Consider the following 288,358-nt stretch of genomic DNA (forward strand, 5'->3'; position numbering starts at 1 on the left):
CACCAAGTTGAATGCCTTGGCAATCCCAAGGAAAATTCAATAGACAGTGACTGTAGGTGCATAGCTAACTAACTGCGCTGCTTCGGGCAAATCACTTAACCTCTCTGTGACACAATTTTCACATCTTGGAAATCAAAAAATGATCTTTACAGCTCTGCGATTTTATTATCCTGTAAACCAGAGAAATGAGTTAAACATCTGAGTGTGGTAATTCACTTTATTCCAGCATAAAATTCACAGTCCCAACACTTACTGCCCACGGTTTAGTCTTTTTTAATGTCCTTTCTGGGAGTCTTAGCTTCCAAAATTCTCCAGGAAACTTCTCACAATTCAGTTTCTACAAGGTTAATGCAACCTGTACATTTTTGCATCGTATAAATACTCAACCTAAATCTCATTTCAAATACTGTGTTAACAATTTTTGAAACAGAACATTGAATCTTTTGCTACTGTGATGGGAAGTTTCCTACAATTCTGGTTGTCTCTCAAAGAATGCTGTGAAAACACTGATATTATTGAAAACAGAAATAGCTTCACTGCTGTTTTCATTTTATCTAATGAGCACAGAGAAAAGGCTCAAATCTGAGACAGAGAAGGGCATACGCTAGGATCAGAAGAGGGTTATTTGCTATAAATCTTAAATAGATGCAGTCTGGTTAGGGACACTAGCGGTAATGTCGAATCTACTTAAGACATTTAAAGATATCACACTCTGTCATACCAGTAGTTAGGTGCCATTGGGGTTCTTTTGGTAGTTTATATACTACACAGCAAGTTACAAGCAGGTATAGAGAGATGGAACAGCATGCTACAGTTAACGCCAGCGTTCAAGGACAGAATTGCTGCGAGGCCCCGAGAAGATGGCACGGCCGACAACGCGGCTTCCAGGCGTCAGATCCCAAGGTACTGGTTCATCTTGTCCAAGGCGTCACACACAGTGTTCAAGTCGCTGCGAAGGTCCTGCACCACATTTTCAATACTTCTGGTGTCTTTCAGAATTTCAATGCTCTGAGTGTAGGGATTGAAGTGCACTGAGAAGGGGCGGGTGATGGACTTTGCAAAGTCCCTGCAGAACAAACAGGAATCAAAAAATACACCACCAACCCACAGTGATGCAAGAGATAGGTCACAGGAAGAAAGAGAGCCAGAAAAATTAACAGTTATTTTCTCCAGATAGGAGAAAAGCAAATTTACCTCATTTTTTCTTTGGCTTCTTCGAAACTTTCCGAAACAAAGTAGGCCTCCTGGAAGGTGGTGATCAGGCATTCCTGTAAGCAAGTTGTCTTTGGGTCAAAGGCTTTCACACACGCCTTGTCAGAAAGGGCATGCTGCAAAACACACCACAAAACCCATTAAATTCTGTCACGAGACCCCCAGAGTGCCTCGACATCACACTTCTGCTACACATTCAATAGCTCAGTAATCCTACAGGGCTGCCCAGTTCCTTGTCCACAGAACTCTCCTGTACTCAGAATAAATTGGGCCTTAGGATTTTGTTTATTTGTTTGTTTAGTTGTGTTAGGTACTAAGGGGGGAAATGAGGAAATGATATATTTTTTTATAGTCCATCAATAACCTATTTTTATTATTTCTTATCTAGATATTTAATATAATTTTAATTTGCACCCCCCAAGGATATGATATTTTATTTATTATCAGCCAAATTGATACTGAAGGACACAGCCCAGAGCTGTACTCCAGCAGAAGCAGAATTTTAACTCTGAGCTATGAATAGAAGCAGGAACCACATAAATATGCTCCTCAATCTATTGCTATAAGCAACATGCTAAAATTTCACGTAACTGGCAGAAGTAATAATTACCTGCTTAGAGAGGTGATTGGGGCTCTGACTACACTATTTGTAGGCTTATTGCGAGGCGTTTTGAGGCCAGATGCTGTGTACCAACAGAGGCTGGAGTGGGCCTGGATATTTGAGGGTACTCGCAAAGCACTCATTTACGCTCCACTAAGTACAGCAGAGCAGTACACAGCAGATAAACATTGCCAGTCGGGGGGGAAAGAGCTAATATTAATAGTTATAGTTATACCCATTAGAGAAACAGGCAAGCTGGGGTAATTACTCTCTGAGCCGTCATTAGCTCAGTTCCGCTCCCTACATGACTGGCACTAAGAACAGCAGGAAACGAGGAATGACTGTTCTCCAGATAAATTCAGTAATGTTAAAAGTCACTGGTCATTTCTTGGGACATGCCACCTGCCCTTTTATAGACCTGAGATTGATGATTCTAAAATGTAATGTAAACGGAAATCTCTGAGGAGCTTGTGACAAGGCAGATCAGGTCTCAATTTCCTTTGGTAGGTCTAAGAAATTCTTATTTTTTAAAGGCATCGAAGATCGTGATCATGGGCTACATTTTGGAACTATTCCTCTTGATTTAGTCTTATCTTTAATGTAAGGAGTTAAGAAGTTGGGAGAGAGGGGAAAGGGGTGGCAGAAAATACCTGGAACTGAGAGTTAGAAAGCTGGGCCTCTGGTCTGGGCGTTGCTGCTGTCTAACTAGGTAACTTGGCAAATCATTTGGTTTCTGATTGCCTCTATTTCCTCAACTGCAAATGAGAGATTTGGGTTGGATGATTCAGAAGACATTATTCCAGCCTATGGATTCCTCTCCTAGTATTTTTCTGCCCTCTCAATCTCTAACAGCTAAGGTTTCCTGGAGAAATTTTGAAAACCTTTTCCTGTTCAATACTCTTGGTTTACTCCTCCAACAAATGTAAAATGTATGGAATGATTTACAGCCCTCCACGAAGTCATCTGTGGCTCCCTAAGTTTGAAAACACAACTGTGAACCAAAAGACTGACACCTCAGAGAAAGGGCAGTGCGATTGGCTTTCTTGCAGAGTTCCTCTGTCCAGATCAATGCCTACATGAATCATAGAATGCAGAGGGCTTCTCAGAGCGAACTCATTCTCTTGGCACACAGAGCAACTCCATTATAAGCAGAAGGTTACTGCGCCTGCAAAGGCATTTATGCTGGATTCAAGGCAGTGCAGTGAACATCACGGGACTGTGGTTGCCTATGACCAAGAACTCTGTCCATATTTTAAAAACAAATTCACAAAACAGAAAGTCATTTTAGGAGAGCTGTTGCTTTTCTGCAAAGAATTGGCTTGCCATTCTGGTGTGGTTTTGGGAGAGGAGCTGCCTTCTCTGCAGCCCGGCCCTCTGCTTGGTTGAACAGCCGCATTGTGGCTTGTCTTTCCACCCATCAGTACATGGAAGGCGCAGCGGCTGGTTAGGGCGCTCAGTCTTTCTTCTCTCTCATCTCCGCATTCAGAGGCATGGGTACAGTGGCAGCAGAACATTTAAGCCACTGTCTCCCTCGGGACATCTTAAAACAAAGACTTTTCACTAAGTCAAGCTAAGACAAGCACATTTTAGAAGGAAGGGAAACTCATCTGCTTGGGGCTTCAGTGCTTCTACGGGACATCCTGAGCCTCCGTAGTCACCACGTGGAAAGAGGCCTCCGGCTGTGTGTGTAGGCAGCAACAGAAACTGAAATCCGTGTGAGTTAGAGAAACTCATCGTCTGCCAATTCCACTGGTAGTCAGACATTCTGTCATTTTGACAGGTAGAGGGGATGAAAGTAGATCGAGAAAGGGCCAGAGGGCAGGGCGCTCTGCCCCAGGCTTCAGGAAAAATCAGGGGATTCACAGAACAAAATTTGAGGCAAAGACCATTAGGCAATGAAGATCACAGCTGCCCAAAGCAGTGTTTAAAGGAAAAACTAGAGGTTAATTATCTTAAGCTCTCAAAAACATAAACTGTCCTGGGCTGGGCCTATGGCTCAAGGAGTAGGGTGCTGGCCCCATATACCAGAGGTGGTGGGTTCAAAACCTGCCCAGTTTTGTTTTTTTTTTTTTTTTGCAGGAAAAAAAACAAAACCCACATCTGTCCTCAGGAGCCTGTGGCGTGTGTCACATGCTGGTTACCTGCTGAGGACCACTCCTCCAATGAAATATGGAACCAGTGTTGCTCCTTGGCTGTCAGTGAATCTGGGGGTAATAATCGTACTCACAGATCAGCAGTGGAACGACCAGAGCCTGGAATTTAAGGAGCAGCCAGTACAGGAGACCATCAGATGAGGTGGTGATCACACCTGTGAACAGTCTCATTTACCCGACAGGGCCTTTCGGATGACTGCCCAGAGTTTCCATGCATCCCAGGAGGCTTTCTGTCCCTGAATGCTATAGTGTGGCCCAAGGAGCATAAAATAGCAGCACGCCTCCCTTGACTCTGAAGCCCACTACCCAGTGGAAAAGCCCTATGGCATTGGCTTCTCAAGTCCAGTCCTTGTCCTTCTGTAAGCTGCCTCAGTTCCCGGGAGCAGCTGGCTATTGTGCCCCATCCCTGTGTCCAGAGTGGATTCTCTGTAAACACTGAGCCAGACTTTTTGATGTCCCCAGGAAAATCTGTGGTGATTCCTTCCTGAAGTGTTAACACTTGGATATCCTCAAGTCTGCAAAAATTAATCCAACTTCCTGCGGAGAGAAGCTTTATAAGGATGGCAGAGTCTGGCTGACAGTCACTTTAAAAGTGCAGGAGCACATGAGAGCCACCTTCTCTCATCTGGACACTCTCAAAAAGGGCTATTTTGGGTTTATCCACAGCGCTAACAACAAGGCACAGGACCAAGACCAGCAGCCCTGAGTTCTAAGTGCAGCTGCGCCTGCGTCTGGACAGGACACCAAGTGAGTGGAGCTGCCCATGGTGGCTGCAGTGTCCTCTTTGATGGACTATAAAGGCTGACCTACATGAATTCTAAGGCTCTTCTTGCAATATAATTTTAACAGAGTCTGCAAATATACAGCACTCAAACCAACATCACCTCTCTACACTCCACCCATTATAAACTGGCCATAGCAGGTTGCCCCAGGCCTGGGGATGGCCTTATCCACATGGGTCCCCACTATCAATTAACTGGCTTTAGTGTACAAATTTAGACTTATTTTCCACTTTAGCTTCTTTTTTCTTTCCTGGTTTCCTTTTTTTTTTTTTTTTTTGACACAGTCTTACTCGGTTACCCCGGGTAGAGTGCTGTGGCATCCATAGCTCATAGCAACCTCAATCTCTGGGGCTCAGGCAATCCCCTTGACTCAGCCTCCAAAGTAGCTGGGACTACAAGCGCCTACCACAAGGCCTAGATAGTTTTTCTATTTTTAGTAGAGACGGGATATCTCTCTTGCTCAGGCTGGTCTCAAACACCTGAGCGCAAGTGATCCATCTGCCTCTGCATCCCAGAGTGCTGGGATTACAGGAATGAACCACCACACCAGCCTCCATTATGGCTTTTCGAATATAAAAATCTCTTTTCAACATCAAGAATTTCCAGGACCCCTTATATACTGTTGGTGGGACTGCCAAGTATGACCTCTGTGGAAAATCGTATGCAGACACCTCAAATAACTTAAAGTAGACCTACCATTGGATCCAGCATCTCACTGCTAGGTATAGATCCAAAGAAAAAAAGGTAATTTTTATTAAAAGGACACCTGCACACAAATGTTTACAGCAGCATAATTTATAATCACAAAGATGTGATTATAATAATCACAATCACAACCTAAATGCCCACCAATATATGAATGGATTAATAAAATACAGTACATGCATATTATGGGTACTACTCAGCCATAACAAAAAAGTGAAAAAATGGTGATCTGGTATCTTTTTGGACAAACTGGAGGGAATTAGAATCCATTCTTCTAAGTGAAACATCACAAGAATGGAGAAAGAAATACCAAATTGAAAGTAATGGATCAACACTTAAGTGTGCATATGGACATAAAATCTCAATGAAAATCCAGCCGGGGAGGGTAAGTTCACACCTCTTGGGTACAGTGCCCACTATGTGGGTGAAGGGCACACTTACATGTATAACTTTGACTCAGTCTGTACAAAAACAAAGTAGGTAAACAAGTATACCCTCTAACATTCTGAAAAGTTTTTTTTTTAATTTTTAATTAAAAACATGAATTTTCCAGAACCCAATTGTTAGTATATAATATTATAAAGTAATTAAGACTATAGGTCATTAAGATAAAGAATTAACATTCAAATTTGGCTCTATCTCTATCCAACTACATGACCTGGGCAAGCTACTTCACCTCTGGAAGCATATTCCAGTATTCATCTGGAAAACAGGAATATTAATAGTATCTATATCCTGGGGTCATGGCCAGAATTAAATGAGACACTGCAGGCAAAGTGCCTGACAGAGGACGTGCTCAGTGTATCAGTCACTAGTGTAAATAAGCTCAGGCCAGAGGGGACAGTTTGTGCACATATCCATTCAGCCACACCTTGGCCATTGGTGGCACCCCTCTCTCTCAGGGGTCTGGAACCACAAAGAAAGAAACGTGGCCCTTGCTATGAGGCTTCCCAGTCCTGGACTCCAACAGTGCCTGCCCAGGGTTCATCGGTTTAAATTCTTCCTTCCTGCCAGACACCTGCTTTTGCAGTGACACAGAGTTATTATCTCAACTATTCTAAATGTAAACCCTGTGATCCTCACTGTCTATATTAGGACTGGTTAAAGTTGGGAAAAAACTCAAGTGTGAAGTCAAGTTTATGAGTAGTTTGGGCCCTAGATTCTGAATAAAAAATTGCAAACTCTCCTACACTCACACCACTATCACTTTTCCCACATCACAACAACAATAAATATTTACATTTACACGTGAATAGGCACATTACGTGGATATGTATGTAAAGTTTCTGGAGCCACCCTCAAATGCTTAGCCTGCAACCAAGCACAACATGACATCGACATTCCTATTGCCAAATTGGGCAATGATTCATTATGCATTTTTTTAATTAGAGATGCTGAAGGTTTCAGCGGTTTGAATAAACTACAGGGGCAAGGGAATGACCTCTGTCTTCAAATCCTTTTGTGAAAAGCCAAAGACATGGTTTCCAGCTCCCACTGTCCAGTGTTTGTTCAGTCATTACTAATCGCACTAGATTCATGAGCAGAAAGGGGAGGAGGAAGGGCAGCGGGAGCCATCTGTACCAGTGAAGGTAGGAGAGCTTGCGGCACTGAGTCCTAACTCTAGTCACACCACTGACCTACCAGATGACCTCAGAGAACCTACAAGCTCCTCGAGCCTCTTCACATCCTGGCAGAAATTCTGACCACCTCCCAGAGTTGTTGCAGTGGTAGTAAATACCAATGCTTGTAATAAATATAAACCTGTGTTCAGGAATGCTGATTAATAGCTACATGGAGGCAATACAATAAATTCACTATGCAGAGATACCGTAAAAATAAAGCCAAAATAATCATAGTAATTTGTTAAACCATCAGCTTTATCAAAGCTTAAAAAGCAAAACACATGTATTTATTTAATACTCCATGAGGTAGGTGCTAAAGCTAAATTATTTACCAAAAAAATATGATCTCTGGTCTGAAGGTAATAAAGACTTATCATGGGTGTCCAACCTTTTTTCTTTTCTGCCATATTGGAAGAATGAAGACTTGTCTTGAGCCTCACTGGAAATGCACACACACTAAGAAAGGTTGATTAGCAAATAAAAAGGTCCGTGGATACTTTCTGTGATATCCAACACCATAGATAAGCAGGTTGGATGCCCTTGAAGACAGGACTTTTGCCCATGGGAAAAAAAATAGAAAAATAGTACCCTTTAAAGATGGGTTAACTTTTTGAGATAAGACTCAGCTAATTCACTAATTAGCAATCATTTCCTTGCCACCCGACATGAACAAACTTCACTGTCCCTTCTTTAAGAGAGTTCAAGAAAGATCTATATCAATCCCTTTCTTAAAACTTCCTTATTAGACTCTAAGTTCCTTGATATCTTGGACCATTGATTTTGTATTTGTTGAGTATAATGAATGAATAAGTAGCAAATAATAAATGAAAAAACAATAGGCATAGAGTTAGATAAAGGCTAGGATAGAAAGAAAGTGTGTGACAGGACAGACGCTAGTTGGACTGTGGGTAAATGGCCATCAAGTATCCTTTTATCAACCTTTTTTAAAAGTCGGTGTTCCAGATGACCTAACGCATTATTCATTGCTCCCCACAGTGATGGGAGATGGGGAAAAGCCCCACCCAGACACAGAGTCACCATTACTCCAGTGAAGAAAAGTTTTCAAATTTATGTTAGCTTTCACATGCTTTTCCATGTTTGTTTTGTCTTCAAAGAAAAAAAAATTTTAGGATATGTTCTGCTTAACAGGAAAAGGTAACCCCTGTAATCCCAGCACTCCCAGCACCCAGAGTTCAAGACCAGCCTCAAGAGTGAGACCCAGTCTCTATTAAAAATAGAAAAACTAGCTGGGAATTGTGGCGGGTGCCTGTAGTCCCAGCTACTTGGGAGGCTGAGGCAAGAGGATTCCTTGATTCCAAGAGTTTGATGTTGTTGTGAGCTAGGCTACTGCCATGGCACTCTAGACTGGGCAACCATGAGACTGTATCTAAAAAAAAAAAAAAAAAAGAAGAAGAAGAGGTGAATTGTGGATACTTAGGAAAAAATCTATACCAAAGCCCCTAGCAACTCAGCTGGGGCTTATGTTTAGGGTACAGTTGGAATAGCACAAAATATTTTACTGCAAAAGGTAACTGCATTCAAAACCGTGAGCATGTTTACACAGGAATTATGACAATGCTTTCGGTAAAGTTACTCCTATATTGGTCTAGGACCAGCATCCATTAATTCAGCAGGGCCTCGAGGCACCAGGCACCTTCACAAGCCAGGCAGGGAAATGGTAGGGGGAGGGGCTCTAAGGAAGGCGTCTCATGTCATGTCCTCTTTGTGAGCAATCAGAAGGTATTTCTCATAGGAAGAATTCCTGAATGTAAAAATGGTCCAACATAGCAATCATAGAGATGTTGGGGTGTTGAAATTTGAGAGTGAGAGAATGCTAATAACCAGAGGTGATGGGCCAGAACCGGAAGGTGCATGGCGGACACTGCCCTTCAGGGTACAGATTTCTGGCTGATTTCTATTTCCAGACAATTCTGTCCACACCAATAAGAACAGAAACAACAGATTCACCCCAGTGCTGCCTACACACGCCTCATTAACCAGACCAGAAGACCCCATCAAAAGTCGGGGCTATGAGAGAGATTTGTTTTTGTTACTGATGTAATTCATAAACCATCTGAGGAGAATGTAAATAGATGGAGCTCAAGAGCCACATCATTTTCTGCCTCCCTTTTCAGGGAAATTGAGAAGCATTTTGTAGAGGACCTGCTCTTAGGGGAAATGACATCAAGCTATTGTGGTGACCGAAGCCCCAGTGCACTCACAATAACCCCTCAGTGGTTTTTCTGTTGAGAATTTAGCAAAAAAAATTGACCACATTACGTCAGGTTTTTATTAGTTTGAACATTACTCTCTATTCCAGCCATGCTAAGCCTTAGACCAGTGATTTTCAACCTTTTTTATCTCAGGGCACACTTGAACCTGTAGGTAAACTTCTGCAGCACACTTAAATTATGTTGATCAAAAAAAAAAAAAAAGAGTAGAATGTTGAGGACAAGATGGCGGACTGAAGCCAGCTTTCAACAAAGGCTCCCGTCCAGAAGGAGAGTTAAGGGACAGGAATTTAGTAAGTATCCTGGTGGACTTGAGCCTCACCAAGAGAGAAGGCTGAAGAACGCACATCAACACTGCTGAGGGAAGTTGTGATCACAAGGACGCAAACAAAAGGTACAAAATCCACCACCAAGCGGACGGGAGTCCCCCTCCCCCATGAGACCGGCTCTAGAGCCCCATAATTCAACAAGCGGGCAGAAATTAAAGGCCCTCCCACTACACTCCACGGGAGAGACCTTCTAAAAACTGGACCTACCTCCCCTACTGGGGTGCCGTGGCGTTCTCCTGCCGGACATAGGGCTGAATAAAACTTTGGGAATCCTTTGCCGGCAACCCTGAATCCCTGGCGCTCCCCTCCCGCCCACTGAGGTCTGGAGGCCTGTCCCCCAGGACTTCGGATCCTTGGGTGATTTCTCAAGGGGAGTGGACAGTCCCCTTGAGTGCGACTGGTCAGCATTGACTCTGAGGCGCGCCGAGTGAGGAGAGGGCACCGGGCTGAGGGGGAGTCACGCCTCGCGGCACTTCCCTGCGGTGCAGTGCAGCAACCCTCCCCAGGCATACGGGGCCCAAGACTGAATCAGACTCTGGCCTCCCCGCTGAGAGCTGAGAACCCCTACTCTCACTCGGGGTCTGAGGGCCTATCCCCCAGGAGTTCGGCTCCTTGGGTGATTTCTCGAGGGGAGTGCACAGTGCCTGAGCTGCGTCAGGTCAGCGCTGACTCTGGGACACGTGAGCGAGGAGAGGGCACTCTGCTGAGGGGAAATCAAGCCTTGGCGGCACTTCCCTGCGGTGCAGTGCAGGAGCCCTCCCCGGACCGTAGTATTGCGTGAAACTGAATGAAACTCTAGCTTCCCCCCCAACTCCCAATCGGGGTCTGGGGGCCCATCCCCCAAGAGTTCTGATTCTTGGGGGATCTCTTAAGGGGTGTGGACCCAGCACAAACTGCGGCCGCTCAGTGCTGACTCTGGGGCGTGGGACAGAGGAGAAAAGGGTCGCCTGAGTGCCCACACCAGAGCAGCAGTTCCCTGGAGGTAGATCAACAGCCGTTTTTTCTTTAACGGCAGAACGCTCACTTCTGGATATTCTGAGGCCACACCCCCTATCTCTCTGGGCAACCAGAGGAGGCCACCGGTGACACAGCTCACAAACCCGGAAGCCTTCAGGGCGGGGCCGACCCAGAGAGGTGTTCAGACGCAATTCTCCAGCAGCAAAGACGTTTGAACTCAAAACAGCCCGTCTCCTGTAGGCGACGACAGGAACAGAGACAGAACCTCACAAAGTTGTCTGTTCTGTTCTGTTCTGTTAGCAGCATGCATCAGGGACGGGGCTAAGCCTGAGTGAACACCTCCTTCCCATCACCTGCATCAAACACTCAAAGATGTCAGGCCCCATCTCCTCCTGCTAGATAGCGGCAGTCTGCGGGGGCCTGGCAGACTTCCTTGCGATTCAGGCAGGTGCAAACCCCTGGAGTGTCTGTTCACTGCAGGCAACTGGGTTAGCCATCTGCAGAGATACCAGTGACTGGGACCGACGGAGGGGCAAAGTGTGGAAGGAGACGTCAACCTTCCCAGACTGCTCTGTTTGCTGGGTGGCTCCTCCTGACTCCACACTGCACTGGGGTGAGCTGTGTCAGAGGAGTCACCAGGCCCCTGTGATCCAGTTCCCAGAGACCTCTTGAACCCTTCCACCCGAGACAAGTGCCGATTGAGACAGTTGATTCGGACCTTTTGAACTGGGCTAATAGACTGAGGACTCTTCAGGCGGTGCCCTGGGTGTGCGATTATAGGAAGGTTTGATTCTCCTTTTCCAACTGGGGCCAGAGGTGGGCAGGCGGGGTGACTTAATTGCTGATTTTTCCACACAGCTGAGACTTCAAGCCAGAGTAGAAGTTGCAATAGGATCGAACAGAAACCAGCTGAAAACAAGACAGAACCACTTTGCTCCACCACACCAGACAGGGCCCCAGTTTCTCAGGCCACAACACTGTACGGGCCCTCGATAAAACCCCAGGGGAAAAACCAAAGGGAGTAAACCATGGGGCAGAATCAGAAGAAAAACTCTGGTAACATGAATAACCAGAATAGATCAACCCCCCCAAGAAAAGATACGGCAGATGTGATTGAAGATCCCGTTCATAAACAACTGGCTGAGATGTCAGAAGTCGAATTCAGAATTTGGTTTGCAGACAAGATTAATAAAATGGAATTAGGAATTCGAGGAGAAATTCAAAAATTGTCTCAAGAATTTAACGAATTTAAAGATAAAACCACCAAAGACTTAGACACACTGAAACAAGAACTTACAGCCCTCAAAGATATGAAAAATACAGTAGAATCCCTCAGTAACAGAATGGAGCAAGCAGAAGAAAGGATTTCTGACATTGAAGATAAAGTCTTCGAACGCTCCCAATCTCTCAAAGAGGAAGAGAAATGGAGAGCAAAAACGGATCACTCACTCAGAGAGCTCTCAGATAATTCGAAAAAAAACAACATAAGGGTTATAGGAATTTCGGAGACTGATGAAGTAGCTGCCAAGGACACAGAGGCCCTTCTACATGAAATTATGAAAGAAAATTTTCCAGACATGCCTAGAGAATCTGAAATTCAGATAGCAGACAGCTTCAGAACCCCAGCACGATTCAACCCCAATAAGCCATCTCCCAGACATATCATAATTAGCTTCACTAAAGTTAACATGAAAGAGAAGATTCTCAAAGCAGCCCGGCGAAAGAAAACTATAACGTACAAAGGTAAGAATATTAGAATAACTGCAGATCTCTCTGCTGAAACTTTTCAAGCAAGAAGAGGCTGGTCATCAACTTTTAATCTCCTAAAGCAAAAAAACTTTCAACCCAGGATCTTGTATCCAGCTAAACTGAGTTTCATCTATGATGGAGAAATTAAATACTTCAATGACATTCATATGTTGAAAAAATTTGCCATAAGTAAACCAGCTCTTCAGGATGTTCTCAGACCTATCCTCCACAATGACCAACCCAATCCTATACCACAAAAGTAAACTCACTCAGAATCTTCGGATCAAACTCCAACTTCCACACTGGCGAAAGGATTAAAAATGTCCACTGGACCTTTGAAAAACTCGATACCCAAAATTCCACCAGACTTATCAATACTCTCCATCAATGTGAATGGCTTAAACTGTCCTCTAAAGAGGCATAGGTTAGCTGACTGGATACAAAAACTCAAGCCAGATATTTGTTGCATACAAGAGTCACATCTCAACTTAAAAGACAATACAGACTCAGGGTGAAAGGATGGTCATCCATATTTCAGGCAAATGGTAATCAGAAAAAAGCAGGTGTTGCAATTTTATTTGCAGATACAGTAGGCTTTAAACCATCAAAAGTAAGGAAGGACAAGAATGGTCACTTCATATTTGTTAAGGGTAATACTCAATATGACGAGATCTCAATTATTAATATCTATGCACCCAACCAGAATGCACCTCAATTTATAAGAGAAACTCTAACAGACATGAGTAACTTGATTTCCTCCAGCTCCATAATCGTTGGAGATTTCAACACTCCCTTGGCAGTGTTGGATCGATCCTCCAGAAAGAAGCTGAGCAAAGAAATCTTAGATTTAAACCTAACCATCCAATATTTAGATTTAGCAGACATCTACAGAACATTTCATCCCAACAAAACTGAATACACATACTTCTCATCAGCCCACGGAACTTACTCCAAAATTGATCACATTTTAGGTCACAAGTCTAACCTCAGTAAATTTAAAGGAATAGAAATTATTCCATGCATCTTCTCAGACCATCATGGAATAAAACTTGAATTGAGTAACAACAGGAATCTGCATACCCATACAAAAACATGGAAGTTAAATAACCTTATGCTGAATGATAGCTGGGTGAGAGATGAGATTAAGAAAGAAATCACCAATTTTTTGGAACAAAATGACAATGAAGACACAAGCTATCAGAACCTCTGGGACACTGCAAAGGCAGTTCTAAGAGGGAAATTTATAGCACTGCAAGCCTTCCTCAAGAGAACGGAAAGAAAGGAAGTTAACAACTTAATGGGACATCTCACGCAACTGGAAAAGGAAGAACATTCCAACCCCAAACCCAGTAGAAGAAAAGAAATAACCAAAATTAGAGCAGAATTAAATGAAATTGAAAACAAAAGAATAATACAACAGATCAATAAATCAAAAAGCTGGTTTTTTGAAAAGGTCAATAAAATAGATAAACCTCTGGCCAACTTAATCAGGAAAAGAAGAGTAAAATCTCTAATATCATCAATCAGAAACAACAAAGACGAAATAACCACAGACTCATCAGAAATCCAAAAAATCCTTAATGAATATTACAAGAAACTTTATTCTCAGAAATATGAAAATCTGAAGGAAATAGACCGATACTTGGAAGCACGCCACCTTCCAAGACTTAACCAGAATCAAGTGGAAATGTTGAACAGACCCATATCAAGTTCAGAAATAGCATCAACTATACAAAACCTCCCTAAAAAGAAAAGCCCGGGACCAGATGGTTTCACGTCAGAATTCTACCAAACCTTTAAAGAGGAATTAGTACCTATATTACTCAACCTGTTCCAAAAGGTAGAAAAAGAAGGAAGACTACCCAACACGTTCTATGAAGCAAACATCACCCTGATCCCCAAACCAGGAAAAGACCCAACAAGAAAAGAAAATTATAGACCAATATCACTAATGAATATAGATGCAAAAATATTCAACAAGATCCTAACAAACAGAATCCAACAACACATCAAACAAATTATACATCATGACCAAGTTGGTTTTATCCCAGGGTCTCAAGGCTGGTTCAATATACGTAAATCTATAAATGTAATTCAGCACATAAACAAATTAAAAAACAAAGACCATATGATTCTCTCAATTGATGCAGAAAAAGCTTTTGATAATATCCAGCATCCCTTCATGATCAGAACACTCAAGAAAATTGGTCTAGAAGGGACTTTTCTTAAACTGATAGAGGCTATCTACAGCAAACCCACAGCCAATGTCATATTGAATGGAGTTAAATTGGAATCATTTCCACTCAGATCAGGAACCAGACAAGGCTGCCCATTGTCTCCATTGCTTTTCAACATTGTAATGGAAGTTTTAGCCACCGCAATTAGGGAAGAAAAGGCGATCAAGGGTATCCATATAGGGTCAGAAGAGATCAAACTCTCGCTCTTCGCAGATGATATGATTGTGTATCTGGAAAACACTAGGGACTCTACTACAAAACTCCTAGAAGTGATCAAGGAGTACAGCAGCGTCTCAGGTTACAAAATCAACATTCATAAATCGGTAGCCTTTATATACACCAACAACAGTCAAATTGAAAAAGCAGTTAAGGACTCTATCCCATTCACAGTAGTGCCAAAGAAGATGAAATATTTGGGAATTTACCTAACAAAAGACGTGAAAGATCTCTATAAAGAGAACTATGAAACTCTAAGAAAAGAAATAGCGGAAAATGTTAACAAATGGAAAAACATACCATGCTCATGACTAGGAAGAATCAACATTATCAAAATGTCCATACTACCCAAAGCAATATATAATTTCAACGCACTCCCTATTAAATCTCCACTGTCATATTTTAAAGATCTTGAAAAAACATTACTTCGTTTTATATGGAATCAGAAAAAACCTCGAATAGCCAAGACATTACTCAGAAATAAAAACAAAACAGGAGGAATCACACTACCAGACCTCAGACTTTACTACAAATCGATAGTGATCAAAACAGCATGGTATTGGCACAAAAACAGAGAAGTAGATATCTGGAATAGAATAGAGAACCAAGAGATGAATCCAGCTACTTACCGCTATTTGATTTTTGACAAGCCAATTAAAAACATTCAGTGGGGAAAAGATTCCCTATTTAACAAATGGTGCTGGCTGAACTGGCTGGCAACCTGCAGAAGACTGAAATTGGACCCACACCTTTCACCATTAACTAAGATAGACTCTCATTGGATTAAAGATTTAAACTTAAGACATGAAACTATAAAAATACTAGAGGAGAATGCAGGGAAAACCCTTGAAGAAATTGGTCTGGGTGAGTATTTCATGAGGAGAACCCCCCGGGCAATTGAAGCAGCTTCAAAAATACACTACTGGGACTTGATCAAACTAAAAAGCTTCTGCACAGCTAAGAACACAGTAAGCAGAGAAAGCAGACAGCCCTCAGAATGGGAGAAGATATTTGCAGGGTATAACTCTGACAAAGGTTTAATAACCAGAATCCACAGAGAACTCAAACGCATCAGCAAGAAAAAAACAAGGGATCCCATCGCAGGCTGGGCAAGGGATTTGAAGAGAAACTTCTCTGAAGAAGACAGGCGCACGGCCTTCAGACATATGAAAAAATGCTCATCATCTTTAATCATCAGAGAAATGCAAATCAAAACTACTTTGAGATATCATCTAACTCCAATGAGACTAGCCTATATCACAAAATCTCAAGACCAGAGATGTTGGCGTGGATGCGGAGAAAAGGGAACACTTCTGCACTGCTGGTGGGAATGCAAATTAATACATTCCTTTTGGAAAGATATATGGAGAACACTCAGAGATCTAAAAATAGATCTGCCATTCAATCCTGTAATTCCTCTGCTGGGCATATACCCAGAAGACCAAAAATCACAACATAACAAAGATATTTGTACCAGAATGTTTATTGCAGCCCAATTCATAATAGCTAAGTCATGGAAAAAGCCCAAGTGTCCATCGATCCACGAATGGATTAATAAATTGTGGTATATGTATACCATGGAATACTATGCAGCCTTAAAGAAAGATGGAGACTTTACCTCTTTCATGTTTACATGGATGGAGCTGGAACATATTCTTCTTAGTAAAGTATCCCAAGAATGGAAGAAAAAATACCCAATGTACACAGCCCTACTATGAAACTAATTTGGGACTCTCACATGAAAGCTATAACCCAGCTACAACTTAACAATAGGGGGAAGTGGGAAGGGGGTGGTGGGTAGAGGGAGGGGAATCGGTGGGATCACACCTGTGGTGCATATTATAGGGGTATTTGCGAAACTTGGTAAATGTAGAATGTAAATGTTTTGGCACAGTAACTGAGATAACGCCGGAAAGGCTATGTTAACCACTGTGATAAAAATGTGTCAAATGGTTTATGAAGTGAGTGTATGATGCCCCATAATCATATCATTGTATACAGTTATGATTTAATAAAAAAATTAAAAAAAAAAGAGTAAAAAAAAGAATATATGTACTGTCTTTGAACTTCTTTTGAAAATAATTTAATTAATGATATTTAAAAACTTTCATGGAACACCTAAGAGCCTCTCACGGCACACTGATTGAAAATCACTGCCTTAGACAGTTCCCTGAATAGGCTGGACTTTCATAGGAGTCCTCGTGATACACACGCTGCTGGCCACTGACTAGCCTGCGCACCCCGCCCTTTTCCTACTCGTCCTTTCCCCTCCGAGAGTCAGCCTGGGCAGCAGGGCCCTGTCAGGAGGGTTTGTCGGGCATGGTCTCAGGAGCGCCAGACATACTGGTCACCCCTTTACACGACGTGCCAGAACCAACCATGTCTCCGGAGCACCAGGCATACTGGTCACCCCCTTACACGACGTGCTATCTGTATGGTTGTCCATCTCTTGCTGTAGAATGCACTGCGAACTCTTTGATAGCAGGGACCCCAGACAGCAGAGCCCTGTGTGTAAGCACTCGGATCCTGGAGCCTGGCCTGCCTGGATTGGCCCCAGTTCCATCACTTACCAGCTGCGTGATCTTACACAATTTCCTTACTGTCCTTGTGTCTCATTTGCAATAATATCACTTGTCACATGGAGTTGTTATGAGGATGAAGCAGGAGCACCAGAAATACTGAGGTCTATTTAAACACGCTAGTTTGGGTGGCTGATGTTATTTTCTTCTTATGCTTTATCATTATCACTTGTCTCTTTAACCCCAGGGCCTTGCATGGTCCATAGCACCTTGTAGGCACCCCATTAAATGTTTGAGGAATGAATGAATGAATGGAGTCATAAAATGATCAGACTCAATAAAACTATAGTGAAATTGCATCTTTCAATATAATAAACAACCAAAAATCTCCAATCACTATGGAGATATATTCTCCATTATATTATTGCACATATAAGGGTAATCAATGCTCAAACTAAAAACTCTGGTATAATCCACAATCCTGATCTTAGTGTGAATAACCAAAGAAAGATTAAATTACTTTTAGTAACCTTTCCAGATTATACATCACATCACATTCTAAATTCACCAAAACTTGCTTTCACCTGGCGGTATAAATAGCAATTCTTAAATAACCAGAATACTTAAAGTGTCAGAATGTTCCAGGTCTCAAAACTCCTGAATAAATGATTGTTTTACTGCATTTTAAGGCAAAAAGAATAGAATTTCCTAGGCATGATTTCATGCATTAGATTCCTCTCTGACAATAGATTTATTTTGTTTGTTTCTTTATACTATATGCCTACAAGTGTTTTAATATGCATTAATTTTGAAGAAGCTGAGGTAACCTCAAACTCCTCTTGAAGAAGTACACGTTGGGGCGGAAAAAGGGAGCCTGGGAGGTGACAGAGTCAGAGCAGCCAAACCGCACTCAGGAGTGAACTTCAGTCAGTCAGACTGTGCCCAGTCCATTGCCCACTTTCAGCACTGAGTTCATGCCAGCCATTGTCACCCAGCATTGAGCATACATTTGCCATTCCTGTCGACCTGTGCACGTGGCTGCTCACCCAGGAGTCACACCACAAACCCAGAAAGGCCTGACCCATTTTCATAAAGTACAAAAAGTTAGGTCAGGACCCACATCTAAGGTACCGAGTCCTCTGCATTAAATATTTATGGGGTATCTGTCTGTGAGTAGAAATGCACAGACAAATCAATATTTTCCATGACCTTGAACCAGTTTGCATGGGACGGATGTGCCATTCACAGCTTCACACCTGTAATTCCCCAATGGAGGAGAGGAGCCCTGCTCCGTAGGCCCGCAGTTGTCCTTCTTGTTTGCAAAGGCCAAACTCGATTGTGAAGAAATAGCACTAAAAAAAAAAAAAAAAAAGAATGAATCAATGAAAAAAAGAAAAAAGAAATCCAGTGAACTAGTCAACAAGCTGTTCAATAAAATAAAATAGCCCCCAAATAAAATGGTTCACTGTTCGTAATTTCCTCAGCATCATCAATTTAAATACATTTAAATCAAGACATTTACTGAAACCTGTTTTCTTGCTTACTATTCCCTCCCAAGGTTTAGGGTATCTGGAAAAGTATTGACTACAAAGAGTCCTGTGCCTTCTAGATTCAGAAACCCTCTGGGTCAAATTATATCCCCTGTAATAACTTTAAAAATAAAAAACATAGATTTTGAAATGAATGAATATATCAAAATGATAACACCATAAAAATATGCTATGTATTTACCAAACTGTCTTTTAATGACATAAGTTCATACAAACGTGGAAAAACAAGTTGGAATCCAATAGTCCCAACAAGATTTTTGCACTTGATTTATTCATTCAATAAACATTTGTTTGAGTTCCTACTGGGTCCCAATGCTTGGTAAAGAATTATAGTAAAGAAATAAGAGAGAGGTCAAGATAGCCAGTATCTGGATATGCCTATCAAATAACTAAAACCACATTTTTATTTATTTTTTTTTTTTGAGACAGAGTCTCATTCTGTTACCCAGGCTACAGGGCCATGACATCAGCCTAGTTGACAGCAACCTCAAATTCCTGGGCTCAAGCAATCCTCCTGCATTGGCTGCCACAACGCCCAGTTAATTTAATTTTTCTATTTTAACACAGATGGGGTTTTACTCTTGCTCAGGTTGGTCTCAAACTCCTGAACTCAAAGGATCCTCCCACCTCAGCTTTCCAGTGCTAGGATTACAGGTGTGAGCCACCATGCCCAACCTAAAACTATAATTTTAATATAATTTTTAGTGAAATCTTAAAGGTATGTATATGAATGCATAGATTTATATATGTATCTGTGTGTACTTACACACAGAGTTCCTCCTTGATACACAATAATGTTACAACTCTATAAACTCAGCAAGTTGAAAAAAATATCCCAAGTTGAAGGTATATTTAATATACTTAACCCAAACATGATAGCTTAGCTAGCTTACCTTAAACATGCTCAGAACATTGACATTGTAGTCTAGGGCTACACAAAATTACCTAACACAAAGCCAACCTTATAAGAAAGTGTTTGAAAGACCAAAATTAAAAATTCAAAGAATGATTTCTGTTGAATGTACATCACTTTCACACCATCCTGAAGTTGAGAAACCATACACTGATCCTTCATGAAGTTGGAGACCGTGTGTGTGTGTGCAGAGACATATATACACAAATATAAAAAGCCACCTCATTGGCCTGACTATTAGCATCAGCTCCCACCCCCTCCTCCGGAGATTAACATCTACAGTTGCTTCTGTTGGGTTTAAGAAATCGTCCTAGACAGAGAAATATCTGCACGACCAAAGAAAAAACTCCTGATGATACTGGGAGAGGCTGAAGTCACGCTATTTTTGCCTGAGAGAAAAGTGAGAGGCTGACAATAAGCAACAGGAATTGCATCAAATTAACATTGCCCTGCATTAGTGATGATCAAGGGCTGGAGGGTTGAGAAAGAGGAAAATTTCAGCACTCCTAAAAAGGGGCAGAAAATAATCATTATTTCTAGCCCATAGCAGTTTGTTTTATTTTTATTTGAAGGTTACGATGTCCCTTGCTTCAGGAGGGAGATATATATATAATTTTTATTTTTACCATGAGGATATTTCTAAATTGAGGGGTCCAATGCTCTGCAGCCTGGGGTTAGACTTAAAGGACTGTACATTTTCAGGTTATGGAGCTTAACCCTCAGAGGCAAAATTTCCTTTCCTGATTCAGCTCCCAAAGCAGCCAGGTGACAGCCCTCCCTGCCCTCACGGCCCAGCGCCGCCCTCTCTCCTCCTTACTCGGTTCTACCTTTGCTTTCTGTCCGTCACAGCACTTGATGACACAGCCTGGAATTTCTCCATGTGTGACATATACTGTTCACCACCTGCCTCCCCATGCTAGACTATAAACTCCGTCACAGCACGTCTGTCTCTGTTCACCCAGACCAGGCTGTGCCACTCCCAGCACTGGTGACATCGGTCCTTGCTGTGGGAGGCCGTCCTGAACACCATGGGCTGCTCTGCAGCATCTCTGGCCTCTAGCTCTAGTGCCACTAGCATCTCCCACACCTATAGCAACAAGCAAAAATGTCTCCAGACAATGGCAAATGTCCCCAGAGGAACATCACCCCTGGCTGAGAACCACAGATCTAGAACAGCATCTAAAGCACAGTAAGAGCTCAGTGCGTACGTGGTGGATGAAGTGAGGGCTGTGCATGCCAGCACCATCTGGAGCAGGGGAACACAGAAGGAGCCTGAGTCCTCGTCTGGGCTTGGCTTTTTAGCTGCATGACTACAGCTTCTCCAGGCTATAGTTTCCTGCCCGTGACACCCATGGAGTCACTCATTCATCTATTGCACAAACACAGCTTGAGCACCTGTTACAGGACGGACTCTGCTCCGGACAGGAAAGGACCCACAGAGAGGCAGAGAATGCTATGATCCCATGAATATGGGGCTGGGATGACACAGGCAAGAACAACAGTAAAAATCAGCAGACAGGGTAATTTCAGGTGGAAGATGTTCTGCAGATAATATAGCCATGTAAGGTGTCAGATATTAAGCAGGGGTTTTAACTATTTTACATAGAGTTGCCAGGAAAGGCCTCTATGACAGGGTGATAGTTCAGCTGTAACAGGTTCTCAATGAGACATAAAAAAGGCAGATGTGCAATGATTTGGGGAGGGAAGTGCTTACTGCAGAAGGAATAGCAAGTGCAAAGGTCCTGGGGCACGAATAGATTTGCATTTTCTAGAGCAATGAGAAGTCACTGGAAGGTTTTAGGCAGGAAAAATACATGTTCTGATGTAGCTTTCAAAAGATCGTGGCAGTGCAGGATCACACTCCAGAGAATAAGAGCCGAGGCAGAGAGACCTGCCGGGAGGCAGAGGCGGCACAGAGACAGGAGCGGTGTGTGAATGAGGATATGATTGTGGCCTGGGATGGCAGGGGGGTGGGAGAAGTCAATATCACAGAGGCCCCATGAGCAGAAAGAAGAGATGTGAATGTAGAAGGGCTATCCAGAAAGAATCCAGCTGTGTACCAGGAGAAGTGGGACATGCATGGCTGGATACTTTCTAGACAAGCTCTCCTATGTCAAAAAGTTACAATACAACCCTCAAGTCTGTCCTCTGGAATATTTTTCATAATCCCAAGCACCATGAAGAGAAGTAATATGTGGTCACAGAATAAAAGGTTTGGCAGTGACCTGTGAGTTCACTCTCCTGTTTTACTGGGAGGAAATGTCAAGTTGAGGAAGATGAAGAGATTTACCCAGAACCAGTGTAGACAGCGACATTTGAGAGATCTAGAGCCTAGGATTCTGAAGAGCTCGATATCAACATCTGTCACATTTTAAAGTTTCCATATAAAAAATTAATAGGTGAATGATTTTACTTTACAACCCAATAATGGGGAAATAAAAGTCAAAAATGGAAAAAAAAAAAAAAAAACCTAGAATCTCACGGCATCTTGTCAGGGTGCCTCTGGCTGGTTTCCCTAATGGATATTGCATTCATTGTACCTGACGTGAAATCCTTAGAGCCTTAACATTGAATACAGAGAAGCTCATGAAAAAAATGTGCTGTCGTGCTCAAAAGCATCCAAAATCCACACTTGCAGCCAGCGGCAGGAGCATGTAGGTCAGCCTACTAAGTGTATTTTTAATTTTCCTTATGCTGCATCAGTGTGTACATAATGTACAGTCACAGTTATGATCCAAATCAAAACAGGCTGAGAGCGCCTCTGAGGAAATCTCGTGCTCCATACACACAGTATTCCCATACATTTGCCATCCCATCCTATTTTAAGGCAGGAATTAAAAGGTCTGCATCAATTCAGCCAAAGATTCAAAGCTACATCTCTCAGCCAGTGTGTCTCGGGTGAAGGTGTTTCCAAGAGCAGGGCAACCTCAGAGAAAAGAGGTACAGTGCTCAGAGTGCTGCCTGGCCCAGCCCTCCCCTGGGAGTCCTTCCCGAAACTCTGGCCTTGGACGGGCCATCTGCTCACTCCTGCTCTAGGTTTCCTTCAGCTTTCCCCTGTCCTCAACCAAGGCCCCTAGATCAGGCGTCCTCAAACTTTTTAAACAGGAGGCCAATTCACTGTCCCTCAGACTGTTGGAGGGCCGGACTATAGTTTTAAAAAAAACTATGAACAAATTCCTATGCACACTGCACGTATCTTATTTTGAAGTAAAAAACAAAATGGGAACAAACACAATTCGCACCGTTTCATGTGGCCTGCGGGCCGCAGTTTAGGACGCCTGCCCTAGATGCTGCTTTTCCAGGCCACTCTCCTCCCAGAAGTTGACCTTTGCTTTGAGACAGTTTTCCATTTGCTACTCCACGTGTGACTAACAGAGAAGGGAAAATGGTGAACTGCACCCAAACTCGGGCGCTGGCAAAATTCAGATTACAGACTTAACCTGCTCAGGATAATTTTTCTCTTTCTATTTTCAATACTGATGAAGACCTTAAAATTCGCAGAGCACAATCACCAATCAAGGGGAGGGGTCAATGGCACATTTCCACTGTCTGGTTTTAAATGCCAAGCCTGCTTCAAGCTGAACCCGATGACCCCTTAAAGGCCCTTTGGAATTCAAGCATAATTAATTGCTTCATGAAAATTTAAGAAAATATATTTTTTTTTCCTCAGAGAACTCTCCCGATTTGGATCTATACTATATTCCCCAGAGATATAAGAAATATTCTACCTATTAAAAAAATTAAAAAATAAAAAATAAAATCCGGCAGACCGGCGGACAAGGGCGCGGGACTGTGGGCTGGGCCCGGACTTTAGGCTTTGTAAAGGGGTTTACTGATCGATCCGAGTAAAAGTAAGATACCGATGTGGAAAAAAAAAAAAAAAAAAAAAAATCCCCTGAGCCTTGTAAGAATTCCTGCAAAAGAGAATTATAGATTCTTGGCCACCAATGTCTTTTAAACAGAAACAAATAATAATAATAACGCCTCCCCCAACTGAAGGATATCTTTCATCAAAGCTGATGTTTCCTGAATTCCAAATTTTATATACCATTAATAATACGTAATGATTTATAAATATTTTATTTGAATATAATTACATACAATCATTAGCTAAAAAACAAAACAGGAATGATAGATCAGACCTTTTCCACACAAGAAAAGCAGAGTCATTTACATATTTACAGTCATTAAGCCGAAGAAAATGTGAGTGACAATCTGAAATCCAAGCTGGCTGTGAACCTGGAGCGCGCTTGAAAAATGAGATAGGGCGCCCAATGCTGCCATCTTTAGGTGGCTCCTGGTAGTGCACTATTCTGCCGCACTAGGGGCCTGACCCAAAGGGCCGCAGGAACAGCTTGAGGGAACCAAGCCGCAGACCCCAGTCGCATCCATAAAATAAATAATGGTGATTTCAAAGCACTCCATGCAGCCCCCGTCTTATGTTTGGTCTTAGGTACCTGAAGCTCTTGCTAAGCTCACAGTCTCCAATTAAAAAGATGTATGACTTGGTCAAGGAATCCTTCATGGGAAAGAAATTTGCTGTTCAAATTTCCCTCTTAAAGGGTTCTTTTGTCTCCCTCTTCTAAAACCTCCCTTGTATTCCTTGAAATGATTACATAGATTCTTCTGGAGAGTCATTCTATATTCCATAAATTAGCTTAAAATTGTACATACAAACTTCTAGGAGGAAGCCCAAGTTTCCTGCTTCATTCCCTTTCTCCAGGAAATTGGCTTACTCACATCATGTCGTAAGTGCCCGAGTAAGGGAGTGCGTGAGCACTGTATTTTCTCTATCACCTTCCCTAAAAGCTTGGTTTTGCAGAGGGGTATCATATATTTTTAAATAATCACATACATAACCCCATGTCTGGAATTCCATTATCTATGTATCCAGCACACAAGCAGGAAACAAGAAGTTATCAAACAGAGCTTGAAAGAGCCTGATGAGATGTGCCAGACACAACAAAAAGTTGTATGCTAAACTTGGTGAACTTGGAGGACTCTAATCAGAGAGAATCGCAAATCAGGAGGAGAGTGCTAACCAGGAGGAGAATCCCGAACCAAGGAGAGAGTCACTAACCAGGGGGTGATCCCTAACCAGCAGAGTCCCTAATCAAAGGGAGAATCCTTAATCAAAGGAAGAATCCTTAATCAGGGAGAGAGTCCCTAATCAGGGGGAGAATCCCTAATCAGGGGGAAAATCCCTCGTCATGGGGAGAGTCCTTAATCAGGGGGAGAATCCCTAGTCAGGGGGAGAATCCCTAATCAAGGGGAAAGTCTTTAATCAAAGGAAGAATCCTTAATCAGGGAGAGAGTCCCTAATCAGGGGGGAGAATCCCTAATCAGGGGGAAAATCCCTCGTCAGGGGGAGAGTCCTTAATCAGGGGGAGAATCCTAATCAGGGGGAGAGTTGCTAATCAGGGGGAGAGTTGCTAACCAGGGGGAGAGTCCCTAATCAGGAGGAGAATCTCTAATCAGAGGGAGAGTCCTTAAACAGGGGGAGAATCCCTAATCAGGGGAAGAATCCCTAATTGGGGGAGAATCACTAATCAAGGGGAGAATCCCTAATCGGGGGAGAATCCCTAATCAAGGGGAGAATCACTAATCAAGGGAAGAATCCCTAATCAGGGGGAGAGTCCCTGTCGGGGGAGAGTTGCTAATCAGGGGAGAGTCCCTCCAGCCCTCAGTCCGAGCCCATTTATCCCCACCTTGCACACAGTTCTAACAAAGCTTCCAAACCACACCCTCACAGAAGAGGGTAACAAGCAAAACATACAAAGGGCAGGCTCGACAACTCAAACAACCTTGAAATAGAACATGTGGTGTTCACGTGAATAACTCTACATGCTTCTATACTCGACATCATCACTAAACACCAGAATTCAACAATGATGCTAAAATACCAAGATAAGAAGGAAACTTAGCCAGAAGTCTTCTTGGTTTAACAAAGTGTTCTCATGTCTGTTATCTTCATAATTGTGAAGTAGGTCAAGCAGTTAACATTATTTCCATTTTACAGATGGGAACAGTGAGGCTCCAGTCCAAGTGACTACTCCAGGCTCCACAACTGATGACGGGGGAGCAGGAATGAAGCTTAATTTTCCGCCTTCAGTCCAGCATTCCCTCCTCACCAGTGACTGTACTGAAGGGTGCAGAGCTATAAGTCAGTCACTTCCAGAATGGGTATGAACAAGTGTTGCCCCGCACTCCCCAAGGGCCCTGGCTGCCCACACTGCCCCAGTGCCCTTCCGGGTTCCATCTCCCTCACCCTCCTCACCATACTTCTTCATGACCTAGCAAATAAAGGCTCACTGCCCGCAGAGCTGAGACCTCCAGCATCCTGCTCTGACACATGTCTCACAAGCCTCCGTTCTGCTGTCCCAACAAAAGGAGAAATCCCAGAAAGGAAGAATGACACTCAAAAATGTTCCAACAACAGGGGTCTTCACCTCTGGTAAGTGCAGATGAAAACACATAAAGGGGGCTCTGTGACTCACAGCCATCTTATCACAGCGTTTTGCTAACATGTTTCCATCTTAGTTCAAACAATGAGCACATCCACGTATGTACTTGCAAAGTCGTTGAGAAGGAGTAACCCCCCCTCCAAGTCCCCTCTCCCTCACCTCTGTACCACCCACCTCCAGCTACAACAAAATTTCAGTTTACAAGCAACAAGGTTTGTCTCACCTTTAGCCAAGATTCTTTAATCTTGATTACATTGCAAATGATAGTAGGATTGAATTAAGAATCTGGTTTGATAGCTAAGCAGGAAGCTTTGCAATAGAAATATTAAGGCAATAAAAATCAACACTAGAGAACAAAGTGAACATGAAGACTGCCTTGTCGGCCCTGAAATGCCCACCTCCCTGATGGCTGGCTCAAACATCGTAGGGCAGGAAACTTCCCACTAGACATCAATTACTGTGTTGTTTCTTTAACTATTTAAAGTGCCCCTAAGAGCCAAGCATAAGGCCAAGTCACACAGGGTGTCAGCGACTCCTCCATGCTTTATTGCGCAGAGCATAGGTCCCTAGATGGAAAGTTTTTCTAGAACTGGGCTTCAAGAGATAACAGAAAGGGGGTTTGCATTCTTCAGTATTTTGCCCTGGGCTAGTTCTGTGTAAGTAAGAGTACTTAAAAGGATGCCAGAAACTTAGAGCTGGAAGACATTAGGGAACGTTCTAGTTCTTGCCAACATGGTCCTCTGCAATCTCAAACTACTCACGCCACATCTTAAAGCCTCTCCTGGGCAGAAGGAAGCCACTGTTCCAGCATTCACAGATGTGGGGACCGTCACTGTTCCAGCATTCACAGATGTGGGGGACCGTCGCTGTTCCAGCATTCACAGATGTGGGGACCGTCGCTGTTCCAGCATTCACAGATGTGGGGGACCGTCACTGTTCCAGCATTCACAGATGTGGGGACCGTCGCTGTTCCAGCATTCACAGATGTGGGGACCGTCGCTGTTCCAGCATTCACAGATGTGGGGGACCGTCGCTGTTCCAGCATTCACAGATGTGGGGGACCGTCGCTGTTCCAGCATTCACAGATGTGGGGACCGTCACTGTTCCAGCATTCACAGATGTGGGGGACCGTCACTGTTCCAGCATTCACAGATGTGGGGGACCGTCACTGTTCCAGCATTCACAGATGTGGGGGACCGTCGCTGTTCCAGCATTCACAGATGTGGGGGACCGTCGCTGTTCCAGCATTCACAGATGTGGGGGACCGTCGCTGTTCCAGCATTCACAGATGTGGGGGACCGTCGCTGTTCCAGCATTCACAGATGTGGGGGACCGTCGCTGTTCCAGCATTCACAGATGTGGGGGACCGTCGCTGTTCCAGCATTCACAGATGTGGGGGACCGTCGCTGTTCCAGCATTCACAGATGTGGGGGACCGTCGCTGTTCCAGCATTCACAGATGTGGGGGACCGTCACTGTTCCAGCATTCACAGATGTGGGGGACCGTCGCTGTTCCAGCATTCACAGATGTGGGGACCGTCGCTGTTCCAGCATTCACAGATGTGGGGACCGTCGCTGTTCCAGCATTCACAGATGTGGGGACCGTCACTGTTCCAGCATTCACAGATGTGGGGACCATCACTGTTCCAGGATTCACAGATGGGGGGGACCGTCACCGTATAGAATCCAAATGCCACTAGTCCCAATGTCATGGAGGATTGTTGCTGCTCCTGTTCTCTGTTCTCGTATTGCATCATATCCTCTCCTGAGTCTCTGAATGAAAACCACCACAGCTCTCAGCAGGTTGCAACTTAAATCACATTTTAAGAACATGTACTTATTAAATTTTACTTTACTAAAGTCCAGTTGAGATTACACAAGTAGCTCAAGAAAGGGACGATTTGGGTGGGAAGAGTCCAGTAAAAGTTAACCATAAAACTGAGAGGGCCTGGCTCTTCTTTTAAAGCACAGCGAACAGCCAGCAGAGCCAGCAAGCAAGCTGAAGTTTCCCAACCTCAGATAACTTTGCTCATCGATCTGGGGATGCTAAGAATATGAAGCTTGAGTTGGCCTTTGGAAGAGAAATGGGATCCTAGATGGACTGCAGAACAAGAAGTTTCTGGAGAGATGACCATAGTTCATTGTCTCAGACTCTGAGGTGGGGTGAGGAGGGGACAGGTGGGTGAAGACAACCCAAAATGAGCATCATTGGAAGGGAAAGGCAAGTTAATGACAGATCACAGGCTTCCCTGGAAGCAGCAGTGACTGTTTTTTTGCCAGTGATTCTCCTCCAACCAGGAAAAAGAGAGGAGTTGGGATTTGAGTAAGGCTTGTCAGCTAGTAAACGGTGGCCCTGAATTGTGAACACAGCAGGCCTTGTTCCAAGTCAAGAACAGCCGTCGAATGAATTAAAATGTAAAAACCTAAGCTCTGAGGAAACGTCATGGCAAGCCTTGTGGAAAATTGATCATCTTCAAATCTAAGAGGAACATCCATAGGAAGAAAAAAAAAAAGTGTCAGCAGAAAACAGCTTGTATTGAAGAATACGTCAACATAGGCGATTTTCAGCAGCTCTGCATGAGTCGGAATTTTTCTGTTCCTTAACTACTGCTCCCTATATCTTTTTGGTTGCTTTCAAGAATAAATGGATGATTTTGTTTAAGTGCCCTCTGGCCATTTCAGTTTCATTGCCCCTTTCTCAGCTTGTCTGGGAGTATTTTCAACAAAGAAGGCCACTGGACTTATCATCACTTAACACTTGCTAGTTCCTACACCAGGACTTAATGATGTGTCTAAAATGAAGACAGAAACATCCCCCATCTCTCTTCTTCCCACTCATGGACTCTCAGGAATGTCCCACATTCATTTAACATGGGTGCCACCTAAGCAGCTGGTCCCCTAAACTCTGACGAGATCCATCTAAGACTCTCCCTTCTAAAGGCTTAGTGTCAGGTCACAGTGGCCACGTGGGAGCTCAGTCACAAACCTGTACCATCCCCACGACCCTAAAGTAAGGGTCCAAATGTCCTCATGTAGCAGAAAAGATCCTCTGAGTTCCAGCCACCGCCAGCTCCAGACTCATCTCTCAGTTGTCCTTGTCCCAATCATCTGCCCCAAGGGAACTAGCGGCAATCCCACAGTCTGCCACGCACACTTCCCACCTTTGCATACCAGGAATACCTTGTCGTCACCCAGTCCCTCTGTCTGATTCCAGTTCAGGTGGTTCTCCTCCCAAACCCAGTGAGGCACTGACAGACTAACAGTGGAAGCCCCAGTCTCCTATCTATTGCCACCACCACACTGCCAGCTTCCTAAAATCAGGACAGGTCTGAGTGCTGGTGCTGCTGTCTGGTCTCTATCACCCTGCCTGTGAGTGCTCAGCAAATAACAAAGGGAGAAAGGGCCAGAGGAGATGGCTAAGCCAGAAGAGTTTCCCAGCAGGTCATACCAGTAGGGTCAAGGCTGGCCTTCTAAATCAATAGTTATTAACCTCAGCCAATGTTCCAGTATTACAGACTTTCAAAAAATGAAAACTCCTCTACAATAGTCATCAAATCGGTTTCCACTTATAGGTTCAAAAATAGATCTGTTCCTTGACCCTTTCTGCACTCCCCTCGAAAGAGCCAAGGGCCCTCCAGCTGGTGAGGAAGGGTGAGCTGCCTCCTCTCCGTGGTCAGCCCTGAGACTACGCAGGCTTCAGGAGCATGAATGGGGGCTGACTGGCAGGGTCTGCTACCAAAGCACAGGGGTCTTGCAGTTAAGCAGCTTCTGGCCTCCTTCAGTACAAACAGCAACTCTAAAAACCCATTGATTCTGACATCTGGATCCTTGTCTGAAATGTCAGGGGGAATGTCCGTTTACTGCTTGGTGAGGTTGGAGCCAACTGGAGACCAGCTGGGAAACACTAACTATGCTTGGTTAGGGTGCAGAGGAGTTTGTGACAGACCCCAGCACTGGAGCACCTCACAGCCCTGGCACTCAGAATTCCCAGCTACAAGGAGCTTCTTTTTGCTTTTTATTTCTGACTAATAGGAGAGCACAATCAGGTTACACTCTGTGCACACTCTGTGCATCGGTAAGGGAAACTCTGAGTTGCAGAGGTGTGCTTCCCCCAGGAAGTGTGCCGTGCACCTGAGCATCCTTCCTGTGGGGAGGAACCTGCCGGTCCCCCTCCACTCGCCCCTTGCTGGATTTAATTGAGTTTTTCTCTCATGTGAGCACGTGGTTATTAATCTACAAGTTTCAAATTAGTACTGAGTTCATGTGATGCTTGTTATTCCATTCTTGTGAAACTCAGGAGAATGTTCTCCAACACCATCCAAGTTATAACAAAGGATACAAAATCTCTCTTTTTTGACTGAATAGTATTACTTGGTATACATATAGCACAGTTTTTTTAATCCATTCATGTCTTTGCAATTGTAAATTGGGCTGCTGTAAACATTCAAGTACATATGTCCTTATGGTAGGATGACTTTTCCCTTTTGGGTACACACGTAGGAATGGATTGCAAGATCAAATGGGAAGCCTACTTTTAATTGAGGACTCCTCCCTTGAGGCTGCACTAGTTTGACTAGTTTGCAGTCCCAACAACAATGCAGGAGCGTCCCCTCCTCTCCATGTCCACGCCAGCATCTGCAGCTTTGGGGCTTTCAGATATGGGCTAGTCTCACTGGGTTAGGTGATATCTCAGGGTGGTTTTGATTTGCACTGCTCTAATGATTAGAGACAATAAGCATTTCTTCATGAGTCTGTTGACCAGTTGTCTTTCTAGCTATGAGGAATTTCTATCAGCATCACTACCTAGATCTTCGTGTAGCAGATGACGGCACACAAGATCTCACAAACGCTATATTTTTCTTGGAGATACATCTGTGAGATGTACATTCATCCAGTTTTCTCCACAAAATCCCCTGGCTCTTTAAAAAGGGTATTATGAATACAAATAGGCTTCTTTTTATTCCTTCTGGACCTACAGTTATTTTGAATTTCTCAAATCAAAGGCTGGGTTTTGTATTCAGCAGTATCACTCCTTAGACTAGAGAAGTAGCCCTGAGCCTCAGTGAAACATCTTCCCAGCAAAGCAATTCACGGGGGCTGGCTGTCCTGTGAAAGCAATTCCATCTTTTTCCAAATGACCCTTTGCTGAACTTGTCCTATAACTAGCTTCCTGAAAATGGCTGACTTTCACTGTAAGGAGGCACACACGTCATTTTCATATCAGGTGCCTGGATCAGCGTTCCTTTTATATACGTGCTTAATCTACTTTGCACAGAAGACCTACTTCAGCAATTGCTATTGGTTTGGAAGTGCCCAAGAACTGACTTTTATGACCTGAGCCATTCTGAGCTCCTTGAAGGAGAAGAGAGGGACGAGCACATTCCCCACCGTTCATCCCCGGCATGCCCTAAAATGTTCTGCATCAAATCACACATTCGCCCCAGATGTGGTGATTTTAAAGGTCGGCTCTTGAAAGCTACCATGAAAAATGGGGTTTTTACCGGCGCCCACATGAGCTGTGGGTGTCACCACTGTCTTTAGAGGTCATTTTATCTTTATCCCCACACTGCTAAAAGTATCACCCTCCCACACATCAGATCCAAAGAGTGTGCCCCTTCTCACCTATTTCTTTCCAGGCAAGGCAGAGGATGCTGGAAGGTGATTATCTGTCTAAAGACTGATGAGAAAGGCATGGTTGGCAGGGAGAGCCATTCTCGCCACTCCATTGCCCTGAGTGCTCTTCTATTGCAAGTTTTTATTAATGAAGTCATGTTTCTTCTCTAGTCCCTAACCATCACCACTGCCGTCTTCGTTCCTCACACTCGAGAGTCGACATCAACCATCTGTATGTGTAAATGGGGCTGAAAGGTATGCCTGTGAATTGGGGTCCCTGTCACACTGAGGGTCTGGAGGTAACTGAACCTCTAGATGGCATTTAAGCTCAGTCGAGCTCTGCTGTCTCCCATAATCGTCAATGCCAGTTATGGAAGCCTGCTCACTCCCGACACTGCTCCGCACCCCCCACCATGCTCACAGCGACCCTGAGAGGGGGCACCGCAGGGGTCAGAATAACAATACAGTGTGGGGGTCTGAGCTCTGCACCCCCCATTAGGCCCCCCTGAGAGGGGGCATCGCAGGGGTCAGAATAACAATACAGTGTGGGGGTCTGAGCACACCACGACTTGGTTCACGGGCCGGCTGTGCGATTTACTTGGCCTTGGGGAAGTTATTTACCTCATTCTGAGTCTTACATACCTTGTCTGTAAAATGAAAATAAAATCAATAACTGCCATTCATTAAATTCTTACTAAGTGCTGTACTAACTCCCCTATTTTATAGATGGGGAAACCAGGCTTAGGCTGAGTTACTGCCACAAACTGAGGGTGCCCCTGACCCCCAAAGTCTGCATCACCTGTACCCTGCCACAGTGTCTTCCTTCTGTTCCTCGAGGGACTGAACACGACAGGCCCCTAGAGCTGATGTGTGCATCATGTTCTTGACTTTTGAGCTTGATGTCTGCCGGGAACGACAGGGGCTTATCTAGATTTCTCGCTGCTGTCTTGCCGGGGCCGGCCCTGGGGTAGGCGCCTCCGTTTCCTTTGTGACCTAAGAAATGCAGCCCAGGACTGTCGGGCGCCAGTGAGCAGCACACACTATAAACCAGTCACGGAAGGAAGCCAGTCCTCTGAATCTTCCCCGTCAGAAGTAACCCTGCAATCAGCTCGGCTCACGAGAGCTGAGATTTAGATACATGAAGTTAGGTTAGAAATATAATAAACTGTATTTATACTAAAAAGTCACATTACAAAGCATAAATCTAAACACTATATGGTATTGCTTTAAACTACAGAAAACTACTTACATTTGATTTATTTGCATTATTGGATGGACACAAGATGAAGTTGGCAGGAGACGGTGAAAATTCACGTGGCAATAAAGAACGCTATGACGTGAAATATTTCTGCTGTCTCACGACCTGCGGTTTTGCTAACTTACTCTCTGGCTCTGGACACCACCAGAGCTCATGTGTTTGCTGCTGCCTAGAACAAGAATCCCTCTTTTCTATTTTCTGAGTCAGTAGAGAAAGGACAGGCAGGTGACCGAAAGTTGAGGATCATGAACAACAGCAGCTCATCTCTGGCCACCTGTCCCCTGTATGAGGCAATCTAAGCGCCAGAGAGGCTGGTCTTTTCAAGAAAAACTAAGAATCTGAAGGTATGTGGCATCCACTGATGTCCAAATGTGGGCAACTTTTTAAATTTTAAGCCATGGAAACTACCTAAGTGCCCATCAACTCAGGAATGGATTAATAACCTGTGGTATACGTATACCATGGAATACTATTCAGCCACAAAAAAGATAGAGACTGTACATATTTTGTATCAACCTGGATGGAGTTGAAACACAGTCTTCTTAGTAAAGTATCACAAGGTGGAAAAGCAAGTATCTCATACACTCAATACCAATAGGAAGCCAGTAGACCACCTACTGCAGGCCCACAAGAGAAAAACTCAAATCAATTCCAGGGGAAGAGGGAGATATGGGAGGGGGTAGGAGGGTGCGGAGAGAGGGGAGGAGGGATGGGGACTGGTGAGCTCCCACCTAATGGGCACAGTGTAGGGGTATATGGCAGACCTCCTGGGTGAAGGCTACAACTACAACAGGGACTTTACCTAGCAAAGGAAACATTGTAATCTAATTGTTTATACCCTCATATTAAGCTGAAACAAAAATTAAATAGCAAATTTTAAGCAAGATGCAGGCAGATATACACATAGAGAGAGACCCCTCAGACATTAGCCAGATGAGAGATACTGATCTGCAGTCCCTTCAGCAGCAGTCCCCAACCTTTTGGGCACCAGGAACTGGTTTCATGAAAGACAATTTTTCCACAGACAGGACGCAGAGCTCAGGTGGTGATGCTGTGTGGCCTGGTTCCTAACAGGCCACAGACCGATACTGGGGGGGGGAAGGTTGGGACCTCAGCTTCAAAGGGTACCATGATTTAAAAGGACTGAAATCAGCTTCTGCAACAAGACTTTTCTTCTCAAGGACAGTGATCTGTGACTCTGCTGCTCCACCTGGCCACAGCTTGCCCTCAACTCCTGAGGAGGGATTGGGCGCCCCATGCCAGGTCTCAGCACCTGCCGTTGTTTCACTGCACGGTCCTGTGCAAGTCCTTTAACTCATCTGAGTCTCCCTTCACTCACCTGTAAATGGGGATTCCTTTCCTCGCCACATTTCTATTGCGTGTCGGTTATGCGTGCCACACCGTGTGAACACCAGGACTGCATTAGGGTGATGTGAGTCTTGCCTCTCTTGAAGTGTCACTGTGAGACTCTCATGAACAAAACATGTCAAATGCAAAATAAAATATAAGATCTGTAACCTAGTGGAAATTTCCCTTCTCTCAGGCAAGAGAGAACAGTTATCTCTGTGGATGACTCATCCCATCTCAGGGCTCTGAACCTACAGGAAAATTACATTCTAGGTAGACAACTGTGGGCTTAATTATAGATCAACAGTTCCGGAGCCTCCATCTAAGGAGCTTCCCAATATGGAGCCAGTGCACTGAAATATAAGTTTCCTGAAATATTAACATCTATTCTATGTGTAAGTATATGTCACAGAAAATTAAAAATCATCTGTTTGACTGCAGAGAAAGGCATCACCTAGGAAGCCACCTTTGATGATCCCTCACGCTCCCTCTCCTATCTCTGCACTTAACAAGATGGATTTAAATCCCTGTTCACTTGTCTGTATCCATCACCAGACCAGGAGCCCTCAAAAGGAGGACCACGTACCTGCTTCCTAGCTGAGTTCCCAACCTCACACACAGCAGATGCCGAGCAAATCTTTACTAGATGAATACATGAATGAGCTACAATCGATCTTATAGATCTGGGGGGAAAGTATTTAGTAGGAATCCAGTAAGATCATCCTTTGCTAGAAAACTTAGCAAAAAATCAGAAATCAATACCCCTTTTCTTGCCCATTACAGCTTTGAACTTTTATCTTGGAAGAACTAATACTTCTTAAAGCAAAAGCAAATGGCTAAGAAAACTTTTAAAAGTTGTTTTCTTTTTTGTGAAAGAACGAAACATTTAAATGTTTCTAAGGATGTCATTGGAAAGTCCCTCCCTTTGTTTTATTGCAGAGAACTCTTGAACAGGACCCCGGTGTACAAACACGGACGGAGACCCTCCAAAACGCATCACACCCGGGGCAAACCGTGTCTTCTGGAACTCTTCCAATGCAGCTTCTTTGCATACTTGTATGTTAATGAAGCCATCTCACAGCAAACTGCAATGCCTGGCTGGAGTTCCCAGGTGCTTGAACTCATGAGGAAGAACAGCCAAGATTTGAAACCCCAAATTCATTGCTTTATTTAGTTATCAAGGGAGGGCTGCATGGGCCCATCATTCCTGATCTGCTTCAGAAGTCTAGCCAGGAATCCATCTTCCACATGCTCTCACTGGCACAAACCATGTTTTCTCATTTGTTTTCCTACCTAAGCTGTTTCCTGCAACTTGCCTTTCTTCATGTGCGCTCAGGGGAGGTGTTCTGTACATCAGGGGAGGCCTCCTCCACCTCCAGGGAGAAACTTGCTGTCTCTTAGGGGAGGCCTCATCTCTGTCACTGATGGTTAGAACACTTCACATTGCAAAGCAGCATCTACCTCCACGTAAAACCCCTTTGTAACATAAAACTGCACAGTCTGCGCTACAGAAGGGAAAGTCTGAGTTGTTGAAAGTTGAGGGAATTACCCAGGTCACAGGGAAAAGTAAAAAGTGGAAACTCTCTCCAGGGGCCCTCCCACTGATGTGGTGGCCTAGAAGTCTAAGAGCACCGCCAGCAGAAACCCACCAGCTGGCATTTTTTGAACACTTCTCGCCATGTTAAGGAGCCTCACCACACATTGTCTCATAGATTTCACAACAGCTTTACAAGCTTAGAAAGTTTCATTTTTATTTTTCTTTTTTTTGAGACAGAGTCTCACTTTGTCACCCTTGGTAGAGTGCTGTGGCATCATAGCTCACAGCAATCTCAAACTCTTGGGCTCAACTGATCCTCTTGCCTCAGCCTCCCGAGTAGCTGGGACTACAGGCACCTGCCGCAACACCTGGCTATTTTTAGAGATGAGGTCTCACTCTGGCTGAGGCTGGTCTCAAACTCCTGAACTCAAGCAATCCACCTGCCTCAGCCTCCCAGAATGCTGGGATTACAGGCATGAGCCACCGCACCCAGCCTAGATAGTTTCATTTTAAAGATGACAAAACTGGGGCACAGAGAGGTTGAGGAACTTGTGCAGGGTTACTGACCAAGAGTCCCTCCCTGATTAAACTCCCTTCAGGTTCTTCTGAGCCCTTTTTCAGCCACGCCTTGACTTTGGGCCTTCCACGTTCATCTCTCCGTTGTCCACTTTGCTAACTCAGTTCAGCCAGGATCCCCGCCCTTGGTCTCTGATCACCCTCCGTAACTGATCAGGTTTCTTATCTCCCTCTCCTCTAGATGATATCTACCATCCCAACCTGCCTTCAAGAGATCTACTAGGTCATTTTAGAGAGAATCCCTCCCCACTCCTTGCTGCTCACATTTCCTCTTGGAGATACTCGATGCACTGACCATCTCCTCCCTGACCCTGCTCCTTAGCTATAAATTCTCACTTTTCTATGTTGTATTAGGAATCAAAGCCAACCTTTCTTACCTGCTGCAGAACCCCCATTGCAGTCATTTCTACACCTACTGGACAGTCCTGAATAATGTCTGCCTTATGGTTCATTAACAAGTGCTGTGAATAATCTTCTCTTTAACATTACCCAGCCAGGAAGTGACGGAGGCTAGACACGAACCCAGGTTAACTGGACTCAGAGCCTGCCTCTGAATCACCCACTTTGGACTACACAGTGCTGCTCCCCCAGCTCAGGAAGCCCTCAGACGGCTGTACGCAGTAGGGCTCGCGCTGCTTTAGGGATTCCAGTTCCCCTCTGACTCTCCACCATTTGGGAATCCAGGAGCATGAATAATTTTACGACTGGCAAAGGTTTATGATCTTACTCAAAAAACAAACGATGAATGGGATAAATAGTGATTGGACTGGACATCAGCAGCACTCAGGAACACAGACAAAACTAATAGACATTTGAAGATTCAAGGAATGAGTATGAAAACCAACTTTTTAAAATTTCTTTTTAAAATGTCTTGAAAATTACTTTCAGGGGTGAAGTCTCGCTCTGTTGCCCAGGCTGAAGGGCAGTGGTATAATCTCAGCTCATCGCAGCCTCAAAGTCTGGGGCTCACACGATGTTCCCATCTCAAAACCAACACTTTGATGGAAAAAAAAAAAAAAATTAGTATGCACTATTTTTTTCTTCAAAAACAAAGAAGGTAAAACAAAACCCATTAGCCACAGACGATGTTCACTGAAACATCTCACAACTTAGTCCTAAACCCCATCTTTCTAGAATACTTCCACCTTGTTCATTGAGGAAGTCTCTCCTGATGGCACAAGTATAAACACATGCCTGCCTCACTGCTCATTTTCCCAAAGCCAAGACTCCCTTTTACTAAAATTTTGTTTGTCGTGGTAAAATGACTTTGCAGAGAAACCAGAAGACAATATGCCAAAAGGTTTAGAGTGGCCATTGCTGCCGTAATATTACAAATGATCTTTATTTCACTTTCCTTTCTTACCCATTTTTTAGGTTTTCTACCATGAGTATGTGTCACTTTTATAATAAGGAGGGGAAGCAAAGGTTTTTGTAAAGACTTAAGGACCTTTCAGGACAGAAGTCCCAGAGTCACCTGCACGGGCCTCCTGCTCATGGCAAAGATTTTTGTGGACACTGTAAAGAACAGATTTTCAGACCCTGAAATGAAAGACAAGACCCCTGGGGTGATTTGCTCCTCCCCACCCTACAGCATCTCTCCCTTACACATGGGCTGGAGGTAAGCCCCCCTCTCTAACGACAGCATTTCCAGGAGAACTTTCCCCAGTGTGAAATCCACCCATCAAAAATATTCCAGAAATGTCCATCCTTACAGTGACAAGCATGTAACGCTCTAAGCAAATTGCAGTATTTCTAGGAAGAGAGCAAAGAGATTGTTGATCACTGGGTGTTCCATCTCAAGCTGCGTTTCTTACTGCGCTGCGTTACTTGTGGTGGCTTATAATGGACAGTAATACATGTTACATCTACTAAATGCGTTCTGGGTTTTTATATCACAGTCCCAAAGAATAGCTTTAGAAATCCTTTTGACTCCTTTATTTGAAAACTGCATTTGTGGAATGGGGTAATTAAATTCTTATAGTTTGATATAACATTACCCTCTGCTATTCCGGCTCATAAAAAATCCCAACCATTCTCTTTCTACTTTTGCTAGAAATGGAATTATACCACAGATACTTCTGTTAATACAAGCCTAGGATTTTGAGAGCCTGCCCTATTGTAGTTAAATCAGAAAACTTCTTCTTTTGTATATCTTTATAGAAATTAAAATGACTGTGGAAATCTTCTGTGCTCAATGAATAAATCCCAGCTGAGTCTGAGAAGAAAAAGGACGTAGGGCTCAGTGTCAGGACCTTGAATCATGGGGAGAACCAAAAAACTGGGGGCTTAAAATGACTTTAAAATTATTTATCCAACCACGTAGCTCCCTTGGTACAGTTAGGATGTCTCAGGTAATGGTGGGACCAGGTGTTCTCAGACCTGGGAATAAAGTCTGTCATGGCAGATATCCCCAAAGAGGTCATCTCAGGGCTTCTCATTCAGCAATGGGTGATAAGAGATGATCCCCATTTTCAAGAAGACATTTGAGGAGCAGGTAATATAATTTGTTTCCTTGTGCCTAACATGAGCACAAGTTATGAAGTAACAAAGTCAGTGCTCAGACCCAGCTGTGCTAAGTTCGGAGTCTGCGCCACACCAGACACTGCCCATCAAACATTCCAAATAGCATCTTCACCAGGCCCTGAGGATGCTGAGAGGTCCCAGCTCCTGACTGAGGCTCTACCGCATGAATAAAATGACCTGGTATGCAGCACAGCACATGACACACATCCCCCCAATCCGAGGGAGCCCGAGCTCACTTGCTCGGGAAGCGTCACCAGCGCAGCACTATTGTGATGAGCTCCCAAACGTCCACAGCAGCAGTTCTCAACCTGTGGGTCTTGACCCCTTTATAACAATGAACATACATCCTGCATATCAGTTATTTACATTACGATTCCTAACAGTAGCAACAAAAATAATTTTATGGTTGGGGGTCACCACAACATGAGGAACTGTATTAAAGGGTCGCGGCATTAGGAGGCATTAGGAAGGTTGAGAACCACTGATCTAACGTAAGTTTATTTAGTTTGGTTGTTTTATTTCTCATCTGCAGTTATGGGATGGTTCCCTGAGGCCTGCAGGAAACAGTTACAAATGACAAAGAAAGATTTGAAGTGTATAAATATACAAGTATTCCACATTGCAAATAGATTTGTTTCTAAACATAGAGGCCGAGGCATGTCTTGTTTTTAAAATTAAAAAAAAAAAAAAACCAACTGTGGTGTTCTCATCACAATATAAATAGATGGCAAAGAGCTCAGAATGGCAAGAAACAATACCTTAAGTGAAACATACACAAATGGGTACAGCTAAACAGCCTCCGAATGGCATCAAAGTTCTCAGAGAGAGTTAGTGAGGCAGAGTAGCCTGGGAGAACACAGGGAGAAAAAGATGAAGGGAAGGCAGAGGTGAAAATGGTGAACGAAAACAAAAGTTTAAACTCAAAGGGACAGTTACAGAGTCAGGGTGCTCCTGGCACAATGCTACTACTTTTCTAGCAGACATAAAAGTGAAAGTAATGAGTTGGAATAGACATTATTAACTTTTAATTAAGTTACTCTTAGAAATAACACACAAACTGATCATCCGCCCAAACATCTCAATTAAGAATGTATAAAAGTGCCTCCCTTCCAGCCCTGTGTCAGCTTGGTATCAAATGATCCAAACAGCTGAATTAGTTCAAAGACTCTACATGGAATAAATAAGCCCAAAGCTTATTTCAGACTTTCTTCCAAGATATTAAAATGGTCATTTGTAATGTCATCCCTGTTCAGAAAGAACCAGGGCTGGGCATACACGTCTTTCAGCATCCAAAGCTTCTCCCCGCTACACCTGCCCTGTGCTGGAAAGGCAGAGACAAGAGGGACCAGGAATCAAGCTGATGTTTCCCATAGGCAAGAAAATATTAAATAGCATTTCATAAACTGAGGCTATCTTTACAATCACAATCACACTTCTAATGTGAATGATGATTTATTATATTAAGACTGATTATACTTTTTTTTTTTGAGACAGAACCTCAAGCTGTCACCCTGGGTAGAGTGCCGTGACGTCACAGCTAACAGCAACTTCCAACTGGGCTTGAGCAATTCTCTTGCTTCAGCCTCCCAAGTAGCTGGGACCACAGGCACCCGCCACAAAAGCTGGCTATTTTTTGGTTGTAGTTGTCATTGTTGTTTGACAGGCCCGGGCTGGATTTGAACCCGCCAGCTCTGGTGCATGTGGCTGGTGCCTTAGCCACTTGAGCTACAGGCATCGAGTCACTGACTGTCACTTTATTAACACTTTCAGCATGAGAAAGTTCTGGCTATACCTGGAAATGCAAACACACTTGATTTGTGGCCATGAAAAGCCCCACTCAAAGCAAACGTTTACTTACAACAAATACATTATTTGTTGTGATAAAGAAAAGTACATAGCCATATATTTTTAATTTCTTGGCACTTCTTTTCTACAAAAAAAAAAAAAAAAAATTACCAGATGATCAGGTCTCCCTTCCAAAAGATACTCTTGACTTGTATCTCATAAACTGTGCTCCTTGAACTATTAAGAGATTGGGATGCTAATATGTATCTCATACAAAGAGACTGCTACAATCATACACATTTTCTTTTGTTGTTGTTTCCCTTTGTTGCTAAGATGTTTATTTCTTATCAAACATGATCCTTAGCATTCAGCATCTAAATGTTTAGAGCTCCAGTTTCACCATCAGATATCTGACCTTTGCCTAGTTGGATACAAAACCAAGTGATGGGCACAGTTTATTCTCACTTTGTGTGTGTTCTTTTCTTTCTTTTTTTAGACAAAGTCTCACTATGTCGCCCTCTGTACAGTACTGTGGCGTCACAACTCACAGCAACCTGAAACTCTTAGGCTTAAGCGATTTTCTTGCCTCAGTCTCCCAAATGGGTGGGACTATAGGCGCCTGCCACAACACCTGGCTTTTTTTGTAGTTGTTGTTTGGCAGGCCTGGGCGGGGTTCAAACCCGCCAGCCCCAGTGCATGTGGCCGGCACCCTAACCACTCAGCTACAAGCACCGAGCCTGTGTCTCCCTCTCCTTCCCCTTCCCTTTCCCTCTCTCTCTCTCCCCGCCCAATCAGTGACAGCTGTAATTTTACTTATAACTCTAGGCACTGGCCACCCTTCCTTTCTTGGCTGGAGTATAAACAGACACACCTCTTTGAATAACAATTATCTTTTTTAATATTATGTTTGACTGACAAATCATAGTTATGATATTCTTATACAATATGATGTGATTAAATCAAGCTAATTAACATGTACATCATGTCACTTACCAATCATTTTTTTATGTTACGACATTTAAAAATTAGTCCCTTAGTTATTTTGAAATATATAATATATTACTATTATCCATAGTCATTCTTCTTTGCAATAAATCTCAAAACCTTTGCCAACTTATGGAAGAAGCCCAAGTGCCCATCGACCCATGAATGGATTAATAAATTGTGGTATATGTACACCATGGAATATTACACAGCCTTAAAAAAGATGGAGATTTTACCTCTTTTATGTTTACATAGATGAAGCTGGAACATATTCTTCTTAGTAAAGTATCTCAAGAATGCAAGAAAAAGTATCCAATGTTCTCAGTACTATTATGAAACCAATTTATAATCACCCACACTTTCATATGAAAGAGAAAACACAACTATAGCCCAGGATGAAGGAGGGAAGAGGAAGGGAGAGGAAGGTTGGATGGAGGGAGGGTAAATGCTGGGACCACACCTTTGGTGCATACTGCAAGGGTGCATGTCACATCTATTAAGTGGACAGTATAAATGTCTTAACAATAATTAGGTAAGTGAGGTGAAGGCTATGTTAGCCTGTTTGATGTAAGGATTCCAAATCGTATATAAAATGAGCACATTGTGCCCCATAAATACATTAATGTATACATGATTTATGTATTTATGCCTTAATAAAAATAAAGAAGGGGAAAAAATATCTCAAAACCTAGTCATCTACCTAGCTGGAATTTTGTATCCTTTCATCACTTTTTTCCATTTTAACCTTTCCAAATGGAGCTTCACCCTATAAAACAATGTCAAACATTTTGCTAATCTTTTTTCCCTTAAAAAACAAAAACAAGCTACTATTAAATTAACAACACGTTTTGTAACCAATGCCATCTTGGAATAGAGGGAGTATGTTAAGTTTGGGAAAATAACTGTTATCACTTTTGGAGAACCACCCTGCATTAACCCAGGGTTTTCCAGATAGATTTGCTCAGAACTCATAAAACCATTTCATGAGACTGACAACCTGGGAACATGTTCTGGGAGAGGCTGCCTATCCCTCCTTTCCCTAGGCCAAGGTTCTCATCTCATTGGCATGACCAAGGCCTAATGACAGAATCCCTTCCCTTCCACCAGAAAGTGAAGGTAAACACGCTGCAGGGTCAATGGGACTAAATGGATGACCTGAAACTCTCTATGGAGGGAAAATTCCAACCAGGCCAGGGGCCTATTTATTTTGCTTGGCAAGCATCTGTGGCGTATTCCCACTGATTGCTTTCTCCTGCAGATGACACACGGCTCTGTCTGTTCTGAATGCCTTTATGATGTGAGAAATGAACAGACTGAATTGAAGCAATCTGCATGATAGGATGGGCTGCGCCACTGATGAAAGATGCCCCTTCACATTTTCTAACATTTGAGGGAACGGAAAATCAATATATTTCTGGGACTAGTTCTTAAGTTTACCTGATCAGTAAATTTCTGTTTGTGCATTCCTATAAAGATGAATAATATAAGTCATATGAGAAAAAAGCACATGGAAGAACAGTGTGAGAGCTGACACATGGAATGGGACCAATGGCATGGTCCTTGGGCTTTGAATAAGTCATAAATTAACTCACTCACAATGCATGATATTTATCTGGTCATGTCCTCTCAATCCAGTTTTCAGAAAAGTATCCAAGACCGGGTGTGGTGACTCACGCCTGTAATCCCAACACTCTGGGAGGCTGAAACAGGTGGATTGCCTGAGCTCAGGAGTTCAAGACCAGCCTGAGCAAGAGCAAGACCCCATCTCTACTAAAAATAGAACTAAAACTAGCTACTCAGGAGACTGAGACAGGAGAATTGCTTGAGCCCAAGAGTTTGAGGTTGCTATGACTAGGATGCCAGGGCACTCTAACCTGAAGAACAGGGTGAGACTCAGTCTCAAAATAAAAATAAATATCCAAAATATGGAAATAAGGATGAAAGATTCCTATGTGCCTTTTGAAAGACATATTAGAGTAGTCACAGGCCCACATGTCTGAACTATCACCTGTGTCTCCTGCCACCGAAGGGTTGGCCTTCACCCAGCAGCACAGACACCACCTAGAAACTCCCAGAAAGGCTGCAGCTCAGGCTCCCTCAGATCCTCTATTAGAATCTGCATTTAACAAAGTCCCGGGTTATTTTATACACATCACCGTTGGAAAATCACTTGTCTGCAGGATCCCATCTTTGTCCGATGTTAACTTGTGAAGACTAAAAGATTGCAAACTAGTTTTGTTCACCAGACATGCAAATAATTTTTGCCTAGTATAAAAGATAAGTTCAAGGTTATAGTTTATTGCCCTGTAGATCCAAAATTGTTTTTATATCTCATTTCCGGATTCTTTCTGTCAGTGGCTACATATTCTTTGCCCCTCACATTCTTCTTTGAACCAGATGCACCATTTTGCTTTTCCCTCATCAATGAGTGAAATACATATTTGACACATGCTCAGTGCATATGTATGAAAGTCACATTTGTAACATGTTTAAAGTTATATTTCAAAACCAATCAACTGCAATCAGATCTCTACTGAACACTCATCTTTTCTCAGGAAAAACATTCTATTGTCTAGAAAACAGTAATTGGGAATGTACAAGGTGATATAAAGATCAATCTAGCTGTGGGATTGGCCTTAAGGATGGTATAGTGAGTCTAAAGTAAAACCACAACCAGGCAAAATGGCTGACTCCTATAACCCCAGAACTTTAGGAGGTTGAGGCAGGAGGATCCCTTGAAGTCAGGAGCTTGAGGCAGAAAAACAGTGTGAGACACTAACACTACAGAAAAATAAACACAAGAAACCTTGGCTGAGCAGAGTGACACACAGCTGCAGGCCCAGCTGCTCGGCAGGCTGAGTTGGGACGATCACCTAAACCTGAGTATTTGAGGTTACAGTGAGCAATAATTGGACCACTGCACTCCAGCCCGGGTGGCAGAGGGGGGAGACCCTGGCTCTAAAAAATACATTAAGTAAAATCTAACTTCAGATACAAGGACTGGGAGCTGAGAATCTATAATTCTGTTTGAACCTACAGACACAATTTGTAGCCAAAGAACCTTTGGTTTTATTTTAATTTTTTAATTTGAAGGCCTTTGGGTATATTTTAATATATTTTCCAGTTCCCTGTACACTCTAATACTCCTGATACGCATATCAGACTGTTTCACACATTTGCTACCTACCTGGCCACTGAAGGAATTTAAGTTTACAACACCTACTTTAGCCAGCACGACAAGGGAAAATGGCTGGTCTCAAAATTATACACACTCTAAGCAGCTCTTACTGAGAACAGTTTTACATATCTATCACGCACAGACCCTGGACAGCTCTGGTGAGTATGAAGAGAGTACAGTCTCCATAACCAGTGCCTCATTCACTACCCACCAGAGGGCAAATTATTTCCATGGATAACAACACATTGGTAATACACTTTCCCAGCTTTGTCATCAATTTCTTCTGATACAAAAAAGTGTCATTTAAATGGTTCTCAAGACATAGAAACCATTGCCCACATCAAACAGCAGAGATAGCTTCATTCTCAAAACTGAGCATTATTAAAATGTCCAAATAACTATCATGCAGAAATATAACAAGGAGATATAGCAGCTACAGGCAATAACGCCGGGCACCTCCGAAAATCAAACCCAGAAGTTCAAAAGCTGCTTTGGACAAAACAGAATTAGCTGGCACCAGTCAGTGCTGGGGAGGCTGTTTTCTTCCTTAGATGTGTCCACAGTACATCACCGAAAGTTAATGAGTGTCTGCCTTCCCCAGGCATGACTCTTTTTCATAAGTGCTTAAATTCACTAAATGAAGAAAAACAGGCTCTATTTAAACAGAGTCATTAATAATATAAATCTCACCTGGAGTAAAAGAATAATAAGGCCTGTCTCATTTTTCTGCCTAAATAGTGATTCCCACGGCTTCCATTTCTCCTGACTATGGATTTTTCTCCTTTCGTTCTCTCATCTCTCATTTCCTTCTAGTGCTTCTTCAAAAGGACTTAATGCAACTGACTTTGAGAAAATCAGCTAATAACACCTTCATTTGTCACCTGGCCTATCTAGCCACCGCTACTCACCCCTGCAACCACAAGACTTTGTATCCCTGAACCCTTAATCTCTTAGCTTTTGCAAGTAGGTCATTAAATTTGCCTTCTCGCTTCATATATGCCTGAGAGTCATTAATATGTATGTTATCCAACAGGTTGTTTATTCCAGGGTTGACTTTGAAATTGCCTGGTTGGAATCTGACTATGTTTTCTTTCAAGAGCAGCTGCTGGCAATTTTCTATGTGCCTTTGTTTTTAACAAAGGGGTGGGATGTGGTTCTAGAAGTCAACGGCAGTTCTAGTATTTCAGTAAAGATCTCCCTCATCTCCTCATTCCCCTGCACATCGCAAAGAAAAATTTTGCCGAATTTCTCTTTGGTTCTGTAGAACCCTATTTAAAAGTCCTGGCAGTCTACAGAATTGAAGAATTGTAACTGAGAGGCTTGTGGGGGACAGAAAATCACCGGTAGATGGGGTGAGGCTCAGGCAATATCAAGAAAAGAAAAATTAGGGGTGGTGCCTGTGGCTCAGAGGAGTAGGCGCCAGCCCCATATGCCAGAGGTGGCGGGTTCAAACCCAGCCCCGCCCAAAAACTACAAAAAAAAACAAAAGAAAAGAAAAGAAAAATTAGTAAATCAAGCAAAACTATGGAGAGACACACACATACCCCAAATTCTCCACTGATTTGAAAGAGAGTCCAAATCTTTTTCATTAAAATCCTTTGCAAGTTTACACTCTGGTTTTCTTTTTCTTTTTATTTTTTTATTTTATTTTATTTTATTTTTATTGTTGGGGATTCATTGAGGGTACAATAACCCAGTTACACTGATTGCAATTGTTAGGTAAAGTCCCTCTTGCAATCATGTCTTGCCCCCATAAAGTGTGACACACACTAAGGCCTCACCCCCCTCCCTCCATCCCTCTTTCTGCTTCCCCCCCATAACCTTAATTGTCATTAATTGTCCTCATATCAAGATTGAGTACATAGGATTCATGCTTCTCCATTCTTGTGATGCTTTACTAAGAATAATGTCTTCCACTTCCATCCAGGTTAATACGAAGGATGTAAAGTCTCCATTTTTTTTAATGGCTGAATAGTATTCCATGGTATACATATACCACAGCTTGTTAATCCATTCCTGGGTTGGTGGGCATTTAGGCTGTTTCCACATTTTGGCGATTGTAAATCGAGCTGCAATAAACAGTCTAGTACAAGTGTCCTTATGATAAAAGGATTTTTTTCCTTCTGGGTAGATGCCCAGTAATGGGATTGCAGGATCGAATGGGAGGTCTAGGTTGAGTGCTTTGAGGTTTCTCCATACTTGTTTCAGGATATAAAATCAATGTCCACAAGTCAGTAGCCTTTGTATACACCAATAACAGTCAAGATGAGAAGCTAATTAAAGACACAACTCCCTTCACCATAGTTTCAAAGAAAATGAAATACCTAGGAATATACCTAACGAAGGAGGTTAAGGACCTCTATAAAGAAAACTATGAACTCCTCAGAAAGGAAATAGCAGAGGATATTAACAAATGGAAGAACATACCATGCTCATGGATGGGAAGAATCAACATTGTTAAAATGTCTATACTTCCCAAAGCAATCTACCTATTCAATGCCATTCCTATCAAAATACCAACACCGTACTTTCAAGATTTGGAGAAAATGATTCTGTGTTTTGTATGGAACCGGAAAAAACCCCATATAGCTAAGGCAGTTCTTAGTAACAAAAATAAAGCTGGGGGCATCAGCATACCAGATTTTAGTCTGTACTACAAAGCCATAGTGCTCAAGACAGCATGGTACTGGCACAAAAACAGAGACATAGACACTTGGAATCGAATTGAACACCAAGAAATGAAACTAACATCTTACAACCACCTAATCTTCGATAAACCAAACAAGAACTTACCTTGGGGGAAAAGACTCCCTATTCAATAAATGGTGTTGGGAGAACTGGATGTCTACATGTAAAAGACTGAAACTGGACCCACACCTTTCCCCACTCACAAAAATTGACTCAAGATGGATAAAGGACTTAAATTTAAGGCATGAAACAATAAAAATCCTCAAAGAAAGCATAGGAAAAACACTGGAAGATATTGGCCTGGGGGAAGACTTCATGAAGAAGACTGCCATGGCAATTGCAACAACAACAAAAGTAAACAAATGGGACTTCATTAAACTGAAAAGCTTCTGTACAGCTAAGGAGACAATAACCAAAGCAAAGAGACAACCTACACAATGGGAAAGGATATTTGCATATTTTCAATGAGACAAAAGCTTGATAACTAGGATCTATAGAGAACTCAAATTAATCCACATGAAAAAAGCCAACAATCCCGTATATCAATGGGCAAGAGACATGAATAGAACTTTCTCTAAAGACGACAGACGAATGGCTAACAAACACATGAAAAAATGTTCATCATCTCTATATATTAGAGAAATGCAAATCAAAACATCCCTGAGATATCATCTAACCCCAGTGAGAATGGCCCACATCACAAAATCTCAAAACTGCAGATGCTGGCGTGGATGTGGAGAGAAGGGAACACTTTTACACTGCTGGTGGGACTGCAAACTAGTACAACCTTTCTGGTTTTCTTTTTAAACATCAAAGCCCCTGCAGGATTACAGGCAGGTCAGCCTCCTCCCTCACCTGTCCCCTCTATAGGGAAGACCCCCTCTTCTGGCTGCTCCCTCCCCCAGTGCTGAATCCCAGCTTTGAACTCAAAACTCACACATACTGGGAAGGTTCATCTATACCCACATATCCTACATATCTGCTCATGTACATACATAAAAAACAGTTGTAACTAGGTTTTCCATACTTTTGTGCACTAGACTGTGAAGCAAATACTACCCATTTCTCCCACACCGATATCAAAGTGCCTAGAATCCTTCAGCCACTTAAGAATGTCTGTGAGCTTGAATTGGCTTTTACAGAAAAGCAGATACATTCTGGGGGCAGGGAGTTGGGGACAGTTCAAAAGGAGGGGAGAAACAGAAAGAGGGAAAACTTGAATAATGACCTAGTGATTTCTGTGGAATAGAAGTGTCTTCAGCTGCTGAGCTAAGGCAATCCAAGGTCAAGGTAGTGGAACCATGTTAATGAATCTAAGTTCCTAAAGAAAACTCACTCCTCCTGGGAACTTGCTGGCCCTAGTAAACCAGGCTTCAAGGCACAAGTATTAGTTTTTTCTTGAAAGTATGAAATTAGGAACAAACAATAATGGCTCCCCAAAGATGTCCATGCCTTACTCCCCAGAACCTGTGAATAGTATTTCTGCAGGCAGGGGTGTCTAACGTTTCTTTTCTCCCACACATTGAAAAAAAGAAGAGTTATCTTGGGCAACATAGTAAATATGCAAACACTAACAAAAGCTGATGAGCCAAAAAAAAAAAAGAAAAGAAAAGAAAAGAAAATGTCTGTGCCTAATGTTCATGATATCCAACACCACAGATAAGCAAAATAAGCCTCAAATAATCTGCATACAGCCCACAGGCCAAAGGTTGGACACCCCTGGTAAATCTTACAAAGAGAAGAGTAGCCTGACTTATTCAGGTGGGACCAAGCTAATGACACAAACCTTTAGAAGTGAAGGATCTTTCCCAGTCTTAGTCATTGAGAGAGAACTGTGACAACAGAACAAAGGCAGAGATATTCCACCTTGCTGGTTTCAAAGATGGAGAGATGGAACCCCAGGCCAAGGAATGTGGACAGCCTTCAGAAGGCAGAAATAGCAGTGAACCAGATTCTCCCCCAGAGCCTCCACAGAGATAAAAGCCCTGCCAAGCAAGAGTCGCTTCTTGTTCCAACTGAAACTGTTCCTGTATTCCCCCCTTTCCCTCTTCTCCGCTTGGCTAACTTTTTCTCATCTTTTGAGATTCAGTACAAACTTTCTTTTATCTGAAAGAAATCTTAGCTTTATTTATACAAGCTTCTAAGAAGTGAGGACTGTCATATTCCCTGTAAACGTAACTGGAATGATGGAGTGAAGGAATCATAATTTGATGGAGTGCAAAAATAAAGAACAAAACTGTTTTATTGTCACTTCTTGAAAAAAAGAAAAAAGGAAGGATTGGGAGCCCTCACTAAGATTTGCCCACATTCACATCCGTAAATTCCAACCTACTCCTTCCCTTCCTCTGTTAGGACCCAAGAGTGTGTGCACATGTGCACGTTCCTTCACACACACTCACATGCACATTCATACACACACACACACACGCACACAGACACACACACACAGACACATGCACATGTGCACGTTCCTTCACACACACTCACATGCACATTCATACACACACACAGACACACAGACACATGCACATGTGCACGTTCCTTCACACACACTCACATGCACATTCATACACACACACACAGACACACAGACACATGCACATGTGCACGTTCCTTCACACACACTCACATGCACATTCATACACACACGCACAGACACACACATATGCACATGTGAACGTTCCTTCACACACACTCACATGCACATTCATACACAAACGCACACACACAGACACGCAAACACATGCACATGTGCACGTTCCTTCACACATACTCACACACACTTTCATACACACACTCACACAGACACATGCACATGTGCACGTTCCTTCACACACACTCACATGCACATTCATACACACGTGCACACAGACACACACACACATGCACATGTGCACGTTCCTTCACACGCGCTCACATGCACATTCATACACACACGCAGACACACATGCACACAGACACGCAGACACATGCACATGTGCACGTTCCTTCACACACACACACATACACATTCATACACACACTCACACAGACACGCACACACACACATGCACATTCAGACACGCACACACACACATATGCACATGTGCACGTTCCTTCACACACACTCACATGCATTCATACACACACACATATGCACACAGACACAAACACACATATACACACACGTGCACATTCCTTCACACACTCATACACATGCACATGCACATATGTACACACACATACAGACACACCCAAGTCAGCGCCGCAGAAAGCCTGGCAGTGAAATCCCAGCTTGGGGCTGTTCCTAGCCAGATAAGTAAGAAATATATCTTACTCCCTGGTCAAGAGTATAAGCCATACAGCAGTGATTTTCAACTGGTGTGCCAAGAAAATTTCTAAAGATAATTAATTAAACTATTTTTAAAAGAAGTTCAAAGCACAGTAAGTCTATTTTTTTTTACTCAACATAATTTTAATGTGCCACGGAAGTTTAATTGCAGGTTCAAGTGTGCCGTGAGATAAAAATGGTTGAAAAACTCTGCTGCAGAGACTCAAAGACTGAATCTCAAACAATCTCAAAGGAATTTCACAAGGCTCAGAAAAGTTTCCAAAACAAGGCATCAGAACCAGAGCCAAGGCTGAGACATAAATAGCAGGCCCCACGATGTGGCAGTTTTAAAATACGTCCACAAATGCTTCGACACATTTTCTCCCAAAAGATAGAAGCACATTCCCCCTGAGTGTGGGTTGGCCTGCATGGGTCTTCTCTAATGAGTAGAAGATGGGCCAGGCGACCAGCAGTGGACGGAGTCACAGGAGGCCCCACAACATCCTCCCTGCTCTCAGTCACCCCCTCCCCACCCTGCCGGTCTCTCCCTGGTCACTTGCTGGTGACTGGTGACCATGCCATAAAGACTCTCAGACAGCCTGTGGACATGCCCACGTGGTGAGGCACGGGGGCCTCCTGACAACAGCCGGGGGAGCAAGCTGCCCCAGAAGGAGGCTCCCAAACCCTCAGACAACTGCAGGCCCCACCAGCATCCCCACTGCCACCTAACAGGCGTCCCTGAGCCACATGCACTTGGTAAGCTCCTCTCACATTTTCACACAGCAACTCAGATAATAAATATTGGTTGTTTACGCCACTAAGCTTTGAGGTAATTTCAAAGCTGATAATTTCTTATATACTGATACATAGCAATGCGCATGAGATACAATCCCTATAACAGAGGTCACAAACTAGAAGATCCAAGTTCAGTCTACAAATACATTTCTTCAGCTTATAATGGGGGGATTCCTTTTTTTTTTTTTTGTAGAGACAGAGTCTCACTTTATGGAGTGCCGTGGCCTCACACAGCTCACAGCAACCTCCAACTCCTGGGCTTAAGCGCTTCTCTTGCCTCAGCCTCCCGAGTAGCTGGGACTACAGGCGCCCATCACAATGCCCAGCTATTTTTTGGTTGCAGTTTGGCCGGGGCCGGGTCTGAACCCGCCACCCTCCATATATGGGGCCGGCGCCTTACCGACTGAGCCACAGGCACCGCCCGGCGGTGGGGGAGGGATTCCTTTTTAATGAGCCAAAACTTCAAATTCATTCTATTTCATTTAGTGATCCAATCTGTATAAAGCAAAGTACACAAACGTGTACCCCCTAATATATGTATTTTTTTTTTTCTTTTTTTTGGCAGTTTTTGGCTGGGGCTGAGTTTGAACCCACCACCTCCAGCATATGGGACCCAGTGCCCTACACCTTTGAGCCACAGGCACCACCCCACTAATATTTTGAAACAAACAACAACAAAAAAAAAAAAAAAACAAGAAAAATAAACAAATTAATTTAGAAATATACCATGTAGCTAACCAGATTTTCTCAAAAATTGGGGCGATCTGGCAAAACAAAGCCCTGCATCCCATCTGGCAAAGCTTAGCAAGAGCTGGAACCTCATCTGGCCACACGCACATGTCCCCACACCCACGATGGGGTCACTGCCACTCAGGCAGCTTGAAGTATGTCTTTCAGTAGAGAAACACTTCTCAGTTCCCACATCTCCACCAAAAATAAGAAGGAAATAAAAGATATGCTGAAAGAGCTGTGTGTTTTAAGAAATCTAAGAGAAGGATATTCCTACACATCCAACAAACCATTGATGTGTATTTGTGGCAAACGCACACGCGGTACAGTTTAAGATCCATTTTCGTTCTTTCCCTGGCGGTTTTGCTCATTATGCTGACTGACTTGTCTCGGTAGGTGAGTTTGCTAAACTTGCTCTTTCTTTTCCTGCACTTTTTGAGATGGGGTACAGTAAGGCATGCCAGATCAGGTGGTAGCAGCAATTACACGTTTCCTCTCACACTGCTTGTTTTCGGAAGAACCAGAGTTTTGAGAAGAAGAAAACAGCATCTATTAAGTTTGGGACAGGGTGAGGGGAAGTTGCACTTAGAATAATTGTTGAGCATGAGTTTCTTATTGCTGGCCCAAGTTATATCTGACCATAACCATATAGATGAATGAAAGAGCTAATCCCAGGTACAAGCCCCACTTTAACATAAATGTAAAAACTAGTCGTAATATGTCTGAGGGAGTCAGCAAACTACAACACACATCTGGGCCACCACCAGCTTCTATAAATACAGTTTTATTGGAACATAGCCATGCTCAGAAGGCTGGTTTTGAACCATGGGGCTAAGCTGAGTAATTGTGAAAAAGACCTTATGACACACAAACCTAATGTATTTACTATCTAGCCCTTTATATCTAGCTGACATCTTTACAAAAAAGAATAAAACACAAATATCTCAGTGGTCAAGAAGCCAAGAACTCACTGTGCTTCAAAAGAACACAGCATAAAAAGGGGTAAAAATCACCATGTTCTGTCCAGAACACTTGCCTATAATTCACAGCAAGTAACTCTGAAGCTTCTTACCTTACAAATGGACACGAATAGAACACTGTTTAAGTCACAAAGAACTCACTGTGGCCAATTTCTGAACATCTTCATCGGATGCTCCCAGGGATGCCAGACCTATTTCTTGTGAAAATTGAGCAAACTTGGGATCTGCAAGCAGCGGCACATGTCCCAAGAGTTCATGGCATGTGTCTCTGACAAAAACAGAAAAAATCACAGAGGCGTGTTATTCAAGAAGCTTTAAACTACCACTTGCAGAACAAACCTTAAAATCCTAAATGTAAAAGTGTTACTATAATTAGTTACCATGTTTTATCAATTCTAAGACATTTAATCATACTCTAACATCTCTGAAATCCAGATGTATATTATAACCAGTAGCATCTTAAATTACATGATGCATGATATTTTAATAAAATAATAGCACTATTATTCTTAAGTGCTTACTATATGCCAAGGATGTAGTATATGTGTTTCATTACATACATTATGTCTCTTAATTCTCTAAACAAGCTTAAAAAATTAGAGTAACTTATAATTGCAAGAACTTACAGATCAGAGGTTGGAAAATTCTAGCAATGGTCCAAATCTGGTCCTCTGTCTGTTTTTGTAAATAAAGTTTTACTGGGACACAGCCTGTGGACACTTTTGACTATAACTGCAGAGTTGAATAGTTATGACTGAGGTCCTATCCACTGCAGGGCCTAAAATAATTGCTAGCTGGCCTTTCACAGAAAAAGTTAGTTGATTTACTATAGATCAGTGGTTCTCAACCTTCCTAATGCCACAACCCTTTAATACAGTTCCTGTGGGTTGCGACCCACAGGTTGAGAACAGCTGCTATAGTGATGAAACCAAAATTAGAATTCAGTTTGTCATGATTTTTAAACTCTTGCACTTTTTTTTTTTTTTTTTCCAGTTTTTGGCTGGAGCTGGGTTTGAACCCGCCACCTCCAGCATATGCGGCCAACACCGTACTCCTTTGTGCCACAGGTGCTGTCCTAAACTCTTTCCTTAATGCTTAAGTTGTACTTCAACCCTGTTGCACTTTGCCAGTGGAAAACAGCAGAGTATCATATTGTCTTTATCAACGTGGCTTTTCCCATAGACATTTATCTGCTCTAACACAGCAACTCCCTTGAGACAGCGCATGGGCATAATCTCCCAGTTGTCTGCTTTGGTTAGCCTCAACTAAGTAATAATAGAAACTTGGGACCACTCTCCTTTGCTTGAGATTTCATTTGGAGCCAAATAAGTGGGCAAAAGACAGGTGTGCATCACAATGAGGCAACACAGGTGCCTTCCTGCGTCACTGAGTGATGAACTGTTCCATGACACCAAGCCTGTAATGGAACGAACTCCCCTGTGACTCTCTGGGAATGGACTGAGATACAGCTTATTTTTCAAGAAAAAACTAATTAGCCAGGTAGTAATTGGTAGATGTCTTCTGATTTCACCTACACTCTTCTGAAGTTCATCACTTCAAATAGGTGCCATAATCTAAATGCCAGGTGCTGTGACCACTATGACAAGTATAAAGTAAGTTAGAGGGTCTTATGGTTGAAGCACATAAATGATGGTCGAGGGCTCAAGGTCAAAGCCCACATAACAGATGATGTCACTGAATCTAAACACTTGTTCCCACAACTCAAACCACATCCCATCCTGGGCCAGCCACCTCCTAGACACGTCAGGTTGAAAGTAAGAATGTGTGAACAAAGCACTAGAGAAATTCCAAATCCATAGTAGCTTCCTTTTTTGCACAAAAACTGAATTTGTAAAAATAAAAAAGAAAGAAAGAAAGGAAAAGAAAAAGAGAGAGAAAGAGAAGGATAAAAGAGAAGAGAGAAAGGAAGGGAGAGAGGGAGGGAGGGAAAGAAAGAATATACTGAACTCCTGCTGTATACTTGGTACTGTACTAAATGTTTTCATACCACATTAGTAATTTGATCTTCCCTTACAAGGGAGCTTTATCATTCAAATTCAATAAATAAGGAAACCAAAATTCAGCACAATTAAGAATCTTGTCCAAGATCACACTTTATAGAAGAGATGGAAAAAAGATTTGACTCTTATACGACTTTCAGCTCCCTCTTTTAATTTGTGGGTATAGTGTGAACAGGAAAGGGGAGAGGGTGCCTGGCTTAAGCTATAGGAAAGGAGTTTAACCAAGTTGGTTAGCACAAGTCAAAACGTACTCAGTATATCCTAAGTCTCTTTTCCTGCCTTTCAGTGGTTCTCAACCTTCCAAATCACTTGAGAAGCTTTTTTTAAAATGTCACATCACGTGGCTAGGCTCAACCTACAAAAAATGCAGTCAGGCTCTCTGAGATGAATCTGAGCATTTTTTTAAGCCCTCTGGGTATTTACAAGACACAGCCCAAGTTGAGACCCACTGGCATAGCTGGTGACTCTAGAAGCTCTCTCTCCCAGAAGGCTTCAAGCAACCAGCACGTAAACTAAAACTGAATGTGATTATGTCATTTTGAGCCACCTAAGTTTAATTTCACTAAAATGTTATCATGATACTGGAGAATAATGAAAGTCGCTAACCAAAAGGTAAACAGTAACAAATTGTTCTCCACAGACATTTGCTTCAGGCCCATCCATCCGGTCTGCAGCAGGCACCCTATTAGACTCACTCTGGTGATCAATTTTTCAAAAGATGATGTAGTTTGCACCTAAGTTAGAACAGAGATCACGTGGCCCCTACCTGGAAAAATCCAGATACTCCCACTGTAGCCATAATTCCACATTAGAACAGACGTCAATCTCCAGGAAGTCCTGAGGATGGTAAGTATTCGCTCTCGACAAGAATAAACAAAGTGAGCAGAAACTGAAATCACAGTTGTTGCACGTGCTCACTGTGAGCAAGGTGGTTCACAGGGCAAGAAGGAAACCGAGCTGCAGCCAGTTGTGGCTACAGCAGTGTTACGCTGTTGGCTCCATGCTAGATTCCCTTTGGAGCTTGCTAAATGCTTAAAGGCAGCTGATGCAGAAGAAAGTCTCTACCTCCCTAGATACTGAGTCCAAAAGCTTATTGGGAGAAGGTAAAGTGAAAAGTTGGCAGTTAAAAAGGAAAAAAGAGGGGAAATACTAGAAACCCAAAGACACAGGGAGTCAATTCTCCGTGGTAGAAAAGGAGCCGTCACCTGACTTTCAAATTAGTGTGTCATTGTCAAAAACCTGTAAATCACTCACCAACTTAAGAACCTTTAATAGCATTACAATGACAAAAGTAATCTAACTATGCATAGAATAGGATTTTTAAAATATACATTTGTACGAAAAATGTCATACAATACAGAAATGTAAGTCACATTGTTTCATTAAGAATCAAACCTTTTTTTTTTTTTGTAGAGACAGAGTCTCACCTTATCGCCCTCGGTAGAGTGCCGTGGCCTCACACAGCTCACAGCACCCTCCAAATCCTTGGGCTTAGGCGATTCTCTTGCCTCAGCCTCCTGAGTAGCTGGGACTATAGGTGCCCGCCACAACCTTGAAGCAAGACGTCTAACAGAATTATTAGTGGAAACTTCGGGATACCCTTGACTCTGCTGTGGGGAGAAATGACCACGTTGCATTTCTCTAATTTGTGGCCTTCCCTTCTCTCAGCTCCATCTCCACACAGAGACGGGGGAGGGGGGGAATTCTCAAGGTTCATAAACAAAGTGTGGGTGCGGTCTGCACAATAACCTCACTTCTCCTGGGACCAAGGCTCTAAGCATCTCTATTTCAAGACCAGGAACAAGGTTACCATTTTTTATGTCCTCTGTGGAATAGTCCCAGAAATAAGCACTCCCCTGTTCTCCAGCCCATAATCTTTGGCTGAGGCACCTGTTGACAGAGGAAACTGACAGACCTAGAAACTCTTCAACCAAAGAGCAAAGAAAGGTTTTTAATGTTACTAATACAAGCAATTCATTAACTTTTAAATGTTTACATTTTTTTTCTGATTTCTTTGGGCAGGAAAATGGTTTCTGGTTTGCTTTTGCTTTAATGTCAGATTGATATGAGGGGACCAATGATTAGGTTACATTGTTTTCACTTCCAAGGTAAAAGTTCAACTTGTAGTTGAACCCTTCACCCCGGGGGCATGCTATGTATTTTTCTTTAGTTTCTCTGAGACCAGAAGACTTACAATCTGAGTTGACCACTGCCCTTTGGGGTTGGGAAGAGCTTCCAGGTTCCAAGCTATGAGGAATCCAAGGGAAAATGCAGACTACAAAGTCCTCTGTCCAACCTCTCAGTTTTAAGGGCTGTTGGGCTGAAATGATGCTATTAAACCCTATTTTACAAAATGAAAACACCACTGCTGCTGTACCCTGCATGTGAAGTGGTTTGAGATCCCTACCCTGGTTGAGTCATCCACACTTGACCCCTTGAGTTGATTATGAACAGGTTTTCAATGTGAGTCTACAACTATCGCCTTATCTCACCAGATCTCTCTTAAAAGAGTCAATTATTTCTAGCCATGCATTGTGGCAGGCACCTGTAGTCCCAGCTACTGGGAGGCTGAGGCAAAAGAATCACTTAACCCCAAGAGTTTGAGGTTGTGGTGAGCTGTGACACTATGGCACTCTACCAAGGGGGACATAGCAAGACTTTGTCTCTGGGAAAAAAAAAAAAAAAAAAGATTCAATTATTTGGCCATAATTGCCCCTGTCAGTACATGTCACCTTCAGTCTCCGTATCAGCAAACTTTTCTCTTTTTAACTCCCATCATGCTTTGATGCATTTTCTCCTGAATAATGCTTTTCAGAGCCCTTTTCACAAAAGCTCTCCGTTCACTGTAAATGTAAGACCTTTTGAAACTGTTAACACTGTAAACATGTCTCCTTTAAAAAAAAAAAAAAAAAAAAAAGCAAGAGCCGAGACCAGACACTAAACTTTTGCTGCTCTGAATTGGAATCTTCTCTGATAAACCTTGTTGGGGGGATTCTAGAGCCTGGGCAAATGTCTCCAGGGAATTCTTAAATCATTCTAAGAAAGTAGCAATCATTTTGCTGCAGGAAAATAAGGGTCCTGGTTGTTAAGTTCAAATTCAAAACGGGCCTGGCATCTCTCTCCTCTTATCAGTTTTCAAAGCTGACTCCCTTTGCTACATGTTGAACAACTCCTTTTTATTTTCTCTGTAAATTAAAGCCTTTAAAAGGCATTGAGTGAGCATCCAACATTTGCTTCCCATCCCATTTCAGAACATCTGTCTTTTAAAACATATTTCTATAGGTTTTGTTTGTTCTAAACGACACAGAAGCCAATGCTTTAGCTAAATCATGAAGAGAAGGGAAGGAAGATGAGGGGGAGGGGTGGAGACGTCACATTAATAAAAAGAAGCAGGAGGATGAGCTGGGAGCCAAATTAAGGTGCGTTTTTCAGCTTTCACACAACATTTGGTGGGTAAATGCAAGTCATGTGGGATAGCACATTGGGATGCATTGCAGGCCGGTGACTTAGTTTGTTTTCACCGCATAAGATGATAAAGGGAATTAATTTGGTAACGAGGCAACTTTTTCTGAGGGCTTGAAACATATACAAAGTCTCTTTAGTTTAGATTTAAAATAGCATACTGTAAAATCTGACCCAGATAAAATTTAAGGCATTCCTTGGATCGTTCCCTCTTATATCCCTAGCACAGCCCAAATAAATACAGATGTGGCCCCTTTTTTTTATGAAGCCGAGCGCCTTGATGTCACCCTGGAGAAAATCTTTGCTTTTCCCGTCTAGTCATCGTAAGGAAGTCCACTGATCTCTCTCTTCTTTTGAGACCGGCAGATATTATAGTTACCTTTCTTAAAATTTAGTTACAAACATGTGTATCGTGTGCCCATCACATACCGGGTACTATATTAGGAACCAAGGTTTAAAAGTAAATAAGGCGTTCTCTCAGAGCAAAAGTCACCTTATGGTTCCATAAAAGGATGATCAATTAGCAAATACTAACTGTCCTCATCCATGGAGAGAAATCACTTCCAATTCTTACAAGGATCACAAAAACAGTGCAACAGAAATGCTGCTGCTATGTCACAGTTCCCCATCACGTCTGAGATATTCCTTAGTTCTTAAAGAAATGAGAGATATTTAACTTTCTCTCCCTCCTCCTTCCCCATTTTCACTAAAAGAATTTTTTAAGTGATGCTGCACTGATTTGGAGAACGTCCTCCAAAGCAAAGTATCACAAGAATGGAAAAGCAGGGGGCGGCGCCTGTGGCTCAGTGAGCAGGGCGCCGGCCCCATAATGCCGAGGGTGGCAGGTTCAAACCCAGCCCCGGCCAAACTGCAACAAAAAAATAGCCGGGCGTTGTGGCGGGCGCCTGTAGTCCCAACTACTCGGGAGGCTGAGGCAAGAGAATCGTGTAAGCCCGAGAGTTAGAGGTTGCTGTGAGCCGTGTGACGCCACAGCACTCTACCGGAGGGCGGTACAGTGAGACTCTGTCTCTACAAAAAAAAAAAAAAAAAAAAAAATTTAAAAAAATTTAAAAATAAAAAGAATGGAAAAGCAAGCATCACATGTACTCAGTACTCAGCTGACACAAGTAAATGAAGAACTACATGCTTAGTGAGGGAGAAACTCAACGCAAGTAGGGTGGGGAAGGGGTTGAGTAAGTTCCTACCCGACGGGTACAGTGCACAGGTACACGGCACAACTCCTGGTGGAGGACACACCACAGCTCGGACTTGAACCTTCCTAAACCAAACGGCAACCTAACCGTAGGTGCCCTCATAGTAATCTAAAGATTTTTTAAACATGATGTTATAGTCAAAAGCACACACTCTGGAGGAGGACATAAGTCCACTTCCCACATCCTGTATAGACAAATTAGATACGGCAGCATTGTCCAAAAGAGCCACCTGCCATGATGATGATGTTCTACATCTTTGCCACCCAATGTAACCGCCACTTGGCACAGATGTCTACTGAACACTTGAAACATGGCTTGTGTACTGAGAAACTGAATGTGTTGTTTTATTTGATTTTCATTAATAAATGCAAATACCCACATCTTGATATTGGAGTTGTCTTATCTATAACATGGAGATTACGAACTTCTCTTGCCATGTTTAAACAATGTAGTAAGCTAATGCTTTGAAAATGCAAGTTCCTAAGTTAGGGGTCATTGTTAAAATACTACATCAAATTGTATTTATACCTAGGTCTATCGTACTTGAATAAGTTTTGCCCTTGTAGAAGGTGCTTTATCACCTAAGAAGCAGTAAACTCCTCCAGGAAAGAAGCCAGGACATGGTCATCTTTGGGTTCACGATGCTTAGCAAAGCCTGGCACACGAGATCTGCCCAATGACTGTTCTTTGGACTCTACTGAAAAGAGCAGGTGATGACGGGCTCCATTGCTCCAAAGACAGGGGAATCCAAGTGAAACCCAAGTATGGTATTTCTAATTTCCAGTAGCTCATAAAGGCTTTGGAGCAGAACTTGATTTTGCTATTTTCTAGTTGCATAACCTTAGGGAAATGATCTGACTTCTCTGGACCTTGGAATTGCCATCTGTAAAATGGTGACCCTCCTGTTTTCCTCACAGAGATGAGTGGAATGATGCCAAGCAAACAAATTGTGTGTGGGAAACATCGGAGCCCTCTTACCTTCTCCCTGAGGGTGGCTTAGTTGTAATTCTCTACACAGTAGTCAAGGGGTGTGAACAGTGATCACCTCTTTCTTGCCTAAAATTCAATCATTTTGAATTTCTTCTTCTGAACTTGAAATTTAAAAATGCAAATCTTCCCAAGGTGGGTAGGACATTTTCCCTGGTCATCTCCATCTTCCACACCTGGAGGTACATAACGAACTTCTTTCTCCCTGACTACGTGAATTTTGATTCAGGTTCTGGTGCTTATGAGCGCTAATTTTGGATATGGACATCACACAAGGAAGACAGCACTGGATGCGGGGGCAGGGACAGAAGGAATCCTGCTTTGAGTCTGCTAAAATAAAATATTAAAAAAAGGAAGGGCGACTGAAGCTTTGAAGACTTATCCCAACTCACTATGGATAACAACCTAAAAGGAACAAAAACAGGGCTCCAGCAGGCACTTAGGCACAAATTTGGTTTCAAAATGCTCAGGTCTTAAATAATATATAGGTTTTTGGATGGGCAGAGGGAGGGTGATAGGTGGGATTACACCTACGGTGCATCTTACAAGGGTACATGTGAAACTTAGTAAATGTAGAATATAATTGTCTTAACACAATAACTAAGAAAATGCCAGGAAGGCTATGTTAACCAGTGTGACGAAAATGTGTCAAACTGCTTATAAAACCAGTGTATGGTGCCCCATGATCGCATTAATGTACACATCTATGATTTAATATTAATAAAAAATAAATAAATAAAATAAAAAGTGTATTGTTAGAACTCTTGCAGCTCTTGAGACAAAAGGCTCTGTAAAATGTCTTAGGGGTTATTTTTGCTTGCAAGCAATTCACAAAACTAGACACGATATTATGATTGAAGACTTGGGAGCCCAGATCTAAGAACATGGCCTTGTAACTAAGGACACTCTGGAATTTTATGGGATACATTAGCCTCCACATGAATTTAAGAGGTGCTGAGTAAGAGTAGACTTATTTGGTATTTATATAAAGCCTTTCTCTCAAGATCAAAGCGTTATTTCATCCTCCCTCACACAGGGAGGTTAATGGCTTGAAAGTGGGACCTGCATCCCTGGCGTGCAGCCCACAGGTCTGTCTGCCTGGGGACACACTGTCACTTATCTGCTACCTGCCCTGTGATGAGGCCCTCGCCCCTTCTTTTCCTTCTGTTTTTAATGAAATAGGAGGTGCTTCTTCTTATAAATGTGGCCCGTGAACACCAAAGGAGAGAGTGAGCCCCTCCCAAGCCTGTGAGTTGGGGCAGAGGTGGGATGAGACTCACAGCACTGCACTGTCCAACCAGCCTCCATAGTTTTTAGGGTTCTAGCAAAGAAGGGCCACCAAATAAAAGAAAGTGGCATTTTCAAGTGCCTTATACAAAACTTGTCATTACAAATACAAAAAGAAGTAAGAAAAAGACCTATTCTACTTCCGCATATGTTTAAACTTTGAGTTTTTCTATTAGTGTTTCTAGTGAATGTAGGATAGTGGTTAAGCCCGCAGATGCTGACACTGCTACCCAGGTTCAAATCCTGGCTCCCCACACACACACTTGCCACCTGTGTTATCTTGGGAAAGTTACTTAAACTTTCTATGACTTATTTCCTCACCCCTAAACAAGAATACTCAGAATACAATTCCGAGGGTGCAGCGTCAAATGAGTTCATCCAAACATAATGCTTAAAATAGTGCCTGGAAAATACACAGACAGTTACCACACACTGTTCATGTCTACTGTTAAAAATGAAAAGTAGTGTTGCTGCTGCTGTTGAAATGATCTGTGTTGGAGGATGGAAGAGATAATAATGTTTCCAGGTCTTCAGGCCCTGGGTATAGCTGAAAGTAAACTTCTTCTGAGGGAGAAGACAAATACCAAAGTGGGGGCATAACCAAGCTGGGTTAAAAAGCAGACCAGGGAGACCAGAGGGGCTTGGCTTCCCAAGAACCAGCAGTGATAGCACTGCTTTGCAACCCTGAGCAACAAGAATGCTAACCGCTTGACGGAAGAAGCCCGCTGGCTGGGCAGGAAGCTCAGCACTAAGCATGCACGTTCTATAGGGGAGAACAAGCTGGAGCCACACAGAGCTCACGGGCACCAGGGGAACCTCCGCAGTGCTCTGCTTGACCTTCCCAGCTCTACAGCAGGCCAGGCCGAGACTGGACTTTAGCAATACCCAACATTAAAACACCCCAACAGCCAGAGATTAAGGCAGACAGACCCAGGTCCTCTCAGATGGGAGCAAGGAGAGGAAGTTGGGAATGGAAAGATCATATTTTTCCTCTCATTACAGACCTAGTGAGAGGCATCTGTTCAATCAAGACAGGAGCAGCCAACCTTTCCTATAAATCTGAAACCTGTGTCTTCACCTGCCAATATTATTACTTGACAAATGAGGATTAATGTCTGAACCCCAAGAAAAGGAGATAAATGACATCTTCTGCCATTTTTAGACAAGCAAGGGTTCTAATAAGCAAGGGTTAACCATAAAATTCATTTACTTTACTTAGAAACAGATGGTAAGTATTGTCAGAATAATTCACTTTTATTTTTCTTGTAAAATCAAAATAGCGGCAATTATAAGAAAAATCACCTGACTGCAAAGCCTTTAAAACAGTTATATTTAAAAATAACATGAATTGCCTCTAAACTGTTCAACTGCAACAAAAAAGAATTTTCTTAATGCAAACGTATTTAGTTGTATTATGGCAATACACATGGCAACATTAGTCAATGATGTCATGAATTATCTCCTAATGGTGAAAGTTTGCTCTTTGATTTGAAAAGTGATAACAGAAAAAAGCAGATGTGTGCAACGGGCGTGATACCGCCAAAGCTGCTGCCCAGGGTTAGAAACAAAACACCACACCCACACAGTCCAAGCCAAGTGGTCAGAGTGATAAGAAGTTGGAGGCATCTTTCCCACCTAGTGGACTGGGCTCCTCACTTTCCAGACTACTGAGGCATTTGCCCATGAACTTCAGTGGCCCACACTCTGCTGGGTGCTGGTTCACATTCTTCTCTCTGCTTGACTCTTCATTCCGGCTTTGTGTGACTCAACAGGAACACGGCCCTCCTGACTCACTGTGCCCTCTCTGCCCAGAATCTGTAAGCAAAACTCTTTAAACTTGCTTCCTCCTGTGGTGGTGAATTCCTCCATCTAAGGAACCAGGGACTACCCTAGCCAAGTTTTCCCTGCAATGGCAGAGGCAAGGGCAATGCAAGGTCAGGCTCCCAGTGTCAGAGTGATGGTCAGACAGTCACAGGGCAGGCAAGAGTCACAAGGACATCTCCCAGTACAGCATAAACAACTGGCCCATGCAAGGGACCCTGATCTTGGATTGGACATCTGGGCATTAGGCTATCTGCCAGGTAAAGGAAGTGCCCCAAATCTGGAGTTCTTTGACTTAATAAGATTGTACTGTGTTGTTAAGCACAATATCTAAAACAGAATAGAAGGGATTTTTAATGTTTTCATGAAAACATTTTATTTTTATTTTGTATTTATTTTCATTGTTAGGTATTCATTGAGGGTACAATAAACCAGGTTACACTGATTGCATTTGTTAGGCAAAGTCCCTCTTGCAATTGTGTCTTGCCCCTAAAAGGTGTGGCACACACCAAGGCCCCCCCCTTCCCTCTCTCTGCTCTTCCTTTCCCCACCCCTCCCTCCTTCTCTCTCTCTCTGTTCTCCCCTCCCCCCACTCCCATCATGAGCTTGTCATTAATTGTCCTCATATCAAAATTGAGTACATAGGATTCATGCTTCTCCATTCTTGTGATGCTTTACTAAGAATAATGTCTTCCACTTCCAATGAAAACATTTTATAAAAAGAAATCTCTGGTGCAAAACTGCTTTGGCAATAGCTCGTCTGTAAAGACAGATATTGTACCAGCTTATTCTCAAAGACTATATGTTTATATTCTAAATTCATGGCTGCTTAGAAATCTAGACCACAGTGGGTTTGGCCAAGAAAAGAGCAGAGCATGACTGGATCGTCCGGTATCTATAAGAATAGTGCCCTAGAAAACAGCGCCTTTTTGCCCTGTCCTCCTCCATTTCCTAGACTGGGATCAATCCATACTATATCTGAAGGAAAGCATGAAATTTGGCCCCAGGACAATATGGTTTTATTAAACTGTATTTCTTACTAAAGAGCTCTGCATTTTTAAGGTATTACCAGTCACCGGGATACCTGCAAACCATAGGCACAAGTTCACGTGCAGATCCAAATCCAATTAGCAAGTACTCACCATGCACCTTGCACAAAACACATGAAAGGAGTATATAGAAACCATAAAGAATAAAGATGGAAGGAAGAAAAAGGCAAACAAACTAAAGCAGAGCTATGGAAAGTGGGATAAATACAACACCTGAAAATCCCAAGCACCCTCTGAGAACCAGAAGCCTGATGTCAGAGACCAGACCTGCCAGGCCAGGGGGGAGGGAAAGAGCCCTCTTCCCACTGCTGTTTCTCTGGATACTCAAAAATTTCCTGAACTAAATCAACCCCCAAAGTTACCCCCACCACTGCAAAAAGCCTCTAGAAACAAATCCAGAGACATTTCTATGTCTCTGACCTCACCCTGGGAAAGAAGCACCCACTTGAGACCTCACCAGCAACCTACCGATGTGATGGCCCCTTAGGGACCTGCACCTACCAATATGACGGCCCCTTAGGGACCAATGCTTGGCAGAAGTCCCAAACTCACAGAATTTCTTATATTATTTCAGATTAACAGGAACATACAAATGATTAGGTTACAATGTCTGCATCAGTTGGGACACAACTCCTTGCAGTTGTGTCCCCACCCAGGAGGTGTGCCATGCACCTTTACATTGTGCCCCCTAGGTGAGAGCACATCAATTCCCCTTCCTCCTGTCCCTTCTCCCTCCCGCTAACTTGAATTAAACTGAGTTTTTCTCTTGTGTGGGTATCAGTTCATCAACTGGCTTCATATTAGTATTGAATACGTTGGATACTTGCTTTTCCATTCTTGTGATACTTTACTAAAGAGAATGTTCTCCAACTCTATCTAGGTTAGTACAAAAGACATAAAGAATGTCTTCTTAATGTAATATTTTAAACAGTTCAAAGGTAATTTTCCATATGTCCCAAAGTAGCATTACTTTCCTCATGTGGCAATGAGCTTTCCTGGCTCTTAGGTGCAACAGTATTTAGGGCTAGTTGTCCTAAAGGGGAAGGAGAAAAACGTCCCTTTTTTTTTTTTTTCAGTTTTTGGCTGAGGCTGGGTTTGAATCCACCACCTCCAGCATATGGGACTGGCGCCCTACTCCTTTGAGCACAGGCACCACCCAAAACTCCTTTTTTTAAACACTGTGAGTGTTTAAAACCTGACAGTGCAGTCAGGTTTCTCTCTTCCTCTTATCGTCCCTGCCTTTCTTGGTCTCATTGTTAATAAGATAGGAAGGCAGAGACAAACTTTATATTTTCTTCAGCTCTTCTTCTTCACCTTCACTATGAATAACATTTTTTTTTCTATTCAGAAGCTGTCTTTACCCCAAAAGCTAAATAGAGAGCATGGTAGGTTGTTCCTTAGTCGATGTGACTGGAAGAGAAGGCTACTCTGGTCTGAATGGCCCATCTTTTAGACATAGCTCCCATCAGGGTCTAAAATTTCACCATTGAAAGTTCACAGTTTTGCCTGATTCTTTCACGAAGAAGGCATTTCATAAAAATGAAATGAAAGAATTTTTATGAAATGCCTTCTTCATGAAAGAATGTCCACCGTCAGTCCCTGAAATCAGAGTAAAGCTGTTGGGATGACTGAAGGATGTTCACTGGTGTAGATGGGGCTGTAGCCCCTCGGAAAGAAGTCCCACTACCCACCCCCGTGTGTGCCCAGAACTTCCTACAGACCTTAAGCATTAACTTCCCCTGGGTACCCTCACGCCACAAATCTCAGGAGGGGTCTGGGGCTCTGAATCCCAGCTACCACAAACCTGGCCCCTCCTGGTGGGAGTGCCACTCACAGCTTCAGCTCACTCTTGGAGTTGGTTTCCACTTTTTATGCCAGGTTTGGGGATACACTACAAGTTCAGTCTGGATCCTGTAATGACTTTTCCAACTGGCCTTAAATACAAGACAGCTTACAAAGAAGACTGACACAGGAACAGACAACGGCCAGGCAGTGCTGGGAGAGCTGAGCCAGAAGTCAGGCAAAGTGCCACCGGACATTCAACCATGCCTGGAAAAAGTCTTCCATGAGAAGGCTGCAGTGGAGCCTATGCTAAACAATTAAAAGGATTTCACCAGAATCAGTCCAGGCAGAGTGAGCCAGCGGCTCCTGGGGATGGTGGAAAGTCCAGAGCAGCTGGAGCAGAGACATGATTTGATGGAGTCAGACTATTTTTTTTATATGTAAACAGGGAACCAACAAAAGTTAAACAGGAAATGCTATTTTCAGATATGTGTTTTGAAAAGAACAAAGCCTACAGATTGCTTCTGAGTGGAGGGAGCAGAGCAGCAGTGTTAACGCGACCCGGCACATCTCTTATTCTAGAACAGCGATTCTCACCATTCACACCTTTGGTAGTCACACTGGTGAGGGTAAGAGTGCCCTCTTGACCTCTAGTGGGTAGAGTCCAGGGGTGCTGCTAGACATCCCACAACGCACAGGACGTCCCCATACAACAAAGAATTATCTGGCACAAAACATCATTCATGCCAAAGTTAAGGAATCTTGTTCTAGAGGAAGAAGAGGTCACAGCATGACAGAACTAACTGGACTTCCCAGACAGATGAAACTGGGGGCCTCTCAGATTGCCATTCTGTCCCTGTGCGTGTGGCAGGTGACGCACACCTGCCCATCTGCCATGGAATTCCGTGTCTTCCCCTCAGATTCCAGTGAGTGAGAGGCATGGCACCTGTGGGATAACCTAGACTTGACTGGCCCGGTTGACTTTTATAGAGGAAATCCTTTGCAAACTTCAATACTCGAGTAATGATGACCTCTTGATCATGGCTGATCAAAGTGCACAGCCAGGTCCAGGTAACACCGCACTGCAGAGTCACTGTGGCAAAGCCTGCACAGAGGAAGACAGGGCAATAGTTCCGTCCCCCTTCTGTGGCCAGTGACCTTGTAATTCACACATGATCACATGGAAAAGCAACTCCTCCCACCAGGAAAACCAGGAGTCACTGATTGCCAAGACTTTCTCTACAGTCTTCCAGGCCAGGAAATCTTCCCCAGGGAACTAGTCAAATTTGCTTTTTTAAGTTAAATCCCATTCTCTAGCCATGTTTAGAGAACACAGTGCCTTTAAAATGACTAAATTATAAACAAGCCAAAGACGTCTTAAAACCCAATGTGTGCTAAAAGCTATGACAGCAAAATAACATTCTTCCTGGCATGAAAGGGGAAATAAAATTTTTTTTCGGATAATGTCTTTTAGCTGCTTTCACTCTCACTTCTACCCGGGTCTTGGGGGTTCACCTGTGCCTCATTAGTGCTACCTCAACTCTAACAGTTGCGCAATTGAAGGCCATTATTTGGAAGCACCCAACAGCAGCCTCATTAAACATCATGAACTGGAGAATCTGCCCTCCCGCTGCTTTCCAATTGAGGAAAGGGGATTTCCTTACAAAGACATTGCCTGCAAAAGGACTTGGGCAGGAAACAGCCCTCCCAGCAAAGGTTCCCGCAGTTTTAAGCAATGTGGCTGAGAAGGGACTCAGGACTTTGCAATACGCAAGGATTAGAGGGGTCTTTACAGAAAACGTGGTCTGCATGGCAAGTTCCTGGGAGGATGCTATGGAAAGCAGCAGCAGTGGGGACCTCTGAAAAGAAGGAACCAGACACCAAGGGAACAGAGGATGGAAAGGGGCTCCCCGCTCACAGGGCTACCTTTAGTACTCTTTGAATTCTGAACTGCTGAATTAAGTTTAGCACAAAGCTGCCTTACAACGTATTTTAAGTTCAGCCTAAAGGTGGTTCTGTGCATAGTGAACTATGACCCGATTGGATGTGTAAACAAACTCCTACCTACTATCCTGCTGATTGCTGAGTTTCAACCAGACAGCCAATTGCTCAGACTATGTTCAAATAAGGCCAGGGCCAAACTGTGACCCAGCTAGCTGTTCCCATACCTCACTTCCGTCTGTACACCACTTTCTTTTTCCTGCCCATAATCTTCTCTGCCCACACATCTGTGCCCGAGTGTCTCCAAACCTATCCTGGTTGGGGCAGGAGGTAGCTGCCCAATCTGGAAATCGTTCTTTGCTCAATTAAATGCTGTTAAATTTAATTTGGCTGAATTTTTTCCTTTTAGCAGAACCATGTGCTTGTATTACTACTTAAAATAATAATTTTCAAAGCAAATGAATGATATGGAAGAAAAAATAGAGATTACAAAACAACCCTAAGTTAGCAGATCCCAAGTTTCCACCTTCTGACTTAGTCCCGGCTCGCCTGTGTAGTCCCAGGAGGCCTGGAAGAAGGGTGACCACTCAAGTCTATTTTGAGAACATTAAATTCACTTCTGATCTCTCAACCCTTATTTCTAGCTACCAGGGGCTTGGCACCTGGAGGTCCTACCCATGGGCCCCTCAAGGATAGCATTTCCCAAATCCCAATCCTCCCTCCTTCCTTCCTGCTTCCCTTTCTCGTCCCTCCAAGCCTGATTCGCCTCCAATATTCTCAGTCATTACTGGAAATGATTTTCCATTCAGTTGCCCAATATAAAAACTTTACTATTATCCTAGGGAGTCTCCCCTCTTCCTCACCACCTATTTTAGTCACCAAACATTAGCTCCATTTCCAATAGTATGGTGCCTCATACTATACCATTGACTTTTTCTAGCCCCACACTTTATAAATGACATTCCTTCATTAGAATGGGAGCTTCCCAGATGGGTTTTTATCTTGTTCCTTCTCCACACTTCCTCCGTCCACACCCCAGCCATCTTTCTCAAATAGGACTAAACATATCCAATTGGACTTTAGAACCTTGGAGAGCTCCCCCTTGCCTATATAATTAAGTCCTCACATCCTGGTTCAACAAATGTCTAATTATAATGTGGCCTGAGGATACGTTTCATCCCTAATAATTGTACATAAACTGTGCCTTGGCCAGTCTGGTTTAAAAAGCCTGGTTGGCATATGCCTACTCCAACCCTCCACAGACTTGCACTCCCTGTTTCTTTGATGTGGAAAGCCTTCCCTTCTCACCCCACCTGATCTTGGTCAGAAATGAAATTCCTCTCTCCTCTTCATGGCTCCATTCAGTTTGCACCTCCCTGAAAAGCCCTTCAAGACTTCTCCCTCCTCCATGCTCCTCCAGCCCTTTGTACACTTCCCAATTATAGCCCTGACTATACTCTTGGCTAATTATTTACGTTTTCATCTCCTTTGCCAAAATGTGAGCTGCTTAAAAAAATAATAATAACTACTATTTTATTCACCTTTGAATCTGTTGCACCTCTCTGCCAGCATTGCACACAAATGTTTGCTGAATGAATTGGCTAAAAGTACTTTAGTAAAAATGTAACACATTATCACCAAATTTTATTGACTCCTGGGGCTAAAATGTCATTTCTTAACCCCCCCACCCCCCCCCACCCCCGCCGCATACCTTTTGGCACACTATCACAGGTCTCCGGAGTGCCAGTGATTCAAAGGGAACTAACAAAGTGCCTGCTATTTGTAAACAGGGCCATTTGTAAACCCTCTGGGCCAGATTTAGAGATTGCCTTTCTAACTCTGACAGTGCCCCTTTGAGCACTCACTCCACTCCAAGAAGCATTTCTTTTCCAAACGTCTTGAGTCCTATAAGTAAGCTTGGTCTACCCTGAAAACACTTTCAGGGAAGCTGAAAAGAGCTGAAAAAGCAATGTAAGGACCCTGCAGAGATCCACCTGGCCAGCGAGCCTTATTATGCCAGCCTACTAGGAGGAGGAGCCTCACGCCAGACAGGAGGGGGAGGAGCCTTACGCCAGCCTAGGAGGGGGAGGAGTCTCACACCAGGCTAGGAGGGGGAGGAGTCTCACACCAGGCTAGGAGGGGGAGGAGGGCCTCTAGAGTCTCACTTTCTGTTCAGCTCACTTCCACTGATATCAGCTATTCAACTGCTTGAACCTCAGAAGGTTCTCGGCTCCCCAGTGAAGACCTTGGCAACCTATTCATCCTAAGTGTATTGAAAACAGCATCATAAGCAAAGTGATGACCTGAGTGTCCTAAAGAACAAAGTAGGGTAAAATGGGGGAGAGGCACCCCTTGGATGGAGCCTTGGGGGCACAGAACCCGTAACACTGCCCACCTTCAGGGGCTCTGCTTCTGCTGCTCTCTCAGCCTGAAATCCTCCACCCTGAAGATCTTCAGATTCAGGTCTCTGCTCAAACATCACCTCCCAGGAGCCTGTCCAGACCCAATCCAAATAAGCTACACTCAGGACCCATCACTTCTGCTTGCTCCCCATACTAGTCATCTCTTATCAGCCATCAGCAATTCATGGCAGCCTCCACACCTGCCACCGTGTCCCCTGACCATCTGTTTACATGCCAACCATTGTCTCCCAGTTCATCCAAGACGATGGGGCAGCTGTGTCCTTCCCAGACAATCCAGGCACATAGTCATCATTCAGTAAATGTTTGCCATATTTTTCAAAAGCATACAAAGAAATATAACACAGGGAATTTCACACCTAGAAACTACATAGTCCCATGTGTGATGAGGCCGAATGACCAGCACACAGGGTGTCCTGCCTTAGTCCCTCCTCCCAACCCGTGAAAGAGAGGTGTCAGCACAGCACCACCTCTGAGCTTCTCTCTGCACTCCTACCCCGTCCATCATCCAAGAGAGAATGGACAAGAGCCCCAAAGGAGGGTTCTCTCCAGGAAGGACATGATAGAGCCAGAAAAGAATTACAAGCCTCCTACATATCTGGAGGTGATGGGAAACGTCCAATTACCTCCAGATATGTATGAGGGAGGTGATTTGAGGAATGTCCAAGAAAGTAAGATGCCCAGGAGAACACAGCACAGAGTTCTAAGCTTGGGAGGGAGGAAGAGATGAGAGAGCAAAGAACTCAAAGTAGACCTTCTGTTTGACCCCTCGATCCCATTACTAGGCATCTATGCAAAAGAAAAAAATCTTTTTACCATAAGATTCTACCACTAGAATCCTACCACTAGAATTCTACCATTCTACCACTAGAATGTTTATTGCAGCTCAATTCATAATTGCCAAGGTACAGATTGACCCAAGTACCCATCAGCTCATGAATGGATTAATAAATTATGGTGCATGTATACCATGGAATACTACTCAGCCACAAAAAAATATGGGACTTTACATCTTTTCTATTTACCTGGAAGGAGTTGGAGAACATCTACTTAGCAAAATATCACAAAAATGGAAAAGTGAGTACCCAACGTCCTCAAGGCTAATATGAAGCCAGTAGATGAACAAATACACACCCACACGAGAGAAAATCACCCGTAAAGTCAAGTGGGGAAGGTAAGGAGAGGGAGGTGGTTGATGTGCTCTGACCTAATGGGCTCATTGTAAGGGTACACGGACACCTCCTGGGGAGGGGGACAACTATAACTTGGACTTTACCTAACAAACACAAACAATATAACCTAATTGCCTATACCCTCATATTAATCTGAAGTTTAAAAAAAAAAAGCAAAGAAAGGACAAGAAGAGAGGGGATTGGTGATAATTTGCTCCAGTCTACATGAACCTCCTTAACATGAGAGGGGCCTCCCAGTGAGAGAGGGGTGCTGCCCCGATGGCGGGTCAATGTTTACGTTATCCCTCCACACCATTCCTTCCTCATCGAGAATGGAGATGTGACCAAGCAGAAGGTTCAATGTCGGGATGAAGTTAGATGAGCCAGAGCAAGACTATCAGGGTCCTCAACCATCCAGCCGAGGAGTCTGATCCTCCTCCAGGTGAAGGCTGTGACCCTACTGGCTCTAAAGAAGAAATCGCTCTGGAGGTAAAAGTAGGCCTGCGTCACCTTCAAGTAGGAGAGTGGTGGCCACTTTATAGGATGGTGGTCTCTCTGCAGCTTGGGCTCTGAGTGTGGGTACTTACGGTTCCGGGGTGTAGAGGGGGTCTGAGCTGTGCCGGACATATTGGGTACAGTGGAACACTCTGTAGGCCAGTCCTGCCAGAAAGTCTCGTGGGCTCAGGTATCCAGCCACAGGTCTCACCGTGAAGCCGGACCTTTCTAGAGAGGCAAAACAAGAAGAGCCAATGAAATATCAGTCCAGGAGGACTTGAGGGCCCGAGCAGGGTCGCTACCATTTATAAGGATGTTCCAGAAACAAAGTAATCAAGGCCCTAAAACTCCTGACAAGTAAATGATGCATATTTTTTAACAACTAGCATGTTTGGGGTTTCTGATGACTGAAACACACTCTTGAATGATGGTTTCCAAGTGAACAAGACATTCACTAAAATGAAAAGAAAAAGGGAAAAAATTATTTTAGGGATTTATTATGATAAGATATCTCAAACACACAGAAGATTACAATCTCAAGTGACACTTCCCTGGTGTCTTTCTGAGAGACAAACCGAGGCATTCGTTCTATGTGTGCTGGTAACACCTCGAGCACCCCCTTTACTACGCCTGGAATCAGTTCACCCTGCAGCTTTCTCTTGTGGATACCACCTAGGTCCTTCATTCCATGCTGTTGTTTTCTGTGACATTATATGAGTAACTGTGATTTGCAGCAGTAAAGTGCTATATGTCCAAGTGGTTATGGTGAGAGGAAACAAAGGGAGAATACGACAGAATCTCTGCAGTCATCCTAGCCCCCTCCCTCGGGGTGTGGGCCTTCCGTGCTCCCCGCCTGGGGACTACTTACTGCTTCCTTCTCATCAAAGCCCAGAAAACTTACAGCAGAAGGGCTATTCTTTGTTCAAATATGCATCTTATAAAAATGTCATACACAGTCATGCATTGCTTAACAAAGGGGATCCATTCTAGGAAGAGCATTGCTGGACAATTGTAGTGACACACACGTTGCCTGGTGCACTCACACACCCCAGAAGCCTGGCCCGCTGCACGCGAGGCCATAGGATACAGCCCATTGTTCCTAAGCCACGAAGCTGCACAGCATGTCACGTGCTGAACACTGCAGGCTGTTGTGACACAACGCTTAGGATTTGGGGATCCAAAACTATCTAAACATAGACAAGAAACAGTAAAAGAGTGCTGTTGTGATCTGGTGGAACCATCATCATCCACACAACACATGACTGTATCTTAAAGGGGCTGCATGATGATCTGTTCTTTTCTCATATTTTCAAAATAAAAATTGTTTATATATATAGTATAGCTATATTCTTTTCTATTTTTAGGAGAGATGGGGTCTCTCACTCTTGCTTGGGCTTGCCTCCAACTCCTGAGCCAACATTCCGCCCACCCTGACCTCCCAGACTGCTGGGATTACAGGTGTGAGCCATATATATGTACACTGTCTCTCTTAAAGTCACAGTTTCCAAGCACCTATCAAGGTCATTAAGTGAGGACTTACTATACATAATGAAATTATTACTACCCTGTTTCCCCAAAAATAAGACAGTGTCTTATTTTAAGGTGTGCTCCCAAAGATGCTCTAGGTCTTATTTTCAGGGGACGTCTTATCTTTCCTGTAAGTAGGTCTTATTTTCGGAGGATATCTTATTTTCGGGGAAACCAGGGTAGTCAAGCTAATTAACATACCCATCTCCTTACATTTACCTTTGTGTGTGCTACTCCTCTCTCAGCAAACTTCCATTATACAATATAACATTATTAACAGTAGTTAGCACCCTGTACTTTAGCTCTCTAAACTTAGTCACCTACCTACCTGGAATGCTGTGCCCTCTGACCAGCATCTCCCACCTGCTGACCGCTGGTCACCCCGGATGCACCCTTCTCCTGTATGCTGGACTTCCCTAGGTTCCGTGTGTCAGGGAGCCAGCATGGCATTTCCCTGTGTCTGGCTCATCTCACTCACATCACGTCTAGGAGGGCTGCTCTTACCCTGATGTCAGCCTCCTAATAGCTCCCATTCAGAAAACTTCAGCCCATTTAGAGTATCTCAGAATGGTTGGAAATGGTTTCAAAAGGCAAGAGCCGGGTAAGTTTACAAAACAAGGTCATTCCAGGATTTCAATGGAAATAACCTTGTGCTCAGGCCCCCTCAGACCCGTAATCCTAACGACATTGTGTTCATTCCCGCAGCCTTCACTTTGGATGGCTCCCCAGGGAACACCAAAAGAGAAGTGTATTTTCTTACATGCCCACAGGTGGGACATGAGTAGCGGAACACAGTGGGACATTTTTCATTTTAATAGTCATATGTTTTGTTTTTATATAAATTTTAAAATATATGAAAGTGATATCAAGAAATTTGAATTTGTAGATAACATTACTTCAAATGTTTTCCTTTTTAAATAATTTAGGTATTTTTATGGTGTCAATTAAAACAATGGAAACACCTGCACTTACATGGTACTTACTATGGCCGACACGTGACACAGACTGCGCTCCCTAATTCACCAAGGGTTCAGGAAAACTATGATAATGATAATTGCTAAGGCTCTGTTATCTTTAATGTATGTCAGATGTATGTCAGACACATTAGGGTTTTAAAGCTTATCAATTAGTTTTCCATCCCAATTGCTTTGCGAGGTAACAAAATTATTATCTCCATTTTCAGAGGAGGAAACTGACAAATACAGAGGTAAAGGAGATTCTCTGAGGTCACACAGCCAGGAAATGACAGAGCCAGGACTCAATCCCTGGACATGGTGCCTCCACAATTCATGCTCCAAACCACTATTCCATATTGCCCCTCATAAAAGAAAAAATGATTTGGAAGCCAGATGTGGCAAAAACTAAGAGATGGTGTTCTGATTACCAGGGTTTGAAAAACAACACAGTAAGAAGGGATCTCCATGTACAAAGATGAAACATGTAACATGCGTAGGACTCAGGAAAAGAAGGAACGTGTCGGGAGAATATAATCCAACAACTACACGAGGCATGATGTAATTAGGTGCTAGTTACCTGATACTGACCAGGGCTTCCCAATCTCTAATCCAACAAATACACAAGGCTTGATGTAATTAGGTGCTAGTTACCTGATACTGACCAGGGCTTCTCAATCTCTAATCTAGTCTAACAACTACATGAGGCTTGATGTAATTAGGTGCTAGTTACCTGATACTGACCAGGGCTTCCCAATCTCTAATCTGTCCAACAACTACAGGAGGCTTGATGTAATTAGGTGCTAGTTACCTGATACTGACCAGGGCTTCCCAATCTCTAATCCAACAACTACACAAGGCTTGATGTAATTAGGTGCTAGTTACCTGATACTGACCAGTGCTTCCCAATCTCTAATCTAGTCCAACAACTACACAGAGGCTTGATGTAATTAGGTGCTAGTTACCTGATACTGACCAGTGCTTCCCAATCTCTAATCTAGTCCAACAACTACACAGAGGCATGATGTAATTAGGTGCTAGTTACCTGATACTGACCAGGGCTTCCCAATCTCTAATCCAACAACTACACGAGACATGACGTAATTAGGTGCTAGTTACCTGATACTGACCAGGGCTTCCCAATCTCTAATCTAGTCCGACAACTACACGAGGCTTGATGTAATTAGGTGCTAGTTACCTGATACTGACCAGTGCTTCCCAATCTCTAATCCAACAACTACATGAGGCTTGATGTAATTAGGTGCTAGTTACCTGATACTGACCAGGGCTTCTCAATCTCTAATCTAGTCCAACAACTACATAGAGGCATGATGTAATTAGGTGCTAGTTACCTGATACTGACCAGTGCTTCCCAATCTCTAATCCAACAACTACATGAGGCTTGATGTAATTAGGTGCTAGTTACCTGATACTTACCAGGGCTTCTCAATCTCTTTTCCTCAGAAATAAACCCAGAGGATGATGTTCCCACCCATGCTCCTCCCCTACAGGGCACTCACAGCGCCACGTGGCTCTCAGTGCCCACCTCTCTCCTGACACACAGCTAATGCAAAATGAAATCAGGTGGGGAGAGATCATGGCAGCTGCCACAGTTAGGATTCATAGAGGAGAGGAGGTGGGACTTGCTGTGGGTCTTGAAGAATAGGTAGAATTTGAGTATGAAGAGAAGAGATGACTTTCCAGTAAGGGACAGGGCTTAGCAACAGTGCAAAAGGCCCCTGGTGGGCCGGGTGCAGTGGCTTATGCCTATAATCCTAGCACTCAGAGAGGTTAGGGCAGGAAAATTGCTTGACCTCAGGAGTTTGGGACCAGCCTGAGCAACAGTGAGACACCATCTCTACTAAAAATAGGAAATATTAGCTGAGTGTGGTGGCAGCACCTGTAGTCCCAGCTGCTCAGGAGGCTGAGGCAAGAGGATCCCTTGAGCCCAGGATTTTGAGGTTGCTGTGAGCTGTGATGACACCACTGTACTCTAGCCAGGACAACAGAACAAGACTCTGTCAAGAGGAGAGAGAGAGAATGAGGAAGAGAAAGACAAGGGAAGAAGAGGAAAAAAGAAAAGAAAGCCCACAGCAGAGCGGAAGGACTGGCAGGGCAGTCACTGGAGGAAATGAGCTTGGAAAGCAGGGTCAGGACTCTGACCTAGGGCTGAGCCACGCAGACTTAGTCATAGAGAACGGAGGCCAGCAAACTGCAGCCTGCAGGCCAAATTCAGCTCACTACTTGTTGTGCAAACCCCATGACCAAAATATAGTTTTTACTTTTTTAATGGATAAATTTAAATGTGTGTGTAAATACAGCCTTGGTTTTACCTCTTAGCCCACTAAGCCTAAAATATTTAGTTTTACCTCTTAGCCCACTAAGCCAAAAACCTGGCCCTTTACAGAAAACATTTGCCAATTCCTGTGAAAATGACAGGAGCCACTAGTAATTTCTGAGGAGAGATGACCAGAAGAAAGTGATGATTTTGGTGACAGTTCAGAAAGTAGTGTTTGTGTGACAGTGGTGGGCAGGAGAGTAAAGGGAAGAAAATACAGGCATCAAGGTTATAAAATGATGGCAACCTCAATTTGGATGGTAGCAGTAGAATGGCAAGAAAAGGTCAGATTTAGGTGCCCCTGAATCTGTGAATCTGTGAATCTGTGGGTTTATATGGCAGGAGGGATTCTGCAGACGTTGTTAAGGATCTTGAGATGCGAAGATTATTATCAGGGGGAGGCTGGTCCCGTAAGAGGGGACACACAATCAGAGGAGACACAGCAGTGGAAGTGAGGGCTCAGGATGATGCTAGGATGCAGCCAGGAGCCAAGGGGTACGGGGACCCCACAAACTGGGAAAGAAAGGGCCCAGAAGCCTCCAGAAGGAATGCAGCCCTGCTGAGCCCTGGATCCTAGACTTCTAATCTCTAGACAGCAGGATATTATAATAAATTTATATAAACGATAATTTGTACTATTTTAAGTCAAAAGTTTGAGGTAATCTATTTCAGCCACAATAGGACAGTAATACGAAGACTGACTAATGATGGGAGGGAGGGGAGAAGATGGGTGAGAATTTGGAAGAATCCTTGGAGTCTAGAAAACACAGACAGGCAGGGGCCAAATCCCAGGACAGGAGCAGGAAAGGAGAGAGAGAGAAGAGCAGAAAACCTGAGGCTTAACTGCAACCAAGAACAGATGAGAAAGGGAGATGACCCTGAAACTTGGCCTCACAAGAACCCTAAGTTTTCCAGCTCTTGTCCCCAGAGGGTCTATCAGGAGAGTGACCACACAGAGAACGTGAGATGAGGTCCCTCTGGGACCCACTGTGTTCACCATTGTAACATCCGCAGTGAGGACAGTCCCTGGCACACAAGTTATACTTTAAAATATTGATTTATGGGTTAATTGACTAACTGACTGACCCTAGAGGAAAGTCCCTAATGTCCACCATTGTTCCTAACAGTTCTTCATCCAGTTACATGATTTTTAACAAAGCAAATAAAAAGACACCTCTGAGGTCATTCCACATCCATGTAGCCCATCAGAGTAATTTCAAAATCAGAAGCAGCTCAGAGCTGAATGTGCAAATATCCTCTGGGGCTTGGTGTTTGTACAGCCACACACAGAGCCTCAGCACACCTTGGGCTGTCAGCTGAGAGCAGCGCCCCGCCCAGAGCCCCTGCTCCGCAGGTGGCCACAGGAACTTGTGGGTTCCATACTTCTTTTTTTAAAACACTATTTTTCCTTTTTGGAAAAAAAGTTATTGCCACCATGTGTGACCTTGGGAGTCAAGTGCGGATACTGGTGGGGAAGAGACGGGTTGTGTGAAGCCTCACCTTTCAGGAACATGGAGACGTCTTCAAGTTGAGGGACATTGTCCTCCCTATAGCCACAGTATTTAGTCAGCAGAGGGAAGTTTTTCAAATACTCTCGGCACGCATGAGTGGGATAGAGTTTGGAGAGCTCCCGGAAGACAACACCCCAAGTTTTAGTTTCTTCTTCTGTGTACTCCACCCTGGGAATGGGCTGACCACTAAGCGGGAGAAAAGAAACACAAATGAACCCAGTGTGGGATCACATCACCTTCATAGCTGCCACCAGTCAGACTCCTGTGCAGCCAACACCCCCGAGGTCCTGAGAGGCCCCATCAGACGCTGCTTCTCAAAGTAAATGCCCATCTTCTCATTCTGCATGGGTGTATTTGGGCTTCCATTTAAATGATGTTTTAATTCAGTTACATCCTTAATTAGAGAGATGTGGTAAGATTTATATTCTTAAATGAGGGTCAGTAGCTTGTAAGAGTCCTGGCAAGGAAGGAACTGGTTTAGCACAAATCTATTCTGAGAGCCTTTTCTGCAATCACCTGACAACAGTAAGAAATAAATGTTGAAAATGCCATGAAGGCTATGTTGAACAGTTTGATGAGAATATTTCGGATTGTATATGAAACCAGCACATTGTACCCCTTCATTGCACAAATGTACACAGCTATGATTTAACAATAAAAAAATAAAAAATAAATAAATAAATAAAAGAAAAGAAAATTGCCTGTGGGTTCTCTTTGTCCTTTGCCCAGATTTATCCCAATCTCCAATTTTGAGATGATTGGTTCTGTTATCAAAATGTCTGAGAAATAATAAAATATTATGCTGAATTTTAAAGTGAGAGTTTGGCAAACCAGAAAGTAAGGAGCATTTATTGCAGCTGAGGCTGAAAGGCATACATACTAAGACTCTCAGTTTAAGACAGAGGTCAAGCAAACTTTTCTCTGTAAAAGACCAAAAAGTAAATATTTTAGGTGTGTGGGTCACATGGTCTCCGTTGCAACTGTTCAAGCCTGCCACTGTGTCTCAGAAGCAGATGTGAATAATATAGAAACACACGAACGTAACTACATTCCAGTGAACCTTTCCTGCTTTGGCCCACAGCAGTGATGTGCTGACGATTCATTCAGAGAGTACTGAGGGGTCACCCTGGACCAGAGCAGTCACAGAGAGCTCCCTGGAGGAGGCACACTTGAGCTGAGACTTGTTGGCCAGGTAGGACCTGCAGGTGCCCTGACAAAAGGAAAGGTGAGGAGGAAATGCTGGTCCAACAGCAGCCACCAGCAAACAACACAGCTTCTGATACAACCCAGGACTGGTCAGAGGAGGGAAATATGGACATGTGTTTGTGCAAACTGGTATTTCAGGGACCAGGATTTGAATTTACCATCTGACGAAAATATCACATGCCTATGATGAAAGTGAATTAGAGATTGACAAAACCTCTTATGACATACTCAACAGCCAACTGCCACACTCCCTCACTTCCCATCCGGGCCACTCATCAGAAATTCTGCCCCTGCAGGCAGCAACTGCACAACACACAGGAAGTCCAAACAGACATGTAAAACTAGGCATTGTTTCCCTGCAATTCACAATGCCGCCTACAGGGGGCAGGCACCACCAGAGCCCATGCACAGACTGCAACCATCACTCAGGGTTGCTGCTGCTACAAGTTGCCTTCAGGGAGCTAGGAGCACTCAGGAGCACCCCTGGGGTAGTGAAAAAGAAAAAGAGGACAACAACAAGAACAGGCTGTGAAACAGATGCCCTCCCTGCACTTTCTTCCACCAACCCTCTGGTATTTCAGTGTTCTATTTAAAGTTCAGGTCCAAATGTGGTTTCAACTGCTCCAAATAATTTTTATTTAAAAAATGAATTAACCACAGTACATGAAGGATGAGAGAATAACATGTACAAAAGAAAGAATCAGAAATTAACATTTACTTTCTCTAAGTACCAAGACCAGGGCTTATACAAACCAAATTAGAACAGGATTAGCCTTGTTGAAATTTGGCAGTTGACAACAAATCAGAAATTACAACCTGGCAAATATTTGCTGGAAAGATCAAGGCTTCTAAGACCTCATGTCGGTGATGAATTTAAAATGAAAGCTTGAAATGAAGAGATAAAAGGATGTAAGGAAATAAATATATAAATGGTCTGCCTCTGGTTCCAGACAATTCAATAAATCAATTTGAGTTGGGTAAGCCAATAAAGCTAATAAGGGCTGTGAGTGATCAGCAGGTAGAAAGCGATGAGGCTGAAATAAAGGAAATATTGAGAAGGCATTTGAGAAGAATCGTTAGGTCAGGGTTTTCCCTTTAATATGAACAGGCAAGCATGCAGCGTTGCAAAGAGGAGCTAGGTATACAAGACGCTGATGGAGAGCAAGTGCGAAGCAGGTGAGAAGAAAGGGCCAGCAGACCTGTGACTGAATGATGAATGTCCAGCATTACGCCCTGAGGAACACGGATGGTTCCTGCCTGTCTGCCCTGCCTGGTGACGCACCAGCCTGCTCTCTGAGTTAATGGCGACACATGTGCCACCGTGCACTGAACCCAGCCGAGTCGGCCTCCAGCAGAGACTTCCCACACTGCTCTCAACTCACCCTGGGTAACACTGTCAGGTAAATATTTGAAAATCAACTGCATCATAAAGTAAAGGCCAGTTTTATCCATTTCACTTCTGTTGAAAATATCTGAAATGCAGAAAATAACCAAGAAACTTCCTACTTTTCTGGGTAGTTAACACAAGTGTATAACAATAGCTCAGGTTTGAGAACTTACTATGTCCCAGACACTTTTTAAGGTTAAATGTTTTTGTATGAATTAACCCATTTGATTCTCACCACAAATCCATGAGGAAGATACTGTTTTTATCTCCACCTCACAGATGAGGACAGGGAGGCTCAGAGTGATGTAGCTACTTGCCTGAACTCCTGGAGCTGGTCTTGAAATCCAACCAAGCTGGCTTAAGAATGGCTATGGTCTTAAGTGATTGGTACATACAAATTAAATTAAAAATTTATTCCAGATACCAACTTATTTTCATACACCAAACTGAAGCAACGTCTATAGGTATGTGTATTCACATAGAGCAAATCCCCATGATACTAGCATGCATCTGGAGATGATGAAGAGCACTTTCCTGCTCAGTCATACATTTAATCTTCTCAGTAAGACCATGAGGTTGTACTGGGTTCTCCAACAAAATAAACAAGCAGTGAGGGCACCAGGAATGCAGGCACATCCATATTTTTTAAGACCTTGAAATTTGACATTTGGGGGAAAAAAATGTAGCCATGGAAAAAAATCAGAATGTGTTGCATTTTTTTTTTTTATTTCTTATGGGTTTATTTCTTATTGTGTATGACAAAAGAGCCAGAAGGGTGTCTTGGTCTTTTTAGGGCCTATAGCAGATACTTCTTTGCCACCATGCATCTGTTTATGGGCAGACATTATAATACCTCCATAACAGGAGTCATATCTCAGCAACCTACAACTCTCCTCTGGTCCAAAATTAAAGTCACTTAAGGATTCCACATTCTAGAGAAAGCCCCCAAAACCTGGAGCCATCACCTTACACCTGCTAAGCAGCAGCAGAAATAGTCCTATCTTCAATAAACTCCTTCTGTACCACCTTTCCAACCACACCCCCAGACCTGCCCCAACAGCCTAACGGGGAACGAGAGACACTCAGCATTGTGAGGAGTGCAGTGCTGGAGGGAAAGGGCCAGTTCTTCCCTCTTCCCTCTGTCAGGAAGGCAGGCTGCTCCCCAAGAGACACTTCTAAGGACTGTAGACAGCTGTGAGACATAGGGTTGGGCTTCTCCTCTCTCCCTACATCCTTGCTAAGCCTCAGGACCACAGGCCCTCCCTGGTGCTGTCTGGAAGCCTAGGAGGATGGTCCATCATGGAGAGAAAAGGGGTCCTTGACATGTGTCCTCTGAAATTAGAGGTTCATATGAATGTGGAGTCTAATACCCATAAAATCTAGAAATTTCTGTGGGACCCAGTGTGGAGTTCCTGGGAAGAAGATGGGAAAGCCCCACCCCATCCAGTTCTGCTCAGTTCTCAGGAGCCAGAAGAACACCCCAGTGGTCCTCGTCACCCCTCATGAAGAAGCTATTGGGGCTGCCCAAGCTATGGTGTGTCCAGCCCCGAGGAGAGATTGGAGGTATGACCACCAACAAGGCCAAGGGGAGGCAGGGCATACTCAGACAAGGGAGGGGTGCAGGTGGAGGGAATGGGCTGTCCCAAGAAAACTATAACCACACTGTGTAGAGACCACCACTTCACCAGAGAACAGCAGCCTATCAGAAGCTGCCCAGTGCAGTGGGCACGGCTGAGACCTGTCCATCACAGGCATTTCAGCAACCATGTAAAAAGACCTGCCTCCCACCTGGCAGTCTCCTCCCTCCCCTCTGCTCTGAACTCCAGAAGAAACAGGTAGGAAAGTTGTCTCAGAACAAGAGCCCCTGCCCCCAGAACACACATCCACATACATTCACTCCAAATTCCTAGGGAGTGGGGGAAGGATATACTTTGGATCAAGTTTGAGATTAGTCTTTTTTTAAATAAGCAAGATCAGGTCTTAAATGCCCATTTGAGACTATACTAATAATTGAAAATGACAGAAAATTAGATGTTGCTAAGGAACGCGCTTCCCTGTAGCAAAGTGGGATTCCACACAATACTGCTGAAAGCAAAGAGTGGAAAAAACAAAACCAGTCTACGTTGAAATAAACTCCAACCAAATCATACTCCTCAAAAGACTCATTACATGTAAATATTATAATTAGATATCTAGGGAGTCTCCTCCATTTATATGGAAATAATTGGGATTATGGAATTCTCAACAACCACCAAAATTATTATTCACAGTTTCTTAATTCACTGAGGAAAAACAAATGAGACTTTCGGTCGTTTCCAGACAAGCAAATTCTTCCTTCTGGTCACGGGACGGCAAAGCAAGATTTTACTACGAACAGGCAAAGAGACCCAGTGTTCAGTGAGGACAGAAAGAGACTAGCATGGCCCCATGGACAACGTGGTCACTGCAGAGATGCAGGCTTGACAGTGGGAAGGAGTCCCTGGTGGGCGTGTTACTCAGAGATGACTAAGAACTTTCTCTGGGAATACCAAGGCTGCGGGAGGCAGCTGTCTGCCTATTTGGTTAAATCCTACTCTTCCTAGAGACACAGGGATGATTCTGAAAAACCCGCCTTGTCCCTGCAGAGAGGAGAGCGTAGGAAGTGCAGAGATAAACGTAATTGGGGGCAGGTTCAGACATGGTTATGCTATACTAGTTCTGAGCTTGTTAGAGCAAAGTTGTTTAACAAATACACTTTTGACTCAGAAATCCAGAGGCCTTTACCCCACTGAGACTGAAACTGTGAGAGTTCTTTCAATAGCCAGGGAATAAGCAACAATGGTCTCATTTTATTTAACTATCTGTTTGATCTTCTCTTCTGGCAGGTCCAACAGCAAGTGGTTTTCCTTATATACTTTTTTTTTTTTTTTAATTTGGAAATTGGAAAATACTTGATTGTGGTGACATATCTGGCCGCCTCCTGGAGTCCTTGCTCCTAGAATTCTTAATGTGAGACGCGGTGTCTCAGCTTGTGTGATCTTCAGAGGAACTCCAATGTGGAGAAGCAATTTATTTATTCAGGGGAGGAAGATGTGACAGGCTGCAATTGATAGTATTTACATCAAGATGGCAAGATGGGCTGAAACATGACCCAGTTGGATTCTTTGAAAACCAGTTGGAATTTCTCTGTTTTAAGGGCCAAACCGAGCAGAAGATAACAGAGGATTGAGTAAGAAGATGGGGAGATCTGATAGATACAGTTAGAAATGAACTCATTTTCTACTTTGTTTTGTTACATGTTCCTTAGAGCAAGAGACGCCTCACTTCTGCAAGGGGTGTTTCTCTGCCGGGAACAGACTGTCCCTCTCATCTTTGCCTCATCTTTTCTCTCCTTTCCCACCTTTGGCATTTCTGTCTTGATTGACACTTCCACTTGGGGGTTGCAGAAGGGAAATAAGAAGAAGGGAAATGTAAAATCCATCAACTCTGCAACTCATTAGCAATTAGTAGTCCCTCTAAGGATTCAGGCAGGGCCTTTGGAGAACAATTATGGTGACATCAAAGGCCGGCAGTCTCTACCTCTGATCCTTCTTACTTATGAAACGCATTTGTTACAGTTCTCAATAAGCATACACCAAATTCTGCATTATTTCCAGGAAACTATTTATAATTTATCCTCTTTCCTTTCTATCCAAAAATGCTCATAAGAAAATAGAAGACTGAGATTGACGTTTTTCTAACATCATTGTAAGAATAATTTTGATTTTGAGATATCACTTTTTAAAAAGAAAAACATAATCATTCATAAAATCTATATTAATTGTTATTAAACATTTATCACACCTCTCATGACTTACACTGGTGACTCCCCAGTGTGCAGAAATTTCGATCCGTAATAAAGACTCTCAGTGAGAGCCAGTGACTGCACCGTCACTCAGCACTATGCTGACAGATGCCACCCTTGTGACACCTTGTGACACCTGTGCCCAAGCGTCTCCAGAGAAGAGCCAGATAGTCAGCAAGGATTCAACAGGATAACTGCGTATCCCTCTGAGCCTGGAAAAATGTTGCCACAAGAAAAAAAGTATCTTAAGTGACCTTGATAAATTCCATTAAGGCTTAACCAGAAAGCAAATGTTATTGTTTTCTTCCAATTTCCAAGAATCTGTTTAAAAAAAAAAAAAAAAACATTCTGGGTCTCCTGCATTTGACAAAATTATACTTCAGAATTTATACCATGAGAAATAGTCAATAACTTTATCATAAAGTATCAATAATACCCAGGGGAAAAAAAAAAGAAGTAAAATATTCAAAATAATACTCTGCTAAATCTGTCCCCTCCCCAACTGTGATATATACGTCACGAAGGCAGGGATTTTTGTTTGCTTTGTTCATTTTTGGATCCCTACCACCCAGAGTGGAGTTTGATCACCCTACAAGACATAAGAAAAAATACAGTTGCCCGTCAGAAATACTGGCAGATACAGATTTGTTTTGCCTCATCCTGACTCATATGTTTCAGTTGCTACGGAAAAAGCAATCCCAAAGACTGAGATTGTAATAAATTTGCTGATAGCTTCCAATTAGTCCTCTGTATTATTCACTTTACATGTAAAGTTTTCTTCTTCTAGTTTTCTCAACCACATTTCCCGACCCCATCTAGATACCATCACTCAAGCATACCTGTAGCCAGAATTCCCCCCAGGAAACGAAACAGCATATATAAATCTAAAGAGACATAAAAGTCCAAATTTAACTAAACACAGAGGGGTTTTCTTGGCTGGACAGTCTAATGAATGAACTTTCAAGGACATAAAGCACAATTTAGTAATATTTTTACAAAAGAAAAGTGACAAATCAGTACAGCAATTTAACAATCAGCTCAGATGTACCAAGGTCCTAAAACATTCAAGTCATCTGATAGGACATGGCTGGATGGGGCTCATTTGGGAAGGAGGCTGGGAGGCCCCTGACTCTACCAAGAGTAAATAAAAAGGCACACATGTATCTTCAGCTCGCCCCCAGGCCAGTTAGGTAAAGAGCATTTGTGATCACATATTTTATTTGCTTTTGCAAATGAGTTTTGCACACATGAATTTTCGCAAATGAGTCTCTGGGCCCTAAGGAACTTTCAGATGGTAGCAAACAAAAAACGTTAGTTTGTTTTGTTCCCATTGTTAATATTGGTGCTGCCTTTACAAGAGACATAATGAAAATAAACTACTGCACCCAGGGAGCCTCGGGGAGAGTGAAGATTTAACTCTTGGAAATTATTTATTTTTATGTGTCCTGTACACCACAGGATAGGACTCCCCACCATTTTCTTACCTTGCAGAAAGCCTTTTTCCTATTCTAGAAGGAGTGATTTTCATCTGCAAAAACCACCATGAAATTACACATCAACGGAAACAACAATGGATCTAACATCCCTCAAATATGTGCATGTCCAACATACAAAAGGAGGTTGAGCTCAAGAAATTGATATATAGCCTGGGAGAATATTTTATGAGGAGGACCCCCCCCCCCCCCGGGCAATTGAAGCATCATCAAAAATACACTACTGGGACCTGATCAAAATAAAAAGCTTTTGCACAGCCAAAAACACAGTAAGTAAAGCAATCAGACAGCCCTCAGAATGGGAGAAGATAATTGCAGGTTATGTCTCTGACAAAGGTTTAAAAACCAGAATCCACAGAGAACTCAAACGTATTAGCAAGAAAAGAACAAGTGATCCCATCTCAGGCTGGGCAAGGGACTTGAAGAGAAAATTCTCTGAAGAAGACAGGTGCACAGCCTACAGACACATGAAAAAATGCTCATCATCCTTAATCATCAGAGAAATGCAAATCAAAACTACTTTGAGATATCATCTAACTCCAGTAAGATTAGCCTATATCACAAAATCCCAAGACCAGAAATGTTGGCGTGGATGTGGAGAAAAGGGAACACACCTACACCACTGGTGGGAATGCAAACTAATACGTTCCTTTTGGAAAAATGTTTGGAGAACACCGAGAGATCTAAAAATAGACCTGCCATTCAATCCTACAATTCCTCTACTAAGTATATATCCAGAAGACCAAAAATTACATTATAACAAACATATTTGCACCAGAATGTTTATTGCAGCCCAATTCATAATTGCTAAGTCATGGAAGAAGCCCAAGTGCCCATCGACCCACGAATGGATTAATAAATTGTGCTATATGTACACCATGGAATATTACACAGCCTTAAAGAAAGATGGAGACTTTACCTCTTTCATGTTTACATGGATGGAGCTGAAACATATTTTTCTCAGCAAAGTATCTCAAGAATAGAAGAAAAAGTATCCAATGTACTCAGCCCTACTATGAAAGCTATAACCCAATTGTAACTTAAGAATATGGGGAAAGGGGAAAAGGAGGGAAGAGGAGGGAGGAGGATGATTGAAGGGAGGGTGATTGGTGGGATTACACCTACAGTGCATCTTACAAGGGTACATGTGAAACTTACTAAATGTAAAATATAAATGTCTTAACACAATAACTAAGAAAATGCCAGGAAGGCTATGTTAACCAGTTTGATGAAAATATTTCAAATTGTATGTAAAACCAGTGCATGGTGCCCCATGATTGTATTAATGTACACAGCTATGATTTAATAATAATAAAAAAAAAGAAGTTGATACACAAAAGAGCTAAAATTCCAAGTCATCAACAGCAGTCAACAGTTTGAGGCCAGATAGATCAGTGGTTTTCAACTGGTGTGTCATGGCAGGATCTTAGATGTGCTATGAAAATTTTTAAAGATCATTAAATTATTTTTGAAAGCAGTTCAAGGCTTATAAGCATATTCTTTTTTTAACTCATTTTATTTTGATTAATATAATATAATTCAGAGGCGGAGCAAGATGGCAGCCGAGGAACAGCTTCCTTGCATCTGGGCACCATGAGTCTCGGGATATAGGACTCCAGGCATCTCTGGCTGGTGGGATCTGCCTATCATCACCCCTGAGAGGATACAGGGAGTCAGCGAGAGACTTCTGGACCCCAAGAGAAGGACTAAAACAGTGGAAAACCGGCAAGTGGTCGCGTATGTTCAATCTGTCTAAACCCGCCCGCAACTGTAAGTTCAGTAGCAGCGAGACTGCAAACCAGAAAGGCCTTACCTGTGAACTGTTTTGGTGTCTTTGGACTTGGCACTCAGCTGAACTGCCTTGGGCAGAGCCTGAGCGGGAGTGCGCAGAACGTTGGCCTTTGTCTAGGGCCCCAGTCTCAGCCGCTGAGCCAGACGGAGCTAATAGTGTTTGGCTCCAGGTCACAGGCAGACATTGTGAGCGATCTGCCCCAGCAAGCTCCACCCTCAGGGTAGCAGAGCTGGAATTGGGTGGGACTGGTAACCCAGCGACCAAGTAGCCTCAGGGCGGGGTCTGAGCCGCCTTGCAGCCCTAACCCTCAGGGGCAGAGGGAGACCAGTTTTGACACACTGGGTAAGTGGATAGCCACTTCAGCAGTGATTCCAGCGACAAGCACTTCCCTGAGAAAGCTTCTGCTCAGTAAGTGAACAAGTTCAAAGTGCCTTTTAAGTGGGCTGAAGAGAGATTTAGGGTGTCTACCTGCTGGGGTTTGAGAAACTAGCAGCCTCCAGTCGTATCAGAACGGTGATTAACATCTCATACCCCAGAAGACCACGTGTTGCCCAGACAATATTCAATAACATATACATACTGCTTTGTTTTTGGTTGTGTTTTTGTTTTTTTTTTTTTTTTTTTGGTTTGGTTGTTTTTTTTGTTTATTTTGATGTTGTGGATTGTTGCTTTGCTTTTTAAGTTCAACGTTTTCCATACAGATCCTTTTTCTTTCTCAATTTTTCTAGTTTAATTATAATTTCCCATTGCTGCCTATTTCAATAATTAGAACTTCATTTTTGTTAGTGTTTCTACTGCTATTATTTGGTTTTTCCAGCCAATTTTATCCCATAAAGTGTTCTGTTTGCTTGTTTTGGTTTGATTTATAGCATTTTTGTCTTTCCTCTCTACTTGGTGGAGGTGGGGTACTGTGTCTGATCAGGTTAGCAAAGAGCTGCTGACCTCAAGGGAACCACCCAACTGGGCACCACCAGAAGGTGGTTTTTTTATTAAGGTTGTATCAAAGTACCCTACTGTACACCTATATTGCTCTGTCCCCCTCTTTCTGTGCCTCTCTTCTTTTTGTCAATATTCCTTTTACCCACCCCCTCTCCTTTCTCTATTTTTCTTTTTTTTTTTCCTTATCACTCGGTACTCCTTTCATCCCTTTTTTTTGCTCTTAAACCTTCTCACACTTCTGGTCCCGTAACCCTTAGTCCACAGGCATGAGAACTTAAAGAGCAAGAAGAAGTGAAAGGAAAATTAGGGCAAGGAAACAGATAAAAGAAATCACCCATGACGAAGAATCAGCAGAAAACTCCAGGCAACATGAAGAACCAGTCCAGAACAACCCCGCCAAGGGACCATGAGGTAGCTACTGCAGAGGATTCCACGATACAGAAATGTTAGGAATGACAGAAAGGGAATTTAGAATACACATGTTGAAAACAATGAAAGAAATGATGGAAACAATGAAGGAAACTGCTAATAAAGTGGAAAATAACCAAAAGGAAATCCAAAAACAGAATCAAATCAGAGATGAACGATATGAAGAATATAAAAAGGACATAGCAGAGCTGAAGGAAATGAAACAGTCAATCAGGGAACTTAAAGATGCAATGGAAAGTATCAGCAACAGGTTAGACCATGCAGAAGAAAGAATTTCACAGGTAGAAGACAAAGTTCTTGAGATAACTCAGATAGTAAAAGAGGCAGAAAAGAAGAGAGAGAAAGCAGAACGTTCACTGTCAGAATTATGGGACTTTATGAAGCATTCCAACATACGAGTTATAGGAATTCCAGAAGGGGAAGAAGAATGCCCCAGAGGAATGGAAGCCATGCTAGAGAATATTATAAAAGAAAATTTCCCAAACATCACCAAAGATTCTGACACACTGCTTTCAGAGGGCTATCAGACCCCAGGTCGCCTCAACTCTAACCGAGCTTCTCCAAGACACATTGTGATGAACCTGTCCAAAGTCAAGACAAAAGAAAAGATTCTGCAAGCCACCAGGAGTAAGCGCCAGTTGACCTACGGAGGCAAATCCATCAGATTGACCGCAGACTTCACTAATGAAACTTTTCAAGCAAGAAGACAATGGTCATCTACCTTTAATCTACTTAAACAGAACAATTTCCAGCCCAGAATTCTGTAGCCTGCTAAGCTAAGCTTCAAAATTGATGGAGAGAGGCGGAGCAAGATGGCAGCCGAGGAACAGCTTCCTTGCATCTGGGCACCGTGAGTCTGGGGAGATAGGATTCCAGGCATCTCTGGCTGGTGGGAACTGCCTATCATCACTCCTGTGAGGATACAGGGAGTCAGCGAGAGACTTCTGGACCCCAAGAGGAGGACTAAAACAGTGGAAAACCGGCAAGTGGTCGCGTGTGTTCAATCCGTCTAAACCCGCCCGCAACTGTAAGTTCAGTAGCAGCAAGACTGCAAACCAGAAAGGCCTTACCTGTGAACTGTTTTGATGTCCTTGGACTTGGCACTGAGTTGAACTGCCCTGGGGAAGGCCTGAGCGGGAGTGCGGAGAACTTTGGCCATTGTCTAGGGCCCCAGTCTGAGCCGCTGAGCCAGACGGAGCTAATAGTGTTTGGCGGTGGGTCACATGGAACCATTGTCAGTGATCTGCCCCGGCAAGCTCCGCCCTCCGGGTCCCAGAGCTAGAAACGGGTGGGAGCTTGTAACCCAGCGACCAAGTAGCCTAAGGGTGGGGTCTGAGCCACCTTGCAGCCCTAACCCTCAGGGGCAGAGTGAGACCGTTTTGGCACACTGGGTAAGTGGACAGCCACTTCAGCAGTGATTCCAGCGAGAAAGCTGGGAAAGCTTCTGCTCAGCAAGTTTACAAGTTCAAAGTGCCTTTTAAGTGGGCTGAAGAGAGATTTAGGGTGTCTACCTGCTGGGGTTTGAGAAATCAGCAGCCTCCAGTCGTATCAGAACTGTGACTAACATCTCATACCCCAGAAGACCACGTGTTGCCCAGACAATATTCAATAACATATACAAACTGCTTTGTTTTTGGTTGTGTATTTTTTTCTTTTTTTTTTGTTTGGTTGTTTTTTTTGTTTGTTTGTTTGTTTTGACGTTGTTGATGTTCTTTTGTTTTTTAATTTCAATCTTTTCCATACAGATCCCTTTCCTTTCTCAACTTTTCTAGTTTAATTATAATTTCCCATTGCTGCCTTTTTTAATAACTACAACTTCATTTTTGCTAGTGTTTCTACCGCTATCATTTGGTTTTTCACCCAATTGTATCCCCGAAAAGTTTTCTGTTTGCTTGTTTTGGTTTGATTTATAGCATTTTTGTCTTTCCTCTCTACTTCGTGGAGGTGTGGTACTGTGTCTGATCAGGTTAGCAAAGAGCTGCTGACCTCAAGGGAACCACCCAACTGGGCACTCCCAGAAGGTGCATTTTTTTAACGCTGTGTCAAAGTACCCTACTGTACACCTATATTGCCCTGTCTCCCTCTTTCTGTACCTCTCTTCTTTTTGTCAATATTTCTTATCCCCACCCCCTCTCCTTTCTCTATCTTTCTTTTTTTTCTTATCACTCAGTCCTCATTTCTTTCATCCCTTTTTTGCTCCTCAACCTTCTCACACTTCTGGTCCTGTAACCCTTAGTCCACAGGCACAAGAACTTAAAGAGCAAGAGGAAGTGAAAGGAAAATTAGGGCAAGGAAACAGATAAAAGAAATCACTCATGAGGAAGAATCAGCAGAAAATTCCAGGCAACATGAAGAACCAGTCCAGAACAACCCCGCCAACGGACCATGAGGTAGCTACTGCAGAGGATTCCACCTATACAGAAATGTTAGGAATGACAGAAAGGGAATTTAGAATACACATGTTGAAAACAATGAAAGAAAGGATGGAAACAATGAAGGAAACTGCTAATAAAGTGGAAAATAACCAAAAGGAAATCCAAAAACAGAATCAAATCAGAGATGAACAATATGAAGAATATAAAAAGGATATAGCAGAGCTGAAGGAAATGAAACAGTCAATCAGGGAACTTAAAGATGCAATGGAAAGTATCAGCAACAGGTTAGACCATGCAGAAGAAAGAATTTCAGAGGTAGAAGACAAAGTTTTTGAAATAACTCAGATAGTAAAAGAGGCAGAAAAGAAGAGAGAGAAAGCAGAACGTTCACTGTCAGAATTATGGGAATTTATGAAGCATTCCAACATACGAGTTATAGGAATTCCAGAAGGGGAAGAAGAATGCCCCAGAGGAATGGAAGGCATACTAGAGAATATTATAAAAGAAAATTTCCCAAATATCACCAAAGATTCTGACACACTGCTTTCAGAGGGCTATCGGACCCCAGGTCGCCTCAACTCTAACCGAGCTTCTCCAAGACACATTGTGATGAACCTGTCCAAAGTCAAGACAAAAGAAAAGATTCTGCAAGCCACCAGGAGTAAGCGCCAGTTGACCTACAGGGGCAAATCCATCAGAGTGACCGCAGACTTCTCTAATGAAACTTTCCAGCAAGAAGACAATGGTCATCTACCTTTAATCTACTTAAACAGAACAATTTTCAGCCCAGAATTCTGTACCCTGCTAAGCTAAGCTTCAACATTGACGGAGAAATCAAATCATTTACGGATATACAAACATTGAGGAAATTCGCCACAACAAGACCAGCTCTACAGGAAATACTTCAACCTGTTCTGCACACTGACCACCACAATGGATCAGCAGCAAAGTACGACCTCAGAAATCAAAGGACAGAACCTAACCTCCACACTGATGAAAAAGATAAAACTAAGCACTGGACTCTCACCAAATAAGACGAATAGAATACTACCACACTTATCAATTATCTCCATAAATGTTAATGGCTTGAATTCCCCACTGAAGAGACATAGATTGGATGACTGGATTAAAAAACACAAGCCATCCATTTGCTATCTGCAAGAAACACACCTGGCTTCAAAAGACAAATTAAAGCTCCGAGTCAAGGGTTGGAAGACAATTTTTCAGGCAAATGGAATTCAGCAGAAAAGAGGAGTTGCAAACTTATTTTCAGATACATGTGGATTTAAAGCAACTAAAGTCAAAAAAGACAAAGATGGTCACTTTATATTGGTCAAGGGAAAACTACAACAAGAGGACATTTCAATTCTAAATATTTATGCACCCAATTCAAATGCTCCCAGATTCTTGAAGCAGACCTTACTCAGTCTGAGCAATATGATATCTGATAATACCATCATAACAGGGGACTTTAACACTCCTCTTACAGAGTTGGACAGATCCTCTAAACAGAAATTGAACAAAGATATAAGAGATTTAAATGAGACCTTAGACCAACTATGCTTGATAGACGCATATAGAACACTCCTCCCCAAAGACAAAGAATATACATTCTTCTCATCACCCCATGGAACATCCTCCAAAATTGATCATATCCTGGGACACAAAACAAATATCAACAGAATCAAAAGAATTGAAATTTTACCTTGTATCTTCTCAGACCATAAGGCACTAAAGGTAGAACTCAACTCTAACAAAAATGCTCGACCCCACACAAAGGCATGGAAATTAAACAATCTTCTGTTGAATAACAGATGGGTGAAGGAAGAAATAAAACAGGAAATCATTAACTTCCTTGAGCATAACAACAATGAAGACACAAGCTACCAAAACCTCTGGGATACTGAAAAAGCAGTTTTGAGAGGAAAATTCATCGCTTTGGATGCCTACATTCGAAAAACAGAAAGAGAGCACATCAACAATCTTACAAGAGATCTTATGGAATTGGAAAAAGAAGAACAATCTAAGCCTAAATTCAGTAGAAGAAAAGAAATATCCAAAATCAAATCAGAGATCAATGAAATTGAAAACAAAAGAATCATTCAGAAAATTAATTAAACAAGGAGTTGGTTTTTTGAAAAAATAAATAAAATAGATAAACCATTGGCCAGACTAACTAGAAATAGAAAAGTAAAATCTCTAGTAACCTTAATCAGAAACGATAAAGGGGAAATAACAACTGATCCCACAGAGATACAAGAGATCATCTCTGAATACTACAAGAAACTCTATGCCCAGAAATTTGACAATGTGAAGGAAATGGATCAATATTTGCAATCACACCCTCTCCCTAGACTTAGCCAGGAAGAAATAGACCTCCTGAACAGACCAATTTCAAGCACTGAGATCAAAGAAACAATAAAAAAGCTTCCAACTAAAAAATGCCCTGGTCCACATGGCTTCACTCCAGAATTCTATCAAACATTCAAGGAAGAGCTTATTCCTGTACTACAGAAATTATTCCAAAAAACTGAGGAAGAAGGAATCTTCCCCAACACATTCTATGAAGCAAACATCACCCTGATACCAAAACCAGGTAAAGACCCAAACAAAAATGAGAATTTCAGACCAATCTCACTCATGAATATAGATGGAAAAATTCTCAACAAAATCCTAGCCAATAGATTACAGCTTATCATCAAAAAAGTCATTCATCATGATCAAGTAGGCTTCATTCCAGGGATGCAAGGCTGGTTTAACATACGCAAGTCCATAAACGTTATCCACCATATTAACAGAGGCAAAAATAAAGATCACATGATCCTCTCAATAGATGCAGAAAAAGCATTTGATAAAATCCAGCATCCTTTTCTAATTAGAACACTGAAGAGTATAGGCATAGGTGGCACATTTCTAAAACTGATTGAAGCTATCTATGACAAACCCACAGCCAATATTTTACTGAATGGAGTAAAACTGAAAGCTTTTCCTCTTAGAACTGGAACCAGACAAGGTTGTCCTCTGTCACCTTTACTATTCAACATAGTGCTGGAAGTTCTGGCCAATACAATTAGGTAAGACAAGGAAATAAAGGGAATCCAAATGGGAGCAGAGGAGGTCAAACTCTCCCTCTTTGCTGACGACATGATCTTATACTTAGAGAACCCCAAAGACTCAACCACAAGACTCCTAGAAGTCATCAAAAAATACAGTAATGTTTCAGGATATAAAATCAATGTCCACAAGTCAGTAGCCTTTGTGTACACCAATAACAGTCAAGAGGAGAAGCTAATTAAGGACACAACTCCCTTCACCATAGTTTCAAAAAAAATGAAATACCTAGGAATATACCTAACGAAGGAGGTGAAGGAAATCTGTAAAGAAAACTATGAACTCCTCAGAAAGGAAATAGCAGAGGATATTAACAAATGGAAGAACATACCATGCTCATGGATGGGAAGAATCAACATTGTTAAAATGTCTATACTTCCCAAAGCAATCTACCTATTCAATGCCATTCCTATCAAAGTACCTACATCGTACTTTCAAGATTTGGAAAAAATGATTCTGTGTTTTGTATGGAACCGGAAAAAACCCCGTATAGCTAAGGCAGTTCTTAGTAACAAGAATAAAGCTGGGGGCATCAGCATACCAGATTTTAGTCTGTACTACAAAGCCATAGTGCTCAAGACAGCATGGTACTGGCACAAAAACAGAGACATAGACACCTGGAATCGAATTGAACACCAAGAAATGAAACTAACATCTTACAACCACCTAATCTTCGATAAACCAAACAAGAACTTACCTTGGGGGAAAGACTCCCAATTCAATAAATGGTGTTGGGAGAACTGGATGTCTACATGTAAAAGACTAAAACTGGACCCACACGTTTCCCCACTCACAAAAATTGATTCACGATGGATAAAGGACTTAAATTTAAGGCATGAAACAATAAAAATCCTCAAGGAAAGCATAGGAAAAACACTGGAAGATATTGGCCTGGGGGAAGACTTCATGAAGAAGACAGCCATGGCAATTGCAACAACAACAAAAGTAAACAAATGGGACTTCATTAAACTGAAAAGCTTCTGTACAGCTAAGGAGACAATAACCAAAGCAAAGAGACAACCCACACAATGGGAAAGGATATTTGCATATTTTTAATCAGACAAAAGCTTGATAACCAGGATCTATACAGAACTCAAATTAATCCACATGAAAAAAGCCAACAATCCCATATATCAATGGGCAAGAGACATGAATAGAACTTTCTCTAAAGACGACAGACGAATGGCTAACAAGCACATGAAAAAATGTTCATCATCTCTATATATTAGAGAAATGCAAATCAAAACCACCCTGAGATATCATCTAACCCCAGTGAGAATGGCCCACATCACAAAATCTCAAAACTGCAGATGCTGGCGTGGATGTGGAGAGAAGGGAACACTTTTACACTGCTGGTGGGACTGCAAACTAGTACAACCTTTCTGGAAGGAAGTATGGAGAAACCTCAAAGCACTCAAGCTAGACCTCCCATTTGACTCTTCAATCCCATTACTGGGTATCTACCCAGAAGGAAAAAAATCCTTTTATCATAAGGACACTTGTACTAGAATGTTTATTGCAGCTCAATTTACAATCGCCAAAATGTGGAAACAGCCTAAATGCCCACCGACCCAGGAATGGATTAACAAGCTGTGGTATATGTTTACCATGGAATACTAGTCAGCTATTAAAAAAAATGGAGACTTTACATCCTTCGTATTAACCTGGATGGAAGTGGAAGACATTATTCTTAGTAAAGCATCACAAGAATGGAGAAGCATGTCAGTGTAACTGGCTTATTGTACCCTCAATGAATCCCCAACAATAAAAACAAAAAAAAAAAAAAAAAGAATGGAGAAGCATGAATCCTATGTACTCAATCTTGATATGAGGACAATTAATGACAATTAATTAAGGTTATGGGGGGGGAAGCAGAAAGAGGGATGGAGGGAAGGGGGTGGGGCCTTAGTGTGTGTCACACTTTATGGGGGCAAGACATGATTGCAGGAGGGACTTTACCTAGCAATTGCAATCAGTGTAACTGGCTTATTGTACCCTCAATGAATCCCCAACAATAAAAAAAAAAAGAAAAAAAAATCGCAATCTAATGGTTTGTAACCTCATATTAATCTGAAATAAAATAAATAAATAAAAAAAAAATTGACGGAGAAATCAAATCATTTACGGATTTACAAACATTGAGGAAATTCGCCACAACAAGACCAGCTCTACAGGAAATACTTCAACCTGTTCTGCACACTGACCACCACAATGGATCAGCAGCAAAGTAAGAACTCAGAAATTAAAGGACAGAACCAAACCTCCACACTGATGAAAAAGATAAAACTAAGCAATGGACTCTCACAAAATGAGACGAATAGAATACTACCACACTTATCAATTATCTCAATAAATGTTAATGGCTTGAATTCCCCACTGAAGAGACATAGATTGGATGACTGGATTAAAAAACACAAGCCATCCATTTGCTATCTGCAAGAAACACACCTGGCTTCAAAAGACAAATTAAAGCTCCGAGTCAAGGGTTGGAAGACAATTTTTCAGGCAAATGGAATTCAGCAGAAAAGAGGAGTTGCAAACTTATTTTCAGATACATGTGGATTTAAAGCAACTAAAGTCAAAAAAGACAAAGATGGTCACTTTATATTGGTCAAGGGAAAACTACAACAAGAGGACATTTCAATTCTAAATATTTATGCACCCAATTCAAATGCTCCCAGATTCTTGAAGCAGACCTTACTCAGTCTGAGCAATATGATATCTGATAATACCATCATAACAGGGGACTTTAACACTCCTCTTACAGAGTTGGACAGATCCTCTAAACAGAAATTGAACAAAGATATAAGAGATTTAAATGAGACCTTAGACCAACTATGCTTGATAGACGCATATAGAACACTCCTCCCCAAAGACAAAGAATATACATTCTTCTCATCACCCCATGGAACATCCTCCAAAATTGATCATATCCTGGGACACAAAACAAATATCAACAGAATCAAAAGAATTGAAATTTTACCTTGTATCTTCTCAGACCATAAGGCACTAAAGGTGGAACTCAACTCTAACAAAAATGCTCGACCCCACACAAAGGCATGGAAATTAAACAATCTTCTGTTGAATAACAGATGGGTGCAGGAAGAAATAAAACAGGAAATCATTAACTTCCTTGAGCATAACGACAATGAAGACACAAGCTGCCAAAACCTGTGGGATACTGCAAAAGCAGTTTTGAGAGGAAAATTCATCGCTTTAGATGCCTACATTCGAAAAACAGAAAGATAGCACATCAACAATATCACAAGAGATCTTATGGAATTGGAAAAAGAACAATCTAAGCCTAAACTCAGTAGAAGAAAAGAAATATCCAAAATCAAATCAGAGATCAATGAAATTGAAAACAAAAGAACCATTCAGAAAATTAATGAAACAAGGAGTTAGTTTTTTGAAAAAATAAATAAAATAGATAAACCATTGGCCACACTAACGAGGAATAAAAAAGTAAAATCTCTAGTAACCTCAATCAGAAATGATAAAGGGGAAATAACAACTGATCCCACAGAGATACAACAGATCATCTCTGAATACTACCAGAAACTCTATGCCCAGAAATTTGACAATGTGAAAGAAATGGATCAATATTTGGAGTCACACCCTCTCCCTAGACTCAGCCAGGAAGAAATAGAGCTCCTGAACAGACCAATTTCAAGCACTGAGATCAAAGAAACAATAAAAAATCTTCCAACCAAAAAATGCCCTGGTCCAGATGGCTTCACTCCAGAATTCTAACAAACATTCAAGGAAGAGCTTATTCCTGTACTGCAGAAATTATTCCAAAAAATTGAGGAAGAAGGAATCTTCCCCAACACATTCTATGAAGCAAACATCACCCTGATACCAAAACCAAGAAAAGACCCAAACAAAAAGGAGAATTTCAGACCAATCTCACTCATGAACATAGACGCAAAAATTCTCAACAAAATCCTAGCCAATAGATTACAGCTTATCATCAAAAAAGTTATTCATCATGATCAAGTAGGCTTCATCCCAGGGATGCAAGGCTGGTTTAACATACGCAAGTCTATAAACGTTATCCACCATATTAACAGAGGCAAAAATAAAGATCACATGATCCTCTCAATAGATGCAGAAAAAGCATTTGATAAAATCCAGCATCCTTTTCTAATTAGAACACTGAAGAGTATAGGCATAGGTGGCACATTTCTAAAACTGATTGAAGCTATCTATGACAAACCCACAGCCAATATTTTACTGAATGGAGTAAAACTGAAAGCTTTTCCTCTTAGAACTGGAACCAGACAAGGTTGTCCTCTGTCACCTTTACTGTTCAACGTAGTGCTGGAAGTTCTAGCCAATACAATTAGGCAAGACAAGGAAATAAAGGGAATCCAAATGGGAGCAGAGGAGGTCAAACTCTCCCTCTTTGCTGATGACATGATCTTATACTTAGAGAACCCCAAAGACTCAACCACAAGACTCCTAGAAGTCATCAAAAAATACAGTAATGTTTCAGGATATAAAATCAATGTCCACAAGTCAGCAGCCTTTGTATACACCAATAACAGTCAAGATGAGAAGCTAATCAAGGACACAACTCCCTTCACCATACTTTCAAAGAAAATGAAATACCTAGGAATATACCTAACGAAGGAGGTGAAGGACCTCTGTAAAGAAAACTATGAAATCCTCAGAAAGGAAATAGCAGAGGATATTAACAAATGGAAGAACATACCATGCTCATGGATGGGAAGAATCAACATTGTTAAAATGTCTATACTTCCCAAAGCAATCTACCTATTCAATGCCATTCCTATCAAAATACCAACATCGTACTTTCAAGATTTGGAAAAAATGATTCTGTGTTTTGTATGGAACCGGAAAAAAACCCGTATAGCTAAGGCAGTTCTCTGTAACAAAAATAAAGCTGGGGGCATCAGCATACCAGATTTTAGTCTGTACTACAAAGCCATAGTGCTCAAGACTGCATGGTACTGGCACAAAAACAGAGACATAGACACTTGGAATCAAATTGAACACCAAGAAATGAAACTAACATCTTACAACCACCTAATCTTCAATAAACCAAACAAGAACATACCTTGGGGGAAAGACTCCCTATTCAATAAATGGTGTTGGGAGAACTGGATGTCTACATGTAAAAGACTGAAACTGGACCCACACTTTTCCCCACTCACAAAAATTGATTCAAGATGGATAAAGGACTTAAACTTAAGGCATGAAACAATAAAAATCCTCCAAGAAAGCATAGGAAAAACACTGGAAGATATTGGCCTGGGGAAAGACTTCATAAAGAAGACTGCCATGGCAATTGCAACAACAACAAAAATAAACAAATGGGACTTCATTAAACTGAAAAGCTTCTGTACAGCTAAGGACACAATAACCAAAGCAAAGAGACAACCTACACAATGGGAAAGGATATTTGCATATTTTCAATCAGACCAAAGCTTGATAACTAGGATCTACAGAGAACTCAAATTAATCCACATGAAAAAAGCCAACAATCCCTTACATCAATGGGCAAGAGACATGAATAGAACTTTCTCTAAAGACGACAGACGAATGGCTAACAAACACATGAAAAAATGTTCATCATCTCTATATATTAGAGAAATGCAAATCAAAACAACCGTGAGATATCATCTAACCCCAGTGAGAATGGCCCACATCACAAAATCTCAAAACTGCAGATGCTGGCGTGGATGTGGAGAGAAGGGAACACTTTTACACTGCTGGTGGGACTGCAAACTAGTACAACCTTTCTGGAAGGAAGTATGGAGAAACCTCAAAGCACTCAAGCTAGACCTCCCATTTGATCCTACAATCCCATTACTGGGCATCTACCCAGAAGGAAAAAAATCCTTTTATCATAAGGACACTTGTACTAGACTGTTTATTGCAGCTCAATTTACAATTGCCAAAATGTGGAAACAGCCTAAATGCCCACCAACCCAGTAATGGATTAACAAGCTGTGGTATATGTATACCATGGAATACTATTCAGCCATTAAAAAAAATGGAGACTTTACATCCTTCGTATTAACCTGGATGGAAGTGGAAGACATTATTCTTAGTAAAGCATCACAAGAATGGAGAAGCATGAATCCTATGTACTCAATTTTGATATGAGGACAATTAATGACAATTATGGTTATGGGGGGGGAACAGAAAGAGGGAAGGAGGGAGGTGGGTGGGGCCTTGGTGTGTGTCACACTTTATGGGGGCAAGACATGATTGCAAGAGGGACTTTACCTAACAATTGCAATCAGTGTAACCTGGCTTATTGTACCCTCGATGAATCCCCAACAATAAAAAAAAAAAAAAAAATCACCAGAATGGAACTTCTCTAACCATGAACTGTGCATTCAGTAGCCTCATCCTTCCCAAACACTATTCACATTTCAAGCACTCTGAGCTACATGGGTTCCACGATGGGATTCATATTTGGAAATAACATGAATTTTTGACTTATTTGTGTTTCACAAAAATTCCCCTAAAAATTTGAAATAATGAAAAACATGTCTTTGAAAGATTGAGGATGTACCTTTACAATCAAAATAAAGCAAGAAGTGTTAAAGAAAAATGTTGGAGACATCAACTGTCAAACTTAATACCTAAGGAAATTAGACATTTTGTACTTAATTTCCCAATAGATTGCCTCTAAGGTCTCTTCCAGATTTCAAAGTATTTGTTATTATAGACTTTTTTTTTTTTACCAGTGTTAAAACTGTCCAAGAAAAAAGGAAAAATATTAAATGTTTACTGACCTGTTTCAACAGATTATTAATCTGTTGTTTTATTGGTTAATAGCAATTGTTGTGTTAGATTTAAGCAATTCTCAACAACTTATTTTGGAAAGAGAAGTCAAATAGACTATAGCCTTTCTTTTTACTTGTCTATACATCCATCTATCTGTTTATACAGCATTTAGTATGTTTCAAATGCTGCTGTAATCAGTTCATTAACATTAGCTTATTTAATGATACAGAAGCTTGTGAGATATATACTGTCATGTCCCCATTTTAAAGATGAGAAAACTGAGGCACAGAGAGGTTAAGTGACTTTCCAAAAGTTAAATAGCTGGTACTTGGTAGATTAGAATTCAAGCAGTTTCTCTCCAGAGCCAGTGACTTTTAGCTTCCTCGTTATATTGATAGGGAAAAAAGAAGAGAAGGGGGAAAAAAGGCCAAGAAGTCTTCAGATGATCAAGGGCAAAAATATGCACTTGCTTCCCATCCTCTTTGTTCAGAGTGCACTTGTACATGTCAGCATGATGCAGAGCAAATTACATACTGGAATTCACTGTGCTCTTATTCTGTGCCCGTCACTATGTCATGCTAATTATATGTACTGTCTGTTTTAATATTCACAACTGCTTAAGGAAGCGGTACTATTAGGTAAAATGGTAAGAAATTGCCTGTAGTTGACCATTTCCAAATTGAAAAAATGTCAACATCACAGGTTTGACCTACCATTGTTACCCTCACTGCTGAAAGAATAAACACTTCGTGTTAGATTGTTAAAAATATATATATATAATATAATTCACATGTCCCATGAAAGTTTATGGAATCAAGTGTGCTGTGAGATTTAAAAAAGGTTGAAAAACACTGAGATGGACCTTGCAGCTTGGTCAGCAGGGACTGAATGTTGCCGACCACTGGCCTCCAACTCTTTCAGTGGTGCAAGAAGCAGCATGGGAACACTGCAGCTCGCAGCCCTGTGCAAATTAATAACCGTACCTACTCATTGGCCCATCCATCTAACTACTATAAAATAATATGATAACTCATGACATGGATTATGTCTCATATAACGCTCATCTCCTAGAGTGATTAAATGACTATTTGTGTCCCTATTTTATGACTGAGGAAACTGATGCTTACAAGCATAGTAATCTGTCCAAGATCAAACAGCTGGTAAGTGGAATAGTGAGGCATCAATCTAGGAAGGCTAACGTGAGACTCAGGCGTGACCCACACTCCACTGCACAAGGCACCGAGGACCCACCAGGGACCCAGGGCTGAGATCTGCCCTCTGCTTCCTCATTTCAAACAGAAGGAAGGAAGACTATTTCACAACACCGTGAGAATCAAATGAGATGTCATCTGTAAAGCGCCAGTGAGGTACTCAGGATGGCCGATTCCCTCCCTCCAGATGTACGGAAATGAGTAAAATGTCATCACTTCCCTGCAGGGCTGGGTAGAGTGAGATGACAAAATAGCACTGCTCCCTATAAATCCATTCATCTCTCAGACAGGCCTTGGGGAAGTCATTTGAATCCTTCATGTTCATGAAAATCATTTTAAAGTAAAAGTACCCATTCTTCCTTCCCTATGAACAAGTTGGAATTTGGGGCAACTGCCGTCCTTCACAGTAAATGATACAGGACTACACTGCGGTAATGTTCTCCACAGCCGTGGGAGCTGTGCTCAGACAACAAACATCCCACCAAGTCATTCACACACACCTAAAAAACCCACCAAGCCCCAAATGAAAAGAAGAAACCCTTTCAGAATCAATTTTCTCTTTTGCCTTTCTTTGAGGCTCTCAAGCTCCCTTCCTTTCAGCCATTGAGTGGCACTTCCGGTAGAGAGAAACATTTGGCATGAAAATGATTCTCCCACAAAGCCTGAAGTCTTTTAAATACAAGTACTATGTGTTTCAAATATGCTGAGAATTCTATAAAGAACAAAATAATTTTTAAAAAATCTAAGTTATTTAATTCTGTTGCTCTTGTTTTCAACTTATATGTTAAATGGAAATTTCTGGAAGAAAAGGAAGGAAAGAAAAGGACGGGTGTGGCCTCTTGGACAGAGGTATTTGGATTCTACAAGAAGGCTATGTTAAAACCCCTAATGTGACCTTCCTCAGAAACTATTCCAGTCATGTGGGAAATGACCCCAGTACTGCAAATATTTAGTTTTGTTCTACTTTTCAATTTACTGCTCCATTTCAGAGAAATTAGGGCATCAACAACTGGTGTTTATGCAGGAGTCGCAAAGTACCCAAACAGCCGCATATATCTCAGTTTCATTCAAAACCTGGGAAAGCAAATCAATGGAGGATAATGGAATGGGATAAAATTAGCCCACTCAAGGAGAAAACGTATTTGCCTTCTAAGTTGCCTCTTCTGAAAAAGGCAGAGAAGGAAAAAAATGTGGGGATGTAGCTGGGTCCCACATCACAGTAGAGCCCACAATTTGTCAAAGTGACCATCTGCCAATGAAATAGACAAAGAAAACATTAAAGATAAAAACTCGCAATCCCCACTTAAGTTTTTTCCTTGTTAAGAAAGCACAATCTTCCATTCTTTCTCCACCTACTATTTGTTATGTTTCCAATTAAGATTTGTCTATCTAAAAACAGGTAATGTGGCACTCACGACTCCTGTTAGTAATGTCTCCCTTTGAGCTACATTACGAAACCAAGCCGGATCCATAAATCATGCCTCCTCTCGCATGAAATGAGAAATGCTAAGGTCAACAGAAATTTCTGGAAAGGTGGAGAGGTAGAGTCACCCCAGTTATTTTTCTGCAAGTTGCAATAATTACAAATACCTCCTAGGAAAAACTCAACGTCAGGAATCCTCCAACTCAAACATAAAGCTAAATTATCACAGCTCCCTATAAGTAGGAGAACCCCCAGTACACACAGTGCCAAGCACCAGGAAGTGAGAGGCAGGGTAGCAAAAGTTCTACCCACGGTCTGCAGCCTACCCTGTCTGCTTAACTGTCTCCTTCCTTTTCTTTGCAGACCTATGGCTGACTCCTGCTGAGTCATCTAGTGAAAGAGAAAACTGAAAAGACCCCCTGAGAAGTGAGATGCTGCCATGGAAATCCAATATATCCATTCCAAGGCATATTCCATATCCATCTATCCATTTAAACATCTTAAAATGCATAGAGTATTACCAAGTCTAACCCCAGAGGGCTTCATTTTGACACCATGAAGTATTTGGGAATGAGAGTGGGGAAAGAAAGGTGGTAAAAAAAAAAAAAAAATATATATATATATATATATATACATATATATATATGCATGCTTTGATGGAGGTTAGAATCAACACCACTCTGTTAAAAAAGAAAATTCTCTCTCTCTGATAGAACTGCATGGAATTTTCACAAGCTCACCCAAATCCAATGTGCCTGCTGAGTGGCTGATTGCACTTTTCAAATGTGCTAGTCCCCATTTGGGGCTGTTTTGTTTCAGTGTCTCTGTCTAGCTGTGTACTTACACTCAGAGCAAATGAATCACAAAAGGTACAATTTTATAAATCAAAAAATCAAGAAATAAATAGGCTAGCAACCAGTAAAAACCAAAGTGATAAATCCCTAGCAATTGATTTTCAAGCCTCAGCCCAGCTGTGTTTATTTCTGTTCATGCGATAACCCATGAGGGTCAGACTTTGGGTAGGAGGAGAAGGGCATGGAGCCTGGAAGAGAAATGAAAATCACCAATGGGGCTGGAACTTGGCTTCACTGTGCCCCAGCCGCCTGTGAGAGACAGCATAGCCCTGCAGCCACATAGGGCTTGAGTACTAACTCCATAAAGTCTTAAATGCTTTCAAGAACTGTGCATTTCAGATATATATGTATATATATATATACACATACATAAAGAGAAGAATAACTTTTTCTTTTTTGAGACAGAGTCTCACTCTGTTGCCCTGGGTAGAGTGCTGTCGCATCATCGCTCACAGCAACTCCAAACCACTGGGCTTGAGCAATGCTCCTACCTCAGCCTCCCAAGTAGCTAGAACTATAAGCGCCTGCCTCCACACCTGTATAGTTTTCCTATTTTTAGCAGAGATGGGGGTCTCACTCTTGCTCTGGCTGGTCTCTAACTCCTGAGCTCAACCATCCACCTGCTCGGCCTCCTGGAGTGCTGGGATTATAGGCGTGGAAAAGAATAACTTTTTAAAATGCCAAGTCACTTAATTCTATTAAGTTGCTATTTTCAACTTATATATGAAATCACCTATGTCAAATGGAAGTTGCTGCAATTACTTAAAAAAGGGGGGCGGTGTAGACTTTTGAGTAAAGAAAGACATGTAGACTACAAGGGAGGCATTCTGGAACCTTCTAAAAGTGAACTTACTCAGAAACTATTCTGGTGGTCTAGAAAATGACCCCAGTACAGCACTTCATATATTTGTTTCAGTTCCACTCTTCCATTTATGGCTCTATTTTGGAGGAATTAAAAGCATCAACAACTTGTTTTTATGCAGGTGACACAATCATATGCCACCTTTAGAGTCTCAGTGTTTCTGAATCTCAGTTTCCTGCTGTTCAAAATGTGTCCCCTAATGACGTCTACCTTCAAAGGGTCACTGTGAGGTTAAATGACAGAAGGCAAGTGACATGTTCAACACAACAGCCCAGAACAAGGATAAATCCAAGAAAACCTTCAACCACCTGCAAGTGTGAATTGAGAGGTCAACAGATAATGAACACTTCTGCCACTGTCACCCAGTCCCAAACTGCATCCTCCAACTTGCCCTGGTCAGGGCCCACTGGCCTGGGAAGGCTTGTGAGAGGGGCAACTTTTCAGGTTGAAGAAGCAAGCGATGTGCGTGATTCACATAAAACCAAAGATGTCCCTTTGCACACATGCACTTTTTTGTGTTTGTTTGTTTGTTTTTGCAGTTTTTTGGCCGGAGCTGGGTTTGAACCCGCCACCTCCGGCATAGGGGGCTGGCCCCCTACCCCTTTGAGCCACAGGTGATGTCTCACGTGCACATTTTTTAAACATTCCTATAACCCAGCCTACCACAGAGCCTGAAATTCCTTAATCTAATCATTCCTCAAGATCCTTTCCTCATTTTAAACGGGCTCAACAAATAAATACACGTAATAGAAGAGCTGTTGGCTACTTAACATACGCTCGTAATAACCAAGCTGAGCACAGATGCAGCTTTCTCGGGCCAGTCCGCGCTCTGAACCCGGGCGCCATCGCTAACCCAGCCACGCAAAGGGGAGACCGCGCTGTGCTCGTGCCAAGATCGGGCACCGAGAGGCAGAGGCTGGGTCACTGCCTCTCTCCATAGAGCTTGGAAATTGTGGAGTAGGACTTGAAACCTAGCGGGGTCTAGCTCAAAAGCTTCCGGGACCCACGCGCGTTCCAGCGCCTGGCGACCTCGCTGTCACCAGGCTCGGCTCTGCAGACAGCTCAGTAGCGCCCCTGCCGGCAGAGCAGTGGAGGGGCGCTGGGAAGAAAGAACCGGGCAGTCAGCCGGAGCAGCCAGCCCATGGTCCCGGGGCCCCCACCTCCAACGTGGTCCCAGGGGCCCCAGCCTCCTGGAGTCACGCCCACGTGCAGACCCCACCTACGTGGTGTCCGGGTTGGTCCCTGAGACCAACAGAACACAGCCAGAGTGACGGTGTGTTACTTCCAAGGTCAGGTTATAAAAGGCATTATCCGTTCTGCGTGGCTCTCTCCTGGATCCCTTGATTTGCTGGCAGCCAGCCTCAACGTCTTGGGGATACTAAGTCCTGCCCAGCGAAGAGGCCACAGTACTAGAGACTGGGGCCTCTTGACCGTAGCCCTGTGAATGACCATATTATAAGCAGGTCCACTAGCCCCTGTCAGCCCCATCAATCCTTCAGGTGATGGCTTCTCCAGCTACCACTCTGCCTCCTGAGAGACTCTGTTCCAGACCAGCCAGCAGCAGGCCGGGCCATCGTTCAGCCTGTAATTGTACACTCTGGGAGGCAGAGGACAGGAGTTGAGAGTTCAAGACCAGGCTAAGCAAGAATCAGACCTCATAGTACCTACTAAAAATGTAAAAACAAGCCGGGCGTTGTGGCAGACGCTCCGGAGTCTGAGGCAGGAGGATCGCTTGAGCCCAAGACTTTGAGGTTGCTGTGAGCTATAATGAGACCATGTCACCCTACAGTGACTCAAAAAAAATGTATGAAGTACTTCTTATGTAGTACTCTAAGTTTATTTACTATATTAGCTCATTTAATTGACATAACAATCCTGTGAAGTAGAAGTAGAGTTATCTCCATTTCATAGATAAGGAAATTGAGCCACAGGAGATTTAAATAATGCATCCAGGTCAGTCAACTGGCAATGGGAAAGCTGGGCCACAGCCCAGGCAGTGAGGCTCCCCCTCTGCCTCTCTGACACCTCACTCTGTCTCTCAATCCACAGAGGTGATAGGGGAAGCCACCAAGGCCGTCCAAACTGAGGCATGAGCAAAGCCCATCCCTCAGTCTAGATGCTTTGGATATTGGTGTGATAAAGATAATAAGGTACGTTGTATAGCAATGCCACCCTTATTTCATTTAGTCCTTAAAATACTCCCACAGGAGAGGTAGAGGAAGTATTTTTATCTCCATCTTCAGAGGAGAAAACAGAAGCTAAAGTGATGTTAAGGAACCATTGGATGCCTGAATTTAAAATCAAATGAGTTTGTCTTGGCCAATTAGGGAATTTTCCAACTCTAATTTAGGTCACAAATTCTGACAGGTTGAAAATCTCTTGTTTACCTTACCTATTGACGTTTGCCATTTATCCACTTACCTATCAGATTCAATGGACAAAAACTTCAATCAATCGAAGAGGAAGCAGCCCCATGAGAAGAACACCAGGTTTGTGTGGCGCCTTCTTTCAAGCATAAGGAAGAACATTCATAACAAAACACAATCACTGTAATATTCAAATCAATTTAAGCGAACAAGAGTGGCATAATTAAAGTCAGAACTCAGGGCCTTTTTCTAAGGTGAATTGAAATAACTTCCACCACAGCCACTGAAAATATAATTAAATTAAATATGCATGCACGTTGTTGAGGAATAATCACTATAACAGCCCCCAAAGAAAAATATGTTTATTTCTAGTCAATTGGGAAAAAAGACATATTACTGATTTTTTTCCCCTATAATACAGTAATAGCAAAATGCAACCAAGTTAATGGCAAGGTTAAAGTATGCAGGTGCCAAGGACAGAGAACTGGATACTTCCAGACAAACCTAACAGCTACAACATTGCAGTCATAACTTCCTCTTCTTCCACAAGCCAATCCCCCACACACTTCCATTTCCTCTGAACTGCAAGCCCATGTGTACATCACATGATTTCTAGTCATGAGCACTCTTTTTTTTGCTCATATTAGAGTTTCTTTTACATATTTGAGGAAGGGAGGACCAGGTGTGATCTGCGTGGCAGACGGTCTCACACACATGATTTTAGAAATGGTGCCCTCGTGGGGCAGCACCTGTGGCTCAAAGGAGTAGGGTGCCAGCCCCATATACCAGAGGTGGTGGGTTCAAACCCAGCCCCGGCCAGAAACTGCAAGAAATGGTGCCCTCTCGATCCTGGGCATTCATTCTCGGGTCTTCTATGAAGAATGATGTTTGCACTAATGAATGTTTCCTCTGCTATTACTGGTGAGGCAATTAGGCCTCCGACACTCCTGCCACTGAGCGTTCGCCTCTCTGCGGGGAGTGCAGCCTCGGGATAATCAATCGTGCTTCTTGGCAATGCTGTCAATCAGCAGCTCTCCTGAGTGGCATCCACTGACAGTTCTTAGCGTGCTGACACTTTCCCCTCCCTTTCCTCTTTCGGGTTCATGGTAATACAGACTTTGAGCCTGCTGTTTTTTCATCATAGAGTGGAATTTTTTCGTTTTTCTCTGCTTGCGTTGATTCTTCCTCCTCTGCTTTATCCTTTTAAGACTATCACAGAAAATACAGTATTCCACATGAATCCCCCAGAGGGCTTCAATATAGATTATTGTGGTTGTGGTTTCAATATAGATTATTCTGTGTTTCATTTCTTTTCTTTCTCCTCACCTTTAGACACCCTCAAACTACACCCTGCCAATCCTACTACAACCCAAAAATATCTATGTTCTATCTTTTTGTATATTTATAACCATACAATTGACTTCTCCTCAGTGTCCAGAAAGCTTTCATTATCATCAGGGGACTGAATTGTTCTCCCCAACAGAATGGTTCCTAATTTCATCACCAAATTTTATATGCAAGGAGTCTCATATGCTGGATTTTTCAAGACTACCTTAATCTCAAATAATCTTATCCTCAGACCAATGGTAAGGTTTGGTTTGGAAAACTGAGTGGTAAAACACTTAAAGGTGATTATTTTAAGTAATTGTGGTATTGACAACTTTCTCCTTTGCATACTCAGAAAGCCATCAGCACTAGAAAAATACCTACAGTAGAACCTCTCTAAATTGACCACGCAACAGACTGTAACAAATTTGTCAATACACAGAGGTGTTCAACATAAGGAACGAGGCCTTCTGTACTGATACATACATGTGGTGCACGTCCAACCCTTGAAAATTAGGTCCACTTAAGAAGGTGGTCAGTGTAGGGAGCTGGTCAACTATGGAGGGTCTATTGTATTTCAATTAAAAATTGCATCTTCAGGGGCGGCGCCTGTGGCTCAGCAGGTAGGGCGCCGGTCCCATATGCCAGAGGTGGTGGGTTCAAACCCAGCCCCGGCCAAAAAAAAAAAAAAAAATTGCATCTTCATTTTCTGTAAACCAAAGGAAATCTTACCTTGCTGCATGGCAACCTAGGGACAATAGGTCTGGCCCATTTGGAATTTGTTAGTATCCGTGGCCCCTTCCCCACTGGCACAACAGCAGGCACACAAGCCCAAAAGTGACCTTACAAGAACATGTTTGCACATGTGCACACGTTCACACACACACCCCAGCCCTCATCCATCCTCAGACTCAGACTCAGCCCTCAGCAGTGACAGCATAAGTGGTGTTGGAGAAGGATCCTTTGCTCTCTGCTTTCTACACTTGCTGGGTTTGTGTTTTTCTGGCATCTTCTTCACTTCATCCATTCAAAAGTACCCACAGCAACTGGTGATCTACTATCCATATTTTGCAGCTACACACACACATATGAATGGGAATACAATTGCTTTTTATGAAATCTGTCCATAAAGAGCTATGTTGGTCAGCATGAAAAGCATCCACAGATGCCACAGTCTTTCAGTGAGAAACTCAAGTTTCCTCCAAGGATGACTTGTAGGGACATTTCAGCCACATTATTAAGATGGTGGCAGAAACAACAGAATTAACATCACTAAAGAAGAAAGCCATAGGTCAACGGTAAATGGAAGATCAGCCTATAGGAAAGGTGGGGGAGCTGCCATAATAAGTGGAACAGTCACTGGTCATTTGCCAGGCACTATGCTAGGCACAGCCATGCATTCTCTTTGCTAACCTTCCTTAAACACGGTGAGATGGGCCCTGTTTTTAGACACACTTCACAGATGGAGAAGCAAAGGTACAGGAGGCTGAGCACCGAGGCAGGAAGCAGCAGGGCCGGCCCTGGGACAGAGGCGTCTGAGTCCAGTGCCAAGTTTCTGGGACTTTTGTTATTCTTCCTGGTCAGCGTGTGCTCGGCACTGCCCTGGGAGAGGGTTATGATGTTCTGTATTCCAAACTGTCTTAGGTCAACTCCACATTCATCAAGTAACCCTCAGATTATAATTTGGCCTCTTCTGCCATCATGACAACAGGGAGTTCTGTGAGAATTGTTTCTGCCTGTAGAATGATAAGAGGGCCATTTCCTGCCTTCCTTTGCCTGAGAAACACTCAGTTACCCAGAGACAACCCCCTCCAGCAGTAATTTTCAACTAATGTGCTCTGAGAGGATGTGAGGTGTGCCACAAAAATTTTTAAAGATCATTAATTATTTTTGAAACAAGTTCAAAGCAGAATAAGTATATAAGTATATTCTTTTTTTTACCCTTTTTGTTTTATCTACATAATTTAAGTGCACTGCAGAAGTTCAACTATAGGTTCAAGTGTGCCATGAGATAGAAACGGCTGAAAAACACTACCCTTGGAGCTGAGCATCTCCAGCCCTCCAAACGGAAAACAGATCCTGGGATGGCTTGGCTCCTTCATATAAATCCCCACCAGTCCTAACCTCCACTTTCTACTTTTTTCCTCCATAAACACGACACCTTAATTTCACTCCTTAGCTATGCATAGGTGGCAGATGCCAACTCCTGTTAACATTCTGAGAACCTCACCCTCCATCATTGGACTATATGTTCTTTCCCTTTCCTTCCATAGAAATGTTTTCTTCAAACCAAGGACTCTGAATTACCAAGTTCCTTGAACCTGGATGACACCTATGGACCCATACTAGCAGTGGCACCACAGCGCCATCTTGCCCCTGTTCAGTGTCTGGACTGTACCAATAAGAAACAAGTAACATTTCAGCTGGTCCCTTAGTCATCATGCTAATACAAGTTTATGACAAAGTCACACCTGTGAGTCCATATGTGTGTATCCTAGGAGTCCAAAGGTCACACATAAAGTTGTCATACAAGTATATAAGGAAACTAGGGGATTGTAACTAAATTTACCTTTATTTATAACATATTCATAACAAAATTTTTCAAAATATTTCCAAAGTATTTTTTTATTAAATCATAGCTGTGTACATTAATGCGATCATGGGGCACACCATACACTGGTTTTAATATTTCCAAAATATTATCTATGAGTTAGCCACATATTTATAGAATTTTGTAATGAGACTGGGTACCTGTGGCTCAATGGTTAGAGGGCCAGCCCCAAGCACTGGGGTTGGCAGGTTTGAACCCGGCCTGGGTCTTATAAACAACAGCAACAACAACAAAAACAAATTGTAATGACTATGTTGTAAGTAAAGGTACATTCAGCTACAAGTTCCCATTTTCCCCAGGTATGATACCTTAGGGGCAACTTTTAGGATGCCCCCTATACATGGCACATACACACATACATGTTACACGCAGCATCTACATATGAAACACATTATTATCTCTCTCTGTATCTAAGGGGAAAGGCTCTGCCAGGCCTTTCTACCATATCCTAGACAAGTAGTCCCCAAAGGACTGCCCTGTCCACACCCCCGCTGAGGGACCTGATTCCATTCACTTATCAGGGCCTGACATGAAAGTGAGTTCAGACCATCAGAGTCCTGTCTTGGCAATTTAACTGGGAGACACAGGGAGACGGAGCTAGTGAGTAAAGGTGCTGAGGGTAAAGGGGGCTGCAAGGTTGAACGTAGGAACCAGAAGTCATGAAGGACAGATAATCACACGAGGGGAGGAAGAAGCTTCTGAGAACAGGGAAGGTGAAAATAAAACCAACACATATGGGAAAGCACATCAGATGCAGTCCTTGTTTCTAAGAACATGGTCTTCATAAATGGCAGAGAAGGAAGCTGGGTGCCTGGGCTTGGGAGGATAAAGGGACCAGTGCTAAAGCATCATGGGAACCCAGAGATGAATGAAAAGCTGACCCAGTGAAAGCTGGGATGGAGAATCCTCACACTCGGCCCTAAGCACATGGGTCTCATATGTCAAAAAAAAAGGAAGGGAGGGAGGGAATGAAGGAGAGTGGGAAAAGGGAAAGAGAGAAAAAGAAAGACAGAGAGAAGAAGGAAGGGAGGGAGGGAGGGAGGAAGGAAGGGAAAGGAGGGAGGGAATGAAAGAGAGGGAAAAAAGGGAAAGAGAGAAAAAGACAGAAAGAGAGAGGAAGGGAGGGAAAGGAAGAAAAGCAAGCAGGCCAACACTGATACTTTCTATAATATACATAATGTCCTAATTTTTTTTTTTTAACCAATAACAAATTTGCCTCTCAGGACAGTCAAGTTTCAATTTGAGTTTGAAAGAATCTTTCAGTGGAGAGCAAGATGGTGGCTGAGTAATAGCTTCCTTGCATCTGGGCACCGTGAGTCTAAGGAGATAAGACTCCAGGCATCTCTGGCTGGTGGGATCTGCCTATAATCATCCCTTTGAGGATACAGGGAGTCAGCGAGAGACTTTTGGACCCCAAGAGGAGGACAAAAACAGTGGAAAACTGTCCACAGGCATGGGAATTTAAAGAGCAAGAGGAAGTGAAAGGAAAATTAGGGCAAGGAAACAGATACAAGAAATCACTTATGAGGAAGAATCAGCAGAAAACACCAGGCAACGTGAAGAACCAGTCCAGAATAACCCCTCCAAGGGACCATGAGGTAGCTACTGCAGAGGATTTCACCAATAAAGAAATGTTAGGAATGACAAAAAGGGAATTTAGAATACACATGATGAAAACAATAAAGGAAATGATGGAAACAATGAAGGAAACTGCTAATAAAGTGGAAAATAACCAAAAGGAAATCCAAAAACAGAATCAAATAAGAGATGAACGATATGAAAAATATAGAAAGGATATAGCAGACCTGAAGGAACTGAAGCAGTCAATTAGGGAACTTAAAGATGCAATGAAAAGTATCAGCAACAGGGTAGACCATGCAGAAGAAAGAATTTCAGAGGTAGAAGACAAAGTTCTTGAGATAACTCAGATAGTAAAAGAGGCAGAAAAGAAGAGACAGAAAGCAGAACGTTCACTGTCAGAATTATGAAACCTTATGAAGTGTTCCAATATACGAGTTATAGGAATCCCAGAAGGGGAAGACGAATGCCCCTGAGGAATGGAAGCCAAATTACCCTGTTTCCCCGAAAATAAGACAGTGTCTTATTTTAAGTGTGCTCCCAAAGATGTGCTAGGTCTTATTTTCAGGGGACATCTTATCTTTCCTGTAAGTAAGTCTTATTTTTGGAGGATGTCTTATTTTTGGGGAAACAGGGTAGAGAATATTATAAAAGAAAATTTCCCAAATATCACCAAAGATTCTGACACACTGCTTTCAGAGGGCTATCGGACCCCAGGTCACCTCAACTCTAACTGAGCTATTCCAAGACACATTGTGATGAACCTGTCCAAAGTCAAGACAAAAGAAAAGATTTTACAAGCTGCCAGAAGTAAGTACCAGTTGACCTATAGGGGCAAATCCATCAGAGTGACTGCAGACTTCTCTAATGAAACTTTCCAAGCAAGAAGACAATGGTCATCGACCTTTAATCTACTTAAACAGAACAATTTCCAGCCCAGAATGGAGCTGGCGGGTTCAAACCCAGCCCCGGCCAAAAACTGCAAAAAAAAAAAACAGAAGAAGAATCTTTCCCCTAGTGATATTTTGCTTGGATTTCCATTCTGTTCTGATGACAAGTTTTGTGTCAGGGGTGTCCAACTGGCAACCCACAGGTCGCATACAGATTATGTGAGGACTTTTTGCTTACTGTGGTGGCAGATATTACAAAAATTACGTACAAACCTTTTGCTGTTGTTCATCGGCTTTCATTAGTGTTTGCATATTTTATTTGTGGCCCAAGACAACTCTTCTTCTTCCCATGTGGCACAGAGAAGCCAAAAGTTTAGACACCCCTGCTCATGCTCATGGGCCAGGCAGAGGAAGGAGAGCACTGAGAGTGTCTGTAAGTCACCCTGGTGTGAGCAGAACAAGCTACAGCCTGGCGTGCATGGATGAACACACCTAGACCGCCTTACTGCCAGTCACAAACACACCCTGTCCTTGCCTCTTAACGTCATAGACAGTCCTCACCCCCAAAAGTGAGATTCTCCACTTTCAACCCCACCCTGACCCAGGGTTGCGTATGAAACTTTTCATAACACTTCCAGTTTACAGGAAGTTTTCCTTTTCATGGAAAGCAAACACATGACTTTTCTATAACGGCTCTTCAACAAGCCCTCCGACCATTCTCACTGAATCCTCTACCTTCATTAGAGAAGCTAGATGTTGAAAGGGCTTACTGAAAAGTCATGTCAAAAATAAAACTAAGACACAGTTTCCAGGTCCTGCAGACTACACAACATGGTTACATAGTTCCTTGCCTTAGCAGAGTTGAGAGATCAATGGTATAAACATAGCATTTGGCATGTAATCCACAGGTCTCAATATTTCACAATTATACCCAGATGTCAGACATCAGTGTTGGCATTTAAAGCCTACCGTGTCGGCTGAGTGTTCATGTCTGCTTCTCGCAAAAGGTAAAGAGAAGAGGTGACAGGTCCGTTTAACACAGCGTGTGTTTCCCCAACTCGCCGGTGCCAGGAAAGAGCTATGCGAGTACTTACTATTTATAACTCATGGCCACATCCACAAAATACTTTCTTCTCTGCCGATAGACATTGTCCTTAAATCCCTTAAACACAAAAGAGAAGATGTTATTTTACAAAGTGCTGGGAAAATTAGCTGTAGAAGGCCTAAAAGAAAATCACTGTAGAATGTAAATGTTTTGGCACAGTAACTGAGATAACGCCGGAAAGGCTATGTTAACCACTGTGATAAAAATGTGTCAAATGGTTTATGAAGTGAGTGTATGATGCCCCATAATCATATCATTGTATACACTTATGATTTAATAAAAAAATTAAAAAAAAAAAAAAAAAAAAAAAAGAAAATCACTGAGGTGTTTATTGAGTGTCCTCAAATCTCACTCAAATGTAAATTTTACCCTTTGATGATCATCTTGATGACATAGGCAGAAGCAAATTGCACTTCCGGTAAAATCTCACTAAATTGGGGTTAATTCAGGATGTGTGGGAATCCAGGCTGAAGTTTACCTTTCCTCCACGTAAGTGGAATGGCTTAAACACATTGATATTTTGAACAATATCTTTTCGTTTTCAAGTTTTACTTGCATGAAATTGATCTTAATCACAAGTGAATATTAATGTACTTGTTAAAATGGGCTCTTTTAATATGGTTGTTCAGTAAGTTAAGGTAATTTTAATTGTTTGTATAAATAACTAATAAATCTAACTTTTTTTTTTTGAGACAGAGTCTCACTTCGTTGCCCTCGGTAGAGGGCTGTGGCGTCACAGCTCACAGCAACCTCCAGCTCCTGAGCTTAGGTGATTCTCTTGCCTCAGGCTCCCGTGTAGCTGGGACTACAGGCGCCCGCCACAACGCCTGGCTTTTTTTTGTTGCAGTTTGGCCGGGGCCAGGTTTGAACCTGCCACCCTTGGTATATGGGGCTCCCACCCTACTCACTGAGCCACAGGTGCCACCCACAAATCTAACATTTATTAAAAATTCTGACCAGGAGTGGTGGCTCACACTTATAACCCCTAACACTTTGGAAGCCTGGAGTGGGAGCATCAATTGAGCTCAATTGAGCTCCCAGGAGTTCAAGACCAAGACTGGACAATAGTAAGACCCCCCCATCTCTATAAATAATAATAATATATAAGATCAAAAAAAATTATTCAGAATGATCATCACATTCCCGAATTAGTATAAATTAAAGAGGTTTTGCTGTATGTTATGATTACTAGCCGCAGAATGCTAAATTGACTTAAAGGGATTCATGCACAAGCTAGCAGCCTAGCACCAAGCCACTCCAAGTTCCTGTAATGCTAATTATTCTTAGCCAACTTCATGATTTCCATCCTTCACCATCCACTTGGGAAATTACACATCATGTCTGTGAGTTTTCAGTCACAGGGAATCCTGCTGAGAGGACTTCCTGCTTTATTCAAAAATCTCTCCTCTTGTCAACAGACCTTGCATTTTCCTTTCCTTTAGATTCCTTCAGACATTCAATTCTTTCCAGTGTTGTTTCTTCAAGCTGCTGGAAGCCCAGAAGAAACTGTTTTCAATTTAGCTTCTCCCCTGTACCAGGATGAACAGGAAGCAGAGCGGGGCCCACTGAACCCCGCCGGCAGGAGACAGGCCACGGGGCTGAGGGGAAAGGACAGTGCGGGCCCACAGAGATCTCTGCTGCCCCTGAGACCTTTCTGGAAGGTGGGCCGTTCACAGAAATGAAGGCCTCCCTGGCCGGACACCTTTCCTTCAGGAATGACGAGACAGTTACTAACGGTGAGGAGGAGGGGGGTGGGGTGGATACTGAGACCTTCCTAACACCCTGCAAAAACCAAGAATCCCTGGACCCCGAACCTAGCACTTTCTTTCTTACACTGCCAATTGGGAGTTTCTTAACTGGGTTTGAAGTATCTCACAATTTTATGACCAGAGTTACCACATTCACAAATCGGCCTGTGACCTTACAAGGGGTCCCCTGCTGTAGAGGTTAAACATGGTCATGCAAGAAAGTACACGTTCCCACTCTCACTGGTAAAACCAGGCTGCCTGAGATGGCAAAACTGAAGAGCAACAAGCACCTTTATTATTCAACAAGAAAGCGGGACACGACAAAAGGAAGAGCGCCCTGTGAAAAGCACAACATCTGTTCCCCAGTGCCTGCCAGCCCGGACACCATGGTAACAGCGCCGTGATCCCCCCGAAGAATCTCAGCTCGCTCCTCGGCAAACACCTGCACCTCTCCAGTCGCGAGAGAGCGATCTGCTCGTCACACCTCATTAGTGTGGCAGTGATTACGCAGATGCGGTGGGCCAGCCAGCGCTGCCAGGCCTGGCAAAGTGACACAGGGACGCCAGCCGCACTAGCAATTGCAGAGAAACAGCGTTCCCTGGGCCTGTCCTTCTGCACTGAGGCTGGGCAGAAGGTTACCAGTTAAATCTGAATTTCTGATGAACAGTGGGAGAAAAAAAAAACAACCCTTTTTTAGTATAAGTATGTCCCATGCAATACCTTGGGACATACTTACACTGAAAGTTATTTGTTTAATGGAAAGTCAAATGTAACTGGGCATTCTATATACTTATTTGGTAAATTGGCAACTATAGGTAGCACCCACAGAGGACAAATCCACCTTCCCCCCAACCCCAATTTAAATCAAAAGAAACTGAAGACCTAGACTGAACCCTGAAGGGCTCAGCTAAATTTACAGACATTCAAGCAGCTTTTCCAAATAGCATGGCCCTGGTGGAATATTGGAATCACCTGGGGAGCTTTAAATAATACATCAAATCTAGCCACATTCCCAGAGGTTCTGATACGAGCTCTGCATGGTGAGGCCCTAGCATAAGAATTGCTGTTTAATTCTACACAGGTGACTTGAATGGAAAACTAGGCCTGAGAATCACTGAGGGAGGACATAGTTCTTGAGCTTTAGAGACCAACAGAATCTCCTGCAGATCCTTTCAAATGCCAATTCCTGGTCCCATCCCTGGAAGTTCTGATTCAGTGGGCCTCAGATGAGCCTCAAGATAATGCATTTTTATTAATAACGAGTACCTTATCAGTAGACCTTGGCCCACACTTTGAAACACCCTCCCAGGCTAGATGCTAACTACTCAAAGTGGGGTCACCAGCCCCTCTCCGTGGTAAGCTTCAACTGGAAGCGTACTGGCAATGCAGAACCCTAAGCCCTTCAGAATCATTATCTGCACTTTTTTTTTGAGACAAGAATCTCGCTTTGTCACCCTGGGTTGAGTTCTGTGATATCATAGTTCACAGCAACCTCAGACTCTTGGGCTCAAGCATTCTTTTGCCTCAGCCTCCCAAGTAGCTTCTCAGCTTCCCTACAGATGTCTGCCACAACGCCCGGCTATTTTTAGAGATGAGAGACAGGAGACGGTGGCTGGGGGTGGGGAGGGTCTCTGGGTCTGGCTCAGGCTGGTCTTGAACTCCTGAGCTCAGGCAATCCACCTGCGTGGGCCTCCCAGAGTGCTGGGATTACAGGTGGGAGGGCCTCACTATTTGCATTTTTAAAGGCTTTCAAAGGTGGTTTGTTGTTCCACTAAAGTTTGAGAAGCACTGAGTTAGAGATTTAACCCTTTCCAGGGAGCCTCAGCAACCTGACTCTTAAATTCCAAGACCTTTCTGAACTATCAAAAAGGGTCCCTGGGTCTGTCTCAGAATTGGGATTATTCCCAGGCATAAAAGGGCTTGAACATCTTTTTTCCATACTTATCAAATAATAACTTACAAAACACCAATTTACCAATATCAAATTTTGCATAATGAGCATTTGGTATGCTTATGAGAGAAATATATGTGGTTTAAAAATGACAAGAGAGGGGATTGTTAAGTACTTGCAATGATTTCAAGTGGCTGCACAGAAAATAAGAGATGGTATCGTAAGGGGGGATAATCAGGAGTAATGGAATAAAATCAAACCCAGGAAAATTCATGCTTGCTATTGGAATAAACTTTGTCTCTGCAAGGTCAGTGGTTCTTGTGATTGTTCCATTAAAATGGCTGAACTCCTTTCTCCAGGCTAATTTTCAGACTCGACTAAGGGGAGCATTAGGGTATCTGAGGTTATCAAAAAATCCTTTCCTGTCCAGGCACTGATCCAGATGATTTAATACAGCATTTCCATTACTGGAATTAAGCATTTACTCTGGCCAAAATGCCTTCCAGTTGTTTTATTAACTAGGCTTTTCAAACACTCCTTTGAGGTCAATAGCAATTTTATTTCTACCTTTACATAAAAAACATGAGGTGCAGGCGGTAGAGGGACTTAGCCAAGGTCATTCTGCAAGTTAACAGCTGGTGTCAGTGCAATCCGGTACTTCTAAGTTCTTAAATCAGGCTTCTGTGCCAGTTCTAACTTCTCGGAGGTTGGGAAAGGGGAAGATAACAATGGATGATTATTAAAAGCATTTTTCAACATTTCTCTAATGTTCAAGGAGCCTTTCGTGTGAGTTACTGGAAACTATTCTGAAATTTAGGCTATACTGGCATTGTTATACATTGTTATACTGCTATACATTGTTTTTGAGGGAATTCAGCTTTTTGAAAATAGTGTGGTGAATGACAGCTGTGCGACCATTTGTTTGAATGGTATATTTGAATTGGCCTGAACGGATATATTATGCCAAATTACTGGTTCTACTGAAAATTCTCCCAGTATTAAAGTTATCATGGTTTCCTTTAAAACAAGTGTTCTCACATGGAAGAGTGGACTTGTTCAAATAAATCCCCACATGATGCTGATGCTGCTAATCCGAAGTGACACCTGGAGAGCAGGGCACAGAGCACAGTCCTGTGCCAGGTCCCTAGATTCCCTACATTTCAACAGGAAGAATATCCGTAAACTATCACCCTCAGACCCCAAAGGCTTCCTATCAGCATTACTGATCTGTGTGGGTTTTACTCTGTTGTCCACCCGTGTTCAGACAGGGGCCACCTGAGGAGGGAAGGAACGGCTGTGATGGATGGGCGCACTGCTTACCTCTCCCAGGCTATTAGCCTGCTTCACTCGGACCATAAAGAAGTTCCAGGTCTCTTGTGTTAAATAAAAACTGATGTAAAGGGGGGAAGGGAAGAATAGTGGGAAATGCTTACCCAAGTATCATATTTCTTTAAAGCTGGTCGTTTTTATGGGAGTAGTGGAGAGAATGGTGGTAGATAGATCCAGGGTAGACGTGGGAAGAGGTACGTCTTCCATCACAGCCTTATTCTCAAACCCCCTACCTTTCCATTGAGACTGAAGTCAACCACATTACTCTACCCCTAACTACCTCAAGTCAAGGAAAATAGTGGGAAGAATTTTATTCTCTCACTGAGCCCCACACTGCCTAATCCTCCCTACTTTCCCAAAGGTGTGATCAATTTCAGTTCATCATTTTTCCAAGGGTCTCCATCTGCAAGTATATTTCAGGCTGTCTAATTCCACAGAAATGTTCTCCAAGGTTTAAAATCTCCTCCTCTAGCCAATCCTTTTTAGAAATAAGTGCTATATGAAAATGCCATCCCTCTAACCTGCTTCTGGTCAACACACACGTACAGGAAAGCTTTATCACTTGGAAGTCTGCTCTCTGCTAGGGGCAATCAATAATGAATTGTTCTACAGTAAAGCATGACAGCACAGAACACGGCACTCAGCCTGCATGTGAGCAGAGCTGAGAGAGCAAGTGCGGAATGAATTTGACTGGACACTTACTGGGTGGTCGGCATCCAGCTCAGACCCATACATGAGAACTCTGTGAGAGCATCTGTCTAACTCAGAGATCTTCCGGGGGAACCAGGGCACATCCTCCAGCTCTGTTGAAACAAATATGTTAGCTCACAGGCTGCTTTTCACTCTTCCAACATTTGTCAGATTGTAAAATCACCCGACAGAGACCACCCTTGCCTTCTTCCTCTGTCCAAATGTTCTCCGGCGGATTCAGAGTCACAATTGTGGTTTGAAATTTCAGCAACTGAATGAGCTCGGTGAATTCTGTTTTGCCGCACTCACAGTCCACAAAGATTTCGACCTCAGAACTCCTTCTTCGGGACCTCCTAGACTCGATGTGAACCATGTTGACGTGCTTCTCCTGTGCAAACATAAGCACATCCCTAAATCACCTCCAGGGCACAGTGAAAGGAATGCTGCCGGCTTTTCTTGTTTAACTCATAAGCAAAAGGATACTGAGTGCCCACAAAAGAGGGAAAGACAGTTTCCTTGCTCCTTGATTGCCTAAAATGTGGAAATGTTTTCAACCATTGTCTCTAATAATAGGAACACTATATAATTATGCTTCTCTGTGTAGGTTGTACTATCTCATTTTAAAAAGAGACAGCATTTAAACTATATAAAAGGGCCCTATAAAATGTATTGGAATTACAGACATCATCATTTCCCAAAGTGCGCCACACCCCACAGGTGATGATGATGAGTTTGAGGAAAAGTTCATTAAGCATGTAATATCCAGATTTATGTTCTCGTTTTGTTTCTGAAAAACATAACAACAACAACAAAAAAAACCTCAAGCCCCTGATATAAACTTTCCTTTTGAAATAAATTGAAGTTTAGGATGGCACCTGTGGCTCAAGGAGTAGAGTACCGGCCCCATATACTGGAGGTGGTGGGTTCAAGCCCGGCCCTGGTCAAAAACTGCAAAAAAAAAAAAAAAAGAAAAAAGAAAGAAAGAAACTGAAGTTAAAAGTAATCTTTTAAAAATAAGTACAGACAGGTGGCACCTGTGGCTCAGTGAGTAGGGCGCCGGCCCCATATACGGAGAGTGGCGGGTTCAAACCCAGCCCTGGCTGAACTGCAACAAAAAAATAGCCGGGCGTTGTGGTCCGGACTGTAGTCCCACGCCTGTAGTCCCAGCTGAGGCAGAATCCCGTAAGCCCAAGAGCTGGAGGTTGCTGTGAGTCCTGTGACATCATGGTACTCTACCAAGGGCGGTAAAGTAAGACTCTGTCTCTACAAAAAAAAAAAAAAAAAGTACTGATGGGCGGCACCCCTAGCTCAGTCAGCAGGGCACCGGCCACCTACACCTAGGGTGGTGCGTTCAAACCCGGCCCAGGCCTGCTTAAAACAACAATGACAACTGCAACAACAACAAAAAAATAGCCGGGCATTGTGGCAGTTGTCTGTTGTCCCAGCTACTTGGGAGGCTGAGACAAGAGAATCGCTTAAGCCTAGGAATTTGAGGTTGCTGTGAGCTGTGATGCCACAGCACTCTACCCAGGGTGACAGCTTGAGACTCTTGTCTCAAACAAAAAATAAATAAAAATAAATAAATTCAGAGCCACATGTAGAGTGGTGGCTCCTCTAGTCCCAGCCACTTGGGAGACCAAGGTGGGAGGATCACTTGCCCAGGAGTTCAAGGTCAGCCTGAGCAACAGAGTAATACCCTGTCTCTAAAACAATAAGTAAGTAAGTAAATAGTACAAATGGTAGGTAGAAATTGGGGAGGTGGTATAAACATGACCAAAGTCTGGGAAACATTTAAATTATCACCTACATTATAGAAAAAGAAAAGGAAGCCATCAAGAGAGAATGTCCAAAGACAAAAGGAAAATAAAGCACTTCCTTAGGGCACAGTGAAGAGGGGGAGAAAGGTAAATAAAAGAAGGGAACTCCTTAGTAATTGTTCCCTTTTGACGACTACTCTGGGCCAGCTTCATCCTCTGCCGTGTTCCTGCCACTATCATCTATAACAAGTCTCAGAGGTAAAACATCTTACAGTGAGGACCACAAAGCAGGGTGGTAATTTAATATTTTAAAATCAGGTTTGAATTTCCCCAGTGGTGTACTCTTCCTTTCTCCTTACTTAACTGAAGACTAAGTTCTCTCCACCCCAACCCACCCCCGATAACCAGACACACCCACCATCCCAGTTGGTGCACTCTGATGACCAGCACAGTTTCTCTGATACAGTCCTGGATGATCTCAGAATTTTCAGCATAGGAACAGGATAGGTAGTTTCCAGTGTCAGAATAGGATTAAATGAACCGGCATTCTCTACTATATAAAGAAACCAGTCCTATGACTAGGAAACAAAATGTTCTATTTCTGTTTTTACTAACCTTTACGATAATGCCATATTTTCTACATTGGCTGATAATAATAGTAAGATTAATATTAAGTTCAAGGTGCAAGAGACTTCACATACATTCTATCACTTTGGGCTTTTAATGTCCTTTGGTTGAAATAGAGTTGACGTTTTTAGGGGAACTGAGGTCCACATGGATTAAGTGGGTTAGCGAAAGCCCCGTGACTAGCTGATGGCGGAGTGAAAATTCACGGCTGTGCAATCCTTCTCCAGGGATTTTTTCCACTGTACCCAGATGTCGAATTGGACTGTCCTACCTTTGGCACTGTATGGATACAGCCTTAGATGACATAATTATGTGTAAAATATTTCCCCAGATTTCCATTATCACTGTTTATGGTGCCCGATCCTTTTTTCAAGGTCAAAAGTGAACAAGGAAATATTTGCCAAATCAGGCTGCTAATTTCCCTCTATGATCATTACAGAGGCATCATAATAAAGCCTCAGATCTGTGAGCTCTGCAAAGTGCTTTCGTGCACGTTATTTCATCCCAACAATCCTGTTAGGTAGGAATTATTATTGCTATTTTACAAATGAAGAAATTGAACCTAGGAAGCAGCTAGTGATTAGCCAAGCCAATTGCTGTCTGAATCCCCTGACTGCAATTCCAACTATCTTTCCAGTGCACCAGCAGCTCAAGGCACCTGCGGGGCCAGGCTCCTTATCACACAGCGTTCATCAACAGCCAGCGCCCCCAGACAAAACACATTTGTCAGGGAAGGTGTTTGCTGAATGGTAGAGAAACCATTAGGTGTATGCTGGTAAGAAGACAACAGCTTTCCTGGGCTTTTCTAGCCTCACCCCTATTCAGAATCTTTCTTGAGGGTTCACGCCACAAATTGATGGGAAGATGATACAGCATTTCTATAAGATAAGAGGAAAGCTAGCCCTACAATTTATATATAAAGGAGAATGATTTGTCTTTACAAAAAGACACATGAAGTTCATGAAACAATGAAGCTCGGGGGACGACCAAGTGCCTGGGCACGCATTTTACTTCACGCAACAAATGTGCTCTTAGGACATCTGCACCATGTAAATTTGAACACATCACATCAAGCTGCAGGCTCATGATGGTTAAGATTGCCTGCGTGAGGGTGGCGCCTGTGGCTCAGTCGGTAAGGCGCCGGCCCCATATACCGAGGGTGGCAGGATCAAACCCAGCCCCGGCCAAACTGCAACAAAAAATAGCTGGGTGTTGTGGCGGGCGCCTGTAGTCCCAGCTACTCGGGAGGCTGAGGCAAGAGAATCGCTTAAGCCCAGGAGTTGGAGGTTGCTGTGAGCTGTGTGATGCCACGGCACTCTACCAAGGGCCATAAAGTGAGACTCTGTCTCTACAAAAAAATAAATAAATAAAATAAAAAGATCCCCTGCGTGGCTCCTCTCATATTTGCATTTTCCAGTGTGGAAGCTCACATTTTGACTTCCTCACCTAGCAACAGTCTGCAGAGTTCCTAACAGGCTAACTGTGAACTCAGAAATCATAGTTCATACAGATTTTCTGATTTCATTGTTTGACAGACAAACTCTTCCTGTAAAGAAGGCCTCATGAAGTTTGGGTCCTTTGAATCTTTTAGCACCTTATCTAGAAATGGATTTAATAATGTTTGACGGCAGATGGCAGGCTTGTAACCAGGCACACAGTCATTTTTGAAATTATGTAATGATATTTTGCATCCACCTGAAAGAGCCTCAGCGCCTTCACCAAGCCGCCCACTTCGTTTTTCAAGGAGAACACAACTGCGGTCTTGCCGCTCTCAGAGGCTGCCTCGCTTCTGCCGCTTCCCTTGCTGCCTTTCTTGTCATCGCTTTTGCCAGAGTTAGCTTTGTTTAGCTTCAGGAAGGTACAAGCACAAAACACACAGACATATATTAGTTATGACTCCAGAGTCCCCCATAATTAGAACTTCCTCCCAGATATTCTGCTCGTATGCTGGAAGCCCCACCAATCACACAAACTCAAGGTGAAGGTGCTATGTCACTCGTAACTTTCGATCATGAATATTGGTCTAATTTACTCCAGGACACTATTTTCCAGGGGTCTTAGACACCATCTAGTGGCTGATATTAAAGGGGAATCAAATTTGCTTCATTTTAATGGCAACAAAAAAAAATCTGACCATCATAAAGTATAAGGTATCATAGATAAATAATTCCTACATTTCTAGGTTTATTTTACAACACAAAATTTGACATTTTAGCCTAGTTGAATCACATGGAAACTACATATATATATATCATTAAACATAAAAAAAGGACCACATATATATTTTTGATAACAATATTTTAATCTCACTTAACTACAAAATATCCATTTTTAAAAAATACATCCATTTCATTCTGAAACATGTCAGGACAAATCTAGGAATTCTTTGATAACCCTACTTTCTGCAATCAGATCCTCATTTTCCATGTCGACTGTCAATGTGAATTTACCTGCAGCAGTTCATAGCAAGGAGGGTGTGCAGCTAAGGCCGCCTGTGTCAGAAGACAGTATCTGAAAAATGACTATTAAAATTTAGCTACAAATAAAAGGGGGAAAAAGGAAGGGAGAAAGGGAGGGAGAGAAGGAAGGAAGGAAGGAAACTGGCTGGCTAATTGGGAGGAACAATCAGTAGAATCTGAGAAATGGGAAAAGATTAACATTTCATCAGCCACTCAAGATCCTGTACCATGTGATAATATGAGGACTTTTAGTCCTGTTGGATAAAGATAAAAATGACAGATTCCAGTAACTGAGCTCACATTGTCAGAAATGCAAAATAAAAAAGCTGGAAACTTTCATGTGATAATGTAAAATGATGGTGGTCTGGTTCGTGTTCTTTATGTGCAAAAGCAGAGTTGGACAAACAGAGGCCTATCTCCCTGACAAATGATGATGTGATATAATTTCACCCATCTGAAAAATGTAGGTTTGGTGTGGAACCCAGTGAATGGTGATTTACCACTGTCTTCCTCTGATTTCACACATTAGTACTGCTTCGCTTGCTAGACTTACATATAGGAGAAATGGACAGTTTATTATTTGTGACTTGAGGGAGAAAAGTTTAAACAGACATTGGTATTTGACAGTCTGTTTAGTCATTGAAAGTTTCCAGGTCTTAGTACTCTCAACATCTGCCTCCTCCTCACCACATAACACACAGATCTCATATATTTAAGTAGCATTTTCTATGTGAAAGGGTCATACATTAACCATAACTCCACGCTTTCTTTGTTTTCTTTCATTAGGACTTCAAAATTCTTCAACATAATATCTCATCCAAATATTCATGCTATTTAAAGGTTAGAAAATCTATTTATGTTTTGACCTCACTTTTGCAAATTGACTTAAATGGTGCTGCACACGTTGCTATGTTTACTTTTCAACACTTTTAGCAGTAACACGTCAGTATGATGCAACCCTGTGGTGGGAGCTACAGTGTTAGAACAGATTATTTCATGATACAGGCTGAATAAGACTTAGTGAATAAACAGATAGTGCAATAAGAAAATACCATTTAATATTTTTAATGACTAGGAACCTGAATACATTTTTGTATTTTTTAAAACAAGCTTCATATGCTTTAAATGAATACCCTTTAATTTCACTGTTTTTGTTAAATGCTATGACTATTACCTCAAATTGGGATCTAAAACTCTGTGAATTGTTACCTTTTTATTCTGTAAATATTTTAAACACTAAAAATTTATTTATTTAAATACTAAAGCAAGTGCATATTACTCTCATTATTTCATCAACTAAACTGAAAAAATAATTGCATAATGTGGAGCACAGGGAAGAGTTTGGAAAGAGCCTGATCTTTCCTTTCAATAACCTGTACCTATAGCCAAGAATAGAAAATAGTGATTCTGTGTCTAAGGACTGGGTGTCGACTGAAGGAGCTGGAGAAGACACAATGGTCTTCTGGGAATATGGACATTCGGTTTAGATTTCTTCTCCCTCTTTCTCCTCTGAATAAATGGCCTTTCAGGATTCTACACATTTTGGGGTTTTTTGGCGTGCATTTATGACATTGATTTCTCTGTCTCTGTCTCTCCTCTTTTTTTAAGAGTGCAGTGGTGTCATCATAGCTCACTACAATCTCACCCAAACTCATGGGCTCAACTGAGCTTCCTGCCTCAGGTTCCTGGGTAACTGGGATGACAGGCATGTGGCCACCTCACCCGCATGCTTTTTTCTTTTTTCCTTTTTTTTTTTTCGTTGTTGTTGCTGTTGTTGAGACAGGGTCTTGCTCTTGCTCAGGCTGATCTCAATCTCCTGGCCCCAAGCAATTCTCTCGCCTTGGCCTCCCTAGGTATTAGGGTTACATGTAGGAACCACCATGTCCTGCCAACCTCTCATTCTTAATGTTCAGGCACTTCTTCAGGCACTATCACTTTCTACTTATAAACACTGAGGAAAGAAAGTTCAGCACGCAGCAATCAGTACACCTGCTTAGCTTTACAATGACAGGAGGGAGACGGGAGGCAGACAGGAGGGAAGCAGAGTGGACAGCTGGTAAAAGAGGAGGAGCCTGAGGTGTGTGCTTCCTCCACAGCAGGTGTTCTCATGGAGAGAAGATGATCACCACCCAAGGAAACAGTCCTTGGAGAGTGCCGTGCACTCAGTACTCACTGCGGAGCTGCCCAGTAGCTGATGCTCTTCGGGCACCGCTGAATCCAAGGAAAACCCTCTCCTTGCCCAGTATTTACTTGAAAACATCATCATTGCCGGCTGCATGGATCCGGATGCAATTTTCCTTCTCTGCAACAGGGGGACTAACGGTGCAGCAGCGAAGCTGGCGGAGGTTCTGCTGTCCACAGCCCTGGTGCTGAAGAGCAGTGCAAATCCTCCCACCCCCGACCTCCTTTATATGCGTGACTGGGCACTGATGGAAGGCTGATTAGAAGGAAACTCATTTCTGGTTGCCGAGGGCCACGATCAGATTACAGACCTGAAGTCTGGAGTTATCTGTGCTCATGGCACGATTTGTTTCATAGGTCGAGTAGCAGTTTGGGCAGGGGTGGTTGAGAATAATACATAAGGGGGTATTTGTACAGGAAATCATCCATCCCTTGACGTTAGCTGTCATCTCTCAAGTCTGCCATGGACAAGTTAACCTCAGTCTTTTAAGTATGTGTGAATTCAAAGATTGTGTGCTTTCTTTACAAAATTAGGAAAATAATGTTTAAAAGATCAGCACTGCTGAATCCTTAAGCCATTTTACATGGGTTTTTAATTTTTAATTTTTATGGGTAAATAGTTGTACATAATTATGGGGTACATATCTTGATACTAGCATTCAATGTGTAATGATCAGATAGGACCATTGGGACAAGCATCACCACAAAGAGTTATTATTTCTTTGTGTGAAGAAGATTCCAATTCCACTCTCCTAGTGATTCTGACATATGCTACAAACTATTATTAATCACAGCCTCTCTGTGTGCTATCTCTTATTCTCCACCCTCTAACCAAGCCCTCGTTATGATAATAAGCACTTTCTGACTGGATGTGTGATGCTTTTGTCCATGTAAATGTGTGTGTGTGACACTTTCATAAAAGGTGTTGCTTCCTAGTCCTGTGATGCCTCTGTGCAGAGTCCTGATCCCGTGAATGTGTTGCAAAGCGAATGTGAGGCTTTGATTCAGCCCCTAACAGACATGTGTAGCTCAGACACTAACTCTAGAATCTTCCTCACTAAGTGAGATGCAAAAGGAAACCAAATGCCTGTATATCAGTCATCCTTTGATGCTCTTGATGGCTGCTGATTTTTTACTCTTCACTTGGAACTAGATCAAACCCAGCATAGATCAATAAATTGATGTGCATAGATCAATAAATGTTCTCACCATTCATACTTTGGAAAGTCATAAAATTCATCATGCCACATGACCAATCTTTTGAAGAATGTGAAACTTTTGACCAAATGTGCTTGTTTGACTGAAAAAATAAACAAACTCTGGGGCTAGTACTGTTTTTCTATATAGAAACAAGACGAAAACATTACAAAACAGGAGTGGATGAACCAATAGTGATTGGAGTCTAATTGCTCCTAGAGTCTCGGTGGGACATAACCATTATTTGGTCATTTAGTTTACATTTTCTCTTAAGACTGGCTCTGATCAGAATATAGGAAAAGCATTTAAATGAGCTGAAGTAAATGAGAATATAATAATAATAGTTAATATGTGTATTATTAATCAATTAGTATTTCCAATTTCTATTCCAAGCACATTCTATGCTCTTTTGTACGTTAAAATTTGATTCATCATCACAAAAAACACTTACAAAATAGCCACTGTTATTTCTATTTTACATATAGAGAAACTCAAACACAGGGAGTTCAATTTAGATAATGTGGCAAAGATTTACACACGTCAAGTGGCCAAGAAAGGATTTAAAGTCAAACAGTCAGGCTCCCAAATCCATGCTCTCAGTCATTACATTCAACAGCTCTATAGCCTCTTGAGTATTCTGAACAAGTAAAAACATGTTAACAAAAGTAGACTCTACGGACCATATACAAATTATTTCAGCTGGAACAAAGTTTTGGAAAATGTATAATTCAACAAATATTTGTTAAGCACTCACTCTCTGTTAGGTGTTGCAACTGAATCCTGGAGATACAAAGATAAATGAGATATTGTGCCTGCCCTCAAGGAGACCACAGTCCAACTGAAAAAAAATACACACAAATGAGTAAGTGAAATAAATTGTGTCAGTTTCTGTACAGAAGATATCAAAGCACAGGGGGCAGAATACTCAATATCACCCTTAGGAATGTCAGCAGAGGCTTCTGGGAAGAGTTGCAAAAACTGAATCTTCATACGTGAGTTTGTTAGTAAGAGGGAATGGGAAATTCTGATAGTAAAAAGATAATTCCAGGTAGATAAAATAACATAAGAAAATATAGATAACTATTGTTGCTCAATAATGACGGAAAGGACAGAAGGAGGAAGAAATTAAAGAAGGAAAAAAGGGAGGGAGGAAAGTAGAGGAGAACGTCCACACTGAAAGCAGCCAATTCTCAGGATGTGAGAGAGTCTACCTAGGAGATGACAACCTGGATTAAACTTCTCACAATGTGAAACAGTCTACCTAGGAGGTGATGACCTGGATTAAACCTCTCGGTATGTGAAATAGTCTAACTAAAGGGTGACGACCTGGATTAAACCTCTCAGGATGTAAAACAGTCTACCTAGCAGACGACAATATAAATTAAACCTCTCGGGATGTGAAACAGTCTACCTAGGAGATGACAACCTGGATTAAACCTCTTGGGATGTGAAATAGTGTACCTAGGAGGTCACGACCTGGATTAAACCTAAGGATGGGAAACAGTCGACCTAGGAGATGATAATCTGGATTGAACATTTCGGGATGTGAAATAGTATACCTAGGAGAAGACAACCCTGATTAAACCTCTCAGGATGTGACACAGTCTACGTAGGAGGTGACGACCTGGATTAAACCCCTCGGGATGTGAAACAGACTACCTAGCAGATGACAATCTGGATTAAAGCACTCGGGATGTGAAACAGTCTACCTAGGAGACAACAACCCCGATTAAACCTCTCAAGATGTGAAACAGTCTACCTAGGTGGTGACGACCTGGATTAAACCTCTCGGGATGTATAAATAAAATCATCAAATAAAATACTTTGATAAGAATTGACTCAAAAAAAAAAAAGAATTGAACAACTTTTTATTTATTTAACTGATAAAATGTAAGAATTAACTTTTTTTTTTTATAAGACAGAGTGTCACTCTGTCATCCTGGGTGGAGTACAGGGCATCATAGCTCACAGCAATCTCAAACTCTTGGGCTCAAGAGATCCTATTGCCTTCAACATCCGAGTAGCTGAGACCACAGGTGTCCACCACAACGTCCAGCTAATTTTTCTATGTTTAGTAGAGAGTGGGTCTTGCTCTTGCTCGGGCTGGTCTCAAACTCCTGAGCTCAAGCAATCCACCTGCTTCAGCCTCCCAGAGTGCAGGGATTGAGCCACCTCACCCAGCCAGAATTCACTCTTAAAGAAACATGGAAGTGCTAAAGAGGAACATGTCAGTTGAGAATTGTGTTTAGTTGGAAGATGGGAAGATAAGGGAAGGTGCACATGGCAAGTGGGGCCTGAAGGGAGAGGGTGAAAAGGCAAATCCCCACCTTCCAAGATAGTAAGTCAATGGTTAATGCCTAAAACTGAGAATCAAAGCAGCCGCAGGCACAGCCATCGCAGCGCTGCCCTCCAGACTAAGATAGTGAGCAGCGCAGCTCAGCGCACAGTGCAGGGCCTAGCGGGGGTGGGGGACAGCTTGGGGCTGGGGAGGAGCAGTTTCTCATCACCACAAACCTTGTTGAAATCATGCACATGTGACATTACAAAAATATAACTTTAAAAATAAATTACACTGCATAAACAGGGCATTGTTTCTTAATAAACCTTTGTTTAAATCTTAGCTCTGCCAATTGCCTAGTTGTGCTTAAGGAGGACACATCACCTCACGTGTCTCGGCCTCCCTTCCTGTAACACACGGGCAGTGATACCCGAACCTCAAAGGACGGTTGTGCTGATTCAACTGCACGTGTTGAAATGCTTACCACAGTGGCTGGCGGATACTGGATGCTTAAAGTGCCTCACTGGCTCTGAAGCCAAAGTGATACCAGTGATTTGGAATGTCTGGCAGAAATTAAAAAGATGTGAGTATCTAGCCTTGAATCAGATGGTTGTCCTTACAATCCATGATAAGAAGAAAGCCAACAGTCATCAGGTGAACCAACAGAATTGGTCTGGAGCGAAAAGTGCGGCTCGGCGCCTGTAGCCAAGTGGTTAGGGCCCTGGCCACATACACCAAAGATGGCAGGTTCGAGTCCACCCCGAGCCTGCTAAACAATGACAACTGCAACCACAAAATAGCCAGGCATTGTAAGGAGGCTGAGGTTGAGGCAAGAGAATCACTTAAGCCCAAGAGTTTGAGGTTGCTGTGAGCTGTGACGCCAAAGCCTTCTACCAAGGGCAACGTAGTGAGACTCTGTCTCAAAAAAAAAAAAAGTTAAAAGTGGCCAGGAAGCAGGAGATGGGCAAGTGTAAAGTGAGATATTGTCAGATGGGGAGCTCTGCAATACAATATCTTACAGGTGGAAAAGGGCTACGTGACTGCAAATGGCCATGATGGGGAACAGCTGAGGTGGGGAGAGGGTGTACACAAAATTAAGGAATTTTTATGTTATGAATCCTCAATGTCTTTGCTGTCACTGAGTATACTAGTGAAAATGAGAGAATTACCATAAGCCAGTCCTTAAATATCTGGAAAACAGAAGTGGATCCTGAGAAGCTGTGGCCCATATAAACAAAGAAACGGAAAAGATAGAAACTAAGAAAACCAAGGAGGTGCTTGCAGCATCCGTGGTTCACAACTGGAAGCAGCCTATCCGCCCATACCATTCCATTTTATAGGCAAAAGATTAGAGACTTCAGAACTCACTCCTCCCTCATCCCCACCATCCCAACTAAATGAGAAGCCAACTGGAAATGAAACTTCATCAAGAGAAAGCTAAGCTTCAGTGATGCCAAGAAATGTAAAAGAAAATGGACTTGAAGTAAGGGAGAATCTGCCAAGCGATGCCTCAACTTACATGGAGAAAGCAGGGGTGACGTTACTGGGGGATGGAGATAATACGACAGTATCAAGATATCTGAAAAGCAAAGGAATGGTGATTGTTTTGAGATTGGGATAAAAAAAAAAGTCTGATTCCTTTTCCTTAAATACTTGCCTTTTTTGGTTTTACGCCATCCTCCAATCTATCAAGTCTGTGTGTCGAGCAAATTTGTTGCAGGCGCTTCTAAGCTCATGTTCAACCAAGCAAGAGAAAGGCTGACATTTATAGCATATAACCAACCTATCACTTTGGCTGGGATTTCTTTTTATTGACATTTGACTCCTAGATCTTACAGGGTATACTTTAGGCTCCTTAGCAGGAACTGTGCGCTATTAATACCAACTACTCCTAATTTCTTCAAATTGACTGTATGAATAGCATACCAAAGTAAGTTTACACCCTGAGGTATTTCTTTGATTTAGTAATTTATCAACAAAAGGAAATAAGCGTGTAATGATTTATTTTTAGAAAACTCAAGTAGGCTCATACATAACACCCTTTTCAAGATAGTCACAATCATTGTGAATAATTAAGGAAGCAGCACTCATCCACCTGCTGGCACTTTAAAATCTACAAATGGATTTTAAAAATAAGGCAGCAGTGTGTGTTTGGGGGGGGGGGGGAAGGCACATAGTTCACTTGGGACATAAGAAGCCCCATCCTCCTTTGAGAGAAAAAGTCTTGTTAGTCATGACAGCCAATGAGTGATGCAGAGGAAAACTTGTGCTCAGATGAAAACTTCCAAACCAGACTGTACTCAAGGGGCTTTCACCCTTTCACCCCCTTGAGTACATCGGCTCATCAGAACAGGTGCCGGTGTTTAAGACACAATGGAAGTGTTATTTATTCCTATTGATTACCATTAAATAGTACACGCCTTCACCCAGAGGGGAAAGAAGAATTCGCAAAGACTAAGTGGATTGGCTGTTTGCATAGAGGTGGTGTCAGCCATCCAGACAGTATAAACTGAAGTGAACTCAAGCAGGACAACTTGGTATCAGAGTCTGACTGAACTGCCCTAATGCTGAAACACCCTAGCATCAATCTGTTCCATAGTAAGATATTCACCGACTGTCAGACACTAATTCCCATACCACTAAAAATACTTAATGCAGACATATCTTAACTGTTTTTAATTTTTTGTGATTGTTGACTTAGATTTCATTAAAAGGTAAAATATGAGATATCTTACACTTGTGTTCTCATTATCATGTTTTTATAATCTTTACTAATGGAGAATGGACAAAAACCAATCACTTTTAAGTCCAAATTGAAGATACTGAAGTGCAAACAGGATAGTGATTTATGGTGGAGTCAGTGAGGCAGTGGCTTGGGTGAAACCAAAATACTCAGTTCAGATTTGAAATAAAAATTACCTTAGTCAATAAGAAAAAAAACCAAAGGGTGCCTCGCGGCTGTATCTGCTGGACAGTATGTTTTGGGAAGAAAAGCAAACCACACAGCTTTAAGATTTAAAAAGAAGGCCTGCGGCACTACCTGTCCGGTTGCCATCAAGCCATCCCAATGGTAACATTTATTAACGGTTAGTCATGCCCGGCACCGTATCAAACACTTCATATGTGCTGCTCACAGCTGAGGAATTATCTCTACCTAAAGATGAGAAACTGAGGACTGAGAGGTGATGGTCACAAAACTAAGAAGCAAATGAACCAAAAATCCACGACTGACTCAAAATCTGTGCTCTCACCCAAAAAGTCTGTTCCACATCTATAGGTACAGTGCACATTTTCTAGTAAGAACATTTCTGTTACACTGGATTTTTCTCTGATATTTGACTCCAGAGCTTATGGGAGAAACATTACATCCTTTACAAGAATATATGGTGACCCAAGCATCCAGATTCCACCCTGAAGCCACCTTGAACTCCTTGAGAAAAAGGCACCTCAAAAAAGTCCAGAACTATCACTTATCAATACAAGTCACATCATTTGTGTTGACACAGGCATGGAAATTAAACTGTGACCAAGAAACTCCAGGTCAGCGACAGCAGGTGATTAAAAAAATAATAATACCTCAGAAAATAAATAAATAAATGAAAAAAAAATAAGTCATGTAAAACCACTACGGTTTTTAAAGGCAAGCTTAACAAGGAAGACTATTTTTTTGTTTTGTTTTTTGAGACAGAGCCTCAAGCTGTCGCCCCTGGTTAGAGTGCGGTGGCATCACAGCTCATAGCAACCTCCAACTCCTGGGTTCAAGCAATTCTGCCTGTGCCTTCCAAGTAGCTGGGACTACAGGCACCCACCACAATGCCCAGCTATGTTTTGGTTGCAGTCATCATTATCGTTTGGAAGACCGAGGCTGGATGCGAACCGCCAGCTCAGGTGTATGTGGCTGGCACCTTAGCTGCTAGAGCCACAGGCACAGAGCCCTATTTTTTTTTTTTTTAATCCAGTGATGCTTTGAGACTAATTGGCCATATTCTCATTCCTTAAATTCCTTCCCCAAAAAGAGATGTGCCTCTGCCATCTCTTCCACCCATGGGTGGACTCAATCTACCCATTCTGTAAATTGTAGTCTATGAAATCCTTCCCAGGTATGAAAATACCAGTGAAAATGAATGCTTTCCCCTCTATCTTCCCTGGTCAATAAAACTCTGGCCAAGTCATACTAAACAGTTTCATTAGTAGCTACCAGGATGTGAACAAAGCTAGTGAGAAACATTAAGTTTCTCCTCCTTTGGGAAGTCTACTAGCCTTTATGCAAAATCCTTAGCTGCTCTGTTAACTAAAGAATAAATATCTGTCCCAAAGTTATTCAGAAATTTACACTGAGCTAAAACTAAGCAATTTTTAGACTTCACTTCTTTACACCCTGACATGTGTAAGAGAACGGTAATCTCGAATTTGTCCTTTGTGGGGAAAGAGGGGGACATATAGGAGCACCTGTGTGTTTAACACAGCATTACTTAAGAGCACAGTAAGTACCTAATTTCACCCAGAAAACTTAACAATTTACTCTTTATATCATCTGTTAACTTCTAATGACCTCCTAGACAGCAAATACAACATTTGACTCATTTTACACTTCATTTAGATAACAAAAAAAGCATGTGCCCAAAATTTTCTTTGGATGCATCCTCCATTCATGTGGCTGACAGCAACTGCAGCGTGTGGTTTAAATGCTGACCCTCATAAGTACATCAATGGCGCTTCCACCAAGAGCAATTTACTCTGCCAAGTGAGTCGCAGACACTCCTGGAAAAACTTCCAGTCCTAACCCAAGCAGGCCATACACTTACAGCCACCTAAAACCAGCTCTATTTGTACTTCTAAGCAGTATACTGGGTCTTGTGTCCCCAAGTGAGTGTGGTGTTGGCAACATCTATTGTGGACCATCACAGCAAAAGTCCATCAAGTTAATATTTGCCTTTTTAATTAAAAAAGCTGAACCAGACTGGCCTGCTCATTGATTAGAGCTAAGCTTACTGGAATGTGTTCTCATCTGTCATCTTTTGCACATAAAGCTATATATACCACGTAGATATTTAAGAGAGAGAGGCATACTTAATAGCTTACCTCCTATCATCATACCATTCCGAACTTACCTACAGAAATTGAAGCACATTAGACAAATACAATATTTCAGATTCCTAATAGTTCTTAGAAGAGACTTCTGATTATAGTAAGTTATTTTTTTACATTGAGCTCATAAACAACAATTTCCTAGGGGATGAAAGAAATGCTTTGGATATCAAAAAAGGGTTGGAGAAGTTATGTCCAGTGTAACTGTTCCCCCACCACTTTTCCCTCTAAGGACAACACACAGTTTTTCTCCTATGTCAGGATGGATAGCCTAATAAGACTCTACTTACAAAAGTGAGAAAAACATTTGTAATTAGACCAATCCTCAACAACCTACAACTAAAATACCCAAGTGTTTTAAGATCACAAAGAGAGAACAGGCCAAGTATGGTTGCATACAAACACAAGTCCAGATAACTCGGCATCAGGTAATGACATGACAGCCTGACGGAAACCTTTCAGATCACTTCAAGTAATTTAATCCTGATCCATGTTCAGAGGGGACACTGAAAGCTTAATTTTCTTCAAAATATAAGACCTGAGGGAAAAATCTACATAAAAGACACTCAGATAGCCGTCATCACTTTTTACTAAAAATGGCAAGCAGAACTAGAGCAAATCCACCTTAGAAAATCAAGAAACTTTTTAAATATGTAAAGACTTGTCTATATGACCACAGATCAGAAGATGAACATACAAAATACGATACATACTGGTAGTTCTCTAACTTCAGGGGGACTCAGGAAATCGCCTCGATGGCTGTTAAAATGCAGACTCCTGATCTCCTTTCCAGAGGGTCTGAAGTGGAACCTGGACGTGTGTTTATAACACAGACCAACACCAACTGTGTTGCTTTCACATCATCACAAAGTCAAAAAAGCCTATGTCAAACCATAGTTTGGGGCCATCCGTGCTATTAACATTTAAAATTAGGACTACCTGAATTTTAACAACTTCAGTACGACATAACATTGCACATATTTTATGTTACAAGGGGGCAGGCAGAGCATCTTGTGAAAACCGAAACAAACCTTTAAAAAGCGAGACTAACAAATTTACCTGAACTGTGTATTTAGCAATTTCAACAGCTCAAGTTTACATAATAGTTGCTTACTGGATTTTGTGGACTGATGGAGACTTTATCTAGCACTATATTATCACTTTCATATCAAAAAGTGTGCTAGAGATTCGTACCATTCCGTAAAAATGGTTTTAGCAAGTATTTAACAATAAACCAAAAGTTCAACTTACTAAATGTATTAAGACTAAGCAGAACTCTCACACTACGTACTAGAAACAACCCCCAAAGCCCCTGCCCAGGAAGAACCAGGAGGACATCAAGATGTTCTGAGCCATTTCCCGCCCGGCAGGAAATGAAAGGCTGGCACCGCTGGGTTTCTCATCAGTTGACTCTTTTTCTGAATAGACTGACTCATTATTAACTGATGAAAGATAACAAACACAATATTAAAAACTAAAATCTAATGGCTCTCCTGCCATGATTGGCAGTTAATGGTCAACTAGAAAAAAAGTTCGTTTGTTTTTCTGGGGGGGAAATGTACTCATGGGACCATTTTGGAACTGCACAACTTTTTGTTTGCAACAGAAGCATCAATTGTAGTTAAATTGTTGCAGAGTCAGAAAATTATCTTTTTCCAGGCAACACTATGCTCATTTCCTCACTGATTAAAAAAAAAAATCAGTTATATATATAAAAGCAGATAAAAACATACAGGCAAAGCAGATAAAAACATACAGCCTTATTCAATATAGTGCTGGGAAAATTGGAGAGCCACACGCAGAAGGACGAACAACACACAGAAATTAACTCAAGATAGACTGAAGACCTAAATGTAACACCTGCTACTGTGAAAACTCTAGAGGGAAACTTAGGAAAAACTCTTCCGGGCACTGTCTCAGGCAAAGAATTTATGACTAAGATTCCAAGAGCAAAAAGAAAAACAAACAGAAATACTCATAAACGGGACTTGATTAAGCTAAAAAGTTTCTGTACAGCAAAAGACATGATGAACAGAGTAAATGGAAAACCTCCAGAACTGGAGAAAATACTTGCAAACTATACATCTGACAAACGATTAACATCCAGAATCTGCAAGGAACTCAAAACCAGTAAGAAAAAAATAAATAGCCCTATTAAAAAGGGGGCAAGAGACCGGACAGTATTGAAAAGATACAGATGCAGCCAACAACCATTAGAAATGCTAAACATCACTAATCATCAGGGAAATGTGGATTCAAACCATAATAAGATACCACCTTCTACTCATTTTTAAAAAGTCAAAAAACAGTAGATATTGGCACAGATACAATGGAAAGGGAACCCTTACCACACTGTTGGTGAGATTAGTATAACCTCTATGGAAAACAGTACGGAGATTCCTCAAAGAACTAAAAATAGACCTACCACTAGCAGGTATCTACCCAAAGGAAAACACCTCATTATGAGAAAAAGACTCATGTACCAGTACATTTACTGCAGCACAATTCAGTTGCCAAGATACAGAATCAACCTAAGTGTCAGCTGACCAGTGGGCACACGTACGTACACACACTGCCAGACACACTCACACCATGGAACACTACTCAGCCATAAAAAGAATGAAGTCACGTCTTTTGCAGCAACTAGGACGGATGTAGAGGCCGTTATCCTAACTGTATCTCAGGAACAGAAAAACAAATGCCAGGTATATATACTTACTTCTAAGGGGTGCTGAATGATGGGTATACACAGTCACTAGACTGGTATAATGAACTCTGCAGACACAGAAGGCAGGAGGGTACAGTAGGGGAGGGATCAGAATTACCTATCACTTGTTGGGAGACGGGTACACTGAAAGCCCTGACTTCACCACTATGTAATTCATCTGTGGGGAAAAAAAAAACAACTGTATCCCCTGTATCTACTGCAATTTAAAAACATAAAAACAAAAAATAAATTGGGGTCATTTTTCCCGTTTTCATAACTCATTCAAATGCTTATTTCATTCACATAAAAATATGAGATGTACTCAGGTCCACCTTGGATATTTTTCTTCTGATAAAGAACTAGCAGACTATTTCTAAGCATAATTTAACTGAAAACACTACTTCAACTTCAAATTTATTTGAATAATATATACAAGAGTTAACAAATCACAATTAAAATGTACTCAGTTATGTTAATTCTACATAACTTAAAATCATGCAATATTGCATGGTAAAAACAGCTTCATTCATATACAAAAAGTATTATTTTGAGACTTGCGATAGTATCTTGAAATTTTTGACATAAGCTTTTTGCAAAGAGTATTTTATAAAAATTTAAAGACCTGATTGATCAGTTAATGCATTATTAGAAAAGATAATAAACATTATTAGTAAAGTGAGCATACAAGCAATTAATTTTAAAATTACACCAGGTACAGGGTTGAATGTAGTCTCATGAAATAAATGCTAAGAAAATAGTTTCGAAAAACATCTCATATTGAAGCCATGTATTAATTTTGGCAAACCAGGTAATATAAATCAATAGTCAAGTTTATTCAGTTAAAGAAAATATGCCTAACCTTTCTTATACTCATAAATAAGTACTTATTTTTATGTACAAGTAAAGAAAAGTTCAATGTAAAATCCACTTTATTATGGTTGAAATAGTTCTTTACACATTAAATTGCATTGATGAAAATGTCCAATTTAAATCACATTCCACCGGCATAAATATTTAAGCTTAGTATTGTAAACGATAGAGAAAAACAAATCCTTTCTTTAAAAATTCATTACTGGATAACAATTTCTTAGCTTTGAACACCATAGAAAGGCTCAACATTTAATTTAATCAACTCAAAACCCACTAAACTTAGATAAACAAGTGTTTTTCAAAGTGCATAATTTCCAACTCATCCACTTGTAATATTTATCCAATTCCAGTTCATCAGCAAGAAAATAAAATGTACTTGGCTATAAAAATACTACGGAATGTTATTGAAAAGGAAAGGCTATTTGGTAGAAGTAACTACAAAAATAATTAGTTTAAATCTTTGTAAAGCTTTAATGCAAGAACATCAGTACATTTTCTTTCCATATACCTTAAAGCATGATCAATACCAAGATTTTAAATTTCCAATTTTCAAGTACTTGAAAAGGAATTTCAAAAAAGTGTCTCTTCAGGAAAAAAGCAAGAAGAATGATCATGCAGGTGTCAGTCTGCTAACATCTGAGGACACTGGTATCTGTGTTGGGCGGCCGTCTCTGGCTCCACTGGTAGTAAGTATGGGCAGGGTGCCACTCGGAAATGTGGACACAGGACAGTGTGTCAAGCCAAAACTTTCATCTTCACCAGTGTCTGAATCTGGTGTTGTAACCTCACTGTCCTGAAGCCCCAGGATCTCAGAGACTGCTTGTGGTAATTCCTAGATATGAAAAAACCAAACACAAAACCATCATTCACTAGAGAGGAAAGATAATCTCAAAGTAATACTTCTATTTAAGACTACATTGATTCCAGAATCTAACACTTGTCTAACAGTCATGTACCCTTCTCACAACTTTCTGATCCACTCCAAATGAAATCCTCACCACCTTTTCCTTTTTGCCTAAGTGGTTCTTAGATACCTTCCAAACTACTTTCCATTCCACCCCAGTACTCCCACAAACAGGGCTTTCTAATATTTGGCATTTATCTCTTTCTCTTAAGAAATTATCTTATTTACACTCTCTCTCTCAGTAAATAAAGCTCCGTAAAAGTAAAAAGTATCTCACTGACATATTTTAGAATACAACAGCTATCAAATAAATAGTTGGAGAACTCAATCAACTGTTTGGATCCATGAAAGAACTACATAAAGACCAAAAAGAATTCTCATAAAATGTAAGCGGCATGTGCCCACAGTCCCAGCCACTCTGGCTGGGCAGGTTGCCTGCGCTTTAGGAGTTTGAGGCCTGCCTGAACAACATGGTGACAGCCAGTCTCTTTAAGTTAAAAAAAGGTAAGTAAAAGAAACCAAAAGCCAAGCAAAAACTCATCAAAAGTATATTTATTTGGCTTGAATTCAGATAACATCAAATTTTTCTTGTTTTTAGAAATAATTAGGAGCCTGACTGACATAAATGAATGACACAGACTAAATACTATTCATTTAATTATTTCTGATTAGCATCTGTCTTTATTTGGAGATAATGCATATTTATTAATAATATGAGCACTTATAGCCTATTCTGTATTTATTAGTTTGGGTAATATATCATTGCTTGGTTAAATTCTGTAGCCTCTTTAATTGTTGTGGAAATATTTTTATTACTTTTACATTTTGCCCTATTATTAAGAGTTTCCTGTCTGGAATAATTAGTCACCTGTTTTCAACTAGTGCTGTGAACCTATCATGGTAAACAGAAGGACAGGCAATGCTTTGCGTCTGCCCTCAACTTGCTAAAACTGCCATTCATCTTCTCAGAAGAAAAATCTTGATCTCGACCCACCAAACAAAAAATCTTGCAAGTATTTCAAACAATTCCTACCTTGCATTTTACCATCTGTAGACAAATTGCTTCTGCCTTGCACAGTGTATCTTCCACATCAATTTTCATGGACAATTCATTGATGTGCTAAAAAGTATCAATAATATAAAATGATCATTGAAACTGAAAGTACTGTTTTATTCTACTAGACAATTTATTACCAGTTATATTTCACTGCAGGTAAAATTCTTAAAAATATTCACATACTACAAATATGGAAGAAATCTAATGTATCTTTATTAGATTATTTCAAGTTTTATAGCTAAGAATAGCTAATAAGCTTATGAAACATGAAACCCAGCAGCTATCTCAAGTCTGTGATCTCAAAGTTTTAAGCAAAAGACAATTATTTTTTCAAATACTGAACTACATAAAAAAGGCCATTTTGTTGAATTTCCTTTCATTCCTAATTAGCCAGGTAAAAATAACTGACCAATATGTATTAGCTAAACTTTCATTCTCAAAGAGTCAGTCTCAGCACCACGTGTTACTGATATGATTACTCAAGAGATTCAATAATGATCTAGGGAAATGTTCTGTATGTCAGAACAACCAAAAGGAGGAAAGAGCCAAAACAAAAAACTAAATTAAAAGAATAACCACCTTAAGTATTTCATTGAAACCATAATGCTTTTCCATTATTTGTTGCTTCTCTGATTCCAGAATAGCACAGCAGAGAAGAAGATGAAAATTTTTGCATGGTAATTCAGTCCACATGACCTATTAAAAAAAAAAACAAAAACAGAATTATTTAGTAAAGTGTATCAATTCTAAAACATTTTCCTCACAGATACAATGCTGAACACTGAATGACTGATAACAAAGCAGAAACTGTCTATTTGGGATAATCCACTGTCTTTCTAGCTATGAAATGAGGGATAGCAGAGTCTCACTTTCAGCTACAAAGTAACCATCACTAAGTTTAACATGCAAGTAAGATATATTCCAAATGTGGCCCTTTAACTACAGCAAGCAAATCACTAAAGCTCACCAATATGACAGATGCTGTGAAGGCACCACAGATTTTAAGTTTAAGGTGTAAGGGTTAGGCACATTTTCAATGTTATTCTCAACCTTTAGTTTCTCACTTGTAAATCTTCAGTCCCTACCCCTCAAAAAGCTAAATCCTAGAAATATAGTAAGATTCAGTTATACAGCACACGGTATTATATAACTCAGAGTATCTCTGATTACGACAAAAATCGAATCAACTACCCAAAATTTATACTCAAGGTCATTTGCAGTGGCTCACTCCTGTCCTCCCAGCACTCTGGGAGGCTGAAGCAGGTGGACTGAGTAAGCTCAGGAGTCCAAGACCAGCCTGATCAAGAGTTAGACTCCCCCCATCTCTACTAAAAATAGAAAAACTAGCCGGGCATTGTAGTAGGTATTTTTAGTCCCTGATACTCAGGAGGCTGAGGCAAGAAGATTGGTCAAGCCCAAAAGTTCATAAGCTACGATACCATGACACTTGACCCAGAGGGACAGACTGAGACCCTGCCTCTTTAAAAAAAAAAAATTATACTCAAATGCATAACACGTTTCATCAACAGCTACACCGCTTCTTACATATAGATCAGCGGTTCTCAACCTGTGGGTTGCGACCCCTTTGGGGGTCGAACGACCCTTTCACAGGAATCACCTAAGACCATCAAAAAACACATATTTTTGCATATATGAAGTAGCAACGAAAATAATTTTATGGTCACTACAACATGAGGAACTGTATTCAAGGGTCACGGCATTAGGAAGGTTGAGAACCGCTGATACAGATAATACTCTCAAATTTAGACCTCAGTTTCCTCCCAGGGTGATGTATGTAATGGTATCTTTCTGACAAACTCACAAACAATACTACTAGAACATACCAGAAATGGTTTTATTGTCTTCAAAAAGAGTAAATTACGTTGAACAATTCTCAAATTAAATCCAATCGTTGAAAGTTTAAATACATGCCATTAAATTCAGTTTTCAATAAAAGTTCCAGTTTATTTGGTAAACAGATGGAGAAGTTATTCTAGCTATGTGGTAATGATAGTCTTAATTCATCCTTTAAAGAAGTTAAGATACTGAAAAACAGTTAAGTATGGTTCAAGGTAGAAGGCATTTGAGTTTTACTTCTAATTTCAAAACAGAGGAAATGAGAACAGGGAAAACATCCTTCAATCAATGTATCTCCTTCTCTAATGGCAACAGAATCATCAACAGCCTAAGAATAGACCCGGCGCCCATAACTCAGTGGGTAGGGCGCCAGCCACATACACTGGAGCAGGCAGGTTCGAATCCAGCCTTGGCCCGCCTAACAACAATGACAACTACAACCAAGAAATAGCTGGGTGCTGTGGCAGGCACCTGTAGTCCCAGCTACTTGGGAGTCTAAGGTAGGAGGATCGCTTAAGCCCAAGAGTTGGAGGTTGCTGTGAGCTGTGATGCCACAGCACTCTACCGAGGGCAACAGCTTGAGACTCTGTCTCAAAGAAAAAAAAAAAAAATAGACTTCCAGCTGTAAAGCCTCAGAGGGTTCCACTATATATGGTTCCACTATATACAGATGTATTTGTCTTTATTATCCAAATGGAGTATCGCCCTATTCTTTCCTTGGGAGAATTTCCATTATCTCTTAGTTTTTATGAAGATGAGGCAGCAAGCAGTCATCACACCAATATTCTACTAAAAAACACAATGACCTGCTGTGAGCAGATACTTAAGAAGAAAATACAAAATGATTTTCTATTTTTTATTCAGAGTATCCCTGGGCTAAAAAATAGGATAGAGAATGTACACCAAAGATGTGATAATGTATTCTCTCTACACCAGACGTAGCAGAGTCTCATAAAGTCACAACTCCCCCCAAAACAACACAGCAGCAAATACTCTAGAGGACTTGTTCTAGGATACCTCTTAGTCCCAAATCTCATAGGGATTGTGATTAGAAGAAAGAAGCTCCAAAATAGGGGGTGGTGGGTAGAGGGAGGGGGATCGGTGGGATCACACCTGTGGTGCATCTTACAGGGCTATTTGCGAAACTTGGTAAATGTAGAATGTAAATGTTTTGGCACAGTAACTGAGATAACGCTGGAAAGGCTATGTTAACCATTGTGATAAAAATGTGTCAAATGGTCTATGAAGCGAGTGTATGATGCCCCATGATCATATCAATGTATAGTTATGATTTAATAAAAAAAAAAAAGAAAGAAACTCCAAAAGAAAATATTCAGCTTGAGATGTGAGATCATTAACTTTTAGGAGGGCCTATAAATCCACCAAAATTTTAGAACATATGTGTCTTAGAAATTTCAGTTCAGCTATTACAGTCCATTTATACTCTACAGAATAAATTGTTTCTTTCCATAATAAACGCAGCATTTGTATAATAATTTAAGAACTTACCTCCCACAATCGAAGAATATCTAGAAAATTAAATTCTCTTTTAAATCTGATTAAAAGCCATCTGAAGCAAAAATAAAGGTATCCGGAGTCCTGAGATTCTATACAAAAGAAAAAAATACAAATACAGCTTACTCTTATGCTAATTATATCAGAATACAGTGACCTTTCTCAAACTCAAATTTTTCTATGCACATTAGCCAATTAGAAGTTCTATATATTTAATTGTCTTCCACCAATTCAAGGAAACATCTCAAATTTGTAGGCTAATTTCTTTTCTTTTTAAAAACCACCAAATAAAAAATACATTTTATGAATCAAATTTTTAAGGCAGAATTATAAAGATAGTTTGGTCCTACACTTTTATTCCTCAGATGAATCAAACAGCAGTAGAGTATATATTTCTTTATTAGAGTGCTTTACTTTTTTTTTTCTGTGCATCACCCTATAATTTGCTGGGAATAGTTTTGATTCACTAAACTTACCTAAGTAACTGCAAAATCCACTGTCCAACAATCGAAGTAAGGTACTCAGCTGAATTAGCTGGGTCTTCATGCCTTGCATTTGTTCTTCAAAATTTTGATGCTTTAAAAGGAAATAACTGTCACCACACAAGTAATATTTAATGAATATTCTACAAAATATAATAACTGGAAACGAAAACATGTCTAAGAATAAAAGTTGGATTTATGCCACATTGGTTATCTTTTTAGCTATGTATTTTTAAAAGGGGATAAAGAGGGAGAATCCTTTGCCTCAAACTAAGAATTATCATTTTCCCTCTATTCATCTGACTTAAATAAAGAAGAATGCAGGCATAGTATGAGTGACTGACTTATTTCTTACAAAGCATAAAAAAGTTGGTGAAAGAACATTTAGGAAATAAACATTCATTAATTTATTTCCATTGTTAAAATTAATTTTAGTTTTAACATGTACTTCATTTTAAAGAATTAATTACTCCTTAGGTTTGATGACATAAGGAAATCTGTAAGATCAAAACTATTTTCATGGGCAGCGCCTGTGGCTCAAGGGGTAGGGCGCCGGTCCCATATGCCGGAGGTGGCGGGTTCAAACCCAGCCCGGCCAAAAACCAAAAAAAAAAAAAAAAACTATTTTCATGAAAATACTAAGGCATTACTTGGATTTCAACAGTTTAATTTTCTCACATGTGCAAAGGCTGTATGACCTATGATACTGCAACAGGCTGACTACAGAGGCAGATACTGAAATCCAGCTGTTTTCTATTAAACTAGACTTTTTTTTTGGCAGGGGCCGGGTTTGAACCTGCCACCTCCGGTATATGGGGCCAGCACCCTACTCCTTGAGCCACAGGTGCTGCCCGTAAACTAGACGTTTTAAAAGGGGAAAATTTATAACAATCCCTCTTCTCAGTAAGTTTTCTTCATTTGGGAAGTTACTTTTCATTGAAAAAATGCATGTTAAGGTGAAATAGTGTTTTTTTTTAATGATTAAGTATTTATAAATGTCTCTATTAATTTTTCATATGATAAATACCAACACATATAACTCACACAAATGAAACTCAAATCCTTAGGGTCCTTAATAATATGTGAGGATGTAAAGGGGTCCTAAGATCATAAAGTTTGAGAACTGCCAGGGTTTACACGCTTTAAATGATCTTCAAGGCTGAGTTAATTCCCTACTAACAGTTGTGTCAAGGGACCAAGGGGCACTAAAACAAACGCTTTGCAAGGCTTCTTAACTAATTCTGATTACTCTTAATTCACATGCCCACCCCTCTATCATAATCTATGGCCCTAACGTGTATCAGAAGTTATAATAGTGCTTTATAAGAACAGATTAGAAATAATTAGTCTTGATTTAAAAAATTTAAAGGCTATGCATTCTCAATTAGCTGCTTTTCTTTAATGAATCAAAAACTAGGTTTTTTTAATAGACTAACTCAAGGTTTCAGGAAATACTTTTTCCACATTTTACCAGATAGATTCTGTAGGGAAAAGGCAAAATTAACTCTCTGATTAACAGGATAATTTTTGTTGTGACACAGCCAAAGACGAGAGTTGGTTTGAGAGGACCACTGTGGCACAGCATTGCTACCCATTCAACTATAAAAAAGCAGCACTTCCAAACGACAGACACCAACTGCAGAAAAGCGTTATTCCTACAGAAGGGGAAGCGGGACCAACAATGCATATACAAAGAGCTTCAGCTGTATACATACATTAAGAAGTGTGTGTGCACACAGGAAGGGAGATGCGGGGAAGACAGGGAGGGAACAAATCTATATGGGAAAATGAATGACGGGTGCACCAAAATTCAGTACATCATTTGTACTTTGGGTGAATATTTCCAGAGCCTGTGTCTAGACCTACATTAGATGTGAGTAAATATCAACAAAAGTAAACTATAGGCATTAGGTCCAGCCATCACAAAAACAGTAAAAAAGTTACATGCAGTGCAGCTGTAAAACACACATGGAATCAAGAGGCAGCAGCACGGACTGAAGGACACCAAAATAAGAGCAACACGGCAAACCATAACCATACGGATTATTCTGACTGCCACATACTGCTCTCTCATCCAAATATTTTTTTTAAATTATTTTAAAAAGTATATGTGACAATACACTAAGATCTTTTTAGAATAGACTAGAAAGCATTCCCGAACACACTCAATGGAAAAGGCCAACACAGAACATTTACTGTGAAAAAAATAACAGAACAAAGAAATTACACCTTCTTCATACATAAGAAGCGACAAGTAGACTACAAAGTACATATTACACATGTTGAAAAGCAGATTTATATGTGAGACCTAGGCCATGCAAACACGTGCGTGTGTGTACACATGGATGTGGCACAGCAATTTACACGCCAGTACATTTCAATACTGGCTTAGTTTTAATGAAAACGACCATTGCAAAAGAAAACTAAAAGCAGTATATTCACATTAGGTTTGTTTGTGTGTGTGTGTGAGTGATACCTATTTAACCACAGAGATTTAAACTAATTAAGCAATGCAGAAAGATTCACAAAAGATATACTTTTTGTGGCACAAAAATCTGTTGAATGACCTCATGTCAAGTATTAGGAAAATTCTACTATGCTACTACCAGTGGGACAAAGACATGACTCCTTCATTAAGGAACATACTACCTCTAGTGAAAAAAGGATAAAACACAAAAACACAAGGAAGGCAGACAACATCATTTCCATAATTGTATCCATTGTACAGACTGTATAACAAACACCTCGCGCTTGGGAGTAATTGGAACTAAGAAGACAGGCAAAGCAATGAACCAAAAAGGTAAGGAAGACAAACTATGAGAGACCAGATTACAGCAACTGATCATCCTTCCAAATAAGCCAAAAACATGAATCTAAGGCAAAGGACCAAGTTGAATATTTATGAACTTAACAATAAAAAAAGTATTTTAAGTTATTAAATCTCACTAAATATACATTTGGAAATAAACTAAGAGAAGTGAAGGAAGACAAGTTGAAACCAGGGACAAGAGACTTGAGAAACAAACTATAACTGATGGTAAATTAGGGTGTACTTTAAAATGACTAAAAGAATGAAACTGGAATATTCTTAACACAAAGAAATAATAAATATCTGAGGTATCAGCCTGATTTGATTAATTTACATTCTATACCTGTTTCAAAACATCACATGTACCCTTATAAACGTATACAACTCTTATGCACAAAAAATATCTGTAACGTTCTTAAAAAGAGAGACTTGAAGAAATAGACGAAAGTGGGAAAAATTTAAGGAGGAAAGAAAAATAGGCAAGCAAAAGGGGAAGAAGAGAAGTAAAGAAGAAAAGGAAGGCGCCACTTCCAAAGTTCGCATCTGTGTCCCAGAAACCCTGAGTTAGAACCTGTATTAACAGGAAAACATTTTAAATGGTTACAGATCCAAAGTATTTCTAATCCCATTTGATATCTAACATAAATGCTCAGCAACATGTATATTAGTTTTATTTTGAAAAAATACAGTGACCTATGAAGTCAGGTCTTTGGGCTTCATATGCCTTTATTTCTTATCCCCTCTGCTTTTTTTCCCTAACAGATTACTTGAGAAGACTTTTCTATTATATTCTCCCATTATACTCTCTCTGCAGCATTATCCTGGACTCTGTCTCAAAGACCTAGCAGTGATAATAGATAAAACGTTCCTTGTACTAACATGAATATTTAGACACAGTTCAGCTCAAATAATCACACACTTATGGAAAATAACAATTAATTACTAAGAAACTATCAGAGTTACAAATAGTTCAAACACATTTAGTGGAAAAGCAGTTACTATAATAACAAAATTCAAAATATTTACAAAAGGTAAGGATATTACTTGGCATGACTAAGCTTTATCTCTGAAACAAATGATACGAAAATCCAACTACTTCACAAAACTGAATTCATCTATTTCATTAATATTCTATGACTCATGGCTCTTCTGCAAAATATAACCATTTACTAATACTAAATTTTGATTATTCCTGTACTTTAGGCTACTTTTCTACTAAAAAAATGCCGATATTTCTAAGCCTCTTGAAAAGCTACTTTTTAAAAAAGAAAGAAATCAAGAGGCATGAAGTAATTTTTTAAGTTCCATCAGTTGACCAAATTTAAAAATGCATCTTAATCTTTAAATCCAAATTAAAAAATCCCAGTTCTTACCATTTGATCCATGTAAGAGGCAAAACACCAGAAGGCATCCACTTCATTCTCCATCACATACAAAAGAGGGGAAAGTAAGTCACTCATTCCTTGTACATAACCTAAAAAGAATGGAAAAAAGAGTCTTCTGACAATCTAAGCTTTATGTATCCTTTTGTGCATATCACAACCATTTCACTTAAAATTATATATTTCCTTTAGATTCAGAAACTTGCAAATACCAATGTTCACCAAGAAAAGAACATGAAGGAGTAGGGAGTCTTGTAATGAGGTGAGAGAGATGAGTTGCTTCAGATGTCGGGCAGATACGTAGCTTCTGTTCCATGTCTTAGTGTATATAATCGCTACAAAGAATGTAATTTAAAAAATAGTGCGCAAACGCATCGTGAGAAAGAACACAGATAAAGAGAGAACCCAGGAGAACATCAAATGTTAAGAGTACGTGCTCAAAGGGAGATCTGAGAAGGAACAGTCACAGAAGGGAAAAAATCCAGGGAGAAGAATGCTGCAAAGATCAAGAGGAGGAAAGCCAGAGTGTTCAACAGTGCCAGACCACTATGAAAAGCCAAGTAAAATAAGAGCTGCAAAGCGTCCACGTGCCTTAGCAGTCAGGCTGCTGGTGACCCAGACAAAAGTGGTCACACACACAGTTACGAGCTTCTCCTCAACAGCCACATCTGTATCACTGCCTCCTTTCTTGTCACTCTCAACAGTGCTAACACCTGGGTTTAATCCCATCAATATTTTGTACCTAACACATTTTAACTACCTTTTTCTAGATGTTATTATAATTTCTCACCCGTGATATTAACTATAGCCCTTGATTGAAAGAAAAATTGGAAAGTTAAGGAATCAGATGCCTCACTTAAAAAGTGTCAGTTTTTCTGCTCATCTGAATATGCGAAGTTACTTGTTTTCTCCTTTACAAAACCCTCAATTTCCTTATTTTACAATGCCAGTTCAGACATAAAAACAGATTTTTGAACCAAGAAAGGGACAACAGCTTATACTAAGCCTTTTTGCTTACACATTATCAATCAACTTTGGTAACTTTTATATATTTATTAAAATTCCATACTTTTCGATGGGTAGCTTGGGAAGTCTGTGGAAATACAGTATGTCCTTTCTAACACTTACATTTTATTCACCAAAATCCATCTGCACTGAATCTATTTAAGCTATATTTAGAAAGGAAAGGCAACAGTAGTATTAAAAATGATACACAGTTATACATCACTCTGCCACTTTTGGAAGAAAACTTTAAAAAGTTTCCTATTATCAGAACTTTCCTAGCTGGCACTGACACTGTGAAATTAATGACAGATCTAGAGCCTAAACCAATTCAGACATGACGGAAATCTAATCTGAATTCAACAAAGGACAAAAAGAACCTTACTGGGTCTTACTGCATCTGGTCTATGTCAAGTACAATGGAACCTCTGAAGTTGACCACTCAAGGGACTGTGACAAACTGGCCAACATCCGGAGGTGGTGAGCATAAGGAACTCATGTCTGGTCTGTGAAAATCAGGTCAACCTAGGAGGTAGTCAGTGTAGGGAGATGGCAACTATGGAGAGTCTACTGTATTTCAAAGTGTACTATTCAAAAGATTTACAAAATTTCTCCTCTGGAGAAAGTGCTGTATTATTAAGTTATAATAACTAAAAATTCCTAAAAAGCCAATTTAATACTTTTAAGTCCTCAATTTTCATATAGGATCACTACCACATCAGTTAAGTCTTAGCTGAAGCAAGTAGTCAAATTCATCTTCATGTTCTGGTTGCTTATAATCTTATTTTATACATGATGTTCTTTGGGGTAGGTCCTGGGTTGCAAGGGTGGAATTAATGTACAAATTCCTTTTAATTAATGAAAGGTTAAAGCTGTTCAATCAGCATTCAGTGACCTCAGATTCTGCACTGGTGTTGGCTGATGCACATCTCAATCAGCACAACTATAATTTCTAAAATAACTACCTAAAATTACCTGCACAGCAAATTTCAGTGGAAGGTGTAAGAAATGAACTCCTTATCATCCTAGTGTATATTTTTTCTTATACTAAAAAGAAAAATTTAATCTACACATAGGTCAGTTTTCCAGGTCACTAAAGCTTATCCCTTAGAGTATCAAATTAGAAAAAAACTGGGGGTTGGAAATCATTTTTTAAAAACATTATAGACATTCTCTTGCCTTCTTACACACCATATTGTGAGTATAATTTAACTTTTTTTTTTTAATTATTCAGGAACATCTTTATGAACATACACTCTAAAAAAAGAAGACACAGTTGGGTGGCACCTGTGGCTCAAAGGAGTAGGGCACCGGCCCCATATACCAAAGGTGGTGGGTTCAAACCCAGCCCCAGCCAAAAAACTGGAGGGGAAAAAAAAAAAAAAAAAAAGGCACGGCCCACAGAAACTTCCTGGAGGCCTTCACACTCACAAAAAAATCAATCATCCTTAAGATGTCCCACCACTCTTGATAATTTTTGTCTCCTTCCTCACCACTGAGACTGTATTCAATGCAAATGCACCTGCCTCTCATCTACAGGTTAAGAAGCCCACAGCTCTTCATGGCAGCATCGCCTATTAAAAAGAGTAGATTTACAGCCCTGGTCACTGCGCTGTGAGTGAAGAACAAGAAATGAATGCCACTGCTTTCATAAAAAGAACCTCAGCTTTCATAGGGCCAGAGTTACTCTATCAGTGGAGACTTTGACTATGTTTCAAACAACTGAAGTACCTGAATGGACCTGTAATCCAAGGTTCATTTACTGTGTTGAGTGTTTGGAAATGGCAAGTTATCTAGACCAGTATAAAAAAACCTTCAGCATTCAGGAACTCCTGCTACAGAGTATGTGTGAATTCCTAACTCAAAATTACCACCTGAGAATGGGGCACTGCCTTGTCCTATTCCCTGCGGTGGCTTGTGGTGCTACAGTGGAAAAGTGAGAATGCTAGCCTGCAAAAGAGACCTGGGTCTCTACTCCCAGACCAATTATTCACTACTTGTACAATCTTCTGTCACTCTCTGAATCAAAATAACTTTCCCCTCATAAGGTAAGGATTATTTCCCCACTTCTTCAAAAGGCTATTACTAGAATGAAAATAAAAATCTTTGTAACCTAAAAAGCACTCTACCAATATTTTTCCAATGATCCAGTTTGAAGCTCACTGTAAGTGTGACTGACAGGACTGGTGACCAGATACAAACTTCACAGAACAAACCCCTTTATTAAATGGATTTGCTCTATAAAGTTTAGATTCAGTCAAAAGGCCGCACTCAAGGATCCAGAAGGTTCCTCTGACTTACATAGGAAGCCAGAAGAATTTACATTGACAAAAACAAGGAAGAAAGTGGACGTGTAATCCAAGGTTCATTTAATGTGTTGCGTGTTTAGTCACCTTCTCCAAAAGATGTCTTAATCTCCACGAAAGTAATCTGAAAAACTTCTATTTCTACTGTGCTCTAGCGGGAAGCCACTTGCTTAGCAGGTAACTGAGAAACGTTTCTATTATTTATACTTATTTCAAGGTTAATGGTTAGAGAATTTGTTGGTCCTTTAAAGAAACAACTCAGTTCTCTTGTCTCTTAGTAACCCTTTCCATGCCATTTCCCCATGTCACTTCCCCATGTCATTTCCAGCACCAGTCCTTACAATGCATTCTTGGTAGGAAAAACCTATCAAGAAAAAAGATTAGGTTCTGCATCCCTACAAAATTGTCTGTATTTCTTGTATAAGATTTCAAATCAATATTTTTCTTCAGAAAACTTTCAAAACATATCAAATAATGGTTCTAATGTCTCAGTAATTTTTTCCAAGGCACTCCTAGGCTCAAAGAAATAACTAATAGCTCCATTTATGTATATTAAGCAGTTAGGTCCAAACAATTTAATAACTACTTATGTCCTATGAATTTAACACCTGTTGAGCACTACACTTCTCAAACCTTGAAATTCAACTAGATACCACCATCCTCATTTCCTATTTCCCATTTATTTTTACACAGTATTTGCGTAGCACAGCAAGGCCAAAAGCTCAGCTTTGGAAAGATACGACTTCATCAAAGGCATGGAGTGATCTAATCCTAAAACCTTTAACTATTTCAAAAAGTAGTCAGTAGACTATCCTACAGATACTGCTACCACTCCTTCAAGAATTAAAATACCCCACATGCCCCTGTGAGTTTGCTATAGCATTCCAGGGCCCCCTGGCTGGGAACAACAGAGCGACATTTCCAGTCCCCTATAAAAAGTAGGTCACAGAGTTATTACCTATGTCTAACTTGTTAATAAATTTAAATTTTAAAGCAAATATATGTATATTTAAATCTTTCAATATTAGGACTTTACCTCATTTAAACAAGAAGTGAACCTACCTAAATCAAAATCATACATACAGTAGGTCATCAGAATGTCATGAAGCAAGATCAACCCTGGATTATCTTGGCCTTCATAAAACTTGTTTGTTCGATCTGTTCTGTTAACATCTTTTTCTGAAAAGGAAAATCATCATGTACTTGACAGCTTTTCAAAAAACAGATCCTTGTGAAGTTCACACCTTATAAGTACAGAATTATTTTTCTTGCCATTAATTTACCTTGTCAAGCTTTATTTATTTAATGAAAAAAAAAAAATTCATCAAATTCTATTTCAAACATGCAATAAAGTAGCATGTGAAATATTTTCCAAAAACTGGTCCACTTCCTCATAGGCAGATTTTAAAATATTGTTCTTTGTTTTCTAAACATAGAAACCTTTTATTTGCATAGTAGGAAACACTTTCAATGAATTAAAAGCAATACTTAAAAAAAAAAAAAAAAGCAATACTAAGTAACAATTCACATTAGTTAGTGATAAAAATGCCAGTCACTAATGCATGTGATGGACAGTAGCAGTACTTGAAAAGAGCAATAAAAAGTTACTACTCAATCATAATCAAAGATATTTGTTTCTTTCGCAATTACTTCATTCATTATAAGAAGTACTAACAACTTCTTCATTTTCCATAATCATCTTTAGGAAAAATTACTTCCCTATTTCACTTACACACCACTGATCTTAGATATCATAAGCCACTCACCCACACTTTGCTAAAAATGACTTCACAATGTTAAAAACAGATTTGGAAACATGAGCATGAGTGTGTTCAAAGTTGTACTGACAATTCAATTCCCAAATACTGAGGTCTGCTAAGTGCACACTTCACAACTAAAAAGGCATTTCCCAGGAGTTTACTTACCAAATCCCTCAGTAAATTAGGAAGAAATAACCTTTTATTTATTTTTTCTTTTTTTGTGACAGAGTCTCACTAGGGTAGAATGCTGTGGCATCATCACAGCTTATAAGTTCAAGCAATCCTCCTGCCTCAGTCTCCCAAGTACTGGGACTACAGATGGGGCCACCACAGCCAACTAGTTTTTCTATTTTTAGTAGAGATAAGGTCTGGGCCCTACTCTTGCTCAGGCTGGTCCTGATCTCCTGAGCTCAAATAATCCACCCACCTTGACCTACCAGAGTCCTGGGATTGTTACAGGCATGAGCCACGGGGCTCTTGCACTTAAAGAAACGAAAAATGATTAATTTGAATTATAATCAATTTTCTTTAAAATCTATAACTGCCTTCATCCTTATTAAACTTGAGTAAGTTTGTAAACTTTTTACAAAGAGATGAGAATATAAAAGATGACATAAGGCCAGGCACAGTGGCTCACACCTGTAATCCAGCACTCTAGGATGCTGAGGTGGGTGGACTACCTGAGCTCATGGGTTCAAGAACAGCCTGAGCGAGAGCAAGACCCCATCTCTAAAAATAGCCAGGCATTGTGGCAGGGGCCTATAGTCCCAGCTACCAGAAAGGCAGAGGCAAGAAGATCACTTGAGCCCAAAAGTTTAAGGTTTCTGTGAGCTGTGACGCCATGGCATTCTGACAAGGGCAACAAAGTGAGACTTTGTTTCAAAAAAAAAAAAAAATGACATAGGGCCACTCACAGTGGCTCACACCTGTAATCCTAGCACTCTGGGAGGCCAAGGCAGGTGGATTGCCTGAGTTCAGGAGTTCAAGCCCAGCATGAGCATGAGTGAGACTCTGGCTCTAAAACTAGCCAGGCATTTTGCGGGCACCTGTAGTCCCAGCTACTCAAGAGGATCCCTTGAGCCCAAAAGTGAAAGACTATCACATGGCTGCTATGAGCTGTGACACCAGGGCACTCTACCCAGGGTGACAGAGTCTTACTAAAAACATAAGTTCACAGTAAGGCTGCTGTGAGCTGTGATGCCAAGGAACTCCACCCAGGGCACTCTACCCAGTAAGACTCTGCCTCAAAATAAATAAATAACATGAGTTTTGAGTTTAGATTATGTAAGGGCATTTTAAAAATATATTAAAACAATGGTCTAGGCTCTGCCCCGTAGCACAGTGGTTATGGCTCCAGCCACATGCACCTAGGGTGGCAGGTGCAAGCCCAGCCCAGGCCAGCTAAACAACAATGACAACTGCAATAACAACAACAACAACAAAAAAAAGCTGGGCATAGTCCCTGTAGTCCCAGCTACTTGGGAGGCTGAGGCAAGAGAATCGCTTAAGCCCCAGAGTCTGAGGTTGTTGTGAGCTGTGATGCCACAGTACTCTACCCAGGGGGACAAAGGGAGACTCAAAAAAAAGAAAACCAATGGTCTAACTTCCTATACATTACTTACATCGAATTTTTTTTTAAAAAAGCAAGTGGATACATTCCTCAAACAAGAAAAAGCAATACCAAAAATTATCCTGCTATAAATATAAATTTTCAATTAAAAATGTCAAAATGTTTCAATCTCATTTCATAACTGATAAAGAGGTACTTAATTTTTTTATTAACTCAAGCATAATTTACAGTCATGATGCAAATATAGAATGTCTGCTTTAACAGGTGCTTTAAATATATAACAAGTTATCTGCACCCACATGAACTACCAGTACTTCTTGCATAGATATTTAGTAATGACAAGCCAAGCAGAAAACAGAAAAAGGATCAAAAATAATATTTAAAAAGGAGATTCTGTAATGTATTTCCAGAAAGAAAGGGGGTGCTTGAGTTAAAAAAAAAAAAAAAAATAGCCCTAGTTAAATACAACTCTCCACCTAACTGGATGTACCTTAGAAAGCTAAAGAAAACCCCAACCACGCTGACTGGCTCCACTGTCTATTCACTACCTTCCCCTCGAGTGAGCCTAACGCTGCCTGGCAATTGTGCTCTACTTCTCTGTCCAGTCGCTCTCCCTGTTCATGGAACTATTTCACACCTAATTCCCATCTCCTTTCTCTTCAAGCCTCCATCTCTTCCCACATCCTGGCTCTCAGACAAGGACCCTGCTTCCTATTTCTGAGAAAACAGAAACTACCTACACAGAACTTGCACAGGCTCCCACCCTTCTCACCACATTAACTATATTTGAGTTATCTGAGAAGTCTCCCTTCTCTCTTATCGTTAGAAATGAGCTCCGATGGTCACAGCTAAGACCAGCCCTTCCTCTCGTTCATGAGGTCCATCACCAAGTGACTATCCAAGGGCTCTAGTAATTCTCATTCCCCCCCCCACACACCAGTTTCATCAGTTTTTCCTCTCTACTGGACTATTCCTATCACATTCTTACTATCATTCCTTTCATCATCATAAAAACTCTGAACCCTACTTTTCCCTCTACCTGCTGCCTCGTTTTCCATGTGTGTAGAGCACAATTCCTTGAAAGAGCTGTATGTACTGTCTCCAAGTCCTCTTCTTCCATTCTCTCTTGAATTCACTCCAATCAGGTCATCACACCCACCAACCCACCAAAATTCCTCTTTAATCAAAATCTCCCATGATCTTCTTCCTGCTCTAGGCAACGGTCCATTTGGTGGGCATCTTGACATCACAACCACCGTTTCTTTCCTTGTCTTTTAGAGCACCAAACACTCAAGTTTTTCCCTTTTTCCCTCTGGCTCTTTTCTCAATCACCTTTTCTGATTTCGCCTACTTTTTCCTACTTAAAAACTAAAGTGTTTTTACGTTTTAAACTAACTCAGTTCTTGGGCCTCTTCTTTTATAACTGTATGATTTCACCGAGTTTCATCCCATCTACCTTGACGACCTCTAAATTTATCTCCATCTGCTACCTCTCCTCTGAATTCCAGCCCTAAATACCCAGCTCTGCTCTACATATTAACTTGTAGACATCCAGGACGCATCTCAAAATTAATGTCCAAACATTCCCTTCTAAACCTGTTTCTCTCATAGTTTCGTCCATTTAGTAATAAACAACTTCAACTCCATTCCTCCATTTGCTCACCCTAAAAACCTGGGAGTCATCCTTAAGCTCTGTTTCCCTTATCCAACACTGATACATCAGTTAAGCCTTTGAGATACCATACATATGGAAACCAACATTCCTATCTCCCATCCAGCTCATTGCACAACCTACCCAGACTGACTTCATTCACACTGGTCTGCTCTTCTTAAATATACAGAGGCTTTGAGGCAGAAAAGTCTATTATTCACCCAGAGCAACCCTCGCCCAGATAGTTGCATAGCATATAACCTCTGCTTCTTCAAGCCTATATTCAAATCTCATCTACTCAACTTCTAGCCCCCCTGGATAAAGCAACCATCATCTGTCCCCTGAATTATAGCAATAGCTTCCAACGGTCTTCTTCTTTGCTTCTGATACAGGATTCCACCACTCAAAGCTAGACAGGAAGCCCCCCATTCTCTAAGCCCAGGTGAGCCCAGAGGTCAGACCCCCATTTCCAGGCAGAAGCAGACTGCCTTTTTTGGAACACACCCTCTGGGCTCTGATAAGATCATGAACACAGCAACCTGAGATGGTCCTTTGAGTGGTTCCAGCTTGAGTAGAAGCACACACCCTGATCCCTTTTCAGAAACAAATACTGTAAATGGACCTGATAACCTCGCCCTAGTGGAGGAGGAGCTACATTCATTCGTTAATGCACTCACTAACTTTGAAAAGATGTTTTTCCATCTACCAACTGCTGGCCCCGTGAAATTCTCTAGACCTAATACCCCTAGATAAAAGAGCCCACCTGGAAACTCCTGAGGGAGTTCTTCAGTTCTTTCCCCCTTCCAGAAGCTCTGGTGCTTTTTACTTCTGTATTCTTTTCTAATTTCTAATAAAATCCTACCTTACCCTGATCTGTGGTCCAAGGATTCATTCTTCGAATCCCCAAGACCAAGGACCTAAGAAGCAAAATTCTGGTATCACTTCTACCTTTGCCCTTGTACAACTATTCCCCAGACAGCAAAGTGACTTATTACAACACAGCTCAGATCATGCCACTCTTCTGCTCACCTCCTCCACAGGCTTCCTGTCTCTCTGAGTAAAGGCCAAGTTTTCACAACAGCCTACAAGGGCTCCGTGTGATCTGCATCTAATCTCCACCATTCCCTCTTTGACCTCATCAGCTTCTATTCAAAACTAACTTCCACTACTATGCAAAGCTATCATAAGATAGTACAGAGACACTGTAATAAAGTACTTAAGAACATTAGAACTGGGCTCTGCACATTTAGTAACCACATGACCTTGCATGATTTCATTAAGCTCTCAATGCTTCAGTTTTCTCATCTGGGAAATGAAGATTCTGAACTAAAACTTGTCCAGTAAACACATACAGCACTAACTATGCATCCTTTAAGAAGTTAACTAACCTGGTCTTTATTGTAAGAGCTAGACAACATAATACTATTTGGCAATAAGTCTAATTTTTTTTTTTTTTTTTTTTAAACAGGGTCTCACTGTCACCCAGGGGTAGAGCACCAGGGCATCATCAAAGCTCATAGCAAACTCAAACTCCTGGGCTCCAGCAATCCTCGTGCCTCAGCTTCACACGTAGCTGGGACTCCAGGGGCCCTCCATAATGCCCAGCTAGGTTTTTCTATGTTAGAAGAGACAGGCTCTCACTCTTGCTCAGTCTGATCTCGAACTCCTGAGCTCTGGCAATCCACCCACTTTGAACTCCCAGAGTGCTAGGATTACAGGTGTGAGCCACCACACTCAGCCAAGTCTAATTTTTTTGTGATAAAATTCTATCAAGCATTCTTTTTCTCCTTAAAGAATAGTTATTTCCAGGGGAAACAGTTATTTTATTTTGAAATATTAACAAAAATTTACTGTCTAGAGTCATTTAGTTTAAAAAATGAAGTGTATGCATATTTAGGAAAGGTCTAAAAGAGGGATACAAACCAAAGCCCATTGACCAGAATTATCTCTGGGTAACAGAAATAAAATTAATCTTTATTTTCTTCTTTTTGCTCATCTATAGTTCCTAACTGTTTTATAATAAATACAAATTGCTTTTACAATAAGAAATAAAATAATGAAAGCTTTTACAAATGAAATTAACACAAATAAAGTTAAGCAATTTTTTTAAAATCATATTTTAGAACCAAAAGTTGAATGTATGGATCCTTACACTTACTGAATTCGTAAGCCTTTTTGAAGAGAATTACCAAGAACATAAAACACACATCACAGTGCACATTCTAATTATGATCTGCTTTTTTTTTTTTTTTTGTAGAGACAGTTTCACTTTATGGCCCTCAGTAGAGTGCCGTGGCATCACACAGCTCACAGCAACCTCCAACTCCTGGGCTTAAGCGATTCTCTTGCCTCAGCCTCCCGAGTAGCTGGGACTACAGGCGCCCGCCACAATGCCCGGCTATTTTTTTGTTGCAGTTCGGCCGGGGGCCGGGTTTGAACCCGCCACCCTCGGTATATGGGGCCGGCGCCTTACCGACTGAGCTACAGGCGCCGCCCTATGATCTGCTTTTTGAATGCTAATGCTGTAGCACATTATCTTCACTTCTTTAACCTTAATAAAACATCAACAGAAACCCCTCGCTTGCATTTCCCAAGTTGTTAAGAAAAAATTACCGATAAGACTTCTATAATCTCTTAGCCTCGAATTTCTCTTCTCTTGTTCCTCGCTGACAGATTTCCACTGCAGTTTCATCCTGAAGTATTCATCACTATAGAAAACAATTTGATACCAAAAAACGCTATTTGAAAACTTTATTTTTGTTTGTTTGTTTTTGGCCAGGGCTGGGTTTTAACCTGCCACCTCCGGCATATGGGGCCCATGCCCTACCCCTTTGAGCCACAGGTGCCGCCTAAAAACTTTATTTTTAATATTGTTTAATTGGCTTTTTCAATAAACAGTATAGCAAAGCATTATGATATTTATAAACATAATAGTGAAATGTTTAAAGTTTTAACAAATGAGTAAAAATAAAGGGGAAAAAATAACCTGATACACAGTTTATGTTGATAAGCTTTACCAGAATAATTTTAGTTATGCTTTTACACATACCAAATACCTCAGTCCTTTAAATCATATTAAAAAAATTATTCGAGTCATTATAATTTAACCAGTAAAGCCTCTGAATAATTATAAATACAAATCTAAATGACTTCTTTACACAGTCAATGTGGGGGTGGGAGGCCAGGAACTAAACCCCACCGATGTTTTGTGCTGCTGCCACACATAAATATACAAAAAATACATCAGAGTGGGTCAGTCCCCGATTCCCCCAGGCCCTTTAGGATGTGACTGGTAAAAACTATGACATTATAGTTCCATTTTCCAACAAGTTCATTGCAGAAACTTGGAGACACAAAAAAATGCCTTAGATTAGAAGGACTGGTAAACTAGTTGGAAAGGATTCTACATATCCTTTCCACAAACTGACAGAGAGCGGCTTTAAATCAAAAGCCCTAGAGCACAACTGGGAACAAGATAAACAAAACAACTTACCTAGAAGGCTAATTTGTTTCTTTTTAAGTTTTAGAAATAACTTAAAATAGAAATATTCTTCCAAAGAAGAATGAAGGATACCAGTTTATAAGAGCACGAGGAAAATAATTCAAAGGCAATTTCTAGCAAATAAATAAACCTCTTATCACCCAATTTTATAACTTCACAATAAACTGTAAAAATGAGTCAAGATGAATAAAATGTTTTTAAATGTATGTCTAAATAGTTATCTTTCAAATATGCAAAAAACTTGTACAAAGGAATTGGAGTTCTAACCATCTTTTTATGTACTCATCAACATCACTCCAACAAAGTCCTTCTAACGAGTGTTTCCGGTTTGAAAAAATTACAATGATAAAAATAGAATTATTTTCCCACTCCCTGGTCTATTATAAATCCTCATCTAGAAACCCTATACTAATTCACATGGGCAGGTTACTTCAACTTCTTTGAACACACAACAGACTAATACTTACGTTTTTTGTTTTTGTAACTGAATTCTTTCCTCCTTAGTACTGTCCCAAGGAAAATAACCCAGAAGAAATTTCCACACTTGCTTTCTCAATGCATGACTAAGTCCCTAAAGAAAGTGTGCATATTAAACACATTAATAAAAAAGATGCAATGCTGTACGTTCACAAAACCTACTTATAAACGGAAAACTACTATTTAAGAGGTAACTTTATACATTAAAATAGTTTGAGTGAATACTATCTTGTTTTTTACTTCTAGATTCTAAAGATATATGCAGTTGCCAGAAATCTTAAATAATACAGAGTATACAACAGATCACACAGCAGACAGTGGGGCTGAAAGATGAACCTTTTCTTGATTCCTTTGGTCCTTAAAAAGTACAGGGCACACTTTCTGAGTGAAGAGCACACTTACAATTTTGACTTAAAATATACAAAAGTAAACTGTGCAACTAAACACGCGTACCACTGTAGTAATATGAAATTTTTAAAAGAAAGAATTAAAAGCTTTAAAAAAAATGAAGAAAAAAAGAGAGAGAGCCAATCTTTTTTTTTTTTCTTTTTCTTTTTTTTTTTTTTTTGAGACAGAGTCTCACTTTGTCGCCCTCAACAGAGTGTGAGTGTGGCAAGGTGTCATAACTCACAGCAATCTCAAACTCATGGGTTCAAGTGAGCCTCTTGCCTCAGCCTCCCAAGTAGCTGGAACTACAGGCACCTGCCACAATTTCCAGCTATTTTTAGAAATGGGGTCTCACTCTTTCTTAGGCTGGTCTCCAACTCCTGAGCTCTGGTGGCAATCCACCCACCTCGGCCTCCCTGAGTGCTAGTATTATAGGCGTGAGCCACCATGCCAGGCCTAAGATAGCATAATTTTGAAATCAGAAGTCTGCAGGTTCCCCACCACTGCCAAGGGTATCTCACTACCTAATATCCCCAAGAGCATCATGAACACTTCACTCTGTCCCACTCAATCCAGGAATTTTAAGGCACCATTCATCAAAAAAGTTCATTCTTCCTACAATAAAAACCAACCACAGCAACAAGCCTGAATACTAGCAACTGATAATACAATTCATATCAGAGTGTTTAAATTACCCCTCTAAATATCATCTGCTTCATATTATCTACATTTAAAATTCTTCCTTCGGAATCAACGTTCTTAGTCCATTCTTCTACTGATACTGGCTCTCTCCTTTGAACAACAGGTCTTTCTCCCAAATCAATCTAAAATAAGAAGATAAACAGTAACAAGTACATCTTTAACCAGTGAAACAAAACCAGTATGTATAGACACTAAATCTAAAATGCTTTTTTTTTTCTTTTTTGAGACAGAGTCTTATTTTGTTGTCCTTGGTAGAGTGGCGTCATAGCTCACAGCAACCTCAAACTCTTTGGGGTCAAGTGATCCTCCATCAGCCTCCCCAGTAGCTGTGACTACAGGCACCCACCACAATGCCCAGGTATTTTTTAGAGACGAGGTCTTGGTTTTGCTTAGACTGCTCTCGAACTCCTGACCTCACAAGCAATCCACCAGCCTCCCAAAGTGCTATGATTGCAGATGTGAGCCACTGAACACACAACTGGGTTACAAATACATTGATATGAAATCCCACAGACTAAAAACATTTGTTGACCAGGCACAGTGGCTCACACCTGTAATACTTGAACTTTAGAAGGCTAAGGTAAGAGGATCAGTTAAGGCTGGGGGTTCAAGACCAGTCTAAGCAACAGAGAGAGAGAGCTCGTGTCAAAAATAAAATTTAAAAAGAATTTTAAGGTTTTTTTGCTATTTTAGGTTCAATTACATAAGTACAGAAAATTCAACATATAAATTCCATAAGAAACCTTCAAACCAAATGGCATGCTGTATTATTTAAAAAGAGAATATATAATTATTCCATTGATCATATACTAAAATTAGTTTTTCTTCCAAACTAAAGTTTATAATTCTCAGAATTGATTCATGACCCATTAGCTCCACTTGGCATTTTCTACAGTTTTTTTTTTTTTTTTTTTTTGTAGAGACAGAGTTTCACTTTATGGCCCTCGGTAGAGTGCCGTGGCCTCACACAGCTCACAGTAACCTCCAACTCATGGGCTTAAGCGATTCTCTTGCCTCAGCCTCCCAAGTAGCTGGGACTACAGGCGCCCGCCACAACGCCCGGCTATTTTCTGGTTGTTTTGCATTTTGGCCAGGGCCGGTTTGAACCCGCCACCCTTGGTATATGGGGCCGGCGCCTTACGGACTGAGCCACAGGCGCCGCCCTTTTCTACAGTTTTTTAACTCAATTAACAGATGCTTATAGTTTAAAAATACCATTTGCAAGATAAACGATTTAGTTAAGCACTAGAATTTAAATCCTTAAGATTTTCTAACTATGTGCAAGCCTAGAATTGTAGCAAATTCAAAAGTTTGGTTGAGTATATATAGATTTGCCATAATTCAAGGCTAAAACCCATCCCACTTCAAAATGTAAAGATTCGCTTGAGAATGAATGCCCTACAGTAGGGTCCTGACCAGCTGGCCCTGACACCTGTGCTGAGCAAACAGGCAAATGAGCAACAGAAATGAGGCTCATGCTTCACTCACAGCGATGCACTAAATGAAACAAACAACCTGTTCATTATTATCAAAGAAAAGAAATCCAACATTAATAGGGAAATTATAAGGTGGAGAACAAATCAAGAATTTGGCGGCAGGACAAGCATTAATTGTCAGATATTATTAGTTAGCAAAAAGCTATAAAAATGGATTATGGGAAAGAAGTAGATAGCACTAAAAATGAATTTTTATAGTGCTCAACACATGTCCTCCTGTTAAAACATCAGAACTGTATTAATATAAACCTCCACTCACTCTTGTGATGACTTCAAATCCTGGCTCTTCTTGCTGATTTATCTTTAGACCTGGAATGGCATCACTAAGGAAGTCCGCCATTTCTGAAGGTGGTCGTTGATGTGTGGAGGGATCGCTGCCTCTCAAACTATCAAAAATGTAGTTTGTGACTTTGGAAAATCCTACCATAGTTGCTGTATAAGGATCCTTTTTAATTTTCTATGTAATAAAAAGAAAAATACAAGCATCGTTAATTCAAATAAAGAATAAAAATACTTTCATCATCGGCAATAAAGCAAAGTTTTTTAAAGGGGGAGAAATCAGAACTAAGACAGAGTGTTCTAAGATTATCTTAAAAAATTATTTTCTTTCTTGGAAGACAAATTTAAGTTTTCTAAGCCAACCTTTTCATTTGGTTAAAACAGAGTAATAAATGGCAAGTTAATGCTACTGATTGAGTTGCAGATAAGCAAATGATTTGCAGGCTTCATTCAATCTGCATATATCAGAAATATATGCAGTGCTTACTTTCCAGTGGTGAATGGCCCACAACAGCTTTCTTCTGTCTAGCAGTCCTGCCTTCACAAAAAAAAAAAAAAATATTTCTTGAAGTATACACTACCACACTAGTCTAACACAAAACATCTAATGGCTAAATTTAAAAACTCATGATATGTAAATACTGTCTGACATGTTAATTTAATTATACAAATAGTAAATCATGCTGACAAGAATAATTTGCTCTGAAACAGTGTTGTCCTGGAAAACTGCAAAAGATTTTTCTACTGTTAACATCCCAGGGTTACTTCTGAAGCCCAAACTGCTTGCTCATTCGTATTTAGCAAATACAGTTTATTAAATAACTGATTATTCTACAATAAGCAAAAGGGTCCCTCATTTTCTATTTTAAATACTTTTTAACTCTTGTCCTTCTTCCTAAAAAGTTCTTCCTTTATCTTTTTAATCTCTACATATTTAAAACCAAGAAGAGAATACCTAAGACATAGTAAGCCCTCAAGCACTTGTTAAATGAATCAACAAATTTACAAAGTAAAAATAATTTCATTTCTGTATGTGTTGTGTGCGTATTTTTAGCTAAATACAAGAACATACTCAAATACTTTTAGGGGAATTAGATTATCATGACCCAAAACAACTTATAATTCAAATAATATTTTTGCCTGAATTGATCATTAACTAACTCAAAGTGGCTTACCCTGTGACCTAATCAATGAAATCTGTGATAATAAAAATCTACTGATGTCCAATTTCAATACAATAAAGGGAAAAATTGCCATAAGAGTAACTGAGAACGAGGGAAGCTTCTGGAGTTTTGCAAATAATATGGAACATATTTCTATAAAATTACAGAGAATAATTCCATGAAGGTTCCACACACAGACACCTACCTCATTCTGTGTACTCTAAGAAGATGAAAGGTAGGGGGTATGTAAAATAGTTAGATTAATAGATTAATACAGGTTAGATTTAAGAAACGTACTTGTATTAAACCATATGCAGGTTCATCAAGAAGATTTTCAAATGACTGTGAAAGACTCTTATTCTGACAATTCACAAGAAGTGTTCTTTTATCCTGTGAAGATCTGTAATTTAAAAAAGGGATGTATAGAAAATACTACCACACTGCATCAATTACTACCTGAATGAGTACTAATACAGAGTTTATTTTCCAAAATAAACCAAAAAAACAATTTTATTATCCAGTTCTAGAAAAGTCCCCCATGAATACGATATAAGTATTTGGTAACTTTCAAAAATGACCTTCAAATCTACATGAAACATACAAAATTAACAGACACTATACAAATTTTATGTAACAAATATAAAATATGAAGTATGTTTATTCCAGATAAAGCCAATAGGACTTAGCTCTAATGAACCCAAATTCTTTTTTTTTTTTTTATAATTGAGTGATTAGTCTTTTTATTATTAAAGTTGAACCCAAATTCTTGATCAGAATTACAACAGAAAAGCCTTACAGTACATCTGACTTTATTAGCATAAAAATGAAAAGAAAGCCAAAACACATTTTGGAATTCATTGGTAGATAATTATGTACAATACAGAAAAACATGTCTTATTTTGAAAAGGTTTCCAAATTCATTTCATAGCTTGGTAGTACTATAATATAAGATGTTAAAAATATAAGATACAATACATTAGTTATTTGGTAAAGATCACTAATCATGCTAATTATAAACACACACATATGAACATATTCAACAAGAGTTATTAGGTACATGTCCTGTAATAGTGAATTTTTAGTTTTTGCTTATTAAGTTCTGGAAGCAAGTCTCTTCCCACATTTCTTAATAACTACAGAATAAACAAAATATTTTCTAAATGGACATCTAATTTCAGGTAATCAGACATATTACCTAGTCTCTTTCTAGTCAGTAAGTTTTATGACTTAGTAAAGTCAGCTGTAATAAATCTATAACTTTTCTATGTTTAAAATAAAACTAAATGTGTTATTTTGCTGCTATATACTTCTAGATTATTATAAACGTTTGAGATACGATCTTTAATAACAGTTATCTCCTCTCAATTCTAACATAACAGGATGCAACAGCAATGCTAGAGGGGATATGAAATCCAAACAGATCTCCTTCTTACACAGTCAGAAACAACACCTGATCCACAGTAACAACAGTAGCTCATAAGACCCTTGGCTTTTTAAAAGCAGCTGAGGTTGAGTCATTTGATGTAGGAAAAAGAACACATTTTAAAAACCATTTTAAACACATTTAAACCCATTTTAAAATCTGAACATTTTGAGAGGTCGTATTTAATATGAAGACCTAAAGAATTTTCTCACAAGGGTTTTTCCTTATGATAAGTCAATTTTAAATGCATAAATAGCATCAGAAAAGTAGTTAATTTAGGAATAAAATTTTTTCACTACCACAGTGCTAGCACTGTAATTATTAGTTTGTTTCTAACAATAAAGTCAAATTATTTCTTTAAAATCCAAATAAAAATGATTATGAAAGTCAAAATACTACCTCTACGTGTACAGAGGATCTAACATGCAACCTTCATATCCAAAACAGCAGCTACTAAACTGGAGATGGGAAGGAGAAAGGCCTGCCTTCCCAACAAGCAACCACAAACACCTTTCTTAAAAGGAAAATATTTCTTTTTGTTTTTAAACAAATACTCTGTGACAGGGGGTGGGGGAAGGTCTAGGGAAAAAAAGAAGACAGATGAAGAAATTTAAGACCTGACTGTTCCAAAAGTAATCAACAAATTTCCCACCCACCCCCCAGTTTTTGGCCAGGGCTGGCTTGAATCCTCCACCTCCAGCATATGGGGCTGGCGCCCTACTCCTTTGAGCCACAGGCACCGCCCAATCAACAAAATATTTTAAAAGTACATCAGTCAAGGGACAAGTAACATCCTGTTAGGTAATTGCTGCAATCCTAAAAGGAGGATTGCTATTCAAGAATAATATCACTATCTTTCCACCTGTCATGTTACAACGTTGATTTAATCTTTAGGTCTGTCTTCTGGGAAACTGATCTCTCATGTTAACATATCACTTAAGACTTTCACATTCATTGCAACAGTAAGGGAAACTGTTAATGACATTAACACCAGCCATTCTATTAGAAACCTGTTATATTGTTTAAAAGTCATGGTCTGATATCACAACTAAAGAAGAAGCATCCCTTCTGAAAATTCTGAATCCCTTCACATGCTTTAGGATGTGCCTCCCCCAAAGACCTCCAGAATAAATTCAGAAATTTTATTAATTAATGATGTTTGTGCACTGAGATATGGCAGTTAGCTATTTTATATTGTTATTGAGGATGACCAATATGTAAGGTTAAATAAATAAAATGTTGCAAAAGATACTAATAAAAATATAAATAAAAACAGAACGGTGTAGAATATTGACAATAATTACAAAATTTTACATCTAGAGTCCAAGGGTGTCTAACCTGTGCCCTGTGGGCCACAGGATGATGTTGTGAGGACTTTTACTTATCCGTGGAGTCAGATATTGAGAAAAATATACACAGATTTTTTTTTGCTAATCAATTTTGTTAGCATTTGCATATTTAATTATGGCCCAAGACGACAATTCTTCTTTCAATGTGAGGCAGAGGGGAAAAAAAGTTTGGATACCCCTGATAGACCTTAATCATTTAAATTGTTGGTGCTATAAGATGATATAACCAATCTAGCTTTTCAGAAGAATATTTTATTGTTTTGATAACTATATATTAATGTAAAAATGCCCCTCCCCCCCATTATACAAGATAGTTTAATGGAATTAACAGGCCTCATCTTAGCCTGGCAACCAACTCGGTTTCAGAAAGGTAGGAAAAATGTAGCACATTATTTTACCCAAGTAAACATCACATTTTAAATGACAAATCAGAGAACATTTATAAACATCAATGAATATAACAATTTGTTATTTTCCTGATCGATAAGAACATCACCTGAGAAATGTTAAGACTCATGGTTTCATGCTTCCAAATAAAAACAAGCACTTGTCAAGAAAGTGGCCTATTTTGCACTGACTAGACCTGGCTGTTAAGACTGAAAGATGGAATTACACATGACTGTTCTAGCCGAGCCTCTCCCTGGCTCTTGTAAGGCTGCCCAGTCCCTGGATCACTAGCAATCTCTGCTCATCTGTATATGGTAAGCCCTGCTCTGGAAGGAAGGCCTGCTCTTTAGGAAGGAACATGTAATTCTTTAGGGGCGTATTGTCAACCGAAAGACAATGTGAAACAGATGAAAGCCATGTTCTTCAACTTAGCTTAATAAAATTAAAAGACAACTGGTCTAATTCTCCTGGTTTTTCTCATAAATTGGCTGGCATCTGCATAAAGGTGAAACCAAGGTTTTCCTTGACTACTTTTCTTCTCTGTGTTCTCTACAAAAATCTTTGATCACAAGAATATGAGTCTGGAAACTTTTTTTAGGATCACTGCTCCAGGGACAGAAAATAAGACTCCCATGGTTGACACCTTGGTAGAATTAAAAAATGGGTGATAACATTGTATTTGGAAAGTTTCACTTCTTTGAATTTTCACTTAATTTGGGAATTCCATTTACTAGGATCAAAACAAACAAGAACAAGTGCCATTACAATTCTTCTTAAAACTTTCCCAAGGTCAAGCCAGCAGCAGGACAGGTACTAGAAGACAGTTCTGTATTCTTTTTGCTCCAGCACATCACCTCTCCCAAACTCTTAGGATTTGCCTCTACTGAACTCTAGACTGAGATATAGAGAAGGGAACAGATCTGTCCTACAGATCTCAGAGACTGAAAACTCTGAAATAGTAGGTAAGCTGGAAGGCAATAAGATGTGGGGCTAAAAACAAGGATTACTGGGAAATCTATAAACAGTGTATTTGGCCTCTGCCAATCCCAAACCTATCCCAGCTGGTGGGAAGGAATGGCACAGGTGACTGCTATGAATAGTGACATCAAGCCATTAATCTCATAAAATTGTTTTAAATTCCTTTAAAAAAAAATTCTCCTTAAGATTTGATAGTGGAAGATGACTTACACAAATTTGAACAGTGAAATATCTTTATTCTACTACTTGGACTCCTTAAATAACCTATGACAAGCTATATGGCACACTATAATCGGGCATAATTTGTTACAAATAAAAAATAGAGAGCATTTATTTTTAGCCTAAAGTAGAGGGGCCTTGGAGATAAAATATTTGATGCACTGTTCCTTATGCATTCCAAACATTCATGGGAAAGCAAATTTCCCCACCTCCTGTGGTCCAGGAGGATATACAAAGTAGAAGTGGCTGACATTAGGGGAGTATCTTTTGAACTAGTCACTTCAGTCCGCCACATCCTGGGTGACGGTAAACTTAATGACTAAGTTCAATGAGAAGACAGCAGACTGTAGGGAGGTCAGTCTCCACTGCTAGCTTTTTCTCTTTGACTAGATAATTAAAGGTTGCAAGTAATCACTTAGGCTCACATCTCGTCCAACCTTATCCTTTCTTTAGTTGATTTCATTCTCTCACAGAATTTCAATTGCATGTGAAAAACTTACAGATCATCCTTTCAAATCTTATAGTGCCAACCAGATTTGACAAGCTCACAAACTAGACCTGGAACAAGTGCTACATAACTCATTGCTGAGTATCACTATGGTCACCTTCACCTTGGGAAGTCAAGCGTTGAGGCAAGCATCTCGTATACCTTATTCAGCTGAAATTTTACATTTATTTATGTTTCTCTCTCCAATAATACTACAAAAGCCTGTGAAAGCAGGGCCTTTTTTGATTGTTTTATCTTCCCAGCAGGTACCAGGGCTGCACCTAAGACACAGTAGGTCTTCAAAAAAAAAAAATATATATATATATATATGAACAGGCTCAGCGCCCATAGTTCAAGCAGCTAGTGCACCAGCCACATACACCGGAGCTGGTGGGTTTGAACCCAGCCTGGACCTGCCAAAAACAACAATTACAACAACAACAAAAACAAAAGATAGCCAGACATTGTGGCAGGTGCCTGTAGTCCCAGCTACTTGGGAGGCTGAGGCAAGAGAATCACTAAAGCCCAAGAGTTGGAGGTTGCCGTGAGCTGTGACACCACAGTACTCTACCGAGGGCGACATAGTAAGACTCTGTCTCAAAAAAAAAAAATATATATATATATATATATGAACCAAGAAAAAAAAAATAACCATGGAGGGAGGAACATCATTCCCGTGGTTTCATATTTCTAAATAAAAATAGCACTTCTCCTAAAGAACTCTCCTTCCTGGGGACTTACCAGCTAAACAGGGGCAGGGAGTAAGGTGCATGTCAGGCATAACTCCTAGGCTCTCTTGTTCTCTGCCTGCTTGCTAGCAGAGGAAGTACTTTCATTCTGCTCTCATTCACACTGAGAGGGGTCTGTTCACATTAGAGAAGCATTTAGTTATCCAAAAGTGACAACTGGGTGAGGTGAAAACAGATTTGGGGCCAGGCACAGTGCCTCACACCTGTTATCTCTGCACTCTGGGAGGCCAAGGATAATGCATTGCTTGAGCTCAGGAGTTAAACCAGCCTGAGCAAGAGCAAGACCTCATCTCTACTAAAAATAGGAAAACCAGCTGGGCGTTGTGGCAGGTGTCTATAGTTGGAAGGCTAAGGGAGGAAGATTGCTCAAGCCCAAGAGTCAGAGGTTGCTGTAAGCTATGCCACAGCACTCTACCCAGTGCACAAAGGGATGAGGCTCTGTCTCCCAAAAAGAAAAAACAGAAAACAGATTTGCGATAATTATGATGCCACATGTCTGAGCCTCACTAATAATGGTATTTTTATTACCATCTCTTCTCATTTGCTTATAAATTCATAAAATGAAATAAGATTCCACTTACTATGTCATACCCTCATGAAAACACTACCAATGCATACTGAAGGTCCACATACCATTGTGGCTAAGTAGTTGTAAAAGACTTGAACCCTTGAGAATAGAAAACTCATCTCCTGAGTTAAAACCTATCTCCTAATTTTGGCTTGGGGTCGTATTTTCCTTTTCAAAAGTATTTGTCCAATTGATAATTACCATGCCTTTTATTCATTCAACTAATATTTATTGAGTATCTATTATGGACCAAGCACTGTGGCCAGGAGCTAGGAAATAAATGGAAACAAGATATAATCCCTGTCCTTATGAAGTTTACATTCCAGGGTAAAACACAAAAGATATGCACAGACAAAATTAATTTACACTAACTGCCATGAAGGCCACAAAGAAGGGAATGGGACAGGGAGGAGGAGTGAAGGTAGGAACCTACACTGGCTGGGGGCGGGGCATCCTGGAAAGTCTCTCTTAGGAAATGACATTAAACTGAGACCTCAGGGATCATAAAAGAAAGAATAATCCCAGCAAAAGAAACAGTATGGGTAAATGACAAGAACAAGTTTAGGGAGTTTTAGGAACTGAAAGAAAATCACATAACTAGAATAGAAAAGAGAATGGCATGAGATGAGGTTTAAGAGATAAACACCTAAACCAGCCTGGGGCCTTGCTGACCACAGCAAGTCTGGGTTTTACTAATGCTGCACTGAAATTTCTCATCTTTAAGGTAAACTCCATATCCTCCAAATATTCTTCATGAGATCATTTGATTCCTCTCTTACAGTGCTTATCTCTTCAACGCAGTACAGTTAGTCCAGCATGTTTAAAATGTGCTGCTTATATCTAAGCCTCCTTCTCCAAAGTATGATCTTACCGATAAAGAGGGGCTATTACCATCCACATCCTGGACACTAGCCTTTAATCAAAGTCTCAGATCAAATGAGCTCTTCTGTGAGTTACAATCCTGATACTGAGCTTACAACAGTGCTAAGACCCCAAGTCTTTAATGCCTGCTACCAGAAAGCCATCACCTGCTCTCATCATGACACTGCTTCTCCCAGAATCTACTCAGCCCTCTCACTGGTAGCCTCTTCCCCGGTTCTCACTTCAAGATCCAAGATCCCACATACCACCACCAGCTTTGACTTTCTGACACATGGTGCTGAACCACATGCCTAAGGCCAGCCAGAAGGGATCAACATGGTGGGGGAATCTCACGCCAGAAAACACATAGTCAAAATCTCTGAATCTGTAGATCACTCCTAGCCTCAGATAATCTAGATTCAGATTGCTATACAGTAAGGACATTACTAATGAAGTTAGCAATCACAACTGCAGTTACCCTAAGTCAAAAGCCTCAACAAGTCCTTTCTTAACACCATACGTCCAATCACAAAATCTAATCCTAGGTACCTTTTCATTACATCTCATCTTTCCTGTCACTCTCCTAGTTCAGAACACCTTCATCTTATCTGGGTGACTGGAACAACTTGATAACATGACTTCCAAGATCCTCCATGCTCTGGCCTTTACTCAGTTCTGTGGACTCCTTTTTATCTTTGGTGCCCTCCCCTCCCCATCTTTGCAGACCTATAATCCTCCACTGCTTTGTTCTGTGATTACATCAGGTCTATACTACACCTAAAACTCCTCCCCTCTGTGTATCTCCTTCCCCTTCAAACTCAAGTTCACTCATTTTTCAGATCTTGATTTAAATGCTCCTTCTTCTATAAAGTCTTCCTTGCATCTCCTGGTCTGAATTAGGCACTCCTCCTCCCTTGGGGAAGCTCCTGAAGCACCTTGTACTTCTTCCATCTTAGCTCTTGAGTTTAACTGCCATTCACCTGTTGGTATCCTTCACAAGATCATTAATTCTCAGAGACCCAGGAACATGCTTATTTTGTTCACTGCTGAATATCAAGCAATTAGCACAGTGCTTGAGAGGTAATATGTAATAGATACCAAAAAAATACTCGCTGAGAGTTAAGAGCGAGAATGAGTGTGTGCAGATGTGCACAGGTAAACGAATACCTGGAAAGATGTCTGGAAAATGAGAAGGCCCTGTCTTCCAACTTAGAACCGACTGTATTAAGGACTTAGACTTGCCTGACTTACAGTTGCAACATTACAAATAGAACTATATATTTAACAGAAAATACATAATCACAGGTAAATTAAAATACAATCTACAAATTACTAATGATCACTTAAATGTATAAAAAATACTGGCCTACTCTGTCCTTTATAACAGTTATAAGGGGATAAGTCTCACATTCAAATTACTAAAATGGCAAAATGTTATTCAGTTCAGTCACTGATTCTAAAAAGTCATTATCTCAAAAAAAACAAAGCAGCTGACGCCCTCATACGCACATAGACCACTAACGCCCAAGGACACATTTAGTTTGCCTTGGGGTTAATACAACAATCCAATTTCAATAAGTAGAAAATAATTTGATACTTACTCACATAATACCACATATTTTTCAAGAGAGTCAATCAGTAGTTTGCTATCTCCTTGGTGAAAGTGCAGAGCAGGGAGAACGACGTCGTCCTTTAGACAGAATACCAAATACGACCAGCCCATACCCTCTGTATTCTGCTTGATTGATTTCAGGTCTGTCAAACTGAACAGGAATGACCATTTGCTTTTCCCATTTCTATGACTTGGAGCATCTTAAAAACAAGAAAGTGGGGCAAAATATTTTTGTTCACCTTTTAAAAAGGTACTAACAGTGCTCTCATGACTGCCTAACAGAAAGTCGTTGAACCCAGGGAATCATTACAGCACTCAAATTACTATGGCTTCCACCTATATTAGAAATGGCAACATACATTTTCTTAAGAGAATTATTATTAAAATAATTATCCTATTACATATAGACTTTTAAAATATTATACTTATGTGTAAAATATAAGCTTTTCCCTGAAAGTGGCCAGGGCTTTCGAAGCAAGCAAGCTAGGTCCATGCTGCAGCACTACCCTCTTACCAACTGCATGATCTGGGGCGAGTAACTGAATGTCTGAACCTCATTTACTCCATCTGTAAAATGGAAATGACTGTACTTACCTCCCAATGCTATTCTAAGAATTAAGAGATACTTGTCAACTACCTACTGAAGTCTACAGCAAATATACTTAATAAATGTTACTCATTCCTATCCCTCTCAAATAAGAATAGCATAATTCTCTTGGAGAGTCATTTTTTAAAAACAACTTCATTTCCTTTGTGTTTTGTTTTGTTTTTTTTAGATAACATTGATACTCATATAAAAATAACACTGGGGTGAATATACAGACATTTTGTTTGCAAAAGAAAAAAAAACAAAGAAAAGTGGAGAATTAAGAAATAACTAAGTTGTGAACATTTCAAAGACAATGAATACATTCAATCTTCTTGCTAAATTAATGTTCTATTAAATCAGGACCTCAGTTCAAACCAAATTATAGTTTCATAAAATACAGCATTTTTTAAGTTTGGAGAAGTTTATATAAGCTAAAATCCTAGGTTTGTGGACATTATCATAATTGCTAGTAAGCAACTTAAAGATTACTTAAAAATATATAAAGACAAAGGAAAAATGTTATCTTTCATCTCACAAATGGCACTAACACAAATCACTTCTAACCTAAAATCCCATTTTATTTTAACAATTTACTCAGATGTCTTGTCTCTAAATTTTACAAAAACCTTTTTTCTAATGATATTTGTTAAGTTTTATACTATCCTGTTACTTAAGCCCTTTGTTGATTCCATCCCATAGTATCAATTACAAAAAGATAAACTACATAGAAGATGGCTGCTAATAAGGCTTAATTAAGCAACAGATTAATCAGTTAGAAACATAGGAACATATAGCTCCCATTACCTCCAACAAGATCTCCTACACTGACAGGCAGAAATCAATAGCCTACAGACACCTCTCTGCAAGGAATGCAGGCATCATCACTACTTCAGGGTCACTTTAACAAATATCATTTGAAGAATCCCAAAAAGCTGAAGCAATTTATCTATATACAATAACCTGTCTACCTTCCACACTGGCTTGGCTAGTTTGGCTAGTGAACTCATATACGTAAGGCAGATAGTAAATTACAGCCATGTGTGCACTTGACTGCATTACGTAAGGTCTCCCTGGTGTTTACATTATACAGCACCTAACACCACTGTAAGCTAATATCAAAGTAAGAATAAGTCTTGAATCCCAACTTATCCTGAAACATTTAAATGTGACTATATTTGGACATATGTAGAAAGGATAACATACTACTAGCTTATTTGCAAAGACCAAGTATGTTCTCAAAGAAAAATAGCAATGAAAAACTAGATATAGACACTTTTTTAAATTACATTTTCAACTACACAAGTATTTCAATTAATGCAAGAAAATCACATGGAGACTATTAAATACTACGTGAGTTAGAAGTTTATGTATATTCAAGAGTAAAGACTTTACATAGATTTTCCCTCGTTAATGGAAGAGATATATTATTTACCAAAGAAAATGCTTCACATTTACTCACTTAAAACCTCTGACAAAGATGAGAGAAAATTTACAAATTGATTCTACAAGTCCCTGCACTAGACTATAAGCTTCATGAAAACAGCAACTGTATTTTATTCACAGCTATATCCTTGGTGCCAGCAGAGTAGCTAGATACCTTTGAGTAGTAGGTACTGAAAAATGTGAATAAATATACCATCTACCACGGAGTCAACATAAAAATAATCTTCACATTGTTTTGCTGCCAACAGCTAGCCAAAAAGAATTGGTTACAAAAGAAAATTAACAGAAGTCAAGTGTTAACTTAAAATTTCCTTCTTTCTACTTAAAGGTAAAGAAAATTAATTCTAATAAAGTTAACCATGTCACCAAATACATGCAAAAAGTATCTCCAAAACACATGAGAACACTGAGTGTAATAGCAGAAAAGTAGAACCAAAGAGGTCTACTCTTCTCATAGGAGTAGACAGTTCCGTAAGTCTACACAGAAGTAACATCAAGGACATCACATTTTATTTGGATGGATTTCCAGCACATGATGGCAGTTTGCTGTTTCTGAAAAAAGTATTTCAAAATATTTAATCTGTTATATAAAAATGAAAGATTCAGTAGTAGAAAGTCTTATGAAATACAAAGTTAAATGCTTTAAAGAAGCATAGTCAATATTTTAAAGGTTTATCCCAATCTTTAAAAAGTATCAAGTTTAAAATGTGAAGGCTAAAAGACAAGAAAAATGAATAGTTTTTCTTTGAAAAAAAGTTTAAATATAAAAGAATGTTTCATAATGGCATACATTTGAAAACTATAAAATTTCTAAGCTCAAGAGTTCCAGTTTTCTACTCTGACCACACATTAAAATCACCTGGACACCTTTTGAAACCCAATGCCCAGGTTCCATCTCCAAAGTGTGATTTTTCATAGTTTATAAAAAAAAAACCCTAAGCTACCAGGTGACTTGAGTGCAAGCCCAAGCTGAGAAGCACTTCTCTGAAGAAATCTTTATTGCCAGATTATGCTTTTCTTGTCATTTAATGCTGCTTCTATGAAACTCTACAAACTCTCCTTTGCTCACTCCTGTAGGCTGTCATCTTTCATTTTCAACATTAAGGAAAAACAAACAAAAAAATAACAACCACACATAAACCAATCCTGAAGAGCTAGTCTAGAGAAGTAAAAAAAAAAAAAAAAAAAAAAAAATCACCTCACATGCCACATATACTAAAATCCTATAGTTCCATCTTTCCTTGATACTTTGCATTTGGTTCTGATAAGAACCTTCCCTTTCAATAGAAAGAAAAGGCCTTAAAAAAGAAGAAGAAGAATCAAAGACACCCTATTTGTGTGAGCTGATTGTTACCAAAAGCTTGTGAATTACTATTCACTTCTCAATTGCCACTGTTCCCTAAAAATGACAAAATAGGAAGTACTCTGTGCCTCACCAGTACATTATATAGAGACTTTGTCCCTGAACCACACATGAAAGTTAATTTTACTTAATAATAATGCCATACATAAATGTAGCATGCTCCTGTAAATTTTGTCTTTTTAACAGGAAAACCTGGGTAATTCCTAAGTTCAGGCCAAAACCAGTAAGAAAGAAAATATCCTTTCATTATATAAAAGAAATCAATAATAATAATAATAATAAAATAACATTTAACTCAGCATCAGTATTCAATAATTTTAAGATAGCTTACAAACAGGCTGGCCACATCAAGGATGGGATCACACATGTGTTCTACGGTATATGAGCTTTAACTCTTACATGAACTAGCATATGCAGTAATAGCAGGCTGTTAGCATGGCTTTTCTTTTTACTGACTACATATAGATAACTACCACATAGCACAGATTTAAATACAGTATACTTAACAAGAGGGATACATTGTGAGAAACATGTTGTATGAGAAAATCATGGAGGGTGCTTAGACAAACCTCAATGGTACAGCCTACTATCCACCTAGGCTATACGGTATAGCCTATTGCTTCCTTTGCTATAAACTTGTATAGCACCTTACTGTACTGGATACAACAGGCAACTGTAACACAACGCTAAGCATGGTAACTCAGTGCACTATGATGCTATGACAGCGACAAAGTCACTAGACAACAGGAATTTTGCAGTTCCATTATAATCATATGGGACCACTGCCATACATGCAGTCCTTCCATCATTGACTGAAATGTTGTTATGCGGCACAAGACTGTATATACAGAAAAGGGGGCTTCACCCAACACACATAATGGGGAGACTGCAATGAGCCACAAAGATCGCAGTAAACACTGAAACTAAAATGGCACATTTTCCATCTCCCCTATTACTTTAGGATAAAATAATATGATTTCTTAAATTCTACTATATTAAGTAAAATGTACATGAAAGATAGCCAATTTTTTTTTTTTTTTTAAGAGATGGGGTCTCACTATGTTGTCGAGGCTGGACTCAAACTCCTGGGCCCAAGGGATCCTCCAAGCTCAGCCTCCTGAGTCAATTGGGTCTAAAGATGACTTCCTTGAAAGAATTTTTATCAAGAGTTTCTACTTTCTGCCATTTATAAATACAAAATGGAACGAGTATTTTTAAATGCTTTTTTGAAGCAACAAAAAAACAGAAAAAGGAATATAAACTAAAATATGAATTATACATATTAATCAATGCACCAAATATCCTTCTTCCACTGAGGAGCATTAAAGAATTTTCTTTGCACTTTTATTTGTATATTACATCATAGAAAATCAGTTTAAGCTTTCAAAAGATTTAATTCATACCTCCATTGGTATGTGGTTTCTTTTTAAATGAAACTGTATTAACCATGTCCCACTCTGCTTCGTAACTGTTCAGATGTTCCGATCCTCGATGAGGTCTTTCTTTTGGGGCCTGGGTCCATTCTACAACTGAACTGGAGTCCTAAAATAATTATAACATATAAAATATTTAAAGTCTAAAACTAGAATTTAATTTCAATCCATACTGTCTTCTCAGCTTCTGTGTAAATTAAGTTCATTAGACTGTAGACGACATCACTGGTGGGAAAATCAAACACTATTTCCTATCCTTTTCTCCCTTGATCATCATTACCAAAAAAAAAAAAAAGAAAAGCTTGCCCAGATTCCCTTGCAGTTCAGTCTGCTAATGAAATGTAAGCAGACATCAATTCAGAGCTTCTGGAAATGCTTTTGCTTTCATCTCTTTACTGCATTTTCCTGCTTTGAATGTAGCCATGATGCCTAAAAACATGGCACCTATTTTATGACCACAGAGAAAAGGAGAATCACTGCAAAAAATCTGCAACCTGCAGACTTTGTTATCTTAGGAAAACGGCCAATAGTGGCTATTTACTTAAGCCATTATTGGTTGCATATTTTCTTACCATCAAAATTAGCCAAAAGCCACCGGATACAGGGGCTCATGCCTGTAATCCCAGTACTTTGGGAAACTGAAGCAGGAAGACTGAGCCCAGGAGTTTGAGGTTGCAGTTGATGCCACTGCACTCTAGCCTGGACAAGAGAGTGAGACTCTGTCTCTATTTAAAAAAATAAAAATTAGCTAAAAGCAACAAATCTATAGTTTTATAGAACTTCCGATTTTAAAGAGAATAAAAGCAAAATCCTAATATGCAGTATTAATAATTTTACTAAATCAAAAAGAAGTTCTGTTGTAACTTGTACACAACAGAAGATGCCATATGTATATTAAACAAGACTTAGAGAAAACATTTCTAATATACATAAAAGGCAAAAAAAAATCTAAACTACAAAACAACTCCTACCAATTTCTTTAGAAACAGACATACTAAAATAGAAAAAGAAGCAAAAGGAATGAACAGAAGTCAAAGAAGAAATATAAAGTGAAGAACATCCAGAGAGATGCCAACTTCAGTCACCAAAAAAGCAAGTTAAAATAAGATTCCTGTTTTTTTCTCCAATTAAACAAAGATAGTATCAACTATGGAAGACAGTATGGGGAACTAAACTATCTCTACTGTTGACTGACAGTGCTTATACGGTTGACTTCTGGAGGGCAATTCAGCCACATTTATTAAAATTTAAAATATACATGTTTAACAACCATAGCAAGTCTCTTTTCATCATCTACCCTAGAGAAAAACACATGTAAACAAAAAGGTATATATAAAAATTTCCATTGCAGGGCAGCACCTATGGCTCAGTGAGTAGGGCGCTGGCCCCATATACCAAGGGTGGCAGGTTCGAAGCCAGCCCCGGCCAAACTGCAACAAAAAAATAGCTGGGCATTGTGGCGGGCACCTATAGTGTCAGCTATTTGGGAGGCTGAGGCAAGAGAATCAATTAAGCCAAAGAGTTGAGGTTGCTGTGAGCTGTGACACCACAGCACTCTACTGAGGGCAACATAGTAAAACTCTGTCTAAAAAAAAAAATTTCCATTGCAGCATTATTTGTAATAGCAAAAAACTAGAAATATCCTAATATGTATCAATAAACTAAGGAGTAACTACAAAATACTAGGCACTAATTTAAAGACTGATATATATTTAAAAAATTGTATATATCCAATATATAATGACGAATACAACAAAAAAGTTATAAAACAGTATGTGTAGTATAGTAATTAAAGATATCATATGCAATTTGATTTCCTCCACACAGAGGAAAACTAGGTCTTTCCACACACAAACTTAGAGATTAAAATATGGACTGATAAAGATCTGAAAAGATATATACTGAACAAGGACAGGTGAGGGAAAGGCTCTACAAAAGAATGTACTCATGTATTTCTAGTCTAAGTCTTTTTTAAAAAAGAAAACTGGTTAGTAGAAACAAGGTATTTTAAAGGCATAAGAAATAAGAAATGGAAACAGCCTGAAAAATAGGGGTGAAAAGTGAACAAATGAAATTGTAAAGTGGAGGTTTTCTTCTTTCAGGTCATCCCTAAATGTCATTTCTCGGGGAGCTCTCCCTCTTTTGCTCAATTCTGTAGAAAGTACCCACCACTATCCCTACCAACCCCCCTATCAGTACTGTAAGGGAAGCTAAGAAGCACCTCCACAACCACCCCACCTCACCCATTTCCCTCCAACCTCCATCTTCCATCTTCAGAAGGCTGGAGTTTTATTAATGAGGTAACATGAATAAAAGGTAAAACAAAATAAAATAATTCTTTTTTATTAAATCATAGCTGTGTACATTATTGCAGTCAGGGGGTACAATGTGCTGGTTTTATAGACAATTTGAAATATTTTCATCAAACTATTTCAAACTATCAAAATATTTCAATCAATATTTTCAGGTTAACATAGTCTTCATGGCATTTTCTTAATTATTGTGTTAAGACATTTATAGTCTACATTTAGTAAGTTTCACATGTACTCTTCTAAGATGAACCATAGGTGTGGTCCCACCAATCACCCTCCCTCCACCCATCCTCTCCCCTACCCTATCCTCCCTTTCATATGAAAGCTAATAAATCAGTTTCATAGTAGGGCTGAGTACACTGGATACTTTTTCTTCCATTTGTCTTCTCAAGAACAGAAGAAAAAGAATTAATTCTTGAATTAAAAGAAAACTAATTGAACAGAGGAATGATAAATACACTGAAAACAGTATAATTAAATGAAAGTCAACATATATAATGAAGTTGGCAAGATTCCCAGATCTTTTCCTCCACTCAGTTGCCAGAATACTAGCATCAAAGCTTACCCTTTCTGGACTAGAATCTGTAGGTTTCTACTCAAATCTGACTAGTCCAAAAAGACCTGGATTTTGACATTAGGGATTCCTCAAAGAAACGCTTAGCCAAGTACCTAAGAAGGATATAAGCTCTGCACTGTACACACATCACCAAACACCAAAGCCAGGTGTCTGTACAAAAGACAAAAGTCCAAATGAAACAAAAGGGGAAAAAACAGGAAATGGACAACATAGGAGATGAAAATATCTGAAAGGTTATCTTTAAGCGCCTCAGAAAAAAGAAGAGATATTACAACACAAAGAACAGAATGTTATTTTTTATAAAGGGGGTTGGGGACACTTAGAATAAGACAGATGTCTTGGAAATTAAAAACAGAGCAAAAATAAAAAAGGCAAAAGAAGACAAAAGTTGACAAAATTTCCTAAAAAGGCACACATTTTAATGTTAAGAGTCCAAGTACCCAGTACAATGGATAAAAAAGACCACAAAGGCACATTACCAAAACGTACAGAAAACTAAAAACAAAGAGGCAACCATAAAAGCCTCTAGAGAGGTAAAACAAAAAAGGACCAGGAATATATTACACTTAACATCAATAAAGAAAACTAAACAAGGCTAGAGCAAACTTTAAAAACATCTGCAGGAAAATTTACTTTTAAGCTATAACTGCTTGCCAGCCAGGCGATTAGATAATAAGCCCAGAAAACTCTTTAAAGTGGGGGGAGGGGGTCTTCTAGGAAACAAACCAAAAAAAGGAAATATACCAAAATAGAGGTCAGCATAGGATACAGGACATGGGTATGAAATATGGGAAAGAGAGGCCAGGCCCAGTGGCTCACATCTGTAATCCTAGGTCTCTGAGAAGCCAAGGTGGGTGAATTGCCTGAGCTCAGGAGTTTGAGACCAGCCTGAGCAAGAGCAAGACCCCATCTCTAAAAATAGCCAGGCACTGTGGCAGGCACCTATCATCCCAGCTACTAGGGAGGCTGAGTCAGGAGAATCACTTGAGTCCAAGAGTTTGAGGTTGCTGTGAGCTAATGATGCACATACTGTACCAAAGTGAGACTCTGTCTCAAAAAAAAAAAATATATATATATATGTGTATATATATATAAAAAATGGGAAAGGGGCTGGGGGGGAACCTACCTGGGATAACTGCTGCATACCAAACCAAGACAGCATTAGTTCCAGAATAAGCTTATGAGACAGAAAGCTTTGGGAGGAAAAAAATCTCTAAAAAACATGGGAAAAAAAGATAATCTATTGTTTAAATATCTTGAGAAGAAATATAGATAACTAAGAATTTCAAGGTGATTTAGAGATAAAATAGAGCTAAATCACTATCTTCCAGGGTAAGAAGTCAATAAATAATAAGCATATTGTAAAAAAAAAAAAAAAGAAAAAGAAAAGGTAGCATTAGAATAATGTTATTTAGACATAGACCTATAGCTAATAAGAGAAATACCTACAAAGTGTAACTGTTAATGCTTCAGGGGATAGAAAACTGGTGGAAACTGAGAACACCTCTGTTTTCCATAATCAGTCTTCTAAAACTTATAGGACTTACACAGGAAAATATATAATTTGAATCAGAATAAATTTTGTAAATAAAATCTTTTATTAAAAATGAAGAAAAATATTAAACAGAGATGGAAGAACAAAAGTGTAATTGAATTAAAAATACAACCATTTAATAAAAATGTTTCCATTATTAAACAGTATTCCCTACCTCACACCATATACAAAAATTAACTCAAAACGGATCACAGATCTAAAAGAACTAAAACTGTAAAATGCTTAGAAAAAAACAGCAGTATATCTTCCTAACCTTAGGTTAAGCGATGGTTTCCTGGAAACGATACCAAAAGCACAAACAACCAAAGGGAAAAAATAAACTGGGACTCCAACAAAATTAAAACCATTTGTGCTTTGAAGGACACCATTAAGAAAGGAAAAGAGGGCTGGGTGCAGTGACTTACACCTGTAATCTTAGCACTCTGGGGAGGTAGAGGTAAGAAGATCTACTCAAGCTGAAGGAGTTCAAGACCAGCTGAGCAAAAGCCAGACCTCATCTCTACTAAAAGTAGAAAAATGAGCCAGGCATAGTGGCAGGTGTCTGTAGTCCCAACTCACTTGGGAGGTTGAGGGAGGAGAAATGCTTAAGCCCAGGAGTTTAAGGTTGATGTAAACTAGGCTGATGCCACAGCACTACAGCCTGGGCAACACAGTGAGACAGGCAACACACCTGTCTCGAAAAAAGAAAAAGACAACAGCCCAGAATGGGAAAAAAAATGTGTTTGAAAATTACATATCTGATAAGAGACTCATGTCTTAGAATATATAAAGAATTCTCACAATTCAACAATAAAAAGACAAATAACCACATGGACAAAGAATTTAGACCAGGCATTTCTCCAAAGAAGACACAGTCCTGCGTATCTTTGTGTTCCATACCATGGACACAACCAACCATAGATCTAAAATATTTGGAAGAAAAAATTCCATGAAGTTCTAAAAAGCAAAACTGAATTTGCCACACACCAGGTACTACACAGAATTGAATGAAGTGTAGACATTGTGCTAACTATTTTAAGTACTCTAGAGATGATTAAAAGTATATAGGAGAACGCACATAAGTTATACATAAACACTACGCCATATCATACACGGAACCTGAGCATCCCGATACTGATATCCAAGGCGGGAGGGGTCTGGGGCCTGATTCCCCACAGATTCTGAGTGACAACTATATACATAGGGAAAATGAACTCATGAAAACATGTTTAACATCATTACTCCAGGAAACTATAAATCAAAACCAAATGACATACTTCAGATACAGATTAAATTGTGCTGTGCCCCTTTCTCCAAAATGATAAAGTCAAAACCTGTAGTATCTCAGAATGTGACCTTGTTTAGAAATAAGATCTTAACAGAAGTAATCAAGCTAAAATAAGGTTATTAGGATGAATCCATTCAGTATGACTAGTGTCCTTACAAAAAAGGGAAACCAGCCAGGTGTAGTAGCTACACCTCTAACACTTTGGAAGGCTGAGGAGGAAGGACAGCTTGAGGCTAGGAGTTGGAGCCAGCCTAAGCAACATAGCAAGACTCTGTCTCCACAAAAAAACTTTAAGCAATCAGCCAGGTGTCGTAGCATGCACCTGGGGTCCCAGTTACTTGTGAGGCTGAGGCAGGAGAATCACTTGAGCCCAGAAGTTTGTGAAGTCAGAGTGATCTATGATGATGCCACTGCACTCTAGCCTGGGCAACAAGGCGAAATCCTGTCTCAAAAAAGGGTAAACTTTGTTTTTTTTGAAGTTTTTGGCCTAGGCAGGGTTTGAAACCGCCACTCCAGTATATGGGACCAGCGCCGTTGAGCCACAGGTGCTGCCTAAAAAAGGGGAAATCTTAACACAGAGACAGATATGCACAAAAGCAAGACGATATAAAAACACAAGGAGGTCATCGTCTACAAACCAAGGAACACTTGAGGCCACCAGAAGCTAGCAGAGAGACAAAGAACAGATTCTCTCTCACAACACTCAGAAAGAACCAATCCTGCTGACAGATACCTCTATTTCTTTTTTTTTTTTTTTTTTTAGATACCTCTATTTCTAACTTCTAGCGCCAGAACTGTGAGACTATCAATAACTATTGTTCTAAGTCATCCAGTCTGCAGTGCTTTCTTAGAGCAGCCCTCAGAAACTAATACAACTTACTAAAATTAAAAAGACTAACAAATATGGATGAGAATGTGGAGAAATTGAAATCCTCACATACTTATATTGCTGGTGGGAGTGTAAAACAGGGCAGGTGCTCTGGAAAAGTCTGGCAGTTCTCCAAATGTTAAACATACAGTTATAGGACCCAATCATTCCACACTTAGGTAGATACACTCAAGAGAAATAAAACCTTGTCCACACAAACACTTGCACAGAAATATCACACCAGCATTTTTTATATTAGCTCCAAAGTAAAAACAACCCAAATGTCCATCAATTAATGAATAAAACCGTGCTATATCCATAAATGCAATATTATTCAGAAAAAAAAAAAAAGTGGCTTTTCTCTTCCGGTCATAGGCACTTCGGCCATCGCGGGTTGCAGTGCAGACATGGCCAAGTCCAAGAACCACACCACACACAACCAGTCTCGAAAATGGCACAGAAATGGCATCAAGAAACCCCGATCACAAAGATATGAATCTCTTAAGGGGGTAGATCCCAAGTTCCTGAGCAACATGCGCTTTGCCAAGAAGCACAACAAGAAGGGCCTAAAGAAGATGCAGGCCAACAATGCCAAGGCCGTGAGTGCACGTGCTGAAGCTATAAAGGCCCTTATAAAGCCCAAGAGGTTAAAACCAAGATTCCAAAGGGTGCCAGCCGTAAATTCAGTTGACTTGCCTACATCGCCCACCCCAAGCTTGGGAAGCGTGCTCATGCACGCATTGCCAAGGGTCGCAGGCTCTGCAGGCCAAAGGCTAAGGCCAAGCATCAGACAAAGGCCCAATCTGCTGCTTCATCTGCAGCTCCAGCTTCAGTTCCAGCTCAGGCTCCCAAAGGTGCCCAGGCCCCCACGAAGGCTCCAGAGTAGAGGCACCTATCTGCCATGAGGACAAAAGGACTGGTGTGACCTCTAGGCTGCTGTCTGTATGGGGCTGGGGTCCTCCTGTGCTATTTGTACAAATAAACTTGAGGCAGAAAAAAAAAAAAAAAAAAGTGCTGTAACACAAATGAACTTGAAAACATGATGCAAAACAAGAGAAGCCAGTCACAAAAGACCATGATTCTACTTAAAAGAAATGTCCAAAAGAAGCAAACCCTCAGAGACAGAAAGTAGATTAGTGGCTGCCAGTTACTGGCAGTACGTACAAATGAGAGGTGACTATTAGAGATTCTTTTGGAGGGTTGAAAATGTTCTAAAATTAAATACCAGCTGGGTGAAGGGCTCAACTACAACTTGGACTTTACCAAACAAATGCAAACAATGTAACCTAATTGTTTGTAGCCTTGTATTAATCTGAAACAAAAAAAAATTAACATAAAATTAGATAACCAGTGAAGGCTGAAGAACTCTGCAAATATACTAAAAAACACTGAATTATACACCTAAAGGGATGAACTTTATGGCACATAAATACATTTAAATAAATTATTTTAAAAATGGCATTCCCCCCCTCAAAAAAAAATGGCATTCCCTTATGTCACAATTTTTTTCTTAAATACCTTTCCAGCATAGAAAATACTAGAAGAATCCAATGCATCATCCAGTGGTCTCCAGTCCACAATTACTTCAGCATCCTAGAGAAGGAAATTATGAGTTATATTCAGTATTGAGCAGTAAGTTACTTTAACTACTTATATTCCCTGAGCCCCAAAATAAAATTTTAGCTCCTTAAATACTAGCATTTTAAATACACCGAAAAATGTGAACCACTGTTTAACAATAAATGTGTAGATTTTTAAATTCTGCCTACTTTACATTATGAAAATTTTTGTATTACGGTAACTTATACACAAGTTTTAAAACATTCTACATCATTTTACTGGCTTACCTAAATACAGACAATCCTCAACTTACAACAGTTCAACTTGTAATTTCTTGTAATTTCTTGCAAAAGCAATACACATTCAGCATAAACTGTACATAGAGTACCCATACAAATATCTGTTTTTCACTTCCTGTACAGTATTCAATTCAATGAATTACATGGAATAGTAAACACTTTATTATAAAATAAACTATGTTGGATGATTTTACCTACCTACAGGCTAAGTGTTCTGAGTACATTTAAGGTAGGCTAGGCTAAGCTATTGTGGTGTGTAGGTTAGAACTGTTAAATGCATTTTCAACTTTCAATATCTTCAATCTACGATAGGTTTATCAGGATGCAACACCATCATAAATTGAGCATGCTTTTTATTTCTAATATCATTTCCATGTTAAATTTACAACTACTATTCAATTGCATAACTGTAGTTTACACATGAAATTCAAACTTTCTGATAATTCCCCAAGATGAATTGCTACCATAAACTATTATTTAAAATAATAACTTACTAGACACTTACCTTTTCTAAAACACGTAATATTCCTGAAATCAAGCTGTCTTGGTCATTGGTCTTTCCACAAGATGAGTGAATATATACCCCTTCCTGTTCATATATAATCTGAAACAGCAAAAATAAAATGGATCACATTATCTTTATTGAGTACTATTTCAACATCTGTAAAAAATACTGTATTAAGTTGTTTTCTTATAATGCCTGGCCAAATTTCTTTCTTTTTTTTTTTTTTTGAGACAGAGTCTCACTTTGTCGCCCTCAGTAGAGTGATGTGGCGTCAAAGCTCACAGCAACCTGTAACTCTTGTGCTTATACGATTCTCTTGCCTCAGTCTCCCAAGTTGCTAGGACTACAATGGCCTGCCACAACGCCTGGCTTTTTTATGTTTTAAGAGACAAGGTCTCGCTCTGGCTCAGGCTGGTCTCAAACTCCTGTGTTTAGGCAATCCACCCGCCTCAGCCTCCCAGAGTGCTAGGATTACAGACATGAGCCATCGTGATTGGCCCAAATTTCTGATATTTCATATATAAATGTATTATTTTAAAAATACCAAATTAGGAGCACTCAAACAAACATAAACTGGAGGAAGGTTGGCTTTGTTATGCATGATCATTTGTTTTTCAGATTAGAGATAATCAAAATCTTGATCGTCTCCATAAACAATAATGTCTAATTACTGCTATATGTCTCAATATATAAATTCCATTTAAAATTTATGTATTTTGCTGGCGGCACAAACCTGTAGTCCCAGCTACTCCAGAGGCTGAGCCTGAGCCCAGGAGATCAAGGCTATAGTGCACTGTGATAGCACCAACGAATAGCCACTGTGAGACTCAATCTCAAAAAAAAAAAAAAAAATCATTTTTAAAAATTTGTATTTCTCATGAACATTTTTGGAAAACATTAGGCTCATACCAAAAATGGACCTGAAAACATCCATATAAAATACAAGGAGGAATCAAATGCTCTCTAACTATTCCCATCATAGCACATTTTAACTGCAAAATCATTTTTGTATATTTTTGTAACAGTTAAAAAATTCAGGGACTAGGCTCAGCGCCTGTGGCTCAAGCAGCTAAGGCGCCAGCCACATACACCTGAGCTGGCGGGTTTGAATCCAGCCCGGTCCCGCCAAACAACGACAGCTGCAACCAAAAAGTAGCCGGGTGTTGTGGCGGGCACTTGTAGTCCCAGCTACTTGGGATATGGAGACAGGAGAATCGCTTGAGCCCAGGAGCTGGAGGTTGCTGTGAGCTGTGATGCCACAGCAATCTACCCAGGGCAATAGCTGGAGGCTCTGTCTCAAAAAAATAAAAAATGAAAAAATTCAGGGACTAATATGGGAATTTTAAAGAGTAGTGGTAAGAATATATATATGTGTGTGTGTGTGTGTATATATAAATATATATAAATATATAAATATATATATATATATATTTTTTTTTTTTTTTAAAGGAAAAGAGGCTGGGCACAGTGGCTCATACCTGTAATCCTAGCACTCTGAGAGGCCAAGGCAGGTGGATTGCCTTGAGCTCAGAAGTTTGAGACCAGTGTGAGCAAGAGCAAGACCCATGTTTACTAAAAACATAGAAAAACTAGCAGGGTGTTATGGTAGGCATCTGTAGTCCCAGCTACTCAAGAGGCTGAGGCGAGAGGACCCCTCTCTGAGCCCAAGGGTTTGAGGTTGCTGTGAGCTGTGATGTACCACGCTCTACCCAAGGTGACAAGAGTGAGACTGTCTCAATAAAAAAAAAAAAAAGAAAAAGAAAAAAGGAAATGAAAAAGGAAAAGAGTAATGATGAGGACTTCCAGGAGTGACAAGTTAGTTCCATTTCACAAATACTAAGTGCTTCCATATAAAAACACCTAAAAGACTAAAACAACATGAAGAAGACTAATCTTTGAACAAAATCCTAAGGGAATACAGAAGAAACTTAAGTTAAAACATTTAAAGTTGAGCCTTATTAAGATTCTATTCCTGGGTGGCGCCTGGGGCTCAGTGAGTAGGGCGCCAGCCCCATATACTGAGGGTGGCAGGTTCTAACCCAGCCCCAGCCAAACTGCAACAAAAAATTGCCAGGCATTGTGGTGGGAAGCTGAGGCAAGGGAATCGTCTAAGCCCAAGAGGTAGAGGTTGCTGTGAGTTGTGACACCACAGCACGCTACCAAGGGTAAAAAGTGAGACTCTGTCTCTTAAAAAAAAAAAAAGATTCCATTCCTGAGACCCATTTCAAACTCTCTCTTAAAAAAAAAAAAAAAAAAAAAGATTCCATTCCTGAGACCCATTTCAAACTATTAAAAAGTATTTTTAATTATAAAAATAAGCAGAAAAGTCATAGCTAGACCTAAGTACTTTTGATAAATGTAAGTTTGGAATAGAACATATTTTTCTATTTATGGAGACCTTTTCTTAATATAATTAATTACTCAATTAATTAATTACTCAAAATGTAATACAAGCACCAGCAGAACCTACCACTCAGTCATTCATAAAGGTAAATGGACATGTACCTTCCTGTTGTTACCTAACATTTATGGAGCACTTATACCCTATGAACTCTGTATGTTCTAACTTAACCCTTACAATAACCCTAAACCATAGAATGTATAACATCATTGGGGTGAGAAACCTATTCATGTGCACAAGAAAACTGAAAGAGGTTAAAGAACTTGCTCAAGGTCAGTGATACCAAGAGTAAGGGATGTCACCAGAAAGCTGTGCTCTTAGCCACTACACTACAATGCTTCCACATTAGTCTTACTGCTTCTCCCACATGTTTGTGACAATAATCAACTATTATGTGGACTATGTCAGGGAAGAGTCTTTCTATAAAGTAATCAAGACCACCAGGGAAGTTCTGATTTCAAAAACCTAACATGGCCTACTCTAAAACAGTTCTTAAGAAACCAACTAGCATAATTGGTGGGGCCACACCTACGGTGCATCTTAGAATGGGTACAGGTGAAACTTACTAAATGCAGAATGCAAATGTCTTCATACAATAACTAAGAAAATGCCATGAAGGCTATATTAAACAGTTTGATGAAAATATTTCATATTGTATATGAAACCAGCACATTGTACCCCTTGATGGCACTAATGTACACAGCTATGATTAAATAAAAAAAAAAAAAAAACCAACTAGCATGCAGCAGAAGCAAGAAATGAGGGATAGGATGAGTCAGGTGAGGGTGAGAGACAATTCTAGATTGTCTGTATTTTTTTTTTTTTTTTTTTTGAGACAGAGCCTCAAGCTGTTGCCCTGGGTAGAGTGCTGTGACATCACAGCTCACAGCAACCTCCAGCTCCTAGGCTCAAGCCATTCTCCTGCCTCCATCTCTCAAGTAGCTGGGACTACAGGCGCCCACCACAATGCCTGGCTATTTTTTGGTTGCAGCTGTCATTGTTGTTTGGAGGGACCGGGCTGGATTCAAACCTGCCAGCTCAGGTGTATGTGGCTGGCGCCTTAGCCGCTTGAGCCACAGGCTCCGAGCCTGTTTGTATATTTTTTAAATTTTTTTTAAGACACACAAAAAAGTCTAGCTATGGTGCCCAGGCTAAGATTTGAACTCCTGGGCTCAAGTGATCCTCCCATCTCAACCTCCAAGTAGCTGAGACTACCAAGTACAGGCCACCACATACAGCACTAAAGACAAATTTTAAAGCCTATGCGTGTATTTCAACATGGCACAAAAATGGGCATGAGAGTATTCACAGTATTGTTATTTGTAATACTGGAGGGAGGAGAGAAGGAAGGAAAAGAAAATATAAATCTCCATATCTACAAAAGGGAAATGGTAAGAGATATATGCTCAATCCATTCTATGGAGAATACCATTCAGAAGTTCAGAAAGGATGAGGAAGAGTAAAAAAGAGCAAACGGAAAAATGGACATGGAAAATTCTCCATGTATATATGTATCTCTATGAATATTCAAAGTAAAAATAGTCATATATTTAAAAATAAATTTAAGCAGTAACATTAAAAAGAATTACAGAGGGTGGAGCCCGTGGCTCAAAGGAGTAGGGCACTGGCCTCATATGCTGGAAGTGGCAGGTTCAAACCCAGCCTCGGCCAAAAACTGCAAAAAAAAAAAAAAAAAGAAAAGAAAAGAATTATAGAAATATAAAATAAAATATTTCTGCCCTTTGGTTTATCAATTTATAAAACCAGACAAACCAGATGATTGTATCTGGGGCCATAAAATGAAAATATGAAATGATTAAGGAAAAGAAATCTCTTAAAAAAACTCAAGCTATTAGAACAATATGATTGTATTAACCTAAGTCTTCACAGTTGTACCTGAGATCTAGACTTGCTCACTGTAGGTATCTGCTATTTGCATCTTTTGACTTAATCTCCCTGCCTCCCCCCCCTTAACCCTCACCCCTGGGGACCACTGTTTCATTCTCTATCTGCGTGTATTTGAGCTGGTGTTTTTTGACACTCCACATCTAGGTGAAATCATGCAGGATTTTTCTGTCTGGCTTATTTCACTTACTATAATGTCCTCCAGTTATATAAGTATATTTTAGCTGCCCTTGTCACAAAAAAATAGTAACTATGTCAGATGTTAGATACATTAACCTACTAAAGTACAGTAACCACTGTACTACCTATATGTATCTCATAACATAAATATACACAATAAAATTTTTAAAAAGATTCTGAGAAAAAAAATTCCCAAGCTTTTGTGTCAAACGGATCAGAGACATAACCAGAAACACTTTAGCATATTTTCTCATAGACTCAGCTATTAGCATAATTGAGAACTTCCTAATCCTCATGTTAGAAAAAGAGACACTCACAGCCAAGAAAAGTGTGTTATTACTAATGCAGTCTAAAGTTGTAGGATACAACCTAACGCTACAGGATTCTGGAAACCTCAACAAAGTGAATCCTACAGAATCAAATGAACGATACCACCTTACAAAAGCACGCTAAGCAACTCTTTCCCACACGTGCACTGGTCAGGTGTTGCCTTTGTCTTTTTTTCTTTTTTCCACTTAAAAAAAAGAGGAAAAGAGTTGGCTCAATAATTTAGCTGGGAAAATATTTTTAAATTATTAAAGAAACAGATAACTTTACAAATAAAGTTGCACTCATTCCGTGTTCTGCGATCCTTAATTCTACGGCAGTTTTGAGGGACAAGTTACATGGCCCAAAACTCACAACTGTAACCCCAATTTATATCTCTTTAGAAAACAGTTATGTTGGCCAGGTATAGTGGCTCACGCCTGTAAGCCTAGCACTCTGGGAGGCCTACCTGAGCAAAGCAAGACCCCATCTCTCCCAAAAATAGAAAAACTAGCTGAGCCTGGTGGTAGGCGCCTGTAGTCCCAGCTAGTTAAGAGGCTGTAACAAAGGATCTATCAAGCCCACGAGTTTGAGGCTGCTATGAGGTATGACACCATGGCGCTCTAGCCATGGTGATGAAGACTCTGTCTCAAAAAAAAAAAAAAATTACATTTCCGAGTTCACATGGGAGAGTTATTAAGGGTTTTAGTTTAAAGGCCAACTGCTGAATTGGTTTATACATTTAAAGACATTTAAAATTTGGTTTTTAGTTCCACGGCAGCATCATTTTCTTCATTTAAGCAATTTCAGAAACTATTTTCCTCTAGGGAAGCCACACGGAAATTTTCTGGTGGTTCCTGGAAACAGTAACAGTTGAGATTTAACAAATGAAGGTGTCAGGAAATCTGAAATCCACTCCTTCCTTGATAAGTATGTGGTCTTGAGTTAAAGTCACTAAATGCTTCAGTTTATTCTTCCCTAAAATGGAGGTGGAGATAAGAAGATCTGACTCACTCAGCATGGCTGAAAGGATTTAAATGACATCAGAGTACTTTAAAAACAAAATGCTACATGTTGAATATCCCTTATGAGTGTTTTCTTTGAGTGTTATGTCAGTGTTTAAAAAGTTTTGGATTTTGGGCTCGGCATCTGTGGCTCAAGCGGCTAAGGCACCAGCCACATACACCTGAGCTGACGGGTTCGATTCCAGCCCACACCCGCCAAACAACGATGGCTGCAATCAAAAAAAAATAGCTGGGGTAGTGGCGGGCACCTGTAGTCCCAGCCACTTGGGAGACAGAGGCAGGAGACTCACTTGAGCCCAGGAGTTGGAGGTTGCTGTGAGCTGTGATGCCACACACTCTACCCAGGGTGACAGCTTGAGGCTCTGTCTCAAAAAAAAAAGAAAAGTTTTGGATTTTGGAGCACTTATTTCAGTTTTTGAATTAGGGATACTCAACCTGTATTCAGCTCAAACTGCTATCACTAAGTTATTTTAGGTCTGAAGTAAATTATGTACTAATGGATTTACTGTTTGGTTTTGTGTGTGTGTGTATGTGTGTGCGCTCCTGTAAGTCTTATGAAATATAAGACTTAGGCTCGGGGCCTGTGGCTCAAGTGGCTAAGGCGCCAGCCACACATACCTGAGCTGGCAAGGGCCCGCCAAGCAACAATGATGGCCACAACCAAAAAATAGCCAGGCGTTGTGGCGGGTGCCTGTAGTCCCAGCTACTTGGGAGGCAGAGGCAGGAAAATCGCTTGAGCCCAGGAGTTGGAGGTTGCTGTGAGCTGTAATGCCATGGCACTCTACCCAGGGTGACAGCTTGAGACTCTGTCTCAAAAGAAAAAAATGAAATATATGACTTAAGATTTAGTAACTGATACAAATTAATACATTTATTAACTTATAATTTCTGAAATTGCTTAAATGAAGATAATGTTGCTATAGAACTAAAAACCAAATTTTAAATGTCTTTAAATGTATAAACCAATTCTGCACTTGGCCTTTAAACAAAAACTCTTAATAACTCTCCCATCTGAACTTGGAAACTTCCAATATACAGCGCTGAGTCCCTTTTTATAACATCTTGGTTTAACTCTTTCATTTGTGCTTCAACCTACGTATTTTGTAAAGGGAGCACTTTTACTTACCTTTTATTTACAGCATATGTCTGTTTATCACCCCAATCTGAATACATGTCTATATTAAAATACAAAAACCACAACTCTACAAATATCAACTATTTAAAATAGCTCAAGATACAAAAACAGAAGTCTCATAGTGACAATACCAAAATGCCTCACCAGAAGCCCGTTAACTCATTCCCCTCACAAGGACAGCCAGAACAAGGAATAAACCAGGGCAGAGTAACAAAACCCAGACTGAGCCCAGAGTGCATCAAAGGAATAACAAAAACCTTAGTGAACACAGAATCTTGGGATAGCTATATAGACCCCATTCCCCAGCAGGGATCGGCTGGGAACTAAGAAGAAGAGGGCCCTAGCACTGCCCCCCCCAACACCTCAGACACCTACAGATCTCACTACTGGGGTTCCCTGCAGTTCTCACAGGCACTAATCCTAGCTAAAGGAGCTGTCTGGCATCCACACAGCTGTGCTCCCCTCAGAGAAAGGAGGAGAGGAGCTGACTCCGTGCCCCACCTGCTGTGTCCACACTCTACTGCTCTGGGCCAGGCTGCAAGTGGAACTATGACTGGAATGTGTCTTCCTCCAAGGGCAAATGGCCACAGGTTCCCTTTATCCTACAAGCGAACACGAATTAACTCCAGCCTGGTGCCCCTACATCCCCAAGCCAAGCTGCCAGCAGCAATTCTCCCCTTACCCTGGGGCCCAGAGAGACGGAGATGCTCTGCCTACCCCTACACCTGCCCTCAGCCCCTCCCGCCAGGGCTAAAGTGGCAAACTGCTTCCTGGCAAATAGCACCTTGCCTGGCCAAGTTAAAGCAGCACCCTGCATCCCAGGAAATAAATGGTACCTTGGTTGCCAAGAGCAGTCACACTCTCCTACCCCATGAGCTGAAGCAGCAAATCTCTACAGCAATCAGTGCCCTGGCTAAGCCAACATAGTACTTCAGGTCCCAGGAAAATAAAGCAGCAGCGAAACAGAGATACCCCACCTTACAAGCCAAACAACTCTCTAGTACCCTGGTTCCCTGAAGCTAGACTAGCCCTCTCAGAGTCACAGACCCCTGTTACAGCCACTATGTAAAATAGTATGGAGATTCCTCAAAAACTAAAATTAAAACTACCGTATCAGCTGGGCACAGTGGCTCATGCCTATAATCCTAGCACTCTGGAAGGCCAAGGCAGGTAGACTGCCTGAGCTCAAAGACCAGGACCAGCCTGAGCAAGAGTGAGACCCTGTCTCTATTAAAATAGAAAAACTGAGGCAAGAGGATCATTTGAGCCCAAGAGGTGGAGGTAGCTGTGAGCTATGATCCAGGGCAACAGCATGAGACTGTCTCAGAAAAATAAAAATTAAAAAAAAATAAAACTACCGTATCCTTTCATAATCCCACCAGTAGGTATATACATGGCTCTCCCATGTACTGTAGCACTATTCACAACACTCATGATATGGATTCAACCAATGTGAACATCAACAGATGAATGGATAAAGAAAAGGTGGTGTGTACACCTAATGGAATACCAGTAAGCCATAAAAAAAATTATGTCACCCACTGCAATATGGATGAGCTTGGAGGACACCAGTTAAGTAAAAATAAGCCAGGCACAGAAAAATAATAATGCATGTCCTGGCTCACATGAGGAAACTAAAAAGTTGACCTCAGAAGTACAGAGTACAGTGTGGTTACTAAAGGGGAGAAGGGTAGGGAAGCAGGGAAACAGCCAGAGGTTCATTAGTAGACACAAAGGTATAGATAGATAGAACTATATGCTAGTGTTCTACGGCATTATAGGGTTATTATAATTAACAATTTATCATATATTTTTCAAACTGCAACAAGAGCCAATTTTGAATGTTCCTAACACATACACAAAAAAGATTTTAGGTTATAAGATATGCTAATTACCAAGATATGACCATTATACCTCATATAAATATATTAAAACATCACACTGTACCTTATAAATATGTATAATTATATGTAAGTTAAATAATAAAAAAAATTTTAATTTTAAAAAATAGAAGTTCAATTAAAACTGATGACAGACAACAGCATGGAGATACTTCAATAGACCATCACGAACTGACTCCTGAGGTGCATCATTCTGCTAAAGGACACTCTGCTTATGTTTAGCAATAGTAATAATCAACATATGGAAAGCTGTCTCCAAGCTCATTTGATATATAAAGTTATTTTGCTATAGGAAATAATTATAATGTCAGGAATTTCATTTCAGATAACATTTTTAGTATGACAGACTGGTTTTATTCATCATCTCTAAACAAAATAAAAGTTCAAATGCTATGTGATATTTTTATTATGCATTACTTTATAAAAACATTTCTACATTATAATATTTGACCCTAACAATTCAGACGTGTATTATCATTCCTATCTTGTAATTTAAAAAATTCCAAGGAAATTAAGTGATTTGTTCAAGGTTCTTCCCCTACTCTTGTGTTGAGACTCAGAGATCTGCTCTCACAAGTTATATTTGTTAAAAGAGTACATAATAAAAAAGGCAATCAACTTAAGGTTCAGCACGTAATGGACACTGACAAAACTATTCTAACACTTTTCAGCTTTTGGCTCCAGAGGAGGCCGAGATGCAACTTTTTCGGTCATCACTGAACACCAGATGCCTCCACCACGCTGCCTAAGTTCGACCTCAACGAGATCAAAATCTCACATACCTGAGGTATACAGGTGATGAAGTTAGTGCCACGTCTGCCCTGTCCCCCAAGATTGGCCCCCTGGGTTTATCTCCAAAAGAGATTGATGACGACATTGCAAAGGCAACTATTTTACATAGTGGCTGTACCAGGATCTGTGACTCTGAGGCACCCCTAGAAGCTTATTGTGGGTCTGGAAGAGTCTGAGGATTACAGTGAAACTATCCAGAACAGACAGGCCCAGACTGAAGTGGTACCTTCTGCCTCTGCCCTCATCATCAAAGCCTTCAAGGAACCACTGAGATACAGAAAGAAACAGAAAAACATTAAACACAACGGAAATATCACTTTTGATGACGTTGTCAACACTGATGTGGCTCTGACCTTTAGCCACAGAACTCTTTAGAGCCCTTAAAAAGATCCTGGAGATGGGTCCCCAGTTGGTGCGCTGCAATGGCCACCACCCTCATGACATCAACAGTGGTGCTGTGGCATGCCCAGCTAGTTAAAAAGTACAAGAAGAAAGAAACAGAAAAACATTAAACACAACGGAAATATCACTTTTGATGACGTTGTCAACACTGATGTGGCTCTGACTTTTAGCCACAGAACTCTTTAGAGCCCTTAAAAAGATCCTGGAGATGGGTCCCCAGTTGGTGCGCTGCAATGGCCACCACCCTCATGACATCAACAGTGGTGCTGTGGCATGCCCAGCTAGTTAAAAAGTACAAGAAAAATGTTTCAATAAAGGATCACTTGACACCCCTCCACAAAAAAAAAAAAGAAAAAACTATTCTAATATCCTATGTGCTGTTTGCATTCCTATTTCAAGTATTCTCCAATTATTAGGTTATTAAGTATAAAAAGTCTGACTTCCTTAAGTTTGACAGTTGATACTACTCATCTGTTATTTCAATTTGACTCTTCCCATTGTTTTTTTATTGTGAAAGTACATCTTCATTCTTTTAAACACGTTGTGGCTTGTGATTATCTTTCGAAAAAATTTTAGAGCAATTTTTGTGAAACTATGGAAAAGTCAAAAATGTTCAAGAGAGTCAAAAAAAGTCAGGTCATTTTGTTAATGTGAGTTCCATCATAGAACCAGTGCAGACAGCACAAAATATCAACAAAGCATTGAAGGATGTGGCCAGTACACTGATGGCTTGTGATGATTGTAATCTGGAAAATGAGGTGGACATGGATGAGTGGAAAGCTGAGTGTAAGTGAATCCATCTCAACTTATGCGTGAATTAGCAACAAGATTTGACCTTAACTATTCCAAACATAGTGGACCATCTGAAACAAATCAGCAAAGTAAAGAAGCTTGATAGATGGTTCTGTATGAATTAAATGAGAATCAGAAGAAAAATCACAATGGTTGGATAAAGATAAAGTGCCAAAACACAGTCCAAAACCCAATACTCATCAAAAAAGGCTAATGGTGTCTGGTGGTCCAGCGCTGGTATTATCCACTAAAGCTTCATAAAACCTGCTCAATCATCCGTATTAAAGTACCAAGCACCTTTAAAAAACTTGAAAAAAACAGTACTTCATTTTATATGGGATCAGAAAAAACCTGGAATAGCAAATGCATTACTCAGAAATAAGAACAAATCAGGAGGTATCACATTACCAGACTTCAGGCTACACTATAAATCTATAGTGATCAAAACAGCATGGTACTGGCACAAAAACAGAGCAGTAGATTTATGGAACTGAACAAAGAACCCATAGATGAACCCAGCTACTTATCATCATTTGATCTTTGATAAGCCTAGCAAAAACATTCAGTGGGAAAAAGGCTCCCTATTCAACAAATGGTGCTCGGTGAACTGCCTGGCGACCTGTAGAAGACTGACACTGGACCCCCACCTTTCACCATTAACAAAAATTGATTCTCACTGGATAAGAGATTTAAACTTACAACATGAAACTACAAAAATAATAGAAGAAAACACTTGAAGAAACTGGCCTGGGAGAATACTTTATGAGGAGAACCCTCCCGGGCAATTGAAGCAACACCAAAAATCCATTACTGGGATCTGATCTAACTAAAAAGCTTTTGCACAGCCAAGAACATAGTAAGTAAAGCAAACAGACAACCTTCAGAATGGGAGAAGATTTTTGCAGGTTATGCTTCCAACAAAGGTCTGATAACTAGAATCTACAGAGAACTCAAACTAATCAATAAGAAAAGAATAAATAGGCTTGGCACCTGTGGTTCAAGCGGCTTAGACACCAGCCACATTCACCTGAGCTGGCAGGTTCGAATCCAGCCTGGGCCCGCCAAACAACACTGATGGCTGCAACCAAAAAATAGCCGGGTGTTGTGGCAGGCGCCTGTAATCCCAGCTACTTGGGAGGCGGAGGCAGGAGAACCACTTGAGCCCAGGAGTTGGAGGTTGCTGTGAGCTGGTGATGCCACAGCACTCTACCCAGGATGACAGTTTGAAGCTCTGTCTCAAAACAAAAAAAAAAAAAAAAAAGAATAAATAACCCCATTTCTATGTGGGCAAGAGACTTGAATAGAAACTTCTGTGATGAAGACAGAGGCATGACCTACAAACACATGAAAAAATGCTCATCATCCTTAATCATCAGAGAAATGCAAATCAAAACCACTTTGAGATATCATCTAACTCCAGTAAGATTAACCCACATCACAAAATCCCAAAACTACAGATGTTGGCAGAGAGAAGGGAACACTTCTACACTGCTGGTGGGAATGCAAGCTAATATGACCTTTTTGGAAAGAAGTTTGGAGAATACTCAAGGAACTAAAAATAGACGTACCATTCAATCCTGCAATTCCTCTACTAGGTATATATCCAGATGATCAAAAATCATTTTACAACAAAGACATTTGCACCAGAATGTTTAATGCAGCCCAATTCATAATAGCCAAGACATGTAAACAGCCCAAGTGCCTATCGACCCATGAATGGATTAACAAACTGTGATATATGTACACCATGGAACACTATGCATATAAGTATGCATGTACTTATATGTACTTATAAGTACTATGCATATAAGTAATACTATGCATATAAGTGCCTATCAACCCATGAATGGATTAACAAACTGTGATATATGTACACCATTTAATACTATGCATTAAAAAAGATGGAGACTTCACATCTTTTATGTTTACCTGGATGGAGCTGGAACATATTCTTCTTAGTAAAGTATCTCAAGAATGGGGGAAAAAGTATCCAATGTACTCAATACTACTATGAAATCAATATATAACCACCTACATGCTCATACAAATGGCAAAACATAACTATAGTCCAGAAAGTAGAAGGAAAGAGGGGAGAGAGAGGGAAGAGGAGGAGTTACATGGGAGAAGGGAGGGTATTTGGGGGGACCTCCCTAAAGTGCATGATGCAATGGTATATCTCAAAACTATTAAGAAATGAGTATAATTGTGATGGATGTGTAACTTAGTTCAATGTAAGCATTTCACATTGTATATCAAAGCAGTACCCTGAACCCCATAAATGCATCAATGTACAAAGTTGTGATTTAATAAAAAATAACTTAAAAAAAAAAAGAACGAAGAGAAAATTAAAAACAAAAAATCCTGGTCAATGGATTACAGCAAATATCTCCAGCAACCAGCTGGATGACATGATGAGAATGCCCGCAATTAAGCAGCCAAAATTGGTCAATAGAGACAAATGCTGTTGCATAAACAACACTGCTCAAACTACAGAAGCTAAGCTTGAAAACTCAGACATCCACTGTGTCCACCAGACTTGCACCAATGGACTACCATGTTTTCCAGGCTGGCTACTTCTTGCAAGGAAAAATATTCAATTTTCAATAAACTGTGGAAAATGCCTTTCACAATTTCATTGTCACTACTTCTCCAGGCTTCTTCACTGCTGGCATAAACAAGCACCCTCAAGATGGCAAAACTGTGTCGATAGGTTAGGCTGCATATGTTAATAATACTGTTTCTTGGCTCGGCGCCCACAGCTCAATAAATAGGGCACCAGCCACATACACCAAGGCTGGTGGGTTCAAGCCCGACCGGGGCCTGCTAAACAATGACAACTACAACAAAAACATAGCCAGGCGTTGTGGCAGGCACCTGTAGTCCCAGCTACTCGGGAGGCTGAGGCAAGAGAATTGCTTAAGCCCAAGAGTTTGAGGCTGCTATAAGCTATGATGCCACGGCACTCTACCAAGGGCAGTAAAGTGGGACTCTGTCTCAAAAAAAAAAAAAAAATAATAATGATAATACTCCTTCTTGTTTGAGATATCATACACTAAACTTTAGATTCAAAATTGAACATTTCCAATTTAAATCCCAGTGCTGTGAATATGAGCAGGTCCTTTGTGCTACAGGAAAAAAAAGAGCATCAATAACCCCTTTCCTTCGACTTCCTAAGATTTGAGGGATGATAAAGTTCTTAAGCACAGTAGGAAAAACACATTACATCAGAAAGAAAAATAAGAAAAAATGTAAAGGGAGTAAAGGGCAATGGAACCTATTGTCAAGAACCTAGCAAATAGGCTGGGCACAGTGGCTCATGCCTGTAATCCCAGCACTCTGGGAGGCCAAGGCAAGAGGACTGTCTGAGCTTAACAGGTTCAAGACCAGCCTGAGCTAGAGTGAAACACCATCTCTAAAAATAGTCGGGCGTTGTGGCAGGCACCTGTAGTCCCTACTAAACAAGAATGACAACTGCAAACAAAAAATAGCCAGGCGTTGTGGTGGGTACCTGTAGTCCCAGCTACTTGGGAGGCTGAGGCAAGAGAATCTCTTGAGCCTAAGAGTTTAAGGTTGCTGTGAACTCTGACGCCATGGCTCTCTACCGAGGGTGACAAAGTGAGACTCTGTTTCAAAAAAAAAAAAAAAAAAAAAAAAACTACTAACAATTTAATAATGCAAGAAAGTAATCAAGGGTGGCGCCTGTGGCTCTGTCGGTAAGGCACCGGTCCCATATACCGAGGGTGGCGGGTTCAAACCCGGCCCCGGCCAAACTGCAACCAAAAAATAGCCGGGCGTTGTGGCGGGCGCCTGTAGTCCCAGCTACTCAGGAGGCTGAGACAAGAGAATCACTTAAGCCCAGAAGTTGGAGGTTGCTGTGAGCTGTGTGAGGCCACGGCACTCTACTGAGGGCCATAAAGTGAGACTCTGTCTCTACAAAAAAAAAAAAGAAAGTAATCAAGAGAAAATTAGGACAATGGTTACTTAGGTGAACAGGAGTCAAGGAAGACCCTCTGGAATGGTTAGCTGACGTCTATTTCTTGTCGAGAGTAGCAGTTACAAGGCATGGTTACAACGAGCCTTATGACTCATTAAGCTGTACAATAACTGTGATTTTCCATATCTGAGTTTCGATTTACAAGAAAAATACTAAAAATTATCGGTGAGAAACAAAATGTAACATTTTAAATAAGACTTAAACCAAATCTCAAGGGAACTAAAGGGATAGTCTTACAGAAATCATGACATGAATTCAACAATGGAAAAATATACCTTGAGAAAAAAAAAAGGAAGGACAGATTAAGCAGAGATTTTCAGAAATAGCACCACTTATCACCAAGTTAACCTGCAAAACAAAAACAAACAAAAAAAAGAGAGAAGAAAAGAATGCTATTGTTGTGGGAGTAAATACAGACTATCATTTAGATAGATGGCAGAAAACAGGACAGTAAAATTACAAACTATTATGTGTGTAAAGCCATTGTATGAACGGGATGCCAACTTTCAGCTGCTCAAACATCTATTGACTCTAAAAGGAAATTAAAATCTCAGGACCACCACCCCCAACTCCTTATACAAAAGACAGGTAAAGGCCTCAGGCACCTTTGAAGGAGGTGGCACCACAGATCATAAAGGAAATTCTCAAATTGTAAGTTTAAGTCATCAGACCACTAAAGACTGCACAGTAACAAACTACAAGCCTACCTTCACAGGTGCAGAACACAGACAAGATCAGACCTTCTACGTAGGACAGCTAAAGAATTGATGCTTCCTTCACTCCCTTTTTCTCTTTTAACATTCACTTTACCTTATGTAAAATGTAGATTTTTCTGGGTCTCATAAGAATGTAACCACTTTGTTTCACAACCTGTTGCACACCTTAAAAAGCCACAAATCCATCTGTGATTTGTATTTTTCCAGGCATGTCCTCAACTTCGGCTTAATACGCCTCCATTGACTGAGATTACTTATTCTGGGTCATTTTTGCCTCATTTATTTTGGATTAACAGCACATTCTGTAAATAACAGCATCAGATAAAATTCTCCAATGTCTTGTTGATGTCATCTCTCAGAAGATACAGAAGAAAATTAATGCAGACCAAGATAGTTATTAACAAAAAACCCTGACAGAAAAAGACCATGTTATAACAACAATCACTCAACTAGGGGTGGTGGGGTGGGGGAATGTACTGAAGAGATAGGTATTGGGCGGCGCCTGTAGCTCAGTGAGTAGGGCGCCAGCCCCATATGCTGAGGGTGGCGGGTTCAAACCCAGCCCCGGCCAAACTGCAACAACAACAACAAAAAAATAGCTGGGCGTCGTGGTGGGCGCCTGTAGTCCCAGCTGCTCGGGAGGCTGAGGCAAGAGAATCGCGTAAGCCCAAGAGTTAAGAGGTTGCTGTGAGCTGTGTGAGGCCACGGCTCTCTACCTGAGGGCGGTACAGTGAGACTCACATCTCTACAAAAAAAAAAGAGATAGGTATTAATCCCTCCAAAGTAAAAAGAAACCCTATAAAACTACTGCCACTGCCAGCCAATATGGAGTGACAAAAATCTGGATTTCGCCTTACTATAGGGGAGAGAAAAACTAAGAATATTGCCCAATCTACAAAACAATCAATAGTTTTTAAGATACTACCCATCTGATAATGAAGCACAGTGACTGCTGAGAGAAAGGAAAGCAATAAAGTGAGCAATACAACTGCCTAGCTTACTGCCTCGAGCGAGTTCCCAATGCCTGGTAAAGGAATAGAAAACCCAGACAGTGCCCAGGGAAGAAACAGAGCGGGAAGTGGAAGATGCCAAGACAGCCAGAGTTCCCAGGGCAGGACCACAGCAGAGAGATACTCAGCAAAGGGCATCAGTGTCAGTTAACTGCCCAAGGAGAGAAGAAGAGCCTCCTGAAACCAGGAGAAACAATGTGCAGGCTCACAGCCTGCGTGCACCAACCAGAGTAGGGAAACTCATTCACAAAGCACTGAGGGGGGACTTAGTGCCTCAACAATGGGGCAAAATTGGTTCTACCCACTAAATGTTATGCTGATGCCATTTAACAAAGTTTAAAAGTAAGACCCTAAAGTACCAAATTGTTTCAAGTAACTTTAAGTGCCTTCTAAGACAAAGCTCAGTAATATTTTACAAGAACACAAAAATAGTTAGCATCCAACAGAACAGAATTTACATTACCTGACATCCAGTAAAAAATTATCACCAAAGCATGTCAAGATCCAGGAAAATACAATCCATAATAAGAAAAAAAAAATCAATTAAAAATGACCTCAAAATGACATAAATAAAATTAGTAGTGAATATTAAAGCATTATTTTAGCCATATTCTTCTATGACTGTCCAAGATGCTAGAAGACAGTCCTACTCATTGAGAAAACACTGAAAATATATAAAGATCCCACTGAAGTTGTGACAAAAAGGACTTGTATCCAAAACATACAAAAATGAACCCTCAAAACTCAGTTAACAACAAAAAAACAGTTTCAAAAAAATAGGCAAAAGATGTGAAGAGACACTTCCTTAAAGAACATACAGGGATGGCAGATAAGCACACGGAAAAATACTCAACACCATTAGTCATCATGGGAAATTGAAGTGACTGACGAGTGACATGTTAGCAAAGGTGCACCACAAAAGGAACTTTCGCACACTGCCAGTGGGAATGTAAAATGGCACATCTACTTTGAAAATAGTTTGGCAGTGTTTTAAAATGCTAAAATGCCAAACAGGTGGGGCCTGGGAGGCCAAGGTAGGATGATCACTTGAGGCCAGGAGTTTGAGACCAGCCTGTGCCACACAGTGAGACCCAGTCTCTGAAAAAAAAAAAAAAAAAAAGGGAAAAAAAAATTTTTTTCTTGTTTTTTGTTTTTAGTTAGCTGCGCATGTTGGCAATGCTCCTGTAGTCCTCCTGAAGCTGAAGTGGGAGGGCCGCCTGAGCCCAGAAGTTTGTGGTTTACAGTAAGCTATGATTGTGCCACTACAATCCAGTCTGGGCAAGAGAACAAGACCACATCTCTAAAATAAATAAGTAAATAAAATAAAATGCTTATATATAATCCAGCTACCCCATTGCTAGGTATTTGCTTAAGAAAAATGAAAACATATGTTCACACAAAGGCCTATAAACCAACGTTTAGAGCAGCTTTTGCAAAGCCTAAGTGGATATAATCCAAAAGTCTATCAACAGGTGACAGGGTAAACAAAATGGGGTACACCTGTACAAGGGGATATTACTTGGCAATAAAAAGGAATAAACCAAGGATACGGGAACATGGATGAATCTCAAAATAATTATTCTGACTGAAGGCAGACCAAAAGTAGAGTACATACCTATAACCTATCTATACAAAATTACAGAAAAGGCAAACTGATGTATAGTGACAGAAAGCAGTTTAATGGTACCTGCAGAGGTAAAGGCAGTGATGCATTATAATGAGTCAAGAGAAAACTTTCAGATGTGGTAGAAATGTCAATATCTTGATTGTATTCCAGGGTTCATGGTGTACACATACATAAATACATACAGTCTGTTATTTGTCAATTGTACCTGAATAAAACTGCATAAAAAAATAGTTAACATGTAAAATATAATGTTAAACTGTAAAGACATATAAAAATAAATAAGTGGAGATAGTTTTACTTGAAAAAACTGGTTCTGCCTCAAAAAAAATAACAATCACACTCCATTTAATAGGGAACTAGGAATCTGTCCACAGGAAACAAAATATATCAAGAGCATTCAAAGATCTGCCACTTGGTGGTGCTAAACTGCTTGTATAAACTCAATTTAACAAACTTTATTAAGCAATTATATGCCAAACACCAACAAAAGAAAAAAGATAAAAGTCCTTGCCTATACTTACAGTTTCATGCCCTCCAGGCTCCTGTTTACTCTTAAATATTTGCTAAGATGCCCAAGCACGTAAGTATATTTATAAAATTTCCAGTGATGGCCTGCTGATCAACAGAGGCTACAGGGTTTTTGTTTTTTCTTTAGTGAAGGATCTGTGTTAGACGTAACTTATTTAAAAAGCTCTGGGGACCACAGAAAACATTTTAGAATAATTTTTTGACCTCTACTTTAGCAAAAGTTAGAATTAAAAAGCAAAAATTAACGGCAGCGCCTGTACTCAGTAGTTAGGGTGCCAACCACCTACACTGAAGCTGGCGGCTTCGAACCCAGCCCAAGCCTGTTAAACAACAACATGTAGGTGATAATTTAAGCTTTTAATTAGAAAAGGTATCGCCAGGAAATGCCAGTGTGAGCCCAGATATTCTAATGGATCTCACACCTCAGGTATCAGAGCACCAACTTGATATTTCCACTTCAGAAAGGCAGCTTAACCCAGTATGCTCTCTACATCTTGCTTCTGGTATTCTTAACTATGTCAAAGCATCTCACCCACCCAATGATCCTAAATGTCTCTTTCATCACCCAAACTCTGTATCCTAAATCCCTCAAACCCTCTCCTCTGACAATGATCCCTTGTTTCTAGCCTAGATTGTTAAAATAACATTCTAGTCTCTCTTCTCCAAATCTAGTCATCTCCCAATAATCTACACAAGGTGTGTAATGTAACACACCTGAGCTGAAAATCAGCTTGGCTCCACCTTTTACCACGATAGATTGATTTTTGACTGGTATGCCATGAAAATTTTTAAAGATCATTAATTACTTTCTTTTCTCTTTTTTTTTTGAGACAGAGTCTCACTCACTCTGTCACCCTGGGTAGAGTGCCATGGCATCATCATAGCTCAGAGCAACCTCAAACTCCTGGGCTCAGGTAATCCTCTTGCCTCAGCCTCCCCCGTAGCTGGGACTACAGGTGCCTACGATGACCCTTGGCTGGTTATTCTATTTTTAGCAGGGACGGGTCACTCACTCTTGCTCAGGCTGGTCTCCAACTCCTGAGCTCAAGCAATCCACCCACTTCAGCGTCCCAGAGTACTGGGATTAAAGGTGTGAGCCACCAAGCCTGGCCAATTAAATTATTTTCAAAAGAAGTTCAAACCAGAGTAGGTATAGTCTTTTTTGCTCTTTTTCTTTTTTTTTTTTTTTTTTTTTTTTTGATCAACATAAGTGTGCCACGAAGTTTAGCCACAGGTACAAGTGTGCTGAGATACAAAAGGCTGAAACACTGCTCTGTAGTGACGCTACACTCCCTGACACTCCCTTCCTGTCTTGGACCACTCCGAACTCACCTGCTTACTGAAAGCCTTGAGTCATTTTCTGTGTATATTCTGTTCCAACTACCTGGAATACTCTTGAATCCCTTCTCTCTGCAAGTAACTTTTTTTTTTGAGACAAAGTCTCATTTTGTCACCCTCAGTACAGTGCCATGGCATCAGAGCTCACAGCAACCTCAAGCTCTTGCCTCAGCCTCCAGAGTAGCTGGGACTACAGATGTTCACCACAACACCTGGCTATTTTTAGAAACGGGGTCTCACCCTTGCTCAGGCTAGTCTCGAACCTGTGAGCTCAGACAATCCACCTGCTTGGGCCTCCCCGAGTGCTAGGATTACTGGCAAGAGTCATGTGCCCGGCCCTGCAAATAACTTCTAATAAATCCTCCAAATGAGGGTAAGTAATAGCCTTTTCAAACTCTTCCAGCCACCCTCCATTTCACATACCCCAATTTCTCATATACTCAGCACATTTACTGAGCTTCAACTAAATGCTGGGACTAAAAAGGTGTCTCTGGAAAAAGCATACATGCATTGAAAAGTGTCTGACTAAACTAGCAGTGTCACGTCACCCAGTAAGTCAACAATGGAATTATGCACAGAAAACCTGAATGAGATGCCATCTTTACTTAATTCTTCAATAAATACACTATGTAAAATCCACTCATTGCTTTCATAGTAATTACAGTCTAACTGAAGATAAAGACAAGAAAATAAACAATTACCACATGTAAGTGCCAAGTGGCTGCCACAGCACGCCCTAACACACAGTATCTTACTTAGACTCAGGAGGCTCTGGCAGATTGAGCTAAAGTGACATTATAAGCTGGGGCATGATGAATAGCAATGTTAACTAGCAGAACGTGGGGAGGCACAGGGTGTACATTACTAGCAGAGGATAAATGTTTTATACAGAGAGCGGGAGTTCCATGCATGGTTGAAACTCAAATATCAGAAAGTATATAGTTTAGAGACAAAAATAGAGACCATTTCAGATCATAAAGCGTTTTATAAGCCATAGAAAGGAATTTAGGAGTTCAAAATTTATCCTGCAGACAAAAGCCAGTGAGTTCTAGCAGGAAAATGCCATGGTATTTCCATTTTCTAAAACAATACTCTGCCACAGGGCCAAGACTGAACAGCTACAGTAATCCAGGGAGGGAGAGATTCATGGTGGCTTGAACTAAGGCAATGCCGAAATTTAGAAAAACATTTAGAACATCAACATGACAGGACTTCACACTGATCAGATATGGGAAGTGAAGGGGAGAGGAGTGAAGGACAAACTGAGATGAGGTTATTAACTGAGACAGGGAGTACAGAAGGAAGAGTAAACAGTGAGTTTTATTTGAGGTGTGTTAATCAGTAATGACTGTGGAACTAAAAAAAAAAAAAAGCAGAATACAGGTGCTTGTTAGGGGTAACACACCATGGAAATACTGAGGGTTAAGAGTGAGCCTCTGACATACAGAGGACAGTACAACCCGAGGGCAGCTGGCAGAACTATTCTTGCTGAACAGTAGCAGTGTGCCAAACAATGTCAGACAGGAGGCAGAAATAATTTAGCAGTCTGAGGAGATACAACAATGACTAAATGAATGATTTCTCTTATACAAACAACTACATATACATTAAAGTACAGAAAGAGGTTTCACAAATCTTCCACCAAAAAGTAAAAATGAAAGAGCTGAATTATAATTTCTCATCTAGTACTAGTACGAATCTCTAAGCAAAGACTTAATATTTTCACTCTTCAAAAAAGCCATGTTTTTATTCATAAATTGAAATGACTTAAAATTGCCAACTACTACATCAAGAATACAATTTGTGTTTAACCACCTTGTATCCAAAGAACCCAGCACATAAGTACTCACGTTTCTTAAAGAATGCAGAAAAATGATGTATTCCTATTATATTCTAGGTAAGTACCATGTTACAAAATCTAGTCTAGAAAAAGAAAAACTCTCCAGGAAAATCTAGTTACTAAGAATATTCTTTATCTTCTAAAGCACAAAAATTTCAAAGAAGTATAAGCATATCTAAAAGGAGCTATGGGGTCAATTATAAGCTACAAAATAAAGTCTTTTTCTTTTTTTTTTGAGACAGAGTCTCAAGGTGTTGCCCTGGGTAGAGTACCGTGGATACAGCAACCTCCAACTTGGGCTCAAGCAATCCTCTTGCCTCAGTCTTTCTATTTTTACTAGAGACTGGGGAGTCTTGATTTTGCTCAGGCTGGTCTCGAACAATCCACCCGCCTCGGCCTCCCAGAGTGCTAGGATTACAGGCGTTAAGCCACCACACCCAGACCTACAAAATAAAGTCTTACTAAAAATGCCATCAAAACAAATTCTGATTAAGAAATAATAGCTGACTTCTCAATTGTTTCAAGTGACTCAAATGACTTGACTTAGAACAAAATTCTAATACAATTACAGAAAAACGTAACATAAATGAAGTGTACTACAACAGTATTTCACAACTCTGAAACAAAAACGATGAGTGGACCCATCTCTCACTCTACTCTCTCATTTTCTCTAACTTCTTGCTTTTTTCTCTTCAATGAATACCTACTGCGTGCCATGATCTACGCCAGTGGTTCTCAAACTTCCTAATGCCTCCTAATGCCACGACCCTTTAATACAGTTCCTCATCTTGTGGTGATCCCCAACCATACAATTATTTTCATTGCTACTTCATAACTATAATTTTACTACCGTTATGAATTGTAATGTAAATATCTGTTACGCAGGATGTATTTTCATTGTTACACAGGGGTCACAACCCACAAGTTAAGAACCACTGATGTACGCTAAGTACAGGTAAAACGTTTCAAGATCTCATGATGGTCAGTCTATAGGTCTCCAGAAGACAAACATTCACTAAAAACAGCATCCACCTCAAGGTCTTGAAACTCATACTGCATTTTTTTAAATTAGAAAGATAAGGGGGTAATTGTTAGTGAATGTTTTTCTTCTGAAGAACTGAAGTCTGTAAGTTCCAAAAGCAAGGCCTATTTGATGTATCTCAATGCCAAATATAGTACAGAACAAATTAGGTGCTTAATTAGTATTGGCTGAACAAATGAATGAATGTAACTGTAACCACTGGGGTACTTGCATCTCCTTTTTTCTCCTTCCCTGTGATAGGTAAATTCAACTCAATCCATTAACTTAATTCTGTTCTCCTGTTAGAGCAGAAGCAGGACGTCCTTACAGTCTGTGTCCCTATTTCTCCCCTCGGTATTCACAAAAGGATGTCAATCCTTCTCATTGGCTGACTGTTAAAACAGTTCTGCACTTTTTAGGGTAGATGAACTCCAACAACTAATGAAGGTTATTAATCAAACTGAAGTCCACTTTCAAACACACAACTAAGAAAAACAACGTATAGTAGAATCTCTGTAAGTTGACCACCCAAGGGACTGTAACTGGTCAACCTACAGAGGTGGTCAACATATGGAAGTGGTCAACAGAAGGAACTAGGCCTACTGTACTGATATGTACATGTGGTGCATGTCCAGTCTATGAAAATTAGATCAACTTAGGGAGGTGGCCAATGTAGGCAGGTGGTCAACTATGGAGGTTCTACTGTGTAAGTAGAACTGAATCCATCTCCGCATCCTGACAAACACCAACTCTTGAATTTAACCAAGTCATCAGAGAACTAAATATATCATATTGGTACCCCATACATCTGGAACTTCGCATTTGCATAAAACTATCAGCTTAAGTGTGTTACAAGGTCCTTGTTTTCTTTTTCAAAAGGATACAATATATTGTATAATACATTCATTATATTATGCAGTGGAAAGTACCCACAGAAAACTATACACCCTGGTCTATATGCAGAAACCAGTTTTTTTTTTTTTTGGGGGGGGTGCTTTTTGATTTGCAGAGAAATTGAGATAATAAATTGTAGTTTATTAAAACATGCCATTTTATTTAATAATCATACTTCTAGATCCATCTACCTTCTTTCCTAACTTTGTGTCCTTTCCTTTTGCTTCCTTTTTCCAACTTGGAAATAATTATTTGCTTTTATATTTGTGAGTAGCCTTAATTTCTTTGTGGAAAACTGCCAGCATAAACAAACATTCAAATATTTCCAAACCAACACTAACTTTACAATCACAAGACAGTCTGAAAAATTATAATAGTAATAACAGCAGCTAATATTTATTCAGCATTTACTTGATACCAAGCACTATTCTAAATGCTATGTAAATATTAACTCATTTAACTCCCCCTACAACTCCATGAGGGAAGTATAATTATTATCCCCATTTTACAAATGAAGAAACTCGGGCACAGGGTTTGAACCTAAGTAATCATACATCATCTTCAGTATTACCCACTGCCCTACTTTGATAATTTTTCATCCATCATCAAAACTACTATATGACTTCTAAAACAAAATATTTTTCAATTCCAAGAATGAGAATTGGAAAGAGAAATAACTTCGAAAATCAAGTTCATCTCTATACCAAAACCATGTTCTAAAAGTCTAGATTTTGCCATATCCAGCCAATGATTCATAGAGAAACTGAGATCGTTGTACACAGCATCTACTATGTGCCAGGCCTTGATCTAATACATTTACCAATATTACTCATTAATCCCATAAAGTAGGTACTGTTCTTATACTACAGATGAGAATAATGAAGCACTGGAGAGTCAATCATTTGATTGTTGTCACATGTGAATCGTAGTTTCTGAAAATAGTTTGGCTCCAGAGTTCAAGCTCTTAACCATTACCTTACCCTACTTCTCCACTAACAGAAATTAACTCCCTTTATCACTTCCTGAAACTCCAACTTCAAACAAGTAAGAGTTAAAAGAAAAGTTACATAGATCTCAACACAGAGATTCTAATACAACAGAGCTAATAGCTCAGCATCTGAATTTTTTTTAAATCACAAGTGATTCTTGTTAGCCTTGGTTAACATCCACTCCCCTAGACCTCTAAACTAGGGGTCTTAGCTGAACCTCGGTGAAGGGAAAGGGGAGATAAAATAAGTAGGCACACACAATTTCTTCCCATCCTCTTTCCCAAAGAAAAGAGACAAGGAAGTAGAGAATCAAAGAGGTAACATGTCTTTTTTATGCCACATTAACTAGCTTTATTTTAATACTGATGGTAAAAACATAAACAGTTTTCATGTTTTTCAAAGCAAGAATATGTCAAATTTTTTCATTAGAAAAACAACTCCCCTGGTGGAATAGAGAAGGGATTGGGGACAGAAATTGTAGGCAGGGGGAAAAAACGCCAAGAATTCAAGACTAGCGTCAGACTAAAGGCCTAACCTATTCATTGAGAGTAAAGATGATGCAGCAAATTTAAGAAGCCTCTTTAACATAAAACTGCTAGGACCTGGTTATTGATTAAACACTGCTATAGAAATGCATCCTCCTCAAGCTAAAAAGGTTTTGCACAGCTTAAGACACCACAAACAAAGCAAACAGACAGCCTTCAGAATGGGAAAAGATTTTTGCATGTTATGAATCTGACAAAGGCCTGATAACTACAGAGAACTCAAATTAAGCAATAAGAAAAGTGCACAAACAATCCTCTCTATAAGAGGGCAAGAGATTTGAACAGAAACTTCTCCAAGGATGACAGAGAAATGGCCAAGAAACATGAAAAAATGGTCATGTTCTTTAATCAGAGAAATGCAAATCAAAACCACCTAACCCCAGCAAGATTAGCTCACATCACAAAGTCCCAAAACACCACATGCTGGCATGGATATGGAGAAAAGGGAATGCTTCTACACTGCTGGTGGGATTGAAAACTAATGCAGCCTTTTAAAAGAGAAGTATGGCGAATCCTCCAAGATCTAAAAGTAGACCTTCCATTTGGCCCTGCAATCCCATTGCTAGGTATCTACCCAGAAGAACAAAAATCATTTTATTACAAAGACATCTGCACTCAAATGTTTATTGCAGCTCAATTCATACTTGCCAAATCATGGAAGCAATCTACTGTAGCCATGAACCCATGAATGGATCAACAAACTGGTATGTACGTATACCATCAAATATTATTCAGCCATTAAAAAAGATGACGACTTTACATTTACCTGGATGGAGCTGAAATACATTCTTCTTAGTAAAGTATTACAAGAATGGAAAAATACACATCCAACGTACTCCATTACTAATATGAAATCAATATATAAACAAGTACATGTTCCTAAGAACAATAAACACTATTGTAGTCCAGTTTGGAGGTAGAGGGAAGCGGGGGAGGGGGAGGAGAGAGGGCATGAGATGGAATCTCACCTAACACACACATTGTGAGGGTCTGTAACACCCCTCAGGTGAGGGGCTCTTCTACAAATGGAACCTTACCCTGAAAGTGAGAACAATGTAACCTAAAAAATTGTACCCTCTTATTAATTTGAATAAAGTTAAAAAAAAATGGATCCTCCAAATTTGTTTAACATGCATCCAGATGAATGATCATACCATTAAACCAGAGCTGAACTTACCAAATAGTAAGTTGACTGTGTTGGTCAGGGTAGTTATTTGGGAGAGAAGCAGCTTTGGCATGAAAAAAATCATTTTATTGGAGTAATGGATCAGGTGTGACTTTGCAATAAGACTAAATGAGGTTATGAACTAGAGTTATGAAATATAAGACTAATTTAAAGAAGTCAGACTACAAAGGTGGTAGCCGCAAGGAAAAAATGAAAAAAGTCTTCTATTTCAGAACCCTGCATCATAGTCTCAAGAGTTCTTTCAAGATTAAAAGGAGGAGAGATAATCATTTAAATGGAAAGGATTCCTCCTTGGGAAGTCCCAGACTGGATCAGTCAAGAAGGAAAATCAAATCGGTTAACTCTTTAGTACCCAGTGAATCAAGCAGAAGATCAGCACTCACACTACATAGAAAAAGACAAACCCTGACAAGACGACCATCGAGCATCAACAACCTCCAAAGGATGCCCTCCCATCATTTAAAAGAGAAGTACATACAAATATGTATATCTTTTTTTTTTTTTAACGTAATGCTAACAACTCCAACACGAAAAACAATGACTGGCATCTCCTCCATTCTGCACATAAGTCAAAACTGCCCAATTTTCCAAGGTCATGCATCAGATTAACTGCAAAATCAAACTCACATCTGTTATTCTGCCGTCTATTATTCTGCCATCTGTTATTCTACTCCATACACCAAACCGCAAATGCTGTCAAATAATTGAAAATGAGGAAGGGGAAGGCAACAGGGAGAACATGAGAGAAACTCAGAGAGCCTAGGAAGCTATCTGCAAAGAGTCCTTAGTGTTCAATGAGTTATTACCAGTCAGTCCCAGCTGTTTATGAAATACCCCTGCGCTGGGAAAGGCTGGCAGTGGCAAGTCATAAACGTGACAGCCTTAACTACGCTTAAAACATGCCCTCAGGCACGGCGCGGTGGCTCACGCTTGTAATGGCAGCACTCTGGGAGGCTGAGTTGGGTGGATCGACTGAGCTCACGAGTTGGAGAACAGCCTGGGCCAGAACGAGACTAAAAAAATAGCTGAGTGTTGTTACAAGCGCCTGCAGTCCCAGCTACTTGGGAAGCTGAGGTAAGAGACAAGCTCGAGCCCAAGAGTACGAGGTTGCTGTGAGCTGTGACGCCACAGAACTCTACACAGGGTGACAAGTGAGACTCTGTCTCAAAAAAAAAAAAAAAATGCCCTCAGAATGTGAATAGGCAACATACAATGTAGTCTCGGCACCTAATCCCAGTTCCTAAAGAATTAAGAGGACATCACTGACCACCTCTGTAAAACATCACGACAGATATCCATCAAGGAAACGTCTAGAAAATAAATACTTGAATAAACACCTTCCAAATAAGCTTAAAATGGTATAAATCTCCAGCTCTCACAGTAGAAACATGAGTTGCTGTTCACAACCACCAACCGATTCAGCAGTTTGGTAAAACAAACCCAGTACACCCTTCCAAGCACACAACTATCTAGCACCTGTTCGGCTCCTCCCAAAGGGGGCATAGACATCTGCACCAAAGCGAAGGAAAGGAAGACAGAGACAAGTCAGGTTAACTTATCAAAGTCAGAAAGAAAAAAACGCCGGAGTCAGAAGAACAGATATAATAACAAGAGCCAAGAAAAAAGTGAGTGAGGAGCAAAAAAAGCAACTAGGAAGCCAGCTACCCCTTAGGAAAGATAAGACGAATAAAAGCCGCCCAGCCCTGGGGCGGAGCAAAGGAGCACAGAGGCCTAACTGGGTCCCTAACTCCCGGCGGAACTGGCATTTTTAGGAAAACAGCTGACACAACCAAGTCCCCTTCTCCCACATGCGCCATGGCTGTTCCTGAAGCAGAAAGACCCTAGTGTCGCTTCCCCAGAAGACCCCCAGAAAGCAAAACCACGGCAGTCCCAGGGAAAACAGGAGCATTTTCCAGGCCGTTACTTACCTTCCCGCTCACAGCGACCGCCGCCGCCATGTTTCCTGCGCGTGCCTAGTGATGACGTAGCAGCACTTCACGCGTCTCTCGGACTCACAACAACATCCGGCGAAACTAAAACAACATCCGGGCGGGAAAGGGGCGGGTAGTGGCGGCAAAGGCACGGAGGATAGAGGCGGGGCGGAAAAAAAAAGACGCCTAACTCTTGAGTGCCCTGAGGAGGCGGGGTGGAGTCCCAGAAGCAACACTGCGCATGCGCCAATTTCTAGTTACTGGGCGGCCGAGTTGTGTTTTGCTCGTTTGCCTTAAGTGTTTCTTTGGGAGGAGGCTCGTATCCTATCTCCGGCAACCTGAGTTTGGTGTGTTGGAAAGAACACCATATTGGGAGCCACCAAACACAGTTCTGTCTTTGTGGCTGTGAGCAAGTCACCAACACGCTTTACAACACAGCTTTTTCTTCATTGTGAAGTCAATATACTGGTATAACAATGAACATTAAAGAGATCCCAAGGGGGAGGCCGAATGAGTCCAAAATGGCGGCCCTCAGGCAGGCGCGCTCCTTCCTGCTGGAGCTTTGAAGTGGCGCCCAAGATCCTGGGGGGATGAATCAGGGTCTCTGCTAAGGTCAGGCTGCGGGGCTGAAGAGAAGTGGCAGCAAAGGCTGCGGTGGCGCCCACGCAGCAGAATGTGCGAGAGTTACTCCAGGTCGTTACTGAGGGTCTCAGTGGCGCAAATCTGCCAGGCACTGGGCTGGGACTCTGTGCAGCTCAGCGCCTGCCATGTTCTCACAGACGTGCTGGAACGCTATCTGCAGCAGCTGGGCCGGGGCTGCCATCGGTACTCTGAGCTCTATGGCCGAACAGACCCAACTTTGGATGACGTTGGTGAAGCTTTCCAACTTATGGGGGTTAGTCTGCATGAACTAGAAGACTATATTCACAATATTGAACCTGTCACTTTCCCGTATCAAATTCCTTCATTTCCTGTTAGCAAAAACAATGTACTTCAGTTTCCTCAACCAGGAAGTAAAGATGCAGAAGAAAGAAAAGAATACATTCCTGATTACATGCCACCCATCCTGTCTTCTCAAGAAGAGGAGGAGCAGGTGCCCGCGGATGGGGGCACCTCAGCAGAAACCAAGCAGCTTACCCTGGAAGAGGATGATGAATTGGAGGAGGCAGAAATTATTGATGATGAGAATTTCCAAGGTAAGAGACTGCTGGACAGCCCTATAATTGAAAAAATACCTGCCGTGAAGCGACCCCGGCTGATGAGTACAAAAGCAGACAGCCTGGATGTCCTGTTATTGGAAGTTCGAGAATCCCTTGGCTCAATAAATACACAAAAGGCCCTGCCCATGCTCCTTCCAGTGCATGTGCGGGACAGCACAGACCTTGCCCCTGTGTCCCCAGAGCCACCTATGTTGGCTCCAGTTGCAAAATCACAATTGCCAACTGCAAAACCATTAGAAACCATATCTTTTACACTTAAAACAAAGACTAAAAGTAGTTCTCCAGAACAGAAGACTAAATCACCTAAAACTACCCTCTCACCAGCAATGGTTGGAAGTCCTACCTGGTCACCAAAAATGATGACGAAATCTCCAGGATGTTCTAAGAGTCCCAAGAGCCCCAAGGTTATGACTCATATTCCTGAAGTACCTATCAGACCAGAAACACCAAATAGGACTCCTCCAGCCACAGTAAGTGAAAAGATCAGTAAAGAGGCAGTTCAGGTGAAGCAGACACAAACACCCCCTGATGCTAGGATGCTGAGCAATGAGAATCAGCCAAAAAAGGCTATGGTGACAGATAAAACCATTGATGACTCTATTGATGCTGTGATTTCATGTGCCTGTGCTGAACGAGAGCCAGATCCTTTTGAATTCTCTTCTGGATCAGAATCTGAAGGAGACATTTTTACCAGCCCCAAAACAATTTTAGGTTGGGAGCGTACCACTCCAAAAGCCTCCACTTCCTCAAATAATTTCATGAAGTCAGGATCTACTCTTCTGCCTCTTTTGGGTGGAACTTCCAGTCCTGGTAACTCCTGGACAAAGGACGTATCCACTGATGAGGTTGTACGGAAAGCGAAACTGGGAATGCCTTCAACTATGCCTCCAAACTTGCCTTATACCTCTTCTTCCGTGTCCGTTTCCACTCCTGAACCTCTCCACAACCTGTATGAAGAGAAAGCCAACCTGCCTTTGTCAATAGAGGTGAAGAAGATATTGAAAAAGGAACTGAAGACTAAAATGAAAAAGAAAGAAAAGCAGAGAGACAGGGAAAGGGAAAAAGACAAAAACAAGGAAAAAAGCACAGACAAGGAAAATAAAGTAAAAGAGAAAGAAAAGGAAGCCAACAAGGAAACACAGTATCCCTGGAAAGAGTTTCTGAAAGATGAGGACTCAGATCCCTACAAGTTTAAAATAAAAGAATTTGAAGATATTGATCCAAGGATGAAATTGAAAGATGGAATTGTGAGGAAGGAGAAAGAGAAGCATAAAGGTAAGAAAAAAGATAGAGAAAAAGGGAAGAACGATAAAGAGAAAAGAGAAAAAGAGAAGATGAAGGACAACGGCAGGGAAGGTAAGATGAAGGCAGCTCCAGCCCCTCTGGAGCCGCCCCTGTTGAGCCCAGCTGCAGCCGAGGTTCCCACCCTGCTGCCCTCGTTGGCTCCAGTGCTGAGGGAAAAACTCTTTGAGGAAAAAGGAAAAATTAAGGAGAAAGAAAGGAAAAAAGACAAAAAGGAGAAGAAAAGGAAGGAAAAGCATAAAACAGAGGAGAGAGATAAAGAAAAAAGAGAAAGAGAGAAGAGAGAAAAAGAAAAGAAGCACAACCATGAAAAAATAAAAGTGGAGCCAGTCGTCCCAACCCCGAACCCAGTTGTCCCCAGATTAACCCTCCGAGTCGGTGCTGGCCAAGACAAGATTGTCATCAGCAAAGTGGTCCCCGCCCCCGAGGGGAGGCTGGCTCCCTGCAGGAATCGGTCCAAGACGCCGCCCCCGGCCGCGGCGGCCCAAGCGCCCCACCCCACGCCCGTGGGCCCCGCGCCCCCACCGCCGCCGCTCGCGCCCACCGCCCGCCCGGCGGCGCGCAGCGCCAAGGGCCCAGTGCGCAGCGTGGTGACGGAGAGCGTCAGCACTTACGTGATCCGAGACGAGTGGGGCAATCAGATCTGGATCTGCCCCGGGTGTAACCAGCCTGACGACGGGAGTCCCATGATCGGCTGCGACGACTGCGACGACTGGTACCACTGGCCCTGTGTCGGAGTAGCGGCTGCGCCGCCAGAGGAGACACAGTGGTTCTGTCCCAAGTGTGCCAGCAAAAAGAAAGATAAAACGCACAAGAAGAGGCAACCCCGAGCACAGCGAGGCCTGCACTCGGGCCGGGCAGCGCGCTGCGTGCGCGGCTTCTTCCCCGGCTCCTCTGGGGGGAGCTGGTGTGAGTCTGCGGTCACATCGGCCCCGAATTCCTGTGGATAACGGATCCTGCGAGACGGAGGACAGGAACACACCACCCTTCTGCATCCCCTTCTGAAATGCAGCGGCCTTTGCTGGCTCCAAGGTCGTGCGATTGAAGAAACGCTAAAGCAGAGGTGTGGCCCACAGGCTGCCCCTCCACACTTTTCTATTGCCAGTTACAGCAAGCGTTATTAATAAAAAGTCTGTGCACCTTCCCTTTTGATTTCTTTTATTCTCTCCTGGGCCTTTCTGTGAAAGTATCAAATGAGAAGATACTGTATGAACTGCTTTGACTGTGATTTAAGGATGACACCTTTAGTCTGAATACAGTTTTCAACTCCTATTCCTATATAGTAAGATAATCATAATAACATGAAAGAAAACTCCAGTTGGAGTATAATTAAATATTTTTGTGATAAGAATATATGAAGCTTCCCTCCCTCCCCATCCCCGTTTTCAGTACTAACATGTAAAATGTGCAGGCTTTTGTGAAATACCTTATATTTATTTTTAAAAAGGTTTCTATCATGTACTGTTTAAGAGATCCCAGCACTCTATTTAAAGTGTATGTGCAGAGGTTTCTGAATTTAGTTCTAGTAACGGCCACTCACACATGACCTCGAGCAAAGTATTTTGGTAAGAACTGTAATAATACCACATGCTCATTGCTCTCAAGTCCAACACAGGCAATTTATAATTCCCTACTCAGTTACTTAATGGCTGTGTGGCTTGAAACAAGTTTCAGGATGTAAAATGGTTAACCCCAGAGGTTATAGGGATCTCATAGGACAATGCATGTGTAGTAAGATAATTTGTAAAGGTACTAAAATAAGAATTTGATTTGTTCTCCGTGCTGCGAAATAGCAGTTCCCAGCCTTTGTGACCGGTTTCATGGAAGACGCTGTTTCCATGGGGTGAAAGAATTGGGCGGGGAGGATCTGACCCGAGCCAGGTCTCCAGTGGTGCTGCCAGCGATTGGGGGTGCCTGTGAACACAGATGAAGCTTCTGTACAGGCCACCGATGGCCTAAGGCTGAGGGCTGGGGGCCACGACTGTAAAGGATGACGAGATACTACCCCCTCTTGATGATTATGGCACAAGATCTGGGACTTCCCTGGGCTCAGGGCAAAATAAAAAGCCCCCCTTGAACCAAAAATAATTGTGCCCATTGAGGTAGTTTTGTTTTCACACAGTGGAGAGAGGTTAAAAGCTTTTGAGTTTGATTAAGTAGCAACCAAAGGGAACAACAGAAAAGGACAGTTGCAGGTTCTATGAATATCAGAAATGGACGTGCAGCACTATTAGGCATCAGAGAATCGACCAAGATCAAGACCCCTATGCCCAACCTTGGCATAGAATCAGGAAAGCTGCTCCGTGTAAGGGACGAGTGAGGTGGAAAGGTGAGCGTATTATTGGTCACCAGCATCCAGTGAAGACTAGAGGGCCATTTACAAATGTACTGGACTAATGCCCCTAAAACTTTTGAATAATCTTGGGTATGAAGGGGAGAGTCCCAAAAATAACCCAAATTAAATTTTCTATCACCTCAGAGCAATGAAGTGTGGTTAGCACAAACTATTAATGTAACGTTTCTTATGCCCTGTGTTTGGAGAAAAGTTGAAGTCCTTAGCACAATGCCAGGAATAGAATGCTAAATAAATGGTAGCATTAATTAACGCTTATTTATACAAGCAGCTTGAGAACTAAAGGCTTCTCATTGAAAAGCCTCATTAGCATCCCAGGTTCATCTTCTACTTCTTGACCTTCTTAAAGCTCATCCTCCATGTTGGAGTTACCCGGAGGGTGTCCTTGAAGCCCTTCCACCTTTTCTCCAAACAGTATTAGTGGCCCATTATTTTCATATTCTGGCAAAGTGCTGACATCTCCCAATATCTCCAGTCCAAGTCTTTATTTCCTGAACTCTAGTCTAGACCCTACATCTACTTCCCGCTGGACTTTTTACTTGAATAACCTACTCATACTTCAAAAACTTCTATACCTTTGATATTCAAAGTATAGTATGCAGGCCAACATCACCTGGGAGTTTGTTAAGAATCCAGAATCGGGCGGCGCCTGTGGCTCAGTGAGAAGGGTGCCGGCCCCATATGCCGAGGGTGGAGGGTTCAAACCCAGCCCCGGCCAAACTGCAACCAAAAAATGGCCGGAGACTGTGGCGGGCGCCTGTAGTCCCAGCTGCTCGGGAGGCTGAGGCAAGAGAATCGCCTAAGCCCAGGAGCTGGAGGTTGCTGTGAGTCCTGTGACGTCATGGCACTCTACCAAGAGTGGTAAAGTGAGACTCTGTCTCTACAAAAAAATGAAAAATAAATAAAAATAAAAAATAAAAAAAAAAGAATCCAGAATCTTGGATCTCACCCCAGAAATACTGAACAAATATTTGTATTTTAACAAAGTCCCAGGTTATCTGTATGCACATTAAACCTTGAGAAGCACAGTCATAAATGAAACTTTATTTTGCTTTTGTTTCCTGAAAATTAGTACACATTGCTGAACTAAAGATGTGGCCAGAACACAATTCCTCAAGGGAAGTTTTGCTATCATGGTACTTCTTTCAGATGTGCCTTCTGGAGAGCTATTGGGAAGCACTCTAACTGCGCTTCTCTTCCCTCCTCCCACTGTCACTTCCAGGTTCACGTTCCTTATTATCTCTGGTTTGGACAGTTACAGTGGTATCTGCATTCATTTCCTTGCTTTCTACTTCATCTCCCCCAGCCCATCATTCTTATGGATTAATCTCTCTAAGGCATAAATGCAATTGTAGTGCCAGTGGTTGAGGCTGAAAAGGTTCACATGGGATTCTGATGAACCAGAAAAGAACCAAGAAGCCCGGTGTGGTGGCTCATGCCTGTATCCTAGTGCTCTTGGGGGCCAAGGTAGTGGATTGCCCTAGCTCATGAGTTTGAGACCAGCCTGAGCCAGAGTGACACTCCCCCACCCCCCATCTCTAAAAATAGCCAGGCCTTGTGGCAGGCACCTGTAGTCCCAGCTACTTGGGAGGCTGAGGCAAGAGAATTACTTAAGCCCAAGAGTTTGAGGTTGCTGTGAGCTGTAATACCATAGCACTCTACAGAGGACCAAAAAAAAAAAAAAAGAACCAAGTTGCTGAAGGCAGCTGTTATGTGCCAGAGAGGCCAGAAAGCAGGCCTGGGGACATCCACCTTCATTAAGGTTTGGGAGTGCAGATGAGCTAACACAAACAGTTTCTTCCCCCTAGGCAGAACTTATATAGTGGCTAGAACAACAGTGGCTCCAAATGAAACAGTAATGACAGTTTGTTAGGAGCGCATGGCACCTACTGGCTTAACCATAGTTTTTCAGAACAATTGGGCACCTTGTGCCCTTCAGATGAGAAAACCTAATTTAACTAATCTTCCCCAAAGCAATGTGAATTACACTTAATGGATCCCCTTTTCTTCAGGAAAAAAGTCCAAATTCCCAAGCACAACATGTTTCTGTTTCTGCCTACTGCCTTAACTTTGTCTTTTAACTCTCCCCATTCAGACCAAATTTTCCACCCTTAGCCAGATACCTGCTGTTCCGCGAATGTACTATGCTACATCTGGAGATTACTCTGAGCTAGCAGACTGGCCTAGCTTGGATCATGGGACAGCTCCGGAACCAATTACGGTGGCCCAAAGTATAAGACGTTATCAATTTAAACAAAACAAACCCCTCACTAATAGCCTACCCACCATGAGTTCCTTTGTTTAGATTTCCCTGCATACCATTTTCTTTGCTTACTTGTCATTTTCCCCTCAGCTTTATTGAGTATACATATAACAGACAAATAAAAATTATGTATGTTACAGTGTACCAAAAAGAAAAAAAGAAAGAAAGAAAAAAAACCAAAGTATACAATACTCTTAATTGACCAGCATGAGTCTGGCCAGTTAGGTTTTCATATGCCCACAACTCCACTGAAAGAACATGGAGTGGCAGAGAGAGACTTTCCAGAGAAAAACTCAGGAACCACTCCAGAAGAGAAGGGGAGTGGTGCTGGGCAAGTCAAAGCAGACCCCAAGCTCGGAGGTTCTGTTTCTGTGCCTCAGTAGTGCACACTGTAAAATACTCGGGGCATTACTGAACTGCCACCAAATATCAGAAGGCAGGGTCGGTGCTTCTCGCTCTGTGACCACCACGCCTAGCAGAAATATTGGACACCTACTAGATTGTAAGTGCACAACAAATTAATTTGAGCTAAAAATTCTCCTATTTAGAAATGAAACAGTTATAAGATAATGGAGAAAAGAGATCCATTTTCCTTTGTCTATTTTTTTTTTTTTTTTTGAGAGAGAGAGACTCGCTCTGCGGCCCCAGGTAGACTGCAGTAACATCATAACTCACAGCAACCTCAGACTCCTGGCTCGTGTGATGCTCCTGCCTCAGCCTCCTGAGTAGCTGGAACCATTGGCATGCACCTCCACACCCAGCTAATTTTTTTCTATTTTTGGTAGCTGTTTTCCTTTTTCAATGATATTCTTTGTCTACATGCAAAGAAAGGAAACAACATCAGGATTTCAGAATGGTCTGTTTCACTTTTCTGCTATAGTAGACAGAAAAATCATAGTACACTCATATGTAGCAAGGGAACAGACCTTTTTAAAAGTAGGACACATTTGAAATTTAATGTAAATAAAGTCATTAAGTTCCTTATAACTAAATAATTACTATTTTCACAAGAGTAATTTCAAAGCTCTGGATTCATCTCCACAAACCATGTAATCATTCACTAATTATAATTTAGCACTCAAAAAGTCACGTGATGCAAAAAAATCTTAATGGTAAACACCTTAAAGAAACTTTAGACCCAGGACGGACTGTAGAGATAATCTCCCCAAGTTTTTCAAGTGAAGAGATTGAATCTCTTAACAATTAATGACTTGCCAAAGTCACAAGTTGCTTGGAGGCTGAATAGAGAGTTCAACCACTATACATGTTTTCATCAGCTGCCTTACATTATCAGCTCAGCCTGATCGTTCCCATCCTGAAACTACAGCGTTTAATTACCATTCAGTCTGATTATCTCTCACCTGGCCTATTTGTTTTCTGAGCTTATTCCATCCCTTAACCATTATGACACCCCCAACTTTTCCACTAATTGATCTCTATTTTTTCTGAATCCTTATTAACAGTCAAGACTACAAACTTTGTTTTAATGCTTAATTAATCAAGGGAGTATAGAGAAAGCACGACCTTTGCTGACACCCAAGGGATTACAGGATTCCTCGCTGCAGAAATCAACCAAATGAAGAAATCGAACCCTTGGGGGTTAACAGCTGGGGTCCACATGGATGCAACAGAACCATATCATCCTGCAGTGAGGATCACAGTTTAACAAGCCCAACCTTTACACCTGGAACTTCAAAGCATCTCTTAAATATGAACATATAACCTTTGAAGAAAACATTTTTTTTTTTTGAGACAGAGCCTCAAGCTGTTTTCTGGATAGAGTGCCATGGCATCACAGGTCACAGCAACCTCCAACTCCTGGGCTCAAGCGAGTCTCCCGCCTCTGCCTCCCAAGTAGCTGGAACTACAGGTGCCCACCATAACGCCCAGCTATTTATTTATTTTTTTGGTTGCAGCTGTCATTGTTGTTTGGCGGGCCCGGGCTGGATTAGAACCCGCCAGCTCAGGTGTATGTGGCTGGCACCTTAGCCGCTTGAGCCACAGGCGCCGAGCCCTGAAGAAAACATTTGATCTGAAAGGCAGGATTCAAACCAAACAAACAAACAAAAAGGCAATTCAAGGTAAACAATGCAGAGAACAGAAGAAAAAAAATTAATTATAATAAATGCCTTTAGAGAGGTAAGAGATTTTTGCATCCATGAAATAAGAAAATTCAGAGAACAAAAATGACCTCTGAGAAATTAAACATATGATAATATAAATGAAAAAAAAGTTGTGAAATAGTTGAAAGATAAACTAAGAAAGCGTCCCAGAAATTAGAACAAAAATGACAAAGAAATGGGGAAAAAAGAGAAATGTTGAGAAAATCAGTGAATTGGATCTTAATTTTTCTCTGCATCAATGAGAATAGCAGAAGGAATGCCTGGGTGACGCCTGGCCCATCCAAATGGGATCAGAGGGTGGCACCTGTGGCTCAAAGGGGTAGGATGCTGGTCCCATATGCCCGAGGTGGGGAGTTCAAACCCAGCCCCAGCCAAAAAACTGCCAAAAAGAAAAAAAAAAAAAATGGGATCAGAGACGTAAAGGGTTCCAGGAAAGATGTCACCAAAAGGAAATTGCTTGATGAATTTGAGTGTGCCAGGATATTTACACTTTTGATAGAAACTATGGAGATGGGTTGGTGTTGTGTACACTGAAGACTGAGCAAGTTAAACCAACACAACTTTAACTTCAGGAAAAACAAAAAAGAAATTATTCATAATATGCAATAAATGTTGATCTATAAAAGTGTATAACAAATACACTGGAAAGGAAGGAGGCACCTATTTAAATTATCTTCCAATGTCAATAGATAACTGAAAAATCAAGAAATAATAGCATTGTGATGTCATTTGGAAATCTGACGATAAGTAAAATTAGTGACAAAACAAATTATAAATTGTCCCTGATAAGCAGAAACCAAGGTGGAAAGGGAAAAGCTAGGGCTTGATCTTTTTCATTAGAAAGTTTGGGAAACTATTGTATTTATCTAACCTAAGATGCCATTAGCTGAAAGTCACGTTACTATTTTGTCACATTATTATTCTTTATGAATTTCTAAGAAAGAAAACTCTACCAATTAAATAAAAGCATAGATGCTTTTACTATGATTATAAAATGTATCTTGACTTCAAAGATAACCGTAAAAAAGAGTTTAGGGTTGCTGTGAAGTATGATGCCACGGCACTCTACCCAGAATGATGGAGTAAGACCATGTCTCAAAAAATAAATAAATAAAAATAAAAAGTAAATAGTAAAAGCCTCAAAGCAACATATACATAAATTATTACAGAATTAAATATATAAATATAAATGTCTGCATTCCCAACTGCCGCACCCACGGCACCACAGCCGTAGTGAGGCGGCGCTGTCCGCGTTTTAGAACGCTGGTAAGGAGGCTTGTGCTCCACGGAGCTTCGCCCCCAGCGACCCCTGCACAAACGGCATCAGAAACGGTGCTCTACGTGCCAAGTCACCCGCAGGAGCTTGAACGACCGTGGCAGCCTTTAAAATTTATTACTTTGTTTTTCTTTAGCATAGGTCTGTGTGCTCTGACACTAATCACAATGTACTTTCTCAAAGCTGAACCCATCACACTACAGGATAAGATAAGGCACGAGCCTGCTAGACTCAGAGCCGCCTATAAGTCAGGCACTAAAACGTTTAAGTAATAAATACCAATGATTTAGGAGTAAAACAATTTCACAACCATGAGCGGTACTGTTTATTTTAGGTATGCTTTTAACTGCTATCAATTACGAACAGAGACAAAATAATTACATTGTTAAAAATATCTAAAACAATTAGAGCTTACCTAAACACGAAAACTGCAACCTAAGGAAAAAATTTGTAACTTTCCCAGTAATTCAGAACGACCCTTGTGTAACCCATGACGCCCCTGCCTGTGAGCAGAAGTGTATAAGTACTTGCATAAGTTTCACAGTAAAATTACAGCTGCATACTTCACCCGTGGTGTGCCAGACTGTCTTTCCTGCGCCGACCTCTCAACTTTCCTCGTTCCTTCTCCCTGCTCCCCCTCGGACTGAAGCCCACCGACAGGGTGGTCCGCAGCACCCAACTATGGCTTGATATTTCCAATTAATCTGAAAACCTGTGTCTTTATATCTGCTATATAGATAGTGATCTCCTTGAAGGAGGAGACCTCTTATCCAGATGCTCACCACATGGGGGATACTGAGGGAATAGCTATTTAAAGATAAATGGAATACTAAAATAAGGTTGGCAGACTGGACATGTGATTTTCAGGAAAGATCCTTTCATCACCTTTACTCTCCTTCTCAAAAGAAGAAAGAAATTCCATTGAACACAATTCTTTCATCATAGCAGTAACAGGCGAAAGAGTCTCTACTGATAGACTTGTAGGAGTTAGCTGGAGAAGCAATAAAGATTTATTGAAAAATTAACAAAAACTTCAACCCTAAGGTATGGTTATATGTAGGGAGGTTTTGAAGGTCAATTCTCTATATCTTAGTGACAGATTGTTCAGTCATCGTTTTTTCCTCTGATGCTGTGATGCTCTGGAAATGAAAGAACTATTTGGGCTGGGTTCTATGGCTCATGCCTGTAAATCTCAGCACTCTGGAAGGCTGAGGCTGGTGGATTGCCTTGAGCTCACAGGTTCAAGACCAGCCTGAGCAAGAGCGAGACCTCGTGTCTAAAAATAGCCTGGTATTGCGTTGGGCGCCTGTAGTCCCAGCTAGTCGGGAGGCTGAGGTTATGAGAATCACTTGAGCCCAAGAGTTTGAGGTGGCTGTCAGCTATGATACCACAGCACTCTACTCAGAGCAACAAAGTCAGACTCTGTATCAAAAAAAAAAAAAGTGTTCCCTTCTCTCCACATCCACACCAGCACCTGCAGTTTTGAGTCTTCGTGACATGGGCCATTCTCACTGGGATTTGATGATATCTCAGGGTGGTTTTGATTTGCATTTGTCTGATGATTAGGGACGATGAGCATTTTTTCATATGTTCATTAGCCATTCATCTATCTTCGTTAGAGAAGGTTCTATTCATCTCTCTTGCCCAGTGATCTAAGGTATTGCTGGCTCTTTTTATGTTTATTAATTTGATACAACCTTTTTGGAAGGCAGTATGGAGAACCCTCAAAGAACTCAAGCTAGATCTCCCATTTGATCCTACAGTCCCATTGCTGAGCATCTACCCAGAAGGAAAAACATTCCTTTACCACAGGGACACTTGCACTAGACTGTTTATTGCAGCTCAATTTACAATCACCAAAATGTAGAAACAGCCTAAATGCCCACCAACCCAGGAATGGATTAACAAGCTGTGGTATGTGTATACCATGGAATACTATTCAGCCACTAAAAAAAGATGGAGACTTTACATCTTTCCTATTAACCTGGATGGATTTGGAACACATTATTCTTAGTAAAGCATCACAAGAATGGAGAAACAAAAATCCTATGTACTCAATTCTGATATGAGGACAATTAAGGTCCTAGTACATGGTGGGGGTTGAGGGTGTGGTATGGAGACAGCTGAGAAAAGGAAAGAGGGAGCGGGTAGAGGGACAAGGGTGGGTGGTACACCTTTTGGGGGTGGGACACAATTATAAGAGGGTCCTTATCTAACAAAAGCAATCAGCATAACCTGGTTCTGTGTATCCTCAATGAATGCCTGACAATAAAAAAGAAAAGACCTATTTGACAAACAATAACACTTACTTTCCCAAACTGCTGATTAATTATGTTTACTATCTCTGAATCACAACATAGCCAGCTACTGAGAAGGGGAGTTGCTGTTGAGGCCTGAGGAGTTTTTCTTGTTTTCTTCTAACAAGTACATATTCCCCCATGTCAAGTTTTTTATTTTCAACTTCGTTGCTTTACTTAGCCACTCACATTTTTCTCTTATGTCATGAAGCTTTATGGTAAATACTGTTTTTTATGTTTTATAAAATGAAGGGGAAAAAAAGAAAATGTATAAGCATTTGGTAATGAAAAGGAAGATAAGTGTAATCGCTTAAAATTACAGTGGCACGAATCTATAGCATTTTGTCCTCGGAGGAAGCTATTGGAAGACAAAACTTGCCAATTCAAATATTTGCATAAGTTGGACCCTTGGAAATACCAGCTGTTACAATCTAATCACACCATCCAAAGTTTAAAGAGGCGTGTTTCCCCGCAAAAGCTATTTAAGGACTCATCACCCATAGCTCTAGGGTGCCAGCCACATACACTAGGGCTGGTGGGTTCAAACACAGCTCAGGCCTGCCTAACAACACTGACAACTACAACAACAACAACAAAAATAGCCGGGTGTTGTGGGGGTGCCTATAGTTCCAGCTACTGGGGAGGCAGGCTAAGGCAAGAGAATCGCTTAAGCCCAAGAGTTTGAGGTTGCTTTGAGCTATGATGCCACAGCACTCTACTGAGGGCAACATAGTAAGACTGTCACAAGGAATAAGAAATAGCCTCTATTTAAGCACAGTGTGTGAATATTCCCCTCATGATGGCGTGTGCTTGCATAATTAGTGTTTTTTCCCCTACTCCATCCCTCCAATCTTGAGTTAATATTAAATATTAAGAAAAGACATACAGGCTTGGCGCCTGTGGCTCAAGCAGCTAAGTCACCAGCCACATACACCTGAGCTGGCGGGTTTGAATCCAGCCTGGGGCCCACCAAACAACAATGACGACTGCAACCAAAAAATAGCTGGGCACTGTGGTGGGCGCCTGTAGTCCCCTACTTGGGAGGCTGAGGCAAGAGAATCTCTTGGGCCCAGAAGTTGGAGGTTGCTGTGAGCTGTGATGCCACAGCACTCTACCTAGGGTGACAGCTTGAGGCTCTGTCTCAAAAAATAAATAAAAAGAAAAGACATACGGTATGCTAAGAACCTAATTTGGTTAGCTGACAGATTCAGGAATCATGCCTTCTAATCCCGTTATTGGAATTTAAGAATGCTTTGGAGCCAATCACTGAGTTAAACTACTTGATTTCATTACCTGTTAAGGACATAACAGAACAAAAAAAGAAAAAAGAAAAGTCCCTGGGCGGCTCCTGTGGCTCAGCGGGTAGGGCGCCGGTCCCATATGCTGGAGGTGGCGGGTTCAAACCCAGCCCCGGCCAAAAAAAAAAACCACACACACACACAAAAAAAAGAAAAGTCCCTAAGTTTCTCCAGTGTAAAGTCTACACCAAACACCGAACTCCTAGGACTGCATGAACTCCATTCTCTAGGGCAATTAGTATTGTCCAAAACTTTAACAATCTTTCTATATTGCTTTTCCATCCTATTGTTACAAGTTTTTCCTTGTATTATACTGAAATTGGAAGCCTTTTTTGGTGACAGAGTGAGAAAAGTGTCTCACTCTGTCACCATGGGTAGAGTGCCATGGCGTGATTATAGCTCACAGCAACCTCAAACTCAGGCTCAAGCAATCTTCTTGCCCCAGTTTTTCTATTTTCAGTAGAGATGATATCTCGCTCTTGCTCAGGCTGGTCTTGAACTCCTGAGCTCAATCAATCCACCCACTCAGCCTCCCAGAGTCCTAGGGCTGGACACCTTATTGGCAATGGAGGATGATGGTGTCTTGAGATCATCTTAGGTGAATACTTATCAGCAGTGTGACACTGGGCAAGTGGCCTAATCATGAGAGGTTTGTTTCCTCCGTCTGTCAGAGGCTTCATCAAACGTCCTGTGAGTCAGAAGCCCAGAAGTTCAGCAGGGGCAGAGAAACCAGGAAGTCCAAACTGGAAATGTCGATGAGCTCCTTGAGGCCACTCTTGGGCCAGCTCCAGAGAGTAAAGCTCCCAGATGCTGTAGCCTTTATAAACATGGAGCACTCTCCCTCCAAACCCTGTGCACTCCCAGCTTTTCCTCCAGGAAACTCACCAGGCTCCCTTACGGTGGGAGGATGGGGAGAATCTAGAGCACGTGTCCCTGGCTCTCCAGTACTTTCCAAATCATGACATAATCAGAACATTTTAAAGTTATCCTTCTTGCCAATTCTTTCTGTATCCTCTATGAGCATCAAGGGAGTCAAGTCCCCTTCAACCCCCATACCATTTCTTTCCATAAAAAATAAATCTTTAGATTTTGGGAGCAAGATGGTGGCCGAGTAACAGCTTCCCTGCAACTGGGTATGGTGAGTCTAGGGAGACAAGAGTCCAGGCATCTCTGGCTGGTGGGATCTGCCTATAATCATCCCTGTGAGGATACAGGAAGTCAGCAAGGGACTTCTGGACCCCAAGAGGAGGACAAAAACAGTGGAAAACTGGCAAGTGGTTACATGTGTTCGATCGACCTAATCCTACCAGCAGTCGTAAGTACAAGCAGCAGTGAGACTGCAAACGGATAGGCCTTACCTGTGAACTGTTTTGGTGTTCTTGGACTTGGCACTCAGTTCAACTGCCTTGGGGAGAGCTTGAGAAGGAATGCAGAGAACTTTGGGCATTGTCTAGGGCCCCAGACTGAGCTGCTGAGCCGGAAAGACGAACAGTGTTCGGCTGTGGGCTGCAGGGAGCAATTGTGAGAGAACTGCCCTGGCAAGCTCCGCCCTCAGAGTCCCAGAGGAAGAATCTGGCTGGAGCTAGTAACCTAGTGACTGAGCAGCCTAAAGGCAGGGACTGAGCTGCCTTACAGCCTTAACACTCAGGGGCAGAGTGAGACTTGTTTTGGCACACTGGAGCCTCGGGTTGTTGCCCTGGGTAGAGTGCCGTGGCATCACAGCTCATAGCAACCTCAAACTCCTGGGCTTGGTGCCACCCAGACCACCATAAGAGCTGCGCCGTGACCCCTGACCAGCGACCTGCACCCACCGGGCCTCCACATGCCCTGACCAGGAACTGTGGGAGCTATGCAACCCTGCATCCTCCCTCCTGTACCCTGCCTGCCTCCACACTGGCCTGCTCGTCTGGCCAGGGACTCTGGTAGCAGCGTGCCCTCCAGAGCCCTCCCAGCCTCTACGCAGAGCACTTCTCCTGGCCAGAGACTGCTAGAGCCTTGGGCTCTCTGTGCCAAAGTCACTGGGTGCCAGGCACTCCCAGAACTATGCACACCACCTTCCGCCCTGTTGCTGGATCCAGGTGTGTCACACTCCAGAGCTGCTTCCACAGACAGAACTCTCTGGCTGGGGCAGCCCAGAGGAACAACACAGGGTCACTCCCTACAAATATCCAGCAACAATAGAGTGACCTCACTGGGGTCTAATCTTGGACAGACACCTCCCCAACTCTGAGGACAGCCAGAGGCAACGGTGAAAAATAATCATGAGGCAAAATCAACAGAAAAACTCTGGCAATATGAATAATCAGAGTAGATCAACTCCCCCGAGGATCAATGGGGCAGACACAGCACAAGATCCCATGCACAAACAAATAGCTGAGATGTCAGAAATCGAATTCGGAATCTGGATAGCAAATAAGATCAAATTAGAATTCCAAGCAGTAACCCAAAAGATATCTCAAGAATTCAACAAATTCAAAGACCAAATGACCAAAGATTTTGACACATTGATACAAGAAGCTGCAGCCCACAAAGATCTGAGAAACACAGTAAAACCCCTCAGTAACGGAATGGAGCAAGCAGAAGAAAGGATTTCTGACACTGAAGACAAAGCTTTTGAACGCCCCCAAAGTCTAAAAGAGGAATAGAAATGGAGGGCAAAAACAGATCACTCTCTCAGACAGCTCTGGGATAATTCGAAGAAAACAAATATTCGTATTATAGGGATCCCTGAAAGCGACAAAGTGGCTTTACAAGGCACAGAGTCTCTTCTGCATGAGATTATGAAGGAGAACTTTCCAGACATGCCAACGGATTCTGAAATACAGATAGGAGACAGACTCAGAACTCCAGCACAACTCAACCCAAACTAGACATCCCCCAGACACATCATAATCAATTTCATTAAAGTTAATATGAAGGAGAAAATTCTGAAAGCAGCCAGATGAAAGAAAGTCATCACCTAAAAGGCAAGAATATTAAAATGACTGCAGATCTCTCTGCTGAAAACTTTCAAGCTAGAAGAGGATAGTCATCGACTGTTAATCCCCTAAGACAAAATGACTTTCAACCCAGGATCCTGTACCCAGCTAAACTGAGTTTCATTTATGACGGAGAAATTAAATACTTCAATGATATTCACATGTTGAAGAAATTTGCCATAACTAAACCAACTCTCCAGGATATTCTCAGACCTATCTCCATTAAGACCAGCGTAATCCTCCACCACAAAAGTAAACCCACCCAGAAAATTTTGATCAAATTCCAACTTCCACAGTCACAAAAGGATTAAAAATGTCCACCAGACTCTCGAAAGGCCTATCAATATTCTCAATTAATGTGAATGGTTTAAATTGTCCTCTAAAGAGGCACAGGATGGATGACTGGATACAAAAACTCAACCCAGATATCTACTGCATACAAGAATCACATCTTACATTAAAAGACAAATGTAGACACAAGGTGTAGGGATGGTCATCTATACTCCAGGCAAATGGAAAGCAGAAAAAAACAGGCATTGCAATCCTATTCGCAGATGCAATAGGCTTTAAACCAACCAAAATAATTAAGGATAAGGATGGACACTTCGTATTTGTTAAAGATAATACTCAATATGATGAGTTTCAATTATTAATATTTATGCACAAAACCAGAATGCACCTCAATTTATAAAAGAAACTCTAACAGACATGAGCAACTTGATTTCTTCCAGTTCCATACTAGTTGGAGAATTTAACACCCCTTTAGTAGTGCTGAATAGATCCTCCAAAAAGAAGCTAACCAAAGAAATTTTAGATTTAAACTTAACCATTCAAAATCTGGATTTAGCATACATCTACAGATTTCGTCCCAACAAAACTGAATACATATTCTTCTCATCAGCCCACAGAACATACTCCAAAATCGACCACATTCTAGGCCATAAATCTAACCTCAGCAAATTTAAAAAAATAGAACTTATTCCTTGCATCTTCTCAGACCATCATGGAATAAAAGTTGAACTCAATAACAACAGGAACCTGCACACCCATACAAGAACATGGAAGCTAAACAACCTTATGCTGAAGGATAGATGGATTATAGACGAGATTAAGAAGGAAATCACCAAATTTTTGGAACAAAACAACAATGAAGACACAAATTACCAGAAGCTCTGGGATACTGCAAAGGCAGTCCTAAGAGGGAAATTTATAGCACTGCAAGCCTTCCTCAACAAAACAAAAGAGAGAAAGTTAATAACTTAATGGGACATCTCAAGCAATTGGAAAAGGAAGAACACTCCAACCCCAAACCCAGCAGAAGAAAAGAAATAACCAAAATCAGAGCAGAATTAAATGAAATTGAAAACAAAAGAATTATACAACAAATCAATAAATCCAAAAGTTGGTCTTTTGAAAAGATCAATAAAATAGATAAACCTTTGGCCAACCTAACCAGGAAAAACAGAGTAAAATCTCTAATTTCATCAATTAGAAATGGTAATGATGAAATAACAACAGATGCCTGAGAAATTAAAAAAAAAACTTTAACGAATACTACAAGAAACTCCACTCTCAGAAATATGAAAAGCTGAAAGAAATCAATCAATACCTAGAAGTACGCCACCTACCAAGACTTAGCCAGAATGAAGTGGAAATGTTGAACAGGCCTATAGCAAGTTCTGAAATAGCATCAACTAGACAAAATCTCCCTAAAAAGAAAAGCCCAGGGGCAGCGCCTGTGGCTCAGTGAGTAGGGCGCCAGCCCCATATGCCGAGGGTGGTGGGTTCAAACCCAGCCCCGGCCAAACTGCAACAAAAAAATAGCTGGGGGATGTGGCGGGCGCCTGTAGTCCCAGCTGCTCGGGAGGCTGAGGCAAGAGAATCACATAAGCCCAAGAGTTAGAGGTTGCTGTGAGCCGTGTGATGCCACGGCACTCTACCCCAGGGCAGTACAGTGAGACTCTGTCTCTACAAAAAAAAAAAAAAAAGAAAAGCCCAGGACCAGATGGCTTTACGTCAGAATTCTACCAAACCTTTAAAGAAGAACCACTACCTATATTACTAAACCTCTTCCAAAATATAGAAAAAGAAGGAATATTACCCAACATATTCTACGAAGTAAACATCACCTTGATCCCCAAACCAGGGAAAAACCCCACAAGAAAAGAAAATTATAGACCAATATCACTAATGAATATTGATGCTAAAATATTCAATAAGATCCTAACAAACAGAATCCAACAACACATCAAAAAAATTATACACCACGACCAAGTGGGATTCATCCCAGGGTCTCAAGCCTGGTTCATTATACGGAAATATATAAATGTAATTCAGCACATAAAGAAACTAAAAAATAAGGACCATATGATTCTTTCAATTGATGCAGAAAAAACTTTTGATAATATCCAGCATCACTTCATGATCAGAACACTTAAGAAAATTCATTCCTTAAATGAATAGAGGCCATCTACAGCAACCCGCAGCCAATATCATATTGAATGGAGTTAAATTGAAATCATTTCCACTTAGATCAGGAACCAGGCAAGGTTGCCCATTGTCTCCATTGCTCTTTAACATTGTAATGGAAGTTTTAGCCATTGCAATTAGGGAAGAAAAGGCGATTGAGGGTATCCACATAGGGTCAGAAGAGATCAAACTTTCACTCTTCACAGATGATATGATCGTATATAAGGAAAACACTAGGGATTCTACTACAAAACTTTTAGAAGTGATCAAGGAATACAGCAATGTCTCAGGCTACAAAATCAACACCCATAAATATATAGCCTTTATATATACCAACAATAACCAAGCTGAAAAAACAGTCAAGGACTCTATTCCTTTCACAGTAGTGCCAAAGAAAATGAAATAATTGGGAGTATACCTAACAAAGGATGTGAAAGATCTCTACAAAGAGAACTATGAAACTTTAAGAAAAGAAATAGCTGAAGATGTTAACAAATGGAAAAACATACCATGCTCATGGCTGGGAAGAGTCAACATTGTTAAAATGTCCACACTACCCAAAGCAATATATAATTTTAATATAATTCCTATTAAAGCTCCATTGTCATATTTTAAAGATCTTGAAAAAATAATACTTCGTTTTATATGGAATCAGAAAAAACCTCGAATAGCCAAAACATTACTCAGCAATAAAAACAAAGCTGGAGGAATCACACTACCAGAACTGAGACTGTACTATAAATCGATAGTGATCAAAACAGCATGGTAAAGGCACAAAAACAGAGAAGTAGATGTCTGGAACAGAATAGAGAACCAAGAGATGAATCCAGCTACTTACCATTATTTGATCTTTGACAAGCCAATTAAAAACATCCAGTGGGGAAAAGATTCCCTATTTAACAAATGGTGCTGGCTGAACTGGCTGGCAACCTGCAGAAAACTGAAACTGGACCCACACCTTTCACCATTAACTATAATAGACTCTCACTGGTTAAAAGATTTAAATGTAAGACATGAAACTATAAAAATACTTGAAGAAAGTACAGGGAAAACTCTTGAAGGAATCAGCCTGGGTGAATATTTAATGAGGAGGACTCCCCAGGCACTTGAAGCAGTATCAAAAATACACTACTGGGACCTGATCAAACTAAAAAGCTTCTGCACAGCTAAGAACATAGTAAGTAAAGCAAGCAGACAGCCCTCAGAATGGGAGAAAATATTTGCAGGTTATACGTCCGATAAAGGTCTAATAACCAGAATCCACAGAGAACTCAAACGTATTAGCAAGAAAAGAACATGTGATCCCATCTCAGAGTGGGCAAAGGACTTGAAGAGAAACTTCTCTAAAGAAGACAGACGCACGATCTACAGACACATGAAAAAAAGCTCATCATCCTTAATCATCAGAGAAATGCAAATCAAAACTACTTTGAGATATCACGTAACCCCAGTAAGAGTAGCCCACATAACAAAATCCCAAAACCAGAGATGTTGGCTTGGATGTGGAGGAAAGGGCACACTTCTACACTGCTGGTGGGAATGGACACTAATACGTTCCTGTGGAAGGATGTTTGGAGAATACTTAGAGACCTAAAAATAGACCTGCCATTCAATCCTATAATTCCTTTACTAAGTTTATACCCAGAAAACCAAAAATCACAATATAACAAAGACATCTGTACCAGAATGTTTATTGCAGCCCAATTCATAATCGCTAAGTCATGGAAGAAGCCCAAGTGCCCATCGTCCCACAAATGGACTAGCAAATTGTGGTACATGTATACCATGGAATATTATGCAGCCTTAAAGAAAGATGGAGACTTTACCTCTTTCATGTTTACATGGATGGAGCTGGAACATATTCTTCTTAGCAAAGTATCTCAGGAATGGAAGAAAAAGTATCCAATGTACTCAGCCCTACTATGAAGCTAAATTATAGCTTTCTCATGAAGGCTGTAACCCAACAATAGCACAAGACTATGAGGAAAGGGCCAAGGAAGGGGAAGGGAGGGGAGAGGTTAGGGTGGAGGGAGGGTAAACACCTACAGTGCATCTTAGAATGGGTACAGGCGAAACTTACTAAAGGCAGAATACAAATGTCTACATAGAATAACTAAGAAAATGCCGTGAAGGCTATGTTGAACAGTTTGATGAGAATATTTCAGATTGTATATGAAACCACCACATTGTACCCCTTGATTGCACTAATGTATACAGCTATAATTTAACAATACAAATAAATAAATAAATAAATAAATAAATAAATCTTTAGGCTTGGCGCCTGTAGCTCAAGTAGCTAAAGCGCCAGCCACATACACCTGAGCTGGCGGGTTCGAATCCAGCCCAGGCCCGCCAAACAACAATGATGGCTGCAACCAAAAAATAGCCAGGTGTTGTGGTGGGTACCTGTCGTCCCAGCTCTTTGGGAGGCTGAGGCAAGAGAATTGCTTGAGCCCAAGAGTTTGAGGTTGCTGTGAGCTATGATGCCATAGCACTCTGCCAAGGGTGCTGTATCAAAAAAAAAAAAGAGACTGTATCAAAAAAAAAAAAAAGTTAAACATGCAGCTTCAAGGTGAAAACCAACTTATCAGTACAATGTATTTTTTTTAGTTTTTGTCAATATTCCACGTCTGCTTTTCCCTTCTGAGATGCTGCTAATGTTCTGCCTAGGTAGTCTTCTTCTTTCCAGAGTTTTGCTTTGGTGATGTTGTGGGGAGTTCCAAAGGATGAACTTTTGCTTTTCATGCAATTCTTAATATAAAAAATTAAGATCCTGAAGGCTTTTGAATGTGCCCACGTGTTTGCTTTTCTAGGGCTCTTTATCCTTCTGGTGTCTTCCATTGGCCAAAGCAAGTCACAGGGACAGCCCGGCTCAAGGAACAAGGAAGCAAATCCCGGGGCTTGATTCCAGGAGCTGCACCGTCAGCTTCCAGGGGTGTGCACACCCGGAGGGATGGAGCAGTGTGGCTGCTTGCAGTTTACCACAGGGATGGGAAAACTATCCACCGGGATCCCAGCCTTTTAGTGGGAAGGACACTGAGACTTCTAGATTAGAGGCTAGTTATTTGCCAGAGGTCACACAGCCGTTAAATGGAAGGGCTTCTCTTCAGTTTGTTTCTTTTTTTTCTTCTTTCTTTCTTTCTTTTTTTTTTTTTTTGGAGACAGAGTCTCATTTTGTCACCCTCAGTAGGGTGCTGTGCTGTCATAGCTCACAGCAACCTCCGTCCAACTCTTCGCTTCAAGCAATCCTCTTGCCTCAGCCTCCTGCGTAGTTGGGACTACAGGTGCCCACCACACGCCCAGCTATTTTTTAGAGGTCCGGGGTCTCGCTCTAGCTCAGGCTGGTCTCAAACCTATGAGCTCAGGCAATTCTCCCGCCTTGGCCTCCCAGAGTGCTGGGATTATAGGCAAGAGCCACCACACCTGGGCCTTGGGGTTTGTTCCTATTTGTTCCTCTTCACGTTCTCTCCCAGGTGCTCCTGATCCCCACAATTTCCAGCACAGTGTATTGAAACCTAGCAGATATGAGATTAGTGACTAGCTACATTTTAAAGGGAAAAACTATACTAATTATTTACAACTTCTTACCCTGATACTCCACTCTTCAAGTGAAATATAAAGATTTATTTATTTTCAGACAGAGCCTCAAGCTGTCACCCTGGGTAGAGTGCTGTGGCATCACAGCTAACAGCAACCTCCAACTTCTGGGCTCAAGCGATTCTTCTGCCTCTGCCTCCCAAGTAGCTGCAGTTACAGGCACTCAACACGATGCCCAGCTATTCTTTAGAGACATGGCCTCACTCTTGCTCAGACTGGTCTCGAACTCCTGAGCTGAAGCAATCCATTCGCCTTAGCCTCCCAGAGTGTCACAATTACAGGTGTGAGCCATTGCACCTGGCCCCACGCTGGGTGTTTCTTTTTGGAATTTTGTTGTTGTTGTTGTTTGTTTATCGGGCCCAGGCAAGGCTGGAACCCATGATCATTGGTATGCTTGGCTGGCATGCCAACCACTGACCTATGGCTGTCAGCTTGTTTAACTTATTTACCCAAGCGATTAAATCCACAAAAAGTGCTAAATCTGTAAGACAGTTTTCATTGTCTGGCACAAATTTGGTATTTGATACTATAAATGATTGGTAACATGTCACAAGTCATAAAAATCCTTTCAACATTTGGCCTTACTCAGTCAAAAAGCAGATGATGTCGCCATAGTCAGCATCAACACTGCTAAGGAATTCCTAGAATTGGTAATAATTTGATCTTTGCCCCTTATGAAATATTCACAGTCTTCCTGATGATTTGCATGATGCTGTCTGTTTTTAATGCTATACTAAACCATTGTTTACTTTAAATAGGTAAATTGTATGATACGTAAATTGTATGATACGTAAATTGTACCTCAATAAAGCTGTTAAAAAAAACAGAAAAGCAAAAGAAAATCAAAAAAAGTCAGAGCTGCAGTGATTTGATGCAAATTAGATGATATGTCCCCACCAGCAGGCAGCTCCATGTGAATGTACACAGCACAGGCAGCAGAACAAAGTTTCATTTCAGCCCTTACTGGTGCCCTTCAACAGATGCTCTATTTTGTAAAGTCTTTGGCGTTCTCAAGGTTGTTCAGTGTTAGTGATCGCCCTTCTCTCTGGCTACTTTCCTAATCCTCGCTTCGTCTTTGGTGCTCTACAGTTTCACCACATCTGTTTAGAAAGAGATCTTACTTATCCCATCTGTACAGAGAATACCCTGTACAAAACACAATAAAGGTTCAAAGATGGAGGTGTTCCCTTCACAAGGCTGAAAATTTCAGTCTCTGGGGCAGTGCCTGTGGCTCAAAGGGGTAGGGTGCCAGCCCCATATACTGGAGGTGATGGGTTCAAACCCAGCCTTGGCCAAAAACTGAAAGAAAGAAAGAAAAAAAAAATTCAGGCTCTGGTATTTGTAATTTAGGCTGCAGTCCTTGTTTTTTGGATCACTGGGTGTGTGGCACAGTCCATACTTTTAACCAGATTTGAACAGAAGAATGGCAACGTGGCCCAGGTAGAAGTAGATGAAGCATTTGGTTTCATGTATCACGTAACTACCAAAGTTCCTCCCCACAAGGCGATGCCAGGTGGGATTGTACTTCTTGTCAAACTCCTTCTTGAGATGAGCCGCAATGCCCTTTTCTATATTATATTTCTCCAATGCCTGAGTAGCGCACTCCATGGAGTTCTGTTGCTTCTCTTCCAACATGTCTGCATTTTTGATCATGGCCTTTTGGTCGCACATGGTTACCAAAGAGATCTTCCTCTAGCTCAGGCTGGTCTCAAACTCATGAACTCAGGTGATCCACCCTCCTTGGCCTCCCAGAGTGCTGGAGTAACAGGCGTGAGCCACCGCATCTGGCTCTTTTTTTTTTTTTTGAGACTGAGTCTCACTCTGTCACCCTGGGTAGTATGCCATGGTGTCATAGCTTACTGCAACCCTAAACCTGGGACTCTGGGGCTCTAGATGCCCATCACCACACCTGTGTAGTTTTTTTTTCTATTTTTAGTAGAGACAGAGTCTCACTCTTTTTTTTTTTTTTAATTATTATTTTTTTTATTGTTGGGGATTCATTGAGGGTACAATAAGCCAGTTACACTGATTGCAATTGTTAGGTAAAGTCCCTGTTGCAATCATGTCTTGCCCCCATAAAGTGTGACACACACTAAGGCCCCACCCCCCTCCCTCCATCCCTCTTATTCAGGCTAATCTCAAACTCCTGAGCTCAAGCAACAATACCTGCCTCGGCCTCCTGGAGTGCTAGGATTATAGATGCAAGCCACCACACCCACCAATATCTTGTGATCATATAAGAAGCCTTAGAAAGCTTTCTTTAGAGAGATGATTTTGCCTTAGCTTGCATGCAGCACAGTTGGGACTTCAACAGGCTTGTTCTTCACAATTCTGGCTAATGCTAGAGACTCTGCTTCAGCCTTCTGCAGCAATGTTAGCATCTGATCACAGCATCCCTGGGCCTCAACCTTTTTGCTCATCTAGGTAGACTACCCAGTGGTCTGACTTGCTGCTGCAGCATCCTTATTTCTTCTTCTGCAGTCCTGGCTCCCCAGCTCCAGCCTGCTGGGATTACCCTAAACCCAACTCCCTTGTTTGTTACTCTGTGAGGGTGGAGGCCTGGAGAACTTATTTACCTTCCAAGTGACAGTGCCTCAAATAGTATGGCTTATTCAGAGTGTTAGTTGTAAAGTGCAAGGATATCTTCTTTTTCATGATATTATGAGTGAATGTTTCTAATTCTAAAAATAACTGATGAATTAAAAATGAAAATTAGTCCATTTTTAAGAGCTTGAAAGAAATAGAACTCAGCTCAAAGGCCATTATATGTAATTTTTGCATAAATGTTTATAAAAATTATTTCAAATTTTACTTTAAATATTTAAGTATAGGTCTGGCCCAGTGGCTCTCACCTCTAATCCTAGCACTCCAGGAGTCCAAGGCAGACAGATTGCTACAGCTCACAAGTTTGAGACCAGCCTGAGCAAGAGCAAGATCCTGTCTCTACTAAGAAATAGAAAACATCTTTCCAAAAGGAATGTATTAGTTTGCATTCCCACTAGCAGTGCAGAAGTGTTGTCTTTTCTCCACATCCACGCCAACATCTCTGGTTTGGGGATTTTCTGATGTGGGCTAATCTTACTGGAGTTAGATGGTATCTCAAAGTGGTTTTGATTTGCATTTCTCTGATGATTAAGGATGATGAGCATTTTTTCATATGTCTGTAGGCCGTGCACCTGTCTTCTTCAGAGAAGTTTCTCTTCAAGTCCCTGGCCCACACTGAGATGGGATCACTTGTTCTTTTCTTGCTAATATGTTTGAGTTCTCTGTGGATTCTGGTTATTAAACCTTTGTGGGAGACATAACCTGCAAATATCTTCTCCCATTCTGAGGGCTGTCTGCATATTCTTCTTAGCAAAGTATCTCAAGAATGGAAGAAAAAGTATCCAAGGTACTCAGCCCTACTACGAAACTAATTTATAAGCACCCACACTTCCAAATGGAAGCTATAACCCAGCTATATCCCAAGATGAAGGGGAAAGAGGAGAGGTAGCAGAGGGGTGGGGAGAATATGGGTGGAACAGATTTAACATGAAACAAGGGTACATGTTAAATCTACTAAGGGTAGAATATAAATATCTTAACACAGTAACTAGGAAAATGAAGTGAAGGCTATGTTAACCAGTTTGATGAAAGTATTTCAAATTGTATATAAAGCCAGCACATTATACCCCATGATTGAATTAATGTACACAGCTATGATTTAATAAAAAAAGATAGAAAGAAAAAAATAGAAAAACAGGCTCAGCGTCCGTAGCTCAGTGGTTAGTGCATCAGCCACATACACTGGGGCTGGCAGGTTCAAACCACGCCCAGGCCTGCTAAACAACAATGACAACTACAAAATAATAATAATAATAATAGCCTGATATTGTGGCAGGCACCTGTAGTCCCAGCTACTAGGCGGCTAAGGCAAGAGTTCCTTAGGCCCAACTTAAGCGCAAGAGTTTGAGGTTGTTGTGAGCTGTGACACCAGAGCACTCTACTGAGGGTGACATAGTGAGATTCTGTCCCAAAAAAAAGGATAAAAAGAAATAGAAAAACTAGCCGGCATTGTGGTGGGTACCTGCCATCCCAGCTTCTTGGGAGGCTGAGGCAAGAGGATCACATGAGCCCAAGAGACTGAGGTTGCTGTGAGCTATGATGACACCCACAGCACTCTACCCAGAGTGACAGAGGGAGACTGTCTCAAAAAAAGAAAGAAAGAAAAAACAAACAAACAAAAAGTTGACGTATAATGAAATTCCTAGCATTTCTTTGTGTCCTAATCATGACGGGGTGAGGTCTAGGGAAACCTGATGATAAGTAAAACTACGTATACATATGGGGTATGTTTTTAGAAATATTGCTACCTGGCCATTTTTAAGCCTGGTAATTTCAGGCCTAGTTCTAGCCCTTTTGAGTCCTTGATTAATTTTTCTCTTCCACATTCATCCTTGTAATCATGGCCAAAATTGAATTTGTTTGAGTAACAGAGAAATAATTATTACGTAAATAGGATTGTGTTGGGCATTAAGTGTTAGGTAAAAAGTGCTTGACTTTTTAAGGAAGTTCAGTCCTTATTTGGGGTACAGAACTCATTTTCCCATAATGTATTACACTAACACTAGTGTTTGGAGGTCAAATGACTTTGAGAAATTCTTTTCTTTTTTTTTTTTTTAATTTTAGAGACAGAGTCTCACTTTGTTGCCCTTGGTAGAGTGCCGTAGCGTCACAGCTCACAGCAACCTCCATCTCCTCGGCTTAGGCAATTCTCTTGCCTCAGCCTCCCCAGTAGCTGGGACTACAGGCACCCGCCACAACGCCCAGCTATTTTTTTGTTGCAGTTTGGTCGGGGCCGGGCTTGAACCCACCACCCTCGTATACAGGACCAATGCCCTACTCACTGAGCAACAGGCACTGCCCGACTTTTAGAAATTCTTATTACAGTATTATTCTCCCAGAGACTTACTGTGCAAATTAGCACATTATGGTCCAAAAAAATCCTACTATAAAACCTTTTCTTTGGGGAATATTGCTCAGAACTTTCAGTGTCCCATAGAACAAGAGTTCCATGATACATTTTGTGAAATAGCACTGTAAATGATTAATAAAAAATATATACTTATATTGCTGATAAAATGTGTTACCCTAGGCCAGATGTATAAGGAAGTTGGTATTTCTTGACAAATCTTTTAGTGTTAAAATAAATAGCGCTAATAGTAGAACCGAAGATGGAAAAGTATCAGGAGGGGACTTGAAAGATCTTTTAGCCACCTGGTCTTATTAGTCCATAAAAACACTTTTTAAAACTTCATTGGGTATGTTACCTTCAGGCGGTAGAATACAAATAAAAAACAAATATTTTAAAAGACTTGACACAAGTTCCCATCCAAAGGAAGTGTTGTTTTCTATAATTTGTTCTTATTCCTCTACTTTCATCCCAGTAATGGCCTAATGACGAAGTCATAATGTGGTTTAATTTATTTTGATTTATTTACTTGTTTTTTTCTACCTCTTCTAACATCTTAAAAATAATATTTTTACATGTTGTATTTGGTAATGAGAGTTATGAGAAAGACAAGAAAAGGAGATATATTACCTTCGGGCTTGAAAGGTGATTCCTCCTGTAGTCAATTATCTAAATGTCTGCAGAGGTAAAGTGACCACTCAATCAGAACACGGACTCGCAAGAGGAAAAGAAATCAATCTTTTTAAAACTTTGTAAACAAATCATACATGGAAAGAAATCAAAATTTTCTGTGTTTAAATTTTTATTGCCAAACTAATACATATTTACTGTAGAAATTTTTAAAAATATAGAAAAGGACAAAAATAAAATAAAAATCACCAGAAATAAACAGTGAGCATTCAGGTGGGGATCCTTAGAGTCATAGTTATGTATAGTGATGTGTAGATTTAACCTCGTTTTTGTTTTTTAACATGAGAATTCAAACCCCCCTTCTTTTTCTATTTTTGAAGAAAGGAATCTACCCTTTTGTGAAGGAGGACATGTAGCACACTCCCACACCCCCACACACACACCACATACACACACACACACACACACACAGACCACAGGAACACACATGCACGCACACACCCACACACACCTCTACACACACACATGCACACACCCCCACACACATCTGTACACACACACACCTCCCACACACACAACCCCATATACACACATACACACACACATGCACTTACACACCCCCATACACACCACACACATCTCTACACACCTCACACACAGACCACACACACGCACACATACACACACACACATACCACACACACACCCCCACTCACACCTCTACACACACACACCACACACACACACCCCCCACACACACATATCAAAATGAAAGCATTTTTTCTCTTCAAGGAAGATTTGAAGCCTAGGGCCTTTTTTCCCTTGAAGAAAGAAGAACCTATATTTGTGATTTTTAAGGACTTGGATTGAAAACAATTTCTCTGTGACCTTATAGCTTAATAACATTAAAAACTAAAATGGAACTGCAGATTGCTCAACAAGCCCTCTCTTGGAATAATAAATTGCTCAAATGTGCAAACCTCTCACTTACCAAGCCACTGTTTCCTTTCTCAGATTTCCTTCAAGGGCCCGGTGTGGTGGCTCACATCTGTAATCCCTAAGGTGGGGAGGCTAAGGTGGGTGGATTGCCTGAGCTCGCCAGCCTGAGCAAGAGCAAGACCCCTGTCTCTACAAAAAATAGAAAAGATTAACCAGGTCTTGTGGCGGGCACCTGTAGTCCCAGCTACTCGGGAGGTTGAGACAAGAGGATCACTTGAGCCCAAGAGTTTGAGGTTGCTGTGAGCTATGATGTCCAGCACTCTACTGAGGGTGACAAAGTGAGACTCTGTATACGTGAATTTGAGATTTTTTTCCAATTTAGGACCAAAGAGTTTTAAGTAATAGAGAAAGGAAATTATTTTTAAAAACTCAATTATCTTAGGCTCAAGCTATGTTATTTCTTGTCCATGGAAATTCTCTACTCGTGTGTGACTGTAACAGAGCGGGTCAGTCTATGGAATATTTCACTACTGATGTGTAGTTCTTTACTTTTAGGGCACAGGAGTTTCAACAGCCAGAGTGGATGTTCTGCGATGTTATATAAAGAAGGTTACTCTTGGAACCAGAAGACCTGAATTCTCCTTCCAGTTCTGCTGCCTCCTAGAAGGGGGTCTATTCACAGATGTTGTTTCATTCCAAAAAAGATTTGAATGGAAGCTAAGAAGTCTTGTTTTGTTTTGTTTTGTTGCAGTTTTTGGCTGGGGCAGTTTTTGAACCCGCCACCTCTGGCATATGGGGCCAGCGCCCTACCCCTTTGAGCCACAGGTGCCACCCTTGTTTTGTTTTATTATCTTTCATTTTATTGCACTTCATAATAGTGCGTTTCTTTACAAATTGAAGGTTTGTGACAACCCTGTATCTAACAACACCATTTTTCCAATAATACATAACTTTGCATCTCTGTGCCACATTTTGGTAATTCTCACAATATTTCAAATTTTAAATTAATATTATATCTATTTTGGTGATCTGTGATTAGTGATCTTTGATGTTATTATTGTAATTGTTTGGGGGCAGCACAAACTGTGCCCCTATAACACGGCAAACTGGAACACTTCACAAATTTGCATGTCACCCTTGCACAGGGGCTGTGCTAACCTTCTTCGTGTTGTTCCAACTTTCAGTGTATGTGTTGCCCAAACGAGCTCAAAGCTGAGAAGCTGTAACCAAAGTTGAGCTTGGTTTCACCAGGTCTTTGTATTTTATTTAGTAAAATGAGAACGCTGAAATCCATTCTTCTATAATTTCTTCCATGCACTTCTTTTCATCGTCTTTTGTGGTGTCCAGAGTTTAGTGACAGTTAAGCAGAAATAAGTGACAGTGAGGCACTTGTCAAATGCTCTAAAAGTTTTGTGGCTTGAAACATTTAGTATTATTAAGACTTTCTCATAAAATCCATAGCAAAATCTCATCTTATAGAGTGGCATCTGAGCTGACATGCCAGTTTTACAGAACAGAAACAACTGCAGCACTGTACAGATTCACGTCTGTCAGACGCCCACACCAACACGCTATGGCAGTAAGCGGGGCCCTTATGCTCCCATGTACGGCATGAACTCTCAGGTGTCTAGTTAGCAGCCTGGCTGGTTTAACATGCTCCACTAGCTCTCCCTGATAGGAAAAGTTGCTGAGAAATGTAAAATTGCACATGAAGTTTATGGCCACCCTGTATATTTGATCTTTTCACCTGTTTACATTTTCTTCTCCTCCCTACTCACGCAGGCAATTAGAACACCCACTCTCTGATCTCTGAAAGTCAAGATGACATAAAGGAAAGTGAGAGAGGACAGTGGGCAAACTAAGGGAGTAAAATAACTTTCTTTTTTTTAATGGTCTCTCCTCACAAGACAGCAAAGCTTTATCTTTTAAGACGTGTGTTCTGGGTTTCTTGAAAGAGCACTGTGGCCTTTGTCGACAGCGTAGGGAATGATCCCAGGGATTGGAATATCCTCAGTGACTATCAAGCACAGCCTGGTGAGAGGAGAGGGCACAGGAGGAGCAAGGGGAGGGTACTTTTCTTTTTCTCTTCACAATTCATCTTGCTTCCATTAGAAGGCATTTCAACATCTTTGACCTTCTTTGTGGCTCTTGCTATATGTTGGCAGGTTAAATCAATAGTCAGCAGTAAAATAAGATTTCCTTTATAGGCAAAAAACTTCATAACAACCTGCCCTGTAAGCACAAATCTGAAGAGCTATGAAAGGCCAGATCATAAAATTCCATCTACAGGGATGTTGTGAAACGTCAACTTCACAAATCCCAGTACTTCCTTCGGAAATAGAGGACCCAATTCTACCCCCTTTCCCCAGTCCAATCCTTCATCAACTGATGTCTCTTCTACCTCCAAAATATATCTCCAGTCTATCCATTTCTCTGTCTCCACCACCAGTATCCTAGTTGAAGCTATTCACATCTCCTGCCAGAAAGACTGCAACAGCCTCCTGTCTGCAAAATGTATTCTCGTTCCCATTCAATCCATTCTCCATACAAGTGCAAAGCTGGTCTTTTAAAAATGTAAATATTGATATTTTGATATTCCCTTCATTAAAACCCTCTAGCGGCTTTTTTTTTTTTTATTAAATCATAGCTGCGTACATTGATATCATCATGGGGCATCATTCACTAGCTTTACAGACCATTTACCAAGTTTCACATATACCCTTGTAAGATGCACCCCTGGTGTAATCCCACCAATCCCCTTCCCTCTACCCACCTCCCCCTATTCTTAGGTTGTAACTGGGTTATAGCTTTCATGTGAAAACCCTAAATTAGTTTCATAGTAGGGCTGAGTACATTGGGTACTTTTTCTTCCATTCTTGAGATACTTTATTAAGAAGAATATGTTCCAGCTCCATCCATGTAAACATGAAAGAGGTAAAGTCTCCATATTTCTTTAAGGCTGCATAATATTCCATGGTGTACATGTACCACAATTTATTAATCCATTCGTGGATCGATGGGCACTTGGGCTTCTTCCATGACTTAGCAATTATGAATTGAGCTGCAATAAACATTCTGGTACAAATATCTTTGTTATGATGTGATTTTTGGTCTTCTGGGTATATGGCCAGTAGAAGGATTACAGGATTGAATGGCAGATCTATTTTTAGATCTCTAAGTGTTCTCCATATCTCTTTCCAAAAGGAATGCATTAATTTGCATTCCCACCAGCAGTGCAAAAGTGTTCCCTTTTCTCCACATCTGCGCCAACATCTCTGGTCTTGGGATTTTGTGATATAGGCTAGTCTCACTGGAGTTAGATGGTATCTCAAAGTAGTTTTGATTTGCATTTCTCTGATGATTAAAGATGATGAGCATTTTTTCATATGTCTGAAGGCCACATGCCTGTCTTCTTCAGAGAAGTTTCTCTTCAAATCCCTTGCGCAGCCTGTGATGGGATCCCTTGTTCTATTCTTGCTAATGCATTTGAGTTCTCTGTGGATTCTGGTTATTAAACCTTTGTCAGAGACATAACCTGCAAATATCTTCTCCCATTCTGAGGGCTGTTTGCTTGCTTTACTTACTGTGTTCTTGGCTGTGCAGAAGCTTTTTAATTTGATCAAGTCCCAGTAGTGTATTTTTGAAGCTGCTTCAATTGCCCGGGGGGTCCTCCTCATAAAATACTCGCCCAGCCCGATTTCTTCAAGGGTTTTCCCTGCACTCTCCTCTAATATTTTTATAGTTTCATCTTTTAAGTTTAAATCTTTTATCCAGTGAAAGTCTATCTTAGTTAATGGTGAAAGATGTGGGTCCACTATCAGTCTTCTACAGGTTGCCAGCCAGTTCACCCAGCACCATTTGTTAAATAGGGAATCTTTTCCCCACTGAATGTTTTTAATTGGCTTATCAAAGATTAAATAACGGTAAGTAGCTGGATTCATCTCTTGGTTCTCTATTCTGTTCCAGACATCTACTTCTCTGTTTTTGTGCCATACCATGCTGTTTTGATCACTATTGATTTGTAGTATAGTCTGAGGTCTGGTAGCGTAATTCCTCCTGCTTTGTTTTTATTTCTGAATAATGTCTTGGTTATTCGAGGTTTTTTCTGATTCCATATAAAACGAAGTATTGTTTTTTTCAAGATCTTCAAAGTATGACAGTGGAGCTTTAATAGGGATTGCATTGAAATTATATATTGCTTTGGTTAGTATAGACATTTTAACAATATTGATTCTTCCCAGCCATGAGCATGGTATGTTTTTCCATTTGTTAATATTTTCAGCTATTTCTTTTCTTAGAGTTTCATAGTTCTCTTTATAGAGATCTTTCACGTCCTTTGTTAGATAAATTCCCAAATATTTCATCTTCTTTGGCATTACTGTGAATGGGATAGATAGAAAAAACTTAACTGTTTTTTCAACTTGACTGTTGTTGGTATATATAAAGGCTACCGATTTATGAATGTTGATTTTGTAACCTGAGACGCTGCTGGATTCCTTGATCACTTCCAAAAGTTTTGTAGTAGAGTCCCTAGTGTTTTCCAGATATACTATCATATCATCTGCGAAGAGCGAAAGTTTGATCTCTTCTGACCCTATGTGGATACCCTTGATCGCCTTTTCTTCCCTAATTGCAGTGACTAAAACTTCCATTACAATGTTAAAAAGCAATGGAGACAATGGGTAGCCTTGTCTGGTTCCTGATCTCAGTGGAAATGATTCCAATTTAACTCCATTCAATATGATATTGGCTGTGGGTTTGCTGTAGATGGCCTCTATCGGTTTAAGAAATGTCCCTTCTATGCCGATTTCCTTAAGTGTTCTGAACATGAAGGGATGCTGGATATTATCAAAAGCTTTTTCTGCATCAATTGAGAGAATCATATGGTCTTTGTTTTTTAATTTGTTTATGTGCTGAATTACATTTATAGATTTACATATATTGAACCAGCCTGGAGATCCTGGGATAAAACCGACTTGGTCATGATGTATAATTTGTTTGATGTGTTGCTGGATTCTGTTTGTTAGGATCTTGTTGAATATTTTTGCATCTATATTCATTAGTGATATCGGTCTATAATTTTCTTTTCTTGTTGGGTCTTTTCCTGGTTTGGGGATCAGGGTGATGTTTGCTTCATAGAATGTGTTGGGTAGTCTTCCTTCTTTTTCTACATTTTGGAACAGGTTGAGTAATATAGGTACTAATTCCTCTTTAAAGGTTTGGTAGAATTCAGACATGAAACCATCTGGTCCTGGGCTTTTCTTTTTAGGGAGGTTTTGTATGGTTGATGCTATTTCCAAACTTGATATGGGCCTGTTCAACATTTCCACTTGATTCTGGCTAAGTCTTGGAAGGTGACATGCTTCCAAGTATTGGTCAATTTCCTTCAGATTTTCATATTTCTGAGAATAAAGTTTCTTGTAATATTCATTAAGGATTTTTTGGATTTCTGAGGAGTCTGTTGTTATTTCATCTTTGTTGTTTCTGATTGATGAGATTAGAGATTTTACTCTTTTTTTCCTGATGAGATTGGCCAAAGGTTTATCTATTTTATTGAGCTTTTCAAAAAAACAGCTTTTTGATTTATTGATCTGTTGTATTATTCTTTTGTTTTCAATTTCATTTAATTCTGCTCTAATTTTGGTTATTTCTTTTCTTCTACTGGGTTTGGGGTTGGAATGTTCTTCCTTTTCCAGTTGCTTGAGATGTCCCATTAAGTTATTAACTTCCTCTCTTTCTGTTTTCTTAAGGAAGGCTTGCAGTGCTATAAATTTCCCTCTTAGAACTGCCTTTGCAGTGTCCCAGAGGTTCTGATAGTTCATGTCTTCATTGTTGTTTTGTTCCCAAAAGTTGGCGATTTCTTTCTTAATCTCATCTCTTACCCAGCTATCATTCAGCATAAGGTTATTTAACTTCCGTGTTTTTGTATGAGTATGCAGATTCCTGTTGTTACTCAGCTCAAGTTTTATTCCATGGTGGTCCAAGAAGATGCAAGGAATAATTTCTGTTCCTTTAAATTTACTGAGGTTAGACTTGTGACCTAAGATGTGATTGATTTTGGAGTACGTTCCATGGGCTGATGAGAAGAATGTGTATTCAGTTTTGTTGGGATGAAATGTTCTGTGATGGCTGCTAAATCCAAATGTTGGATGGTTAGGTTTAAATCTAAGATTTCTTTGCTCAGCTTCCTGCTGGAGGATCGATCCAACACTGCCAAAGGAGTGTTGAAATCTCCAACGATTATGGAGCTGGAGGAAATCAAGTTGCTCATGTCTGTTAGAGTTTCTCTTATAAATTGAGGTGCATTCTGGTTGGGTGCATAGATATTAATAATTGAGATCTCATCATATTGAGTATTACCCTTAACAAATATGAAGTGACCATTCCTGTCCTTCCTTACTTTTGTTGGTTTAAAGCCTATTGTATCTGCAAATAAAATTGCAACACCTGCTTTTTTCTGATTACTATTTGCCTGAAATATGGACGACCATCCTTTCACCCTGAGTCTATATTTGTCTTTTAAGTTAAGATGTGACTCTTGTATGCAACAAATATCTGGCCTGAGTTTTTGTATCCAATCAGCTAACCTATGCCTCTTTAGAGGACAGTTTAAGCCGTTCACATTAATGGAGAATATTGATAAGTCTGGTGAAGTTTTGGATATCGAGTTTTTCAAAAGTCCAGTGGGCATTTTTAATCCTTTCGCCAGTGTGGAAATTGCAGTTTGATCTGAAGTTTCTGAGTGAGTTTACTTTTGTGGTATAGGATTGGGTTGGTCATTATGGAGGATAGGTCTGAGAATATCCTGAAGAGCTGGTTTTGTTATGGCAAATTTCTTCAACATATGAATGTCATTAAAGTATTTAATTTCTCCATCATAAATGAAACTCAGTTTAGCTGGATACAAGATCCGGGGTTGAAAGTTATTTTGCTTTAGGAGATTAAAAGTCGGTGACCACCCTCTTCTGGCTTGAAAAGTTTCAGCAGAGAGATCTGCAGTCATTCTAATATTCTTGCCTTTGAAGGTCATGGTTTTCTTTCTCCTGGCAGCTTTGAGGATTTTCTCCTTCATATTAACTTTAGTGAAGTTAACTATGATATGCCTGGGGGACATCTTATTGGGGTTGAGTTGTGCTGGGGTTCTGAAGCTGTCCACTATCTGAATTTCAGAATCTGTAGGCATGTCTGGAAAATTCTCTTTCATAATTTCATGCAGAAGTGCCTCTGTGCCCAGCGAGGCCACTTCATCTGTATCTGGAACCCCTATGATTCGGACATTTGCCTTCTTCGAATTATCCCAGAGCTCTCAGAGAGAATGATCCATTTTTGCTCTCCATTTCTCTTCCTCTTTGAGAGTTTGGGAGCATTCAAAGGCTTTATCTTCGATGTCAGAAATCCTTTCTTCTGCTTGCTCCATTCTGTTGATGAGGGATTCTACTGTATTTTTCATATCTTTGAGGGCTGCAAATTCTTGCTTCAGTATGTCTAAGTCTTTGGTGGTTTTGTCTTTAAATTCATTAAATTCTTGAGACAACTTTTGAATTTCTCCTCGAATTCCTAATTCCACTTTGTTAATCTTGTCTGCAATCCAAATTCTGAATTCGATTTCTGACATCTCAGCCAGTTGTTTATGAATGGGATCGTCAATTGCATCTGCCATATCTTTCCTTGGGGGGGTTGATCTATTCTGATTATTCATGTTACCAGAGTTTTTCCGCTGATTCTGCCCCATGGTTGTTTTACTCCCTCTGATTTTTTCCCCTGGGGCTTTGTCTAGGGCCTGTACAGTGTTGTGGCCTGAGAAACTGGGGCCCTGTCTGGTGTGGTGGGGCTAAGTGGTTCTGTCTTGTTTTCAGCTGGTTTCTGTTCCACCCTAGTGAAACAGATACTTTGGATTGAAGTCTCAGCTGTGGAGAAATATCAGCAATTAAGTCACCCTGCCCCCCACCAGCAAACAATTGGAAAAGAAAAATCAAACCTTCCTACCACCGTGCACCCAGGGCACCCACCACCTGATTTGTCCTCAGGTGATTGGTTCAGTTCAAAAAGGTCCAAATCAATTGTCTCAGTCTGCACCTGTCTCAGGTGAGAGAGTTTACAAGGTCTCTGGGAACTGGATCACAGGGGTCTGGTGACTACTCTGGTGTGGCTTGCTCCAGTGCTGCGTGGAGTCAGTAGAATCCATCCAGCCAATAAATCAGTCTGGGAAGGTTGCTGCCTCCTTCCCCACCTTGCCTCACTTCACATCCAGTCACTGATAGCCCTGCAGTTGGCTGACCCAGTTGCCTGTAGTGAATCGGTACTCCAAGAGTTTGTACCTGCCTGAATCACAAGGAAGTCTGCCAGGCCACTGCAGTCTGCCTCTCTCCAGCAGGAGGAGGTGAGGCCTGACAACCTCGGGCGCTTGATGAAGGTTGAGGGGTTTTCACTCAGGTCCAGTCTCGCCCCTGATTAATGTTACTGACAGAACAGAACAGAACAACTCTGTGGTTCCCCTGCAGAAGAGAAGATGAATTGAGCTCCAAATCAGCTTGTCTTTGCTCTTGTATTGTCTATAGGCTGACAATCCCCTGAGGGCCAGGTGCGTCTTAGGTTTAGTAAAGTGGACCTCTGGGTCAGTCCCCATCCTGGGAGTTTCCCTGGTTTGCAAGTTGGAGTTGCCTCAGGCAAACTCAGAGTCTCTGGTTGCCCAGGGAGATAGGGGGTGTGGCTTCAGAATATTCGGTAGTGAGCCGTATTGCTAGCAAAAGAGGGCTGCTGCTTTATGGCTCAGGCAATGGCTGCTCCGGCGTAGCTCCCCTCCTCCGCTCCTGTACCCCAGAGTCTGTACCAATAGGCTGCAGCTCAGCACTGTCTACACCCCTCGAGCAATCGCCCAAGAGTCTGGACCCCTGGGGGACAGGCCTCCAGACCTTGGAGTGAGAGCAGAGGGGAGTGTGGGGAGCGCTGGGAGCCTGGGGCTGTGGGCAGAGAACACACAGATCTCTACACAGTTTTATGCCTGGCCGTATTGTCACCAAAAGACGGCTGTCACACTGTGCCTCAGGGAACCACCACTCCGGTGCAGTCCCCTCTCCCCCGACTGACCAGGACTGGCCTCCAGACCCCAGTGTGAGAGAAGGGGAGCACTGGGAGCTCAGAATTCCAGGTAGAGACTATATACAGTTTATACAGTTTTATGCCTGGCAGGAGGACGCTGTGGCACCCTAGAAGGGGAGGTAGGTCCAGTTTTTAGAGGGTCTCTCCCATGGAGTGTAGTGAGAGGACCTTTGAACTCTGCCCGGTTGTTTGTGGGGCACTCTGAGCCGTTCTCATGGGGGAGGGGACTCCCGTCCACTTGGTGATGGATTTTGTACCTTTTGTTTGTATCCTTGTGGTCTCAGCTCGCCTCAGTGGGGTTGACGTGCGTTCTACAACCTTCTCTCTTAGTGCAGCTCAAATCCACCAGGTTACTTGCTGAATTTTTGTCCTTTAACTCTCCTTCTGGATGGGAGCCTGTGTGGAAAGCTGGCTTCAGTCAGCCATCTTGTCTCTTCCCCCCCTCTAGTGGCTTTATATTGCACTTAGAATAAATAAAATTTCTTACCATTGCTCTGCTTGAATGGGGTTCTTCTCACCTCTTAGCTCTTTCTCTTTGCTCAGAAGTCTTCAGAGCACTGCTTCTGCTTAAATGCTTATTGCTTCGAGAAATTTTCCTTGTCCCTCCCCCATCCTAAAGAACAACTGCCTCCACAACCTCTGTACTTGTGAACACTTACTTCCTATAAATCCTATAATTTATACTCTGAGATTACCTTGTTGATTTATTCATTTGTCAATTTCTGTCTTTCCACATTATAATTGTAGGCTTCCACAACCCAAGTACCCATCAACCCATGAATGGATTAACAAGTTGTAACATATGTATACCATGGAATACTATTTAGCCATCAAAATATGGAGACTTTACATATTTTGTATTTAACTGGATGGAGTTGAAACACATTCTTCTTAGTAAAGTATCACAAGAATGAGGAAAAAAGTGTCCAATGTACTCAATACTAATATGAAACCAATATATAAACAACTACACATCCACATGAAAGAAAAACACAAGATATTCTAGTGAGGGAGAGGGGAGAAAAAGGGAAGGGGATGGGGAAGAGAGAGGGTGATTGGCGGGATCTCACCTAATGTGCATAATATAAGGGTGTACAGCACACCCTCTAGGTGAAGGGCTCAACTGCTTGAACTTTACCTTGGAAACAAAATCAACGTAACCCAAACATTTATACCCTCATGTTATCCTGAAAACTAAAATATAAATAAAAAATAAACGTTCCTTAAAAAGGAAAAAAAAAAAGTGTATGCATCCAGAGGGCAGAAACTGTCTAAACCAAAACATACTTTTCTTTTTTTTTCTTTTTTTTTTTATTAAATCATAGCTGTATACATTAATGAAATTATGGGGTACAATGTGCTGGTTTTATATACCATTTGAAATATTTCAAACTGGTTTACATAGCCTTCACCGCATTTTCTTAGTTATTGTGTTAAGAGATTTATATTCTACACTTAGTAGATTTAACATGTACTCTCAAAACATACTTTTAAATGGCACTCAGTAAAATATTTCTGAATTATTGGATGAATAAAAGCAATTAAATTTCCCTAGAAATATTATTAATAATGATTAGAACAAAAAAAAACAGCTGGGCATATAAACAGCCACGTATACTCAGGCTGGCAGATTTGAACCCGGCCCCGGCCTGCTAAATAACAATGACAACTACAACAACAACAAAAAATACCCAGGTATTGTGGTGGGTGCCTGTAGTCCCAGCTATTTGGGTGGCTGAGGTAATTGAAGTTGCTGTGAGCTGTGATGCTACAGCACTCAAGGGCAACATAGTGAAACTCGGTCTCAAAAAAATAAAAAATAAAATAAAATGATAAACAAACTTATTTGTCTTATATCTCTTTCTAATAATAAACGTCATTACCATAATTACTTAAATTTTTTATCCTCTAAATCTAAAATATGTAATAGTTTTAGAAAACAGTATTATTAGTTAAGAAAACAGTTTAAGATTTTTTTGCGTTATTCCATCAGGGAGGCACAAATTACTATGTCTAAGTCTTCTTTTCTTTTGTTTCATTTTGCTTTCACTGTCTATATTCAAAAGAAATTCTATCTTCTATTCCTGTTCTCTCCTTCTTTCTATAGATAAACTTTTTTTTTTTTTTTTTTTAATTTTGAAGGCCCAGGCATGGTGGCTCACACCTGTAATCATAGCACTCTGGGAGACCGAGACAGGTGGATTGTCTGAGCTCACAGGTTCAAGACCAGCTTGAGCAAGATCAAGACCCCATCTCAAAAAATAGCCAGGCATTGTGGCAGGCGCCTGTAGTCCACCTCCTTGGGAGGCTGAGGAAAGAGAATCGCTTGAGCCCAAGAGTTGGATGAAGGTTGATGTGAGCTGTGATACCATGGCACTCTACCGAGGATGACAAAGTGAGACTCTGTCTCAAAAAAGTAAATAAATAAATTTTGAGGTTTATGTTTCTATATTTTTAAGGAGAAAATGGAACATGCTATGTGTGCAATTCTGAAACTTGTTTTTTTTTTTGTTTTTTTTTCACTTAATAATATATCCTGGTGGCTTAGCACCTGTAACTCAGCAGTTAGGGCACTGGCCGCATACACCAGGGCTGGCAGGTTCCATCCTGACCCAGGCCTGCTAAACAATGACAACTACAACAAAAAAAATAGCCAGGTGTTGTGGCAGGTGCCTGTAGTCTCAGCTACTTGGGAGGCTGAGGCAAAAGAATTGCTTAAGCCCAAGAGTTTGAGGTTGCTGTGAGCTGTGATGCCATAGCACTCTGCAACAGTAGAGATCATTTTCATGGAAATTTTATTAAGCATTAGTTCAGGTCTTACAGACTGATGCAGAAATCTCTCCTATTATTGGAGATGAGCAATCTTGTCAGGTTGCTATTTCAGTACCACAAGGAGAGCAAACAATACTACTTTTTTTAAGTTTGTTTCAAAGCTCTTGAATACTTTTTTTAATTAAGTAAAAAAGATATAACCACTTCTTCCTAACGTCATTCGAGTTTTATTATATTTGTCAAGTGAAATATATGTCTACTATAGAATCCTTCAATTTTATTCAATCTATAAACCATTTAAGAGTAGAAAAATGTTAATACCACTAGTGCCTACATTTTGTTCACATAGCACTCAATAAATGCTGATCATGAAATTATGAATATTAATTCCTGTGATTTTTCAGTAAGCTAAATATATTTTCATTTATTTATTTATGTTCATTACAACTTTGATAAATGAAGTTTTCTAAACTTGTATTTTTTGATTTTTTTTTTTCTTTGAGACAGAGTCTCAAGCTGTTGCCCTGGGTAGAGCACCGTGGTGTCAGAGCTCACAGCAACCTCCAGTTCTTGGGCTCCCGCGATCCTCTTGCCCCAGTTTTTCTAATTTTACTACAGACTGCAGGTCTTGCTTTTGTTCAGGCTGGTCTTGAATTTACGAGCTCAAGCTATCCACCTGCCTTGGCCTCCCAGAGTGCTAGGATTACAAGCATGAGCCACCACACAGGCCTTCTTTAATCCTTCATGCCGAGTCATTGTTGCTATTGTTATTATTATTCCTTATTGATCTATTGTTACTTACAAAAGGGTTTTTCTCCACAAATTTCCTCTTTCTGTGTTACTTTTTTTGTTTTTTGAGACAGAGTCTCACTGTGTTGCCTAGCCAGAGTACCATGGCCTCACCATAGCTCACAGCAACCTCAAACTCCTGGGCTCAAGCAATCCTCCTGTCTCAGCCTCCTGAGTAGCTGGTGCACACCACCACATCTGGCTAATTTTTCTATTTTTTTTTTTTTTTTTGTAGAGACAGAGTCTCACTGTACTGCCCTCGGTAGAGTGCCATGGCGTCACATGGCTCACAGCAACCTCTAACTCTTGGGCTTACGTGATTCTCCTGCCTCAGCCTCCCGAGCAGCTGGGACTACAGGCGCCCGCCACAACGCCTGGCTATTTTTTTGTTGCAGTTTGGCCGGGGCTAGGTTTGAACTCGCCACCCTCGGCATATGGGGCCGGCGCCCTACTCACTGAGCCACAGGTGCCGCCCTAATTTTTCTATTTTTAGTAGAGACAGGGTCTTGCTCTTGGTCAGGCTGGTCTTGAACTCCTCCCACAGTGGCCTCCCAGAGTGTTGGGACTACAAGTAAGAGCCACCACACCAGGCCTGTGTTAGATTTGGAATAAATGATACTAATGTTATAAAACACATACTCTATTAATCAATCATTTTTATTCCCTTTTTTTGTAGTCATGTTGATGTTTTTCGTAAGACTTATTAAAGATGTGGTTAAATAAAGAATGATCTGATACTCTGGTTTCTCTTCAAATGGTATAAATCTCCCCCTCCCTTTTTTAATTAAATCATAGCTATGTACATTAATGCTAAATCTTTCCTCTTAAGAATGATCTGAATGTTTTCATATCTTTGTGATTTTAGTCATAAGAATGAATAAGGAAATTAGAGCTTTTGCAAATGTAATTTGCAAAAGGTTAGTAACCTTAGTCCGATATCCATTTGAAAAATTATATTCTTTCATTTCTTCCTGTGCCTTGGTAACCATCTTTTGGATTCTGGGCATGATTTCCTAGCACCAGGGTTCAGCTTGATGAAGCCGCCTCGATTAGATAATCACTAAGATAACGTAACGTGACTATGAAACTAAAATGTTAAAATCTTTTTGGCTCCATTTTGTCTATTTTAAGAAGAGGAAAAGACCTGACCTGGCTTTTGGAAGATCATCTCTGGCTTTGCTGAGAACCATGTGCTCCTCTGTTTTCCTCCCCACCTTCTATATATTCTACATATGGGGAAGAACAGGGACTTTTTACTTTTTACGATTTTAATTTACTTGGTGTTTCCTTTTATTAATATTTACTAATGTTATCCTTGAATTGACCTCAACATTAAAATGAATCAGGTTGGACACATTTTTCAGATCTAAATTAATAATATGAGTGTCACATCTCTAAAGAGCCCTACTGAACAGTCTTTTTGAGTCACTCAGAAAAAAACCTACGGTTGGATTCAGAGCACAATAAATTTTCCAGAGTAGTTTAGAAATGGGAAACAAGAGTTATGATCTCTGGGGACCTTTTCAACCCTGAGAGATTTTGATTAATAAATTTAGAAGTTATAAATCCAGAGGATCTCATTTCTCAGATGAATAAATCTGAAATTTGCCAGGTTCCCTCACAACACATAGTCTTTGTATCACTTTTGGCAAATTCCCCAGTAACTTCCATATTACCACATTAAAGGGCCAATTCTCAATTCTCACACTTCTCAGTCTACCAACGGCAGGGGGCGCAGTTGATCATTCCTTTCCCTTTGAAACAATGTTTTCTGTTCCCTTCCCAGGGCACTACACTCTCTTGCTCTTCCTCCTGCCACTCTACCCATTTCTTTATGGTCTTCATTGGATTCACGCTTTCCCCAATATCCAAATGCCGGAGTTACCTAGTTCTCAATCTCTGAACATCCTCTCTTACTACATCCATTCCCTAAGGAATCTCATCCAGTTTACCTACTCTGTGCATTCTCACAACTTGCTAAATGGACTACATCTAATCAATAATTATAAGAAATTATTGTTAAGCCTTACTATCATTTTACTTAAAATTAGAAATGAAAAAAAACTACCAACTAAATTATAACTCAATGCCTTAATGATAATTCTGCATGACACGTAAATTGGTTTCACCAGCCTTTTGTTTTGATGTTACTTTCACTTATTTTAGGTAATTTGTCAATTTCTCCCACCTTCACTTGTATGACTAGGCATGTGATAGGCAATTGTTGTGTACATATCTCAGTAACAGGATGTAATACAGCTTCATCTACTGGGTGGGTGTCTTTGTCTCTTAGATCCTTGAAAAAGTCTTGTTGCTTTATGAGAAAAATACAGAATTATGATCAATCCTCTAAGAGTGAATATCTATTTAATAATATCCGATTTTTGCTTCATTGATTTGTTTGAGCCTTTCTAAATGTCAAACAATTATTACTTTCAACTATAAATCACAGTATACTTTTAAGAAAAGTCCATCAGGCAGGCGGAGCATGATGGCGGATGGGACGGATGTGTAACCCATCTCTCCCAAGTCATCAGGTGAGAGGAAGGGGAGTCTGGACCTTTTCCTTGCATGGATTATTGGTGTAGACAGACAGCTGGAGATGCACAGCAAATTGGTGGATTGCTGTATATGAGGTGTAATTTAAAACCACGGACTCTGTTGTAGAGATTTTCCCTGCTTGGCCATGCTGGCTGGCAGGCCCCTCCCTTGCAGAGGACAGCAGCTTGCAATTCCTGGCAAAACCCAATTGACGAAAATTTATTCCTGAGCTGAGTTTAGCGACCTGAAAGGGGTCCTGCTCAGAGGCATAAGGGGTGAAGCAACTCGTTGGAAAATTGAAGGGAAGGAATCCCTGGCTGGGAAACAGACATTTTGAATTGTCCAAAATGGCAGACACCTTCTCCAAGAACAACAGGAGTGATTAAATAGACTGGTCCATTCCTGGTGGGGAATATTGGTGTGGGCTGGCAGTTCAGGCTGTGCGGTAAACTGGCGGGTGGCTGGACTCAATCAAAAGTCCAGATTCAAAAGTGAGACTCTGAGCCACAAAAACTGAGGATAAGGTATCCGTGCACTGCAGCTGCAGGAGCCAGCATCAGCTAAAACCTGCGGCAGCCAGCGCCCTCCCCCACAGCCGATTGCAGTTGCCAGTTTACAGGAGAATGTGGGAGCAGAGTGGAAATATTTGTGAAGCGTGGACTCCTGCACCGAATTGGGAGGTTGGAAAGGAGTGCTGTCTGGAACAGAGCAGCTGAAGTTGGACAATAATTAGACAATAAACTTTTACAGAAACTCCAAAATGGTGATCGGCCAGGTAGGGTGGTTACTGTGGTAACAGTGTAAACTGTGAACCAGGTATAAGCCTGGGAACCACTCACAGTGCCACCTGCTATCCAAAAAGTATATTGCATTACAAATATATTCCTACGAAAGTTGATCTCTATGTAATACATATAGACGTATATTTCTACATATATACAACAATAATATTTTTCTGGTTGGTGCCTTTTTCTTTCTTTTCCTCATCATTTTCTTGGAGGAGGTATTGTTAATTTTTTAATTATTTTTATATATTCTTTCATGTTTTCCATTTTTATAATTTTTTCTTCCTTCTTTTTTAACTTTTTTATGAATACCACTTTTTATTCCCTTTTCCCCTTTGCTCTTCCTCTTCTTCCCTTCTTATGGTTTCTGAGAGTGCTTACATCAGATTTTTAGAGGTTTCTTTGTTTGTTCACTTTGTTTGTCTTTTATCTTTTTTATCAATTATTTTGCGATTATCATTATTTTTATTGTAGTTGTTTTTTTGTTGTTGTCTGTAGGTTTGTGTTTCTGATTGCTTGTGCATCTGTGGGCTTGTGTCACTGGTACCTTTTTATGTGTTTATTTGCTCATTTGGTCTCAATGAGTTTGGTGTTTTGCTAAATCCTCAGGTTGGCTACTTCCCCTAACTCCAATTTTCACATTCAACAAGAACAAGGGGGAATAGGGGATGATGGCTGATTGGAGCCAGCTCTCAATAGAAGCCCCAGTTGGGAGAGATAATGATCAGAAAGAACCCACGAGAGCTGCAGGAGTGGAGCTGAGATGAGAGATGACATAGATAATTGCTCATCTTCCCTGCTGAGACAAGCTTCAACTCCAAAGAAACTATTTTCAGAAGCGGAGACAAGATGGCTGACTGAAGCCAGCTTCCCACAGAGGCTCCCATCCAGAAGGAGAGTTAAAGGACAGAAATTTAGCAAGTAACCTGGTGGGTTAGAGCTGCACCAAGAGAGAAGGCTGAAGAATGCACATCAACCCCTGTGAGATGAGCTGCAACCCCAAGGATACAAACAAAATATACAAAATCCATCACCAAGCAGACGGGAGTCCCCTCCCCCATGAGAATGGCTCGGAGTGCCCCACAAACAAACAAGCAGAGTTCAAAATATTTGAGTTGTCAACAGACCCCTGCAATCCACTTGCCAGAGACCTCTTAAGCTCTCCCACCTGAGACAGGTGCTGACTGAGACAATTGATTTGGACCTTTTGAACTGAGCCAATCACCCAAGGACTATTCAAGTGGTGCCCTGGGTGTGTGGTTATAGGAAGGTTTGATTTTCCTTTTCCAATTGTTGCCTGGGGGGGGTGCGGTGACTTAATTGCTGGTATTTCTCCACAGCTGAGACTTCAACCCAGAGTAACTGTTTCACTAGGATTGGACAGAGACCAACCAAAAACAAGACAGAACCACTTAGCCCCACCACAACAAACAGGTCCCCAGTTTCTCAGGCCGTAGCACTGTATGGGTCTTTGAAAAAGCTCCAGGGGAAAAGTCAAACGGTGTAAAATAATCATGGGGCAGAATCAGTGCAAAAACTCTGGTAACATGAATAACCAAAATAGATCAACCACCCCAAAGGAAAGATATGGCAGATGTAACTGAAGATCCCATTCATAAACAGCTGGCCGAGATATCAGAAATCAAATTCAAATTTGGATTGCAAACAACATTCATAGAATGGAGGAAAATTTGGAATTAGAAATTCGAAATTCAAAATTAGAAATTTGAGGAGAAATTCAAAAGTTGTCTCAAGAATTTAATGAATTTAAAGACAAAACCACCAAAATTTTGATGCACTGAAGCAAGAATTTGCAGCCCTCAAAGATATGAAAAATACAGTAGAATCCCTCAGTAACAGAGTGGAGCAAGCAGAAGAAAGGATTTCTGACATTGAAGAAAAAGCTTTTGAATGCTCCCAAACTCTCAAAGAGGAAGAGAAATGGAGAACAAATATGGATCATTCTCTCAGAGAGCTCTGAGATAATACAAAGAAGGCTAATATCTGTCTCATTGGAATTCCTGAAAGTGATGAAGTGGCCTCTCAAGGCACTGCGGCCCTTCCCCATAAAATTATGAAAGACAATTTTCCAGACATGCCAAGAGATTCTGAAATTCAGATAGCAGACAGTTTCAGAACCCCAGCACGACTCAATCCAAATAAGACATCCCCCAAGCATATCATAATTAACTTCACTAAAGTTAATATGAAGGAGAAAATTCTGAAAGCAACCAGAAGTAAGAAATCCATTACCTACAAAAGGAAGAATATTAGAATGACTGCAGATCTCTCTGCCGAAACTTTTCAAGCCAGAAGACGGTAGTCATCGACTTTTAATCTCCTAAAACAAAACAACTTTCAACCCTGGATCCTGTATCCAGCTAAACTGAATTTCTTTTATTATGGAGAAATTAAATACTTTAATGACATTCACATGTTGAAGAAATTTGCCATAACAAAACCAGCTCTTCAGGATATTCTCAGACCTATCCTCCATAATGACCAGCCCAATCCTCTACCACAAAAGTAAACTTGCTCAGAAACTTTTGATCAAACTCCAACTACCACAATGGCAAAAGAATTAAAAATGTCCACTGGACTTTTGAAAAACTTGATACCCAAAATTTTACCAGACTTATCAATATTCAACATTAATGTGAATGGCTTAAACTGTCCTCTAAAGAGGCACAGGTTAGCTGACTGGATACAAAAGGCCAGATATTTGCTGCATACAAGAGTCACGTCTTACCTAAAAAGATAAATATAGACTCAGGGTGAAAGGATGGTCATCCATATTTCAGGCAAATGGTAATCAGAAAAAAGCAGGTGTTGCAATTCTATTTGCAGACACAAAAGGCTTTAAACCAAAAAAAGTAAGGAAGGATAAGAATGGTCACTTCATATTTTTTAAGGGTAATACTCAATATGATGACATTTCAATGATGAATATTTATGCACTCAACCAGAATGCACCTCAATTTATAAGAGAAACTCTAACAGACATGAGCAACTTGATTTCTTCCAGCTCCATAATAGTCAGAAATTTCAACACTCCTTTGGCAGTATTGGATAGATCCTCCAATAAGAAGCTGAGCAAAGAAATTTTAGATTTAAACCTAACCATCCAACATTTGGATTTAGCAGCCATCACAGAACATTTCATCCCAACAAAACTGAATACACATACTTCTCATCAGCTCATGGAACATACTCCAAAATCGATCACATCTTAGGTCACAAGTCTAACCTCAGTAAATTTAAAGGAACAGAAATTATTCCTTGCATCTTCTTGGACCACCACGGAATAAAAGTTGAACTCAGTAACAACAGGAATCTGCATACTCATACAAAAACATGGAAGTTAAATAACCTTATACTGGATGATAGCTGGGTCAGAGATGAGATTAAGAAGGAAATTGCCAAATTTCTGGAACAAAATGACAATGAAGACACAAATTATCAGAACCTCTGGGATACCACAAAGGCACTCCTAAAAGGTAAATTTATAGCACTGCAAGCCTTCCTAAAGAAAATGGAAAGAGAGGAAGTTAACAACTTAATGGGACATCTGAAGCAACTGGAAAAGGAAGAACATTCCAACTCAAAAACCAGTAGGAGAAAATGAATAACCAAAATTAGAACAGAATTAAATGAAATTGAAAACAAAAGAATTATACAAAAGATCAATAAATCAAAAAGTTGTTTTTTTGGAAAGGTCAATAAAATAGATAAACCTCTGGCTAACATAACCAGGAAAAAAGAGTAAAATCTCTAATTTCATCAATCAGAAACGACAAAGACAAAATAACAACAGACTCCTCAGAAATTCAAAAAATCCTTAATGAATATTACAAGAAACTTTATTCTGAGAAATATGAAAATCTGAAGGAAATTGACCAATACTTGGAAGCACGTCACCTTCCAAAACTTAGCCAGAATCCAGTGGAAATGTTGAACAGGCCAATATCAAGTTCTGAAATAGCATCAACCATACAAAATCTGCCTAAAAAGAAAAGCCCGGGACCAGAAGGCTTCATGTCAGAATTCTACCATACCTTTAAAGAGGAACTGGTACCTATATTACTCAACCTGTTCCAAAAGGTAGAAAAAGAAGGAAGACTACCCAAGACGTTCTATGAAGCAAACATCATCCTGATACCCAAACCAGGAAAAGACCCAACAAGAAAAGAAAATTATAGACCAATATAATTAATGAATATAGATGCAAAAATATTCAACAAGATCCTAACAAACAGAATCCAGCAACACATCAAACAAATTACACATCATGACCAAGTAGGTTTTCTCCCAGGGTCTCAAGGCTGGTTCAATATACATAAATCTGTAAGTATAATTCAGCACATAAACAAATTAAAAAACAAAGACCATATGATTCTCTCAATTGATGCAGAAAAAGCTTTTGATAATATCCAGCATCTCTTCATGATCAGAACACTTAAGAAAATTGGTATAGAAAGGACATTTCTTAAACTGATAGAAGCCATCTACAGCAAATCCACAGCCAATATCGTATTGAATGGAGTTAAATTGAAATCATTTCCACTCAGTTCAGGAACCAGACTAGTAGGATAAAATTTAGAAATAAACATATCCTACATCAAGCACACAAAGTGAACTCAGTGTGAGTTTAAAAGGACTTGCTAGAAGCTTAAGGGACCTGGGCTCCCCGGGACACACACAGAGATGGCTTCCCTTGAGTTAAACATTCCATAAGCCATTTCTCTGAAGCTATGCACCCCGTGAAGCCTGAGATCAAAGGGCATCCCGCCCTTCCTCAGAGACACGGGCCAGAGGGTTGACGTATGTTAACAACATATTGTCAGAGGTCTATAGCTCTGCCCTGAGGAAAAGACACAGTCATTACTTCATACTGAGTAAACTGAGTGAATCCTTAAAGATATTCTTCCATTAACTCTGTTCCCCTGTGGCTACTTTCTTCTTTATGATTTTCCTTACACACCTGCCCAGAGATTAGTCAGTGTTTAGAAGAAGATGTTTACTGCAAAAGTGATTGTGGTGATGTGCTAACAGGATATTTCCTTTTTAGTTGATTTCAGATAGGTAAATTGAGGTAATGGTGAAACTAATAGATAATAGATTAAGTGCGTACGTGACTGGAAAGGTATAAAATCAAACCCCTAAATAAAGATCTTTGCTACATGCCATCTCATATTGTGTAGTCTGTTTCTTGACTTAATAATTACAGGAGTAAGTTTACACCCAAGGCAAAGCTGCTGTTCGTTTGCGTCTCCATTCACACAACACCAGACAAGGCTGCCCATTCTCTCCACTGCTCTTTAACATTGTAATGGAAGTTTTACCCATTGCAATTAGGGAAGAAAAGGCGATCGAGGGTATCCATATAGAGTTAGAAGAGATCAAACTTTCGCACTTTGCAGATGATATGATTGTATATCGGAAAAACACCAGGGATTCTACTACAAAGCTCTGAGAAGTGATCAAGGAATATGGCAGCATCTCAGGTTACAAAATCGACATTCATAAATTGGTAGCCTTTGGAGGCGGAGCAAGATGGCAGCCGAGTAACAGCTTCCTTGTACCTGGGCACCGTGAGTCTGGGGATATAGGACTCCAGGCATCTCTGGCTGGTGGGATCGGCCTACCATCACCCCTGAGAGGATACAGGGAGTCAGCGAGAGACTTCTGGACCCCAAGAAGAGGACTAAAACAGTGGAAAACCGGCAAGTGGTCACATGTGTTCAATCCGTCTAAACCCGCCCGCAACTGTAAGTTCAGTAGCAGCGAGACTGCAAACTGGAAAGGCCTTACCTGTGAACTGTTTTGGTGTCTTTGGACTTGGCACTCAGCTGAACTGCCTTGGGCAGAGCCTGAGCTGGAGTGCGGAGAACTTTGGCCTTTGTCTAGGGCCCCAGTCTGAGCCGCTGAGCCAGACGGAGCTAATAGTGTTTGGCTCCAGGTCACAGACAGACATTGTGAGCGATCTGCCCCGACAGGCTCTGCCCTCAGGGTCGCAGAGCTGGAATTGGGTGGGAGCTGGTAACCCAGCGACCAAGTAGCCTAAGGGCGGGGTCTGAGCCACCTTGCAACCCTAACCCTCGGGGGCAGAGGGAGACCAGTTTTGAAACACAGGGTAAGTGGATAGCCACTTCAGCAGTGATTCCAGCGACAAGCACTTCCCTGAAAAAGCTTCTGCTCAGTAAGTGAACAAGTTCAAAGTGCCTTTTAAGTGGGATGAAGAGAGATTTAGGGTGTCTACCTGCTGGGGTTTGAGAAACTAGCAGCCTCCAGTCGTATCAGAACTGTGATTAACATCTCATACCCAAGAAGACCACATGTTGCCCAGACAATATTCAATAAGATATACATACTGCTTTGTTTTTGGTTGTGTTTTGTTTTTTTTTTTTTTTGGTTTGGTTGTTTTTTTTTTGTTTATTTTGATGTTGTGGATTGTTGTTTTGTTTTTTAAGTTCAACCTTTTCCATACAGATCCTTTTTCTTTCTCAATTTTTCTAGTTTAATTATAATTTCCCATTGCTGCCTATTTCAATAATTAGAACTTCATTTTTGTTACTGTTTCTACCGCTATTATTTGGTTTTTCCAGCCAATTTTATCCCGTAAAGTTTTCTGTTTGCTTGTTTTGGTTTGATTTATAGCATTTTTGTCTTTCCTCTCTAATTGGTGGAGGTGGGGTACTGTGTCTGATCAGGTTACCAAAGAGCTGCTGACGTCAAGGGAACCACCCAACTTGGCACCCGCAGAAGGTGGTTGTTTTTTTTTTAAGGTTGTATCAAAGTACCCTACTGTACACCTATATTGCTCTGTCTCCTTCTTTCTGTGCCTCTCTTCTTTTTCTCAATATTCCCTTTACCCACCCCCTCTCCTTTCTTTATTTTTCTTTTTTTTTCCTTATCACTCTGTCCTCATTTCTTTCATCCCGTTTTTGCTCTTAAACCTTCTCACCCTTCTGGTCCTGTAACCCTTAGTCCACAGGCATGAGAACTTAAAGAGCAAGAGGAAGTGAAAGGAAAATTAGGGCAAGGAAACAGATAAAAGAAATCGCCCATGAGGAAGAATTAGCAGAAAACTCCAGGCAACATGAAGAACCAGTCCAGAACAACCCCGCCAAGGGACCATGAGGTAGCTACTGCAGAGGATTCCACCTATACAGAAATGTTAGGAATGACAGAAAGGGAATTTAGAATACACATGTTGAAAACAATGAAAGAAATGATGGAAACAATGAAGGAAACTGCTAATAAAGTGGAAAATAACCAAAAGGAAATCCAAAAACAGAATCAAATCAGAGATGAACGATATGAAGAATATAAAAAGGATATAGCAGAGCTGAAGGAAATGAAACAGTCAATCAGGGAACTTAAAGATGCAATGGAAAGTATCAGCAACAGGTTAGACCATGCAGAAGAAAGAATTTCAGAGGTAGAAGACAAAGTTTTTGAGATAACTCAGATAGTAAAAGAGGCAGAAAAGAAGAGAGAGAAAGCAGAATGTTCACTGTCAGAATTACGGGACTTTATGAAGCATTCCAACATACGAGTTACAGGAATTCCAGAAGGTGAAGAAGAATGCCCCAGAGGAATGGAAGCCATACTAGAGAATATTATAAAAGAAAATTTCCCAAATATCACCAAAGATTCTGACACACTGCTTTCAGAAGGCTATCAGACCCCAGGTCGCCTCAACTCTAACCAAGCTTCTCCAAGACACATTGTGATGAACCTGTTCAAAGTCAAGACAAAAGAAAAGATTCTGCAAGCTGCCAGGAGTAAGCGCAAGTTGACCTACAGGGGCAAATCCATCAGAGTGACCGCAGACTTCTCTAATGAAACTTTCCAAGCAAGAAGACAATGGTCATCTACCTTTAATCTACTTAAAAAGAACAATTTCCAGCCCAGAATTCTGTACCCTGCTAAGCTAAGCTTCAAAATTGATGGAGAAATCAAATCATTTACGGATATACAAACATTGAGGAAATTCGCCACAACAAGACCAGCTCTACAGGAAATACTTCAACCTGTTCTGCACAATGACCACCACAATGGATCAGCAGCAAAGTAAGAACTCAGAAAAAGGACAGAACCAAACCTCCACACTGATGCAAAAGATAAAACTAAGCAATGGACTCTCACCAAATAAGACGAATAGAATACTACCACGCTTATCAATTATCTCAATAAATGTTAACGGCTTGAATTCCGCACTGAAGACACATCGATTAGCTGACTGGATTAAAAAACACAAGCCATCCATTTGCTGTCTGCAAGAAACACACCTGGCTTCAAAAGACAAATTAAAGCTCCGAGTCAAGGGTTGGAAGACAATGTTTCAGGCAAATGGAATTCAGAAGAAAATAGGAGTTGCAATCTTATTTTCAGATACATGTGGATTTAAAGCAACTAAAGTCAAAAAAGACAAAGATGGTCACTTTATATTGGCCAAGGGAAAAATACAACAAGAAGACATTTCAATTCTAAATATCTATGCACCCAATTTAAATGCTCCCAGATTCTTGAAACAGACCTTACTCAGTCTGAGCAATATGATATCTGATAATACCACAATAACAGGGGACCTTAACACTCCTCTTACAGAGCTGGACAGATCCTCTAAACAGAAATTAAAGAAGGATATAAGAGACTTAAATGAGACCCTAGAACAACTGTGCTTGATAGACGCATATAGAACACTCCATCCCAAAGATAAAGAATATACATTCTTCTCAGCACCCCATGGAACATTCTCCAAAATTGATCATATCCTGGAACACAAAACAATTATCAACAGAATCAAAAGAATTGAAATTTTACCTTGTATCTTCTCAGACCATAAGGCACTAAAAGGTGGAACTCAACTCTAACAAAAATGCTCGACTCCACCCAAAGGCATGGAAACTAAACAATCTTCTGTTGAATGACAGATGGGTGAAGGAAGAAATAAAACAGGAAATCATTAACTTCCTTCAGCATAACAACAATGAAGACACAAGCTACCAAAACCTGTGGGATACTGCAAAAGCAGTTTGGAGAGGAAAATTCATCGCTTTAGGTGCCTACATTCGAAAAACAGAAAGAGAGCACATCAACAATCTCACAAGAGATCTTATGGAATTGGAAAAAGAAGAACAATCTAAGCCTAAACTCAGTAGAAGAAAAGAAATATCCAAAATCAAATCAGACATCAATGAAATTGAAAACAAAAGAATCATTCAGAAAATTAATGAAACAAGGAGTTGTTTTTTTGAAAAAATAAATAAAATAGATAAACCATTGGCCTGACTAACGAGGAATAGAAAAGTAAAATCTCTAGTAACCTCAATCAGAAATGATAAAGGAGAAATAACAACTGATCCCACAGAGATACAAGAGATCATCTCTGAATACTACCAGAAACTCTATGCCCAGAAATTTGACAATGTGAAAGAAATGGATCAATATTTGGAATCACACCCTCTCCCTAGACTCAGCCAGGAAGAAATAGAGCTCCTGAACAGACCAATTTCAAGCACTGAGATCAAAGAAACAATAAAAAAGCTTCCAACCAAAAAATGCCCTGGTCCAGATGGCTTCACTCCAGAATTCTATCAAACCTTCAAGGAAGAGCTTATTCCTGTTCTGCAGAAATTATTCCAAAAAATTGAGGAAGAAGGAATCTTCCCCAACACATTCTATGAAGCAAACATCACCCTGATACCAAAACCAGGAAAAGACCCAAACAAAAAGGAGAATTTCAGACCAATCTCACTCATGAACATAGACGCAAAAATTCTCAACAAAATCCTAGCCAATAGATTACAGCTTATCATCAAAAAAGTCATTCATCATGACCAAGTAGGCTTCATCCCAGGGATGCAAGGCTGGTTTAACATACGCAAGTCTATAAACGTTATCCACCATATTAACAGAGGCAAAAATAAAGATCACATGATCCTCTCAATAGATGCAGAAAAAGCATTTGATAAAATCCAGCATCCTTTTCTAATTAGAACACTGAAGAGTATAGGCATACGTGGCACATTTCTAAAACGGATTGAAGCTATCTATGACAAACCCACAGCCAATATTTTACTGAATGGAGTAAAACTGAAAGCTTTTCCTCTTAGAACTGGAACCAGACAAGGTTGTCCTCTGTCACCTTTACTATTCAACGTAGTGCTGGAAGTTCTAGCCAATACAATTAGGCAAGACAAGGAAATAAAGGGAATCCAAATGGGAGCAGAGGAGGTCTAACTCTCCCTCTTTGCTGATGACATGATCTTATACTTAGAGAACCCCAAAGACTCAAACACAAGACTCCTAGAAGTCATCAAAAAATACAGTAATGTTTCAGGATATAAAATCAATGTCCACAAGTCAGTAGCCTTTGTGTACACCAATAACAGTCAATATGAGAAGCTAATTAAGGACACAACTCCCTTCACCATAGTCTCAAAGAAAATGAAATACCTAGGAATATACCTAACGAAGGAGGTGAAGGACCTCTATAAAGAAAACTATGAACTCCTCAGAAAGGAAATAGCAGAGGATATTAACAAATGGAAGAACATACCATGCTCATGGATGGGAAGAATCAACATTGTTAAAATGTCTATACTTCCCAAAGCAATCTACCTATTCAATGCCATTCCTATCAACATACCAACATCGTACTTTCAAGATTTGGAAAAAATGATTCTGCGTTTTGTATGGAACCGGAAAAAACCCTGTATAGCTAAGGCAGTTCTCTGTAACAAAAATAAAGCTGGGGGCATCAGCATACCAGATTTTAGTCTGTACTACAAAGCCATAGTGCTCAAGATAGCATGGTACTGGCACAAAAACAGAGACATAGACACTTGGAATCAAATTGAAAACCAAGAAATGAAACTAACGTTTTATAACCACCTAATCTTTGATAAACCAAACAAGAACATACCTTGGGGGAAAGACTCCCTATTCAATAAATGGTGTTGGGAGAACTGGATGTCTACATGTAAAAGACTGAAACTGGACCCACACCTTTCCCCACTCACAAAAATTGATTCAAGATGGATAAAGGACTTAAACTTAAGGCATGAAACAATAAAAATCCTCAAAGAAAGCATAGGAAAAACACTGGAAGATATTGGGCTGGGGAAAGACTTCATGAAGAAGACTGCCATGGCAATTGCAACAACAACAAAAATAAACAAATGGGACTTCATTAAACTGAAAAGCTTCTGTACAGCTAAGGAGACAATAACCAAAGCAAGGAGACAACCTACACAATGGGAAAAGATATTTGCATATTTTCAATCAGACAAAAGCTTGATAACTAGGATCTATAGAGAACTCAAATTAATCCACATGAAAAAAGCCAACAATCCCTTATGTCAATGGGCAAGAGACGTGAATAGAACTTTCTCTAAAGACGACAGACGAATGGCTAACAAACACATGAAAAAATGTTCATCATCTCTATATATTAGAGAAATGCAAATCAAAACAACCCTGAGATATCATCTAACCCCAGTGAGAATGGCCCACATCACAAAATCTCAAAACTGCAGATGCTGGCGTGGATGTGGAGAGAAGGGAATACTTTTACACTGCTGGTGGGACTGCAAACTAGTACAACCTTTCTGGAAGGAAGTATGGAGAAACCTCAAAGCACTCAAGCTAGACCTCCCATTTGATCCTGCAATCCCATTACTGGGCATCTACCCAGAAGGAAAGAAATCCTTTTATCATAAGGACACTTGTACTAGACTGTTTATTGCAGCTCAATTTACAATCGCCAAAATGTGGAAACAGCCTAAATGCCCACCAACCCAGGAATGGATTAACAAGCTGTGGTATATGTATACCATGGAATACTATTCAGCCATTAAAAAAAATGGAGACTTTACATCCTTCGTATTAACCTGGACGGACATGGAAGACATTATTCTTAGTAAAGCATCACAAGAATGGAGAAGCATGAATCCTATGTACTCAATTTTGATATGAGGACAATTAATGACAATTATGGTTATGGGGGGGAAACAGAAAGAGGGAAGGAGGGAGGTGGGTGGGGCCTTGGTGTGTGTCACACTTTATGGGGGCAAGACATGATTGCAAGAGGGACTTTACCTAACAATTGCAGTCAGTGTAACCTGGCTTATTGTACCCTCAATGAATCCCCAACAATAAAAAAAAAAATCGGTAGCCTTTATATATACCAACAATAGTCAAGTTGAAAAAACAGTTAAGGACTCTTTTCCGTTCACAGTAGTGCCAAAGAAGATGAAATATTTGGGAATTTATCTAACAAAGGACACGAAAGATCTCTATAAAGAGAACTATGAAATTCTAAGAAAAGAAATAGCTGAAAATGTTAACAAATGGAAAAACATACCATGCTCATAGCTGGGAAGAATGAACATTGTTAAAATGTCCATACTACCCAAAGCAATATACAATTTTAATGCAATCCCTATTAAAGCTACACTGTCATACTTTAATGATCTTGAAAAAATAATACTTTGTTTTATGTGGAATCATAAAAAACCTCGAATAGCCAAGACATTACTCAGAAATAAAAACAGGAGGAATCATGCTACCTGACCTCAGACTATACTATAAATCGATAGTGATCAAAACAGCATGGTACTGGCACAAAAACAGAGAAGTTGATGTCTGGAACAGAATAGAGAACCAAGAGATGAGTCCAGCTACTTACCATTATTTGATCTTTGACAAGCCAATTAAAAACATTCAGTGGGGAAAAGATTCCCTATTTAACAAATGGTGCTGGGTGAAGTGGCTGGAAACCTGTAGAAGACTGAAACTGGACCCACACCTTTCACCATTAACTAAGATAGACTCTCACTGGATTAAAGATTTAAACTTAAGACATGAAACTATGATAATACTAGAAGAGAGTGCAGGGAAAACCCTTGAAGAAATTGGTCTGGGCAATTATTTCATGAGCAGGATCCCCTGGGCAACTGAAGCAGCTTCAAAAATACCTACTGGGACCTGGTCAAACTAAAAAGCTTCTGCACAGCCAAGAACACAGTAAATAAATCAAGCTGACAGCCCTCAGAATGGGAGAAGATATTTGCAGGTTATGTCTCCGACAAAGGTTTAATAACCAGAATCCACAGGGAACTCAAATGTATAAGCAAGAAAAGAACAAGTGTTCCCATCGCAGGCTGGGCAAGGGACTTGAAGAGAAACTTCTCTGAAGAAGACAGGCGCACGGACTACAGACATATGAAAAAATGCTCATCATCTTTAATCATCATTGAAATGCAAATTAAAACTACCTTGAGATACCATCTAACTCCAGTAAGATTAGCCCAAATCACAAAATCCCAAGACCAGAGATGTTGGCACGGATGTGGAGAAAAGGGAACACTGCTGGTGGGAATGCAAATTAATACATTCCTTTTGGAAAGATATTTGGAGAACACTTAGAGATCTAATAATAGATCTGCCATTCAATCCTATAATTTCTCTACTAGGTATATACCCAGAAGATCAAAAATCACATTGTAACAAAGATATTTGTACCAGAATGTTTATTGCAGCCCAATTCATAATTGCTAAGTCATGGGAAAAGCCCAAGTGCCCATCAATCCACGAATGGATAAATAAATTGTGGTATATGTACACCATGGAATATTATGCAGCCTTAAAGAAAGATGGAGACTTTACCTCTTTCATGTTTACATGGATGGAGCTGGAACATATTCTTCTTAGTAAAGTATCTCAAGAATGGAAGAAAAAGTATCCAGTGTACTCATCTCTACTATGAAACTAATTTATGGCTTTCATATGAAAGCTATAACCCAGTTATAATCTAAGAATATGGGGAAGGGGGGAGGGAGGGGGGAGGATAGGTGGAGGGAGGGTGATTGGTGGGATTACACCTGTGGTGCATTTTACAAGGGTACATGTGAAACTTAGTAAATGTAGAATATAAATGTCTTAATAAAATAACTAAGAAAATGCCAGGAAGGCTATGTTAACCAGTGTGATGAAAATGTGTCAAACTGCTTATAAAACCAGTGTATGGTGCTCCGTAATCGCATTAATGTACACAGCTATGATTTAATAATAAAAAAAAGTAACTACTGACAACATTTAAAAAAAAAGTCCACTGACAGCAATTAAAAATCAACATGTATTATACCAACAACTTCAGCCAAAATGATGGCAATATAACAACTATGACAAAACTTACGCATGCATAGCAGCTGATGCTACATCACTGTATGACTGACGGTGATTATAAGTCACCATCATTTGTCAGATGCCTCCTAAGTTCAAAGAACATGTCTGTGTCTATGAGTTGATGAAATAAGGTATATTTCTAGCACATTCACTCAGCTGCTTAGGCAAAACCCATGTACTCATCTTATTTCTGTTTCTCTCACAACCAAGTTCTAATTCTCTGATCAGAAAATCTTATCTCTGCTGCAAAGTACATTCTGAATTACCACTTCTCCCCACTTCCATCACCACTGTCCACATGCCCATGACCTCTCACCCAGGTGACCACCATTCCTGCCCTGATCCGGGCTCTGTCAAGTCTATTTCCCACACATGTCCAGAGTGGTCCTTTTAGGATATATGACAAATCCTGTCACTCCTTTGCTGGAAAATCTCCAAGGACTTCCCACCAGACAAATAGAGCACCAAGTCCTTACTATGGCCTTAAGTAATTTCCTTCCCTAAATTCAGCTTGACTGATCGTAAGTGTGAAAGGGTTAAATGTCTTTGCTGTTGGCAATTTAGCAATAACTATAATACTCTTCACTCTTTACTCTTCCTTTTCTGTACTGGTTCACAGCCACACTGACCTCCTTGCTGTTACTCAAATACAGTTGGTCCCAACTCTTGTGATAAACTTGCTGATCTTTTTGCCTGTGAGCCTCTTCCATCTTATAAAATAGCTAATTCTCTCACTGGATTCAGGTCCCTACAAAAATGTCACCTCAGAGGGAACTTTCCTGCTTCCTCTATCCCTTGCAGTTGCCCTTAACTTGGGTGATTTTTCTTCATACCATTGATCCAACATATTGTGTTTCTATTTGCTTATAGTCTGCCACTCCAACTAGATCGCAGATTGCACCTAGGCAGATCTTTGTCCGTTTGCTCATTTGATGTTGATTGCTGTGTCCCCCATACCTAAATCAGTGTCTGGCAGATAGTGGAAGCACAATAAATGACTCAAATGACACTCAGGAGGCTGAGGCAAGAGAATCGCCTAAGCCCAAGAGCTGGAGGTTGCTCTGAGTGTGATGCCACAGCACTCTACCAAGGGCAACAAAGTGAGACTCTGTCTCAAAAAATAAATAAATAAATGACTCGAATGAATGCAACTATATAATGGAAATATAGACAATCAACAAAGAACAAGTACCCATGAAAAGGATAATCACAAAATAGAAGAATAGACAAATAATTCAACAGAAAAATAAAAAAGAATACAAATAGGCACAGGAGATCAAAACAGCCAAAAGATGTGTGAAAATATGTTCAAATTCATTAGTAATTCAAAGAAAAATTAAACCCAAAATGACATGTCATTTAACATCCATCGAACAGGCAAAATTTTTAAATCATTTCTCTATACAAGGTTATAGGGAAATGAATTATACTTCTCATGGGAATTTAAGTTGATATAATCTTTTTGACAGCAAGTTGGCAATATGAAGTAAAACAGGGGATATATATTCTCTAAAACCCAGAAATCCCACTTCTAAGTATTTTCCCTACTGAATCTTCTATGACTGAATGTTCCCTGCCATGTTACTTGGAATGGCAAACTTTCTTTTCTTTTTTTTTTTTTTTATTAAATCATAGCTGTGTACATTGATATGATCATGGGGCATCATTCACTAGCTTCACAGACCATTTGACACATTTTCATCACACTGGTTAACATAGCCTTCCTGGCATTTTCTTAGTGATTGTGTTAAGACATTTATATTCTAAATTTACTAAGTTTCACATGCACCGCAGATGTAATCCCACCAATCACCCTCCCTCTGCCCATCCTACCCCCTCCTTCCCGTCCCTCTCCCCCTTCCCCTTATTCTTAGGCTATAACTGGGTTATAGCTTTCATGTGAAAGCCATAAATTAGTTTCATAGTAGGGCTGAGTACATTTGGATATTTTTTCTTCCATTCTCGAGATACTTTATTAAGAAGATGTGGCTCAGTGAGTAGGGCACCGGCCCCATATGCCGAGGGTGGCGGGTTCAAACCCAGCCCCAGCCAAACTGCAACAAAAAAATAGCCGGGCATTGTGGCGGGTGCCTGTAGTCCCAGCTGCTTGGGAGGCTGAGGCAAGAGAATCACGTAAGCCCAAGAGTTAGAGGTTGCTGTGAGCCGTGTGATGCCAAGGCACTCTAACCAAGGCAGTACAGTGAGACTCTGTCTCTACAAAAAAAAAAAAAAAAGAAGATGGAATGGCAAACTTAACAATCTTAGTGACCACTAGGGGGAGACTAGATGTATAAGCCATAGAATATTATATGTCAAATGAGTAAACTAGAGCAATTTGTATGAATATGGACAGACTTCAAAAAATAATATTAATCAAAAATACTTTGTAATGTTTTATTTTAAAATGTTTTCACAGAATCTATGGCTCTTCAGTTTTTATGCATTGCTAGAAAATGGAAATGTTTTTGTGTCTTTTTCAGTTCAAAATGAATTCTTTTTACCAACTTACCATCTATTCTCTTTTCATTTGTTAAGAAATAATTTTCTTGCTGTTATAATATGAAGAACATTCTTTTTTTTTTTTTTCGTAGAGACAGAGTCTCACTTTATGGCCCTCGGTGGGGTGCCGTGGCGTCACACGGCTCACAGCAACCTCCAACTCCTGGGCTTAAGCGATTCTCTTGACTCAGCCTCCCGAGTAGCTGGGACTACAGGCACCCGCCACAACGCCCAGCTAATGAAGAACATTCTTGTTCCCTGGCTTGTTCCCTGGCATTTCCATTCACAAATCCGTCATGGTATGTTAAAACACAAATGAGGCAGCTATAATCAATGGCAGTAGAACTCTAAATTACAATTACGATGCTTCACAATTTGACTAGAAATAACATATTGTAATTTGGATTACAGCATATGACATTTAATGCTAAGTTGCCAACAGCAAATACATTTAACCCCCCTTCACGTTTATAATCAGTCAAGCATGAAATAAAGCATATCAGAAAACACAAATCACGACAAAGTAAAAAGTCCAGGCACTGGCGGAGGAAATAATGCAACATCTATTTCTGTTAAAGTCAACTTGTGTATAATGCTTTTATTTTGGAATAAGCTATTTTGTGTGAACTATTTCATCAAATTCACTCACAAAAAAAAAAAAACAGTTAATTTGAAGGGGAAAAATACTTCTAATATATCCTTTGAAAATAGCTTTATTCTTTACAGAAAATTGGATCAGAACATGTCCCTCTTTATATGGAGAGTTTGTATAATAGAAATGTATTCTTCATAAAGAGAAACATTAACAAAAACAAGGTACTTGTGACCAAAACTATATAACCTTTGATTAACTATATTATCTTCAAATAGGTTGAATGTGGCTGAGTTGTTAGCATGCCTCAGGTAGTGCCAGCAGAATGTATTTATCCTGAGTCTATATTGAATCACACACTATTGAAAATTTCCCTTAGGAATAATACTACTACACTATGAAACTCATATATGCTCTTCCCAAGACATTAAGTTTCACTTTATGAATTTGAAATTGCATTCCGAGAATGACTTTTTCTCTACTTTGGATTGTGCCTGTTACAAAGGTTATCCTTCTACATGCAATTATCTAGAATTGCTCAATATGTAAGCTCAGAACAAGAATTAAGTTACTCTCTTTGTGGGGAAAAATTAACTACACGGTATCGTTTAATAAGAAGAATTAATCTACAGTGATACTACAATCTCCTAATAGAATTCATGCCCCTCTTTCTAATTCTCTCTCAGAAAGTAATTCAAGGGTTGAAAGAACTGGCTAATAATTAACCTTTTAGAAAGCTTTAAGGAAGAAGAATTTTTTTTTTTTTTTAGTTGTAAGTAACTAACCAGTAAGTACTTGGTCTTGCTTGTGTCCTCCCAAGAGTCTGGATCCAATTTTGAGTCGTGGCTACAGAAAACCGGTAACGGGCCTGTCTGTGGGCCAATAGTATGACTGGCAAGCACTGTAAGCAGTTGTGGAGGATATTTCTACCTCTCTTGTCAGATTGACTCTCATTTTTGTTTGTGGTCTGACCCATTTCTCAAGGATTCCCATCCTAGCTGCCTATTAGAATCATCTGAAGAGTTAAAAATTGTAATACTCAACTCACATTTGACTTTTGCAATTACAAGAGATATAATATATAATACAGGCGTGGTGCCTGTATATCAGTGGTTAGGGCACCGGCCAAATGCATCAGGGCTGGCGGGTTCGAGCCTGGCCTAGGCCTGCTAAACAACAATGACAACTACAATAAAAAAAATAGCCGGGCATTGTGGTGAGTGCCTGTAGTCCCAGCTACTTGGGAGGCTGAGGCAAGAGAATCGCTTAAGCCCAAGAGTTTGAGATTGCGGTGACCTGTGATGCCACGGCACTCTACTGAGAGCTACATAGTGAGACTCTGTCTCAAAAAAAAAAAAAAGAAGATACAGTACAAGATAAGAAACATTATCAGTTTATAGTATTACCACTTTAATATATTTTTTCCTTTCTTCCAAACATGTATACATTTTTGGTACCCTATGCATATCTATTCTCAGTCCTTCGCCCTCACCAATATTTCTAGGAATAGTGTCCATGTATCAGGAACTGCCCAAATGATTCTACTGTGACTCAGGTTTGGGAACTATGCTCTCTGTTCATTCTTTGTACTTCTTTCTTTCTCTGTCTCTAGTTTAAACCTATCATTTCAAGTTTACTTTAGCAGAACTCTTTTGAAGAAATCTCAACAAATAAAAGAATTTAAAGCAATCAACAGTTTATTTAGGCAACCTGAATCATCCTTGTTTGCAAAATCCTAGTACTATCTTTTTGGAGCTTTATGGCTGTAAGGCAGAATTTTAGAAACCATTCTCACAGGCTTTTGAGATCCAGAAACATTTACAAAACTAGTGGTACCACAGTGACTCCCCATGCTCACATCACACCCATATTCACCTAGAGGCCAGGCTCTGTGCCAACAGGGCTAATAAAAAGAAAAGAACAACAGTTCCAGTCTTCAAAGAAGCTTCTGGTCTAATGCAGAAGACAGGAAAACAGATTATCACAATATAATGTTGATGCAATCAACACGTATGCAGGCGTCCTCAAACTTTTTAAACAGGGGGCCAGTTCACTGTCCCTCAGATCCTTGGAGGGCCAGACTATAGTTTTAAAAAAAAACTATGAACAAATTCCTATGCACACTGCACATATCTTATTTTGAAGTAAAAAAACAAAACGGGAACAAATACAATCACACCACCTCATGTGGCCTGCGGGCCGTAGTTTGAGGACCCCTGAGTGCCTGCAACGTGCCATATTCTAGATGCTTGGGATACAGTGGTGAGCATAAAAGAAAAAATCGCTCTCCTCCTTGATTTTATATTCTAAACAGGGAAAACAGACATAAACAAAATAAATGACTAAAATTACATTATGTTAGAAGACATAGGAAATTGTGAAGAAGTTATAATAGCTATAATTTTAAGAAAGGTGAAAAGGAAGTCATGGGGTTCAATGGGAGGACACAGGAGAGGCATCTTGGAAGAAATGGTAATTGATTTAGGCAAAAGCATTTTAGCAGGATGATGAGGTTAGGTCAAAAACTGCAGTAGGTTAAGGAGAGAAGGGAACAGGAGAATCAGGTGTTAGCAGTGTGGACTTTCAATAAATTTGACTATAAAACAGTAAAGAAGAGAGGTTCACAATACAGAAAATAGAGGCTGGGCACGGGGGCTCATGCCTGTAGTCCCAGCACTCTAAGAGGCTGGGTGTTGTGGCAGGCACCTGTAGTCCCAGCTACTAGGGAGGTTGAGGCAAGAGAATCACTTGAGCCCAAGAGTTTGAGGTTGCAGTGAGCTGTGATGCCACGGCACTCCACCCGGGGTGACAATGTGAAACTCTGTGTCAAAAAAAAAAAAAAGAGGCTGAGGCAGGTGAATTGCTTGGGCTGAAGAGTTCAAGACTAGCCCGAGCAAGAGTGAGACCCTGTCTCTACTAACAGAGAAACTACCTGGGTGTTGTGATGGGCACCTGTAATCCCAGCTACTTGAGATACTGAGGCAAGAGGATTGCTTGAGCCCGGGAGTTTGAGGTTGCTGTGAGCTGTGATTCCATGGTACTATACTCAAGACAACAGAGTGTCTCGAAAAAAAAAAAAAAAAAAAAAAAAGGCAAGAAAAGGGCCAGTAGCGACTGTTGTTCAACAGGCTGTGAAAAAAATGAGATCTCCTATAAAAAGACCACCAGGCAGAAGGGGTGAGGGAAAAGATTGACATAAGCAAGATTTTTGCTAATATTTACTAAAACCTTAAACATGTCTCAGGGTGTTCTAAGCACTTTTGTAGTCTCAGCAATCTTATGAGGTACATTATTATCTTGGTTTTATCCTTTTTTTTTTTTCTTTTTGAGATAGCATCTCACGGGCACCCAAACTAGAGTGCGTGGTACCAGCCTAGCTCACAGCAACCTCAAATTCCTGGGCTCAAGCAGTCCTCCTGCCTCAGCCTCCCAAGTAGCTGAAACTACAGGCACCTGCCAGCTAATTTTTCTGTTTTTAGTAAAGACAGGATCTCACTATGCTTAAGTTGGTCTTGAACTACTAACCTCAAGCAGTCCTCCCACTTTGGCCTCCCAAAGTTCTAGGACTACAGGTGTGAGCCACCAAGCCCAGCCTATTACTTCAATTTTATAAGTAAAGAAACTAATGCAAGAAAGTTAACTACCCAAGCCACACACCAACATGCACAGTACAATTTTGAAGCCAGGCATCTGGCCTCAGAGTCCTCGGCCTTAACCACTATCCTAGCTTAATAATAATAAAAAGAGGAGGAAGGTGTTCAAGGAGTTTGAGGAATGGCTTGAATTTTATATAGATAAAAGTGTCTAAGGATGGACAAAGGGTTAGGGAGTTACAAAGACATGGCCAGTCTGCATACTTAGCCAGAAGTTTGAAACAAAGGGAATGTGAAGGTTGCTTATTTTGCTGAGGCTCGGAGATGCCCACTTATGAAGAGCTTTATGAGGACAGAGATTACGTCACTAGGTTCACCATTACAAACACATGCAGCACCTAGCACTGGACCTGGCAAATAATTCATTAAATATCTGTTGGCTGAATTAAGAAAATTATAGAGGGCGCGCTCGGCCTGGTCCAGCTCCCGCCCGCGCCGGCTGCGGTGCACGGCCAGAGCACCCACCTGCTCCAGCAGGCGCGCCCATCGCCCTTGGCGGCCGCAGCGGGGCAGGGCGGTGGCGGGCAGGACGCGGGGGGGTGGCGAGCGCCGGGCGCCGCTCCCCTCCACCTTCTGCCGGTGCGTGCTCCTCAGGTGCCTCCACAGCTCCGAGGTCCCCGCCTGGAAGCCTGGGCTGCGGCCCACCTGCTCCCCGCCCAGGCGGCACGTGGCCCAGGGGCCGGAAGGCTGCCCGGGGGTGCGGGGGCCAGGTGGAAGTAGCCCCAGGGCTGGGAGTACGGCGCCCCCAGGCGGCCGGGAGGAGCCACCGCGTCGTCAGGCCCGCAGCCCTGCTCCGCTGTCCCCAGCAGCTCCTCACTCCACATCGTGCCGCGCGCGGTCCCTGCACGCACCTCCTGTGACGGCGGCCAGGCTGCGAAGAAAGCGTGTCTCCGTCTGTTTCATTACTGAGAAGAATCCTACGGTTAGTTCCGACAGAGTCTCACTCTGTTCTCACAGCTAGAGTACAGTGGTGTCATCATAGCTCACTGCAACCTCAAACTCCTGGGCTCAAGCAATCCTCCAGCCTCAGCCTCTGGAATAGCTGGAACTATAGTTATGCAGATTGAGAGAACCACACGCAAAAAGCCCCATCCATACCTGGACCTAATTTAAGTAATGAAATCCTGGACTTTGAGCAGATGAGGAGACTCTGTTGCTGGCTTTGTAGGAGCAAGTCGCCACATTGTGAGCCATGAAGAACACCATATAGTGAGGGCTGCAGGTAGTCCCCAGCTAATGGACAGCAAGAAAATGAGGTCCTCAGCCTGATAACTTGCAAGAAACTGAATACTTTAACAGCCGCATGAGCTCGGACATAGGTCCAACCTCAGTCAAACCTCTGAAGTCCACAGGCAGGAAGGCAAGGGCACCATTAAGCTAGTATCCCAGGAATATGAGCCAGAACCCCACAGATATGGCTAGAACCCCATGTTTGTTCTTGTTGCCTTTGATCTTGTTGATAAAGGTATTCCACAGAAGTTGGGGTCCTTCCTTATGGAGCTAAATGCACATACCTGGCCAAGAAGTCAGAAAAATTGAAAGAGAATCCAGAGAAATAGAGAATTGCAAGCGCAGATAGTGCTTCACACCAAAAAGGTGAGTCAGCAGATCAGCAGTGTGTGCCAGCTCCAGAATGACTTACACATGGTACCAAAACATGACATCATGTAAACTTATATAGTCAAATACAGTAGAACCTCCCTAGTTGACCACCTGCCTGCATTGCCCACTTCCTTAAGTTGAGCTAATTTTCACAGTCCACGTATGTACCACATATACCGAGTGGAAGACTGACATCTATATACTGACCACCTCTGTAAGTTGTATCTTGACCACTTGGACTGTGACAAACAATATTAATTTACCCTCTGTAACTTAACCAGTTGAGTCCACTCTACACCAAGGGGTAGAAGGTGTAAGCCTTGCCCCTTAGTCATATTTTTTCTTTAGTATAAGTTCTTTTTTCATGTTTTGTTATTACGTGTTGGTTAGGTTAGGCCTAACATCTTATTGTTTATCATGTGTTGTGGATGATTTTTTAAATGTGAAAAACGTGCTCTGAATTGTAGGCACATCCTGAAATTACTGAAAAATGAGGTAGTTGATCAAGACATGATGGCCCAAAGGAAAGAACTCAAAGAGCTGACATTGAAGGAAAAGGTTGATCTTCTGCATTTTCTGGAAAGCAGCAGCCAAAGAAAGAGCAGAACATTTTGGTGCTGGCAAGACCACAGTTAGCAACACCCTAAAACGTAAACATGAGTACCTGGACAGATGTGGTAAGGGAAGCAAAGACCTAGACAGGAAAAGGAGGAAAAGCGCCCGCTTCTGCAGCACATATACTAAAATTGGAATGATACAGAGAAGATTAGCATGGCCCAGAAAAGGAGGAAAACTTCCCTCAGCGAAGGCAATGAAGCCACATGTAGTTTGTTTAAACAAATGAGGGCAGTTAACGCCCAAATCTCCCAGCCAATGATCCAAGAAGTTGCTTAAAAATTCGCACAGGAATTCTGGGTGGCAGATTTCCAAGCACCCAGTGGTTGGCTTGAGAAATTTAAACTGCCATGTGAGATCTCCCAGAAAGTCTTATGTGGTGAATCCAATGAAGTCCCACTAGAAGTCGTGGAAGAGGTCACCAAAATGGACTTCGTCAGAGTCTTCAAAGATGATGCCAGCTTTA

At 40.8% G+C, this 288,358-nt stretch overlaps 3 protein-coding genes, 1 non-coding gene and 2 pseudogenes across 11 annotated transcripts; 2 read left to right on the forward strand and 4 right to left on the reverse strand.

Moving 5' to 3' along the window:
- Positions 1–210: 210 nt before the first annotated feature.
- Positions 211–129,856, reverse strand: TPH2 (tryptophan hydroxylase 2). Its single transcript, XM_053584772.1, has 11 exons — positions 129,743–129,856; positions 126,806–126,958; positions 122,925–123,114; positions 122,739–122,839; positions 117,058–117,125; positions 79,512–79,708; positions 73,286–73,421; positions 53,684–53,810; positions 18,570–18,665; positions 1,195–1,328; positions 211–1,066 (listed from the first exon to the last, which is right to left on the reverse strand). Exons 1-11 carry the CDS (start codon positions 129,845–129,847, stop codon positions 892–894), a joined length of 1,482 nt encoding a protein of 493 aa, XP_053440747.1. The 5' UTR covers positions 129,848–129,856; the 3' UTR covers positions 211–891.
- A 12,481-nt stretch (positions 129,857–142,337) lies between these two features.
- TBC1D15 (TBC1 domain family member 15) lies at positions 142,338–222,691 on the reverse strand. Of its 7 annotated transcripts, none has more exons than XM_053583651.1 (18): positions 222,190–222,691; positions 190,596–190,694; positions 189,750–189,824; positions 181,623–181,761; positions 176,814–177,024; positions 168,489–168,591; positions 167,516–167,566; positions 167,009–167,206; positions 165,247–165,375; positions 164,155–164,258; positions 162,799–162,893; positions 156,267–156,383; positions 151,888–151,988; positions 147,700–147,799; positions 147,218–147,315; positions 144,431–144,547; positions 143,828–143,914; positions 142,338–142,722 (listed from the first exon to the last, which is right to left on the reverse strand). In XM_053583651.1, the coding sequence occupies exons 1-18, from the start codon at positions 222,568–222,570 to the stop codon at positions 142,501–142,503; spliced, it is 2,427 nt and encodes an 808-aa protein (XP_053439626.1). In that variant the 5' UTR covers positions 222,571–222,691; the 3' UTR covers positions 142,338–142,500. The 7 variants fall into 7 exon arrangements, with proteins under 7 accessions (XP_053439626.1, XP_053439628.1, XP_053439629.1 ...); XM_053583653.1 differs by lacking the exon at positions 222,190–222,691 and adding an exon at positions 220,998–221,020; XM_053583654.1 differs by lacking the exon at positions 222,190–222,691 and adding an exon at positions 219,051–219,604.
- Positions 188,637–189,219, forward strand: LOC128581203 (60S ribosomal protein L29-like; annotated as a pseudogene). The gene has a single exon (XR_008378778.1). The product of XR_008378778.1 is annotated as a 60S ribosomal protein L29-like (transcript).
- Positions 222,692–243,630: 20,939 nt separating the features above from the next.
- LOC128582226 (dynein light chain 1, cytoplasmic-like) lies at positions 243,631–243,900 on the reverse strand. Its single transcript, XM_053585918.1, has one exon. It carries the CDS (start codon positions 243,898–243,900, stop codon positions 243,631–243,633), a length of 270 nt encoding a protein of 89 aa, XP_053441893.1.
- Positions 243,901–249,849: 5,949 nt separating this feature from the next.
- On the reverse strand, positions 249,850–249,957 carry LOC128582807 (U6 spliceosomal RNA). The gene has a single exon (XR_008379243.1). It is a non-coding gene; the product is annotated as a U6 spliceosomal RNA (small nuclear RNA).
- A 38,036-nt stretch (positions 249,958–287,993) lies between these two features.
- Positions 287,994–288,106, forward strand: LOC128582811 (uncharacterized; annotated as a pseudogene).
- The last annotated feature ends 252 nt before the right edge of the window (positions 288,107–288,358 follow it).

The sequence above is a fragment of the Nycticebus coucang genome, chromosome 3 (assembly GCF_027406575.1).
Source record: "Nycticebus coucang isolate mNycCou1 chromosome 3, mNycCou1.pri, whole genome shotgun sequence".
NCBI classification, from domain to species: Eukaryota; Metazoa; Chordata; class Mammalia; order Primates; family Lorisidae; genus Nycticebus; species Nycticebus coucang.

Excerpts from the sequence above, each read along its gene's own strand:
- TPH2 (XM_053584772.1), bottom strand. The coding sequence starts at position 129,847 with ATGCAGCCGGCAATGATGATGTTTTCAAGTAAATACTGGGCAAGGAGA. Across the intron at positions 117,126-122,738 it reads AGCTGGATGCCGACCACCCA|GGATTTAAGGACAATGTCTA; the intron begins GTAAGTGTCCAG and ends TTTGTGTTTAAG. Across the intron at positions 79,709-117,057 it reads GTGGCCATGAGTTATAAATA|TGGTCAGCCCATTCCCAGGG; the intron begins GTAAGTACTCGC and ends TCTCCCGCTTAG.
- TBC1D15 (XM_053583651.1), bottom strand. The coding sequence starts at position 222,570 with ATGCAGAAGGGTGGTGTGTTCCTGTCCTCCGTCTCGCAGGATCCGTTA. Across the intron at positions 181,762-189,749 it reads GTATTTTCTATGCTGGAAAG|GACTCCAGTTCAGTTGTAGA; the intron begins GTATTTAAGAAA and ends TAATTATTTTAG. Across the intron at positions 165,376-167,008 it reads GATTTGAAGTCATCACAAGA|ATTGATTTGGGAGAAAGACC; the intron begins GTGAGTGGAGGT and ends TTCTTATTTTAG.
- LOC128582226 (XM_053585918.1), bottom strand. The coding sequence starts at position 243,900 with ATGTGCGACCAAAAGGCCATGATCAAAAATGCAGACATGTTGGAAGAG.